Source organism: Brienomyrus brachyistius, chromosome 2 (assembly GCF_023856365.1).
Source record: "Brienomyrus brachyistius isolate T26 chromosome 2, BBRACH_0.4, whole genome shotgun sequence".
Lineage (NCBI taxonomy): Eukaryota > Metazoa > Chordata > Actinopteri > Osteoglossiformes > Mormyridae > Brienomyrus > Brienomyrus brachyistius.
The window spans coordinates 45,669,187-45,944,081 of NC_064534.1; the positions used below are offsets into that span (position 1 = coordinate 45,669,187).

Sequence of the window (274,895 nt, forward strand, 5' to 3'; positions counted from 1 at the left end):
TTAATCAGCATTGATACAGCTGAGCAAGCCATCCAATTGGTCCATGATGTACAAAAGGTCTTTGTCAAAGGAAAATTACATCTACACAAATTTGTGTCCAATAGCAGAGAAGTCTTGGATTCTATTCCTGAGAGTGAACGTGCTAGCATAGTAAGGGATGTTGATTTGAATTACAATGAGCTTCCAATGCAGAGTGTATTGGGGGTAAAGTGGAACGTAGAAACGGACACATTCTCGTTCAATGTCGTTCTCAGTGGAAGGTCAGCCACTCGACGAGGAATCTTATCTGCAGTTGCAAGTATATTTGACCCATTGGGATTTTTATCTCCTTTTATATTGACTGGAAAGAGAATCCTTCAAGAAATGTGCAAACGTGGAGTGGGATGGGATGAACCTCTTCCACCTGAACTGAAGCCCAAATGGGAGAATTGGCTTCAAGACTTGGAAAATCTGCAGCAAATTCAAATACCAAGATGTGTCATTCCTAAGAACATTGGCATAATCCAAAAAATTGAACTGCATCATTTTTCAGATGCCAGTACTGAAGGCTATGGGCAATGCTCGTATATTAGAATTGTCACTGATGAGCAGGTTCATTGTGCACTGATCATGGGAAAGGCTAGGGTAGTACCCTCTAAGGTTGTCAGCATACCACGGCTTGAGCTCACTGCAGCTACAGTCTCTGCCGCAGTAAGTAGCATCCTCAGAGAAGAGCTAACTCTGAAAATAGATCAGGAATTCTTCTGGACAGATTCTAAAGTGGTGCTTGGATATATCAAGAATGAAGCCAAGCGCTTTCATGTATTTGTTGCCAATCGTGTCCAAAGAATAAGAGATTCTACAGACCCAGGTCAATGGTTCTATGTGGACACAAGTCAAAATCCTGCAGATCATGCATCTAGGGGTCTCACGGTGGCAGGTCTGCTAAACTCAATTTGGCTAACAGGACCTACATTCTTATGGGAACGAGAGCTAGCAATACGTGAGGCTTCCCCAGAGCTTCTTGTAGGAGACCCAGAGGTAAAGGTCCTGAAAACTGATGCCTTTATGAAGGACAGCTTCTTTGGAAGGCTTTCGAGAATTTCAGACTGGAACACAGCACTCAACGTCATAGCCCGCATCCAAAGATGGCCTAAGAAAGATAGGACAGGTCCTATCACTGTAGAGGAAAGAGAGAAGGCTGCTCATGCACTTATCAGAGCAACACAAAGGGAAAATTTTGAAGAAGTGTTCAAATTGTTTAGTCAAAGGTCTGCAAATTTGCCAAAGACTCACAAGCTATACCAACTAGATCCTATCATAGAAAATGGGTTGCTCAGGGTTGGAGGACGACTGAGAAAGTCTTCTGCATCGTTTGATTCTAAACACCCAATAATCCTTCCTAAGGAAGGCTTTGTCACCCAACTTATACTTGACAACTGTCATAAGAACACTCAGCATCAAGGCCGAGGTCAAACACTGAATCAACTCAGGGCCTGTGGATACTGGACAATAAGTGCGAGCAAAGTGGTTGCCAAGCACATCAAACATTGTGTCACATGCAGAAAGGCACGTGGTCAAACTGAAGAACAACGTATGGCAGACTTACCTGTGGACCGTGTTGAGCCATCACCCCCATTTACTTATACAGGAATGGACTGCTTTGGTCCATTCTATACAAAACAAGGCCGGAAAGAATTTAAGAGGTATGGGTTGCTGTTCACGTGTCTGAGTTTAAGAGCCATTCACTTAGAGATGTTAGAGGATCTCACAACTGATGCATTTCTGAATGCTCTAAGATGTTTCATTGCAATACGAGGAACAGTAAGACAGATTAGATCCGACCAAGGTACAAATTTTGTGGGGGCAAAAAATGAATTGGAAAGGGGTTTGATGGAATTGGACAAAGAAAGGATCTCTATATATCTTGCAAGAAAACAATGTGATTTCCTAATGAATGTTCCCGAGGCCAGTCATACAGGAGGTGTTTGGGAACGCCAGATAAGAACAGTCAGGAGTGTGATGATTACTGTTCTTGCGCAAGCTAAAGGAAGACTTGATGACACTTCATTGAGAACTTTCTTCTATGAGGCCATGGCTATTGTCAACAGCCGTCCACTCACAACGAACACACTCAACGATCCAAGAAGTATGGAACCACTGACACCAAACCATTTACTCACGATGAAGTCCTCTGTGCCCCTTCCCCCTCCAGGCACGTTTGTTAGAGAAGATTTGTATGCCAGGAAAAGGTGGCGAAGGGTGCAATACTTATCAGAACAGTTTTGGAGCAGATGGCGTAAGGAGTATCTGGCTAATATAAGCCTCCGACAACAATGGCATGTGCCCAGAAGGAATGTGCAAGTTGGAGATGTCGTGATTGTTAAGGAGGACAACATTCCCAGAAATGAGTGGAAGATAGCCAGAGTTGTTGAAGCAAGTGCAGATGATGATGGTTTAGTTCGAAAGGTTAAAGTTCAAATAGGACAAAGTAATTTAGGAAAGAAAGGTGAACGCTTGATACAACCGTCATTTCTTTCACGTCCAGTTCAAAAAATAGTGGTACTTGTAGAGAATAATTCTTAAATCCGCTTGGAAATCCTCCCAGAACCTGGTTAGCTTGTTATGTAACATAGTATGTATATGGGAGTTGAAAATTGTGAAAATTACAAGATTTATTTCATTTGTGTTGCTAATATAAATCTTTGTAATTTGGTGGCAGTGTAGCTGTCGCCAGGAAATTATTTGCTTATGTATTTGTTTAATGTTTATTTGTATTTTGTCCAGCGACTGTATTTTGTTTATTTTTGTTGCAAACATGTTATTGTTTGAAATATTATTTGTAAAAGGTTTAATTTAGAGTTTTCTGGTAACAGTGCCTCCTACTGTTCAGCGGAAAGAGCTACGTTTACGTGATCATGTGACCTAACGTAATGAGCAATAAAAAAGACAAGGCTAGCAAGTAGAACGAAAAGGAGCTAAGAAAAGAAACTCAAAAAAGACTGAAAGGAAGAGGTTATAATGTAGTAACGTCTCCTAATTCTGATCAGAAGGAGCACACGGTATGTTACTGTTTTGCCTTTTCTTGTTTTTGTTATATGTATGTTCGTGATTTGCGCTGTCTTGTAAACGCAGTAGACCGTTTGCTTAATGGCGAAAAGAGTTTTGTAAAAATTGAGTTAGTAATAGTAATTTTCTTTATTTCAGTTTTTCACGGTGTTTCACGGTATTTGAATTACCACGTCGATGGAAGAAAAAATTAAAATTATCGTGCTGAACATCAGTTGATTCGTGATCTGATTTCTGACAGAAGAAAACATTAGGAGTAATTACAATAGTCTAGGGTTGGGGCATAACAGAGTGAAACGTGATGTGGAGTAAGGGAAGGAGAGGGTGTGGTGGACAAGGGAACACACGTGGTCAAAGGGGTATGTATATATTTTTTTATTCTTTTTCTGTTTTTTTATTTACACTCCATGGACACAGAACAAATAAACCTGGTGCAAAAGGACGCAGGAGTGACTATAACCAAGACAATAAACATACCCAGCTTCCGAACGCAGCCCAAAGCTAATTTACCTAAGTGCACAGAAAACAAAAACAAAACGACTAATACTACGCCTCACTGCCTATCCAAACAACAGCATACAACATAAGGTCGCAAAACAAAAGTCACTCAATATGCACCTAACACACACACACACACACAAGAGCATACACAGAGATCAAAGCGTCAAAGTCCGAGGGGCGCGTTAAGACCCCCCGCGAGAGATCGAAACCAAACAGCAAATAAACCAAAGCGAAAATACAGGCAGGGCAAAGCGAAATCAGAAATCCAATAAACCAAAATCGTCATATACAATAAGTTAATCAAAGAAAAGCAAACCCATCCATCCATTTTCCAAACCGCTTATCCTACTGGGTCACGGGGGGTCCAGAGCCTATCCAGGAAGCAATGGGCACAAGGCAGGGAACAACCCAGGATGGGGGGCCAGCCCATGGCAGGGCACACTCACACACCAGTCACTCACACATGCACACCTACGGGCAATTTAGCAACTCCAATTAGCCTCAGCATGTTTTTGGACTTTGTTTGTGGGGGGAAACCGGAGTACCCGGAGGAAACCTCATGATGACATGGGGAGAACATGTAAACTTCACACACATGTGACCCAGGTGGACACTCGGACCCGGGTCCCAGAGGTGTGAGGCAACAGTGCTAACCACTGCATCACCATGCCGCCCCGAAAAGCAAACCAATGATAACAAATAATGAGCAGAGCACCTGAGATATGTTGCTGTCGCTTTTTCACTTCGAAGAGATGGAAGTGATGGATGCTGCATATGACGATTCGTGGGCGGGGCCTGAACGGGGAGGCGGAGCAAAGATCAAATGGAAAGCGTGCTGTGGGCGGAGCTGAACCAAAACATAAACTAACAGTGGAACCTAACAATAGCCAGTCGCAAAATTAACTGTGTCAACACCTTTCTACCGCTAACTGTTCACTGTACGGTTTTAGTTAATCCTGACAGTACTATTTTAACGCCAAAAGAGAGAGGGTTTGTACTGGTGCAAACCATTAGTAAATCTGGCCCTATTCATTAAAAATGTGAAATGCACATGCTATATAACACAGTCACATATACAAGCAGCGCCTTGCATGACGTGCCCGTAGCCTCTGCAGGTTTATCCCAGCAGCGTAACAATGTTTATCTTTGTAATTATTCCTTTATCATGAAAAAACAACGTTCATTTCTTAAGAAAATTATTGCATTATAGTGAGAAGCCGACCACTTTCTCAAAATCTATATATTCTATAATCACAAGAGAACAATGTCCGTTTTCTTGCGATCTCAAGATATTTAATCCTTTATCACAAAAAAAAAAAATTGTTTCATGACCTTTCTCAACTTCTATAAATTTACGTCCTGTAATGATGATATTATTTCCTGTTTTATTTCCCAGAATGTGGACTAGTTCTAGCTGCCCCATTCACAGCTAAACTGGTAGGGAAAACCTCCCTTTTAATGTCTTAATGTTTTGCATAATAATTTTAATCAAATGATGGGGATGTACTGGACACATTGAGTTTACAGAAGGCAAATAATGAAGCAGGTGTAGACACTAAAATCAGAAAAATGCAGCCGACTGGGAAAGCACATGTATGCGGCTGTCCACTTAATTCCAAAACAAACTGGAAACTCTTGCTTGTGTTTTGATGATGTACCATATATTCTAGGCTGTGGTTATTTTTCTTGTAACTTCAATTTGTCAGAACTGGAAGGTTAATGTAGCCTAGCAACAGTAGTTTATTATGTCCATTAGATGGAAATTGATTCAAGAATTCTGAGTTTTTATAGCGTACAATGAAATTCTTACTTGAAAGCCTTCTTCACAGACTAGACAATTAACAAAACAGTGTAACTGTAGAAAAAGCTGTTAAGTGAGCGGTTTGTTAATTGTACAGCGTTTCGAGCAGGCATTGTTTCGGCCATTGGAGGCATCACGCAGGACCCCACGTTGTTTTTTTTTCTTCTTCTCTTTCCTTTCGGCTGGATGCAGAGTTATGGACGCTATAGTTCTACAAAGTATTGTTGGGTTTTATGGTATAGTTGTGCGTGCATGCTGAGTAAGTATGCAGTTCATTTGTACCGCAACTATATGTCGTAACCGGAGCAAATGTTTATTGTTTTATGCGTTTGCGATCTAAAATAAGCATATCGCGCTAATCTCAGTTCGCGTTTTGCTGTATTAATGCCACTCGGTTTAAATGTATTTTACGGTTATTTTTCTTTTGTAATACAAATATTTAATATAATTTAGTATCTATATTTGATAAATGTTTATAAGTCTATGTTACCTGTGAGCGGTAATAATATGTTAATTCCTATATATTCCTATGTTTTTATTTCAGTTTCAGTTTGTGCATTAGCAATATTAAACAAACGTGTGTTAAGCATACTGCTAACATATATTGCACATAATATTGATCATTATGAACATATTATCATTGCACATGAAAACAACCTCTGCATGTCACATCACAATGGTTACAGTCAGGTAGTCCACTTCTTTGTTGACTTTGTGGCATATGGCTATAAGTTATATACTGCTTTGTAATATAGTTGAGCCCATAGAGAGAGAGAGAGAGAGAGAGAATAAGAGAATTTACATATTCCAGTGATAATTGCAAATACCTGGCTGATGGGTAAGAATTTCATAAGGCACACATGAATTATTTATAATTTGTTTTACAGATTTGTGGTAGTAAAGACTTTTATCTCACACCGTTTCATACTTTATTGGGACTGTTCGTAATCTGCTAAAGTACATAAAAAGACATGTGCTGAGAGATCAGTAAACAGCCATCATTCAATGGAGTTAACTGCAAGAAAAGTGACCCAGCTCCATGCACCATTCTGAAAAGACTGTCAGTTTCCAAAACACCAGCAACTATGTAACTGTGGTTCATCATTGGGGCTTAGGACCATGCAGACAATGAACATGAAACTTGAGAGACAAGGTCATAATGCTCCACTCTCTCTGAAAACTCAAATTTGTCTGCAGTCAGCATTGCTGCCACCAAAGCACTTGCCAGAGTAGAAGCTCTTCTTGCAAAAATAGCTTTTGCTCAGAAAGAAGCAGATATTCTCAAAACAAAAGCTGAAATAAAAGCACAATTACATGTTATTCAGCTAGAAAAAACTGTTCCCACCCTCACAGAATCTTCAGTCTTAGAAGCAGCTGCAGTAAATGAAAATGAGGAGGTAAGCAACCAGGGCATAATGCTGCGTTCCATTTGCCCTCAGAACTCGCATTCCAAGTTTTGAAGTGACGACATGCGTGCTCCCGTTTCTTGGAGATCCGAGAAATATCTCGGAACAGCACAGAGGATCCCGAGTTCCGAATCCAAGATGGCTGCGCCCTTTAGCAACAGAAGGGGAAGTTGTAGTTTTATACTGTTTAAGCACTACTTCTCATTTGTGGCTCATTAAATGGCACACACTATACCGTCCAACTTATCTGCGGATCAGCTGTTTTGTAGCATGTAATGTGTTATCAACTGGTATTGCTAACAATGGTTAACAATTAACCAGGCTAGAACTGGATTTCATGATTATCCATCCATCCATCCATTTTCCAAACCGCTTATCCTATTGGGTCGCGGGGGGTCCGGAGCCTATCCCGGAATCAATGGGCACGAGGCAGGGAACAACCCAGGATGGGGGGCCAGCCCATCGCAGGGCACACTCACACACCATTCACTCACACATGCACACCTATGGGCAATTCAGCAACTCCAATTAGCCTCAGCATGTTTTTGGACTGTGGGGGGAAACCGGAGTACCCGGAGGAAACCCCACGACGACATGGGGAGAACATGCAAACTCCGCACACATGTGACCCAGGCGGAGACTCGAACCCGGGTCCCAGAGGTGTGAGGCGACAGTGCTAACCACTGCACCACCATGCCGCCGATTTCATGATTAGTCGGATTAATTTTAATTTTACTAATTTTAAGTGAACGAAGATAAAGGCCATTTAAACTGAGGTGCCTTAAATCTGACAAGTTGTCCAGCTAAGCAAAAAATCTTGCTTTGTCATATGGATCCATGGTATTGCATATGTCCCAAGGCATATGGAACACACAATAACTTTCGGTTGAGCACAGGGGGATTGAGGTCCAATTTAAGGGGGTCCAGGGGGTTGTATTAGCTGGTTTTGATTATTTGGGGGGGGTGTTTACAACCCGCATCCCCCCATAATTTACACCCATGGTCAGACTAAAAATATGACTTTTTGACATTGCACAGTGAGCTAATGAATATGTTCAATAAACCTAGTTAAATAATGTCCATGTAAACCAGATTTTAACCCCCCAATGGGTGAAAACACCTGCAATGCTCTATATGTAGGAGGTACCCAGTCTACTTTGTCCTGCCTTCAGTTAGTTACAAATGTTGCAGCTAATCTAACAACTGGGACTAAAAAGAGGGATCACATCACACCAGTCCTGGCCTCATTACTCTGACTTCCAGTCTGTTTTAGGATAAAGTTTAAAAATTTACTGTTTGTTTTTAAAGCTTTACATCGGTTGGCCCCTCCCTACATTCTTGACCTGCTCCACATTTAGTGGTTTCACTTTTACTTTTCGTTTTTTATTAAAATATTCAAGCACGATTGAAGTGTAAGAGTGATGGTGCTTTCTCTGTGTACACACTCACAAAACTGGAACAGTTTACCACTTGGCATCAGATCCTCACTATCCTTCAGTACTTTTAAACCTAGAAGTAAAACCTGCTTGTAAACATTTTGCTTGGCGTCACTATTTATCTTGCTTTATGTTTCCATTTTTGTTTTCTGTGTATTTTGTAGATTGTTCGGTTTGATTGAAATTGTATGTATTTTTTGGCATTGTATTTTTCTCTCTTGTACTGTTTGACTTTCCCTGAGGGTTGTACCACACTTTGGTCAACAACTGTTGTATTAAATGTGCTTTATAGAAAAGTAAAGAAAGTAAAGAAGAAGAACCAGAGTTATTCCAAAATACATGCCAAGATCAGAAATCCACAGCACAGCGAAATGATTGAACATTCAATAAGCTACTCAATAACCACTGCAGGCTAGAACTTTACTACTACAAAGTCACATCCAGATCTAGCAAACAGCCAAGCTATGCACCTCAGAAGCCTCTTGCAGATACAATAGCTCTTGCAAAATACTTACTGCATCATGAAATGTGCAACTATGGTCTCATTTCAACCAGAAAATTAATGTGTTCGAAGGCATTTTTGTCTGTGCAGTCTTAACTGTCATGGAGAGGTTTGATTTGACGGTTAAATGCCTTGGACCTGAGTCGTTAAAACAAGAAAAAGAATCACAGCACTAGATGTCTACAACACAGTAGCTAGAATTAATCTTTTATGGCAGACTTGAACAGTGATATAGGGCACCTGAGGTCATAGAAAGTACACTTAATAAACTGGAAACTTTTGAAAGGTCTCTGAAACAAGCCAATAGATCTGGGACACGTACTTTTTGAACTAGAAGCAGCAAATAGTACCTTTGTAGGCACACCAAGACAGTCAAGCCACTCCCACAAAACAAAGGCAGGGAGCGGAATAACAGTGCAGAATGGGTTCACTCCTGCAACTGTACAAGCAACTGTACAGAGGTATGTGGGGAGTCATCCACTCCTACAGTACATCCTGCTACTTCCAAGTATGTAGTCCTCATTGACCAAAGCAACAAGATCAGAGTTGTTCAGACTTTTCAACATGAAATGAGAGGCACTCGTAAAGATAGCTGGGAGGAGCACACACAACTTGCTGTGGGATCCATAGACGGCAAAGCTCACCTTCCCTTTACAACTTAGATTGAATGTGATATGAGATTCCCTCACCAGAAATCACGCTTTGCAATCCTCATCTCAGACCTCTGCAATCTGATTAAAGTAATAGATCCTCATGCAGTCATCCGCTTCTGACTGGAAAGAAATCTGCAAGGTCAGAGAGATGTTCAATGAGTCTTGCACAGTATCTTGATTTAGACTGGGTGATCATGGGAGGGGTCAGTTAGAAAGGAGCTCGTAGGTCTATTGCTGTCAATGTGAAAAAACAAAGATATTGGGGAATGGTTGCCCATCCTGTCTTGTTGTCAAAGTTACATGTTGTGATACTACATGCCAGTCTACTGAATGAAAGACACCCAAAGACCCAGCCAATGACTCAAATAGCAATAAAAGCAAGTTCTTTAAACTCTTAATGATAACATACCTACCTTGTCCATAGAGGACAGAATCTTCATCATTCATACACAAGACAAAGAGGTTTGCAGAAAAGATGGTTGGCATCACTGCTTTTCTGTTCCTCAAGAAGTTATCTCCTTAATAATTATGAGCATGTTTTGAAACAACTTCTGCTACCAAAATGAATCTTGGGAAAATGGCCAATAATGAAAGTATACTTCTGAGCAGACATACAAAAAATATTTGAAAACAATATGCTAGCAATATGTTTACAGGAGAAGTTGCTAGCTATTTGCCAAAATTTGGTGTTTACCATGCTCACCAACCTAAATTTGATTCTAGTGAAAAATATGGAGTTGTTTTACTCAGTGACTGTCTTCTCAGAAGACTTGTTCTTAAGAGCTTACTCCCAATTACTGGTGTATTTATATAGGGGATTAATTGCTCTTACTACAGTCATTCAAAAAATGCTTCATGCTTTCACAGTTCCAAATGTTCCCTTGTTTCAAAGAGACAACTGTAATCACTAGAGGGTTTTGTGTAATCAAAATAATGATCCCATGAAAAGAACTAAACGAAATTTAGAATGAAAGTGTTGTGCTTGATAATCTACTATAGTCATCTGTGGTGTAAGTGCTGCTCAAGAGGGAGTGAGATACCGGCACAGATACCGTATAGTTTCTACTCAGAAACCTATATATAGATGATGGACTTTCCTCTGTGAGCAGTGATGAATAAGCCATAGATCATCTTAAAGAAACTGAGATGACGTTAGATATGTCACAAATAAAGCTTCACATGGTCATGAAAATATTCTCGATAGGAGAAGAGCTTTGAAGAAAAAGACCTTAAAACATATAAACCTATCAGTTGATGTTCTGTCTCCCCCAACAAAACCTAGGTCTAGAAGATGACACTTTCCCTTTGAGTTTGTCTACACATAAATCTGTGTGTCCCCTGTGGGGTTTTCTGTGCCAACCATGGTGCAAACCAGAGACTTGGTTGTGAGGTGTACAACTGTTTATGTGACGAACAAACCTCTTGAATCTTGAGGTGGACATTTACATCTCTCAAAGCTTGGAAAAAAACTTGGAAAAATTCCTTGATAGAGTCAGAACAGCCCCCAAGGGGAATAATGAAACAGCAAGAACCAGAAACACAAGCCAAAGTCAATATTGAAAAACAAGCAAATCCGAGAATACCGAAATCCAATGGAATGAGCAGAGCTGAGTTTCTTGCAGATATATAGAGTTTTGAAGCAGGCACAATAAGGAACCAAAAGCAGGAAAGGGAAGGAAAGATTTGCAACTGGAGTGGATGGAATGGGTTGCAGTGGGTGAATATGTGAAGACCTGAAATGGATCTAAAAGGGAAATAACACACACAGCAGTACACAGACACAGCAACATGTGACATGCATGTTTCATAATGGAAATGTTGAACACTGAGCAGCAGTTTTGGCTGCAGAGATAGCTTTTAAAACAGCTGATCGAAGAAACAGATACTGAGATCTAAGCAACAAAGTTCTACACAGGAAGGAAAATCATATTGGGGTACATCCACAACTTGCTGTCAATTCTATGCTAATCTTTCCAACAGAGTGCTTTGTATCAGAAAATCTACAATCCCAAACCATGGCAATTTGTTAGTACAGAAAACAATGCAGCAGACCATGGAGTTGTCTGGTCCCGCTTTTCTGACAGTTCTTGAAAAGGCAGAGGGCAGTCAGTTAAACATTTCTGAGCTAGTAAAACTTGACAAAAATGTATGAATAAAACCAGAGGTCAGCACATTCAACAATGATGTAAAAAAAATATGAGTTCACACTAATTTGAGAGACTCTTGCTTTGAAAGTGTCTTACAAGTTATAGCAATACTGATTTGCAGTATTCAGACAGCCTGTAAATCCCCATAATCTTGAAATTGATAACAGAGGAAGTCTTTGAAAATAGATTAAGTATCTGTCAAGAGGTCAACTGAAGTATGTTCTTGACAAAAATGTTCTTGTATAAGTAGGAGGATGTACATCAGCAAATTATATAGCATGAAAAGCAAAACAACAAACGGTTATACCAAAAAAAATACCACATCACTATCTTGTTAGTAAAATAACATCATGAGGAAGTTGCTCACCAGGGACAACACTTTACAGAAGGTACAGTGGGATCAGCAGGCTTGTGGATTCTTGGCAGCAAGAAGAATGTCTCTAATGTAATTCACAAGTGTACAACTTTCAAAAAGCTCAGAGGGAAATTTGCAGAACAAATGTAAAATTGAACTAACTCACTCCTGGGACGCCCTTCACTCACATAAGCCTGGATGTCTTCCGACCACAAAGGATTATTGCAGACTGAACCAGAGGTTTCCTCTGAGAATAAGAGGCGGGCAGTTATTTTCAAGTGTTTGAATTCTAGAGTTCCCTATAAAGAGGTAATTGAATGCCTGACCACTTCAAGCTTCATTAGTGCCCTGAAAAGATTATTCACCATTAGGGGGCCTATAAAGCCTCTCCAGTTGGACAGGGGCAGAAATTTTATTAGTGCATGCAAAGAAATAAACATCAGTGCAGGTAATAAAGACTTGAGAAATGTATCGTGAGGAGCAAGGGTGTTCCTGTTTCTTTAGATCTTCTCAGTCCACTCATATGGAAGAAGGGTGTGAAAGAATGATGGAAATTGCACAATGGTCTTGGATAGCATGAAGATAAAGATTGGATCCTTTAGTCTTAATTTGAAATCCTGGTCACTTTAATGGCTGAACTTCACTAAGATCTTTTTGTTAAGTATTAGAGCCTTGTAGACTAATTTCAGAAACAGTAGAAAGAAGAACAGCTTTTTATCTAATGAAAAAAATGCCAAGAAAATAGGCCCTATCCAAGCAGAAGGTCTTGTCTTATTGAAATGAGAAATTACTGTCCCCTTGGCAGCATTATGGAAACAATTGTAAAGCAACGATGGAAAGGTACCAAAAGTGAAAGTGAAAATTTCTAAAGAAGGAATATACAAAGAATTACAAAAACCCATATCAGAAGTGGCTTTACTCCTTCCAAAATAGTAATGATGGGAAGACGATTCAGATATGGAGTGTTCTGGGCTGAGCTTTTTGGCCTTCATGCGGAAGGATGCAGAACTGACTTGTATGTATCCTGCTTGGACAGTTAATGTAGCCTATGGTAGTATGTTTTACTATTAGACACAAACAGTTACAGTGAGTTGACTTAAACAGCTCTTTTTCTTTGGCTGCGAATTATGATAATATAATGAAATAACATTGTTTTGTGACAACCGGATATTCAATAAACTAAATGATAGCTGAATGGTTTTTCTTTACCACTTTATAAGGTAATTATAGCATATATTAGACATTACATGGAACTGGAAGATTTCCATATTTCTTGTTTAGGAAATTTAGATTTAACACGCAAATTTCCCCACTGTGGGATCAATGAAGTCCTATCTTATCTTATCTTATCTTATCTTATCTTATCTTAGATATATCAGCAATAATTACAGTCAAGTGTTTTATGTAGTTATTTCATAAAGCAAATTCTCAAATTAAAGATCTATTTCTGTTGGATTTTTAATAGTATGTGCCAATAAAGATTTACTTTATTGGTGATGTTTACTACCTGCTATGACACCCAAAGGGTGCACATTGAGAGGTGAATAATATGTGCAGATTGATTATTGAGTGTAATCCAATTTCTTTTAGAATTGTATTAAAAAGTGGCAACCAAAATATACTAATTTTGAGGTGGAATTCAAATTCAGAAATACTACTCGCACACTTGATTTCCTTATATTAATGAACTTTCTATACCTGTATTTTTCTTGCTTTCCTTTAATTACATGCAGACATAATTGCTGTTGAAACCACTAGTAATCACAAGGTGCACGTCTACAGGCATTATGATAATAAATAAAATAATTTAAAAAAACACTGTGTGTGGCTATAAAGTTTTAGATTACATTTTTTTATAGTTTCCTCAAAGATGCAGTGGGTTATTATTACTGCCTTACAAAGCACTCTGTCCCAGCAGAAATTAAGCCGCATAATTAGGAGGTGTGCTAAGTGTCCGCACAGGACCGGCACGCTCTATAAACTATAAACGTGACCTTATAAGATTCTGTCCAGGGGAGAAAATGCTTTGAGACCTGAATCCATACTTAATGACCTGTGTGACAGGAAAGTGATACATTAGCAATGAGGAGACCACCTTTGGCTGTCTGCTTTTCACTGTGGGGATGTCTCGTCATTCAAGCAATTCTTCATCCCATTTAAGGTCCTTCATACACCAGGGCTCAGGCGAAAATGCTACCTTATCCTGTATTCCTTATTTGGTGCTGCACATTATTTACAATTACAATACAAAACAATGCACATTGACCATTTTTAGCACTATACAATCAATATAAACAAGCAAGAACGTTCCCAAAATGTTAACTGCTGGACATCTGTTTAGTCACATGAAATGGATGAACCCCATTGCTTTTGTTCCGATTGTTCTTATTATTTTTCCTTGCTGGGCAGCAAAATCCTAGAAAATCCAAACATGGCAGGTAAGTTCCAAATCTTGCCCACTTCTCAGTCAACCAAGATCAGATCAAGTGACCTCAAGGTGGCGCTAACCATTGCACATTTTGGCCAATTTCTCAAGAACCATACAAGACAGCATCAAATTTCTCATGTTTTTTGAAACAGATATGTAAGCCCAATCTAAGGACATAAAAAGCAGCATCCAAACCGTCTTTGATCACCCGCGATTTTGAAGAACACATTTTGCAGAAAATTATAAAATGAACTCAATCTAGAAGCTTAGCCAAATTTACACAAAACTTCACAAGGATCATCTGACTGCAGATAAGTTGTTAAAGAAATGTCGATATGTCCAATGGTTTTCCTGTTGTCATCATAGGAATTTATTGAAATATTCAGTAACGCTTTACATTAACTGCACCTTCATAATGCTTTTATATTGCATTCATAAAATGTTGAGGACACCTTCATAATGTATTCATTAAGTATTCATAAAACATTCATTAACATCATGTATGTATACCTTTACATCCTAACAATCCCTTAACAGCTGTAATATAACAAACAAACATTATATAATAATAACAAACATTATAATCATGTAATGTTTGTTATTAATGTATCCTAAAGCTGTTCTGGGATGTTAGGATGTTAAGGTGTACTTGCATGCTGCTTATGAATGTTCTATGAATTCATAATGAATGCACTATGAATGTATATGTATATATGAATGAAATGCACTTAATGTAAAGTGTTACCAAAGATTAAGCAGCTGGATCAATCTTCTGATTCGTATGAAACTTGAGAAACACGATCAGTACAACAGTCAGTGAACAATGCCAAATTTTGGTACAGATAGATCTCTAGGGGGTTAATATAGTTGTGTGATATCTTTATCAAGAGTATTGTTTGGGGTAGAATATAAATTCTGGAATACTCTGATTCTATGAGTAATACCTAATTTACCAGCAAATGGTGTCGGTCAACTATCATGGACGGGCATCTGCTATTCTGAAAAAAATGCATTAAGTCGGTTAATACTCAATATCTTTGAATTGTAATGCCTGATTTACACGAATCTTCACGGGAATAATCAAGACAACATTCCATGGAAATGTTTCAGTTTCTGTGAATGTACTCTTGTATTGTATTGTAATAAGATGCTAACTGTATATATTAGTAATTACACATGTTAGAATCAAAGAACTGCTTTTATATGAATGTATCAATATGGTGGAATCTAAGGATCTCATATAATTCACGTCTGCCATCTTGGATATCCCACTATTTTGAATTGGTAAAAAAAGGCCTTGACCATTCTCCCAATTTGTACTAAACTTGATGAAAATCATCTATTCACAAACAAAAGTTGTTCAAGAATTTTGGATATGCCAAACGATTTACCCTTTAACATAATGCATCCATTCACCTAATAGATCGTGTATCTTTTTAATCCAAGGTTTAGTTCTGAAGAAATAAAAAATAATAATCGTGTGTGTATGTGTCATGCCCTGCTCGTCGGCTCCTCCTGTGTGCCACGCCCCCTGCCTAACCACGTGTGTTTCCCGGATTGTACCCAGCTGTGTCTGCTTATTTTCAATCAGTCCTGTGTATTTCAGTCCGTGTCTTACCTGAGTCCTTCGTCCGTCATTGATGTTGTCAATGTCTGTTTCCCGTCCTGCTCCGGTTTCCCCGAATAAACCCCCGTTTTCCCGTATCCCGCTTGCCTGCCTGCTCCTTCCGCACGATCGCCGCTCTCCGCCGCGCTCGTTTACCACGACCCGTGACAGAATGACGGACCACAAAAAGGCGGAATACATCTCCGAGGAGGAGTACTTCCGCCTCGGAGAACAGGTAGCGTACTGGAGATCCCAACCCGGTATCACTGAGGATCGTCCAGCGTGGAGCCTCGTCCGCTGGTGTGAGAAGACCCTCGGCCAGCTAGCCCTCGACCTAGAAGCCCGCTTGGCCGAGGAGCTGCGCGAGGGTCTCCTGCAGATAGCTCAGCTCCGGACCAAGCGCTCAGTCGCTACCAGCGAGCGGGGACCCGTCCTTCCGCCGTCCGCATTGGCGGACGTAGCTCCACCTCCCGCCGCTACCAAGAGCCGGAGGAGGAGACGCAAGGAACCAGCGATCGCCCCGACGATCGCCTTAAGGGCATGTGCCCTCATCCCGGCGGCCCTCCCGGAGGAGGATCGGGATGTCTCCCCAATCGCCCGGAAGGTCCCTAGCTCTGCTAAGCTGTCTCCCCAGGCAGCCTCTCCTGTCCGGAGAGCACCGGTCCCGGCTACGCCGTCGGAACGGCCGCCGCCGCCCGCGGACCCCGCTCCCGTGCGGCCGCCTTCGCTGCCGCCCGCGCAGCCGCCTTCGCTGCCCCCTTCGCCTGCTGCAGCTCCCGGGCCGGCGCCCCCACTGCAGCCACCTGCAGCTCCCGGGCCGGCGCCCCCACTGCAGCCACCTGCAGCTCCCGGGCAGGCGCCCCCACTGCAGCCACCTGCAGCTCCCGGGCAGGCGCCCCCACTGCAGCAACCTGCAGCTCCCGGGCAGGCGCCCCCACTGCAGCAACCTGCAGCTCCCGGGCAGGCGCCCCCACTGCAGCCCGCTCCAGTTCCTGACCGCGCTCCAGTTCCTGACCGCGCTCCAGTTCCTCCCGAGGCGCCCCCTCCGCCTGCAGCAGCTCCAGAGGCGCCCGGAGTGACTTTACTTCCTGGCCCCGTTCCTACTCCCGCTCCAAGTCCCTTGGCCCCGGTTCCCGAGGAGGTCCCCGAAGACTCCACCGCAGCTCCTCCCTCTCTGGAGGTGGAGGAGCTGGAATGGGACCCCTCAGGGACAGAACTTGTGACCCCTTGTCCCTCGCCCCGGCGACGTCGACCCCGACCTAGGTTCGGCCTGTCTGTGTCCCGCAGGGGAAGGGGACACAGACGCAGGGCTGGGGTCCCGCCTGCCCTGCCCCCTGGCTCGCCCTGCCTCGCCTGCGCTGGGGCTCGGTTGGCGCCTGCAGGTCCTGGCCCTCCGGGTCGGCTGTTGCCTGCGGGTCCCCCTCCGGTGCCTCGTCGCCCTGCCTCGCTCCCCCCTCCAGTGCCTGGTCGGTCGCCTGGGGGCTCCCCGACGGCGGCTCCTCGGTCGCCTGCGGGACCCCCACCTTCGGCCCGTCGGAGGACGTCGCCGCCTGCGGCGGCTCCCCCCCTCGCCTTGCCTTCGCCCTGGCCCCTTCCAGCTCCCTCGTCCCCTTCCCTAGTGCTCCCTCCTGCTCCCTCCCTGGCCCCTCCGCGGGTCCCTCGCCCTGTCTCCTCGGCCCCTTCTCGGTCCCCTCCGGCTCCGGCCTCCCGGCCGTCTGCGGCCCCTCCGGCTGCCGCCCGTCGCCCGCTGGGGCTCCCACGGGCTCCCCTTTGTTCCCCCGCCTTCTCTCCCTTCTCTCCTGCCCTGGTCCCTCCTTCGTTTGCTTCCCCTTTCTTGGTCCCGCCTGTCTCTGCTCCCCCTCGCTTTGTTCCTCCCGTCTCTGCTCCTCGACCTCCTCTGTTCCCTTCGTTCACTCCTGGTCCTTTTGTTCCTCCTGTTCCCGCTGTGTCTCCCTTCCTGATCTGTCTCTCTGCCTTCCCGTCCCTTTGTCAGCTCCTGTCTCATGTCCTGTCGCTGGCCCTGTTCTGTGCCTCGGTCCTGTTTCCCGTCTCTCGTTGATGGTTCTGTTTTTTTGCTCCAGGTCCCGGTTCCCGTGTCCCGTCTGTCGCCTCCTCCCTGGCGCGCCCGGTGAAGCGCGCCTTTGGGGGGGGGTTCTGTCATGCCCTGCTCGTCGGCTCCTCCTGTGTGCCACGCCCCCTGCCTAACCACGTGTGTTTCCCGGATTGTACCCAGCTTATTTTCAATCAGTCCTGTGTATTTCAGTCCGTGTCTTACCTGAGTCCTTCGTCCGTCATTGATGTCAATGTCTGTTTCCCGTCCTGCTCCGGTTTCCCCGAATAAACCCCCGTTTTCCCGTATCCCGCTTGCCTGCCTGCTCCTTCCGCACGATCGCCGCTCTCCGCCGCGCTCGTTTACCACGACCCGTGACAGTATGTGTGTGCGTGTGTGTGTGGGTTTGCATAGATCACATTTGGGAACCAAAATGTCCCCAAAGTGCAGTAAAACCTGAAACTTCCTTACTTTTGGGGACACTTCTTCAGGTCCCCATTTGGATAACCTCAGTTTCATAAAAATCTGCAATCAAAAAAGTAAAAGTAGCAAAAGTCTTGTATTTTGGTTGGTTACTTATGGTTAAGGTTAGGGATGGGTAGAGGGTGTTGTGATTGGGATTAGGGTTTTTCCCATAGAAATGAATGGAAGTCCCCATTAACATAGGTAGACCAATATGTGTGTGTGTATGTACATATATATGTATGTATATGTATATATATGAACATTTTGAATGACATCCAGTTTTCCACTGCAATAAAAATTCTTTGTCACAAACGTGTTCAAAAAAAAAAAAAGAATTAAAAAAACACTAAGCAAACTAACAAGATCTCCAGTGACCCAGTGCTATGAAGCCAAATCACCAACCCAGGAGGCTCTGAGCTTCAGACCTGCACTGTGTATTGATTTATCTGCAGGCTATGCGGACCCCCTGCAGGGTGTACCTTTAAAGATAAATCACATTTTTTAAAAGCAATATTTACAATATACAATTCATGAAACACTGAGGTTATTTATATTGCGCGTATCTGACACAAAAGTTTTCAGCTTTCAGCAAACCCAATGAAACGCTAAACCACTAAGCAATTAAGGAGAGATATAAGACATTTTACATTTCTGGTCACGGCTCATAAGTCGTATTTTCTATAATATTCCCTGCATCAATATATATCTCCTGACACTGATAAAGCCCAAATCGAACCTGGTAATAATTTGTTTGTTAAATGACCAATAACAATGTTTTCACAAAACTCAATATTGTTCATCTACAGACTATGCTGATCAAAGGTTGCTAAAGAAAAGCTGATACATAAAATGGCATGTACAGGTTTACAGAGATTTTTTTTTTATTAAATGACTAAATTTGATATTTCTCTGGATATGCTTTTGCCTCTGGAAAGTGTCATATTGTATTCTGATTCTTAGCTGTTAATCCCCTGATTATGTTTTCAAGGTACTGTGTGATTCTAACAAAATCCCCATTTTTTGGATTGTTCTTTATTTTTACTGTTATCAAACATAAGAAAAAAGTCATTATGTTCACAAAAGCTCTTGCTTCTGCACAATGCGTGGAAGATCCTATTTATGGTCGTTTCATATGTAAAAATGCGAAAGCTACAATCCAAATACTTTAATATGAAACAGGTGCACATTTCATTCCCGTTTCTCTTGTCAGCATCTTTGAACCATGACATTTACAGCATGCATATTAATATTTGTTAAAATCAAGTCATGCGTGAGTAATGCTAAAAATCTATATTCTTAAGTCTACAGTACTGTGACCTGGGGCCTCATGTATAAACGGTGCGTACGTACGAAAATGTTGCGTACGTCCGTTTCCACGCTCACGTCGAGATGTATAAAAACGAAACTTGGCGTACCGCTAAGCACATTCTCATGGCAGCTCCACACATCGCGTACGCACGTTTCTGCTCGGTTTTGTACACAGTCGGCTGCCAGGGTAAGTCATTGCTACTGTGGTTTCCCTTTCTAAACTCACAATCATGACGCTGACTTTATCCAATACACCGATATTAATTGTATGTTGTTTACAAATGTATGGCACCTGATTTTTATTCAATTTGTAACAATAAAAACGGTGCAGAAAATGACCGAACTATTACGACTGCAATGGCAGCTCTTGCGTTATTGGAAGACGTAGCTTATGGAAGAAATGGAAGAGAGCGCATATTCAGGGATCATAGTCAGGTGATTTAGTCAGCACCAAGTCGCGCCATGCCTGCCGTATGGGACGGCATGATCAGCTTGTCCGATTGTCCGATTGCGATGTCTGGTTTTCCCAATGTAATCGGAGCCATCGACTGCACTCACATTGCTACAAAAGAACCTTCAGAGAATGAACTTGCTTGTGTAAATAGAAAGCACTTTCACTCTATTAATGTACAAATTGTGTGCGATTCGAACATGTGTCTCATTAATGTAATAGCAAGAATGTAAAGCAGGTAACCAAACACCGCATTTATTTTTTAACTAATTCTTTTAATGTGTTGTTAATATCATACATCGTATCATTTAGATGTTTTAATTCATTGGCAACATCTCTTACAGCATGTGCTATTGCATTTTGTGACTGCAGCACAGCTTCAGTCAGCACACGGCCGGATGGTCGCCCCCCGGTTTCCGAGGCACGGAAATGTGTGCAGCCAGCGCCCAAAGATGTGCTCAGCACAGCAGCAACATCGCCGCCTGTGTCGTCCTCGGCACTGGGGGCACCTCTTGTACTATTGTCTGTAAGAATAAACAAACAAACAACAGTTGACACCGCATCTGTGCCCTACTTGTTATTCATAAACATGCAAGTAATTCAAACAAGTATGCTACCAGAAAAACTTACCCGCGATGACATCACCCGATAAAGTGAGAGACCGGGGATTCCGCTCCCTTCGCCTGTGCTGTTAAAACTCTTTCGTTTTGTCACGTCGACTTTAATATCGGACCACTACTTTTTAATTTCGGCCACCGTGCAAATAGATAAAAACACTTTTAACTGACTCCACCACGTTCTGCCGCTCCGTCAAATTTAGTGCTGATGCCACTATAATTAAACCACCAAATAATATCACTTTTCTTTTCTTGATTTCTGTTAACATGACCTCCACTTCAAACTCACTAAAATACTTATTTTTCCCACGTGGTTTATCCATTGTTGTTTAAGAAAAACAGAACAAAGCGGGTATTTATACAGATTTACATATGCAAATATGCATAATCATGGGCGGGTCGGGTGGGGGGGTGGGGGTGGTGGTGGCTGTGGGCTCGTTCACGTACGTAAAATTTCGGGCTCATTGGGATTTATAAAGTGAATGTGCGTCGATCTGTGCTTATGCACAGTTTTGTGAATCTGGATTTTTTCTTGCTTACGCACATTACTAGTTTTGTCCGTACACCATGTTTTAGTGTCAATTCTACGCACGTCGTTATACATGAGGCCCCTGATCAAAAGGTTGTGGATGTTGAGAGCCCAAATATAAATATAGTCTTTACATTATAAATGGGCCTGTAAACTTCTACAAATGCTATTAACATTATTTGAATCTCATTAATTAGTGACAAATTTGTCATCAGTGGAATTCAGTGGTAAGGAAATCAACAGAAGGGTTGACTCTGTTCTCACAAAGAAATGTATATAACTTTGGGTTAAGGTAAATAAAATGAATATCAATCTATGGCAAGATTGCAAATCTGAAATTACTAGGCCCCCGGTAATCGCCAGTACAGCTAAGTATGTAAACTGAATTGCTAAGAAAAACGAGTGGTGTGATAAGTAAGGATTAATATAAACGAAGATAATTACACATATGATTTTGTCAATGGGTAGATGTAGAGCTTTAATAGCATGACGTTTAAGGAATAAGGATACACTCACATGTGGAGGGCTAATGAACTTCTTAATTTCCATTTTTTTATTTAATTTAATTTTTTATATTTAAAGAAAATATAATGTCCAATGCTGGACATTTTCATAGAAATTGTTTAGGTTAACAGCACAACTTCCTCCTGGGCCTTAATCTAGAAATATTTTGTTTATGATTTTAGGGAATTAAATACTCTGTTATTGGTGCATCCATCAAAATCAGCACTGCTGGTCAGTAAAAATGATTATAAAATAGAAAAAGTAGCATGTTAATGCACAGAATGCTGTCCTTTAGATACATTCTGCATTGGTCATCTCTTCTATTATAGCATAGAAGTGTGTGTGTATATATATATATATATATAGTAGCATTCCTCAACAGTTACACAGAGTAATAATACATTTATAATTCATTTGTTGCATATTTCCTTGCAATTTTAGTACTGAGGTTACCTTAAAGCATAATGTCTAAAAAAACTGAGCTAATTTTTAATTTCTTTTTATGGACATGTAGCATATTTTGTTAAGCGGTAGACATACAGTACAAACACATTGGTCCATAGGTTAACTAGTAATTTCAAGCCTTAACTGTCTCCTTCAGATATGCATATAAGGTACCTGGTGTCTGTTTCCAGTCATCACTCTGCACCACCAGCAAAGGCAGCATTCAGTAATGAAAGTGAAATGAAAACCAAATGTCATTTGAAGACACAGGCCGTTTCCTGGCTTCGTCGGTGCAGTCATTTTTCTTGTTAATGTAGCATGTCGAATTTGGAAGGCGATGGCTCGAAAATGAAAGGTTGCATGTCTCACTTCGTTGGCAATATGTATCTGATATCCGCAGTAAATCAAGGAGGCAAAGGGAACACATGTTAATGGGAGCCACTAAATTGGAATGGAATTTGTTTTAAGGAGAAACACTGTCTGCATAAAGGAAACAGAGCCATTTATTTTGTTTTCAGAGGAAGAGTAGAGAAGAAGGACTGAACAGAGGGATTGCTGTCCTGAAATAGCCCTTGCACGAGGTCTCTCCTAGTTATACGTTTAAGAATTCATTCGGGACAAAAAAAATAGAAGGGGGTGTTTTTCCTTCCCTGTTTTCTCATTTTGTGTTCTCTTAGATTACAATACCAGGTTGTTACTTATCTTTGCAGGACTAAATTGGAGGTTTATTTATTGATATATGTATTTTTTGTGTGTATTCATTTAAATAGCATTGTTTTAATAAGCCTGTTAGAGATCTTCAGCTCTAAAAAAAGACACATATGACGTGCAATCAACAACATTACATACAGTCTGCAGAAAACAGACTGCCGTTACAGGGAAAGATGCTATCAATTTTTTGCGACACTGCAGGGATCCTTGCAATCTGCTACATAAAAACATGTTGTGAATTTCAGAAAATGATATTCTCTTAAAAACGAGAGCATACCTCTTCTTCCTACCAAAGAGGTCAGGTCATGTGCCGAGTGTGCAGCACTGATCACCATGTGGAAAATTTCAACTCACTAATATCGTTTGGACGTTTAAGGAGTAGCCTACATGTGGGACTGACCGGAACCCATGCAGTGTGTTTAATTGTACTGGGAGGCTGGGTGTTCATTGAAAAGGTGAAACATCCACCCTCCAGCTTTCTGGACAGGGACACTGGGAGCATTAATGAGTGTTACCCTTCTGCTAGCCCAGTCGGCATTCCCAAGGAGTCCAACACCTCATACCCTACTGAAGAAAACATGAGCATCAGCAACCAGGCTCTGACAGAGAACCACTCCATTCCTCTGTAGCTGTTCACAGGAAGTGCTTTACTTTTATATAAATACAGAAACACACAGCTAAAACTGTAGATTAACATAACACTGCCTCTAAATGTACTGAGTCATACATTGGACACACCAGCAACAAAAAAAGCTCAAAGTTCACAGGAAAGAACTTAATATATACAGCAAGGTTATCTTTGTGAGTCCCAATGTGTACTCAAAATATACACAGAAAACGTCCTGTGATACTTCTATATTGTGCTACATAAATGTGTTTGTTTTAATGGAAAGAACAACGTGAACAAATGTATTAGACAGCAAAAGAGAGGATAAATGTGTTCCTCCTTCCACCAGCCCAAAGGCGTCCGACACACAGATCTGGTGCACTGCGGGGGCCTGATGAATCGAGCTGTCACTTCTGCTAATTCTCTCATCCAGGACCCATGAGCCTGTAGCTAAAGCAGAGGCCCACTACTGATGCTGCAGCCTGGGTCCCACAGTGTCAGAGGAGACCTCAGTGTGTCCCTGCTCTGCTTACAGTTTATTGTATTCCTTACCTACAGACCCTCTATCCATCCATGTAGATTCCATAACTGCTTAATCCTGGAGCCTATGCCAGGAAAGAAAGGACACCATGCAAGGGACGCCCTGAACAGCAGGCAATTTCACAGCAACATCTAGAGTTGAATCACTACATATTTAAACATTTGAACATAATCCCGCAGTCAGTTAGTGTAATTTCAATTTGAACCACTAATCTGATAAATGAAAGTTTGTTTCCTGAACCACTACACTTCATGGGATCTGTAAACACACATGCTGATCTGTAGAAAGCCCCACAGACTTGGAGGATAAATTACGAGAGGCAGATGAGAGCAGAGCACAATTAGAGGTGTCGGGGGAATTGTTTGTCCAGGGCTATAATGATTTTCTATAAATGTTCAAGCAAGAAATAAAGAAAATATGCATAAATTAAAATTCCCCTTATACTGTTCATATAAATTTTACACAAATGAAGCCCACACAACAAATGATAAACAAAATTAAGACTATTTTTCTAGGACTTATATACATATACATCTTTATTTTCCAGCTCCACATTCCCTTGCACCTCAAAACATGTCATGACATTTCAAAAAAGGACGAGATAAATTGATGACAAAAAGGAGAATATGAAAACTGGGTAAAATCACAGAAAAAAATTATGATCTCCTTCTCTGACCCAAGAAATGTGTCCTTTTTGTCCTGCACAGCGGAAAAGCCATATGTCTTATGTTCACCTCTGGGATAAAGCAGAAGATGTTCCCTTTTAGCTGTGTCTCCGCCGATGGCTTGGGAGCTGCCTGTCTGCCTGACCGCACCCCGTGACTGGTGGGGGTGAAAGCCGTTGTTTGTGCAATGCCATAATAAAAGTAATGCCATGACGTCGCCACATGTGCATCACCATTTTTGCCACTTAAAAATAGGTCACCATCATTGGCTGTGGTGTCAATAAAAGATTTGCTAAAGGAGGAATCAGTGGACAGTGGGTCACCTTCCCCAGTACGAATGTAAGTCCAGTGGCTGTGTTTCTGATCATCAGTGGGTTTCAGGTTTTGTGCTAGACACCCCATAAGCATCCATCAGATTAAACAAAACTAAATGTATTCATTCCACCCAGCTGTACAATTTCCTTATATATACGTAACAGCCAAAAACTAAGGTGTCAATAGCCTGCAGGCCAGAATAATTATTGGTTTATTTAGAACAATTAATCAGTTGGCTTTCGTAAAAATAAAAATATAAAATGATCCGCACTTAACTCATTTAGCTAATAATACCTGCTTTGAGTTCGCTATATGAATATTACACTGGTGCTTATTTGTTGATTTGATTCACACTACACGGGTACAAAATTAACAATAACAGTGCTAGCTTGCATTATTAATACACAGGTAAAGCAATTTCCTATTTACAACAAATCCTGGATAATATTTATGAACACATCTTACATTCTTATAATCTACAATGCATACTGGTTTACACCTGAGCTTTTCGGGGGACAGCAGGTCATGAAAACGGTGAGATAAATGGGGGGAGATGTGAACAGAAAAGCTTTAATGAATTTTACTCATTTACATTAATTGTGCCGATTTAACACGTTTATCACGGAAGTCCTAATATAAATGTGTATTTGTACATGGTATGTTGTGTGTTCTGGACCTTATTTTATAGCAGTAATTGTATAATGTGACTGTGATTTATCAGGACTACCGTAATTTAGCCATTAAACAGAAAATAAACAGGTAAGATTCCAAAGTAATTACACGAGTGAATATATAATTACATAAAGTTACATAAAGAAGCAACATCCAGAAGACCCACCACACATATATGAGGCGTGGCGCTCCAGTCCGTGAGATCTGCAGGGTGTGCTGATTCACTGTCTCAGCTTGTATCAGCCCAGTGATTTAATGAATTTATTTATTTAATTTACCTAAGTTAACATGTGCTGGCTGAAGGCTATGTACAATTTTCCTTCACTATAGGCCAGTATTTCCCTATCCTCCCAGGTAGGCAGTTGGGAGGGAGTAAAAATGTGGACTGTCTGGTAGGGAGCTGGGAGGGAGCAAAAATGTGGACTATCTGGCTAGGTGCTGGAAGGGAGCAAAAATGTGGACTGTCTGGCAGGGAGCTGGGAGGGAGCAAAAATGTGGACTGTTTGGCTAGGTGCGGGGAGGGAGCAAAAATATGGACTGTCTGGCAGGGAGCTGGGAGGGAGCAAAAATGTGGACTGTGTGGCTAGGTGGTGGGAGGGAGCAAAAATGTGGACTGTCTGGCTAGGTGCTGGGAGGGAGCCAAAATGTGGACTGTTTTGCAGGGAGCTGGGAGGTAGCAAAAATGTGGACTGTCTGGCAGGGAGCTGAGTGGGAGCAAAAATGTGGACCGTGTGTGGGTCCCCGAGGACTGGATTGGGAAATACTGGTATAGGCAGTTTTGCTATTACACCTCTTCCCACAATGTGAATTGCGGCATATGCAATTTATGAAAGAAGAGCAGATGCAAGCTGCAGATGTCTGCTGGCTTTCCCACAGAGAAAAGCACTGCATTCTCAGCCTTCAGCCTTCAGTTAGCTTTGCTTGGGAAGTGCTATTTTATGGGTGTAACCAAAAATGATTTGAATCGCACATCCAGCCCAAGCCCAACCATGCAGCTGCATCAATTCAAAATCTCCAATCCAGCCCAAATTTAGGAGGAAGGAAATCAGCCAAAAATAATAAAGATGATGAAGATGTCATGAATCGATACACCCATCTTGACACTATTATCTTTATATTGCATATAATCTGTTTTCATATCAAGATACCTAAAGCCAAATGATTTTTGCTGTGCAAAACTAATATGATAAGATTTATGTTTTTACTTCATAAATATGACATTTCAGTACATTTTATATTGATCAAAATAGTATTGAATCACAGCTGAATCTTGCCAAATTGTCATAGAGCATGGGGGACATACATGCCCCATCTTATTTTCACAAAATCTACTACATGGCTGTAAATACAAGTAAACAGAAAAGAATCTGTGAAGCTTAGAAAGTTGAACATAGAATAAACTTTGACACCTGAAGAAAAGTTTCATCTTATGAAGTGTTTTAACCATAATAGTTACTGGTTTGTTTAGTTCTTGAGTGCTCTGAGTGCTCTGGGTCTAACCCCATTTTTCTATAAACCTTTTTATATTGCATTGTTTTGTATAACGTGAGGTTTGGGGAAAACATATTTCTGGCATTATAGCAGAAATTACTCTACTGTACATGTATTTTTATGAAATTACATTAGAGAAGGGGAGGTCTACAGATGGAAGATATCTCACTGATCTGTTTATGTTAATGTATTTAACATAACATTTATATTTTCTCATAATTTGATTCATTGCGATAATTTGCTCAACCTAGAGTACATTACCACAGAATTTAATATTCAATTGATCAATGAATTGATCAAATAATCAATCAATCAATAACAACGAGCAACTAACTAACCAGAATATTTGAAATAATGGATATAATCTGACTGATTTATTTAATGGCCAAAGATTGGCTTCATTCATCTATCCTGTACAGGTGTTCTATTGCCTGAACTGCAATTTCACATAATTGAAAAATTATAGGGTTGGTTTAATGTGATTTACATCATGCCATCCATTCAATCAACTCAGTCAAGGCTAATTAATTATAACAGAATTAATAGAAAAAAACATGCATACCTTGTGACTCTCGAGAACTGGAGATGCCAGCCTGTGGCATACAAATATAAGTGATCAGAAGCAGGTGAACACATTGCGATTAAGGTAAAACAGGTTAAATAAACTTAAAATGTAGGGAAGTCTTTAAAACAAGATGAAGGAGCAACTAAAGGCTGCACACCTTGACAAGGACAACGTGAACACAATACAGCCATAGGTGACCTACAGACAGTCCTCGTTCACTTTCAGGATAGGCTCCTGCTTTCATTTCTTGGGTTCAGGTGGCATTAGGGGAAACTGCCAAACTATTCCAAAAAAAATGACCTTTCTATTTTCATTCCTGCAAGCAGTTGATGCAGTTTGTGTCTTGGTATGTCCATCATGGAGATCCAGAGGCTAGTAGTCTTTTTTTACAATTATCCCAGTTTCTCTAGTTCTGCTGCTTTGATGTTGTTGACCAGACTCATGGAGACTGGCAGAACACCAATATCCACGTTAGCTCCTGTACCAGCTTCAGTTGGGGGCACTGCACTACTGGATATGCACAATGCAGTAGTTCAGTACAAATATGTTCACTGTACATTCCATGCCAGGTGGAGGTGTGTAGGTTTCCCAAGCACTGTGCCTCCACCACATCATTCAAACTTTGTCCACTTATCTTCTATGCCATTTTGGTCTCATTTGCATTACTGTTTGCTGGGAAATAAAACTCGTATTTGTACACAGTTTTCTCACTGGCAGATCTACAGTTTTCTTTCACTGGTGGAGGATTCATTTTAGGCCAAAGTCTCACTTTTCCACACTCAAGATTCCATTTTTGGAATGCTGAGCAGAACGCCATCAAATATTACAAAAATAAATAATTTTAACAATGAAATACAATACATTGCATTGACCTTAACCCGTGGATATACACAAAGGTGCAAATGGTTACAGTGAATAAAAAGAAGGAGAGTAAAAGGGCTCTAATGCTATTGCCATGTTCTCATGTTTTCCTGGTAACATTTCTAATGTCCTTTATCAATTACCACCATTCACTGGAAAAGGTCTATAGTTAGTATACACATGTCCATGTATGTGTTTCAGGAACAAGTACAAATCATAAAGTCAACAACCAAAATCTTAAACAAACTTAATGGAAAAAAAATATGCCTGAATAAAAAATACTTTTTTGATTTTGTATCACTTATTTTGCTCTTTGCAAGACTCCTTCATGTCCATCATCCATCTACCTGTTGTTTCTTGTTTATCATTTTGTTTCCGAGGAAATGCCCACATTCACCATCCGTAATATAATATTGAGAAGTAGCATACCTTCCCTCAGTCTTTTTCCTACGTATCGGTCACATTCCCCCACCCTTTCACTTCCCAACATTCTCCACTTTTTTCAAAACAAAAGGCATTATAGGTGAGTTAAAATCACGTGTCACTCCCCCTGTTACAGATTGTCTTGTAGCCTCTCCATGTACGTTCTGATTTCTGCGGACTGCCCTAGGTCCATGTCCTGACAGACCCACTTGATATCATCTTCATTACCTATTAGGATGGAGTTGGTGTACGGGCCCCCGTCATCTGGAAGGATGGTGGCAAATGAGGTGAACTTAACCCTCTTGCGCTTGGCACTGGGCGAGTTGTTGAGCAACTCGGACTTGGGGTCTTTGCCATTGCAGGGCCCTTGGTCTGCAGGCCGATGGATTTGGCCCTGGATGTTCTTCTGAATTCCACCATTCAGCAGGTACTTGCTCTCCTCATAGCCGTCGCCACGGTCGATGATGGTGGTGCACTCATCCGGCTGAGGGGACGTGTCCCTGTGATGCTCCAGGAGCTCCGCCTCGTTGCCCAGCCACACCCAGTCATGGGCGTGGTTCATGTTTCCCTGCTCCAACACTGGCAGCTGCTTGTGCCGGTACTTGAAAGCAAAGGTCACACAGTTGATGAGAAAGACTAGGATGGCCAAGCAGAAAACTCCCAAGAGGGCATACATCCCGATCTCCAGGTCAGACAACCCTCTACTGGCATGGGGCAGGTTGCTTCCACCCGGGAGATCCACCTGCGCAGGGAAGCTGGTGAGGTCCACAGGGATGATTACGCCCTGTCCCCCAGTGCCTCCTGCCAGCTTGCTGCCCCCAGCATGGCTTGTAATAGTGGTCTTGGTGGTAGTGCTGACTTTTCTCATAGCCCCCTCTTCACGGTCCGAGGAGGCACTGTTGTACTTCCAGCTATCAGGACTGGCCTTGTCCAGTTCTGAGGTCTTTTGTCTGCGATCACTGGTCCCATTATCTAGGTTGTCATTATCCTCCTCCTCTGTGCCCCTGAGATCCACATCATTCTGCCCAAACTTCACGCGGACATTTCCTGTGCCCACCGCCAGCACGCTCTTCCTCTTAGACTTCTGGCAGGTCTCAGAGATGACCATCTCCACTCTGATCAGAGGACCCTGGCCCTCCCCCTCAGCCACCACCACTGGCCACTTCAATGGATGCTCCTGGTAGGTGGATACTATGTTCTCATCCAAGGACGTGGCAGTAAGGGTGAAATCCTTGGAGTCGTAGATGCTGAGTGGTGTCACAGAGCCATCACTGAACTGGATCCAAGCACTAATTACAGCATCCTGTACAGAAAATCAGGAGGTCATGTCAGAATGTACATCAACATTTGCAAAGTAACACAGTATTGTGTATGGTGTTTTGAATCAGCAAGGCTTTCTAACAATCCTTGGTAGTTTTCATTATTTGTATAGAAGATATGACATCTTCCGGCTCAGTTACACTGTATGTTCCTTGATTGTAAATCAACAATCCACTGCAGTCAACATAAAATAACCTTTCATCCGACTTCCTGTTCATTGATTTAGACATTGTTTTTTTTTCCTTTAAGTCTATGCAAATTCATAATTTCCCAAGATAAAAAGCACAAGACCATCAGATCTTTTCATCAAACAGCCTTGTAAAAATGAGTAACATCTAAACGCTTCAAGAAAAGTAATTACACCTCTGTGTTTGATACAACAATTTCTTTTTCCCCTGATAATGAGATGATGAATGCAAAACATGAACGGAAGGTTAAATATAGAGAGAACCACGTTCAGTTTTATAACCCTAAGCCGCAGCTTTTGGAATTAAACTGCTAATGGAAATAATAACATGGGACATGGAAATTAATCCATGGAATATGGCTCATGTGAAAAACAAAACAGCAAACATTTGCATAATGAACCGAAACATGCAGAATATGTATGCAGAAAAAATCAATCTCTGCCAAAAGGACTGTATACAATGGATTTAAATTTTAAATCTTTATTCGACATTCATACACTAAAAATCTCCAAATGCCTTTAAATATCACAAGTGTTACACTATCAACATTTAAAGCTGTTTTAATTAAAACTGCTCTAATGAATTGAAATGTGTTAGAAACATTATAATGCATTCAATGTGTGAAGGTTACATTGTAGATTTTCCTTTAGGATGCAGCCACACAGTGCATTATGGATTTCCTATAGGATGTCAGGTTAATAAGACACATAGATTTCCTGTTTCTTGCAGCCGGCACCTTATATTTCCATAATTTGCCACAGTATGATGGATATATAGACATTCTCACTGAAAACAGAAAATATATCACAGTGAAACTGAAGCTGCTTTAAACTTCTTATTTTCTAGGCCTAACTAATCATTTCAAATAATTTCATCGAATACTCTCTCCAAAATGGAAATCAAATGCTAGAATAATATTAAAACCGAAAAGCCTAAAGAATTCATTATTTCATAGCAGTTTCTATTTATGATTTCCTATCGATTAGGTAGCATTTCCTTCCATTCTAAATTAGCCACAGCTTATGAGGACAAACCCTGCAATAGGTTACTGAATTGAATTCCAACCATATATCCTAGTCACAAGCCTGGCCCAGGCAGCATAAGGCAGCTGGCTAGGGTACACTCTGGACAGGATGCCACTCCATCGCTGAGCACATACATACACCCAATATGGGCAATGTGGAGGCCACAATTAGCTGAACTGCATGCCTTTGGAGGACACAGCATAGGGCAAGCACGCAGACTGCATGCATACACAACAGAGATGGGATTCAAAATGGCAACCCTGCAGGTGTGAATGAAGAAGAAACTGACATTTTTACCCATTAAATGTCATGCAGAGCCTCATCTACTACACTAGAATTTAGAAATCAGTGGTCATTGTTGACACACCACAAGGAAATGTGTCCTCTGCATTTAACCCATATGTGACATCATGACATAGCAGGGGGCAGCTAATTCAGCACCCGGGGAGCAGTGCTTGGGGGCTCAGAGTACCTCAGTGGTGCCTTGCTGGTCGGGGATTCAAACCTGCAGTTTTTCAATTCAAGTGCGCTTCCCTAACCATTAAGTCACCACAGCCCCATAGTCACTGTGTTATAGTATGACACACTCACCATTGCACAATAGTATAACACCTTCACCATTGCACAATAGTATAACACCTTCACCACTACACTATAGTATAATACACTCATCACTACACTCTACTATAGTATAATATATATCTTTGTGGGGACTCCATTCATTCCTATGGGGGACAAATTCTAATCCCACCAAGATGACCTGAACCCCTACCCAGCCCAAACCTTAACCATAAGTAACCAAACAAAACACAACTTGTATTCACAGATCTTTCTGGCGACCCGAAAAATGGTCCCCACAACGTCAAAAAAACAGATTTTTATTACATTGTGGGGGACATTTGGTCCCCCACAAAGTAATATAATCCTCATACAGACACAGACACACACACACTGGGTCACCTGTTTGATAGAATGCAGTAAGTCCAGGGCAGTGGTAGTGGCCACAATAGTGTGGCTGTTCGCCAGGCTGGGCTGCAGTGACAGAGACAGACCAGCCACCAGCTGCACACCAAGGTCTGTAATGGTCACCTTGTCATCCAGCACCGTGATTGTCTTCTCTGCCAGGATAGAGTCTGAGAGAGGAGATAGCACCTGGAAACATGAAAGCAACAATCATTACGCTCATTCTGTCCTTCTCAGCGCCACAACATCATTAGCTCATCATTAAATTTTAAAGTATACTAATAGCACAATCTGCAGAGGGAACGTCATAAGTGCATTTTCTGAACATAAAAAACGCTGCACCAATCATACGTCTTGCCATTTGGGTGTCTGCATGTTTATGGCTGTTGTTCTGTTGCATCCTGCCTCATTAAGATATTTGATGACAGTGCAATGGCCCATGTCAGAACCTCTTTGTGTTGCACAGATATGTGCTCGCAGGAATTCTCAAACACCACCATATTAGAGAGTGCTAACAAGAAAAAAAGCTTGTTAGCACAAGGATCCCCGAGATGTCAGTGGACATCAAAGGCTGTCATTGTAGTCTGAAAACAATTTTGCATTATAGCAAATTCTTGCATTTTGTTGTACTTCTCTCTTTCCCTCTGTAAACATTTTAATAAATGGTAATCAGACATCTCTTCTGAAATTGCAAATGGTGCACATTAGCTGATTGTGATTACTCAAAGTCTTGCAGCAAAATAGGCAGATCAGAAACTGCCTTTGCACTACAAAGGCTACCATTTGTGGAGGTACATCTCAGTGGGTAATCCTTTGCAAAAACAAAATAGTGTATACAGAAAAGCTGGAATCGTACCGTGGACAGAAAGTTTGCCTCAAAAATATAAATGCAAATTCTGAGTGACTTTTTCTTCTGTTTAGTTGTGTTGCAGAATACTTTTTTTCAGTTTCTCTGTCTATGGATGTCTAAAGTAAAAGTTATTTAGTCAGTGAAAATGTGGAAAATCTTTTATTGTCCCTTGTCATGGGCAGCAGGTATTTGCAAAACAAAATGTTCATCATATATTTAATGCTTATGACAGCATTTTCACTCAGGTTTTTTGTGATTTACCTAAAAGAGTACAGTGCTTATGAAAACTGGTTTTGCTTATTTACTAGTTGCCCTGTCAAGCTGCAGAATTTCATTCCTACTACTTATTGAAACAGCTAGATACGCTGTATTTTACTGAAACGGGTAAGGTTTCTTAATCCTTATCCACCAGAACAGAAAAAAACAAGTGCAAATTTTTGAAGGTGGCTAAATAGGAAGATGTCATCCTACAACCTGGAAGACACAATGCAGGCTATTAAGAGTTCTGAATGTGTTCTTGTTGTTGCAAGCAAATATTTTTGACCACATGGGCCTTATTTGGGTCATGATGAAGGTATATATAGATAACGGAAGATAAAGGAACACCTTACTGTTTCGCGCTATGAGATAAAATAATTCTTGAAACAGCATGAGATTACAGTTCATTGTCCGATCTGCTCATTCACTGTTACTTTTTGTGTATGTAGAGAATTTCTCATTAAGAATGTGGTCATACCTGAATGGTAGTGATGCCCAGGTCCCTCCCCATCAGAACCCTGCCGTCTACAAGCCTGGCGATACGGGGGTCCTCCACCTTGAAGTAGTCCACCACCAGTTCCGTGATGTCCGCCTGCCAATCAGGGCCCAGCAGATATGCCAGCTGCCCCCCTGTCTCGGCTGGCTCAGCCACGAAGTGTGTCAGCACCCTCACCAGGGCATACTGGTACTGCAGTGTGCAGCCCTTGCCCTTCTTCTCCTCGTCCTCATCATCCTCACTGTCACGGGTGGGTCTGCAGTACACGAGGGAAGCCATGGTGCTCAGCATCGCACAAAAGCACACAAAGATCTTACATAACACTCATCTGGACCCGTTACAGGGTAACATGAAAAATTGCTCAGATTTTGCCTCAGAGAGTTCAGTGCTACAGTTGGCAGCAGGCTTTGAAGGCTTAGAAAATAACCCCAAGACGTGAAGATTGCTCACGTCATATTCGGGGGGAAAAAAATTGTAAAACTAACACCAAAATCTGTGCAAAGTTTGCTAAACACTTTCAGGATTTACATACCCTGAAGTATCCTTGTTGCAAGACAGGGGCAAAAGAAAGCTTAACTCATTTTTCGTTTTTACCTAAATTAATTTATAACACAATACACCGTGTGCCATTGTACTCATTCTAGAACTATAATTCACTCATAATTAATTACTGTAATATATTTGTGTAATGTAGTGTAATTTAAATTTAAATGCCTGAGTTTTATGATGTCATATTAGTATAATTTGTTTTTATAGCTCAGGTCTGAGCTGCTGTTAGCACACTCTTTGCTGTGTCTTAAATAAAGTACTGGCAGCTATGTTACACTTGCTGCCTGACAGCCCCTTTTGGTCATGTGACCATGCTGTGGTCGGTTACTTTGTTGTATTGACCATACTGAGCTCTGCCAATAAGCCCAAATATGATTATGATATGCTTGTTTTTCATTTATTAATATTTCATTTGTAAGAATGTCATATAATTATAGCATATATAAATGCCCACTAAACATGCTACTCTGCTGATAGAGGTGCAAAACTGTAAGATATATTCAACCTCTTTTCCTCTGTGTGCTATTATAGTTAAAGAATAAGTTACTACACCCATATTCTGTTAAAAATGAATGCTGTCAAAATCTAACACATTATAAAAATGATAAAAATTCAACCAATTATGCTTTTAGAGCCCCTTTACTGATTAAGTGATTGCAAAACGGATGGATATATTTTCATGTCAATAAGCTGAGGAAATCCACTATTTTTACTAAATTGAAACAATACTGTACAACACATGTAATAAATGGATTTAAGTTCTAACTACAACCCCCCCCCCCAATCTGGGCTGTAGTATGATTTAAATGTATCTAAAAAGATATCTAAAGATTTTAAGGAATAGTTATGTTGAGGGGTCTAAAAAATTGCAAAATAAAATTTATTGGATATAAGACCAAAAAATGCCCTCTATTGGTCAGTAACAGGACTGCTGGGATTATATGCTATTAAAAAGGGAGGAAGCAGGCAATAAGTGCACAGCTTTTAGACTGATATAGCAGTCAAAATACCGAGATGCTATTTTCTTATTTTCTATTTACTCCATAATGTATCTGTTACATTGAGCTTAGCTGCAGTGTAACTTTCCCTAACCTGAATCTATGGAATGCATGTTAGCAGCTCTTATAGCATCACAGTGACCAAGACACTCAGTTTATGTCACCAAAGAGCTCAGTTCATCACCTTTCCTTTTCATGGTATAAGAACAGCACCTGACTACAGCTGGTCACTGGAGCAACAAAAAGAGCTACTGACTAAAAAGAAATAAGGAGAGGCGTTAACTACACAGGCAGGAAGAAGTGGTCACTGCAGGAAGAAAGAGCTCTGCTCACTACAGTAACAGGCAAAAGCATCCAATTACAGGAATGAGCAGGGCGACCAATTACAGACATAAGTAAAACTGCTCAGTTTCGGAAGAAAGTGGAAGTGCTGACTGCAGACTTAAAGAGAATGGCTCAGTGCAGGAACAAGGAGAGCTGTCAGCTACATGCACGAGGATAACTGCTCAATAGTGTGAGAAAGAGAGGAGCTAAGCACTGAGACAAAGAGAACTACTCACTACGGCCGGGACAAAAGGAAGAGCCCCACTCTGTAAGAACAAGGGAGGCTATTCACTACGGCAGAAACATGGAGAGATGCTCTTCAGCAAAGAGCAAATGGAGCTGCTCTCTACAAAGACCAGGAGGGTTCTCTCTAAAGCTGGGAAAACATAAATTGGCCAAATTGAAAAATGGCCCCAGCAGACAGGCTCAAGGTTGCAGCATGAGGTGGATATAATAGCTCTGCCATGTGAGGCAGCGAGCAGCACGGGGGGGATTAAGGAAACAGAGATTGTGGCATTATTCAGTGCTATATGTCACGCCAATGTGGGGAAATCCACTGCCGTTAGCAGCAACACTGCCTGGCCACTTTGTGGTTAATCAGCTTGATGTCTTACCTATTGTGATATTGGTGGAAATTTTTGGCTAAACATTTGCAAAGCTTTGTAATACATGGTTGCTTATACTCAGCATACACTATTATACAGAAACTCATTGGACCCCCCCAGGAAACAAATATACCTCTGAGGCAAAAAAATCCTATTAATAACCATTCAATTCCCATATCTTGTGTTAGAACAGTGTTATACAAGCAGATTGTCTTCCAGGGGTTCTGTACCGGGGCTGAGAATGTTGACCCTGTAAACTATACGCTCATTAGCTCAGAGTACTGAACATGGTGCCTGGTGGGACAGGATCGCAGCCCGAGGCAAAGGGCCACTCACCGCCTGCTGGCCAGGATTGGCACTCTCCAGCCCTTCACCTGGCTCAACTCTGCATCCGACACTTCAATCTGCAGCGGCAGCCGGGGAGCCCACACCGTGAGTCCCAGCTGGGCGCTCAGGTGCAGAAAGGTAAAGTTCACTTGTACTGACTGCTTGCCACTTATTTCTTTGCCGTTGACCAGGACAGCATCGCACGTCGGGGACACCTGTAGGGAGGGAGGAGCATTGACGCCTGTTAATCCAAAGAGGTACCTGGCAGCGTGTTATTCATTAGCCCCAAGATACTGTCAAATTTACCATCTCACCACAACAGCGCTGTGCGTGTTTACATGATGGTCGCATTCATCAATGCAAACAAATCACACAAATGACAAAATTACATTTATTGTCCACTCCATCTTTGTCATGACTCTGCAAATTTAGCTGAATTAAAATATGTATATATATATATATATATATATATATATATATATATATATTTTTTTTTTTTTAAAACACATAGTTTGGTCAAAATATATGGACCACTTGTTGGAAACCTTTTTTCCAGGATTCTCCTGGCTAATTATTTGCTGAGGGAAAGAGACCCTGCCCTTTAAACCAGCATTTGTCCATAAATTCTAAAAAATGTGACTTACAGTAGCTGGCTTCACACTTTGCTGGCTTCGTCTTACTGTTGGATATCCCTCACTGGAAGAGAGTGGCTGAATATACGGATAACTGATAACTGATCATATGGAATCCAAAAATGCTGAGCCTTATCCTCCCAAGAAATTTAAACCACATGGGCAGACACAAAGAATTTTGCGGGAATATCAGCTTCCAAATCTTAACTGTCAAATTTAACATAAACTAGCTTCACATGCTAATGAGAACTGCTTAAGAGAAGTACTTAACTAGCAATCCATTTTAAGGTGTTCATTTTTGAGTACTACACTACACGTCTTTTTCCATACATATTCCTTATAACTGCTTATTAAATGAATGATCATTGAGAGATTAGAGGCTATCCCAGGTAGGCAGAGGACATCCTGGATGAGATTCTTGTCCATTTCAATTAATACCTTCCAAATTCCTCTATTTCAAGCAAATGTTAGCTGTTTATTTGTATAATACCTGAATCAGTGATATGCAAAACCGAGCCAAGTCAGAACACAACACAATGGAATGGTGAAGTATTAGTTATTTATTGTGCAGTATTGTGCAGTATTGTGGTGGTTAATCAATATAATGAATAGGCTTGCAGAAGAGTGTATTAATCAAACCCTGTTCCTGCAGCCACTGAGGCGCTTGGCTGGTGTGAACTTATTGACATGGGAATGTATTACAGTTTGTCAAACTGAAATGTATTTTTCTACTGCCTCTCTTTTCCACTCCCATCAAAGCCTGTCCCATGTCTTAACTTTGTAATGATTCAGAATTATTGAAAATGCATTCTTTGTAAATTTTGGATAGGAAAATGTAAAAAATAAGCTATGCATTGGCTGTGATATCAATATGAAAGCTTGAATAATTCTTCAGTATCATGTTTGGGCTGCCTAGGAGCCATTTTGACACAGATTACAGTCTCACGTTTATCCATAATGCAATCCATGCTAAGTGGAAAGCTGAAAGGTGCAACAGCAGCACCCCAGTGCCCGTCTATGGCCTGGCATCATGATAGCAGTGTCTGCGATAGCAGACTATGTGGGGGCCGCACTCCCCAAAGTGCAGGTGCTGAGAGGTGGGTCTGTGTAGAATCGGCACAACATTAAATAAACAAGTTCATATAGCCCTAGCAATTGAGTAATGCTCAGCTTATCTAATGAGATGGGTGGGCTCTTTGCTTGTAGCACAAATCCAGGCTAAGTCGGTTTAATCTAATCCGGTTTAATTTTGGAGACGACAACTCAGAGATCATTCTCCACGATTAGTCATGATCTGAATTTATGTTTAATGTACATCAGCAGCGAGAAAGTCTTTTCGCATATGTAGGTAGACCCAAGCTTCTAGTGCAGGAGAAGGAAATGGACAATCAATTGTTATGTGTATGAATCAGTAGAGTGACTGTCACCATTTAGTTCAGTTAAACAATTCATTTTACTACAGCTTTAACTGAATTTTAATTAGTAGATACATTTCAATGAAAATTAAAACATTTTGTGGCTTGTGGAATTTCAAGTTAAAAACACACAAACATATATATAGTTTTATAAATAATATTATATAAATGTGCATAGATACATACATTAAGTTCTTCTACAAAGCATTCATGAGCCTATATACTGTATCAAATAGCCAAATGTATGGTACAGTATCTTGTCCAAAAAATGGACAAAATTGATATTTATTTTTTTAAGGAAATTCTTGTTTACAGGACGTCCTATTAGGATATTTTAAAAAAATATATTCACATAAGTTTGAAGTCATATTGCAATCTCCACTGTAGGAAACATTGCCCTAGGTAACTAATACATAACAACACATTGGTCCAGTGGCGTCTGCGCTGTGTACTGGCTTGGCGACACATAGGGCCTGTGGTGTCTGCGCTATGCACTGGCCTGGCGACACATGGGGCCTATGGTGTCTGCGCTATGCACTGGCCTGGCGACACATGGGGCCTATGGTGTCTGCGCTATGCACTGGCCTGGTGACACATGGGCCCTATGGTGTCTGCACTCTGTACTGGCCTGGTGACACATGGGCCATATGGCATTTGCACTCTGCACTGCCTGGCAACACATGGGCCCTATGGTGTCTGCGTTCTGCACTGGCCTGGTGACATATGGGCCGTGTGGCGTCTGCACTCTATACTGGCCTGGTGACACATGGGGCCCTGTGGCGTCTGCACTAGCCAGGTGACACATGGGGCCTTTGGTGTCTGCATTCTGCACTGGCCTGGTGACACATGGGGCCTTTGGTGTCTGCACTCTGCACTGGCCTGGTGACACATGGGGCCTTTGGTGTCTGCATTCTGCACTGGCCTGGTGACACATGGGGCCTTTGGTGTCTGCACTCTGCATTGGCCTGGTGAGACATGGGGCCTTTGGTGTCTGCACTCTGCACTGGCCTGGTGACACATGGGGCCTTTGGTGTCTGCATTCTGCACTGGCCTGGTGACACATGGGGCCTTTGGTGTCTGCACTCTGCACTGGCCTGGCAGCACATAGGCCATATGCCATCTACACTCTGCACTGGCCTGGTGACATATGGGCCATATGGTGTCTGCGTTCTGTACTGGCCTGGTGACATATGGGCCATATGGCATCTGCACTCTGCACTGCCTGGCGACCCATGGGCCCTATGGCGTCTGCGTTCTGCACTGGCCTGGTGACATATGGGCCCTATGGCGTCTGCATTCTGCACTGGCCTGGTGACACATGGGGCCTTTGGTGTCTGCACTCTGCACTGGCCTGGCAACACATGGGCCATATGGCATCTACACTCTGCACTGGCCTGGTGACATATGGGCCATATAGTGTCTGCGTTCTGCACTGGCCTGGTGACATATGGGCCCTGTAGCGTCTGCACTCTGCACTGGCCTGGCAACACATGGGCCATATGGCATCTACACTCTGCACTGGCCTGGTGACATTTGGGCCATATGGCATCTGCACTCTGCACTGCCTGGCGACCCATGGGCCCTATGGCGTCTGCGTTCTACACTGACCTGGTGACATATGGGGCCTATGGCGTTTGCATTCTGCACTGGCCTGGTGACACATGGGGCCTTTGGTGTCTGCACTCTGCACTGGCCTGGCAACACATGGGCCATATGGCATCTACACTCTGCACTGGCCTGGTGACATATGGGCCATATGGCATCTGCACTCTGCACTGCCTGGCGACCCATGGGCCCTATGGCGTCTGCGTTCTGCACTGGCCTGGTGACATATGGGGCCTATGGCGTCTGCATTCTGCACTGGCCTGGTGACACATGGGGCCTTTGGTGTCTGCGCTATGCACTGGCTTGGCGACACATGGGGCCTATGGTGTCTGCGCTATGCACTGGCCTGGCGACACATGGGGCCTATGGTGTCTGCGCTATGCACTGGCCTGGTGACACATGGGCCATATGGCATTTGCACTCTGCACTGCCTGGCAACACATGGGCCCTATGGTGTCTGCGTTCTGCACTGGCCTGGTGACATATGGGCCCTGTGGCGTCTGCACTCTACACTGGCCTGGTGACACATGGGGCCCTGTGGCGTCTGCACTAGCCAGGTGACACATGGGGCCTTTGGTGTCTGCATTCTGCACTGGCCTGGTGACACATGGGGCCTTTGGTGTCTGCACTCTGCACTGGCCTGGTGACACATGGGGCCTTTGGTGTCTGCACTTTGCACTGGCCTGGTGACACATGGGGCCTTTGGTGTCTGCATTCTGCACTGGCCTGGTGACACATGGGGCCTTTGGTGTCTGCACTCTGCACTGGCCTGGTGAGACATGGGGCCTTTGGTGTCTGCACTCTGCACTGGCCTGGTGACACATGGGGCCTTTGGTGTCTGCATTCTGCACTGGCCTGGTGACACATGGGGCCTTTGGTGTCTGCACTCTGCACTGGCCTGGCAACACATGGGCCATATGCCATCTACACTCTGCACTGGCCTGGTGACATATGGGCCATATGGTGTCTGCGTTCTGTACTGGCCTGGTGACATATGGGCCATATGGCATCTGCACTCTGCACTGCCTGGCGACCCATGGGCCCTATGGCGTCTGCGTTCTGCACTGGCCTGGTGACATATGGGCCCTATGGCGTCTGCATTCTGCACTGGCCTGGTGACACATGGGGCCTTTGGTGTCTGCACTCTGCACTGGCCTGGCAACACATGGGCCATATGGCATCTACACTCTGCACTGGCCTGGTGACATATGGGCCATATGGTGTCTGCGTTCTGCACTGGCCTGGTGACATATGGGCCCTGTAGCGTCTGCACTCTGCACTGGCCTGGCAACACATGGGCCATATGGCATCTACACTCTGCATTGGCCTGGTGACATATGGGCCATATGGCATCTGCACTCTGCACTGCCTGGCGACCCATGGGCCCTATGGCGTCTGCGTTCTACACTGACCTGGTGACATATGGGGCCTATGGCGTCTGCATTCTGCACTGGCCTGGTGACACATGGGGCCTTTGGTGTCTGCACTCTGCACTGGCCTGGCAACACATGGGCCATATGGCATCTACACTCTGCACTGGCCTGGTGACATATGGGCCATATGGCATCTGCACTCTGCACTGCCTGGCGACCCATGGGCCCTATGGCGTCTGCGTTCTGCACTGGCCTGGTGACATATGGGGCCTATGGTGTCTGCGTTCTGCACTGGCCTGGTGACATATGGGCCATATGGCATCTACACTCTGCACTGGCCTGGCGACACATGGGCCCTATGGTGTCTGCACTCTGCACTGGCCTGGTGACACATGGGGCTTTTGGTGTCTGCACTCTGCACTGGCCTGGTGACACATGGGGCCTTTGGTGTCTGCATTCTGCACTGGCCTGGTGACACATGGGGCCTTTGGTGTCTGCACTCTGCACTGGCCTGGTGACACATGGGGCCTTTGGTGTCTGCACTCTGCACTGGCCTGGTGACACATGGGGCCTTTCGTGTCTGCACTCTGCACTGGCCTGGTGACACATGGGGCCTTTGGTGTCTGCACTCTGCACTGGCCTGGTGACACATGGGGCCTTTGGTGTCTGCACTCTGCACTGGCCTGGCGACACATGGGCCATGTGGCATCTACACTCTGCACTGGCCTGGCGACACATGGGCCCTACGGTGTCTGCGTTCTGCACTGGCCTGGTGACATATGGGCCCTGTGGCGTCTGCACTCTGCACTGGCCTGGCAACACATGGGCCATTTGGCATCTACACTCTGCACTGGCCTGGTGACATATGGGCCATATGGCATCTGCACTCTGCACTGCCTGGTGACCCATGGGCCCTATGGCGTCTGCATTCTGCACTGGCCTGGTGACACATGGGGCCTTTGGTGTCTGCACTCTGCACTGGCCTGGCAACACATGGGCCATATGGCATCTACACTCTGCACTGGCCTGGTGACATATGGGCCATATGGCATCTGCACTCTGCACTGCCTGGCGACCCATGGACCCTATGGCGTCTGCGTTCTGCACTGGCCTGGTGACATATGGGGCCTATGGCGTCTGCATTCTGCACTGGCCTGGTGACACATGGGGCCTTTGGTGTCTGCACTCTGCACTGGCCTGGCAACACATGGGCCATATGGCATCTACACTCTGCACTGGCCTGGTGACATATGGGCCATATGGCATCTGCACTCTGCACTGCCTGGCGACCCATGGGCCCTATGGCGTCTGCGTTCTGCACTGGCCTAGTGACATATGGGGCCTATGGTGTCTGCGTTCTGCACTGGTCTGGTGACATATGGGGCCTATGGTGTCTGCACTCTGCACTGGCCTGGTGACTCATGGACCTTAATTATAAAGCAGCGTTTGCGAGAGGTGCCAGAGTGCCCATGCGTTGACAGAGAACACGGACAGAGAGTCTTGCCACTCTGCCACCGACTTAACAGCACCCTGGTTCACTGCCAACTGTGCCAAACTCCACTTAAGCAGTTAGAGCATCTCTTAGGGCTTGAGGGAGCCTCCCGTTTTATTCCTTTAATTCTTAGTGTTTTGTGCTGAAGCAGGAAATGAATAAGCATACTGAGGGGTGGATGACACCCTGCTCTGTTGTGGTTGCCTAATACAACTGGTTAATTTTAAATGATGCTTTCAAGCCTGAGGCTCCCTTCCCAGCAGGAGATTAATACGAAGCATCCGGTTTTTATACAAAGCTGCAGTCTTAATTGTTGTTGTGCTTGTTTTTTGTGTCCTTCAGCAGGGGTGCATCTATAAATAATGTCCGGGGAAATATAAAAGCTAATAGAAATATGACTGATGCCCTGAATAGTAACCACTTCACCTGTAAATTCTGAAAGAAGATTAAAAATATATATAATATATATATATATTTACTCCAATGAACTGACTTTTAACCAAATCAAAATTCTTGTATTACGTATACTCTAAACTTTGAGAATAATCACAAAAAGGAAAGAAAGAAATTCCATTTAGTTGTGAATGAAATCAGTTATTTTATAGATATGTTCATACCCGTGACCCTGTACTGGATCAGTAGCTAGAAGATGGACAGATAGATGGATAGCAAGATAAAAATCCATCTGTCCATCAATCTAGCCATTTGTCATTAAATGTTTATCCGGTTTCGGGTAACGGTGAGCAGAGGCCACAAAGAAAGAGCTTCAGTAAGTTTAATAGATAATAACTGACTTTGCTAAGAGTCCTATTTAAAACGTACGAAGGATCTCCTCTCTGACATTGTCTAGGGTCACATAGTTGCAGACACAGTAGACACAGTACTAGGGTCACATAGTTGCAGGTCTGCTAGGATCTATCTAGAGGGGAGGAAAGTCACCGTGATACAAAGGGATTTCACTCACCATTTTCTCGTGAGAAATCAATTTCAGAAATAATATATCGTAATGAGCCAGGATTTGCTTCTGCTGTTGAAGGTGGCTGTTAATGAATTCAGTATCCTCTCAAACAGTCCAATAAAATATTTTTACATAGTGAACGAATTAAACTGGCCCCGTTCCCATATAATATGCACTACAGTAATCTGTATTTAATTATAAACTGGGCCTCACAGGTTCCGGAACCGAAATGCTTTGCACTGCCTTTCTGCTTTGTTACCTAGTCTGCTTATTCACACCTGGAGAACACAGACTGCTTGCTATGACATTTTAAATGACTTACTGTAACAGCGCACTGCATTCAAATTTTGCAAAAGGAAAATAAGATGGCCAAATATTGCATGCCTTGCTTTAACTGGTGACGCAGACAGAGGAGAGTAATGCCATAGCAGCATGCAGTATGATAGATAACACACACCATGCTTTACTGAAGACATATAAATACAGCTTTTCTAAGCATTAATGACAGAGGCTCCAAAACGAGCAGCAATATATAGAAATATATCTTTCGAACTGTCAGCACGGACAAAAATTGAACATCCCTAACTCGGATAAAAAACACAAATTGCTGAAGTTATATTTTGAAACACGTGTATGGATCCATAAAAGTGTACATCCACATCCCAGTCTGCCACCGTCGAAGAAAACAGAGGGTAGATCAGCCCAATGGCCCTTTATACGTAGCAAGCTGCCTGACACTTAGCCTCCATGTCCAGGGTTAACAGAGGAGGGAGTGAGAAGAAGGTAAGGGAGAGTGTTTTATTTGATAGTAATTAAATGTCCCATTGGTTCCGCTGAGGACATGTCATCTCTCATATTTAATGGCACCGGCAGAGCGATGTGCTCTGACGCCCTTGCTGGGAACTGGAGTACCGGTCCGTGTCAGCTGCGATTACTCTAAAGGTAACTCCGCCCGTGTACTGTACGCCACCAACTGAGGCATGCTGGGAACAAAGCAGAGCAGAAAGAGGACAGACGCCAGGCAGCCATGCGTGATGCCACACGCAAATCACTCCTGGGAGAAACAAGCACTGAAAGACAGACGGTGTGGCAGTAGCGGCGCTACAACTAGTCTAATCAAAGGACTCAAAAAGCAATCAAAAATCAGTCTTCAGTTTGATTCTTTTCATGCAAGATTAAAGCTAATACAATGAAACAAACTGCCATATTTCTGCCTTTGATAAAACAATACATTTCCTTTTATATTATTATAAATACTGAAGTTTCCTCCAGGAAGAAGATACCTAATTGGTGTATATGTATATAAGGTAAATGTAGTTCATTAGGTAATATATATGCAAATTAGTCAGTAGTTTTTAAAGAAAAGAACAGCCATCCGTCCATCCATCCATCCATCCATCCATTCATTCGGAGCCTACCCCAGAAGCTATGGGCATGAGGTCGGGAACAACCCAGGATGGGGGGCCAGCCCATCACAGGACACCATTCACTCACACACGCACACTTTAGTAACTCCAATTACCCACACACATGTAACCCAGGCAGACGCTCGAACTCGGGTCCCAGAGATGTGAGGCAACAGATATAATATACGTTAGTGACAGTGGATTCCAGAATGTTCCAGAGTATTCTGCAAAAATGCTAATAAATAAACATTTTGAAAACCTTTTTGTGAATAATCTTTTTGGGGGAAAAACAATCTGCGAGAACTGTTATAGATCACTTGATTGATCTGTCTGGTCAACAAAACTCTTTTTTTCATTGCATAATGAACTTTTATTAAGATTTTATTAAGCCTTTTAGCACTGATGGCGCCACAGAACATTTTGCCCCGTCGGCCCCAACACCCCCACAATGAGGTTCTGTTTGCAAACCCACGTTAGCGTGGGATCTTTGTCCGGCACTCGCTCTGGCTCTTGCTCAGCTGCGATGGCACTGGGAGTTTGATGGAATGGACACGGAAATATTGTAGAAGAAAGAGAGAGAGGCAGGCGGACGGATGGAAATCCCAGTGAATGGTTCTGAAGAGCAATTATCAGCAATTTGGGAGAAAAGATCGGCCGATTGTATTTGGGCCACATCGTGACTTCCGAACGCGGGGCTAGAAAAACATCCAGGCTCCCGTCAAGCATTTAATTACACTGCATTCATAGCAGCTCAGGCCTGGCTGGTGATATGATGTAGGCCGGCATCGCTGGTGGGCTTTTGAAGACAAAGAGGGACCCATGCTCGCTTCCTTCCTTCCCTCCTGCTGGCGAGCTGTCCTCGCCACTCACTCCCTCAAGATGCCTCTTCCTCCCCATTCAATGCACAACTGCTCCCAGTTTATCCATGGCTTTTGCCATTTTTTTGGGGTGGCGGGGGGAGGCAATCGGAACATAAATCGGACTGCAAAACACCCAACGAGGGGGCGGCCTCTCGGCCATGGGAGGAGCAGCTGCTGTTTCGGCAGGAGACAGCAATATCAAAGGCCTCCCTCCTTTGGCCGTGCATTCAAATGCATCTGCTTTTACAGAGTGCTGAGAGCTGAACACCGAATAACTCTGCCTTTTACACTAATAACTCAGCCTTTGACGAGGTACTGAACCACATCCGTTTGGTGCAAAACCACTTTCAGACTGAATCTGCAAAATTGAAAGGAAACATTGATTGTCAACAAAGCGTCAGCGTGTCATGGTAACTATATGATTCTACAGTAATTATTATTAAAGTAAGTAATCTAGTGCTGCACTCTGATGGTTAAGCTCACTACTGGCAAAGGTGAATGCAGCTATTACATTACAGCTGGGCTATATCACAAACATTACAAATGTATTAGATTAAATCCAAAAAATATTGAGTAACTTCAACATGAATATCCAAATAACAAGGTCTGCTGCAAAACACATACTGTACACACACAAAACAGGCAATTTGTAACATGGGAGGAATTTGATATGACAAAGGAAAACCACACATAGGATTCCGACCCGCAACAGTGCTACCCACTGAGGCACCATGCATGTCTCACGATCAGTAACAAAAAAAGAAAACAATATGTCTCATTTAGATGCACAATTAACAGGGTAGAATGTGTGCTAGTCATTTATATGATGAGTTCAATATTTCTGCCACCTCACCTGCTGTTTTTAGGTGTCTCGAGTCTTACTTTAAGTTCACTGCAAGGAGAGGAGGAAAATATTCTCCTGTGAAAATGCCAAACAGCTGAGCAATGATTCTGAAGACAATGAAAAATTGATCTAATCTCTCTATCTGTTCTAGGAGAGGAAAAATGTGGATTACAGAATTAAGGAGAAAAGAGGAAGCCAAGAAGGCACCTTCCACCAAACAACAAAGAAAAACAAGGATTTGAAGGTAGTAGTTTGGTCAATTATTGGGGCTTATGGGAAAGTAATATACTCAAACTCTGCTTAGTGATCATCCAGAAGGAAAGTCTGTGCAAGAATATATTTCTTATTGTTTATCTGGAGAGACAGGTGACCTTCTTATTTTTCTTTCTCTGCTCTTCATTCACCCGAGTTGCAGCCGGCTCTAGATAAAACTTGACAGCTAACAAGCAGCTAGTTCAATTCTTGACAGCTACCAGCAGCTCCAAGCTTAAAGAGCGCTAACAGCTAGCCTGATGCCACACAGGCGCTACTGAGTCAGTCACTAAGTAGTACTGAGTGCTTCTAACACCAAATTAGCACTGGCATTGACCACTATATGTTACTATTTCCCAGCCTGGAAGGAGGATACAGAATTTAACTTTTTATTTTATTTCTCATGGAGAACAACGCGTACAAGGAATATACACAATTAATTTTAACTGGGATACACATTTTCTTCCAGTGCCTCCGCAACCTTTGAAGAGCAAAGAACTTGCTGTGTTACGCTGAAGAATTGACAGTTCAGACAACGAATTGATTTCTTTTCTCCCACGATACAGAGCAGGCTGTGACATAAGCCCTTTCTCCTCTACTGTGATAAATCACTGATTATTCAGCTGACAATGCAAAACACCGGCAAGCACTGAAAAAGACCAATCATTTCACAGTCCGGGGCATCGAATTACTTGGAAAAATTGGCAGCCTCCTTCCGCCTGGGTAGAGAAATGGAGAACAGCGGATGGAAGGGCCACAAGAGCGAAGGAAAAAACACTGCGCTGAAGAGAACACGTCAGCTGTCTGAAAGGAGAACAGGAGGAGATGCTTTATTTTTGAAATTGGCGAGGAACGGGGTCTTATCGCCCATGATAATCGCTTAGGGAGTGATTTTATTTCTGACATTCCTCTATGCCTGTGAGGAACTATCAGTTTTTTGGGGGTTTTTTTTGAGTCAGTGACCAATTTGGTGAGAATACCACCGATCGAGCTAATGAAGCTAACTTCTCCTTATCAGGTAGGAGAGTACAGGGTGATGTCACCCTGCATTTCACATTATTTATCATCAGATTTTTTTATCGTTACTTCCTCCACTGGAGACAAACTAGGGCCTTTCTGAAGTCCTGTCTGCTCTGCTTCTCACTGCTATTGGGAAAATCACGTTGCAATGCAGTCAAAGCCGAGGCCACAGAGGTGATAATAACAGTCACAATGGCACTGCATATTCGAAAACGATGGCAAGACGCAGATCAGTGTTCCTACCTCAACTCGCAGCATGTTTAAGTGGAGATAAGACATGTAGCCAGTATTACAGCGATAAGAAGCCTCAGCGATCCAGGGCTGTGTAAGATGCCGTAAAGTGTAAAGCGCTGTCTAAAGTCAAGCAGCTGGCCAAGAAAAGAGGTGATACAGTGAAGCTGCTCCATTGACAGGAGATTTCAGTGACAGAGAGCCTTATTTCAGTTTAAGAATCCCACCTGCCTGGCTTTTATGGGACACATTATCCCCGTGGCCTCTGCTGATTCATATCTCTATCACCAGCCGATTCCATTAGACAGGCTCCTTCCGGCTCCCTCCAATTCCCCCTGATTATTCTTATTCAGTTACTTTAATAATGTTTCTTCTGAGAATCAGGGCACTAATTACATCAGCTGTCACCTTGCATCTCGCTGCCAGACCTGAGCGGCTCACCAACGCCATTTCTGCTGGTGGGGGGGTGTCAGGTAGGGAGCAAAGAGACAGAGCAGCTTCATTACATCTGGCACCTCTGCCCAAAGAGCGATAAACAGCATCCTGGATGCTAACATCAGGGCAGCCAGCTCATTGAAGCCATACGGTGATCAGCAGCGATGCAGAGTAACACAAGCCATCGCAGGGACAGGAGGGATCGTTTTCTTTCCCATATAGACCAGTCTGAATGACACAGCTGGGACACTGAACTTCCCAGGCTTTAGTCATGCAAATTTACTGTCATTGGAAATGTCCCCAATAACCCTGCTTCTAATGGCTAAGGAAACCTGTCTGTGTGAATTCAACAGGTTATCTTTTTTTTTCTTTTTAGAAAAGCTGGACTTTTGCTGATATGATATACAGGAATTTGCATAAGTACTGTATTTGCATAAGCATATATGTCATGGGTGTCCTGGATGTGTCGTCTGTATTAGGGTGTCCTAAATGCGTTTGTATTTTTAGCACGAGGATTATTCCCAGGAAAAAAAACAGACCATGGCCCACACATCAGGAACAAAAAAAAGGTAAAAACACCAATGGCCACATCCTGTATGAACAAAAGCCCACAAAGGACTTGTGGGTAACAGACAGACCTACCCTCTATAACTAAAGACATATTGCACTGCTGACAAGGAAGGCAAACAGCATATGTGCCCCAAACAAACAAACTGTGCAATTACTTTAGCCAATTATATCATGACAATACCCTCACTATAAAGATACAACTGGCTCCAAAAGATAATCATCCTAAAGAATGGTAATTACAGCGGACACCAGACAGCGCCCTAAAAAGCCACACGGCAAGCTCCAGGGGGCTTTCCATTAGAGACACAAGGCAGAGTCGACTTGCCGGAGAACGTGAGGGTGGGAGGCACTGTTGGGCTTGTAAACAGGCCTAATTGATCACTCACGTAGCGTAGGGTGAATAAAGAGTGCCAGCGAGCGCTCCACTGGGCCTTCGTGCTTGTTCTTCAGACATCAAACACTGGCTTCGGTCGAGAAGAAGCCACGCGAGCAGCTACCAGCAGCCACTTACACATCATTTCTACTCCGTCTTGACTATTTATATTCTCTGTGCCTTTTCACCTGCTGTTCTTCCCCTCTCACCAATTGAGCCAATCAGAAAGCACTTAAGAGGTGTGAAGGTTAAATCCGACACAGGAAAACCCCAGGTTATAATTTTATAAAGGTTTAATGATATTTCCAAATATCACTAGAGCACTGAGACCACTGATATTAGTCAATGATAATCTGCAGTGTCATAGACAATAGATTATGTGTGTAAAAATTGCGGTTAGTATATTGTAATTTGAGCTTGTGTGTGTGTGTGTGTGTGTTTTTTTTTTTTTTTACAATTTTTATTATTTTGTGTCAGAGTTTAAGTAGCCTGTCATTGTACAAATGAGTAAGGTCAAGACCTCAAATCAGTTACGGAGAATCAAAAAAGTAACATTCAACTGTTGTTGCGATGTGTTTTGGAAATACAACAAAGAAATGATGGAAGAAACTAGGTCAAATACTACATTGAAAATGATTCTTATTCCTGAATATATTAGCCTCAGCTAATGGTTATACATCCATATGTGGCCGCATGAAATGCCCTACGTGACAGGGCCTGTTGCAAAACACATCTGCCCTGGACAATATTTCTTCACCCAACACAGGAATGGGACATTCAGCCTTATTGGCCATTCAGCAGACCATCTCAGCGGTAACCCTCAGCCTCAGCATGCTAATGAACGCAGGCAGCTAATTCGATGGCCTGTGGAATGGGGTCCTTTTGGACCCCCTAAAGGTCACCACAACGTGGAAAGGTGTGTGCATAGATCCACCTAAGGGCCTGAAACTAGCACACATTCTGTTACAGGGGTGGGAGATCAGATATGCAACATTAAGTAAGCACGGATATTACTCCATTTTCTACTCTTAGGAGCACATGCATGGGTAATTAGTTATTGATTACAGCCTGTAACATTTGCAAGAGAGAGGGCCTTTGGGATAGCAAGCCACTCAAAGGCTAAAAGTGCTCCGAACTTGTCATGTGTGTGTCAAGGACAGACCAACTTCTGCTTTGGCGGATATAACGGAGCCAGAGGATGCTGTGCGTGCAGCAGCTCCTCTGACATGGAAGACTGAGAGCTACAGGGCCACATTTCATAAAATTCCGTGTCATGTAGCCATTGTTGCCTGCCGAGAAGTTGGCCCAAATCTTTAAATCAGGAGAAAAATGTCAGTCTATTCATCCATCCATCAGTCTTCTAACAAATTATCCTGCTGAGGATATGAGGGGGAGGGGGGACTTTTGCATTATAGGGCACAAGGCTGGGGTACACCCTAGCTATAATGCTAGTCCACTGTAGGCCACATACACAGAGTCGTACACTAAGGGCAAGTTGCAAGTATTCGAGACCATTTTAACAAATAGGGCACGAGATCCTTTGTCTAGTTCCACTGTTCCACTCTGACATCCTGCTAAGCCAAATGGACAGCATTGCTACAGCACACGCCCAATGGGAGTTGTCATACAGGAAGCCTCCATGGACACAGCGCGCCGGTGTGGATATGTCAAGAGGGCCCCTGAATGGGGAAACACACAGGGACAGAGGATCGAATGGAGAGAGAGAGGGAGAGAGAGAGAGAGCTCTGTACTGTCTATGTAAAAGAAAGGCAGTACTGGCCTCTTTATCCATCGGGAAGAAGAACAAAATGTATTCGAAATTCCACACACAGACTAATGTTTATAGTCTAAAGTTTTATTTAAGCTACTTAATACTTTAATACTGAGTGCCTGTAATAAGAGTAATAGTAATAATAGTGGCTAGCATGTCTGACCTATGCTGCTGAGTGCTGTCTAAGGGAGGAGGTATTTATGGCAATACCCATCTGTGATAAAATGACATAATGTGGTAAATACCTCTTTATAACATGATAAAATAAGTACATATTATTTTCTGGAATTGTAAGGAAGAGTCTGTGGTGTTTGCACTACATTGTAATGGATCTGTGACATGAAGGCAGACAACAGGCTCCAGGAGCCCTTAGGTTTAAAGGTAAAAATCCTCTCCCTCGATGTATGAAGAAAGGCACACTCGTCACAAACATTACCGTAGACTGAATTAGCCAAAAGGCCTGGGGCGGCACACTCTGGTGTGGTCAGGCAGGCTCCTAACAGACGGATCTCAGACATGCTGAAAAATTAAGTGAGGCAAAAGCAAAAGGGCTGAACCAAATGACACTGAAGACAAGCGAGCATAAGCATCACATCCCATTAGGGTCCATCCATCACCTAAATCCACATAAAGTTTATTCACTTTCTTTCACAGGTATAATTCCAGAGGGTGGCTGATCCTGCAGAGTCTGATTGCATTTGGGCCATTCTGACGGTGCCTTCTGTGAGTCTTACAAGCAAGATCCTGCAATTACGCCCTTCTCTGGCCACATCCACACCAGGGTGTGCAGTTAGTATCAAATTAGCCTCTCGTATCAGAGGATGCTGGCAAGAAATTGGCTGGTTATCCTCGTCCATATTTTCCCCATATTTAGTTTAATAAGCGTGGCCATTACCCAAGAAATTATAGCAGATGATGCCTCTTCCCACTCCAAAGAAGAGTTAATGGTGAGCTGTGAAAAGAGGATCTGAATAGCAAGCAGCAGGCTCCCCTTAACTGACACGTTTGTTTGCCTTTGACTAATAGATGTAAGTACTCTCCAAGTGATGAGGTCACTAAGACAAACATGGCTACAGAGGATGTGACACACATAATCACAGCCAAACCTGCCCTTTAAATCTGCCTGCCTGTGTAAATACTAAAATGGCGGCACTAGAATACAGCAACGCAGCTACCTACCTAATCCTATTACCAAGTTCTTTAACTGATATCTTCTTCAAAGTATCTCAAAGTACAGAAGCAGTATCCCACAGACACCAGTGGAGAGGTCACAAAGTATATCAGGTCTATTGCTTTGCCTAAAGATGATGGGTTCAGGATCAGGTTCCTAACCCCAACGCCGTCTGTTGCCTGTACCACAGATCCACTGACTGCCAGTCAAGAAACCTGTAGCAGGAACAATGGCATCTGTGTCAGGCTGGCTTTGAGGACACCGCGGTTTCCTCCCAGACTGAGGATTAAGATGTAGTTGCCTACATCTCTAGTTGATCTCTAGTTGCCCAGAGCCAAGCACATAGAAAAGGTCCTTACTGTTTGTTACATGTGCTCACTGACATCTTGTACAGAAATCCCAAAGTGAAAAAAACACATGCAAGAACACCAATGACAAAATTTTCTGACTTAAAGTACACTGTGTTCCTGTTACAATTAGATGCATTATACTCTTCTGGCTTGTGTTTCTAACGAGCCCCTCCTAATTCAAGTAAATGACTGCCGCATAATGGCTCCGCAAGGGGTATCTTTATTTGACACAAAGGCCTGTGTGACAGACAGTCCCCTTCGGTGGAATACTTTTTTGTTTTGTACTATACGCCCAAAGTGTGTGAGGATTTAGACAAATGGAGGTTACTATTACGTGGTAATAGAAATATAGAGTTACTTCAGGTTATTATTCTTGTTTTATTAGAAACATAAACCTCAAAGACAAAACAACTGTTGCATAATATAAATCACATTATGGAAATGCTGGGTTGCAATTTCCGCTAATAACAGAGATATACTGTACACTGAAACAATTTGCAACAAGCATCCTCAGTTTCAAATATTTTGATGGATCAATTGTGTCTCTTGTTAATATGCAGTTTAACAAGTACTGCGGGACTCTAATCAAAGACATGTCTGGAGTAAATTGAATCTACTTTTACTTATTCCTGTATGCCACTTGCTTTCAATCTCTTTCATTTAGCCTGTATTGCGTGCAACAAATCAAACAAGCAGCCAATTACAGCAACTGTGTGTAGCTGGACGGACTGATCCATTCTATGCCAATACACACCATACTGGTGTTTACACCCTCACATATGAACATGCCTTAGAGTGGCATTTGACATTTTCTTAAAATGCTTTCTGGTCTATGTTTGTTCCATGTATGACTAAGATGATGTAATTATTTCTCACACCATGATTAGTAGCTGTTCGACAAAGGGAGCATAAAGGCATGGCAGAGAGTGCCGAAAACTAGCAAACACAAATTTCTCGCATATTTATACTCTTGTACTTATTTCAAGCTATGGTCGACTGTGAAACATGCAAGTAAGAATTACATTTTATCATGTACACATGACAAAAATTTACTTACAACCCGAAAACATAAAAAAAATCGCTGCAGTCGCACAGGCCTGTTTGCTGTTTAAGTAAAGCCAAACACCTTTTACTTTCTGAAAACTACTTGCTGTAGTGTAACACTAAAACCGTAAAATACATGCATTACAGCATTTTTCACAGCAGTCTGAAAAAATCAAATGGGAAAAGACTATTTCTATTGATTATTTGTGATTATGATTACTTGAAGCAGTTGGCAAATCTTATAGAGGTAGCCAAATAATTGCATATATTTACCTGGTATTCTCAGTAGTTTAAATTGTATGAACTTCATTCTACTGTAACTACAGTGTTCCAGTGAGCTTTATGAGTCCACAGAAGACATATGAACTATCCATGCGGGTGACTGGCATGCTGTTTATGCCCAACAGGGCTCTGCTCACGTACCTTAATTACGTCCTCATTGGTGGAGCTGCAGCCAATGGGCTCGTCCAGCTCACGCACAGTTCCATCCTCCTCCACTGTGACCACCTTCACCGGCACTGCAACTCGTCTGCCCGTCAAAATGGCCGTGTTCAGGATCTCTGTGTCCTGGAGATGGGGGCAAGGAGAACAGCAGCACATCACTGTGTACCTACGCTGCATAAAACACATGAGAAAAGAACATGCAACCTGGCCATTGCTTAAAACATATTGACAGTATTATTTAACAAATTTTTTTCTTTGTAATACTCATGGATTTTTAATAATAAAAAAAAAAACGACGAACGTAATCAGTAGCCTCATTAATCCTTAACAGATAAATTCATCCCAGAGATTTTCAGAGAAGAATGAACAAAATGTAATATTTTCCCCATATCTAACATAATTGCAAGTCAAAAACATGAAAATAGAATGCAGCTACATCTTAGCACACTACACTACATGATAATGCCCTCTGAGTCAAAAAGTTAATCACAAAAATATCACAATATCCTCGAAGAATGTGGGTAAAAAGCCAGACTAAACTGACATTTTAACTTCATGAAATGCCTCATAAACGGTCTGTGAATGGGGGCCATCACGCTTGACCCTTAACTTCATGGCGATAATGAGGCTATGGGAAAGACGGAGGTTGTAAGATGAGTGAGCCAAGAGGGGAGGGGGTGTGTTAATGTCTGGTGGGTGGGTTGAAGCAGGGGGGGGTCTCTTTGCTCTAATTCATCCTGACCTTTCTTTAATGAGCGGGCTGCTGAAACGAGACCTCACACTTCTGAGACACAACCCTCTGCTCCCGCTTGAAACCAAAATCACGGAGAGTGCCACCTCATCCTAGTGTGATCCTTACTGGTACTGGAACCCTGAGGGACCCCAAGCCCTTCTTGCAATGGGGAACAGTAGGCAGCAGGACAAAGCCCAAAAGGCAGGAGAGAACCTGTTCTACCCAAAGGAAATCCCTCTAAATTCCTTCTTCATTTAAATTATCTGAACCAATAAAAATGGATGAACTGGTTTCTGGTACCAGCAGATTAGGATAGAAAGTGTCTGTGTCTCACGTCAGTGACATCACTTGAACATCTGTGACTTTCAGGATCAGAATCCATCCAATGCTCTGTTGGGCACCACTAGCAGGACCTTAAAAATACAGCCCTCAACTAATGGCCCTGATGCTAAGACACTGCTCTAAAGATTGGGGAGAATCAATACAGCCACTAGTATGGGAACTGGACGAAACAAGCAAGAACCCTCGCAGTTCTCAGGATGGGTGGCACAGCAGATGAGACCATGGCAGCTTGAGCAGCCATTAGTGATGGAGATGGCTGGGATATTCCATTAACACGCCGGGGGCCTGAGCGTGAATCACACAGGGGACAGTACAGTCAGGAATAAAGGCCTCGCACTGTGTGCATGTGTGAATATGCCTCCATCAGTCTTATATACAGTATTCACAATTAACAATTTACATAAGATTTATGAAGATGTGCTCAAAAAGGATACATTTTCTACAAAATTATACTGAACAAAAATATAAACGCAACACTCTTGTTTCTGCTCCCATTTTTCATGAGATGGACTTAAAGACCTACAATTCATTCCAGATACACAATATTACCATTTCTCTCAAACATTTCTCACAAATCAGTCTAAATGTGTGATAGTGAGCACTTCTACTTTGCTGAGATAATCCATCCCACCTCACAGGTGTGCCACATCAAGATGCTGATCTGACATCATGGGTAGTGCACAGGTGTACCTTATACTGCCCACAATAAAAGGCCACCCTGGAATGTGCAGTTTTTTGCTTTATTGGGGGTCTGGGGACTCAGAACCGGTCAGTATCTGGTGTGACCACCATTTGCCTCATGCAATGCAACACATCTTCTTCGCATAGAGTTTATCAGATTGTCAATTGTGGCCTGTGGAATGTTGGTCCACTCCTCTTCAATGGCTGTGCGAAGTTGTTGGATATTAGTGGGAACTGGTACACGCTGTCGTATACGCCGGTCAAGCACATCCCAAACATGCTCAACGGGTGACATGTCCGGTGAGTATGCTGGCCATGCAAGAACTGGGACATTTTCAGCTTCCAAGAACTGTGTACAGATCCTTGCAACATGGGGCCGTGCATTATCTGTCTGAGTGGCTGGTCTCAGACGATCTTGGAGGTAAACCTGCTGGATGTGGAGGTCCTGGGCTGGTGTGGTTACACGTGGTCTGCGGTTGTGAGGCCGGTTGGATGTACTGCCATATTCTCTGAAACGCCTTTGGAGACGGCTTATGGTTGAGAAATGAACATTCAATGCACGAGCAACAGATCTGGTTGACATTCCTGCTGTCAGCATGCCAATTGCACGCTCCCTCAATGCTTGTGGCATCTGTGGCATTTTGCTGTGAGACAAAACTGCACATTCCAGGGTGGCCTTTTATTGTGGGCAGTATAAGGTACACCTGTGCACTACCCATGATGTCAGATCAGCATCTTGATGTGGCACACCTGTGAGGTGGGATGGATTATCTCAGCAAAGCAGAAGTGCTCACTATCACACATTTAGACTGATTTGTGAGAAATGTTTGAGAGAAATGGTAATATTGTGTATCTGGAATGAATTGTAGATCTTTAAGTCCATCTCATGAAAAATGGGAGCAAAAACAAAAGTGTTGCGTTTATATTTTTGTTCAGTGTACATATATGTCACATAACAGAACCCTAAAATCCAGGATCTGAAAGCTTAGTCATTAAACTCAAAATCTCTTAAGAGATTAATTTTCTAAAGAGAATTTCATCAAAATAAGAATTTAGTTTCTGTTATGAGGAACTGTTACACAACAGATATTTATAAATATTTTTACAAAATCATTTTCAAACTAATCAGTTTATGGAACAGTTTTATAATAGGGTACATTGTGCACTCACACATGCACACATCCCTACTGAAATTGCTCAACAAGGCTGATGCAGGTAACCAGTTTACCCAAATTGCATCTTTTTAGAGTGTGGTGAGGATTGTTTTAATGAAAAAGAAAATTGCAAAATTGTAGTTAAGAACAAAAGGAAACCAGTAATAAGAAAAAAAAGGACATTCTTGGAGTCAATGTTCAAAAAGTGTAGAGTGACTCGGGGCAATAGGAAGCTTTAGATGTCAATTATGATACAAGAAAGACACTCAGCTTAATGTCTATTTAAAGTCCAATGCTACACACGTAAAGTTCTTATCAACTCTGAAATGCGATTGAAAGAAACAAATGAGATTTTGCATTATGAAATAATGAAAATTTTCATGTATAAACATTTTTAATGTGACATGTTTACTTCTTTTTGTAATCATACAAGTCTGTCTCAAATCTTTTGTCTCTAAAAGCATTACAACAAAAATGGTCACCTGGAATACATTTATTACAAATGTTATAAAGAATAAATAATCCAGTGCTTCCCAACCTTTTTTCTGCCACAGCAGGTAATTATCCCAAGACACACCATTTATTAACATATACTACTAACTGGCTCTTAGCAATATCATGTATAATAGTCATTAAACTAATAGTCATTAAGATTACCTGTTGGTTCAGGATCAAGTATATTTTCCAAATTTTTCCTTTTCAAAAATTTATCCACAATCTGGTCTTTTTACCACAGGGCAGTTTGCATATTGTCAAACATACAGTATGTACATAAACGGGTATCAGCTGCATTTGATTATGTGGCAAGTGCACTTAAAACACCGGATGAAAAATGCTCGCTACAAAGATCAAGTTTTTGTATGAATATTTCCTCTCCCGCAAAAAATAAAGTACAAGCATTTTTTTTATACATAAATGAACCTCCTGGTCCATAAGGTAAGCAATTGTTTTTGGGTTTTGTTTGCATGGAGAATTGCATACAATCTGAATTATTGCTATTATGAATTCTTAGTAAATGTATGTAATGAATTGTCACAGACAGTCCGCTGCAGTTGGAGTTGCTCTGCATCATTGGGTTTCACTCTTTCCTGCCTTCAACTCATACCATACCTGGCCTGTATGTTTCTGAGTCTCTCTCTTATAGCAGCCTATTCGCCCCATGGTTGACCTCAAATTGTTCTTTGTGGAAATCCTACCTCAAGTAAAGGGATTTCTGCAATTGTATCCTGTCTCTGTGGACCTTGTTCATGACGATTTGATTCAAGCACATGCATTTGAGGTAAATATTACTTTAAGTAATATTTCTGGGTTTTTTATTATTTAATTTGCTAATATAACTTTAATATTTTTAACTTAAAGTAAATTTATACTTATTACTTATTGCAGAGAGTAAATCTGCTCCCTTTGAAAGTAAATACTTGAACGTAAGTTGTATAAGTCATTGTTAATGGATGCACTCTGGATGGATGGAATAAAATATATATATATATATATATATATATATATATATATATATATATATATATATATATATATATATATATATATATATAAATGAAATATATAATCAGCATATAAAGTTTGCAGCTATTGAGCTTGTAAGTCATAGGAATATCCATGGCTATACACACTGGCGTTGGAAGACGTTTTCTGCTTATGGTGCTGAAAATCAGAATGACCAATGGACTTCATCAAAGTTCTTTTGTAGCACTAGTAGCTATTAACAGCTAGCCACCACAGTATTTATGTTGAAATAATCATACAGTCACCGGTGAGCCATTGCATGATAGTACTTTGGCATTACGGTATTAATCAAGTGTTATCATTTGGGTCGGTTTTTGTTTCCAAACGCTGCCGTCAACAACAAAGGATGTGCTTTTGAAACCTGGGCTCTGTGGCCTATGAGGCTTTAAAGAACAGTCATTAAGGTTACACTCGAATCCTGTCACTGTGAGCAAGCACCTACCATCTTGGTTTAGATTAGATCCGCCATGATTAATCTATCACTTGGGATCCCTGAAGGTGAAACATGTCATTTAACCACCTCAGTTCCATTCACAGAAGAAAGCTGTGTATGGGAACAGGTATTCCAAAGTGGCTCCAACGTGGAAGTGTTAATTAAAAAAAACATACTACTGGATGTGCAGGTCCAAGATGGCCATAGTGATTAAAGTAGAAAAGTGAGCAAAACTGTAAAATATCTGCATCTCGTTACACCTCAGATGCTACTGAAAAAAAATTTTAGGTGGTACCTTGGGCGGAGCTTAATGCTCTCCCCGTCTATGACGTCATAAGCGAGAGAATATCACTAAAGCCTTTCTTTTAACATGGTGGTTAAATGTAATGAGTGCACTCCTTTTAAATCTACGTGCTGTATGTCTATTGGTTTCGCTTGTGCTTGTTTAAATTTGCTCTTCTGTTTCTTTCGGGCATGTTTGTTTAAATTCCGTCTGCTTTTCTTTTAAAATAAGGCTAAAGTTTTTCTTCTTCTTTAAAACATTTTGGTGCTTTCTTCTTTTAAAATACGCCGTGACGCTTGTGTCTACTAACAACACGTGGCTACGGCAGGACAGACCCCTGCTGGACGTGTATGCGCTAGCTTGCATTCATCCTGCTATATGTTTTATTATCCATTAAAAATGTAATTAAAAAAAGCACATTAATAAAATACATGTAATGTTTTTTTATTCTATTAAAGTTTAACGACAATCTCCCAAACCATATGGCCCCCTATCGGCAACACGTGGCGTAAGCATGTATGGTATATAGAGAGAAGCCCCGACCAATCAGAATAAAGGACACGCCCCCTCTTGCTTATGACGTCATAGATGGGGGAGAGCATTAAGCTCCGCCCAAGGTACCACCTAATATTTTTTTTTTACTGAGGATAAGGCTGTTGACGACAGAGCTTGAAGGAACATGAGATGCTAATCCACCATGAGTTTGGCTGAAAAGATGGACATTCCGGTAACATAGTGACATAAATCAAACTTTCATTACAAGTGACAGTACACTTGTGCTCTCTACACTGGCGGCCAAACAGCTACTGTGTGCAGCTGTGGTTCTCTCTTTTTTCAAAGCAGCCGATGAATTTGGTCTTGGCTTTTTCTCTAGGATACTACCGTTTAGGATCCATTCCAACTGCAAGAAGCCTGAATCCCTGTGGAGGGCCAGGCAGCTCTGAGATGCAGTCTATGAGCCAAACCTATCCTGTAACAGAAAGCTCTGAGGGTAGCAATGTGTGCAGACACAAGACACATAGCACAGCGTTAACCACTGGATTTGTCAGATGTGAATGGTGTGGACTGTGAGATTCCTGGCAGTGATTTCTTCATCCCCATTAATATACCGTGAACAGCTGGTCAGGAACATGTCTGATTGGTGGCAAATGGAGATAATCAGAAGTATGGCTGACAATCAATGAGCCAAAGATTTCAGCAACAAGTCTCTCCAGCCAGAAGCCTTTCTATGATAACTGAAGTCCATTCCTTTAGCGCACACCCTGCATGCTGAGTGTGTCCACTAAAACTAGCAGTCTAAATATTTGCCTGTACAAAAATGAAGACACACTAGTATGATTATGATGGTGATTATCATAATTATTATTATTGTTATCATCAATAATAATACCACTACTGCTACATGCAGCAGCAGGTAAAACTCACCATGACCTAAGAACGGAATTTATCTAAATGTTTAAATATATCCTCTGTATAATCTATAAGTAAATGCATAATGCATATGTATAGTGTCCCTATATCATTAAACACATTGCATATGTATAAGCACAGAGCTTCATTAAGCTGCATGAAGCAGCATCAGTTTCTGCTTATCAATCAATTTCCCACTGATGATGCCCTACATGAGAGGGCATGCAGAAAAACATTTCAGCTAGGTCTTCCCACCTCCAGTTACATTTTGGTGTTTTATAATAAAAGGAGCATTTTCTTTCATTGCTGAAACAGTAAAACACATTGTTCTTTGATGTAAATACTGGGTAAAACAATGCTCAGAGCACTGCAGAGAATGTTTATTTTTTAGATGAAGAGTCGTACTTGTTCACAGAATCTAATTACTTGTATTGAAATGCAGCCAGAGACTCACACGCATGCATACACACAGATATAGGCACACGCCCTATCAAATCTCACAAGCAATATGCTCATCTTGTAGGGTATTAATGTGATTATAAAGCATTCATGTATCGAATCATTATACAATATTCACTATTCATTAACATAACCGTGACACTTCTTAGCTGCTCTGCAGATGCATACGGGTTTATTCTGAGAAAATACTGTAGCCATATTATCATTATTGCTGTTACCGTTTTTAGGTGTTTTAATGAGCGACTCGTGCAAAATTCAGCATTTGAGAACCACAGCCCTTGTGGTTAACGAAACAATCATATTAAAAACTATCAAATAATTTTCTCAATTTGAAATGAATTTGAAAAACATCTTGGAGGGGGAAGATCGCAGGAATACAATTATAATTTAGCTTAGCCAGTGGGGAACATGGACATGCCTGAATAATTCAGCAACACTTCTGCTATGCTTTTTATGGGAGAAATGTCTGCTGTTTTGAATATGCATTAATTATGTAACCCATGTTTTTAGATGTTTGCCATCCCATACTCATGTAGATCTCATTTCATACAATTTGTTCATGTTGACGACGTTACTCTCTCCCTCGTCATAACACTGACATTGGTACACGCTAGATCATAGAAGCTAAAACACATATCCAAGCATTCATGAGATGGAGATGAACTGCATCAATGTTTAATTCTTAGTTACTTTGTCATTACAGTTCGGACACTGATGTCTGAAATCCTTCCACCGTCTTTGCTTTCCAGATAATATAATTTAACGGGCGGTTTATTCTAGGCGACCTTTTGCCTGTGAAGCGGACTGATTTCATTTCCTCCTTTTTCCACTTAAAAATTCCTCTATTTTCTGCCTCTTCAGTTACCTTCAGCTGTGAGGGCTAAACTCGGAAGAGGCGCTTAGCAGAGATTCACAGAGAAGCCATTAAACACGCAGCGCCCCCCTACCACAGTGCCACAGCTCAATCGGCAGGGCTGAGCAGACACACATTTAGCTTTGACTGCCTTAATGCGCTGCTTATTTGCTCCTGCGTGCAGGTTAAGCTGCTGCTTAGTCCTAAATAGTGAAGCTTGTTGACAAAGCACAGGTTCAGTAGCACAGTCACGAGCCAGCGGGACTCGCTTGTTTGCCATGGAGGGCATGGACAAGTGGCCAGAGCTCACGTCACAGATACCTGAGATGGTCATACACTTACCAGCCCCATGTCTGCACTCAGCGCACAGACCCACAGGGTGCCTGGCATGGCAGAGGGCTGTGCACGTGAGCCTCAGAGAGCTCAGAACACTGGGAGATGGACAAAGTCTGAAGGAAAGTGGAAAAAGAATCAAGGCTGGGTGGCTGAAAAAGATAATGCACTGCTAAAGAGCGATGGCAGAGAAATAAATGAAAATTAGCTGCATGACAATGTTAATTACACTTCATCTATTAGTCGTCTCATAATTGAACCATCCATTCTCCCACAAATGGAGCCCTGCTGGGCACGGGGACGGAAGCAGCATCCCGTCACGCTAATGAGGCCTGGGAATCACAGGGATTTTAAATCAAAACGCCAACGTGTCACGGGGAGCCTCCAGGGGGCGCGTGAGGAAATGTCACTGCGATGTACACCCAACGCCAGACACTGTCCCCGGGTCTGCCCAGCCCCGCCTGGGAGGAAGAAGATTCCAGAATGATCTCCCATTACCCCTTTTCAGACGGCACCGTTGCTAACATGGCTGCCTCAGAGTGTTCAGCAAATGACATAGCAACAAAGTCATGGTATCATAAAAGTCAGAGTGAAGAAATCAGGAGGTGATGGAATTCAGAAAGTGAAACAGTGACTATTTAAAAAAAATTAAAAAATACTTGGGGTGAAGCCTGTGCTTAATCATACCTATACACAGTTTAGCAAGTGTGGTGTCATGTGCCAAAGATGAGTGTGAATGCTGAGCTTTTGCATAGGACAGAGCCCTGGCCATCTGTTTGCCTTTGCCTGGGTCTCCTGTGCTCTGTTTGAGCTGACTAACCCTCGCAGTCATGCTGTTTCTTCAGCTCTACCGCATATAAATGTGAAGATGCAGAAGCAGCAGAGACAGAGGCATGTCAAGATAAACTGAGGTAGCCAGTATGTTTTAGCCAGGCAAAAACGATCAAAGACCCTATCATTTGACTTAGGATAAGACTCATTGATTGGCCCGTTAAGCTATTTGTGAACTTACTAACAACTGTGTCAATTATGTTCCCACTGAACTACTTCCAACCTTTGATTATCAGGGGACTGACAAGATAAAACGTTTAGGTTAACACCATGACTGCCTCATTGGATTTCTTTTTCATTCAATAACCAATTAGTGAAACGAGCGAATGATTTAATAAATAAATGTGAAAGCTTTACTTAAAGTCACTGTAGATGACAGGTTCACCACCGAGTAAACCAACTTAAGCACATTAAAATAGTTGTATTTATGAATATGTATGAATATGTCCTGTGATTACATCCCACATTACTCATGAATAAATGTGAGTTAAAAAGTACTTAAAAGTTATTTTTGAAAGGGTAAAATTTAACTAAGAGTTAAATTTTAAAAAATGGTATCTATATATTCTCAAAATATTTAAATAATAAAAATTTAAGAAAAAAAAGCCACAAAAACCAACGTAAGTAGTTCTTCCACTACAGAGTTGATTGTAAAGCATAATAATCTGCTTAGGATGCAGTCTGATATATGTGTTTTTAAATGCTCTGAACAGAAGGGCCATTACCTCTGCTATGCAAAACACTGCAATCTTTTAAAAAAACTTTGATTACACAAACCGCATGTGGATGCAAGTATGGTGGCTATTAATATCAAACCTGTGGGAAACAAGTAATTCATCATGCAGGATTATTAAATACAACACGGCAGTTCACTATGTAAGGTATGATAAATGAAGCAGATTCCCTTTTTCCCCCACAAAGGAAGTGCATAGAGCAGAGAAAGTTATGAAGACGTTCTACAGATATGAAAGTTAATGGTCCATCTGAACACCCACATGAGAGTCATTCTTTAAATTTCCACGGCTCTAATTGCATTAGACTGTGCACTGCTGTCGCTGCCCTGTGAACTTATTAGAGGGAAGCGCAGGAATTCCTCTGGGCTTTCCTTTCCCACCTCTGTCAATTCAGCTTAAGCTACTTGCCTAATTTCTCACGAAATTGCTTTCTTCCCTGACTTTCCAGTGCGTGAGAAACAAGCGAGCTGCAGCATGCACAGCTCCCGGCTCCGGGCCGCTGCTGTCTGCCGGTGTCAAGGCTCCAAGGCTGCCCGTTTATTTAGACCCGTGACGATGATATAGAAGTGGAGGTAGGGGTCTAGCTACCTGTAGGCTGGGCTCATTTTTCTCTTCTAACCTTTGTTGCTCCCTGTGTAAAGCACACAACTCAAAAGAGTGTGGTAATTTGGCTTCCATAGCGACTTGACACATAAGGCACAAAAAAGAGAGACGAACTGCGCTTTTGAAGCTTTCTGGGTCAAAACATTGTGACTAGCAGGGGTGCTAAATTAATTTGAATAGCTCAACTCACACAGCCTTCACATTTTATTCTCATCAATTGCGCCGGTGCAATTCAGGTTAAAAACCATCATGCGTTCCTTTAATTTTAATCCATTATGCTAATCTTGCCCAAGATTTGATTGCTAACAAGTTGCTGAGATGACGAGGCAGCCAGTATGACTTGGCCGTGAACTCAAGCACTGTGCCGGCTTGTCCTTAATGAAAGCACAGAGGGAAATGAAGATCAATGGGGCTCCGTGGAGGTCAGGATGAGAGCCTCATGCTGCTGGTGTCCTTGGTCATGCACGCTTTAAATGCGTCTCTCCTCCGCAGCTGCGCAGCGAAAGGGAGTCGTTTACACCAGCAGCTGCATTTCCATCAAACAGGCATCGAGTGGCCTTCTAGTTTACTGTGGTAAAAGACCAGGTGTTTGTTGAAGTGCACAGAGGCGATGAGTTATATGAAGTTAGAAATCAACCAACCTGCACGAGCTAGCCCATTACATACCATACTAACGTCTCTCTCACTTGGAGCAGCACATCTGAAAAAAGAGGTTAATCAGGCTCTAGTTAAGATTTCCAAAGCAGATGAAATAAACTCCTTGTTAATATAGTATAAGAATTAAATGCTGCTTTCTGTAAGACAGCCTGACTTTCTACACGCAATGGACTGCAGTGAGAATGAAAACCACAGGAATCCTCCCCTCAGGAAGGGAGTCCCAGTGACAGAAACGCAGGCAGGAATTACAATTAAGGATTAATTACATGTTGTTTCTCCATATTGTTATTGTATCCACAGGGACAGCTGAGTTCAACAGCCAGTGTGAACATAATAATGTAAAGAAAAGCAAAAGCATCGGTGAGACATACTCTCATATGCTCTTCGGGGGCAGGAAAGGAAAGGGCACTGGAGTTTGATGGCACTGTATGTGTTTTTGGAGGCTGGAGCCATATAATAGGCCCACAGTGGAGTAATAGGTGTACTTTGTGGGTAAAGGCACATCACTATTGCATTAAATTACCAGGGGATAAGACCGAAGTTACCAAAAGGGAAAAACAGGCCTCACTCTCCTACTCTGCGTTTAGAAAAAAACATGAAACTCAACAGCGCAAGACAAATAGCACATAATAGTGTGGCATAATAGCCTGCATATTATCCAAGAGCAGGGCGAAAATCAGGAACATTGATGCGGTGGCAAAGCCATAGGGCTGCAATGGGGGGTGGGGGAGTGGGGGGTGTCCCTCTGAAAGATGATCTTCCTCCCTACAAGATCATCTGTACGAACCAGTGCTGTGTTGAGATAATATTATGGTTATTCTCACAAGACACAGGAACCCGGAGGTTAAACCACACAGAGAAGCAGCTGCGCTTGGGTCTGCTTTCACATTTTACTCATACTGGATCGTTAAGCGTTTTATGGAGAGATCACTGTGTGCCGTTTCCATGTTCCCCCCGCGTCACTGTGAGGTTTCTGCCAGGTACTTTGGTTTTTCCCCACAGTCCCAAAATATGCTGAGGTTAATTGGAGTTCCCAAATTGCCCATAGGAGTGCATGTGTGAGTGACTGGTGTGTGAGTGACTGGTGTGTGAGTGAATGGCGTGTGAGTGACTGGTGTGTGAGTGAATGGCGTGTGAGTGACTGGTGTGTGAGTGACTGGTGTGTGAGTGACTGGTGTGTGAGTGAATGGCGTGTGAGTGACTGGTGTGTGAGTGAATGGCGTGTGAGTGACTGGTGTGTGAGTGACTGGTGTGTGAGTGAATGAGTGTGAGTGAATGAGTGTGAGTGGATGGCGTGTGAGTGAATGGTGTGTGAGTGAATGAGTGTGAGTGACTGGTGTGTGAGTGACTGGTGTATGAGTGAATGGTGTGTGAGTGAATGAGTGTGAGTGAATGAGTGTGAGTGGATGGCGTGTGAGTGAATGGTGTGTGAGTGAATGGTGTGTGAGTGAATGGCGTGTGAGTGACTAGCGTGCCAGTGAATGGTGTGTGAGTGGATTGGGTGTGAGTGAATGGTGTGTGATTGTGCCCAGCGGTGGGTTGGCAGCCCATCCTGGGTTGTTCCCTGCCTTGTACCCATAGGGTCTGGACCCCATGCAACCCTGAATAGGACAAGCAGTTACAGAAAATGGATGGTAATATACACTACAAGTCAAAAGTTTTTGCACGCACTGAGATTTATTACATTTGAATTTTACTCACTTAACAGTTACTAAGAATATACTCAATATTCGTTGCTAACAAATATCTACAGTATGTTCACCATTTACGTACCTTACCAAGAAAATGTCTTTGATTCATCAAAGTAACCTCTTCTAGCAGTTATAACAGCAGAAAAAATGTGACATTCTTTCTACAAGGGACATTAAATACTTCTCTCTTTCATTGGATGAAACAGGTAACTAGTGGTTGAGAACATAATATTAATAATAATAATAGTAATTATCATTATTATTATTAATATATTATACTGAACAAAAATATAAACGCAACACTCTTGTTTCTGCTCCCATTTTTCATGAGATGGACTTAAAGACCTACAATTCATTCCAGATACACAATATTACCATTTCTCTCAAACATTTCTCACAAATCAGTCTAAATGTGTGATAGTGAGCACTTCTGCTTTGCTGAGATAATCCATCCCACCTCACAGGTGTGCCACATCAAGATGCTGATCTGACATCATGGGTAGTGCACAGGTGTACCTTATACTGCCCACAATAAAAGGCCACCCTGGAATGTCCAGTTTTTTGCTTTATTGGGGGTCTGGGGACTCAGAACCGGTCAGTATCTGGTGTGACCACCATTTGCCTCATGCAATGCAACACATCTTCTTCGCATAGAGTTTATCAGATTGTCAATTGTGGCCTGTGGAATGTTGGTCCACTCCTCTTCAATGGCTGTGCGAAGTTGTTGGATATTAGTGGGAACTGGTACACGCTGTCGTATACGCCGGTCAAGCACATCCCAAACATGCTCAACGGGTGACATGTCCGGTGAGTATGCTGGCCATGCAAGAACTGGGACATTTTCAGCTTCCAAGAACTGTGTACAGATCCTTGCAACATGGGGCCGTGCATTATCTGTCTGAGTGGCTGGTCTCAGACGATCTTGGAGGTGAACCTGCTGGATGTGGAGGTCCTGGGCTGGTGTGGTTACACGTGGTCTGCGGTTGTGAGGCCGGTTGGATGTACTGCCATATTCTCTGAAACGCCTTTGGAGACGGCTTATGGTTGAGAAATGAACATTCAATGCACGAGCAACAGATCTGGTTGACATTCCTGCTGTCAGCATGCCAATTGCACGCTCCCTCAATGCTTGTGGCATCTGTGGCATTTTGCTGTGAGACAAAACTGGACATTCCAGGGTGGCCTTTTATTGTGGGCAGTATAAGGTACACCTGTGCACTACCCATGATGTCAGATCAGCATCTTGATGTGGCACACCTGTGAGGTGGGATGGATTATCTCAGCAAAGCAGAAGTGCTCACTATCACACATTTAGACTGATTTGTGAGAAATGTTTGAGAGAAATGGTAATATTGTGTATCTGGAATGAATTGTAGATCTTTAAGTCCATCTCATGAAAAATGGGAGCAAAAACAAAAGTGTTGCGTTTATATTTTTGTTCAGTGTACATAGGTTTAGTTGGATTGATTGATTGATTAATTGATTTATGCAAATGTATTATGTCTTAGAAAAATAAACCGTCTATTTTTTTGTAAGGTGACTGATCATGGGGTGATACATTGTTTTACTTAATCAGTATACAGTATGTAGTAAATAGTTGAAACTACAGTGAAATAGAGAGTGGACTGAGTGATCTGAGTGGACTTGCAGGCAACAGCTAATAGCACAATCTTACTGTGCGATTTAATATCACTGGTCTGATTTTTGTTATTCACGTCATTTCCTACGTAAATCAATTTGATGTATACATACAATTCCAAAGGAGAATTGACTGATTTCATTGACAGTGTCATAAATGCTACCTAAAGATCACCACAATGGATGTATACATACTGGTCTTTTTGATTTGTAACTTTTTTTTTAAATGCATCTTTTATGCATGACCTTATAAACTGTGGCCTGCTTAATTTCATGCAACCTACCCCCCAAGCTCACATCACTACCCCTGGTTTCATCTCCTTTTAATATCTTGAATCTGTCACTATGTGATGCTAATACAGATGCTAATACTCCTAGCACTACCTCATTTCCCAGGAGAAAGACCATCTTTATTACATGATATTATTTTACACGTGTTAAATACATCAGGTCATGCGTAATGCTATTTGATAAATCCTGTTATAGCATACATCATTAATTGTAATTTTCGACAGCGACCCATACAAGAAAGGAATAGGAGCCAATATGCTGTCATATAAGCAGCATGATTAGGAAGGCAGATTGCATGACTCTGCACTGGGCTCCCACTGCCCTCTTGGCTCCTATGAGAAGATGATTCCCATTAGAAGGCCTAGGCTGAGAAGGATGTTAACAAACCACTAAGCCATTACCTGGGTGCCTTTCATCTGCTGCTCTCTCACAAAGGCTCTACATGACAGACTTCCATAGACAGATCCTGGTATAATACTGACTCAGACAGGAGCCCAAAAAACTAAGCAGATGTATTTTATTTTTGATTCTTTTGTCCACCTGTATATAAAATGTTATAATTCTCCAATTTATTAATAATGAAATAGTCATTCTCATTTTCTCCTTATTTTACATATAATTCACTGACAAGGTGAAAGTCATGGGTTAGGCTTTAAAAGATGCGCTCTCTAAAAATTAGAAACAGTCTTTTAGTTCCTTGTCATCCTTAGTCACTCTTACCCATGGAGCCATCCTGAGAATAGCTTTTATACTTTGTGTTACCTCTTTCGCAATGTGCCACCCTCATAACAACAGACACACATTAGCTGTCTTCCATGAACAGGGTAGGACCCCGGGACAAGCGAACCCCACCCAACAAAATCAATGGACTCATGTGACGGGAGCAGGACCCTTCCGATGACCTGCCTAATCATGTTAGCATTTCTTAGCCTAAAACTTTCTCCTTCCACACAGCACTTACTCGCTTCTCCACTCTCATTTTAACCAATTTTTTGCACTTCAGTTTTCAAAACCTTTTTGCACACCATTCAACAAGCTTATGAGAGGACAGTGAAGGACAGAGAAAATCACATCATACTATAGAGGTAGCAGGATCTGAAAGAGGTTTCATGTATTGTGTAACTCTATATGAGACCAAACTTGTGAGAAATGACAACAGCACCAAGTCTTAAAATCATGGCTAAGAAGATCAAATACAAAAGATTCTGTTATTACAGTGATTATTATTGCACCTTTAGGTGTTCTTCTCTTTAATCAAATTACATTTATTTGCATTTATTTATTTAGCAGATGATTATGCCCAAGGAAACATACAAGTGAGACAGAATATACATAATTATGAATCAAGCATATATTGAAAATGGCTTAAGAATTTGTATAATGGTGCATAATGATTTGGGAACTGAATATTTTTCAGAAAAGTAGTAATAGTGTATTATTCTGATGCTAGCATGCAGCCGTCTTTTCTATATAAAAGCAGCATATACCACTATATATTAAAACTACCGAAATTGAAGAGTTGGAAGACATGTGCAGGCCCGTCATTATAATTATAATTAGTTTTTGTAATACATACTCAAGATGCTCTGTATAACTGGCATTCCACCACATGCTTACCAACTCACATAACTGGCTGTGGACATTACAAACAGACTATGATCAGAGTCACAGAATTCCTTACTTCTTTCTTAATACATGCTATAACAGGGACAGACCTAAAAACTGGTTCTTAAATCTGTGTAGGACTAAAATCCTGGGATGCCTACTTCTGTGTTGATGTCAATGGAAAGCCTTCATACTCCATTTGAGTTATCAGCCTCTTTACAGGACCAATTATGCTGATATATAGTAGACCTAGAAACTGTAAGGTTAAAGCCAAGAAACTGGAAAGGTCACAAAAATCTGCAAACTAAAGAGAAAAACTATTGCAATTAAAGGGTATCTAAATGATAGAACATTCATGAGCCTAGTCATCAAAACCATTTTGACCAAAATCATAGCTATGTGTGTGAATAAACATCATGTTACCAGGTTACATGAACTTTGATACACTGGTGCAAAGAACAAAATGCTAGGCATGAAATGCAGAAGCAACAAATATTCTTTAGCAGACCACTTACCCATTACTATCTATTATCTAGTATAAATAGCTTGTATAGGTAAGTGATTAGAAAAAGAAATGTAGTTAGCATTGACCTGGTTAGAAGATTTTTAAGCGAGGGGTTGATCTGCAGGGAAGCATCTGAGTGAAATGCGGTCTGCAGTATAACAGAGGCTGACGCAACTGATCCGAACAGTTGTGATTTTACATGGAAAATATGCCTAAGGGTTACTGGTGCAATGAATGTATTTCAGTGGATTTTCAGCTTCAGAATTTCAGAGTTTCAGCAGTTAAAGGCCAAGATAGGCATTCAGCTAAGAAATGAGAGCAGATGAAAGGTATGATGGTAATATGTAGCAGCGATAACCTGCCCTTGCTCGCTTAGAAGCACGGACCCCAAGCCGTTCTTGATGACCTTCCCTGCTACGCTCACTCAAATCAGGCGCCATGTTGTGTCAATTCCTACTGCGTGCAGCGTGACAAACCTGAATCCCTGTCACGTGCTGCAGGGCCAGAGAGGCTGACCTTTACCAGGGTTAATGGCTAAAGGACAAACAAGGGGTGAATGAAAAATGCATCAGGGACAGCAAAGGAGAGAAACGAAGTTAATGACACTGATTAGCATTTACGGCATTTGGAACGCATATCCCGGTCACAGACCTTTCACTCTCTTGGGCTTTCTTTGCCTTACACACTTATATATCAATGACAAACTACTCAGGTTTCTCATAAAGCAACAGAAGCTTTGTTGTCATAAAAATTGTAACAATGTGGGAAATAAGCCTAAGGGGTATGTGTACTCATGATATGTACCATTAAACCACAAAATAATTCCTTCAAATGATGTCAGTGTTTTTTCTATCCACATGCAAATAACATAAACACACATATATATGTGTGTGTATACAGTATATCAAGTGGCACCGTGGTGCGTACATGCTGCTGTGTTAGCTTACCTCTGCCAGAGGCACGATGCCCTGTAGAGCTCTCTGGCTGACGTACAGGTTGGACACTCCCTCTGCCTCTGCTGCAGTGGATCCTGGGTACTCGATATGCCACCGCACCGGCTGAGTGGACTGCACATTGATGAAGTTGTCGATCTCAAACTCCACACGCATGACCTCGTAGGCGGAGCGCTTCGCCCTGGAGAGACAGGAAAAAGCGTTTGGGTGAGAAATAGAAGAGGAAGAAGAGCTGCTTATTGACCACAAAATACATACGCAAGCAGGATTAGAGGCCAAATCATATAAAAATAATAACAGACGAACAGTAGGATGTAAAAGGTCTACGCAAATGAAAATTTAAAAATGCACTCTGTACTGGGGGCTCAGTGGTTGGTTTCATACGTCCAGGGTTGTGTTTAGAAACACACAGTGAGGTGAATTGGTGCCTCTGGATTGCCTATAATGTGTGACTGTGTGCTCTGTAATGCCTGACATCGCATTAAGGATGTGCCTCGCCTCCTACCCTTCCTGAGACAGACTTCAGTCTCACCCCCAGCCCTCTACTTGATAAGCAATATAGATTACAGCTGGGTGGAAAAATCTGTGTTACAAAACATTTTTAGCTTAAAGCTACTAAACTGCCTTTGCTATTTTGAGTGTGCATGTCCTTCACGTCAACTAAAATACGATGCATAATCAACCATTTGCGAAGTATAATTAGGAAATCACATAAGGTTTACTCCCAATCATGATTTTTAACAATAAATTATGACAGGAAGTTTAGTTACTGTCAGATTCTATTACTGTCACACAAAATACACACAGAAAGAGCATGTAAATAAAGTAAATCTAATTTAAATTTGTTAACTAGGATTCATTTTTGGGTTTTAAATTGAACTGAAACTTTCCCTACAGTAGTTGGTGTACTAATGTTTTAATCCATGCAGTTAGAATTCTAGCAATGTAAGCTGTGTAACTGATATTTTTATATGTAGAAATACAGTAGAAAGCAAACGCTATGGGCTATAGCTCCACTTTAATGTATTAGATCACCATAAAACCTTGTCCCTTGGACACACATTATTGTCCAGCCCTGCACTTCACCAAGATATATAACCGCTCTCTGCCAATCTTTGACCGCTGTGATCGCTAAGGCGATGACCTTTGCCCCAGATGGCCTTCAGCGAATTCCCTGCAGTATCGTTTACAACCTTAGAACAGGTTCCATTACAGCCCCTCTATTGGTTGCTTGATGGATGTCGCAGCTCTTGACATACCCTTTTTCAAAGTAATTTCATCCCAAATAAATAAATAAATAGACAGGCGCAGCTTTAAAACTTGCAGCGTGGATCGAGGGGGGGCATACGAAAGGGCAGCGGAAAATGGAATACAAGGATGAATGGAGTGTTAATCACTCAGGACAGAATGATAATAGCAGCACAACAGCTTTACATCGACAACGCTAGTCCTGTCGCCTCATAAATCAGCCACTGCCTGCAAAGCGTGCAACTCCCACCACCTCAGTCCTCAACAAGAAAGAAATATGATGCCTCTCGCTTGACCATGCTGCGAAGAGGGAGTAATCATTGCTTTATAATCCTTGAGTAGGATATGAGGGAAGAGTGAGGTGATGAGACAGATGTTCTCCAGCACACAGCAGCCGTAGCCTTGCTGAGCACCTGGGTTTGACACTTACTGTACAGCTCTGGCACTTAGAGCCTACTGCCTTTAGCCAACATCCAGCAAAAGAGACCAAGACAGAAGGCATGTGAAAAGGGTGGCAATTATCAAGTTTCCAGAAGAGTATTTGAAGAAGTATTTCGCTTAATAACGTCTGCTGCTTATAGGAATAGAGTTTGATTGTGAAGGTATTGAAATAATTCAAGACAGTTAACTAGATTAAGGTCATAATTGAAACATGATGCAAAAGAGACTACGAAACAGGCTGGTTAGACAAAAAACAACAATAACAATCGGTATAGGAGTTGCCTGACGTGTAATGCAAACTAAGGCAGAGGTGGAAAGGAAGAAGGTGGTGAAGTTTGCCACCTATCCCACAATCATTTTTGAAATCTCATATGACAAGATAATCCATGGGTGGTCCAGTGGCTCAGTGGGTAACACTGCTGCCTACTGAATAAAGAAGAGAGAAATTCCAGCTACATACTGCCCCAATAACCTTTGTAGTTTGTGTACTTTCTCCATGAACAGATTATTGGGACATCCACTGAGAAAGGTCAAGATCAAAGCAACCAGCAACCCTGCCTAACTTAATTCAGGCACCAATGCAGTAAAAACCAAATCAGGAAGGTGAGAGGATTCATAAGATTACCTTGCCTCGGAAGAATTAGAGATGACATTAAGCATTAAGAGACAAATAAGTGCATGCATGATTACCATAGGTAGTGAGATCTGAAGTTATACTGTACATCCAAAGGGTGGTTAATCATTGGATTAATAAGTTAAAGAATGCAGAAAAGGAGAGCTTGAATGACTAGGCTATTTGGATCCAGCAAAGTGCCAACAGACTAGTATTTCAGGGTTATATTCATAAGCCATAGCCATGACAGGTAAGGAACTTAGATTAGTTAGATTCTGGCCAACTAAAAAATTCACCCCACACCAGTCATTGGAATAGCACTGTAATTGACCTTGGCTGATGTTCCAAAGAGTGTTAATTAATTCCTACCATTTGAAAGCCTCAGAGGGCACAGTCAGTTGGTTCCTCTACTTGTCTCTTAAACGTGTCGGAGTACTTTGTTTCTGGTCTATCAGCTTTGTTAACACTTTAATGCACCTGTGAAAACCAGTGCAAAACACAACTATTGGGGCTAAATAATCAGTGAGATAAAAGCCACCTATCTGTCCAATGTTTTATTTTCGACAATCTTATATAAATTTGCTAAATTCACTGTGCTATCTGGAGCTGATCGTAAGTATAGCGATAGAGGCCATGTCTCACTGGGAAGGAATCATGTTCCATCACAGGGAATGTACTCTAATCTCTACTGTGTCCTTGGACCGTGGGAGTTCGTAATGGAAAGTCAAGCAAACACTAGGAGAACATGCAAACGCTGCACACACAGAGCCCATGGAGGCAGCGTTCTTCCCCTAAGAGTTAACAAGTAGTTTCCTTCATAAAAGAAAAAATTTGCTAACCACAACATACCACTGTACCATAAGCACAATATATGAATGAAAATAAACTGCCTTCCAGTGCTGCAGGACACCACTAACGGTCACAACGTGGCATGGCACGGGCAGGAAAAAGGTGGATGGTCCACTTGCGGCTCAGAGACAAAACCTAACAACTAGAGACCAAAAGGAGACATGGTTGGGAACAAAGTAAGACTAGGGTGAGAACAGGCTAGGGAACAGAACAAATGACAGACAGGAAAGAGAGTACCTACAATCACATTCCAACCACAAACAATGACTCAAAGAAATGAACACAGGCTGGGACTTAAATACATACACTATACTGAGCAGGAGGGAAACCAACCAACAATCAGACAATCAACCAACAGGCAACAGATGAAGTAACTACTATAACGAACACAGGACTAGGAAACTCTAAGAAATACTGAAACTAAGAAACACTGATCACAAACTGAACACTAAGCTAATAATTAAACAGGTGAGTCTGGTGCAAGCCAGCTTCAAACCCTTGACCAAGAAGTTCATCATATGAGCCACATGCCGGGCCCACTGAGAAGCAGGGAAACCCCACGCGGGTAGAAGGGCTAGAGACAGAGATGGGAAAGGGTGGAATGATGAGCAACGCCTGCTGGCCAAATGGGGTAAGACTGCAGAGGGTGGGAACACACGGTACTGGCCCTGACACTAACCTGCCAGGCCAGATATTTGCACCTTTTCACCAAGGCTTTTGAGCAGTGGCCCAGAGTCGCCTACTGCTACAGGATAGGCAGTACAGTGTGCTATTTTAGAACCAACCAATATGAACAGAGCAAATTTTGCTAAAAGAAAATCCTTTGTTCCCACGTCAATGGCTCCATTACACAGTAGTGTATCTCCTAGCAATCTGCAAGGGAGACATCAGTAGGAAGGCCAACCATTGGCTGGGTGTGACTAATCTTTTGTTGCAATTCAAGCCCATACCTCTGACTGCACAGTAATAATTTGTCATGAGCGTTAAACATATTCGAGATGTTGGGGGAGGGAGGCGACGATTTCTTTTTCTGAACTGAATTAATTAGACAGCATTGATTTCAGCCACTATCCAAGCCAAAGTATTTATTTTGTGTCAGATGAAATAAAACTGGGAGACGGATCTCAAGGCCATTTATCACAGAGGCCTCTTGTTTAACCTTTGCAGAGAAAGTCATATTTCAAAAGAGGACCCAAAAATCTCTAAAGATTAAGGGGTATGTGTGTGGGTCCAGTAATAAACAAGACCTAAAGAGTAATGTTTCTCCTCTGACAGGTCCACTCAGGTAAGCTGGATCCTTTGAATGTGACTTGCATTTCGCAAACTTTATCAAACTTGAATGGAAGATGTTTTTTTCATACTGTAGTCTAAGGAAATTTGGTATCCAGAAATGGCTGCACGGCCCTTTTCCTCAAACTGCTAGGGAATTCATAATCCCAAATTCTGAGGATAAACACTGTCCTGCACTGGAGCACCATTCCCAGTGCTGCACTGTATTTCATAATTTTTGCCTCAATATTGTGAAAATTATTTTTTACCTTTATACATTTATAGTAAGAGCAAGTCAATATACATACTTGCACATACATACATACATAATGTTCATACATACAATACAGTCAGACCTCGGACATTCGCAAGGTTAAGTTCCAGAACCTGACGCAAATGAGCAGGATTCGTGGATGTTTGGTATAGTCACTAAAAATGGTAATATGGGCTTATTTCTATAGTTTAAATCCTAAGTATGACCCCAGTCATGCTCCCAAAACACCTTCATTTCATTTAAAAGTTAGCTTAATACATTACCTTTAAACAAAAAGAAATGTTTGATGTAAAAATAGAGTACAGAACGGATATTTGTCACACTAGCACATTTACAGTAGTAGTACAGTACAGTATACTAATGATACCCCTACTAATTCATAGAACACGGCATTGGCTGCCGTTTTCTTTTGCGTGCACAGTAAGGTAAAATGAGTAAACGAACGGGACTGTAAACTTATTGACATAGTCATATACGTAACCAAGGTACGATTCAATAAAATATGTAAAGGAAACATGTATTATACATACAGGGTACAGGTATTCAATCAATTAAAAATTGTGTAAAGACATGCAGAAATAATAAGTTGTAAAAATACTATGTGTGTGCTAACCACGAAAAAGAGAGAGAACAAAAATGTATGCACACATTAAAAATATTTCATAAAAAACAGTAGAATGAAATTTTTGCGGATCTGTGAATTCGCGAATCACGAATGCACGAGGATTGACTGTAGTTGAAACATGACATTCAATACAAATATACCTACAAAAAAGTCCATGTGCAATAAATAACTCAAGCTAATTTCACCCTTAAGCCCATTATAGGGATATTAAATGAAAAATAGATAGTAAAAATGGATAGTAACCAAAAAATAATTGTGCCTTTCTTTTTAAGAAACTCATATTGTTCAGTTATCGTCCTGGTTACAGAAAGTGCTGAACATATATAGTAACTAGAAGATAAGGACAATTTTAGAAAATAGACCCTTATTATTACTACTAGTGATGCAGGTACATCATTAAGGCATGGAAAAATGGCCACTACATGTAATATGATTATTAGAGGGAGGGTTATAATAGTATTCAGCCAGTAAAGCTGTTTCTCTAAAATGCACTGCTTGTGCATGATGTTGAATGTCAGCCACAGAAGACCATATTTAATTGGAAATATTTTGCAGTGTGCTTTCTGCTCATCCTGGGTATGATGTTAAACTGCATCAGGCAATGTAAGCGGTCCTCTCTCTTGCAGGGGAAAATTTAGGGGTTGGTGGTGGGATTGGCACTCCAGCCACCGTAAAAACTTCACACGGCACCAATAATGCAGATAGACCTCTCTTCTGCTCTCCATCAGAGTAGCTCTTCTGCAGCCGCCCAGAGGAAGGCTGCACACATCATGAAGGGGATGAGGAAAGCCCTCAGAAGCCTCACCCCCGAAACGGCCTGATAGGCCAATAGGATCAGGCCTGTTGGGGATCAGAACTGATGTGGTGCTGAGGCATCACCCGTCTCTCTGGCATGATGACCATCTTCCTCTGCTGTGGGAGGAGCTTCATAAACTCCACATTTCACTGGTGGCACCAACTGAGGTATGCAGACCATGGAGTAGCCAGATCTCTGTTGGTGGGTAAACCTGTTATTGGTCTAGTCACTCCAATGGCAGGTCTGGCGACTGTGGGAAAAGTGGCTTCAGGCTCTGTTTTAATGATCTAACACAAAGTGTAAAGCATAAAGTGCAACTAACATTTATGGACGTGTCCAAATTCATTCCGGTATTTTAATGGCGGAAAAAAACAGACTTGCTCCAGCACAAGGCTCAAAAAGGTTGCCCTAACTTTCTTAATCGTTCAGAGGCATGTTTTGGCCATAACAAGTAATGGCGTATCACCTCACCTTTAAAAGGCAGCGGTGTACAGTATGTTCTACAGCGAATTGCTATGACAATGAAGCATTTGCCCGGCAAGCCAGATCGCTTTTCACCTGAGGAAACAGACATGCTCATGTATGTGGTGAAAAGGTGTGAGCAAATCATCACCACTGTTGCACCTAAGCCTTTTGAGCTGAAGCTGGTTTGGAATGAGATAGCAGTGAGTGTGTCCTCATTTTCTGGCATCACCAGATCATCCACTCAGTGCCGAAAGCAGTATGATGAAGACGGGGAAAACAGAAAATCGCTGCTGAATGAGAGCACCGGCTGGGAACGGGGACTTAATTATGTTTGTTTGTTTTTATTTTAATTTTGGGTATGCAGTTCGCAAAATATAAATAAAAATGCAATCTTTATTAATGCAAAACACAACCTACAATTTTTATGGTGTTTTAAAATGTTCCAATAAAAGGCAACAGGGTTGTTATTTTTCAACTCAATCTCACAATTTAGATTCCTTACCAAACTACAGACAATTCAGCTCCTCCACCAGCTGAACCCTCCATACACTTCTTTGTTGGCTTCGGCACATACAGTTCAGTATCATGCCTTCTAAAGTCCTCCAATGTCTCCTCATTTATGTCCAACAGACATCCATCACGTAAAGAATGCTGCGACCTTCTGAGACCTGGATTGTTGTATTGGTCTACTTATCTAAATATCTGAAATGCACTTTCAGCAATCCAAATGTCCTTTTAATTACAGCACGTTATCAATTCTGATAATGAACTTGAAAGATTTTTCTTTTTTCTAATGATACGGTCTTGTACATTATATATATATATATATATATATATATATATATATATATATATATATATATATATATATATATATATATATATATATATTTACAGTCGTCTCTTGCCACTTCGCACTTCGACTTTCGCGGTTTCACTCTATCGCGGTTTTTTGTATACTCGTTAAAAAGTTGATTGAGATCGTGAAAATTGATATATCGCTACGCATCGGAAGCATCTTTGCGCTTCGCAATTAAATGTACAATAATAATAATATGATATTTGTAACGTCTATTATGTTTTATTTTCTCTTATTTTGTCTAATATATTGGGTAATACGAGTGTAATTGTCATGACCTGCCTGTACGATCCTCGTGTGCACCACGCCCCCTTACTAACCACGTGTACAACCCCGATACTGACCAGATGTTCCTGTCAGTTTGATTCCGTCGGTGTATTTAAGTCCACGTCAGAGTCTGTAACCCCAGGCCTGTCCTTGACGTTTTGATGTTACATGTTCCGGTGTCCTGCATTTGGAGTGATTCCAAATAAACCCTTCGATCCTGATTCCTCGTCTCCCCATTCCTGCTTCCGTGTCCAGCAATCATAAAAGTAATGGTGACTAAAGGGTGTTATTTCATGTCCAATAATGTAAAAAAAAAAAACGTATGTAGAAGGCCATTTCTATGCTCTATAAAAATATTCGATTTATAAATAAAGAATCCTACTTTGCAGAAATTCACTTATCGCGGTAGAGTCATGGAACTGATTTACCACGATAAACGAGGGTCGACTATGTGTGTGTGTGTGTGTGTGTGTGTGTGTGTGTGTATATATATATATATATAATTCATTTTTTTTCTTTCTACGTTTCATTAAACAGTACGATTACCAGATGTACTTTATAAAAAAAAAACCAGATGTACTTTATAAAACATATGTAAATTAAAATAACATACCCTTAGTGCTGTCATGACCTGCTCTTACGATCCTCCTGTGTGCCACGCCCCCTCATTAACCTCGCGTGAAACCCTGATTGTTCCCAGCTGTTTGATGTTATTTCCGGCTTGTACAGTGTATTTCAGTCTGAGTTCAAGTATGTTTCCCTAGGTCTGTCATTAACGTTGCCTGTGAGTTCTGTCGGTGGTTTGTCAGTAAACCCTGTTTGCTTGCATTTACGGCTCCCATTGCCTGCTCTCCTGCACTTGTAGTGTACAAGTGCACTTTGAGCGGGTATCCCTGTCAATAATGAGCGTCATGCACCCGCACATTTCTAAAATGTGCTACTTAAATACCGTTTAATAATGCGCGACTGACTTTAGGCATGGTTTTTGTTGGTCAAGAGCGCAATGTCATTTCACTGTTTTAAAATAGCAATGCACCACCAATGCCCCCGGCCATGTCTCATTTAAAAAACACCGTTCTTACAAGCAGAAAGCCAGAGCAAAATCATTTGCTATTTTGATGACATGTGCACATGGAGTGAAAATGAGCAATGCGCTGGTACATCACTACCAAAACCACTTTGCGTCATGCTTTGTGCCAGTGAAAAATAGGGCCCTTCATATTACTTTAATACTGGTGGTGCAAAGGAGGTCGATCACGTCCTCGAGGGCAGATGCTGGAGGCTCCTACAGAGTTGTAGAGTCTACAGAAGTGCCCGGTTTGTGAATTCTGACCACAGATTTGTTGTTGCTGATCTGAATATTCAGCTTAGGTCCAGGAGGCTACCATGTATTAGGGCAGTGAGGCTGGGCCATGCCAGACTCCCAGATCAAGCTGTTTCTAATGAGTTTAAATGCAATTTGTGTGAAGAATGTGCAGAGTTTGGTGCGACTGCCAATTGTACTGTGATATGGGAGACCTCCTGTGATAAGACCCTGAAGGTTGCTGAGGGATGTGTTAGTGTTGCCAGTGTTCCCAGAAGGAGTTGTTTCATCTTACAGGGTACCCATGATATTATCGACAGAAATTGCAGTGCTAGGCTTGATGGCAACTCCGGTCTGTACCGGGCACTGAGAAGGACCACTGTGAGGGCTCTGATTGCAGATAAGAAGGTGTTTGTTAGACAGATCTGTAAGCAAGTGACACTGTCTCTGGGTCCACAGTCTAGCAACCCAGATAGTTCTTACAAAGGAATCAAGACATCATGGGCATCCAAATCTGTTCCTCTGAGCCTCGTAGTCAGGGTGGATAATGGAATGGTCCTTACAGATGATACTGCAGTTGTGACCTGCTTAGCTGGCTACTTTGAACAGCTGTTTAAAGTGGATCCACTGGCTAGGACATTGGACATCCCTGGGTCCACAGATCTTGAGGTGAATCAGTTGGGGGTAGGGAAGACCACAGGCTTCTGTGGTATAAAGGGTGAACTTCTCCAGGCTGGTGATAAGGCTATCCTTCATGCATTGCAAGCTATCTTTGCTTCCATTTGGGATATGGGCATCATCCCAACTGACTAGAAAATGGAACTTTGTTGTCCTTATCTGGAAATGGAGCAGGCTAGAGAAGTCTGGTTTTACACCTATGAAGTCTACCATCAACCACATCCTGGCACTGAGGGTTCTCGTTGAACACAAACACAAATAGCGGCATATTTTCTTTGTTGATTTTTGTAAAGTATTCGACTCAGTTGATCAAGCTGCCCTGAGGGACATCCTGAGACTTTTCAAGATCCCTGAGATTGCTCGATGTCTTTGCTGGCCTGTACATTAGCACAGTGCTGTGCAAAAGTGGGGTTTAGAATTCTTCCCGGTTGATCCTAGGGTTCATCAGGGGTGTATTCTTGCTCCTACTCTATTCAATGCCTGCATGGACTAGGTGTTGGGCAGGGTCATGGGGTCCAGTGGCTGTGGAGCATCTGTTGGTGAAGAAAGATTCACTGATCAACAATGCTGTGATCTCTGCGGAATCAATGGAGGCTCTGATTGGGGCTCTTGAGAGATTGAGTGAGAAGTCTGTGTCTGTGCTCTTGAGTGTGCTGGATAAAAACCAAGATCCAGGCTTTTAATGACTTCTTGGGCACAGCCATCAGGAGTGTGTCTGTCTGTGGAGAGAATGTCGACCACGTCAAGAGGTTCACTTACCTTGGCAGAAACATTCCTGTCTCTGGTGGCTATTCCTATGAAATCAGCGGACAGATTAGGAGAGCATGGGGGGTCATGAGATCACTGGAAAGTGCAGTGTACAGTAGCATTCCTGATATCTTTGCAAGAGGATAAAGGTTCAGATCAAGTCCTAGTAGTCCATGTTTTGCTGTATGGCTGGAAGAAACGGAAGCTATCCAGTGAGCTGAGATGAATACTGGACTCCTTTGGTACTGTGTCTCTTTGGAGAATCCTTGGGTTCTGCTGGTTTGGTTTTGTGTCGAATGAACGGTTGCTCAGGAAGTTCTAAATGAAGTACATTACTTGCATTGTGAGGACCTAAGTGGCAGGACCAGGCCAGGGGGACTAATGGCTCATGTAACACCTGGCTACAGCATATAGATGGGCGTTTCCTGTGGGTGGAACTGGAACACGTGTTGGCCCGGGTGGGTTGTCAACTTACTGGCTTTCTCATGAAAAGATTGTGCTTGAAAAATTGTTAGGATAGTTAATTGTGCTGTTTCTTAATTCCTATCACAATTCCTCTGTAGGAATCGCAAACATGTAGTATCTTCTCCAAGCAAAACTATAGTATCGTTCCTTCAAAAAAAAAAAAAAAATGGAACAGAGTCACCAAGCTAGAAAGTCGTCTTTTACTCATTTCCAATGACAAGTTAATACTGTCCCATTTTTCTGCTTTGCCACCATTTCTCTAAAATGACTGACCTTTTTGGAACCGTTTTTTTGTGTAGTGTTGAGTTCCATTGGAAATTTATAATGTGGCATTACACTATTACACTGAGTTATAATACAAGTCATCCCTGGTCAGCGTGATAATAATGTGTGCAATCCACTGCAAACTGTATGTCATGAACTGCCCATTTCTCTCACTTGTAGAAGGTCCATAAACCATTGTTAGGTCTGTTGCAGTATTTAACACCTATATTTCAGGACCAGAGTCTCCTTGAAGCAAATAAGAATCAAAAATGGCATTTTGCACACAATACCCCAGTGGGCTATGGCAAATGTGTAACACACAATCACCAGGGACTTATAGCTGAAGGACACAACCCTTTATCAGCAGCTGCAGGTAAGAGCCCCGCTACTTCAGGTGATACACCACCAAGGTCCTGTTCCTCCCTGCTTCCTTTTCTTCTCTGGAAAGGGTATTATAAGCTGCTTCTCAACCAACATCTTTTTAAACACAGACCCTTTGAAACACAAAAATCACTGATAACAAGTGAGATTGCATACGCAAGCTATATAGGTATTTTTGGAATTATATAGATAACTTGTAAAAAGGGATTATTGAAAGCTTATAGAGCAAACATTAAACATTACAAAGTTGGCACCTTATCAAGGTGAGGGAGGTGCAAGTCACGATGGGTGTGGAACAGAAACACATTCTGGTAAACCACCAATGAACATACAGAGGCACAGAGGGCAATGGCAGCTTACTGTATATGGAGATATGAGCGGCACAATCTGTGGACTGGACCAGACGATGCCACTGCAGGAATCCACAAAGTCAATCCGCCTGAGATTCCAAAGGACAGAGCTAGTGTAGACAGTGCTATCGGTCAAGCCTCGGGCTGGACGGCAGGCACTCTGCACCTAGAATGGGGTTTGACATGGCCCTCATGCCATGGAATGGCAGGCCTCTGCTGCAGCCAAGTGTAATGACAGACCTGGGGATGTCACGAGTGGCCAAGGACTTCTTCATGCAAGTCACATTCTCATCTCTCGCACGACACCTTGGGAACCTAAGAACGACCTAGTAAATCCCATGAGGTGCCTTCAGGTTGGGTCATTTGCTCTCTGGGAATTGGTTTCTGCTGTTGTGCTCAGTAATTTCTTACATTTCGGCTGAATAAACAGATATATGAATTGTATTTCCACACTGTTCTCTAACATTCTCTCTTATTTATATTATTATTCGCAGAAGTCAGTCGTGAGGACTGCGATGAAGCCTTCATTCATTTATTGCCATGATGCATGTTGCATGATTGAAGCAGTGACACAGTCATCATTATGAATGAAGCTGAAAGTGGGTGTGATATTTTGATAACCAACCAACAAAAGCAATATGCTTCACAGCTATCTAAAACCACCTTTTCTTCATTACTAAGTTCTATACTGCATTATTGCAATTCAAACTTTCTGGAAGGGCAGTTCTGCAACCAAAGTCTGTGCTTTGTGACTCCCTGACATAATCCTAGGGCATTTATATCAAATTTGTCATATCAATCATTCTTGGGTTTTACATATCACATATCTAAAATATGAATCTATGTGTATATTGTAATTTAATCAATATAATGCACTTTGTTGATAATGCCAGAATAAAAAGTGAAATATTACCTTCTAAAACATAATATTTCTTTTAATAATAACACTACATAACATATCTAGATACCAAAGATTTGCATCATATATTATGCGAACTTGGTTTTCAATGGAAATGGCCCAGGTCAAATCATACTAATATCTGTTCCAATGCATGCTTAATACAAATGTCCAAATAAATGAATTAAAATAATCACAATAGACATTGTGTATGTTCTTTGCGCTAGATTGACATCCCACCCAGGGAGTCCCTTGCCTTTGTGACAACAGCCCTGTACTTTGTATTGTATGTATTTTCATCAAATACAACCCATAGCATTTTAAGCTACCTTTACGACATGTATTTCGAGAAACATAAAATGACTGCTTTGTAGTCTTATACTTGCATAAAAGTCTCATAAAGGCAGTGAAAAATGCTAAAGGAACAACAACAGTTTGCATATTTTAATGAAGTTTTTACAGTAGCTATCAAAATTAGAAAACACGTAACATTTTGTAATTGTGCCCTTGAGAGGTAGTGGGCTATCCCACATTTTTGACCCCTACCCCCTTTTTATTGAATATTTTCAATTGGATAAGTTGTCCAGTTAAAATTTTCAACTTTGGAGATCATTTTCTCAAAACTTTGTTTTTGTGGGATAGCCCACTTTACCTCTTAAGGGCACAATTTACATAGTCACTGCTTACCCGAATCCGCAGTTGCCTATGGTTTGAAGCAATATATTTTTATTGCATTTCCTCAGTAAAAACACTCTCACGTCACAAAATAAAAGGTTGCAGTTCCTCAATCAGTGTAAACAAAACCTAGATAAGTGCTCTTGCTCATGCTTTCTTGACCCAGCAACAACCGCAGGATTGTCGTATTGTTATCATATGAATAGCCCTATTTGCAAAAGGGTGGCGATCAGGTTTATCCCAGTTACCACAAGGCTATATAGGAGGACGTAGACCCCCAAACGTCAACACAGCTGAGTCTGCTGATGCTATACTGTTCTCTGCAGTGACTAACATGCAGTACAGCCAAGCCAGCAAGCAATGACAGGGAGGCATCAAAAACAGAACTGCATTGCTTTGCTGATTGCTACCAGCAAAATTTGGATTACATCTCTACTGTAGGTGTGTAGAGTTTCAGTCTAGGTAGGTGATGCTATGATTAAATAATTCCTTGGTACGACCCCACCTAGAATATTATCTGCAGGTTTGGTCACCATACCATAAAAAGGACATTGCTACCTTGGTTCAACGTAGGGCTACAAGAATGACTCCTGGTAATAGAGGAAAGTCTTATGAGGAGAGGTTAGCTGAGCTGAATCTGTTTAGCCTCGAGCAAAGGAGATTAAGGGGGGACATGATCCAGATATATAAGATTCTAACAGGTCTGGATGCTGTTCAGCCAAATGGCTACTTTAATATTACTTTAAATACTAGAACTCATGGCCATAAGTGAAAATTAGCAGGAGAACATTTTAAAACGAATTTGAGAAAGCACTTCTTTACACAGCATGTAGTTAGAGTATTTGATTTATAACATTTGATTCTTATGCATTTTACCAAAATGATATACGATTTTAATATGACAGTCAAAATAAATATACAATAAATATGAACTTAATCTGTCACTAGACATAGAGTATCTCACAAAAGTGAGTACACCCCTCACATTTTTGTAAATATTTTATTATATCTTTTCAAGGGACAACGCTAAAGATATGAAACTCTGTTAGAATGTAAAGTAATCCGTGTACAGCTTGTATAATGGTGTAAAGTTGATGTCCCCTCAAAATAACTCAGCACACAGCCATTAATGTCTGAACTGCTGGCAACAAAAGTGAGTACACCCCTAAATGAAAATGCCCAAATTGTGCCCAATTAGCCCTTTTCCCTTCCCGCTGTCATGTCACTCGTTAGTGTCTCAGGTGTCCTTGGGGAGCAGGTGTGTTAAATTTGGTGTTATCGCTCTCACACTCTCATACTGGTCACTAGATGTTTAACATGGCACCTCATGGCAAAGAATTCTCTGAGGATCTGAAAGAAAGACTTATTGCTCTACACAAAGATGGCCCAGGCTCTAAGAAGATTGCTAACACCCTGAAACTTAGCTGCAACACGGTGGCTAAGACCAGACAGCGGTTTAAAAGGACAGGTTCCACTCAGAACAGGCCCCGCCATGGTAGACCAAAGAAGTTGAGTGCACGTGCTCAGCGTCATGCCCAGAGGTTGGCTTTTGAAAATAGACGTGTGAGTGCTGCCAGCATTGCTGCAGAGGTTGAAGGGATGGGGAGCCAGCCTGTCAGTGCTCAAACCATATGCTGCACACTGCATCAAATTGGTCTGCATGGCTGTCATCCCAGAAGAAAGCCTCTTCTAAAGTTGGTGCACAAGAAAGCCCGCAAACAGTTTGCTGAAGACAAGCAGACTAAGGACATGGAATACTGGAACCACATCCTGTGGTCTGATGAGACCAAGATAAACTTATTTGGTTCAGATGGTGTCAAGCGTGTGTGGCGGCGACCAGGTGAGGAGTACAAAGGCAGATGTGTCTTGCCTACAGTCAAGCATGGTGGAGGGAGTGTCATGGTTTGGGGCTGCATGAGTGCTGCCGGCACTGGGGAACTACAGGTCATTGAGGGAACCATGAATGCCAACATGTACTGTGCCATACTGAAGAAGAGCATGATCCCCTGCCTTCGGAAACTGGGCCGTAGAGCAGTATTCCAACATGATAATGACCCCAAACACACTTCCAAGACAACCATTGCCTTACTGAAGAAACTGAGGGTAAAGGTGCTGGACTGGCCAAGCATGTCTCCAGACCTAAACCCTATTGAGCATCTGTGGGGCATCCTCAAACGGAATGTGGAGAAGCGCAAGGTGTCTAACATCCACCAGCTTCGTGACGTGATCATGGAGGAGTGGAAGAGGATTCCCGTGGCAACCTGTGAAGCTCTAGTGAACTCCATGCCCAAGAGAGTTAAGGCAGTGCTGGAAAATAATGGTGGTCACACAAAATATTGACACTGGGCACAATTTGGGCATTTTCATTTAGGGGTGTCCTCACTTTTGTTGCCAGCAGTCAGACATTAATGGCTGTGTGTTGAGTTATTTTGAGGGAACATCAACTTTACACCATTATACAAGCTGTACACTGATTACTTTACATTCTATCAGAGTTTCATATCTTTAACGTTGTCCCTTGAAAAGATATAATAAAATATTTACAAAAATGTGAGGGGTGTACTCACTTTTGTGAGATACTGTGTATGTCCTTTACTGATGTAAAATACATATGAAATTAATGTACCATCAAACATACAGTGCTCAGCATAAATGAGTACACCCCACTACATTTGTCAGAAAACCTTTAGTTTCCTTTCAGAATCAACATTTTCTATGAGATACTATATTACAAAATACTCTCACAAATGTGGGCCATTGATTGCAAACAAGATTTGTTGATTTGCACACACAAAAAAGTGATTTTCCTAACAAATTCACTCAAGCCCATGTTGCAAAAATGAGTACACCCCAATTATAGTCTTAGGAGAAAAGCCACACTTAAGACTACAAAATTCTAATTAACAGGCATTCAACCACAGGTGAGTCTAATGATTCATTTAAGAGGTGTCCAGCAGACAGGTGACTATAAAAGGGCATTACTTAACAAAGAAAAGCCCTTCCCATTTCATGCTGTCAGCAATGGCTCCACATGGAAGAGAAATGTCACAAAATCTGAGAAAGGCAATCATTTCTTTACACAAAAAAGGTGAGGGCTACAAGAAGATCAGCAAAGCTTTACCTATCAGTCAAAATACTGTAGCAAAAGTGATCCAAAAATTTAAGAAAGATGGAAGTGCAACGATCTTACAGCGACGTCCAGGCCGTCCACGGAAGTTAACATCTCGAGAGGAGCGTCTGCTGATGAGAAGGGTTGAAGAAAATCGCCATGCAAGTTCACTGCAGTTAGCTAAAGTAGTAGAAAGCCAAACTGGAGTGACCGTTTCCCGTGACACCATACGGCGCACACTGCAGAGGAATGGCATGCATGGGTATCGTCCACGAAGGAAGCCTCTCCTAAAGCCCATGCACAAAAAAGCACGCCTAGAATTTGCTAGGGCCCATGCGGAAAAAGATGAAGACTACTGGGACTCTATACTCTGGAGTGATGAGACAAAAATCCCTGTTTTTGGAACTACTTGTTTCAAAACTGTATGGCGTCGTAAAGGTGAGGATTTCAAAGAAAAATGCATGGTGCCTACAGTGAAGCATGGTGGTGGCAGTGTCCTTATGTGGGGCTGCATGAGTGCTGCTGGTGTTGGGGAGCTGCATTTCATTGATGGTATCATGAACTCAACAATGTACTGCTCTATACTGAAGGAGAAGATGCTGCCATCTCTCCATGCACTTGGTCGTCGTGCACTTTTCCAACACGACAATGATCCAAAACACACATCTAAAGCTACTGTTGCATTTCTGAAGAAGAACACGGTGAAGGTGATTGAATGGCCAAGTATGTCTCCTGATCTGAACCCAATCGAACACCTGTGGGGAATTCTGAAGCGACAAGCGGAGGCATCATACATGTCTTTCATTAGAATATTATAAAAGCAATAGAAATTGTTAGTAAGAAACACATGCAATCAACATGTATTCCTACTAAAGCCATATGTTACCACATATGCTAACTGGAGGAAATGAAGTGGTGTTCATCTAGCTGTCGAACTAAATATCAGTAATTTTTTGTAGAACTGTGGAAATTCTTGTTAGTTCGTATCGTGTTACTCATAATTTTCATATGTTTTAATGTTAAATTGTCATTTTTGTTCATGCAAATGTACACTAAGTCTACAGAAAAATAGCTTTTCATATTTCCTTTAACTGTTCCTTTAACAGTACTGTAACTATTAAAGTAAGAACCTAATAAGACTATTCATGAGCCAGTCATTGACATTTAAAGAATATTCAAAGAAAAATCAGGTTAGTAGAGGAACTTAGTGGACAGATGGGTCGTAAGGTGTTTCTTGAAGTTAGATTCAAGATTACAGGATGTGGTTTAGCAGCTCATTCCAACATGGGGAACAACACATGAAACCTGTCTGGAGTGATGCTTCTCACATAATTGAGGGAGCTCCAAGCAGTGTTGGTTTGCTGATCAAAAGGTGCAAGGTGGGACATAGGTCTTTAGGAGCCTTTTGATAGTGATGGGTGCCTGTCCATTAATGGACCTCTATGCCAGCACCAAGGAATTGATCTGAGGACCGACAGGGAACCAGTGAAGAGATATAAGGAGGGGAGTGACATGAGAGTGCTTTTGCTGTCAGAATAGCAGATGAGCTGTTGCTTCAGCTGCAAGGCACTAGTTAACACTAGGTCAACCATTTCTATGATTCGGTGGGGTTGCTTCCTGCCACAGAATAACAGGTGATGTAGCTGTGTCATATGACTTTCATCATAGTGTCAGAGACATTATCATCAATCAAAATTTGGCTCAATGAGATCCAGGATTTGGTAGGGTTGCTTCCTGCCATGTACTAACAAGTGCTGAAGGGGCTTATCCCAGAATCAATGGGCACGAGGCAGGAAACAACCCAGGATGGGGGGCCAGCTCACACACCATTCACTCATGCATGCACTCCTATGGGCAATTTAGCAACTCCAATTAGCCTATTTGGAGCACATATGAAGCATGTTTTGGACTGTGGGGGGAAACCGAAGTACCCGGAGGAAACCCCACAACGACATGGGGAGAACATGCAAACTCCACACACATGTGACCTGTGGAGGTGGAGACTCGAACCTGGGTCCCAGAGGTTTGAGGCAGCAGTGCTAACCACTGCACCACCATGCCGCCCCTCCTTCTGTAATTAATTTATTATAAAACTAAAAATAAAGAGATATAAAAAACCCCAAAATTGGCAGCATTGGCAAAATGCAGCATTCTGTTTATTAGGAAAACAGTTACTTGATATTTTTGTAATATTTATTTACAATAGTTTGTGTGTGTGTGTGTGTGTGTGTGTGTTTGATGTTGAGCTCCATCAAAACAGTTGAAATAGAACACACCCACCGTGTAATTGGAACACCTCCCACATGTAAACACAATGATGTGCTACAGCGTTGGTTTGTTGTTTGAGGCTACATTCCATGTAATAAAATCAAAGGGATGGAAAAACGCTCAAAACTGGATCGCATTATAAGGGGTAAAAGTACATTGGCTTTTTCTTGAGAAGAGGAAGGCAACAGAGGAGATGGCAGCTAGAGTCACTCAGTAGCAAATAAGCTGTGTCACCTGCTCTAGTCAAGGAGGATGCTACTAAAAGGTTCTCTTTGTAAATATTGACAGTAGCAATATTGCTTCACATAAAATTCTTGAAAACATCATTAGTTCCGGTTTGTCTAACTCCCTTGACCTGTGTAGCCAACCTTGGGCTAAGGGTTGCAGCAATTCCAGATGATATCTGTTAGAGTGTGAAATGCTCCCTCAAGATGAGATCAGCAAGATATAGTCTACTCCAGTGGTCAGTCAACTTCCTTGGATCTGGGTTGGTGGTGTTCACTGGCGGTTATTATCACCAACAATGAAATCAGCAGAGTGTGTACATGATGATGGACAGTTCCCAGTAGAGTTCCGGAGCTTTTTTGGTATAACTTATTCTTACTATCACTTTTTTTTTTGTCTGAAAGTGTCATCCATCTCCACCATCTAACGCCAAGGGGGTAAAGTTCCAGTGGTGACTAAAGTGAGAACAGGTATTCCAGCCATAACTGAAAACTCAGAAGGCCATGTGTTAGCATTCCCTGATGAAGCAGTTCACTCCATGCACTCCATGAGTAATTCCTTACTACAGTTACTGCCTCAGCAGGGTCAAAGACAGTTATTTTGTCACTTGCCTGGAGTCCTTGGAAGTGGCAGTAGGTGTGTGCCCTTTCTGATCTTGTCTGTATTTCCTTTCACACTCCGGACTTTAGTTGCATAGCTCCTAAACTTCAAGGAAACTGAGGCCCAGATGGAAAGGTTTCTAGAGGTGCCACAAGCCTATCATTTTACAGCCAGCATGCATGCTAATGCTGCTATGTGAGTCCACCACAGAAGACTACTGATCCTAGTGGGACAGTCAGGCAATGAGCCATGGCCTCCTGTATCAGCATTGGGAGGATTGGTTCCTGACTAAGTACAGTGGCTGCTGCAGGTGCCTCACAGACTCTGGAAGAGGATCTTGTGCTATATCCTTAGGCCCGCAGCACTGGTGCACTGTTCTGCCAGCTGACACAGAGATTCTACTTGCACTGATTATCAACAGGACATTGACCTCTATGGTAACTTCCGTGACACCTGAAATGAAAACAAAAAAACCTAACAAGCATCCTTACTGCCTTCTTCAGTCACTCCCGTCAGAGATCCCACTGGATATGTACCTGGATATCTCTGGGGCCCTTTCGTACCACCAATATCGGCAATCACTACAGTATGTTCTCGTGGCTATGGACTACTTCATCAAGCGGCCCAAGACATATGTGGCACCAAACCACTGTGCCATCACCAGAGGCTGGTAGAGGCTAGAGATTGGGGTGCCACAGGAGCTACAAAATGACAAAGAGCAGAATTTCAAGTTGGAGAACACGAAAAAAGTCTGTGCTTACCCAGACATCCAAAAACTGAGAGAACTCCATTTCACTGACTGAACAACAACTTGGTTAAATGTTTCAACTAGATGCTCGCTAGATACTTGACATCCTGACCAGTTTACCACCCAATGATGCCCAGGGAGCTTGCATTTATGGAATCGAACATCGGGTGGGACCTGTGGGAACTTCCGTGTCTAGGGACAGCTCACACCCTCATGAAAGAGTAACCCTGGTAGTGCCAAAGTCCACCAAAAGCATTTGGCTCTTCAGCTCTCGGTGTTAAGGAGGGCAGGCTATTAGAGTTGGTGTATCAGGTCTGCAGTGCCAAGGCATCAGAGGCTGAAAGGAGGGCTCATGAAGGTCTCCCAAAGAGGACTATCTACCCCAGCATCTGCAGTGTTAGGCTGGACTGCCTGTGCTCCACTGGGACATGCTCGCTGTTTTGTTGGTTAGCCCAATCAACCCCAAAGCTGATAGCTCATTTGCATATTCTGTTTGGTGTTCACAACAGTCGCTTGTTGTTTTATGAGTTATCTAACTTGTATAGTGATGACAAGTTTTACATGCTGTTCATCTTCCCTTTGTGTCTTACCCCTAATGCTGTGTTACCATAAGATTTAGCCCTTGTGTATTTTCTCCACTGGGGGAAAGTTCTCTTGTGTCAGCGCTGTTTGTGCAGCTCTTGTATGGGTATCCTGCAGGGCTATAAAGAATAATAAAGGATAATTAAACCACTTGCTTGAGTCTCCTGCTTTGTTCACGTGACAGTACCATATGTTTAAACTATGCTGTTCTATGCCTTTGTCTTGCCTTTTGGCATGTGTCAGTCCGTCAACCTGGCACAAAGAAGATATCTAAGAATTAACATTTCTAATTATTCCATCCATCCATCTTCCATAACTGCTTATACAGGACTGGGATGTGGTATTTTAATTATCTTTAAATAATTGACAGCTCTACTGTGTAATAGCCTAAGTAGCAATTATAGGAAGTCTGCTGTGAAAGAGGCCTGCTTATGATGTTCTGAAGATTTTTAACCATTTTTTTCTCTTTAATTCCATTTACATTGGTGAAACGCAATGAAATCTTCATTTATGTTGTGTGTTCATCACAAATTAGAATATAGTAAATTAACTCAGCAACTAAGACAATTGAAAATCAGTGTGAAATCGAGAATGAGATTAGAAAGCGACGTGTAATGGAATCCAGAACAAGAATCAAAAATGCTAAACTAAATTACAAGCAACAACACATAGACACATGTGCAGGTTAAACTTTTGGAGTCAGAGCCCTGGTACTGAGGAAGATTTTGGGCCCTCAACCCAGCTCAATACAATTATATAGCAATTTTTTTGCAGCCCTGGAATCATCCTAACTTCTCCCAGTGTATGGCACCCCTGGTTCAGAGTGCAGGGTGAGTCAGCATCCAGTGCCCCTGATGAAAATGGGGTTAAGGACTTTGCTCAGGGGCCCAGCAGAGTACTGGGTATGAGGTCTAATCACGGGTGCACAGTCCTAACCCACTGAGCCATATACTGCCAAATGGCATAACCACAAAAAACATAAACATTTTCTTCCTAGTTTTACTCATGAAGGTATTCATTGGACACTTACCTGGGGAAATTTAAAAAATCAATTATATAACCACATGCACTTCTGTGAGCAGTAATGTGACAGAAAAATGTAAATACCTACATTGTAAATACCACATACTGTATATACAGTCGTGGAAAAAATTAAGAGACCACTGTATATTTATAAACACATCTCCATTTTTAAATCTGGGTTTAATTATGGATCTGCTGGTAGAAGGCTAAGCTGTGAGGCAGGCTGCTTCCAGACTTGAAGTTTCTAAGATGGATTACAAAAGAATAAAGTGAAGCAGGACACTGGTAATGACCAAAAACCAGCCTGGTAGAGGGTGGAAGCAACTTTCTAGCGCCAGAGATGACCGTTATGAAGAGATGAACTTATTCGACAGTTTCTAATGAATTGAAGGATGAGATCAAGTGACCTTCAAAAGGAATGGAAAACATTAAGTGCAGGTGTGAGATGCACTGCTAGGACAGTTCAGTAGTATCAGGCTCCTAGAAGCAAGACTGAAGTCCCATAAAGCAAGGAAGAAGCCCTTCATTAATGAGAAACAGAGAAGAACCAGGCTATATATATACAGCCGCAGAAGATTTTTTTCACTCATTTCTTAATTTATGGGTGTGTGTCTGTGAATAATATATGTTTATATATATATATATATATATATATATATATATGCACACACACTACCAGTGAAATGTTTTTGCACACTCACTGAACATTTATGAAAAATACACTCAATATTCTTCGCTAACAAATTGAAGGTATGTTCATCATTTGAGTACCTTTATTATCGAGAAAATGCCATTTCTTTGATTCATCAAAATAACCTCCTCTAGCAGTTATAACAGCAGAGAAAATTTGAGGCATTTTTTTCTATAACGGACACTAAATATTGCTCTATTTCTTGTGATGAAACAGTTAACTAGTGCATCTCAACCCATGGGTCTCGACCCAAATTTGGTCGCGGCAAATTCTACAAGGGTCGTGAGGCAGAGTTGGAAATGTAAGCATTTTAAAACTAGCGAGCTCCTATGCTGATCCACGATCAGATTTCCCAGTGGTTACAGTTGGGTCTGCAAATGCTTAGTGCAAAACTAGTGAACACTCAACCAATCCAAGAAGTCAAACCACAGATGCTTAATTTAAAAGTCACTGGCACATCCAGTCAGATTTGTGCAACAGGCATTTATTAGTAGACTGCACTGTGTTCTTGATCATAGCCTTAATTTAAACCTATACTTAATATAGGGTCCCGACTAAGCTGTCATGGTAAAAATTGGGTTGCGGTGCAAAAAAGGTCGAGAACCACTGGCCTGGAATTTGACTACGTCATCACCACACAACCAGGCAATTTAGCAAGTCCAATTAACCTCAGCATGTCTTTGGACCGTGGGGGGGAAACAGAGTACCCAGAGGAAACCACACAACGACATGGGGAGAACATGCAAACTCTACACACATGTGACCCAGGCGGAGACACGAACCCGGGTCCCAGAGGTATGAGGCAAGAGTGCTAACCACTGCATCACCATGCCGCTATACACATACAATGTTTGTTGCAAATGTATAGCAGTACTTGAAGGATGGGGCCTGTTTATATATATGTATCATTCATGTACTGCTATACATTTGCAACAAACATTTTAAGATAACACACATCATAATCATATAATCATACAACAAGTGTAGTCAGAGCCCAGTAAGTGAAAGGTTTTCTTTCTTCCACATAGAGCTGTCTCCCAATCATGGCCACGGGCTTCATTTGACGTGGCTTTGTATGCATTTTAAAATAAGCTGCATGGTTACTTGACTGCTGATTGACATTCCCTGGCCTGCACACCCACAGAAAGGTGCTTTCTCCTTCCCAGCAGGACAACGGTGTATGACGGCTGTGCCTCACAAATTGACCTCTCAGTCACATGAAAGAGCCCATTATCAAGCACCATGATCCAGGCCGGCCGTTAACGAGCAACACGTGACGTCAGCAAAGAAATATGAACTATACCCAATCGACAGGAAGGCCCACTACACAATGGCCATGTTACCCATGATTAGGATGGGGCCTGAACACAATGGAATCACTGTTCCCCCTCTGAGACCCTCCCAGACCATCATTAAATGGTTTTTACTCCCCAGGCACACTGCACTTAATTGCAGACATAAGCGCGGCAGTCATATTTTATGACTCAACAAGTACTGCTATACATTTATAACAAACATTATAAGATAATAACAAACATCATAATCATACAATCATACATTGTTTGTTGTTAAAGTATATTAAAGCTGTTAAGGTATGTTAGGGTGTTTAGGTATACTTACATGCTGCTTGTGAATGTTTTACGAACACATTATGAAGGTGCAGTTAATACAGAGTGTTACCAGTTGTTGTAGTAGCATTTTTGAATGGGATTCTCCTTACATTGTCAGCCTTACATAATACAACATTAACAACATTATTAGTTTTATCCTCCTTAGTCTTCGCTCCTTCAAACAAGTCCAATATCAGATTACTGGTATTAACTCTACACCATCTTCTGTGCTGACAGGAAGGTTTGTGTCACCTGGGCAGTGTGAGTGACACTCCAAAGGTCTGCCATTAGGAAAGGCATGAAGTCAATTGTCTGATGGAAAATGCATTTCTAAATGGGGATTTGGGTGGCATGACACTGCTGGAGAGAAGGTGGACTTAGGACATCCTCTAAGGGGGACCCACCACTCAAAATTGTTTTTGCAATTTTGCAAGGTCGACTGCTAGGGATGGGATGTGCATTCTGATAGAATGGCTTGAGGCAGCCTGAAAGATCTCTCTGTCCCTCAGCATAGCAACACTAAGCTACTTACCTGAAAAGCAAGTGAAATACTTTGAATAAATTGTAGATAATTACAACATTTTTTACCTTCTTCCCTGTCAGAAATGAGGCACATTGCTGTGATGGACACTATCCTTCCTATTCATTTTCATTCCATTCATCAGTAGATATTTGGAAGATCTGCAGACAAGACTGATGGAACCATAGTGATAAAAATGTGTGTAAAAGCCAGAGAAGAGCAACCACTCCAGTAAAACCATCTCCCAGGTAAACTCCCAGTTGAATTCTAACATTTCTGGCACCACACCAGCTGGCTTCTAGATTTTCTTGTTACCAAAGGCACATAGAGCTGCTTGACCTGAACAGGAAACGGAATATAAACCACTTCTAAAATGCACTGACTAAGCAGTAGGGGATCAATTGTTTCTCTGTAAAGCAAAGCATAACTATATTGTTCAAATCTTGAAGGGCCAAGTTCAGATACTCAGAATTAAACCCAAAGGAAGTGCCGGCGCCAAGAACTTGTTATGCTTTTCAGCATCTTCTCACCAATACCAGCACAAGACTGCACTAACAGGGAATGGAGTACATTCATTCAACTGATCTGTGAGTGTGGGATTTTGCTGAGATGCAGTGGTATAACGTTCAGCGCTGTGGGTCAGGATTATGTGTCTGTGTCCGCAAGGTCATAGGTTCGCATTCTATGGATCACAGCTGGGCCCTTAACTCCACCTGCTGCTGATGTGCTGCATATGGACTGACCCGATGAGTGACCCCAAACTTTCTTCACTATACTTTGGACAAAGATGAATGAATAATGTAATATGTGATTCGTTTTAACTTTCCTCTATAAAGACAATTGAAATCATAAGCTTATGGCACAGAATTCAGAATGCTTCAGAATTTGCCTTTTCTTGCCAAATTATCAAAAATAAAAATCATGTTTTGTCCTTTTTTTCTGAAAAGGCTTTTTTTTTTGGGGGGGGGGTTTGAAATACCACAACAAGAGACTTGTCTGACCATTGTTATCATTTTTTATCTATTATTAAAAGGGCAGCGCAGTTTTAGGATGACACATTCACAGAATATATAGAGAGAAGATCTGCACTTTGAGCTGAAGACAGAGGTCATAATCAAGTTGGTGCTGTACCTTAAATACAATTAGTTTCCCTTTCCCTGAAAGTAAAATGACTCCCATTGGAGTTGTGCAGCTCGACCCGGCCAGCTGTGCGTTTGTATTCAACGATATTTTTCTTCTTTCACAGTCCCTTTGTGTCACATACAAGGGGCTGCCCACTCCTTAAAATTCATAGCTACAATAACGTCCAGAATAAAGACGGTAAATGGTAGATTTCTTTTCCCTTACCTACATAAAAAGCAGGACACTAATTCTGTGAGAAGCCCTCTGCCCACCCAGAAAGGCTGACTGTGTTCTCTATGTTGGAGGGTCGACTTGAAGGTTAGATATAGAGTCATATGCAGCAGAAGGCACGCGTGTGTCACATGAAATGTCACACTGTCGCTGTGACAAAGGGGAACCATGGCAGCAAACCCAAAGCAGATTTGAGCCTTCCTTTACATCGAGACTTAAACCTTTCTGAGGCCAGTACCATGGATGAATAACAGTCTAATAGGCTTTCCCCTGCCGAAATGAGAAGAACTACAATAAATGGCCATTCTGCCCTGCGCTTTTTGATGAATTGCATTATTGAATTAGACCATTTATTATTTTATGTCTTAAGGTGTTCACAGTATACTTAATAACGTTACGATTCTACACACCACTTCCACACTCTTTCTGTTTAAATATAAACCTGGGACTCAAAAATAAACCATAAATAAGGTTCAGAATCTCCTTCAATGAATACATGAGAAACTCATTATTCTGAACTGAATTTTATTTCCTACACATCTAGACAATTTGGTGAACCCAATATGGATATTTAATAGGAGGCTGTTTGAATTAATCTTATTATTCAAGCCTGCAGTGCAATCAGTCAGAGTTACAACTCAGGGGAATTTTCCAAGGTTATCTGCTAAATAAAAATAATAATTGCTTAAAAAAAAAAAAAAAAAACTGGAAAACAGCAACACACATTAAAAAGCATTTCATTAACACAGTTGTAAAATATCTTAATAGAATGATGTATATAATAGGAAATGCATAATTAAGTTTGGCTTGAAATAATTGTTAATTAGCACATATATAATAAAAATATCTTAATATATTAACGTGATATTTTTCGCTATTTGAAGTGGTGCCATGGTAACTAAGTAAATTGTGTCCCAAGTGGAATATTACCGCATGTAATATGTGGAGAGCGCATATATGCATATGTGGAGAGCGCTATCGTACAAAGCTGTGGCTTGCAAAAGAGAGAGTTAGTGTTAGCGCTTGTGAAGTTATAAATACGGAAGTATATTTTGGGCTAATACATGTGAAGGGCCAGTCAATCTGACTGAACTGGGCCAGGTAAGGGGCAGCCTGTCAACCTTGAGAAGCTGCAAAACCCAAAGAGCCTCAGCACGGCGCAGACGGGCCTGTCAGCAGAGTGCCCACTGGGGCCCCATGGCTGTTTGGGGTGGTCCCACGCCGCGCCATGCCGGCTCAGGCCTCTGAGTGCCCGCTCGTTCGCATGCGAGCTACTTAGGGGCGTGATGTGGGCGCAGCACTGCGGCAGGCGGGGCACATGCAAGGCACTGCCATGCTGCTCCCCGGATCAGAGCACTTCTCATAGAGGCTCCAGGCAATTGGAATCAGGGCACCTCATCCCCATCAGCATTCCTCTGCAACAATTCATATCCGGCAGAATGAAATAAATTATACATTACACAAGGGCATTTTATCTACCTTTTGATTGAAAATTTAAAGAAAACTTTCACACAGGTTCGCGGATTCTTTTCTGATCGCATTTTTACATAATATTATTCTTTATCTGAGCATATGGCCTCTATCTGAGGCAAGGTACATATTTTACAGATTAATCAGCCAGACATAAGTCCTGTAGGTCAGAAAGACAGCAGAAGCCCTCCTAGGGTCTGACCAGTAGAATTAACGTCATGGTGCCCAAGACCTTGACTAGCACTGCTGTAGCCTGCTGTCAGCCACCTACTGTTGAAAGCACAAACACATTCACAGCACTGATATTTTATGAAGGAGAGGCCACACAACCCTGAAATATATGCAATAAATTGTATAAAATTAGGAAAAGCTAAAGCCGACAAGATTGTCATATATTTGACTTTTTCTTACACACAAACTATCAAAATAAGACAAATAAAATGAACATAAAATGCACTTAAAACATTTTCTGTAAGCTATATAAGGTGAGGACTGAATAATAATTAAAATAAGACTAGAGTCAATCTTGAAAGTCAATCTTGGAGTCTGTTCCAAACTGCAAAAGCCTTAGGGAAAAAAATCCTGTTTTCTTTCTGGTGTTGCCTATCAGTTGATTAATCAAGTTAATGAATGTGACCTTGACCACTCTGTAAATGAAGGTCAACAGGCAGAGAGCCGCTTATTTATTTATTTGTTTGTTTATTTATTTGAGTCGGTGTTGATGGACTGAACAGGCAGGGGGGGTTTGGGCTGGGGGGTACAGGCTAGGGGAGACCCTGGGGCTGGAGTGTTCCCTGCGCGCCATGGCATGGCAATATTCACAGTAGCACACAGAGTCAACAGACAGCGACCGGTGGGGGGGCTCAGGGGGCAGTGGGGGGTGGGTCATGAAATGCTACGAAGCAAACCGTTTTACAATGAGGCACAGGGCCCATCTTTTACAAGAGAAAGGTTATTGATTTTAACTCGGCCAGAATTTACAGCCCTGCTATTAATGGAAAAACATGAACCTCCAGGGCATTGGTTCACTTCAACTTTATGCTAGATGCACCAGGGTTTTTTTTACATCTTATCAGAAAGGCAGCCGTTGGTTTGGATATCCCATATCGCAGGAGACTTTAGTCTTTAAGCACCAACCAGATCATTCCCTACTGGATCTTTCAAACCCCGGAGACAAAATGTCTCATAAAATCAGCATTTCCCCATGAAGTGTTATTCAGTTTCTGTAAAGTATATGTTGAAATGAAATCCAGCAATATGTTTGCTATCACTTCATCTATAAAAGCAATAGACTGTCTGCAACAGTGAAAGCACTCAGGCTGAGGATGATATCAGGCCGCTCATCGCTGTTTACCTTCACCAGGAAGGCTGGGACATAAAGATGCACAATCCAAGCTACATGATTGTATACTATAAACGGACAGCAGCACAAGTGACATATGGAACATGTTGACTAAATTAAGCGGCAAAATTCAGGGAGTGTATTTAACATGTACATCATGGTAACTGTACTTGTGTACTCTGCGGAAAATTCCACTTAAGGGGGATTTAAAATAAAATTATTCAGTCACCTGTCTTTAAAGTCATCTTTTCTGCAAGCTGCAACCACAAAATGTGTTGAAATGTTCTGCCAGTCCTGTCTATGAAAGAGTGTATATTAGCAGTGGGGAGATGTGCAGTCAGGAGATGTGGGATGCTACCGGGAGATTTAGGATGGAGTCAGGAGATGTGGCATGCCGTTTGCCTGTACTGTAAATATGGGATACTTCCAAAGGGAGATGTGGGATGCTGCCGGGAGATTTAGGACGCAGCCGGGAGATGTGGGATGTTGCCAGGAGATGCAGGATGCAGCCAGAAAATGTGGTATGTAAGCGGGAATTTTTGGATGCTGTTGGGATTTGTAGGATACAGCTGGGAGGTGTGGGATGCAGCCTGGAGATATGGCATGCAGCTGGGAATTGTGCCATGCAGCCGGGAGATGTGGGATACAGCTGGGAGATGAGGGATACAGCTGGGAGATGAGGGATACAGCTGGGAGATGAGGGATGCAGCTAGGAGATGAAGCATACAGCTAGGAGATGAAGGATACAGCTGGGAGATGTGGGATACAGCTGGGAGATGAGGGATACAGCTAGGAGATGAAGGATACAGCTAGGAGATGAAGGATACAGCTGGGAGATGTGGGATACAGCTGGGAGATGAGGGATACAGCTGGGAGATGTGGGATACAGCTGGGAGATGAGGGATACAGCTGGGACATGAGGGATACAGCTGGGAGATGAGGGATACAGCTGGGAGATGAGGGATACAGCTAGGAGATGAGGGATACAGCTGGGAGATGAGGGATACAGCTGGGAGATGTGGGATACAGCTGGGAGATGTGGGATACAGCTGGGAGATGTGGGATACAGCTGGGAGATGAGGGATACAGCTAGGAGATGAAGGATACAACTAGGAGATGAAGGATACAGCTGGGAGATGTGGGATACAGCTGGGAGATGAGGGATACAGCTGGGAGATGAGGGATACAGCTGGGACATGAGGGATACAGCTGGGACATGAGGGATACAGCTGGGAGATGAAGGATACAGCTGGGAGATGAGGGATACAGCTGGGAGATGAGGGATACAGCTGGGACATGAGGGATACAGCTGGGAGATGAAGGATACAGCTGGGACATGAGGGATACAGCTGGGAGATGAGGGATACAGCTGGGAGATGAGGGATACAGCTGGGAGATGTGGGATACAGCTGGGACATGAGGGATACAGCTGGGAGATGAGGGATACAGCTGGGAGATGAGGGATACAGCTGGGAGATGAGGGATACAGCTGGGAGATGAGGGATACAGCTGGGACATGAGGGATACAGCTGGGAGATGAGGGATACAGCTGGGAGATGAGGGATACAGCTGGGAGATGTGGGATACAGATGGGACATGAGGGATACAGCTGGGAGATGTGGGATACAGCTGGGAGATGAGGGATACAGCTGGGACATGAGGGATACAGCTGGGAGATGAGGGATACAGCTGGGAGATGAGGGATACAGCTGGGACATGAGGGATGCAGCACAGCAAATGGAGGCAACACATCTGAGAAATGGTGGGAGCAGCATGGAGTGTGCGATAAAAACCCTGTTAGTTATTCTACATGTGCCACGACTTGAGATACTTTCAAGTCGGCAAACACAACAGACGGAACATTTGCCCAGTGGCAAAACAAATTATGATTCATCGAAGCAAAATCAATGCTATTGCAAGATTTAAACAATTTCCGCTGAAGGACGTCTGATCTGTTGTTGACTTTGTCAACTGTTTATTATATAATTTCTTTACAATATGGACCCAGTTTGTGTCTTTTTAAATACACAGGAATAACGCACTCGCTGTGTGGAGGTCAAAACTTTCATTGTCTAAATCTTGGGAAAATGACAAAACCATTAATGCAAATGGATACAGTAGTCGGCTTCTGTACTTTGTCTTTTTCTCAGTGGAAATTGATACTTAGGATGTGAATGTGCAGACATGTATACATGTGTGTCCATGTGTGCGTATGCATGTCTGGGGACAAGTTCTGCCCTCACACACCCGATCATCTGCTTTTTGGATGCTGCTTAGGGATCATCAATTGTGAGAATTACGCATGAGTATATGCTTACTTTCAGGGTGCCTGTGACCTTTTTGCGTGGCATCCACGGTGAAAAACAAAGTGACCACCTTACATCTCCAGCACAATGAGAAACTACGCTAGCACCGGCCGGTAATGCGTTTCCGTAGAAACAAGTGTCACTCCGCCCTGTGCCGTGTCACTCTGCCCTGTCGCATTGAAAATCTCACTGCAGGCACATGCAGAGCGTCGCCCCTCGGCGACGGAGCTAATGGATGGAGCTCAGCATGTGGGGAGGTGCCAAGCCAGCATCGAGCTTCCAGTGCCCCCCCGCCTGCCGCCAGCACACCCTGACTGATCCTCTGCACTGTTTAGCAAAAAGCACTAATCAATGGGCCGCACTCAGGCCCGGATTTTGTTTTTACATTTGACCTGGGTTAAGGCCATTGGAAATCAACAGGACTCCTGTTTTCAGGAGCACAAACGTGACACCTTGGGGATGCAGAACCCTTGCCATAAGAAATCAAAGCAGCCTCACGGTTTTTTAACTTGTTCCTTAAGCAGCAGAGACACCAGGGTGCTCATGCTGGGCTGATGAGCCAGGCTTCTCCTGGCTACTAATTTCATGCATGGGGGACCATCTGGATTTCGTCTGTTCCAGTGGCGCCATGATAATAATTAAAGAGAGAAAACAGCTTAGCTGTCGGCATCATCTGGAAGCGTCGGCCGAGGCGTAGTTTGATCTAACGAGGAGAGACAACACGTTGGACGGTGGGCCAGAGACGGCAAGTGGCCTCAGACCCTGGCGACCTTCCCGAAACGGGGGCCAATGCCTGCAGGATGTGGAGCGGAGGAATATTTCACTCTTAGTGCCTGCGCACCCTGCCAGTAAAAAAACGAAACAAACAAAACACTGACTAATATGTGTGTACATAAAAGAAGCATGCTGAGCATGCTGGGAAAAAAGCTGAGAATTCTGGGGGAACATGCATACAGAATTAATTCACGTGCAAGTAGACACTCATAATCACTTCTATCACATGACCCCCTGAATCTGCATCATGCACGAAATGCGAGAGCCAACGGGTGCGAAGCAGGCCGGCTTATTTCATCGTGAGTGACGCAGCTGTGCAGAAATACAAGGGAACAATGAGGCTGGAAGTGGCACGCAGGCAGGAATCCACATTCAGGTATTTCATTCAGGTCTTTGCACATTAGTCACGCCGTGGCGAATCCCTCCGTGCTTCCCAAATGTAACACATGAGTAATAAATATTGTTTGGCAGGAAACAAAATCGAATTATCCAAATGCATCTGGAATAATAAGAACACATCTGTACATCAGTCGCAGTTATTATTTCTGATCTGCCTTCAGGTGGCGATGTTATTTACTGTACATAATTTAGGGCACTTTACATCTGACGACAAAAAACACAGATTATTGCTTTTTTTAATTTCCAAAGCGTACACGCGTCATTCTTATCGTTTCATGCCTATCTCACCGAGACAGGAAAGCATATTTATTGCATGAAAATTTCAAAGCTAATTCCTACAGTGTGGCATACTGCCGTGAAAGGCAGTCTTATCATTAACTTTCAGCAAAGACTGGACAAGGCGGAATGTCCGTATGAGTGAGAGCATAACCAAGCACTTCTATAAAAACGCCCAACACGTATCGCCCTCCCCTTGCCTTCATATGATTTGCTCAACACAGACTTTCCAAAGGGCTTCACTTTCACAGATCTGCTAGGCTGCATAATGAATACTTTGCTCATCATCACCTGCATCATCACCCCTCTGCTCTACATCATACCCGACAACTAAGCATGTGACACAAATGCATACAGCGGAACCCATATGCTATATGAATACTAATTACCCGATGATGTCATTTGTAGGTTTTACTGGCGCCAGTCTCTCCATATTGCTGGTGGGGCTGTACTAGAAAATAACAGTTTGGTTGCATGATTTTAAGGCTAATTGCTCAGTCCATTAATGCACATAAAAAATGAAGCTTGCTTGCATGTAACAACAGGTTTGTCAGTCTCGGTATATTATGTATATATTATGAACCAACCTTCAACTTTCTTTGTATGCTACCGTACGGATGTTGAAAATTAAATGCCCACAACATGTTCTCAGAATTAATGAACAATGCATCAGATGGCCTGGATGACTTCTAATTATTTTTACAGTACTACTGTCTTGATGCAAACATTTCTTGTGCATTTATATCCTCTCCGTGATCTTTAGCTGCTTATTTCACAGCAACAGCTACGCTCCCTGCGCAGCACTCCCTGTGAAGCGGGCAGCACATCCGTGTGTGTGTTCACACATCCATCAGTCTTCCAGCGATTTATCCCGGCCAAGGTCGTGAGGGACCTGGAACCTCACGTTTGTTTAGGGTGTTACAAATTAAAGCACACATCCACACGTACAGCTTGAACATAACAGATTTTCTCACTGGAGCGTTCCATTCTGTACGTTGACAGACATGCTGCAGCCAAACTGAGCCGCTGTTAGTATGTCATCATTTTCTCCCAATTGTGTTTGGGCCCAGTCTCTGGCCGGCTGCTGTTCCATGCTCTGCATCTGGTCCGAGCAGAGAAAGATATTAAGAGATAACAGTTTATCAATCTTACACCATCTAGATTTGCAGAACCCTTAATAGAGAAGCGCAACAAATGACCCATGACTTGCGTGAAAAGAGCTGCCCTGTGGCTGGTAAATGAAATGAACGAATCATCAAGCAGCTTTCCTACTAGACTGTACCCAATGACTCCATGGCATAAAGGCACCCATGCCGCCTGCTCCAGCTGGGCTAGATGGTGATGCTCAGCCACTGGTACGTCTGCCTTGCCCAGGACGGTCCTGCCTGTCAACATCCTTTCCCAGTTACAGGTTCCAGAGCCACTTTAAGACCCAGCTTTAGCTCGACTCTCTCTATACATCTCTGTGCACTGTGCATTTTAAAACCCAAAGCTAAAACTAACTCTAAAACTCCCAGTTCTCACCCTCATCATTACTCAGGCTGCCATTATCCAGCAGATTGCTTCATATCACTTACACACGGAGTGCATGGCTGTTCTGTTGAATACTGTACGTTTCAGAGTGTAATTGTCAAGCAGAAGACAAGAACACTGAATCCTTTCAGTTACGCCAGTCTATAAACAAGCGTGGGTCACTTCTGAGGGAAAATAGATATCTCATTTCATGCTGGGGATTTGCATTTAAAGGACACAGGATTTTTTTGTTTACAACAGAGCAAAGTAATACTCACTAAATAAATATGCTCTCTGCCTCAGAGACATACAGCCCTTCTGCTGTGGGAAGTGAAATTCAAAGTGGCATTTGGAAAACGTGGGAAAGAGTCATTCCAAGATGGTGCGTAATTAACTAGATGTGTCGATGGAAAAACCCTAAAACTCACATTTTAAACTACATCCAATTATATGCAAGTGTGAGTTCTTAGGACTTTAAGGACATTTTTTTGCAATTATATTTAACTTCAACTTAAAAAAAAAATCTCAAGAATATGCCCTTCAGATGATAACCAAATCAGTCATCATTGAAGTGCATAATTAAAATCTGATCCCAATTTTGATTGCCTATTATTCTAATTTATTTATTTTTCTATCCCACAGTGTCATACCGAAACTCCTTACCAAGCTCATTTGTTAATTAACATGCAGATGATCACAGGCTGAGACTACCTTTGTCTACTGTTTTTCTGAGCATAAAGAGAAAAAGTAAAAGAACCCCTAATTAGTAAGGAATTTCTGGGATGCATTATAAATTTAGATGCACATGACAATGCACCTGCTCAATGCTGCCGCGTTACTTGGACTGCTGTGTCTTGAACAACAAAGAGACTTTCAAGTGAAGATGACAAAGACTTGAACGGAAAGCAGAAGCTTCATCACATATTTGGGGCATCAGAATATGGGAATGAATAAACAAACACACACCCAAAGCAGGAACTGACTCGTAATAAATGCGGCCAAAGACATTTTGACAGTGAAAAGGCAATCATCAGAACAAATAAAACATTTGAATTTGCAATGTGTATGAATGAACTCCTTTGGTGTGAATAAATTATATTAAGAACATAAGAACTATACAAACGAGAGGAGGCCATTCGGCCCATCAAGCTCGCTTGGGGAGAACTTAACTAATAGCTCAGAGTTGTTAAAATCTTATCTAGCACTGATATTGCTGATATCAAAACTATAACTTCTCATAACAGAAATATTGTAAAATATTTCAGCCTGGGGGAGATAATTCATAATTCAGCCTAATTTCTATGATGATGATGATGATGATGATGTTATTATTATTGTTATTTTTATACACTTGACAAGACTGTCAATAACTCATGTTGTTAAGCACATTTTGCACAGTGGTCAGTTTAGAACAACAAAGGTCGTTGTATATCCATTCGCTTTTATATGTTATTTTAGCTGGTAAATGACAAATAGTATCAATTATAAGAAACAGAGCTTGGGTGAAACTGAAGAGGGAAAAACATGCATGAAGACAAGTTTGACGGGCTGAGAGAGAAATCTGAGGTCTTATTTAAAGGATGGAAATCACAGCAAGGAGCCTGCCTGTCCCTGGAAGTGAAATTATATATTCAGAGGCCGCTATAATAGGTACACCCCTCTCATTTATGCTCCTACAAACAGAGAATCATTTTTCTGCAAGCTCCATAAAGCACAAAACAGAGTCAAGAGCTTCACTTACTCTTCCACAGTGCTTTTGAATGGGCAGTATGTGTCATCTAGGCGATGGTGGAAGTGCTGTGATTGTTAGTGCAAATGCTCTGGTTCCAGTGTCTCACAAACAGCCATTCTCTGGGGATTACATACACGGTGCAGTATCCCAGGTTTACAGAAGATGGTGAGATAAACAAAAAAATATCCTGTCAGTGGCAGTTCTGGGGGGTGATGACACCGTGTTACTGAGAGTGGCCAGACTCATTAAAGTGAAGAGGAATGCATGCAAAAATGTCATGGACAAAAGTAGAGAAGGAAAGCTTACAGAATCCCGCTGAATACCTGCCTCAAAGAATTCAAGTCTTCCCTGTACCAGGCAGATGTACCTAATAAAGTGGCCTCACACTTCAGGACTAGAGAATGCTTAATGTCTTTCTCAGAGTAGTTTCCAAAGGGGGGAAAGGGAGCTGCCTTAATTACTTAGCATGCCCCAAGAGTTTGCTAACCTGTCGAGAGCAGCTCGTTTGACGGGGTGACGTGTGTTAGCAACAAAAGGAGGCCCAATCAGCCCACAGCTATTCCCAGGCTTCTACAAGACCTAATATGAAATCGGTCACTTTCTTGGGAGCCGAGATTTTTCTCCCCCCTGGAGTGGAGACAACACCCCCCCACCCCAGCAATCTGTGGTCAAATAACCATGAAGCAAAGAAGCACCCGCATTTATTTTCATAATGAAATAACTCAAATCTCTAAATCCAACTAAAAAATACACTTGCATTTCAACATACATTATAAAATAGTATACATGTAAAAAAAAAAAAAAAAACCTGGAATTTTCCCTGAAGGTGATGACATTCGAAGCAGAGGCACACTGTGTGAGTGCTGTGAAGCTAACGAAAGGTGATGGATATACAAGGGGATTTGCTGTCCCCTGCACCAGTCACACAGCATCTGCACCCCGGTGACTGAAACAACACGCTGCCGTAGCGCCTGACTAGACGTGCAGCTCTTCATGAGCTGAGTGTGGATTAGCATCAGAATTCCTCTCTTAAATGAAGGGCTCCCTTAGCCCAGGAAGCTGCCACTTGCTCCCAGCTATGCAGGCTGTCCTGGAAAGCTCTGCTCGGCTAAAGTCCAAAGGGTCGTACGCGCCTAAGTCTTTGGGAAGGGGGCTGCATTGCTTCTTGCATCCGGCAGAGTTGAAAGAAAAAAACAAGCCAACTGACCACCCCCCCGGCCACCCGCTCCCGGGTTGGTTTGCACTAGGACACGGTCCTCCAACAGAGACCGGTCATGAGTCCCCCTGGGAAAAATCAGAGCAATGCCCACAAAAGCCTCTGCCACAAAAACACCATGCCCCCACTCCCCCAGCATAAAAGAGTGCAAAACTTAATGGTGCCCTAATTTTCCACTTGAATGAGCGATCCTCGTAAACATTAATCTTGCCTAAATCAATTAGGTGACATGAACAGCCATGTTTCCTGAAACGTTTGTTTAACCCGTGAGATTTCTCCCCAAACTTGCAAAGCCCTGCAAAAAGCAGAGAGGAGGGCCTAGCTTTGATCCTGAAGCCCACGAGAGAATCGACCGAAGCGGCACGGCCGGCACTAGCGACACGGCACCGACTGAAAAACTCCCAGCAGTACCGTCATTTGCAGAATTGCTCACTTCCAGAAGCATCCCTGCGGCCCCCAGGAAATGATCCGTGTGGAAAAAGCGCCACGCTGTAGCAAGTTGGTTCGGCGCACTCTGTAAATCTGAATTTTGGACATGTGCTGTGGCACCCAGGCCTTTGCAGTGGCCTCTTCTCAGACACGGGGGGGTGCAGTGTGCACAAGGCTTGCCACTTTGCTCTGCTCCATCATTCAGACAGGTTCAGGGACCTGTACTCCCCCAGCGGCATTTGAAAAACCTCTAGAACGGAGATCGTCCCCTTCCTGTCAACAACCGGGGGCAAAAAAGTAAGCAGCGGGCTGACGAGATTGAGCCCTCCCCTCTCAGCTTCACGGAGCATCGTGACTGGAAATAACTCTGGCTTTTGTTCAGAGAGCATTGTTCCTGCTCCTACTCTAATGAATAATTAACCAAGCGAGCTGATCTCCCCTCAGTACACTCTCTAGCCAGGGTGCAGCTTGCAGCCATTGATATTAATATTGCCACACACTTCTCCAGTGCTGGAAATATGTGTCACAGTATGTGTGCATCACTCTCCTGCTGTGACATGCCTTTGAGGTCGCACTACGGTAAGGTTCACCACAGTGGCCGCTGTGTTAAGCACACCAGACTGGCCATTAAGGTAGAAGTGCCCCCTATAGGCCCCATCAGGCTGTGCCAAAATGAAGCTATTTGATCTTTTCAGAGCATCCCCATACCCTGCAGGAGTAAGGGCTGTTATCTGCAAAATATTGCTAAATATTCCATCCTTTCATCCATTCTCCATACCTTGTCCTATGTAGGGTCACATGGGTTCAGAGCCTCTCCTGGAAGCTACAGCTACAAGGCAGGAAATAACCCAAGCTGGCCTGCCAACCCATCGCAGTGATATTAAATACTTCTTCTTCTTCGATAATTCTGTGGGCTTCCACATTTGACACTCGCATAGAATTTTATCCTCACGAGTCTAAATTGTTATTTATTGTTCTGTTCTACGCACATCATTCTGGGCATTCATGGTAAATCCATCTATCCATCCATGCAACCATTTTGGAACCATTTTTCCTTGTCAGGGCTGCAGGGGATCTACACACTTTCTGAGGCAGCATATAGGGCCCGAGGCCATCACAGAGCACACGCACTCACACGCAGTGATATTCCGTGGGCAATTTAGAAACACCAATTCACATGCACTGCATGCTTTTGGAATGCGGGAGCAAACTCAAGTAAGTGGAACCTGCAAACTGCACATGCACAGCGTAGGCGAGGCCCACGCTGGAGGTACGGTCCGATGGTGCTGCTCACTGCGCCGCCATGCCACCTGCTGTAGGGGGATTAAAACTACAAATGTAAGTGCTTTTTCTTGTATGTACACTTCCCAGACGTCCGCTGTGGATTACAATGAAAAGTGCAGTCGCCAATCAGTAATCCACTCAATTAAACCTTGTTTTATTGTAGAGCCTTTTTCTAACAGTTTTAAATGATTCTAATTAATTAAAGCATTTTTTTAAAAGCTGCCTAAATGCGAATATTTCCTCAGGAGGTTTTCTTGTTCTCAGTAAGGCTAAACATTTTCAAACAAAAAAATTTTGTTATGGGGCTTTGCCTTCTCGTCCATAAATTTTCTCAATCTTCTCATTTTTTTCCCCAAACAAAGTTCACTGTGTAAATCGGGAGATAATTTCCAGGTTATCAGCTCCGATCACACTCCATACTCCAGACTAAAGTACTACAAGCCCAGATCAATCAAACCGACCTCCAAAAAACTGAGATAAGAAAACTTCTGTGAATCTACATTAGGGTTTCATCAAAGAAACATTACTAAACTAACCGCACAGGACAATACATCATTAACTGCTACAGCTGTAAAGATATCCCATGGGTGCCCATCTACCCTGCAGCCTGCTATAGCACGTGTATTTTAACCGCAGAAGTTAAATGCCGTTCAGAGCTCGTTCTAGTTGTGCCCAGTTGCTGTGACGGGTAAGACTCACTCGGCCTTTGTACCCCTAGGTTACGTACAGCAACCACCATCGGTTGAGCCTCAGGGTGATACAGAGAAAGCAGGAGTTAGCTACAGACAACTGAGGGATGCATTTTTGTGAATCTTCAGAAACAAACCAAAAAAGCAGAGTCCTAGATTCCGTGTGAAGAACGAATCAGGTGAAAGAACCAGGGAATATCTGAAAATGAAGTCAGACTGGCGGACAAAATCAAGCGGTCTAGATAGCAAAAATTTTCGGAAAACTTGGAAAGGAGCTTCAAGGCTGAGCAAGGAAACAAAGGCTGCTGTTTCGCACATAGGGGGCCAGAAGCTGTGACCTTCCAGGTTTGTCATACAGTCACCATCTTCTAATCAGCCAGCCAATACACTTGCAAAATATTAAAGTCTGCACAACTGATTTGGGATCAGCATTAGAACACTGTTCAAATATGGAATAATAGATGCACAGCAAAAAGAACAACAAAAAAATAAACACCAGGGCAGTGATTGCAGTCCGTAGCACGGTTCTGTGTGTAGAGTTTGCATGTTCTCCCCATGTCGCCGTGGGGTTTCCTCCAGGTACTCCAGTTTTCCCCCACAGTCCAAAAACATGATGAGATTAATTGGACTTAAGAAATTGCCCCATTCTGGGTTATTCCCTTCCTTACACCTGTCGCCTCTGGCACAGGCTCTGGACCCCCAACAACCCTGAATAGGAGAAGCAGTTGCAGAAAATGCATGGATGGGTGTTAAAAAACCTCAATAATATGAAATTAAACCTACGCAACATAGGTTTTAAAGGTAGTTTATATTAAGGCATTTAATTTATGAAGAAAAAATATAATGAGTAATGATATGATTTGTTTCAAATTTTGAATACTGTAGTTAATTAAAGATATTCTGCATTTACTTGCTTGTGTTACATTTTCCTTATTTATATAATGCAAATTGCTAGGAAAATAATGTTTTTTTTTTTCATTACACACCAAGCCAAGTCAGAGAAGTGTAATCTTTTGGCCCAGGATCCATTACTCATGTCAACTAAATGGCCATCGGTGAATGGGTCCTGATGCATTTTGTAGCGATATTTTCACTTTAATTACTGCATAATTTTCTGCAGTGAATAACAGGCTGGAATAAAGGATAGAGCCCTTTTGCTAACTGCTGGTAATTTTCACATGCATATTAATAAACCTTCCTGGCGGTGGATTTAGGTAGCTGAACTGCTTATTGGTTACACCAAGCACTGAACCGCCCTTCCCCTTCTTCCATCGCCATGGTTTTAGCAGCATGCTTTCGCCAGTATCACCCCCGCTCCCCACCCTCTGCTCACAGTATTATGATCCAAGAGTCACATTTCATTTCCACACTTTTCAATTATCAGCCACCGCAACAGCATCAGAAATCCATCCTTGCAAGATTTGTCCTGACTAAAAATCGATACTCTGGATTTTAGCGCTTTCTCATGTTGTCGTTATAGTAAGCACTCAACGCCACTTACTGGCTACCACATCATCCAACAGTACATTGCTCTAAACCAGTGAAAGAAGGGTAACGTTTGAAAGTCTCTAAGAATCTGCTGCTTCTCGGTGGTGTACTGAAAGTCAGTGCTCTGAGCTGCGAATTACAAAATATCTATCCTGTTCGTAATTATGCAAAGAATATGACAGAAGAGTAAACAGGACTAAATAAACATGGACTTTTCTTTAGCGCTGGTATATCTGTTACTGGGAAATGCTCCATAACACTACAATGAGAAGAAACATCTGAGACCATGGACCAATTTTCCTTTCCATATAAACAGAAAAAGATCGCGGCCTGAGCAATTACTAGCAATATGACAGATTTAGTGTGACACGCAGGTCATAAATTCCCCAGCTGCCTTGCCTGGGGGGGGGGTGGGAGTGTTCACCAGCGCTGTCATTGTGACAGGTTTTCATAAATTTTAGCACCTTGACCCTCCCCGTCCATCACAATTGCTCGATGTCAGCTGCGGAGCCATAAGGCCTGAAAAGCACAGGCCCGTGGTCACTATCAGCTGCCCAATGCCCACCAGGAACCATGAGAGCCAGACCAGGCCGAGCCAATTTATACATCCATTTAGGAAGCGGCAGAGTCACTGTGACATTCATTTTACGAGCCATAATTCTCTTGCTCGGCTCCTGCTTTGTGGAGATGCTCTTGGATCCATCAACAGAAGCTGAAAGCAATTTCACAGGTGATATCATCCAGAAACAGTGTTTTTGATACACAATGACTTTCTGCTGTATTTGTTTTTAATATGTTTAAGGTGTGTGATCAGGCAAGAACATTTGCACACCGTTCGAAACTATTATCGTGGCAAATGAAATTATTGTCCTGTGGCAGACAGTCAGTTTTATCTTCCAAAGTCTTTGAAAGAATTTGTGTAAAGCATTTAAATGGGGTCACAACAAACAACAAAACAAGTTTAGTACTGACATTAAAACAGTATGGAACATGAAGGCAAAACATGGTTCCAGAGATGACCAGAGTTGTAAAAGTCCCCGTAGGGCCATGTGTACAGAACTTTATATTCTAGTAAATACCACTGCTTAATTAGCCTGATTAGTTTTAATTAATTGCATAACTAAGATGTTTTCACTGAAATTCATATTTCATGAGCGGGAAGTGAAACACTTGCAATATTGAACTGGATTGTGTTGACTTTTTTAATAACAAAATGTCTAAAAATGGTATTCATTAAGTACTCAAGACAAACTGTTAGCATAGACCTGCTAACAGAATCTGCTGAGTATTGAGTATGCGAAGTCTGATGTAGGTCTTAGAGGAGTGCTTCTTAGCACTAGTATTAACGAGGCGTCATGTTTGCAAGCCTTTCAGCTCTCTTAAATACGCTAACAACCTCATTACTAAAAGAGAACGACAGATTGGTTTAGTTACTCAAATAATGAATTGAACTGAGTGCACAAGTGCTTGAGTAAATTAAAAACCATTACACTCTGTGGCCTGCTAACCCAGACACAGCGACACTGCTAACCCCGACACAGTGACACTGCTAACACTAACACAGTGACAAAAGCTAACCCAGACACAGCGACACTGCTAACCCAGACACAGCGACACTGCTAACCCCGAGACAGTGACACTGCTAACACTGACACAGCGACACTGCGAACCCAGACACAGCAACACTGCTAACCCAGACACAGCGACACTGCTAACCCAGACACAGCAACACTGCTAACCCCGAGACAGTGACACTGCTAACACTGACACAGTGACACTGCTAACACTGACACAGTGACACAGCTAACCCCAAGACAGTGACACTGCTAGCACTGACACAGCAACACTGCTAACACCGACACAGCAACACCGCTAACCCAGACACAGCGACATTGCTAACCCCGAGACAGTGACACTGCTAACACTGACACAGCAACACTGCTAACACTGACACAGCGACACAGCTAACCCAGACTCAGCAACATTGCTAACACTGACACAGCGACACCGCTAACACTGACGCAGCCAACCCAGACACAGTGACACTGCTAACACAGTCACAGCGACACAAATTCTTTTGTTTTTTTACTTATGGTTATGGTTAAGGCTGGATAGGGGTTCAGGTTGTCATTCTTGGTTGGGGATTAGGGATTTTTCCATAGAAATGACTCGACAGTCCCTAGAAACATATAAATACAAATTTATGTGTGTGTGTATGTGTGTGTGGGTATTATCGATATTATCGGCCATCCCAATTTTTTTTTTATTTAAATTTCATTTTTTTTATTTTTATTTTTAAATCTCACTTCGTACATTTTTGATTCATGTAAATTATGTTTACATAATTAGGGAGTTATATTTTAACGTGACCTATCTCTTGGATGGTGCATTGATGTTTGAAGCGTATACACTTATTGAAAAGGAAAGGGAGGCAAGGCCAAAGTGGAACAAACTATCATTTGCTGGAGGGGTACGGTACATGGTTCTCTGAGATCAGAAGATTATATTTGACGTCCTTTAATTCATATGAAATATAATTATTAATTGTTTTGAATTAATGTAATAGTTACATCGCTCAAAACTGGGATGACAGCTGCCACCCCGTAGATCCTCCACTGCTGAGGTTTGGAAACCACTGCCTGAGACAATTCTCAGCAGTAGCTGGATAGTCCTACCTGTCCCCTGTTGAACCAGGCTTCCTGTAACAGAAGATTGACAGGCCAGCGCCTGCTGGAAGCGCCTCCTTCTCTGCCTCCCAGTCTGCTTGCTCACTGAGCCTCAGGCCCACGAAGCTCACTCCTTCACTGAACATGACTCTGCAAGAAACAGGAGCAGAAAGAGGATTTGCACAACATATTGCAACTTGTTTGATTAGTTGCTTCATTATTCATTTATTTAAAGGTAGAGCAGTATACAAATGTCAGATTTCATGCTCATTGGCCACAAGCAGGGGGACTATGCAGTGATCTTTCCTGATATAGGATTCCAAACTGTAATCCCAATGCAAGGCGTATACAGTATATTCAGCTAAACACATTTAAACACATCAACAAATCTTCTTATCTTAAATTATATGAGAGCAATATAATTAAAATCTGACACCTTGATGCCATTCCACGCAATTTTCAGATCAGTATAATAAGACAAATTCCTCGGCCTGAGGTTTGCAACCTCATAACCTCATAATGAACGATGCCCAGTCAGCTCTTGTTAGAGTCCAAATGCTAAAAAGATCCAGCTGAGCAAACACAAATGAGACATACAGAGAATGACAGAGTCTTCATAGATTTATTTGCCCTCTAGAAGCAAAGTAGTACTTTGTATGTCGGAGTTCATTCAGATTTCATACTTCTCATAAGTAACTGGCCAGGCACGCTACTTTATTCTTGATTCACTCAATAAGCATCTAAACGTATCTAAACTCAATAAGTATCTAATAAGTATCTAAGTATCTAAGTGTCTAGCTATGTTGGTCACACCCCACAGGTTAAAACTGGAATGCAAAACATGTGCTTAATTACAAACGATTTAACCCAATAACCCAGTGGGATAAGAGTCCATGCTTGTGATCAGAAGTTTACCGGATTGAATCCTGTGGCTGGCAGTGACTTCACCTTTGGGAGTTTAAGCAAGGCCCTCAACCCCCGATTGCTCCAGGATCTGTCTGACTCTGCTATCTCAGCTGTACATCGCTTTGGATTAAATGTCTGCTAAATACGTTTCTGCTATGTATATGTAATCATATATGCTAGCATACACTAATGTAGAAGGTACTGCATGATCAGCATGAGCCTGAAGGCAGGCGGTGAACAGGACTCCCGTTTCACCTGGACATTCAGGAGCTTTTGTTCTTCCCATCTCGTGTTTATTGATGTGTTGAGAAAATACCATTTTCCGTTCTCTTTCCCATTTCTGTTTTCCTCTTGTAATGCCACAGCTGACTTGGCTATTCATCACCTTGACAAGACACTGAGGAAGTTTATTAAATGTGCCGGTTATTACAAGGTGCTGCTGACTTTGGTAACAATGCTAACAAAACTTCTTAGGAAGCCCTGGATTTGCTCCCTCCTCTGCTTTGCTATAGATTATCTGCTGCTTTGACCATCCAGTTTGCCGGAAACGCTGCCTCCAGTTGAGAACAGCATGTTCTTTCTTAATTTAAACACCAGTTTGGCAATTATTTGCTCCAAAATGTAATGGCTCCCCTTGATTTCCTCAGCAGCATTCCCTCCAGCAGGAAAATAACAAAACACTGCTTCATAATTTAAAGCAATTGTTACATATGTAAAATCAATTGCATGCACTTTTTATGTGTTGCCTACCTATACAAACATCGCAATTAATGTTCCTTTTAAAACTAATTCACTTCAAAAGAGGTGACATGGGAGAAACTGTGAGCTGAGGAAAAACAAGAGAAATCAATAGCACAAGTTAAATAACACCCTGTTACAGGAAATAATTCTGTTTTAAAACAAAATTAGTTATGCATCCTCATTATACTCATAAGGAAAATGCATTTCCATTATCTATTCTTGGGAATAAATAATAAAGTTTATTCTAAAAATCACATAATAAATTAAGCTAAACTACAAATCAAAAACAAAAGCCAAGTTTGTACATTATGCATATCAATAGGGATGCCAGTCTGTAAAGTAGAATGATTATTATATCAGCCAGATAATCTCACTGGACAGTTCATTAAGTACATAAACTCGGTAACTCAAACATCCTTCTCCCCCCAAAAGGCCAATCATGAAGCTGCAACTGAATACATACAGCAGGCAGACAGGGTCAAGATGTGCAGAAACTGCACAGCTGCACAGCACTGGGACAGTTAAAATGTGTGATCTAGGTCATTTTAAATGTGGTGTAATTGTTGGTATCAGATGGTGGTTCTAGCATCTTGGATACTGCCACCCTCCAGGGATTTCCTTGCCATACAGAGTCCAGGGTTTACAGAGGATGGTGCAATAAACAAGAAACATCCAGTCAGCAGCAGGTTTGTAGCTGAAAATACCTTAATGAGAGGTCAGAGTAGAATGGCCAGACTCATTACCGCTAACGGGAAGGCCAAAAGTGCAACAACTACTCAGTACAAAATTGTTGTGAAGAAGGGCATCTCCAAATGCACAAGCTGTGAAGAGCTTCTGAAGACCTTCTGAAGGGGGAGTCCTAGCTGGTACTACGTAGGGGTACCTAATAAAGTGTCCCCTAATTGTACGGCCTCCTAAGTAACAGAAATTATATACATTTAACATGCATGGTGTTTACTTAAGACCTGATGGACTGCCTATCTTGCTGTGCCCTCTTTGAGCATACAGCCATGGCAGCTTACAGCCACGACCCAGGCCTGGATCTGTCACTCACCAACTGGGACTAACATTACGTAGCCATGAAACATAGTTGGCAGTGTACCAGTCGAGTGGGCAGATGTAACATCTACTGAGATTCATGGGACTTAAAGCTAAGTATTCCTGTTGGTCTGTCAGGTGCATGTGAGATAGTAGCTCCTCCAGTCAGAGCATCGTTCTGTGTATTGGTTGGTTTGCATAGAGGCACACAAATTAGTCAGACACCTGTGCCCTGAGCACCATATCATACAATTACAGTGGCTTAATTGGAATGAGAAATTAGAAACATCTAGACTGGAAATCTGGAAAATGAATAAAAAGGATGGAAAATGTGCAACGACAGCAAAAAAGACAGTCTTATCACTGCAAATAGCAATCTTAACTGCAAATCTTATTCACCCTGGCAGTGCATCCAGCCGTCATACAGCAAAGTTACAAACAGCCCCTGTAACCGGCCTGGAGTGAACCTGCATCCATGACAACCACATCCCATAAAACATTCAGGTAAAGGGATTTGCCTGATGAGTTAAACACCCGAGTCCCATCCCATTCACGGCAATGATCGAGCATTGTGTTTGGTTTGAGTTTCCCCAGCATACAGTAGTTCTGCCAGTACATCCCCCTGAAAAATGCTCACTTCCTCTGTATGGGACAACTACAGATAACCAAAGACAGAGAGAATATATTCAGAAGAAGGATACTAAAGGCTTTGCACTGAGGAGGGAGTGTGTACAGTGAAATATAAAATCAACATATCTTGAATAAAGACTGTACCACTTGTCTCTAGCACATGGGACTGATGTTTTCAAATGTCTGCCGCCATCACCGATGGCATGTTTCCCCGCAGACTGTGTCTGGTGCAGAATATTGCAAATATGAGCTGAGGCAATTTCATGAAAACGCCAGCCATCACCAGAGAATATAAGGTATGTATTAACAGTTTTCTCTCATACTCAATCATGCGTATTTTTAAATAAAGACAATAAATGAACTTAAATACAATTATATCTCCTCATTTAATAATTTGGCTAAACAAATGTTTCTATTCTGTGCACATTTATGCTCTGCTAGTTTATACAACCATACTGTCTTTTAAAGCATAATCTTTATATAAAGTACAGTACTGTGGAGAATTCCTAGGCAGTGAATGAAAACGATGGTTAAAACGATGACATTGTCTCTCAAAGTGTGTCAGCTTAACCATTTCAAAACCGGTATTAAATTCATCCCAGTGTTGCAGCAACCGTGTAATATACAAATGCATTTTTTGACAAGACCAGTAACCCACCTCATAAAACTAATCAGTACCTCATTGACTGAGTGATGCCAGTCCAGTACAGAACACACAAACACACTATGGGCAATTACAGATGCCAGCTTGGCTAAGCTCCAGAGTGTTTCAATTAATTAAATGTATTTAAAATGTGCATTTATTCACTTTGGAGTATTTTATAATTTGTATTTTGCTGGACAGAAAAAAAAATCAGATGTATTAAAAGTATTTAAAATACTTAACAAAATATGTCATTTAAATATAGTCTATTACTGTCTAGATGCAAGTAAATCATGTGACACATACTGTTGGACCCAGATTGCTTGTTACGAACTTCGTTTTCCCATGACTGGTAATCCAAGGAAAGAGGTTACCCTGGTGCTCGGTGCAAATTGCCTTAAGGTATAGTAACGGTAGCCATGAAACAAAGCTGGCTATCAGGTATTGCTCACTGAATGTCATTCGGGGACAGAAAAATAGAGCAATTAGCAAACAGCAGTGCTGTTCTCTAGAACTTGTGAATTACCTTGCTAGTCTGCTAGGGGCATTCTAATTCACTTCAACAGGCATACTCAGGCAGTGGCATCTTGTGGTTTGCCATATACGGAAGCCCTCATTAACGATAAATTAGGCTAGTTACAAAATTAATTTCTATCAGCAAAAATTCACATACAGTAAATCATAATGTACACCTTGTGATAAGCATCCCTTCGGTTTTACGTCACTGTTGCTGTCCAAACCCTGCAATGCCTTTACCAAGCCGACACTTCTGCAGCGGAAAGCCAAAGCGAGCTGGAACTGTGCTGTAACTAGTGTCTCTTCCTGGTACGGTTCAGTTCCTGAATGACATTGGAAAAGTGGGGAGAAGGTGCAAAATGCTCACATAAATCACAGTGCTGGTGGACCTTAAGTCATCAGCCTTGGAGATGTGATACTGTATAGCAACCCTCTGTGCCTCCTGGATTTCTGTATGGTCTTGGCAAACATGGCTTTCAGACAGTCAGTAGCTATACAGTACTTCCGCTTTCTTGTATCTGTATCTTTCAATATCTGTAATATTGGTAACTGGAGGTGAAGCAGGCAGGGCTGCTGTCCGTTCAGCTACAGACAGGCCAGCACCACGGACAGCAGCCACTCTCACCTGCGCTAACACACGTGGGGCCAATTTCAGAGGAGAGAGGAAGCAAGCGAGCGAACGAAAGAGCAGACTGGAGCGGTACATGTGCAGCACTGTTCCAGCAGGCAACATTAGCTAGTCCCCTGGCTCCCGGTAAAGCACCTATTCAGGTAATGGCTGCAGCAGGAGAAGGAAAGGCAGCTTTCCTCAGGAGACTCCAAGTTTTTATAATTTTCTTTTTTTTTTTTGCGAACAGACATTCCCCCTGTGAGCCCTGGAGATTAAAATGTTTTAAATAAAAAGCTAGTTGCTCATTTCAGCAGCAGTTTTACCAGAGTGTGGTCTTTGTACTGCTGGCTTACGGCAAAACCCAGATCACCATGTATCTGTAGGTCTATTCAGGTTTTTAAAAAGAAGATAGTCATTCATTTTAGCTGCACTCTTGCTAGAGTATGGTGTTGGTCCTATAGGGCATGACACAGGGTTTGAGGCTCTAACCCTAACCCTAACCCTGCCTCTACATGTATGGGGTTTGCATGTTCGCCCCGTGTTATCAGGGGGTTCCACTGTGTACTCCAGCTTCCCCCCAGAGTCTACAAAGATGCTTAGGTGAATCGGAGCTGTTAAATTGTCCATAGGTGTGAATAGCACCCTGTGATGGGTTGGGGCCCCATCCTAGATTACTAGCTGTACAAATTAATGGCAGTTTTTCTCCTTGGGTAAATAACATTACATTCATCCTCTTCCAGGATGAAGATGGATGCTAAATGTATTTCTATGAAGTCTATTTTATGAAACCACACACTTCCGGGCCTCTTGACCCTCAGTTACTCCTTGATAGTTCAGTTTGTGTATGCAGCCCTACTCCTTGTATTGTTCACATTAACAGTGAGTGCCTTCGCAGTAGAATCACACTGCTCGAACTCCCAAACTTTTCACTTTTGAGATAATAACTCCCCATCGAGGTCATGGGTCCTTGAGAAGGAGACTTAGAGAGCAGTTTCTCTGGAGCCATGCACCAAGATGCAGTAATATTTCTGATGGACAGAGATTTCGCTCGCAACTGGCAATAAATTCGAAGTTCAGACGAGGAGCAGCAGCATTCGGGCTATAAGTCTGGCCGGGGGTTTACCTTGAAGCACTCTAGAAGCAGCAGCTAATGGAAGCTGCCAGATTTATACTCAGCCCAGACTCACAGAGGGCCGCTCTATCATCTCACCCATGCCAGTGTCTCATCCTCAGAACATCCTCGGATCTGCTCAGGCTACTGCACTGCATTCTTTGAGATTGTGTGCAATTGCTCATTTGCATCTACAGCTCCCTCACCATTAATTGTGAGTAACATGGAAATATGTGCCCATATGATGATTCAGGTAGGCATTCCTCTGCTTGAAATGCATCAGTAACGTCCCACAAGTGCTAAAAACGAAAAGGATATATTACATACAGCCATTATTCACTTATTGCACATTACACTTATATGACAATTAGCAAAATCTTTCCCTACTGATTAGGTGGTTACTTATATACCTGTGTGTATGTTTTGATGTGTAGAGCCTACTATAGAGGGGCTACAGAAAGAGCTTGCTGGGTGTGGGTGGAGCAGTGATTAGGTAAGGGAATGGTAAAAAAGACATCCACAGAATACATCCTTATCATTTTATCAATTTACTTGCCATTTGTATGTATTCTTCTTAACCATTCTAGTGTTATGATAAATGTTTATTTCCAAAGTTAAAATGTTAATACAATATATGTCTTTTTCCTAGTGATTAGTTTACATAACTTTGGCCTGTATGTGTCTGTATGACATTACATACCTGGTAGTTATTTTGTCATCTTAATGAGAAATAAGTAGAATTTTAATAGTTAGATATTTAATAAATATAAATAATATGTAATGCTTTACATTAACTGCACCTTCATGATGCCTTTATAATACATTCATAGAACATTCAGTGCCCCTACATAATGCATTTATAGAGCATTCATAAGAAGCATGTAAGTATACGTAAATATCCTAACAAATCTTAACAGCCTTAATATACGTTAAAAACAAACATTATAATCATTTAATCTGATAATGCTTGTTATTAATATATATTAAAGCTGTTAAGGTATTTTAGTATGTAAGGTATTGATACATGCTGACTATGAATGTTCTCTAAATTCATTATGAATGTATTATGACAGTGCACTGAATGTTCTATTAATGCGTAATGAATGCTTTATGAAGGTGCAGTTAATGTACAGCTTACCAAATAATATAAGTGGTACTTTCAAACATGGACATTAAAGTATAAACAAAGGACTACAAGTAACTACCTAAGAGTGGGGAGAGATTCTGCAATCTAGCGTGTAAGTGGAATGTGCACTAAATGAATAGATGTAGCTTCAGAGTTGCATGTATGTCCCATGACTGAAGCGCAGAGCATTTGGATAAAAACACATTTGGGCTTTCACGTTTTCTTTTGATCCATCCAGTAATTCAATAGATTGTAGAGGTTGGGGGTGTGGGAGGAGTAAGGACTAGATTCAATTCAATTCAATATGATTAGTATAGCGCACTTTCATAACATTACATTGTCTCAAAGCGTTTTACACTATCTCTCCAGTGAGTAAGCCAGAGGCAACAATGGCAAGGAAAAGAAGAAACTTTGGGAGGAACCAGACTCAAAGGGGGAGCCCATCCTCCTGGGGTCGGCAGAGGAAGTCAAATGAGCAAGATGACAAAGTCCCAATTCACACTGTCACAATTTTAACATTTGAGTCTCAAAGTGGGGGGCAGGCAGGTGATGGCAGGATGAACAGTGGTACGGCAGCAGGGCATACAGGGAAGACGTCACAGGCAGAAGGGCGAGCAGGCCAGAATGACGCCACTGGTAGTGGAGATGTCGTAGGCAGCAGGGTAGGCAGGATGTGCACAACTCAGGATGTGCAATTAAAATGTGCAATTAGCCAAAGTAGGGGAGACTAGAGGCAGCGTGAACAGTTAGGTGTGTGCAATATGTAAGCTCTGGCAGATATGGTTATGGCAGCATAAGTAGGAGGGAGAGGGAGGTGGGAATGTAGGCATAGGGAGTCCCTGACATGTCAGCACTCCAATTTCACAAGGGATTGTGAAGCTAGAGTGACAGCACTGACAGTTCAGTTCACCCAAAGCCAATGGCACCGATCCCCTATCCAGCTCTACACCTCACACTATAGGTCTAACAGGGAGTGAACAGTTAGCTAGAACTAGAGTCCCTATAGGCTACACTAAACAAGTGTGTTTTTGGTCTAGACTTGGACATTGAGAGTGTGCCTGAATCCCGCACATCCAGTGGATACTATTCCACAGCCGAGGAGCTCTATAAGAGAATGCTCTGCAGCCTGCCTTAGCTCTTTCTACCCTGGATACTAATAGATATCTTGCTCCTTGAGAGTGAAGCAAGATGGGAGGGGGTGACGGGGCTGTCCATTTTTCTTTGTAACAAGAGCATCTTTTTTAGTTTTGTATTTGTTTTTTGGATTTACAGTTTTTAATATAAAGGTTCCATTTAGCTGGTTCTGGGTAATAACATAAAGAATAAACAAAAGTTCATTGGATTCAAACAACCCATTGGGAAGGACACTATTTAGGTGGAGACGTGAATATTTAGCTTACCTTATATTAAACTTATTAAAAGAAACAGTAGCCAATGTAGCAGACATATTTAACACAGGCACTGAAAAAGCAGCTATTAAATCCTTCAAAGCAGGAAATCACTCAGCCTTCAGAAGATGCTTCCATCATACTAATGCCTTTGAAATCATCTTAATTGTGCTGTTTAAAAAGAAACATTTTTAGAAAAGGGGAGTGCCACTTTGTTTAAGTTCAAGTGCCCATCTCAAAATCCCACAGCCTGACCATGAGTGAAAGGAGTTCACATACAGCTGTGAGGAAGATGACCTATACAGGGTTTGAATACTCAGCAACATCATCTGGTAAAGACTGTAAATGTGTTACATGGAAATTTATCTGGATGTGTGGTTACTTCTACATTCCCAGTTGTGTTTTGCACACTGCAGCCAAAATACTGAATAGGTGACATGAAAGATATCAGGATGGATATTGAAAATTACTTACAGAACAGTATAAATCAAAGATAACATTGCACTATGTAGTGTACAGCACATTTCCTTGAACAGCACAAGCTGTTTTTGCCCTAAGACAGTGTCAAGCTGTTTAATTTCCTTTTCGCATCTGTTACAAATGACAGGTCAGGAAGGCAGCCTCTGCTGACAGCCAGAGGCTCTCTGAAGCACCTGAAGTGAATCAGGGGGCAGCGATCGATCCTCTGCCTCAAGGTCAGGAAACTCCTGAGAATGCATTGACATTATACTGGGGTTCACTGAGCTAGACCTGCTTATGCCATGCTTCCTTATGCCGGCGACGCATTATCCATCCATCCATCCATCCATCCATCCATCCATCCATCCATCCAACTTCTATACCTGCTTGTCCTATGCAAGGTCATGGGAATCCAGAACCAATCCCAGAAGCTACAGGTGCAAGACATGGAATTACCCAGGACGGCTCTACATGATGCACCTTGATATGACATGCCTCAATGTGTCATTCCTCATTACGCTGTGCCTCAATATGACGAGTCTCGTTAGGGTTTGCCACATTATGCAGGGACTCATTATGTCTTGTTATGCAATGCCTCAAGGCATATAGGCAAAGATAACATATGCTATTAATGATTAAATAATAATGCGTTATTATTTTTTAAGCACGTTAACACACGCTCACACAGCCTACCATAGAGGCATGTTTGCGGTCAGGACGATGCATTTATTGTGTTTTCTGCACCAATTTGCTGCTGTCGGGGCTTGTGGACGTTTCAGAGTACAGTAGTCACTTCTGTATATTTCTGACCAGGAGCCAGATTTGGACAATACATGCATGACATCTCTCGTTTTACGCTATTGATTTACAATGTTTAATAAAGACAGAAACCAAGAAGAAAATGACAAAATGAAATCCTTTGCTCTTTATGGCTCATTACATGACGCATTACAAATGTATCTTTTAAATTGTGAATTTGACTCCACTGTTGGGAACAGGGGGTGGCATGGTGGTGCAGTGGTTAGCACTGTTGCCTCACACCTCTGGGACCCGGGTTCGAGTCTCCGCCTGGGTCACATGTGTGTGGAGTTTGCATGTTCTCCCCATGTCGTTGTGGGGTTTCCTCCGGGTACTCTGGTTTTCCCCCCCACAGTCCAAAAACATGCTGAGGCTAATTGGAGTTGCTAAATTGCCCATAGGTGTGCATGCGTCAGTGAATGGTGTGTGAGTGTGCCCTGTAATGGGCTGGCCCCCCATCCTGGGTTGTTCCCAGCCTTGTGCCCATTGCTTCCGGGATAGGCTCCGGACCCCCCGCGACCCAATAGGATAAGCGGTTTGGAAAATGGATGGATGGATGGATGTTGGGAACAGCAATCGCATAAAACTCACACTGTAATCTCCAAATTTCATCCTTAAAAGTATTCATAAGCAGATAAAAAAATACATGCATACATAGATTATTGTCTCTGTTGCCACTTCTTTCATTTTTAAAAATGCTAATTCCATAGAAATTCTGGTCTAAAATCTATGTATAGATTATGAAGTCTGATTCACATTTACTCTATGTGTTTCATCCAAATAGCTGGTGGAGTATAATGCTGCCTGACTGCATCTTATTGTTCAGTTTCTTGATATATAAGAAGTGCAGAAGCAACTCTCTGTCTCTATGAATGTGATGTAACCTCTGGCCCCCCTGCAGATTCCCTTTATCATTTCATTTTTCTATTTCGTATTTTAACTTGCTCAACCATCTTCTCTTCTTCCCCTTCAATATATAGTTATAATGCCTATTTACTTAGAGTAATTTTATGTTTAAATTTGACATTTATTTACTTAAGGCATGTACAAATTCAGAATTAGTGAAAGTCCTGCTATACTCAAACAATTTTTTAACAATAGCAAGCTGCTGCCTTATTTGTTTGATAATGTATTAATGTATCTGACAAGAAATATTTTTTTTTTCCTGTAGGTGAACATAATAAAAATGCATTTTCAAGAAATTATAACACGTCTAAATATTTGATTAATCACATGATTAATTACTAAGTTTTAATCTGTGTACTAAGACTTATACACAGATAGACACACACATACACACACACTCATATACAAGCACAGAAAAAATTAAGAGAGCACGCGACAATTTTCTGTTTCACTCATTTCTCAGTTTGTGGGTTTGTATCTGTGAATATATATATATATATATATATATATATATATATATATATATATATATACAGTGGGGCAAAAAAGTATTTGGTCAGCCACCGATTGTGCAAGTTCTCCCACTGAAAATGATGGCAGAGGTCAGTAATTTTCATCATAGGTACACTTCAACTGTGAGAGACAGAATGTGAAAAAAAAATCCATGAATTCACATGGTAGGATTTTTAAAGAATTTATTTGTAAATTAGGGTGGAAAATAAGTATTTGGTCAATAACAAAAATTCAACTCAATACTTTGTAACATAACCTTTGTTGGCAATAACAGAGGTCAAACGATTACTATAGGTCTTTACCAGGTTTGCACACACAGTAGCTGGTATTTTGGCCCATTCCTCCATGCAGATCTTCTCGAGAGCAGTGATGTTTTGGGGCTGTCGCCGAGCAACACGGACTTTCAACTCCCTCCACAGATTTTCTATGGGGTTGAGGTCTGGAGACTGGCTAGGCCACTCCAGGACTTTCAAATGCTTCTTACGGAGCCACTCCTTTGTTGCCCGGGCAGTGTGTTTGGGATCATTGTCATGTTGGAAGACCCAGCCACGTTTCATCTTCAAAGCTCTCACTGATGGAAGGAGGTTTTGGCTCAAGATCTCACGATACATGGCCCCATTCATTCTTTCCTTAACACGGATCAGTCGTCCTGTCCCCTTAGCATAAAAACAGCCCCAAAGCATGATGTTTCCCCCCCCATGCTTCACAGTAGGTATGGTGTTCTTGGGATGCAACTCAGTATTCTTCTTCCTCCAAACACGACGAGTTGAGTTTAGACCAAAAAGTTCTACTTTGGTTTCATCTGACCACATGACATTCTCCCAATCCTCTGCTGTATCATCCATGTGCTCTCTGGCAAACTTCAGACGGGCCTGGACATGCACTGGCTTCAGCAGCGGAACACGTCTGGCACTGCAGGATTTGATTCCCTGCCGTTGTAGTGTGTTACTGATGGTGACCTTTGTTACTTTGGTCCCAGCTCTCTGCAGGTCATTCACCAGGTCCCCCCGTGTGGTTCTGGGATTTTTGCTCACCGTTCTCATGATCATTTTGACCCCACGGGATGAGATCTTGCGTGGAGCCCCAGATCGAGGGAGATTATCAGTGGTCTTGTATGTCTTCCATTTTCTGATAATTGCTCCCACAGTTGATTTTTTCACACCAAGCTGCTTGCCTATTGTAGATTCACTCTTCCCAGTCTGGTGCAGGTCTACAATTCTTTTCCTGGTGTCCTTCGAAAGCTCTTTGGTCTTGGCCATAGTGGAGTTTGGAGTCTGACTGTTTGAGGCTGTGGACAGGTGTCTTTTATACAGATAATGAGTTCGAACAGGTGCCATTAAGACAGGTAACGAGTGGAGGACAGAAAAGCTTCTTAAAGAAGATGTTACAGGTCTGTGAGAGCCAGAGATTTTCCTTGTTTGAATTGACCAAATACTTATTTTCCACCCTAATTTACAAATAAATTCTTTAAAAATCCTACCATGTGAATTCATGGATTTTTTTTTCACATTCTGTCTCTCACAGTTGAAGTGTACCTATGATGAAAATTACTGACCTCTGCCATCATTTTCAGTGGGAGAACTTGCACAATCGGTGGCTGACCAAATACTTTTTTGCCCCACTGTATATATATATATATATATATATATAAAAGTGACTTCAGTCTTGCTTCTAGGAACCTGATATGAACTGTCCTAGCAGTGTACTTCACACCTGCACTTAATGTTTTCCATTCCTTTTGAAGGTCAGTTGATGTCATCCTACAATTCATGAGAAACTGTCTAATAAGTTAACAGTCATCTCTGGTATTAGAATGTCGCTTCCGTCCTTAACCTGACTGGTTCCTGGTCATTCCCAGTGTCTCCTGCTTTATTTTGTTATTGTGTCCTGCAGTCTTAGAAACTTTGAACCTGAAAGCATCCTGTTGCTCAGCGTCGCCTTCTACTAGTACAGGCATCCAGCACTTTAAATCTGCGCCTGTTTTCGCTAACCGAAAGAAATCCAGAAAAGATTTTCGCTTTTAAGAAAGAAGGAGAAGAGCAAAAAATAGCGTTTAGCATTTATTTATTAAAAATTCATGAGGGTGGTGAAAAAAAGTCACGATGACACGGAGAGAAGATGCAAACTCCACACACGTGGAAGCCTGGCAGAGACTCGAACCAAGGTTCCAGAGGTGTGAGACAACAGGGCTAACCACTGCGCCACCATGCCACCCCCATTTAACATAACATTGCTGCTTTTACTATATGTTAGTGTTATGTTGTTTTGTATGTCACTTGGTATGATTTGGTGGGTCATTAATTGGGTCTGGGAACGCTCAAAAAATTTCCCATATAAATTAATAGTAATTGCTACTTCGCTTTGCTCCATTTTGGCTTACGAAAGATTTCACAGGAACGCTTTGATTTCGTAAAGCGGGGATACAGGTATCATACCTGTACTGGTATCGGGTGTGATACCATGCTCGTGTACTCATACTCATACTCGTGCCATTAAAATCATTATCAAATGGGACAAAATATCTGCGGTGTGTATTTCCAAATTAACAACAAAAACCATAAGCATAGCGAAAGTGTAGCAGACTGCAAACTGTCAAGAGAAGGTACAAAAATACAATACCAGCAATCTAGTCAAAATTCTAAAAACATATGAAAGAGATTGCCGCGAGCAGTATTAAGAGATAGTATGACCACAGATTTTAACAGAAATCATAATAAACAGCTGAGAGTTTAGGTCGTAATGTTGCACGGAACCCCAGAATTCACAACTAAAATCAAAACATTCGGTTTGTCTCACAGGAAAGCCGATGTTACCGAGGTTTATGTCATAACACAATGATGAGGCATCACATTAACATTACCAATAATAAAATTGTGATTTATTGCTTTGATTTGATGTTTTTTACTCAAAATAGGTAGGCAAAAATCGGTAACACAAAAATACACTAACTGCTTTTAAATCTTTCAACTTTATTGCATATAACCCACAATTAATCCATTTGTATTATACTAAAAGAGGAAAGAGGATATATTTTTGCTCAATTTTTGTAAGTTTTATTATTTTTCTTATCTCAGTAATTACAGATATAAATCGTAACATATCAAAACTGATTAACTACCCCAGAGTCAAAACAGTTTAGAACAGTGATATTCAAATTCAGTAGCAGGTGGGTGAAATAAGAAGGTAATGAGGTAGATGGGCCACCAAAGACTCTGTGGCAGCATAACTTAATATCGCAGTATACATAGTAAACTGTAGGTATTTGTCAGTCCTTTCGCTCTGGAACTGGAAATTTTCACAATTTGACATCTTTTAGGCTTACAGAGGGCCAATGTAAACCCTGTCAGCTCAAATGACTTAAAGAAAGCTAGCTTACCATTGCAGCTGCTGCAGTCTGCGAAGTCACGATAGTGCAAGGCACAAGTAACCTTGTCACAGCCAATTACAGTGCATCAGTTCATTTAAATAATATAAAGTACTATATTTTATTGATGATATTACAAACATGCTTGAATTACTGGCAGCTTCTTGCAGGCCAAATAAAATTTCAAATGGACTACATGCAGTCCATGGGCCACTGGACCAGCTTTAGATGAAGTTGTAGAATTTGAGTCTGTCTTCAAACTAATTTTAAAAATTAGAGAAAATTAATATATTTTGGTAATGAGTTTGTGACAATGACCCATGTACTCGCCTTTTTGTTAATTCTACATTAATTTGGGGATTCATTGCATAAATATTTATGATTATAAGTTTTAATATTGGGTGTGATTAATTGTGATTAATCATAGAAAATGTGCAATTAATTTGTTAATTTTTTAATCGATTCCAAACCCTATTTTAAATTATAATTAAATTTAACTTGTTGATCATTGATCATCTTTCACAGAAACTAAAATACGAGAATCAGCACCACTAATTACCCCCCCCTCCCCTCGGTCGGCAAGTTTTAATGCTGTGTAGCGGATTATCCATATGTCGTGTTGCTTTTTATGTGTGTGTATGTGGGGGGCGGGGGCATAATTCCACTGACATCATTTATCTGGATATTTTTAAATACACTTTTTTAATAAAAATATCACATATTATTTTTTACATATCACCCAGCCCTAATTGGTCTCGATATTGGTGAGCACTAGAAAGCGAACGTAGGAACTTATGAAAAAAAATGACATTATTGCATCCCTTTTAATAATTATCTGTGTATGTCTCAGAAGTCTATATTTCAGATTCGCTTCAGACTGGGGGCGGGGGAGGTTTGGTAACCTGCCAAAGCAGTATAAGAACCATTTTCATGTAAAAAGACGAACCACAAAATTGAGAAGTTGACTTCTAATTTGGCTGCGAAAACAGCAGGTTTATCTAGGAAAGCAGCTGTTTCATTCAGCTCCTATTTGTGCTTCCTGTGCCCTAACAAGATGAGCATCTGCTGGTGCTTCATGTTACATCATTTGACTGGAGAAATTCATTGTGTCATTAATCTCACTATGAAACATAATGCTTTTCTATTTAACCAGCATGAGCAAATGAATCATCTGAATCATCCAAACATGCCGCTCAATGTGAGATATATGCACGACTGAAAGCTGAAAGCTACCTGACAAGAGTGTATGTAGAGCATTCTGTAATGTGTTGGTGAAATCTGATTATCATACTTGTGTCTCATCTCCTGAGGCGCGTTTGATTGTATATATTTTTGAATGCGCTACAGTATGTCTTGCATGTTGGGTTTGGCTAGCGCCACGTTCACTGGCACCCATTTTCCGCAGCAGTGTCTTAAGATCGAATCAGTCTCACTGAAATTTCGCCATGATTAATGAGTAAACTTTTACCACAGTTACAGCTTTCCCAGCTTCGTAGTAAATAGAGTTCCAAAGTTTACTTCCAGTATGTTTACTCTGTTTAATTGATTTTTAAACACGTGCTTAATGCATGCAGAGCTTGACGGCACATGGTACATGCTACATACTGTAGCATGTACTCACAATGAAGGAAATTCACCAATTTAGAAATCACCTGTCGTTGGATGGTTCAAGGGCTCCAAAGAACCTGAAGGAAATGCACAGAAGCACAGGGAGAAGGTAAAAAAATGCCACATAATGTCCCAATGTGGCTATTAAAGCCACAAGTGAGGCCACAATACTTACAATTTCATAGTGTTTCTTCCGCTCATTGTTAATGCCTTCAAATGCGGCCCTCACCTCCCTGTCCCTCACTGTCAGGCTAGGAGTGAAATATACACTAACTTGTAACTGTCTGCCCATAGGATCGAGCAAGTCCAGCCCACGTTGGCTTTAGATGTCTGGCAATGTTTAGCTTTTAATGAGCCGTGGAGCGCATCTGTTCCACGCGCAGCATGTGAGGTGTCCCTCTGGTGCCATGCTTGCATGGCGGGCTGCCAAATCCAGTCCCTTACAGTGCAGTCTTTAGGAGATTAAACTGCTTCTATGGCACCAGGACTAGAAGTCAGGTCAAGTGCCCGTCTATCTGTCTGTCAAGCCCTCTAACCCATAAACCCCTCCTCCCCCTCAACTCTATTAAAGCTCTTTCACTTACCTCAGTGTCATTCTAAGCCCCTCCCAAGCCCATCCTGCTGTGCTCATCTTTCCTCCCCTTTGTCAGTTCCCCCCTCCCCCACTAAGCCATCCCCACTGACTATGAGGTCACCCTAAGCCCCTTCTGCTCCACATATGTTCCTTGGTGTGAAAACATTTTTTTGTCCGTTATTATTGAAGCCGGAGCACAACTAGCTTCCACTTGTCTTCATGTGTGTCTCATGCGTTCAGAGCTTCACTTGTTACCCCAAAGCATGACCTCACAGTGCAGTGCTCCTTCAGGCCCAGCGTGCTACAGATAATGATGCGTTAGCTGCTTTTATACCACTACCTCAGGTTCCCTGCTTAGATACTAGGCACAAAAAGCAACAACGCCATTGCTTACATGCACGCTCGATTTACAAACCGCCCCATGTGCTGGTTTTTACAAATGCGCAGTCTACAGCTTAGTGAAGAAATCTGAAATTGTGCAAAAGAAAGGAGAATGATTTCAAAATGCCGTATTTGCTCATTAAAAAAAATGCTACAGGACATCCTCATTTCACAGCACATCATACAGAGGGAGACACATGATAAATGCAGGCAGCTCTCTTTAGGCTCTGAGATGGCCCCCCCTGTCCTCATGTTGGGTAACTTGGGTTTAGATTAAACTGATCCCATTGTCCTCAATGTAATTTGTATCCAGCTGGAAAAATTCTGTGTTTGCTCTGAAGACAGAAGGGCTAAAGGTCAGTACTTAACATGATGTGCATGCCTATGAGGCCTTTGAACAACCTGGAATTTAATTAACCAAGGTTTCATTTTGGAGAGTTTGCTTTTTAAATCAATTCTGTTGTTCACAGTGATCAGATAAAGCAGCCGCCGCCAAACGCCTTGGTGGTCTGGTGTATCTGGCTTCAGCAGTTCATTAAAATGCAAACTGGGGGATGTCTACAAAGGGCTTTTTAACCCACATTAACCACACCAAAGCAGTCCCATGTGTTCAAACATAAGAGCCAAAAGACTGAAGAGTGAATGTATAAACACCCACTCAGTAAGAGGCAAACAGGGATAGATAGGACTGACTCCACATTCTACAAAAATGTGTCATGACAGCACTAACCCTTCAATAGGGTCATCAAGGTCATACGGCTGGGATTCAGGTCACCGAAGTAGCTTTGTTATGCGGCAATATTGTGTATTTTACAATATTAGAGAAGTTAATTAATACTGACAGTGCCTGAATCCCATTCTCCATGTATAAGAAAGCTTCCATATGTTGCCTTGACAACTACTTACCAGAAACCCTAACCCCCAAACTCACTATAAGGCAAAGGCAAATGGCTGGTCTGCAACTTCCATGTTTTGTTTCAGCTTGGGGGGGTCCTAGGCTTTCATTTAGATTTCATCCCTTGTGCAGTGGAGGGGGGGCACTTTCCCATAACAGTCACATGACAGGGACTTAAAATAACACCTGCAGGATAAGGTAGCTAACTAATCATATTATAGCAGCTGACATTTCACTCTACAGCAATGAAAATGAGGGCACTGGCTTCTTAAACAGCGAGACTGAAATTTCACCAAGTCAGGAGTGCAGAGGGAGGCTTCATCTGCCTCAGAGGACTATTATAACACTTTACTAAGATTTAGCAGCTATATCTGCACATAGCAAGAAATATCAACACCAAACCAGGCCTACATTTAGGAACTGAGTTACGATAAATAAGTAATGCAAAGTGAATGACAACAAATAAGACCAAATAAAGCTGTACGATGATCACATAAAGGAAACACTAAAGTACATCTTTCATCAATCCCCTAGACCCTCGCTGGTTCCCATATCAGATGGATGGAGAAAGCTGGCCTCCTCCCTTGAGCTCAGCACGGCCCTCTGGCTGCGTTATCTATCTCTCTCCAGCATGATGCTGACACGGGCGTTACAGTTCGGAAAAAGGGGGAGCCACACACTTTGAATTTTTGCACATAATATTCTGCATTAAAATAAATTACTTAATAAACTTCAATAGCACAAAAAAATCAAAGAGCCCAATAACCTACTACAATACCACAATCCACACAAAATTAATTAGAATTTTCCAGCCCCTGCCTTTGTTTATGAACTCCTGTACAATCAGAATTTTGGAAGGCAAAAAAAACCCAAGTACAATATTTGGACATTAGACAAAAACATGAAAGATGAAAATGGTACAAAGCTGTAAAATACAGTAACCAGATTTTACTGAATCAAAGATGTAATCAGGACTTTTCCACTGGAAACGAATGCCTTTTTATCAAAGTATGCCTGCACTCAGACAGCTCGCAGCAGAAGATAAAGACCAATCACAGAGCGCTTTCCTGGTGATTAGTCCCTTACTAATTCTCCCGTGTAGAAACGTCTCCCTAAGGTAAAAGATAGAAAAAAGCCATAATCACACAGATTCACTGTGAATGTTGAAAAATAATACCGAGTGAGAAAACTAGCATTATTGCTTTATTTTTTAACTCACCTTAAAAATGGAAACGACCTTAAAAAAAACTTAAAGCAAGTTGGTTGTGAACATTATACAAAGTAGTAAACTATGATAAAGATCGTACTTATATACAAGTATCTTCAATTACACATCAAACTACTTCAGAGTTCCAATATAACCAAGGACAACATGCACAATATGGTGTTACAGCAATAATCAGCCTACATTGGGTGAGGCCCAGAAGTCTGAGGCCGTGTTGAAATACTGGAATTTCTTTCATTTAATACTGTAAATAAAATAAACATAAGTATTTCTATGGACTAAGACATACCAGCATTTCACAGTGAATCACTGGAAAGAAGTGATCAAGATTGACATTTAGGACAATAATGACCTCAACCCCACAGAGCATTTTTGGGGGCAGGTGAAGATCGAGAAAGTCAAGGTTCAGTAACATGACGAAATCATGCTGGGGTAAGACGGAGCGTCAGGTTTTGTGTGACTTGTGGAGTTACTGTCAGCTTCAGAGTAAAATGGGGTTTATCAAGCACTAAGAAATTCTGAAATCCATCTAAATTTCCATTCAAATAATAAAATTATTACATTGATAATGTAATGTGCAATGAACAATTTCATATTTAATTAGTATCTAAAGCAGAAACATTTCCACTAGTGGCCCCCACCATATCGTCATAAATATGTCCTTCTGCAATGTGAAATTTTATACTGTGGGTATGATCCCTAAAGGAATGACTACGGGGAGCAAAGGACCTATGCTTTTACTAGGTTATTGCACTGCCGTGCAACTAAAAAAGACTAAGAAAACATTAAAACCTTAATAATGAAGGCTAGTTTGCCCTAGTGCGTCTACGCCCTTTGCAAAGTTAAATTAAATGCTTTAAGGTGATGTTCAATCCATATATTTTCTTAAACAATTCCATTACAGTTTACGAGCAGGGCTGCTCTCACATTAATTCATCTCGCATCTCGCAGTGACAGAGGCTTTCCACTGCTCTCTGCCTGACTGTACACGTCGGTTGTGTAAAACTGAAAGTGGAAGTCAATACTGGACAAAAGGAGCTGACGGGTCTGTAACCTTAACAGTTTTTCTTTTGCCTGGTGATTAACTACATGGAAAAACTGTACTTTCCAGATAGCTCAGTCATATTAGCCAAAAGCCTTCCACTCATTGTGAACCACACCGGTTTATGGTTAATGGATACCCTATTATGGGGATATTAAGCGTTTGATAAAGGCTTTATGATTACAGGTGTCCTCTTCGCTTTTTGCCCATTACTGGGGGACAAGTGAACAAAGTGCAGAAATGAACACCTTTAAAGATATATGACATTGCACAAAACTTTATTTTTGACTTTTTTGTTTTCAAAATCCATCCAAGACGTCATTTCACGCAACATCTTATCCTACACTATAAAATCCACCCATCCATCCATTTTCCAAACCACTTATTCTACTGTGTCGCGGGGGGTCCGGAGCCTATCCCGGAAGCAATGGGCACGAGGCAGAGAACAACCCAGGATGGGGGGCCAGCCCATCACAGGGCACACTCACACACCATTCACTGACGCATGCACACCTATGGGCAATTTAGCAACTCCAATTAGCCTCAGCATGTTTTTGGACTATGGGGGGAAACCAGAGTAACCGGAGAAAACCCCACAACGACATGGGGAGAACATGCAAACTCCACACACGTGTGACCCAGGCGGAGACTTGAACCCAGGTCCCAGAGGTGTGAGGCAACAGTGCTAACCACTGCACCACCATGCTGTCCCCACTATAACATCCTAATGCAAATTATACTTCAACATTATAATAATAATCAAAATAATTGCTGGCACTCCGCTACTCTTGTTGTTTTCACAGAGCCACAAACATCTTCAGTGATGTTTCACACTCTGGACAATATATGTTTGTCCTGTTGCCATCCAGTAGAAGGTACAGAGCAATCAGATCTCATATACCCCAGTGCTGTGCCCAGGCTGAACCAGGCACTGAAGGCCTTGCACTATGGACTCTAAACTCCCTACACTTTAGCTGGAGAAATTCAACAAAAATGTAAGCGTTTGAGTGCAGTGCTATATGGACCTGGAGCTTCACTGACTCTAAATGGTGCCAATGCATTTATTTACTCCTTACATCCCATTCTTCAGCCTCACTTTTTTGATACACTAACACAGTGGACTAGTCATCCATGGTAGTAAAGCCTTTGTTCCCCCCCCTGGAGACCTGAGGTATTTTTAGCATTTGCACAGCTGACTGTCCTAGTGAATATGAATATTTCCAAGAACACTCTTTATCACTGTGACAGATATTAAGTTCCTATAAAGAGCTTTCACATTGCTGTTCCTGTTCAAGCACATTTAAACTAATGTATGTGGCATGAATCAAATCACCTCTTTGCAAAATATCTATAACTGTTCAGGGTTAGGGTTATTTTTCTTCTTCTGTAGTCCATGGTCCGCGATCATCATACCATCATGTTTAACTAGAAACGCTATGATGTAGTAACTGAGTAATTCTAAAGAATTGTTTCTTTCAGAACACAAACTGACTTTTCTCATCACAATTGCAGATAAACTTTCACCGTCCGAAGTAAATGGCATAGTTTCTATTTTAATTGGGGTATTGGGGGGTGGAGCCTATTTCAGGCAGCATTGGGCGCAAGGAGAACACCCAGTACAGAATGCCAGGCCGTCACAAAGGCACATGCACAATCTCTAGGCCGTTTACAGCCATCAGTTAGCATAAACCCACAGGGAAAGCTTGCAAACTCAAAAAACGTCAATGATGTTGACCCCTCCCACACACACACACACACACACACACACACACACACACACACACACACACACACACACACACACACACACACACAGTGGAGCTGGGATATAGCCCCCAAAAACTGAAGGTATTTCACAGTGACAGTGCGACCCAGTAAATCACTTTTACCCATCCCCCCCCCCCCCCGCACAAGCATGAATATATTCAATAATATGCTGCATCCTTCCCACAGGACTTCCTAACACTCTAAGTTTTACACAGTAATTCCCGGGAATAGACCCAGTAATACTTACTTAACACAGACCACACGGCACATTAAATAACTGACAATGATAACTCAAGATTAATTGGAATTAATTTCCAGTAGTTCTGCAGAAGTTAGGACACATTTTAAAAAGAATTTGATGGCCTATATAGGACCTGCGCTGCCTGTGTACTAGCAGAGAGCTATTTCCACACGGTGTCTGCCTGCCTGTTATGATATGTATAGAATTGGACCTGGGGGGACTTAACAGGGCCAAGTTGTGACACTAAGGGGGTGGGGGAGGAGGGTCACCACACAAAAACCACGGCACAAGATTTAAGCCGGCAGTACTGGCTCAAGGATGAAAACAGGCAAAAGTGGAACAGCCCCCTTTGTTTATTGTTATTTACAAGTTAATATTAGTGCTGACCAGCTTCAGCAAAGCTGTACTCCTTACAGACCTGCAAATAGTGCACTGTGGAGCTGAGTGAGCTCAAGGAGAGGGAGTGTTGAAGAGGGACAAACACAGTCAGAGAACGTTCTAGAAAAATATTTCCCCCCAGCGAAGTGAAACTGCGGGGACAAAGCAAAATTAGGGGTGGGGTTGGGGATGAGTGGGCACTGACAACACTGAAAACTACATACCACACTCTGTTTTAGATTTATGTGGTTGTATGGAGTAACAGCATGGTCGCTGGGATGTGAGCACTGTGGCAGCCACAGGGGGCAGTAGTGAGCATCACCGTCTGGAAGCCCCGATTGCCTACAGATGGAGTGCTAATAAAGTCAACCAGCTGAGGCTCTTTCCAGGCCTTTGGCTGTGAGCTGAGGGAGGGAGAGGGGGGCAGTAACTGCTAGCCTTGCTTTCCTCTCACCAACACAAACTCCTCCTGAAGAAGAGAAAGGAGCCCCCCGCTGGACCCACACCCCACTAGGACACCAGGGCCCCGTCCACAAACAGCCAGACTCATGTCTTTTTATTGTTAATAATAAAGCATCTCACATCTGAGCCTGACCCCCACCAATGAATAGTCCCCTGAACAGGCAAATAGGCTCCCCGGGCCGTTACATACAGTACAGCTAAGCACCAGCAGCGAACCAGCCTAGTAAAATGACTGCCTGCCATGTGAGTACATGCAGCCTGTCCTCCACCACATTAAAAGCGCGGAAAGGCGACAGCTCCCTCACAGCTGCTGAGCTCCCGCGGCGAAGCATCTCCCCGGTGCAAACAAAGTGCTGTCAGCAGACAGCATCAGCTGCCATGTTAGCATGGGCCGTGCACTTGGGGAGCAAGCCGGGGAGCCGTGGTCAAAGGCAGCCTAATAGCTGAAAACCTCCGGCCAGTGCAGACGGTACCAGATAGAGCACCGCACTGCCAGCAGGATGGCCGTCCGTCTGTATCGAGGGGGTAATGCAGCTCCGACCAGTTCCTGAGCTATTTATTTATGCCGAAGGAGATAAGGGATGGAGGCAGGGTATGGGGGCGGGGTCTGTCTGCTGGAACATGTCCAGCAAAATGACCTTTCCACAAAATAAATAAATAATCACAGGCTTGCATTAAATTGCACTTAAATCAATGTCGATAGAGACAGCGGCATGGTGACGAACAGCTCCTCCTCCAGAAGGTAGCCTCCAAGGTGCAGCTGGCAGATAAGCTGCCGTGCAGGCAGCTGCGAACGGGGCGACCCTTTTGTTTTGGGGAGCAATATCACTCTTGTTTGTTCTTTTTTCTTTTTTAACTGGAATTTTGTTCATTCCTTTCCAGTCCCTCTCCTTCACTTTACAGTCACCATCCTTGCTTCAATGACATTTGTCAAGGTGGAGTTTGGCCGACGACGGCCAGGGAATGCCTTTGCTAATGCCCATCTCCATGATGCCAGCGTGGCCTGCAAGCCCATCATCTCCTGCCTATCTAATCAACATGCTGCTTCTGCGGAGTAGAAGGGCCAGAGGTTTTCATCACGGACAGCACTGCGTCAAGCAGCGTGGGATGACAGTGTGTGTCTGTGTCTTGGCTATAAGAACACTGGGGCATGTGGCTCACATCCAGAGGGCAATGTCCCATATAGCAGAGTGTACAGCAGTCCTTGGAGGGTCTCATGTGGTAGCACAGAAAATAAGCAATCGCAGGATATATGATCAACATCCACAACCTTTTTGGCCTGTTTTGTGAAACAAGTGCAATGGAAACACAGACAGCTACAGTACGTAGAACTGTACTGCAAGCATAAAACTACTGCAAGCATAAGTTAGCTGCTTAATTATTGTGTCCTCAATTATTTACACCTAGAGGGCATCTTTGTCCATAGACCTGCGCCAGACCTATATAGACGCATATACCCTGCTTTGCTCAAAGTTTGACAAATAAAAATTTCAACAACTTCAATCTATATTTACGAAAGTAAGCTGGTAACCTGGCTGGGGAGTGATACCTTTTGTGGGATATCTAATGAGACCTGAAACTGGGATTTAGTCTGGCCTACAGGAGTCAGGCCTCCTAACCCCCTTAAATGTCATTCCTTGCTAAGTCACTCACATCGAAAGGACCTTTGAGGCACTTTCCATACTTCCAGCTTTGCCTGGAAAGATTTTCCTGACATTTGAACAGAAACCAGTAGGGACCATTTTACGGAGTTTCACTGTGCACACACACACACACACGCACACACACACACACACAGGTTTGTAATTATATCTTTGTGGGGACTCTCCATTCATTTCTATGGGGAAAACCCAAATCACAACATGGCGACCTTAACCCATACCCAGCCCTAACCTTAACCATAAGTAGCCAAACAAAATATGAAATTTTTGGCATTTTTACTTTTTTTGATTGCATTCACAGATCTTTGTGTGGACCTGAAAAATTATCCCACAACAATGGTCCCCCACAAAGTAATATAAACCAAATCCACACACACACGCACCCTAGTTGATCTACTTATGAGGCACTTTCACTAGAGAAGAAAACAACTACAGGGTCAATTTGTGCAGCCAAAAATGGTATTTTTCTTGCTGTTTTGAGGTTAGTGCTGCTCTATTGCAAACTATCATGGTTTCTGTCTCTCCTTTTCACAGTCCTCTTCACTTGGTTCTGCTGTTTCTGCAGTGTAGCCAGTTTTCATGTCCAATTCTCTGTTATGACTGAGGTCACCCCTCAGGTGTTCCCCCGGCAGCGCTGACCGTGGAGGAAGCCTGCCTCGCTTTCTCTGATATTGTTTGTTGCTTTACGGAGGGGACTACAGAAGCCATCGTCGACATTTCTGTCTCTTCCATCTTTGTGCGTACCCCCCGCCGGTCGGCAGACGGTTTCTTCCGGCACGTAAAAGAGGCCAGCTTGGCAGCTGATGGCACACTGACAGGTTTGAGTCCCTGGCGTCGACGCCGCTCCACGTGCCGCGCGGTAACAGTTGCTGAGCACAGGCCGTTGCTTTGCGCGACTGGGGAAAAACACTCTTCTGCTGTCACAGATGCTGCAGCGCTGGTCTCCACGACAACATCAGAGGACCGCCCAACTGTGCCTCTCATCCAGCAGATTGGCCCCACAAACAAGCTGTCACTCATACTTCAGCATGTATGGATCCTCACTTAAAAGCCCACACGCATCGGGAAGCCCCCTGAGGGGGAGAGGTGTCGGGCGTCTCCTAACTGATCTTGCCTGCGGAGATGTCCAAGTAATAGCGGAATTAGCGTTAACATTATGTTTGATCTGGCAAATGCAATCAGGGAACAGCTGCCATGTGCAGAAGTTTCCCGTCACCTCTACATGCCGCCCATTTAATGGTTTGCACATCACAAGCTTCCGGTTCGAGGTTCTTTTATTGTGTACAAGCACAATAAAATTCCTACTCCTGTTTTTCCTCACAGACTCTAGTACCATATAAATATAAGACAGGAGAAGGAACTTTTCTGTAAATATTTCCCTGTAAATTTTGCCTAGTTTGAGTCGATACACAGCTTGTTATTGGAGACATTAGTGAATCTCTAAGAAAAAGCAAAGAGAGAATAGTATTTTAAAAACTGAAAAACAAAAGCTGATATTGACTCCCTCAAATGATATGTGTGTTTGTGCTTCTCGATGTTCTGTTTCATATTCCTATTCTTGCACAATACAGATCAGACTAGACTCAAGGACGTAATTCTCATGTAGTCTTGTGCTTTTGGCATTGCAGTTCTATAGAAAATGAAGTAGAAAACTGGCTTTCAAGCAGAAGGGCAATATGGTCATTGTTAGAAAAGCTATACTAAAAACACGGGCAACACCTACCTCTCCTCGGGGGGGGGGGGGGGGGGGGGGGGATGAAAATCCACACTGCAATTTTATGGTTTGTGGTTATGTTAGCATTTAACATTGTCATGCTAGCTTTGCTTCTAGCTTTAGATAACCAGATAGGAGGGGAAATTTGCAGGATGCGGTTTTAAAATTATTCTGCTGCTTTATTGGTTTTCTTTAAAAGCATCAAAGCTGTTGTTTCAAGATAAACCAATGCCTTCACTCAGTTCTGATCTACTGTAGCAATTAGCTCACTGCATTGTTAATCGACAAAACAAAGACTGTATTTGAGGTAACTTATCCATCCATCTGTCCATCTTCCACAGCAGTCTGTCCAGTACAGGGTCATGGTGAGGCAGGGACATTGCAGGGCACACACCCTACTATACACTAAAAGAAATTTAGAGTCACAAATTTGCTGATCTGCATGCCTTTTGAGCTGGAAGAAATCCATACAAACGGTCAAGCTCTAACAAAGCTAAGGCAGTCGGCATCTTTAAACGCCCGTAAAGAGGCCGTCCCCTTAACTGCGAGTAATATTTAAGGTCCACGGTGGCACGTAACAATGTCCCTAAAGTGCTCTGAGAGTGTAAGAGCTCAACATCCAGAAATACTAAAAAAGTTATTACCAACACAAGTATGAAAGTGCAATAGACTGAACAAATGTAGTGTCTTAACCTGAGCTTTGAGGAAATACATTTCAGTGTTTAGAGTGCAATTTTAGATCCATCCATCTACCCACCTGACCAGGCTCACAGTGGCACTGAAGGCCATAAGACAGCGGGAGAGCCTCGCACTAGCAGCTCTGTGCTGCCACTGTACAACCCAGTCACCCAGACACAGTGCCACCCAGCCACCATGTCACTGTACCACCCAGTCACCCAGACACAGTGCCACCCAGCCACCATGTCACTGTACCACCCAGTCACCCAGACACAGTGCCACCCAGCCACCATGTCACCGTACCACCCAGTCACCCAGACACAGTGTCACCCAGCCACCATGTCACCGTACCACCCAGTCACCCAGACACAGTGCCACCCAGCCACCATGTCACCGTACCACCCAGTCACCCAGACACAGTAACACCCAGCAACCGCACCATCATGCCACCCAGCCACCATGTCTATGTGCGACCCAATCACCCAGACACAGTGCCACCCAGCCACAGTGCCACGCAGCCACCATGTCACTGTACCACCCAGTCACCCAGACACAGTGCCACCCAGCAACCGCACCATCATGCCACCCAGCCACCATGTCTATGTGCGACCCAATCACCCAGACACAGTGCCACCCAGCCACCATGTCACCGTACCACCCAGTCACCCAGACACCGTGCCACCCAGCCACCATGTCACCGTTCGGTCCAGTCACCATGTCACTGTGCCACACAGTCACACAGACACAGTGCCACCCAGCCATCATGTCACCGTACCACCCAGTCACCCAGCCACAGTGCCACCCAGTCACCCAGCCACCCAGACACAGTGCCACCCAGCCACCCAGACACCATGTCACCATGCCTTCCAGCGACCATGTCACCGTGCCTCCCAGTCACACTCACTGTTTAGATTAATTGCATTATCAGTCTGTATTACTGCTGCTTCCATTACTAGATCTGAATTGCACTTTTTGCAGAAAATGTTAACAACATCTATTGTTTGTTTGATAAGTTTGTTTTCCAGCACTTCACCTCGCAATCTTTTTCCTGAATAACTTATTTTTACCCAGCACTGTACTTGTGGCATGCTGATAATAGTCAAAACTATTATGCACCAAGAGCATAAGAATATTTTATCCAATACCCTGGAGAGTTTTGAATACCACATGGCACATATATACTGGGCTGTTAAAAATATAATAATATAAACCACAATGGCAAAAAGCAAACAAAAACATATACTGTATATTCCCATATGCCGTCAGGGTCATGTGAGGTGTATTTTTTATCTCCTAAAGCCTCATAATGAACTGCTTTCGGGTTGCTGTCTTTGCCTGGGAGCCTGAACAGTAATTTCTGATGTTCCAACTGTAATTTCATACTGATAGCTGTTCCGAGTGAGCAGGAGCACAAAGAGGGGCTCCCGCCCCTCCTGTCAGGGTGCATGACAAGCAACCTACCATGGCAACGTGAAGGAGCAGAGGAGGGGGGCACACGAGATCAATCCATCGCCCATAAAGACTTATACCAGTCACATTCAGTATGTCAGAGTCAAAGAAAGCATAACCCAGGAAATGCCCTGGGCAGGATGCCGATCCGACACAGAGCACGAACAATTAGCTCAAGGGATCTAGAATAACCATAGGAACCCCCCGGCCCCCCCACGTACATGTGTGACAAATATGCAGACTGCAGTACATGTGTTACTCTACTGCTGGCCACGGTGCCAGGATGCAGGGTACCTACCCATCCATCCATCCATTTTTTGCATGATGGTTTTGTGTTTGGTTGAATATAATAGTATAATTAGAAAACTATCCTTCTAAACATTTTAATGTTAAACAACAGCTGGTTGGGATACTTCAGAATAGACAGTATGCAAACAGGGAAAATGAGACTAGATTGTGGAATAATTTACTTTAGTTACTGCTCATGTTAACTAAGAAAGTTCTAGCTTGCCTACACTAGAGCATTAAAAGTATACCGATTTATGATGCGGCTCCACACCTCACACAGAACCTAAAACTACAGACGCTGCTCTGCTTACTAACCTACGAACTTTCAGACATACGAACAGAGGAACAAAGTCCAAATTGTGTTCATTGGGCTCCCATCCGCAACATCAGTTTTTATTTCTGTGTGGCTTCTGGCTGCTACTCCCGCCGCACAGCAGCGTATCGTGCGGACTCCCAGCATCCTAGTACTTAGTAATTGCATATACCCTTAAAATGATGTTGAATAACAACTTGCGAACATTTCAAGTTACGAACAGCTGTTCGGAATGTATCTCGGTCGAAATTAGAGGAGCGTCTGCATGACGCAGATATTAATGCACATGAGTCCTTAACAGGTACGCTTAGGGGGCTTTTTCTCACTGTCGGGTCCATTGTGGAGTGGATTCATCCAGGGCTGTTAGTGGTTTGATTGAATGGCGCCTGCTGAAGCCAGGAGTTGATAGAGTGTAAAGTCACAGCCAGCTGACAGCACAGCAGAGCAAGAGTGTCATGGGAGGAGGTGTGCCCCTCTCTGGCCCTCCTGGATGACAGCACAGCAGAACATGACTGTCATGGGAGGAGGTGTGCCCCTGTCAGCCTCTCCTGGCCAACAGCACAGCACAGCATGACTGTCATGGGAGGAGGTGTGCCCCTCTCCGCCCCTCCTGGACGACAGCACAGCATAAGTGTCATGGGAGGAGGTGTGCCTCTCTCTGCCCCTCTTAAATGACAGCACAGCACAGAATGAGTGTCATGTGAGGAGGTGTGCCTCTCTCTGCCCCTCCTGGCCAACAACACAACAGAGCATAAGTGTCATGGGAAGAGTTGTGCCTCTCTCCGCCCTTCCTGGCCAACAGCACAGCAGAGTATGAGTGTCATGGGAGGAGGTGTGCCTCTCTCCGCCTCTCCTGGATGAAAGCACAGCACAGAATGAGTGTCATGGGAGGAGGTGTAGCCCTCTCCGCCCCTCTTGGCCAACAGCACAGGATGAGTGTCATGGGAGGAGGTGTGCCCCTCTCAGTCCCTCCTGGCCAACAGCACAGCACAGCATGACTGTCATGGGAGGAGGTGTGCCCCTGTCAGCCTCTCCTGGCCAACAGCACAGCACAGCATGACTGTCATGGGAGGAGGTGTGCCCCTCTCCGCCCCTCCTGGCCGACAGCACAGCATAAGTGTCATGGGAGGAGGTGTGCCTCTCTGCCCCTCCTGGACGACAGCACAGCACAGAATGAGTGTCATGGGAGGAGGTGTGCCTTTCACTGCCGATCCTGGCCAACAACACAACAGAGCATAAGTGTCATGGGAGGAGGTGTGCCTCTCTGCCCCTCCTGGCCTACAGCACAACAGAGCATGAGTGTCATGGGAGGAGGTGTGCCTCTCTCCGCCCCTCCTGGCCAACAGCAGAGCATGAGTGTCATGGGAAGAGGTGTTCCTCTCTCCACCCCTCCTGGCCAACAGCACAGCACAGCATGAGTGTCATGGGAGGAGGTGTGCCCCTCTGTGCCCCTCCTGGACGACAGCACAGTACAGCATGACTGTCATGGGAGGAGGTGTGCCCCTCTCTGCCCCTCCTGGCCAACAACACAACAAAGCATAAGTGTCATGGGAGGAGGTGTGCCCCTCTCTGCCCCTCCTGGACGACAGCACAGTACAGCATGACTGTCATGGGAGGAGGTGTGCCCCTCTCCGACCCTCCTGGCCAACATCACAGGATGAGTGTCATGAGAGGAGGTGTGTCCTTCTCTGCCCCTCCTGGCCTATAGCACAACAAAGAATGAGTGTCATGGGAGAAGGTGTGCCAATATCCGCCCCTCCTGGCCGACAGCACAGCAGAGCATGACGGTCATGCGAGGAGGTGTGCCTCTCTCCACCCCTCCTGGCCTATAGCACAACAAAGAATAAGTGTCATGGGAGGAGGTATGCCGCTCTCCGCTCCTTCAGGCCGACAGCACAGCACTGCACAGAATGAGTGTCATGGGAGGAAGTGTGCCTCTCTCTGCCCCTCCTGGACGACAGCACAGCACAGAATGAGTGTCATGGGAGGAGGTGTGCCTCTCTCTGCCCCTCCTGGCCAACAACACAACAAATCATAAGTGTCATGGGAGGAGGTGTGCCTCTCTCCGCCCCTCCTGGCCAACAGCACAGCACAGCATGAGTGTCATGGGAGGAGGTGTGCCCCTCTCTGCCCCTCCTGGACAACAGAACAGCACAGAATGAGTGTCAGGGGAGGAGGTGTAGCCCTCTCCGCCCCTCCTGGCCAACAACACAACAAAGCATAAGTGTCATGGGAGGAGGTGTGCCTCTCTCCGCCCCTCCTGGCCAACAGCACAGCACAGCATGAGTGTCATGGGAGGAGGTGTGACCCTCTCTGCCCCTCCTGGACGACAGCACAACAGAGAATGAGTGTCATGGGAGGAGGTGTAGCCCTCTCAGCCCCTCCTGGCCAACAGCACAGCACAGCATGAGTGTCATGGGAGGAGGTGTGACCCTCTCTGCCCCTCCTGATCGACAGCACAACAGAGAATGAGTGTCATGGGAGGAGGTGTAGCCCTCTCCGCCCCTCCTGCCCAACAGCACAGCATAAGTGTAATGGGAGGAGGTGTGCCTCTCTACCCCTCCTGGACGACAGCACAGCACAGAATGAGTCTCATGGGAGGAGGTGTAGCCCTCTCTGTCCTTCCTGGCCAACAGCACAGCACAGCATGACTGTCATGGGATGAGGAATGCCCCTATCTCTCCCTCCTGGCCAACAGCACAGGATGAGTGTCATGAGAGGAGGTGTGTCCTTCTCCGCCCCTCCTGGCCTATAGCACAACAAAGAATGAGTGTCATGGGAGGAGGTGTGCCAATATCTGCTCCTCCTGGCCGACAGCACAGCAGAGCATGACTGTCATAAGAGGAGGAGTGCCCCTATCTCTCCCTCCTGGCCAACAGCACAGGATAAGTGTCATGAGAGGAGGTGTGTCCTTCTCCGCCCCTCCTGGCCTATAGCACAACAAAGAATGAGTGTCATGGGAGGAGGTGTGCCTCTCTCCACCCCTCCTGGGCAACAGCACAGCACAGAATGAGTGTTATGGGAGGAGGTCTGCCCCTCTCCGCCCCCCATTGCCTACATCACAACAGAGCATGAGTATGATAGGAGGAGGTGTGCCTCTCTCCGCTCCTCCTGGCCAACAGCACAGCAGAGCATGAGTGTCACTGGAAGAGGTGTGCCCCTCTCTGCCCATCCTGGCCAACAGCACGGCACAGAATGAGTCTTATGGGAGGAGGTGTGCCCCTCTCCGCCCCTCCTGGATGACAGCATAGCACAGAATGAGTGTCATGGGAGGAGGTGTAACCCTCTCCGCCCCTCCTGGCCAACAGCACAGCACAGCATGAGTGTCATGGGAGGAGGTGTGCCCCTCTCAGCCCCTCCGGGCCAACAGCACAGCACAGCATGACTGTCATGGGAGGAGGTGTGCCCCTCTCCGCCCCTCCTGGCCAACAGCACAGCACAGCATGACTGTCATGGGAGGAGGAGTGCCCCTATCTCTCCCTTCTGGCCAACAGCACAGGATAAGTGTCATGAGAGGAGGTGTGTCCTTCTCCGCCCCTCCTGGCCTATAGCACAACAAAGAATGAGTGTCATGGGAGGAGATGTGCCAATATCTGCCCCTCCTGGCCGACAGCACAGCAGAGCATGACTGTCATGGGAGGAGGAGTGCCCCTATCTCTCCCTCCTGGCCAACAGCACAGGATAAGTGTCATGAGAGGAGGTATGTCCTTCTCCGCCCCTCCTGGCCTATAGCACAACAAAGAATGAGTGTCATGGGAGGAGGTGTGCCACTCTCTGTCCCTCCTCGCCAACAGCACAGCACAGAATGAGTGTTATGGGAGGAGGTCTGCCTCTCTCCAGTCCTCCTGGCCTATAGCACAACAAAGAATGAGTGTCATGGGAGGAGGTGTGCCCCTCTCCGCCTCTCCTGGCCGACAGCACAACAGAGCATGAGTGTCATGGGAGGAGGTGCATCCCACTCTGCCCCTCCAGGCTGACAGCACAGCACAACACAGTTGTTAGGGGGAGAAGGAGGAGGTGCATCTGTCTCTGCCCTATCTGGCTGGCAGCACATCACTCATGTTAGGGGGTGGAGGAGAAAGTGCATTGCTCTCTCACTGTTCTGTCTGAAAGCACAACATGCTTTTTAGGGGGAGGAGAAAAAGGCATGCTTCTCTCTGCCCCTTCTAGCTGACAGCATGGCACAGGAGGAGGTGCAGTGCTCTCTACCCCTCCAAGCTGACAGCACAGCATGCTTGTTAGGGGGAGGAGGAGGAGGTGCACTGCTCTCTGCCCCTACAGGCTGATAGCACAGCATGCTTGTTAAGGGGAAAAGGAGGAGGTGCACTGCTCTCTGCCGCTCCTTACTGACAGCACAGTACAACACACTTGTTAGGGGGAGGAGGAGGAACCCGAGTCAGCATGGGCACCTATGAAGCCTGTTCTGTCTCAATGGTCAGCTAAATGTGAAATTATTTTAGTTTGTTTAATTCACAAATCCACAACTAACCTTTAGGACGCCATATTTTAAGGGCATTTGAGAAAATAATTTCATACGAGTTCCAAAACTCGCGTGCCTATTGTAGGCACTTTCGATGGGGGGAGAACAACAGGGCTCAATGCACTGTGTCATGGCATATTACTTACTACTCATCATAGATGCAGGACATATTCTTAGCATGGTGATTTTGTTCCATGGTATACACAAGAAATCAACATTCAACTCTTCAATAAAAATGATTTGTTTGAGTATTCTTTCATGGCTTGAGGGCATTAAACCAACATCTCCAAATGTGGCTTAGAAATATAGGTCACAATAATCAAAGCTTAAGATGCGGCAGGAAGACTGAACATGATCTCAACTATGAGGAAAAGATTCGCTAATCTGAAACGGCAGGCAGCACAGCATATAAGTACACTGACTCATAACCTCAGGGTTGTGAGTTCAAAACCCCAATGTTCTATCACAGAACACTACAAAAAAGTACCTATCTTGAGCTACTTTGGAAAAAAACAGCTTCAAGGATAGGAAGGAGTACAAATCACACACATTGTTACTATGAAAGTCTGTGATTATTATTACTTTATTCACATTAATCATTATCTGCAAAGTGATATAAACAAAAAAAAAAACTATATGTCAGGAAACATTTGGGATGTGCAAATAAGAACAATAACAGACCTGTAGCAACTGACTAGACTCAAGAGATCATATAGCCTGCACTGCACACTACACACACATATAGTTTACTCTAGGATTATTCACACTCTTCATGAAAGTAAGCAAAAACTTCATTAAACTATTGAATAAAATCATTGTTTTAAAATATAAGTTTATAGCAATCCATGGCAGGGAGGACACAAGCTACTACAGTTTTTATAAACTACTTTAAAATTATAAACTACTTTAAATAGTTTGGTTCTTCTTATTCTGTGACTGGTTTCCTTGATTGAAAGACTCATCCAGCTGTTTCACATTAACATTAGTGACACGTGCATGATTATGGGAGACTGACCAATCAGCACGCAGCAAGAACTGAGCGCCTAAGTGAAATCCAAGTCCTTTTACTGAAATGGTTTCAGTAAAAAAATCCTGTCCTAGCTCAAAGTGTCTTCCCTGACATAGATTATCTGGTCACCTTAAACATAGGCTACCGGAATGCTTGAGCAGAACATTCGAATCATTCTATGTATTGTTTCATACAATCGTTTCTGCTAACTTCCATAAAGGGGTGACAGTGTTCCTTGAGCTGGCTGCATACTATGAACTGGTGAAGCACTAATCTTCTGCACAATGCATGGCACACGGACACGTTTCGCATTTCCGGAAAGTGAACATTCGCAAACAGCCAAGCGCACAAAAAGAACAAAGGCTTGACGTAGCGGTACTGTAAGCAGCAGCTTATCCCATCACACGGGTCTTTCCCCCATCTCTCTTTCATCCTCCGCAGCATGAATGGCTTTAGCGGAAGGATAATTAAATCAGTTCATTACAGCTTCCTTGATTTACATACTTCATCGCTGTTAATGGGAGACAGATTGCCTTGCTTCTGCTCAGTAAATTAGCCGCTTCGTCGGCCTTCTCCTGCCAGCCCTGAGAACGACTGAGGAAAATAACTAGAATGGAGAGTAATACATCCTTTCCGCCGGTCGTCATTCGATTAATACAACATTTGAAATGTGTCCATATAAAGCCTGTGCTCATTACAGGGCTTATTTGTGATTAAGCATTTAATCCAAAGAAATTCTATTTAAAAAAAGAGCATGACATGAATGAACAGTATGTAGCTTGCCTGGATATATGTTCACAGGAGAGCAAGTATCTAACATTTAGCCCTCACACTGAGGTCCCAGTTCCTGTATAAGTTTATCTGCTAAGCCGATGATTTACCTGTGGAAGTATTTACATCAATGCAATAAGACAGCTGTCCAAAGCAGTTAAATATGGCAAGATGTCTGCCGTAGCTATGCAAGATACCAATCAAATGCTATTTTTTCCCTTTCACGTATAAAACTTTAAAACTGAAAAGAGAGTATTTCAGACTGCATAGTGTTTAGGGACGGATATGCATAACCTAAAGGTTTCTGCTTGAAGTACTATAAGGGGTCCCACAGGCTGTGATGTAAGGGTTTATTTTTATGATTATTTTTGACATTGCACACATTGCAGATGTAACACAGCGACTTGTTTGCAGGCAGTAGCTGCTGGATCCCAAACCCAAACGAGCAGCTCTCCTGACAGGAGGCCTGTGTGACACTGAGGAATCTAATCTACTAACCACTTATAGAATTTGATCGCAGTGTCTCTGACAATTTCCTCCTCCTGGCTTCGAGACAGCATTCATTATGTGCAATTAAACCCTGTCTCATTTAATTTGTTGATTAGCACAGTGAAGTGCGTAGGTATTAATTACGAGGGCCAGGTAACAGGGGTCCTCGGTCAGACCTCTGGGACACGAGGCAGCGAAAACTGAGGAAGGTGAAAGTGTGTGACGACCATGAGAATGAGATTAAGTCAGACTACTAACCAGGGGCCCGTGTGGCACCGGGAGGAGAAGTGAGCGATTAGCTGCTGTCCAGTCAGAGTCAGCATTTAGATAATCACATACAGAAATGTGGAGGAAGGGGCTTTGTTGCAGGGCAGAGTACCACATAAAACCAAATTCATTAATAAAACAAGCAAACGCGCTAATGAGCCACATCCAAACTCTGCTTATATCAGAGTACACAGAACTGTTTATCCGACTGTAAATCAACATGAAAATCAGCGGCACAGTTTAGTCAAACAGATAAGAGAATGACACAAAGAACAAACAGTATGTTAAGTGGTTTGTTAGCAGAGTTAATAACAGCCTTCCAGAATCGCATTAAAAGGTCCCCATTGACCTGTCAGGTCAAAGAATACTTTTATTCAACTGGGTTCCTGATTGAAACAGCAGAACCCGCCCAGGCCAGCCCGCAAAGAGCTTCTTTTGTTGGTGAGCCAGCAGGACGAAAGGGACAGAGGAATTTCACTGTGGATACATCCTTTATGCACCCAATAAAAAGAAGCACAGGCCTTCACTGAAGAGAGTGTAAATAAAATAAATAAAGGGGAAGGTAAACAGTGACAGAAGCGTGTCGCACCAGCTGCACTGAGTGTATGTGGGAGAGATCTGGCCTGGGAGGATGAAGACACCAACACCGTCTTTGCTGGGAGCTTCACAGGCAGAAAAAAGAACAAACTAAAAAAAATCTCTGGGTTCTATCCACTTTCCCAGAGAGTGGAACCCAGGTGTTTTGAAAGCTAAAAATAAGAGACAAACAAAGTGGCACAGAAAACATGCTTTGTCGTCGTCTCTCCCCCCCCCCCCCCCCATTGTCTATTGCAGGATCGATGCTAAATACGAGGCACGGTGTGACCTTAGTGCACCAGGCAGGGGAGACTTTGGAGCAGGATCACATCACAGCACAGATGCGGGACCAGCCTCGTCCAGTCAGCCGTAGCCTGTGGCCAAATACTTCCACAGTCACGGTTAATCTGTTCCAGTAGCTTCCATACAGAGGTCATCAGAAAAACACACCACTCTCTGTCAGCATGGCGGGGGCTTGGGGAAAGCGACCGAGTTTACGTGTTTGTCATGGATCATTCCAGGCTGGCAAATCTACACTGTAGCCTAACATAAGGGGAGGGCACAGACTTCTCATCAAGTGGGACCGATCCCTCATCGCTTACATAAGGAAGGGGAGGAGACAGGCTCCCTACGAAGGGGACTGGCTCCTCATCGCTTACAAAAGGAAGGGGAGGAGACAGACTCCCTACGAAGGGGACTGGCTCCTCATCGCTTACATAAGGAAGGGGAGGAGCCAGTCCCCTTCGTAGGGAGTCTGTCTCCTCATCGCTTACATAAGGAATGGGAGGAGACAGGCTCCCTACGAAGGGGACTGGCTCCTCATCGCTTACATAAGGAAGGGGAGGAGACAGACTCCCTACGAAGGGGACTGGCTCCTCATCGCTTACATAAGGAAGGGGAGGAGACAGACTCTCTACGAAGGGGACTGGCTCCTCATCGCTTACAAAAGGAGGAGACAGACTCCCTACGAAGGGGACTGGATCCTCATCGCTTACATAAGGAAGGTGAGGAGACAGGCTCCCTACGAAGGGGACTGGCTCCTCATCGCTTACATTAGGAAGGGGAGGAGACAGGCTCCCTACGAAGGGGACTGGATCCTCATCGCTTACATAAGGAATGGGAGGAGACAGACTCCCTACGAAGGGGACTGGATCCTCATCGCTTACATAAGGAATGGGAGGAGACAGACTCCCTACGAAGGGGACTGGCTCCTCATCGCTTACATAAGGAAGGGGAGGAGACAGACTCCCTACGAAGGGGACTGGCTCCTCATCGCTTACATAAGGAATGGGAGGAGACAGACTCCCTACGAAGGGGACTGGATCCTCATCGCTTACATAAGGAAGGGGAGGAGACAGACTCCCTACGAAGGGGACTGGCTCCTCATCGCTTACATAAGGAAGGGGAGGAGACAGACTCCCTACGAAGGGGACTGGCTCCTCATCGCTTACATAAGGAAGGGGAGGAGACAGACTCCCTACGAAGGGGACTGGCTCCTCATCGCTTACATAAGGAAGGGGAGGAGACAGGCTCCCTACGAAGGGGACTGGCTCCTCATCTTTTACATAAGGAAGGGGAGGAGACAGACTCCCCAGGAAGGGGACTGGCTCCTCATCACTTACATTAGGAAGGGGAGGAGACAGGCTCCCCAGGAAGGGGACTGGATCCTCATCGCTTACATAAGGAAGGGGAGGAGACAGGCTCCCTACGAAGGGGACTGGCTCCTCATCGCTTACATAAGGAAGGGGAGGAGACAGACTCCCCAGGAAGGGGACTGGCTCCTCATCGCTTACATTAGGAAGGGAAGGAGACAGACTCCCCAGGAAGGGGACTGGCTCCTCATCGCTTACATTAGGAAGGGGAGGAGACAGACTCCCCAGGAAGGGGACTGGATCCTCATCGCTTACATAAGGAAGGGGAGGAGACAGACTCCCTACGAAGGGGACTGGCTCCTCATCGCTTACATAAGGAAGGGGAGGAGACAGACTCCCTACGAAGGGGACTGGCTCCTCATCGCTTACATAAGGAAGGGGAGGAGACAGACTCCCCAGGAAGGGGACTGGCTCCTCATCGCTTACATAAGGAAGGGGAGGAGACAGACTCCCTACGAAGGGGACTGGCTCCTCATCGCTTACATTAGGAAGGGGAGGAGACAGACTCCCCAGGAAGGGGACTGGATCCTCATCGCTTACATAAGGAAGGGGAGGAGACAGGCTCCCTACGAAGGGGACTGGCTCCTCATCGCTTACATAAGGAAGGGGAGGAGACAGACTCCCTACGAAGGGGACTGGCTCCTCATCGCTTACATTAGGAAGGGGAGGAGACAGACTCCCCAGGAAGGGGACTGGCTCCTCATCGCTTACATAAGGAAGGGGAGGAGACAGGCTCCCTACGAAGGGGACTGGCTCCTCATCGCTTACATAAGGAAGGGGAGGAGACAGACTCCCTACGAAGGGGACTGGCTCCTCATCGCTTACATTAGGAAGGGGAGGAGACAGACTCCCCAGGAAGGGGACTGGCTCCTCATCGCTTACATAAGGAAGGGGAGGAGACAGACTCCCCAGGAAGGGGACTGGCTCCTCATCGCTTACATAAGGAAGGGGAGGAGACAGGCTCCCTACGAAGGGGACTGGATCCTCATCGCTTACATAAGGAAGGGGAGGAGACAGACTCCCTACGAAGGGGACTGGCTCCTCATCGCTTACATTAGGAAGGGGAGGAGACAGGCTCCCTACGAAGGGGACTGGCTCCTCATCGCTTACATAAGGAAGGGGAGGAGACAGACTCCCTACGAAGGGGACTGGCTCCTCATCGCTTACATTAGGAAGGGGAGGAGACAGACTCCCCAGGAAGGGGACTGGCTCCTCATCGCTTACATAAGGAAGGGGAGGAGACAGACTCCCCAGAAAGGGGACCGGCCCCTCATCACTTCAAGCCAATTACCAATTTACCAGAAAAACACGCTTGGTTACCAGTTTTCAGATGATTTCTGTACATGCTCCCTCCTCCTCTCCGAACCAGCTGTCATTTGTGTTTGCACCCTTCTCCTGTGGTTTGTTGAGTGTCCACAATTTCCATATAGTGCCCATTTCAGCCACCCATTCCCATGTTGCGCGGGTCTAACATCCTGACCAGAGCAAATCTTACACCTTATTCAATAAAACGCTGACTCATGCCTCCTGTTTATGCAAAGATTTGATCTGATGACTATAAACTGGTTGGATCCCTTGTTCAGCACCTCACCCAGAAGACATGCTCTCCCACATGCAGCCGTCTGTCGCCGCTCCATTCGGCCATTCCCTTCATCTCCAACTAGCCCTGTGCTTTTTACTCTGACTCGCTTCATAAGGCACAGTTTGCAGCCTTGCTGGTGACAGGTGTCTCGACCGAAAAGCACTCTGCCTGCAGAAGCAGTTTTCCCTGGGAATGCCTCCTTTAACGGGGGCCTGCAAAGCTGCAGTTATTTGCTTCCTGAAACACTTTACCTTGAACAGCGCATTTGCTGAATTTAGGAGCAATGCGGGTTCATTCCAAAAAAAAAAAAAAAACTTCAATCTCCATCATTTCCTGTGGGCAGAATGTAAAAAAATGTTTTCCTATATTTATTTTTCATTTTCTGACCAATTCATAGCCGGTGATGGACTGGTGCCCTATCTCGGCTGTGTACTGCTTTGTGTCCGTCAAGCCTGGGATAGGGTCCAGGCTTGATGAATAGTTGGAAAATCGATGTAGTTGGAAAATGGACAGATGTGTGGGTGGATGGATGGATGGATGGATGGATGGATGGATTTTTACCATTTAAGTTTTGAATATATTTCAAATATATTATAACTTAATACATTCGTGGCACCTCTGATTCACTGAAACACTCACTATTAAGACGAGATTGATAACACTGCTAATTAAATTTGCATAGCTTCTTTGCATTTTGGATGTCTGCATTTTAGCCAGTTTTGATTTATTTTATACACAGACATCCGGTTATTGATCAAAATGACCCTTTCAGGTGACTAATCATTGAGCAGTCATTCATCAATGAACCCAACGGGAAGCCTACAGCGCTGGCCCTTTAAGATGACGTTCCTCCAGACAGGTTCACTGTTCACGTGCAGCCAGAAGTTCCAAAGCCCTTCTTAACAAGCCAGTTAGCAAAGGCAGCACAGCAAGGGCAAAACGAGCATGACAAACCTCAGTATGGCGTGCTTGCAAAATTACAGAGCATTAAAATATTACCGCTATTTAATACGGCAAAGCACTGTACACTTGCTTTGCAGACATGACTACCCAAGTGAGATACCCTCCTGGGACGTGCTAACAAACCGTCAGCTACCTGTGAACCACCCTAAGTGGTAGAGCTTAACGCAACAGCTATGAATCCATCCTTTATACAGCATGTTCTAAACCCACAGGCTGCAAGAGGGCTGAGAGTATAATGTAAGCATAATAAAAATGGATAATGACAAGCCATAAAAGAAACATGAGGGTGCAAAGGGCCTGATATTAAGGAGTCGCACTTCACATTAGAGAGCTGCTGCAACTCTGAAAGACAGCAATCTTTTGTTAATCCCTCTCCTACCAAATGCCTGATGCTAGACGGCTGCTCCCAGGCTCATTGCATTGGCATACGAAAGGGGGATGGGGGGCATATCAAGTCGATTCCCATCCATTCTCAGGGGCATCATTTCTCTTTAGCCTGCACATGTATACATTATCAAACTGACTTATCAAACTGCATAATTAATATGAGTGAGAGGGCGACCTGTACACTAAAATGGAGACAGTTTGAAAATACTGGGAGGTGATCTAAAGACTGGATTGTGGAGTCATGGACCACAGGAAGGGTGTGAGAGTCACAGACCACAGGAAGGAGGTGAGAGTCACAGACCACAGGGATGAGGTGAGAGACATGGTTCTCAGGGAGGTGGTGAGAGTCACGGACCACAGGAAGGAGGTGAGAGTCACGGACCACAGAAAGGAGGTGAATGTCACTGACCACAGGAAAGAGGTGATAGTCACAGATCACAGAGAGAGGGGTGAGTCACAGACCATAGGGATGAGGTGAGAGTCACGGACCACCGGAAGGAGGTGAGAGTCATAGACAATAGCGATAAAGTGAGGGTCATGGACCACAGGGAGGAGGTGAGATATATGGATCATTGGGAGGAGGTGAGAGTCAAGGTTAACAGTGAGGGGGTGAGAGTCACAGAACACAGGGAGGGGGTGAGAGACATGGATTACAGTGAGGGAGTGAGAGACATGGATCACAGGGATGAGGTGAGAGATATGGATCACAGGGAGGTGGTGAGAGTCAAGGATCATAGGGAGGGGGTGAGAGTCATGGATCACAGGGAGGTGGTGAGAGTCACGGACAATAGGAAGGAGGTAAGAGTCAAGGATCAAGGGGGGGGGTGTGAAAGTCAAAAACCATAGGGAGGAGGTGAGATACATGGATCACAGGGAGGGAGTGAGAGACATGGATCACAGGGAGGGGGGTAGAGACGTGGATCACAGGGAGGGAGTGAGAGACATGGATCACAGGGAGGGAGTGAGATACATGGATCACAGGGAGGGAGTGAGATACATGGATCACAGGGAGGGAGTGAGAGACATGGATCACAGGGAGGGAGTGAGATACATGGATCACAGGGAGGGAGTGAGAGACATGGATCACAGGGAGGGGGGGTAGAGACGTGGATCACAGGGAGGGAGTGAGAGACGTGGATCACAGGGAAGGAGTGAGAGACATGGATCACAGGGAGGGGGGTAGAGACGTGGATCACAGGGAGGGAGTGAGAGACGTGGATCACAGGGAAGGAGTGAGAGACATGGATCACAGGGAGGGAGTGAGAGACATGGATCACAGGGAGGGAGTGAGAGACATGGATCATAGGGAGAGAGAGAGAGACATGGATCACAGGGAGGGAGTGAGAGACATGGATCATAGGGAGAGAGAGAGAGACGTGGATCACAGGGAGGGAGTGAGAGACGTGGATCACAGGGAGGGAGTGAGAGACGTGGATCACAGGGAGGGAGTGAGAGACGTGGATCACAGGGAGGGAGTGAGAGACGTGGATCACAGGGAGGGAGTGAGAGACATGGATCACAGGGAGGGAGTGAGAGACATGGATCATAGGGAGAGAGAGAGAGACATGGATCACAGGGAGGGAGTGAGAGACATGGATCACAGGGAGGGAGTGAGAGACGTGGATCACAGGGATGGAGTGAGAGACGTGGATCACAGGGAGGAGGTGAGATACATGGATCACAGGGAGGGAGTGAGAGACGTGGATCACAGGGAGGGAGTGAGAGACGTGGATCACAGGGATGGAGTGAGAGACGTGGATCACAGGGAGGAGGTGAGATACATGGATCACAGGGAGGGAGTGAGAGACGTGGATCACAGGGAGGGAGTGAGAGACGTGGATCACAGGGAGGGAGTGAGAGACATGGATCACAGGTAGGGAGTGAGAGACATGGATCACAGGGAGGGAGTGAGAGACATGGATCACAGGGAGATAGAGACAGACATGGATCACAGGGAGGAGGTGAGATACATGGATCACAGGGAGGGAGTGAGAGACGTGGATCACAGGGAGGGGGTGAGAGACATGGATCATAGGGAGGGGGTGAGAGTCAAGGATCATAGGGAGTGGGTGAGAGTCACGGACAATAGGAAGGAGGTAAGAGTCAAGGATCAAGGGGGGGGGGGTGTGAAAGTAAAAAACCATAGGGAGGAGGTGAGATACATGGATCACAGGGAGGGAGTGAGAGACATGGATCACAGGGAGGGAGTGAGAGACATGGATCACAGGGAGAGAGAGAGAGACATGGATCACAGGGAGGGAGTGAGAGACATGGATCACAGGGAGGGAGTGAGAGACATGGATCACAGGGAGGAAGTGAGAGACATGGATCATAGGGAGAGAGAGAGAGACATGGATCACAGGGAGGGAGTGAGAGACATGGATCACAGGGAGGAAGTGAGAGACATGGATCATAGGGAGGGGGTGAGAGTCACAGGCACCTTTCACCTTGCAAAACCTGCTCTCTTGAAACGCCTGACTGGTGAACCAATCGAATGAAATTAAGAAGGTCAGTGAGACACTCAGAAAGGAAGGAGACCCCCTCCCTCCCCCACCAAGGTCCGCCTGCGCTTTGGTCACAGTCCTGCACCACTCAGTAGCACACTGTTGCAGAGCTATGAATATTCATGCTGCTAAACAATGCTGGGCAGGCAGCGCGACTGAACATGAGGAAGCAGGGAAGAGTAAGTGTCATCTGGACACTTAACCTTCTCAGGATGCCAGTGGCCATCTAGCTACAGATATAGCAAAAACATGCACAATGCATCTTATTATTATTATTATTACATTAATAATAACAAAGACAGTAATAATAATAATAATAATAATTAATGCAATTCCTTTGCACTAGTTAAGTAAATTCAGAACTGCTCTTATTAACAGACTGCTGAACTCGAAAATGTAACAAATCTCTGAGCACAGACACACGTTGTGTGGGCGACTTATGACTTGGATTCAGGACATGATGTCCAGAACATTTGCCATAAGGATTCACCCAAAGATCTGCTTTGTGCCCAGTGTGTACGAGTGTGTGTGTATAAAGGAAGAGCCTTAGTGACAGCCCTACTCACTGGCTACTTCATTAGGAGTGGCGGGACACCGTTGTGACACTGAGTATTCCTCACCTCCACCGAAATTAAATACCACCAGCGTCTGGAATCTGTGTGACGAAACCACAGCCGACTGGCAGCGAGCTCACCGAGGGGCCAATAAAAGTACACCGCTGACCCTGACGCCCACTCCTGTCAATCTGGGTGCATTTCATGCCCTTGCTAACACCTCACAAACAGCTTCAGCCCGCACTGCTCTCCACGAAAGCCTTTCACTGCTGCCTTCATCTCCCGACTCCTGCTGTCTCTGTATATTTGCACTGACATGCTTATCGATTGATTGTTAAATGAGCAGAATCCACCCTAAACCCTAGTCCAGAGGGCTTCCTCTTCAATATGTTGCATTTAAGGGGGTTTCCTCAGCTGTCAAGAAGTCACCAGACCCACCCAGGCCCAGGGAGGTGACCACCAACCTCAGGCAGGGGGGTGGGAATATGGATGACACTCACTGCACATTTTAAGCACCTTCCTGGATAAGCTCCAAGCCCCACTGTCACTCTGTCCTGAATAAGCAGCTGAATAGATGGATAGACACACACACCATAACCCTGGTCAGGAAAGACAGTGGGCTGAGAAGAGAAACCTGGCTTGCAGTAGGAGTGCTTTGTAAATTCTTGTAAAAATTGCACATAGCCTGAGATTAAAGGTGGGGAAACATGCTAAGGAAATGTGCTGAAAAGCAAAATGCAAACCAAATTCTTGAGGCGTGTTGGGGGGGGGGGGGGGGCGTGTCATATATATGTGATCATTCTGCCCTGTGCAACATGAATAAATACAAATGCAATCTTCTGAAATGTGATGCAATGAACTGACAAGGTCTAGCCAAGACATACAAAAGGTAATAAGAAAAGGAAGGAAATTTATAGAAATCTGTCTGTGTTTGGTGTTTCTCACAAAGCAGCTTGTTTGCTGGAGAAGTTTCTGTTTGAAATGACCTTGAATACTTTCCATATTAATTGGCAAAAGCACTGGGTCACAGCACTGAGCCTCGCTTTCTTAAGAAATTATTTGTTAGTTTACACTGGGAAACTTGTAGAATGTCGAGAGATATCTACACAGGTACTGTAAGATTTATGGAAAATATGGAAATATGACTGTAAAACAGTCTATGAAACCCAGGATATCCTCTGACACTGTACCTCTCAGCAGACATACTGTATCCTAGTTTTAAAAGGCAGTTTGTGGGGGAAAAAAGTAACAGAATCACTATTATGAGTCCCTCTAACAAAGTTCAATTAAAAGTTACAATGTGTACTTCAAAGTCTACTTTCGCTGAGATCAAGCTTTTAAAATATTACTGTGGATAAAGCAATAAAGTATTGACATGTACAAAGCTGGAGAAGACATTATTCTTCTTATTGTTTAACAGTCATGTTCGAGTCCAAGTCAAGCTTAACAAATCCAAACCGAGTCGACATTGAATCTAAGCGGGGGGGTGAGTCTGAGACAAGACTGAGTCCATTACTGGAGTGTAGAAAAACAAAAATTTAATTCTAGACCATGAAATCAGAATTTCAAAACCATTAATTGAAGACTAAACAAATGTGCCAAATTTTTACATTTAATTTAAATAACTTATTTTAAATACCCTGTACATTAAATAACTTGTTTACAAAAATAATGTGAGATTTTCAGACAAGATATAAATTGTTTGTCAAACACAAAGGTGACAATCACACCACAGCATCCTGCCATTATTATTAATTTCAATGCAATGTGACTGTATCCTGCTGAACACATTTAAAATGGTTCTGAAACCAAAGAATATGCATAAAACAATACAAAGTTCCTTTTACAATGTTCCAAAGGGCTATTTTTTTTAACAAACTTATAAGCAAACTTTATGAACAAACATACACACAATGTAGTCGTGTGTGTACAATATGTATGATATACGACTGGAACTCTCCACACTACACATTCAGAAATATAAGTGTTGTGAACATTTTGTGGTTAATCTTGCACAGTTGGGTCTCATTATGATGGGATCACATCATTTTTAGAATTACCTAGCCGGGAGCTTCAATCAGAAAATGTAACATCGAATATTAACTTCAATTAAGCATGTGGATAATGTGTTACTACCTCACGTTTAACCTGTTTAGTCAAAAGGTGATATGTGGCTCAACTGGTTAAGATTCCTCTGTGTGATAAATTGCCAGTTGATTCAGTTCCCAGTGAACTGGGTCACCCCACCATTAGACCAGGAACAATTGTTGAACATGGTCAGATCAAAGACATGAATTTTGCACTTACACAATAACCACATGTCACATTTAAAGGCACTGGTTTCTTAGCATTTACATGTATTAAAAGTCCATTGAACAACAGACCTAGGATTAGCTGCTATTAAAGTAATATAGCACAGCCTTTTGGGTTTTATTATTTTTGGGAATTTATTGGTGAAATTCCATCCATCCATCATCTTCCGCTTAATCCGGGGTCGGGTCGCGGGGGCAGCAGTCTCAGCAGGGAAGCCCAGACTTCCCTCTCCCCGGCCACTTCATCCAGCTCCTCTGGGGGGATCCCGAGGCGTTCCCAGGCCAGCCGGTAGACATAGTCTCTCCAGCGTGTCCTGGGTCTTCCCCGGGGTCTCCTCCCAGTGGGACATGCCCGGAACACCTCCCCAGGGAGGTGTCCTGGAGGCATCCTAATCAGATGCCCGAGCCACCTCATCTGGCTCCTCTCGATGCGGAGGAGCAGCGGCTCTACTCTGAGTCCCTCCCGAATGACTGAACTCCTCACCCTATCTCTAAGGGAGAGCCCAGCCACCCTGCGGAGGAAACTCATTTCGGCCGCTTGCACCCGCGATCTCGTTCTTTCGGTCACTACCCATAGCTCATGCCCATAGGTGAGGGTAGGAATGTAGATCGACTGGTAAATCGAGAGCTTTGCCTTTTGGCTCAGCTCTCTCTTCACCATGACAGACCAATGCAGCGCCCGCATGACTGCTGACGCCGCACCGATCTGCCTGTCGACCTCCCGCTCCATCATTCCCCCACTCATGAACAAGATCCCGAGACACTTAAACTCCTCCACTTGGGGGAGGATCCCATCCTCAACCCGGAGAGAGCATTCTACCCTTTTCCGGCTGAGAACCATGGTCTCGGATTTGGAGGTGCTGATTCTCGTCCCAGCTGCTTCACACTCGGCTGCGAACTGCTCCAGTGAGAGCTGAAGGTCACGGTCCGATGAGGCCAACAAAACCACATCATCTGCAAAAAGCAGAGACCTAATCCTGAGGTCACCGAACCGGACACCCTCAATGCCCTGGCTGCGCCTAGAAATTCTGTCCATTAAAGCTATGAACAGAATCGGTGACAAAGGGCAGCCCTGACGGAGTCCAACCCTCACCGGAAAGAAGTCCGACTTATTGCCGCCCATGCGGACCAGGCTCTGGCACCGGTCATACAGGGACCGAACCGCCCTTAAAAGGAAGCCCGGTACCCCATACTCCCGGAGCACTCCCCACAGGACTCCTCGAGGGACACGGTCGAATGCCTTCTCCAAGTCCACAAAACACATGTAGACTGGTCGGGCAAACTCCCATGAACCCTCCAAAACCCTGCTGAGAGTATAGTGCTGGTCCACTGTTCCAGGGCCAGGGCGAAAACCACACTGCTCCTCCTGAATCCGAGGTTCGACAATCCGGCGGACCCTCCTCTCCAGGACCCCCGAATAGACCTTACCAGGGAGGCTGAGGAGTGTGATCCCCCTATAGTTGGAGCACACCCTCCGGTCCCCTTTCTTAAAGAGGGGGACCACCACCCCGGTCTGCCAGTCCAGAGGCACTGCCCCTGATGTCCACGCGATGCCGCAGATGCGTGTCAGCCAGGACAGCCCCACAGCATCCAGAGCCTTGAGGAACTCCGGGCGAATCTCATCCACCCCCGGGGCCCGGCCACCGAGGAGCTTTTTGACCACCTCAGTGACCTCCGCCCCAGAAATAGGCGAGTCCACCCCCAAGTCCCCACACTCTGCTTCCATATCGGAAGGCGTGTCGGTGGGATTGAGGAGGTCTTCGAAGTATTCCTTCCACCGACCCAAAACGTCCCGAGTTGAGGTCAGCAGCGCACCATCCCCACCATAAATAGTGTTGATGCTGCACCGCTTTCCCGCCCGGAGCCGCCGGTTGGTGGACCAGAATCTCCTCGAAGCCGGAAGTCATTCTCCATGGCCTCGCCAAACTCCTCCCATACCCGAGTTTTTGCCTCAGCAACCGCCAAAGCTGCATCCCGCTTGGCCTGCCGGTAGCTGTCAGCTGCGTCTGGAGTCCCACAGACCAAAAAGGCCCGATAGGACTCCTTCTTCAGCTTGACGGCATCCCTTACCACCGCTGTCCACCAGCGGGTTCGGGGATTGCCGCCGCGACAGGCATCGACTACCTTACGGTCGCAGCTCCAGTCAGCTGCCTCCACAATGGAGGCACGGAACATGGCCCATTCGGATTCAATGTCCCCCGCCTTCCTCGGGATATGGGAGAAGTTCTGCCGGAGGTAGGAGTTGAAACTCTCCCTGACAGGGGATTCCGCCAGACGTTCCCAGCAGACCCTCACTATACGTTTGGGCCTGCCAGGCCTGGCCGGCTTCCTCCCCCACCAGCGGAGCCAACCCACGACCAGGTAGTGATCGGTTGACAGCTCCGCCCCTCTCTTCACCCGAGTGTCCAAGACATGCGGCCGCAAGTCTGACGACACGACTACAAAGTCGATCATCGAACTGCGGCCTAGGGTGTCCTGGTGCCAAGTGCACATATGGACACCCTTATGCTTGAACATGGTGTTTATTATGGACAATCCATGACGAGCACAGAAGTCCAATAACAAAACACCGCTCGGGTTCAGATTGGGGGGGGCCGTTCCTCTCAATCACGCCCCTCCAGGTCTCACTGTCATTGCCCACGTGAAGCCGCATTGAAGCCCCCAGCAGAACAAGAGAGTCCCCAGGAGGAGATCTCCAACACCCCTTCCAAGGACTCCAAGTAGGGTGGGTATTCTGAACTGCCGTTTGGCGCATAACAGTCAGAACCCGTCTCCCCACCCAAAGGCGAAGGGAGGCTACCCTCTCGTCTACTGCGGTAAACCCCAATGTGCAGGCACCCAGCCTGGGGGCAATAAGTATGCCCACGCCCGCTCGGCGCCTCTCCCCGCGGGCAACTCCAGAGTGGAACAGGGTCCAACCCCCCTCAAGGAGACTGGTTCCAGAGCCCAAGCTGTGTGTCGAGGTGAGTCCGACTATATCTAGCCGGAACTTCACAACCTCGCGCAGCAGCTCAGGCTCCTTCCCCATCAGAGAGGTGACATTTCATGTCCCTAGAGCTAACTTCTGTAGCCGAGGATCGGACCGCCAAGGTCCCTGCCTTTGGCCGCCGCCCAGATCACATCGCACCCGACCCCTATGGCCCCTCCCATGGGTGGTGAGCCCATTGGAGGGGGGACCAACATGCCTTGTTCGGGCTGTGCCCCCCCATACCCATGGGTGTAGGCCTGGCTCTAGGGGGGGGCCCCGGTGACCCGCGTCTGGGCAAGGGAAAACGTGGTTCCAAGATTGTTCTCTTCATAGGGGTTTTCTGAGCCGCACTTCGTCTGGTTCCTCACCCAGGACCTGTTTGCCTTGGGTGACCCTATCAGGGGCATAAAGCCCCAGACAACATAGCTCCTGAGATCACTGGAACACGCAAACCTCTCCACCACGATAAGGTGTCGGCTCCAGGAGAGGTGTCGGCTGGTGACACCTGAGGTGAAATTTATCGTGGGAAATCCCCCCGACTAGGTAAACTTTGTTGCCAAGATCTCAAAATATACCATGGTATAATGTCTGGACGATATATTGTATAGTCGTATATAAAATTAGGTACCATGCAAGACCGTATTCAAACATTTTCCCCAGTCCCCCCTAAAACGTAACCTAACTGAATAATTAATATGTTGACTAGCACTATATTACTATGTAAAACATATTTTGGTTGGACACTAAACCAGCAGCCATTGCCTACTGACAAACTGAGTCCGCTGGTATTAGCCTACGTATCTGTCTTTGTTTCCTTTCTAAATGCCTAAATGTCGTGCCAGTCACCTCAGCCATCAGTGCTTTGCAATATTTGCTTTCTTAAGCTATTATAAGAAATGTTTGGGGGGTGTGGGGGGGGGGGTGACACTACAGCTGCATGCAGGCTGCAGATAAACGTTATGGACTTGGATGGACTCTGGAAGAGTCACGAATGTACAAGTCCGAGGTAAGACCGAGTAAAAATGCACATTCATATTTGTACTTCAGTCCTGACATGAGTAGCACGACCAAACAAGAGTTCCAACAATGGAAAAATACATCCCATTTATTAAATATGTTTTCTAAACACATGCTGCTGGTGCAAACTCAGTCGTGCCATATGGGACTGGCATGAATAAACGCTCAGATGAAGAGGAAGTGGACTGTTTCTGCTCTTTGTCCTGACTACAGGAAAATCCCACCCAGCCCCTGAAGGCCCTTCAAGCTGCTTCAGGGACATGTACAATTAATGCTGCTTTTATTCCCACTAATTTCCCAGTAAAGTGTTTGGGGAGCCGGGGGGGGCGTGAAAATGCAGCCACCGGAGGAAGCCTGAACAAGCTGCCTGCCAGGACACGATGAAAGTCAAAGGACCATGGTAGACATAGGATGATGTGCCCCCGCCCCCCCCCCCCCCCCCCTCCAGGGGCACGGCCAGCGTGCGGTGACACTGAGATGCAAGGCCATGTGCGAGTCCCAATGAGATTACTCAATCAGCGAGCTCTGGCGACATCGATCCACTGTCAGGCATGAGCGTACACGTCCGCACTGCCGACGGGCATCCCGATTCAGTGGCAACAGGAGACTGCGCTCGCAAACAGCTACTCGCTCAAGCTAAATAATTGTCTTGCGTGACAGTTAAGGCACGCCTGCGAAGCCTAAAGTGCCGGTAATGTTTGTAAATACTCTGAGCAGGGTTTATATCCCCTAGACAAACACGTGAACTTGAGAGTGAGCAGCTCTGCAAACAGAAACACCTCCTTGTGGTCCGTTACGCTACAGAGGATCTTTCTGTCAGAGGGCTGAAGGTTTGTTTGTCACCCGAAAAGCTTATTTAGGCCAAACCCATTATTTTAAAATCAACACTGAGCAGTGCTTGTTTGTATCTATCTGCGTGTAATAAATTTTGGCTTGCAGTGCATTTGATAATACTGAAAAAATAGCAAGAAGCATTGTTTTAATTAACTGCAAGTCTGGCATTTTGTTTATTATTTTTTTGTTAAAGTGTAATACTGCACATCATGAAATACACAATATTGTTTGGTAGCACAAAGCAAGGACCAAAGTAAAAAGCTGACCTTTCCTCTCAATGGCAAGTTAATAAACTGTGTCCCAGCCAGACCAGTTAAGCATAGATCAGTTAAGTATTAACTGTATACCTCAACTAGATGCAAGACAGGCAGATGCATGTAACTTTTGCATAAAACAGGAATAAAGATTCACTGTGCAGAGTTGATTTCCTGGTCCTCCTTGCCATAGACCTGGTAGTCAATCCCAATGAGAGCCTGCTTCCCGTCCCACTTCTGCTGCATCATGCTGATTGGTGTCAGAGCTGACTGACGAATGACAGGCCGAGTGTTTGGCGGTGCGAGCCTTGCAGTGGCGCACTCACTCTCTGTCTGCTCTAATCTTACAACAGCCGAGTCCAGATGTACATTCAGAATATGCACGACCAAAAAATCACCAGTACTTCAGCAAATGGCTAAATACTCTCACTCTTCTCGACAGTGGTAGGTATTCAGATTTATATTTGTAAAGCATTTATTATTTTAATCTAAGGACATAAAAAGGTCCACACTTCCTACTTTTGTCACATGTAAAAGGTCATAGGATCCGAGTAGTCACTGCATTAAGTGTTAATATTCACATCAATGGTGCTGTCAATCACATTGCAGCTATTTAAAGAGCAATACCACGTGACACTTGCAATGAAAAGCACCAGTTTTCCTGAATTTTCCTGAGAATTTTAGAGCATATGCTTTACCATTTAAGGGAGACTGCTTATGAAGAACTTAGGTAAACCTTATGCACAACGTATGGTTTTCAGAAAAAATACAGAACAAAATTGCAAGAAAAGTGCCAAAGTCCATCTATATTTAACATAAAAATAGAGAAAAGCACTAAAATTAATTAACATTCAATATACAACAATTTATTAGCCTTATGATTTAAGGTTAAATGCATTACTTAGCTATTTAAACATTACATACTACAGTATATTATACTATATTATGTCCATACTATATTAAAAACAATCAAATTATCACCTTAAGTTAACAAACAAATATATACTTGACAAACCAAAACAGTGTGTTTTCATGTCAGTGATTAAACTGAAATTTATCATTTATCCTTGAAGAACTTACAGTATGGCCTATGGCAGCAGTTGACTGCTGAGCAGCTGTGCATGGATGGACGGATGGATGGATGAATGAATAGATGGATGGATGGATGGATGGATGGATGGATGGATGGATGGATGGATGATGTTATAAGGATGTCTTGCATAAAAATACCTGAAATTCAGTTCTAAGCCCTGTCTTGTGAATCCACGTGGCAACAAAGAGATAAGAGGACAGGCCCCGAGTCACCTGCCCCGCTGAGCTACTTGCACTGGCGGCCCCGTGCTGAGCGACAGCTGTAGTTTTCAAGGTCAGCGTCAACAGAGAGCCAGTGCAGTGTACTCAGAGGGACAGCATAGTATACTCAGAGGGACAGTACAGAGTTACCAGTGGACAGCATTGTGTACTCAGAGGGACAGCATAGTGTACACGGAGAGACAGTGCAGTGTCCACAACGGGACAGTATAGTTTACTCAGAGGCACAGTGCAGTGTCCATAGCAGGACAGCATAGTGTACACAGAGGGACAGTGCAGTGTCCACAACGGGACAGTATAGTTTACTCAGAGGCACAGTGCAGTGTCCACAGCAGGACAGCAAAGTGTACACAGAGGGACAGTGCAGTGTCCACAATGGGACAGTATAGTTTACTCAGAAGCACAGTGCAGTGTCCACAGCAGGACAGCATAGTGTACACAGAGGCACAGTGCAGTGTCCACAGCAGGACAGCATAGTGTACACAGCGGAACAGTGCAGTGTCCACAACAGGACAGTATAGTTTACTCAGAGGCACAGTGCAGTGTCCACAGCAGGACAGCATAGTGTACACGGAGGGACAGTACAGTGTCCACAGCAGGACAGCATAGTGTACACAGAGGGACAGTGCAGTGTCCACAGCAGGACAGTATAGTTTACTCAGAGGCACAGTGCAGTGTCCACAGCAGGACAGCATAGTGTACACAGAGGGACAGTACAGTGTCTACAGCAGTACAGCATAGTGTACACAGAGGGACAGTGCAGTGTCCACAGCAGGACAGCATAGTGTACACAGAGGGACAGTGCAGTGTCCACAGCAGGACAGCATAGTGTACACAGAGGGACAGTGCAGTGTCCACAGCAGGACAGCGCAGTGTACTCAGAGGGACAGTACAGTGTCCACAGAGTGATAACAGACATGTATTAGAGCAGTGCTTCAGGCTCAGTCACAGCCAGCCCTCCTAAAACACATCATGATCATGATCATCATCATTATTGGATGTATACAGCATATGTTATACAGCATTCATAAATTTATAAAGCTTTGCTAATGTTTTACATAATTGCTACTTACTGCAGACCACAATTATTCTTTCCCCTTTACACACCAATACCATCATACATGTAGATATGCATGCCAGCCTGTCAGTAGGTAACCCTCCAGTTCATGATGACAGACTGGAGAAGCCCCCTGTGAACCAAATCTGCAGTTCTCCTTAGCCAGTACTGGAAATTATAAGCGAAAGACAACTGTGTAAGGCACTGAAAACATCTAAAGAAATATCTAGAAAGAAGTGATGACCATTCAGGTCATTGAACATGCTTCTTGAATTGCATGAATTGAAATGAGGGGAAAAGCTGCCTGCTTCAGGCCTTTGAATGAGAAAAAAATTATGGGTTGCAGAAAGTTACTGTGACTTACGTGTCTTGGCCTCTCTGGCCTCTCAGAAATGTTTCCCCCTGGTATCTGGCAGAGCACTTTACACCCATATTGTGAAAGACATTTAATGTGGTCTTAGGCTTTTGTTTTCTCTTTCCTTTTCTAAGACTTTGTCTGTGACATCACTGGCCATCATGTAAAGTCTAATTGAATAGGATAATTAGCTATTCCATTTCAAGGAGGACAGGATGTGTAAACTACCATTTCAATAAAATTGACCTGGATTTCACTTAAGCTGCGTGCTGATTGGTCAGTCTCCCATAATCATGCACGTGTCACTAATGTTAATGTGAAACAGCTGGATGAGTCTTTCAATCAAGGAAACCAGTCACAGCATAAGAAGAACCAAACTATTTAATCAAGCACTGGAGCTTTTCAATTTTAAAGTAGCTCAAAGTATCCTCCCTGATATGGATTACCTGGTCACCCTAATTGATTATGAATTTCACTTACTGGATTTTATTATGAATACAAAAATAAATAAAAACAGCATTGCCTCCAGTGGACCTTGAGCAGGTAAACTTATAAAGTCTAGTTTATTTCAGCATCAGTCAACATAGCTCATTAAGGGCACTTTGAGTGGGTAGGTGGCTGGCTTTTCACATTCCCATCATTGTTCTCCGTGATGCCGAAACGGGACCAGCTGGGCATCAGCGAGCCTCCTGAACGCACTCGTGTGAGCAAAACACTGGGGAGATGGAGAAGGCTGGACGGCAAAATGCACATTATCCAGTGTGTGATAGAGCTGAAATAGCTCTCATTTTATCTCAAGAGCCTGCAAATGCACAGAAACCTGTGAGCGTGACATATGTGTATAAAAGCATGATAACTGTCATCCTTCATGTAGGCAGCTTATCACAGACGCCTTGCAGTGTTAGAGTAACACACACTGAATGCTGATACTTGACTGATGATGATGTTAAAAAGATGTTTTGCATGTTTGTTTTTTATAACGCCTTTGGCAAACATGTCGTGAACAATAAATTGGTTGTCAAGTCAAAAATGACCTCATCCTGAACCTGATGACATTCTAATTTCCAGAACAGGAAGTGGGGGTGGAGCACATTCTGGACAATGCATCCAAGTCCATCGTGAAACAAGCAGCATCATCTTTATGTGTGGCTCAGAGATCTCCATGCTAACAGTCCGCCGATGATTAGGAGTGGCCCCCGTATACGGCCAAATGATGCCAGTCATCTGGTTTGCCTGCTTCACTAACACTGACCTTGAATACTGTATTGCATTAAACCAGCTCTAGATGGCTAACTGAGTGTAATATTTAAAAGGCGCTTAAGTGGGGTTAGAAGGAACTGCAGACACTGACCTCCCTGCTACCTGGGAATAAGCATGACGCCTTCTGGTTGCATTGTTTGTTGCTCCTTTGTTAGTACGTGTATGTTTTACGTTGTTTTAGCCCCTTATTTTTAGACCATATCCCCACTGTTTTTTTTTCTCCAAGAGGCTCTGCCTTTTACCAGGCTGCTGTTGTAAATAAGAAATTGTTATTAATGATTTGGCTGGTTAAATCAACCATGGAGAGCCATGGAGGGGAGGGGTCACCCCAATCTCACACCCGGAAGCTCCCTGCTCCCCAGGCATGAGCGTGACGCCCATGCGATGGACAAGGAGGATGCTGACACAGCTGTTCTCAGTCCCTCAACCCACAGCTCTCTGCCCAGCAAAAAGGTCTTCACCACCATATCTGCGTATTAGCTGGCAGTCCCTGGGTAGTCTATGAGAGTACAGGGTGTCGGAAGTGTGCACCAGGGGCCACGCGCAACCAGCACACAGTCTTACAGGAATTATCTCAGGAACACCTCAAGTCTACAAAAAACAGCCAGGTCAGTCAGACCCCAGCGGAACCACCTCAGTAAAAGCATGCAGTCGTATTAACATCAACCGTGTTACATAAAGTCTGAAGCACGATGTAATTGCCCTGGAAAAGAAATTAAGTGATGTATTGCTCCGGTAACCCACCTCAAGATGAACTGCTCCACCATGGACCCAGACCTCCGATTGACTTGGAAAGTCACTGTCTGTCCTTGTTTTACCGGTCTGGCTGGGGCCTGAATCTCGACATTGTCATCCAAAATGAGACTGTTCAGCTGGGGTGCTTCCTCTGGATTGCTCACGAGCTCCACCGAGCCAATCCTGTGGCTATATAGCATAGCACCACCCTTTCTAGGGCCATTATTCCGGGCCCTTGGCGACTCCTTGGCCCCGCAGTTCTTATTGCTGCCCTCTAGTGGCTGAATGGTATAGAAGAGTTCTGTGGCACCCACCCCTGCTCCTGTGCCCTTTTTGCGACCAAGTGGGACGCTGAACCACCCAGACGGTAGCTCTAACTCCACCACACAGATCCCCAGGCTGCCTTCCAGGCGGCAGCTACCTGCAGTTTCCCCAGCTTCCAGAAGGGCGGCAACACGCACACAGGGCAGCAGCTCTGGGGGAACAGGCTCTTCATCCCAGCGGCGCCCCGCCAAGTAGAATAGTACCTGCACCCGTGGCCATTTGACCGTCACACGAGGCGTCACTAGGTGTGCTTGTACTTTCCAGTTGGCGGTGACAAGTCTAGGTCCAGGGAGCAATGGTGGGGTCGCCTGAAGCAGTTCCAGAGGCACCGATGCCTCTGCCGTCAAATTACCATAACTACAGTTGACTGATGGAATGCCGCCGTCAGTCAGATGCACAAAGAAGGGCTCGGCACGGCTCTGCAGGCTGCCATTCCGCATCACTTCCTGTCCCGCCTCCTTCAAGAAGAAGAATGACTCAGCATTCTGCACCTGATAGGTCACGGGCAGATAGATGGGCAGGGCTGAGAACTTCTGCTGGCCATCAGAGGAGCCACGGCACTCCATCCCTGTGACACAGAGAGACGAAAACACAAGACGTGAACATACATGTCGCGCATGTCTACAGCACTACTGCAATGCAAGAGACATACAGAGTCCATCAAAGATTCCAGGTAGGACACAGAATGACGGGATTTTACATTACATGCTCCAAACTCAACACATTCAAATTTATTATGCTGTGAAGGAAAACATACACAAACAAGCATTTCTGGATAATCCCTTGTTAGTTGACGCTGAGCATTTCTATATACTCTATAAGAATGCAAATGTTCCTAGACCTTCTGCAGTCCAATGGCATATAGGAACATTTCCTGTCATTCAAAATGAGATTCGGTTTCTGCATTCACATGAGTAGAAAATGAACACTGATGGTGACCTCTACCAGAGAAGAACAAAGTGTCTCCAACACATTCAGTCACTTATGATGTAAATACTATATTGTACTACATTGTTGTTTAATATGTCACCTAAGATTAATGAAGTACCTCACCTCAGCAGCCAAACTTGACTCAGTAAACTTGTGAATTAAGAAGATGTTTAAACAGATGCGAGCGTTTGTTTAAAATACAATTTTAATTGCTGGTGATTTCAGTTTTGTGTTACATTGAAAATATCCATGAAACATTGAGACCAATCAATAAGAGCATCACCAAAAACAACACTGCACTGCTAATCAAGGACCATGATCCATAACTCGAACGAACAATTTATCTCAAGTGAAAAGGTCAACGAGCTAAAAAAATGAGAAATTAAAGCAAATCGTTTTGCATCACAGCCCTAAATTTGTGGCGAAGCGTTAACTATTTAATTTGCAACTCTGGCTCCAAGGAACTCGAACAGGAGGAGGATTCTGGGAAAATGCAAAGTATTCATTTGCTTGGGCTTTATGTTTGCTGTACTATATATAGTCTATGTTTCCCAACTACTTTGGCTCCCCCTGCACCTGCGCACACAAACAGACACACACACAAACACACACAGACACAAACACACCAACACACATCCAGGCAGATACACACAAAACACACACACACACACATAGACAGACACACACACATGCACGCACAGACAAACACGTACACACACAGACACACAAACACTCACACACCTAGAACATCAGACAGACACATACACACCCAAACACACAGAAACACACCAAGACAGACTCGCACACACCCCAAAAATATAGGCACACAACCCAACACACAGAGACAGACAGACAGACAGACTTACAGTACCAACATGCTTACGGACACAGCAAAGGAGAAAGAGCAGGCTGCCAAAATGACACTGCGAAACACAGCATCTCATTTTTGTGTGTCGTTTCGGACGGGAGGCTCCCTTCTCCGTGCTTTGCAAGTGTGAAAATATAATGATGATTGGGAAACGCCGAGAGAGGAGCGAGGGGCACGGCAGCCCCGTGGGGATGAGCTGAGCTGAGCTGAGTGAGTGGAGATGCCGGCCGCGATACGCATCTTCGCGCTCACTCAAGGCTCAGGGCTTCTCCGGATTGCTCTAAACTGCGCTTTCTGCTTATCTTAATGCAGCCATTCTGTGAGGCTACGTCAAAGCCCACATCTATATCACCCATTTGGTTTGATGAGAAACACAATACTAAGCAAGTGCCCATGTGCCGGCCTGCTTAATACGGCCGATTATTGCAATTTGATACAGCACCCCAGCGACTTATCGGGAATAAATCACATTCGTTTAATTTGCCTAAGAGCCTGCAGGCACTGTATAAATACCCACTCGACTGAAGTTTATTTTGTGGTTCCGTGTCCTGTTCCACTTCGCTGCCGGTTCACCAACCACCCTGCCGGACTCCGAGTGTCAGGTGAGGGCCGAGAGGTGGGGGCCGCATTGATGCCCAGTCGGGTAAGGTGTCCAGACGAGGCTCACATGGCAGCGGACACTGAAAAGACTGTGCCGATCTGAATCACAGCTTTTGTACGCAGCTGAAACGAGATAGCAAACGTCCCTCCGGAGGCCATTTACACACTGGTACTGTAAGGCGCACGCTGATCCTGTTATCGAAGGGGGCCCTTTTGCCTCAGTAATGCATCCTCGTATTTCCTGGGGGTTTCATAATAGAATAGAGCCACCTTAACGATGATTGCTTCCCATACTTGTGCCGTCCCGGGTCCTGCTCGAGGCCCAAGCTGCTGGGTCCACTGCCCCCCCATCATCGGCCCATTTCTGCACCTCACTTTACATTACATGCTCCAGCAGGCGCTCTTCCGGGGCGGTGGACATGATTTACGGCCCTCCTTGAGCGTGCATGATGGGAGGAGCCAGACATCTTGCAGCGATCAGTGCACACTCCACCTCTCACTCCACCCATTACACACTGCAGACAGACACCCCAGTGCAGGGCCATGGACACGGCCACATAAGCGTCCCAGCAGAGAGGCAGGGGAGCCATCTCCAATGGAACCCTGCTAATGGGCAGCTCCCCTGAATCACATGGCCATTCATCAGTCCCCCTTACCATGCTTGTCCCGAGTAACCTTTGACCAGGGGTAGAAAATTCAGGTCCAGAAAGTACAAATCAAGACCAAGGTTTTGTTTCAACCAACCAGTTGAGTCCTCTGTGACTGTGACTCTTTATTCTCACCTGGTTGGTTGAAACAAAACCTTGGTCTGGATTTGACTTTATGGACCTGAAATCTCCACCTCTGCCTTTGACAGCCCCCCCCCCCAGCATGTGGTGTAATGAGAGCTTGAGGGCTGAGGTTGGGATGCAGACAGTGATTTATGGGGTGATGCTGACTCTGTGGCCCGTGGCAAGGGGGCATGGGGGCAAGGCGTCACGGAAACATAACAACTTAACAAATAACCAATCAAATTCTATGAAGAAAGTAATCATAGATTACAGGCCTTAAAATAATGAATAACACAAAAGTCCTGTTTATCATCTACTGTATATGTAAAGTTATTTATAAATTAAATAAGTGTGTAATGCCCACTCATGTGGAGTTGGTCATCAAATTCAGATAAACAGTGTTACATAATCTCCGTGGCAAACCTTTACAAAAATAAAAATAAACAGACCTTATGCAACAAAGCAACACAAAGTGAAATGTAAATAGAGTACTATAGATTCATAATTAAATACACATGCATTTTTGAATAATACTCAAATACTGCACATATACCATCCAAGTCTATTTCTTCATAGCCTTTTCTATATCAAACCATCCTTTTGAGTTATATCAGTTACAACCAGAGCAGCTAAATGGCATGATTTATATTTACCCATCTTTTAAGCACTAATCCTGGAAAAGGTCAGGGGGGGGGTGGCTGGAGCCTAGCCCAGGTAGCATGAGGCTGGGGACGACCAACCTTGGGGTGGTGAATCATTAACTTAATATTAAAAATTCATATTAAAGTTATCAAATCACTAATGAAAAAATTCTTCCAGGCAAAGGCAGCAATAAACAGTAATACATGCAGGAACAGAAACCAAACCTCTATGTATCAATGTGACAAATTTAAGGTCTCATTGGATTTATATGTCCATCAGACAGCAAATGCTGGGACTCCATCCTCATCCTTTGATACCCAGGAGAACATTATTTTGCTTTTACATCGCCCACCTATCTGGAATAGTGCCTTTGCTTTGTAGCCACTTCTGTCAGGTGACTTCTTTCCATAGATCTGTGGGGAGCTTTCTGTAATTGCATTCTGTAACAACCTTCTCACATGCGCGTATCAGCAAAGTCTTTAATGAGTGTAAATTAAATAACCTGAAGCTTGGTCCAGGCTCCGGTACTCTTAGCCTGCAATATTGATCCCGGTGCTCAAGATGTCACCCCCACCTACGGACTGTGGACATTTTTCAAGAAGGTTCAGATCCAAAACACAAAGAGATGGTCATATGCCAGCTGGGCAGAGAAATGGCACCTTCACTTGCCAAGACGAAAAAACGTTGTGCTGTATCAACTGGCAGGCGAAGAGGCTTTATCGGCCGACTTGAGCGCCCACGCGATGTGCAGAGCAACACCATGCATTCAAAGGACCACGCAGAGGTGGAGAACCCCAGATCACCCACCCCATCACAAAACCTCACCACTGGTAGCCCGGTAGCTCGAAGATACCTAACAAATCAAGCAACCTGGGGGCAGCCAGTATGAGAGCCCCGGCTGACGGCCGATCCCTGCCCCCTGCCTAAGCTCGGACGCCAGCTCTGCTCTGCTGCCAGAGGCTTTCCGGGCCCAGCTGGCATACAATATGACCCAGGTTGGGCCCTGGGACCCATCACAGCCGCGCTGGCTACTGCACACAGAACCAACATAAATGTTCCTCTAAAAGCCGTTCAGACGAATCCTCAGAAACAGGACTGATATTCTCCTCAAGGTGCCCGAAATCTTTGACCTCTGTTACCTGCAGACACCCCTCCCCCGCAGGAAGGAAACTCCCTTATTGGCTGTCTGTGCGGTTCACCCTCTCATTACTGCCGCAGCCTCCCGCTCCATCGTGAAGATGGAGGCACGGGGTGTTTTAATTGGCACCTTCTTCAGAGGCTGGGATGCACCGTCTCCACATAACCCTTGGCAGGTGGTGACAACCCAATGTACAAACCTGTCACAGGCGGAATAGCGCAGAAAATAAAGTAAATTAAATTGCTGAGATAAAAAAGCGCATAACTGCTGCTAAGAATGAACTGGGAAAGATGCATGGAGAAATGAAACAGCTACAGAAGGAGACATGGCGTTGTCAGGTGGAGACAGATAGATGTATGATGAAATGACGCGTAGGCAACTCTGATGGAAAATATGGGGACCCTTCATTTACTGCTTAAATAAGCTGAGCTCTCCTGGTTTGTTTGTTTTAATGCAGCAAAAGAATCTTAAGTAAATATGTGAGTACCGCAGATGCAATGATAGAGAGTACTTTAAAAATTTAAATTAAAATTTTCTTAGTGCTCTGTGTGTGTGGGTTTGTGTGTGAGTGTATTACGTTTATATTACATTGAGGGGGACCAAATGTCCCCCACAATGTAATAAAACCTGGTTTTATTGATAATGTGGGGACCATTTTTTTTTTAAGTCTCTCACAAGTCTCTCCTCAAAGATCCCCACAAAGATCTACGAATGCATCAAAAACTAAAAATGCAGAAAGTCTTGTATTTTGTTTGGTTACTTATGGTTAAGGTTAGGATTGGGTGCGAGTTAAGGTCGTCATGTTGTGATTTGGGTTTTCCCCATGGAAATGAAAAGAGAGTCCCCACAAAGACATATATACCTAAAGTGTGTGTGTGTGTGTATATGTGTGTCTGTCTGTGTGTCTGTCTGTCTGTGTGTGCATGCACCTCGAGGAAATGTATTATTTGATTTTGGTACCAAGGTTCAACCTTCATCGGCAAATGTGTAGCCAGACAGCCAGACAGTCGCAAATCTGGCACGAGGTCCTCAGCACTGGGGACAGGACCTGAATTCTCGTCGGTGGCTCAAACTAGATGCAGACAATACTGGTTGAGCCCATGTGTGCTATTGAAGGTTGCACACCTCAATGTGTGTGTGTGTGTGTGTGCGTGTGTGTGGGGAGGGGGGGGGGGGGCTGCATGGAGGAGAGGGATAAAACATTTGATAACCTGAAAATATGCTGCTTTGATTAGCTGGTAATGCAAATTGATTTGGGCCTAATTTAACATTTTAAGCATCAATTACAAACTGCTGCACAAACACACTTGCAGGCACCCATCAGGGCACCAGCGAGGATTTACAAGCTTAGCAGGCAGCTCTGCCAAGCCTTAAGTCACCCTGCCGTCCTCTGGTGCCTGGATTCTCACACACATTTGGCTTGGTCACTGTGCATAAAAACCTAATGGGAGGAGTCACACTCACATAAATAAAAATGATATAAATACTATTTTTAAGAAGCACCGTGGTGTCATTTTCATCATTCGCCTGACGTTGGGTTGGCACGGCGGTATGGCTGGCAGTGCCGCTGCCTCACACCTCCGGTGGTGCGGCATTAAACCTGACCCTGCTCTGTTCTTGCACTCTCCCTGCGTTTGTGTGGCTTCCCTCCCACAGCCTAAAGACACGCTGTTCTGTTGAACCAGTGACTCTGAATTAGCCTCAGTGAATATATGTATGATTGCCCAGTGAGTTGTACCTCACCCACACGCTTCCCAGAATAAGCTTCATGCCTTCAACCCTGAAGAGAAACACCTCCGGGAAACGCATGTCAGTATATGGCAAATGGTCTGTCTCCGGATTACTGGCCGCTGTATGACACAAGCATCATTCAGAAGAGTAACTGACCAAGCACCTCTGTGTCACTTACAGATACATGAGAAGGAATATGCTACTGATTCCATGAAAAATGGCATTTGTTACCTACGTAAGCAAAGCCGCAGTACACAAGAGATATTAAATCCCATTTGTGCACCCTACATTCACTACCTGCAGTATTTTCAGAGGATCAGAGTAAGGGTCCCCCACTCTTCCCGATTTATGTGCTCATTGGTCTTCAGTGAATGACAGCTTGCCAGATTTACAGGTACATCATCTCCGCATGACAAGTGATTGCTATCTCTTGGTGACCTCCCACTGCTGGTAGTGACTGATACTCTTGGCTGGAAGGTGCCGAAAGGGAGAGCATCCTGGAGAGGAAGCAGCAGGTAAACTTCCCACATAACAGGCACTGAGCTGCAAGAGGCCAGCCTAAATCACATTGTGTTAAGGGAGGGAAAAAAAAGCTATTCAGATAGATGACACCCTACCGAGAATTCATGAGGAAGTGGGTAAAACAACAACTGTTTTCCCATTAGATGTGGGATACTCATTTTCCAGCTACAACCAGGTCTAAGCTTTTGAAATAGGACAAGATTGGGAGGGCAGGACTGTCAGGAATGGAGCTCAGCTGGGAGGAAGTGAGAGACTTTAAACTGGTGGGAGCAGAACTCGACTGGGAGGAAGCGAGGGACTTTAAACTGGCAGAAACGGATTGCAGCTGGGAGGAAGTGAGAGACTTCAAACTGGTGGGAATGGAGCTCAGCTGGGAGGAAGTGAGGGACTTTAAACTGGCAAAAACAGAGCGCAGCTGGGAGGAAGTGAGAGACTTCAAACTGGTGGGAATGGAGCTCAGCTGGGAGGAAGTGAGGGACTTTATACTGATGGGAACAGAGTTTGGCTGGGAGGAAGTGAGGGACTTTAAACTGGCAGGAACAAAGCACAGCTAGGAGGAAGTGAGAGACTTCAAACTGGTGGGAACAGAACTCAGCTGGGAGGAAGTGAGAGACTTTAAACTGGGAGGAATAGAACTCGGCTGGGAGGAAGCGAGAGACTTTAAACTGGGAGGAATGGAACTCAGCTGGGAGGAAGTGAGGGACTTTAAATTGGCTGGAACGGAATATGGCTGAAAGGAAGTGAGAGACTTTAAACTGGAAGGAATGGAGCTCAGCTGGGAGGAAACGAGGGACTTTATACAGGGTGGAATGGAGCTCAGCTGGGAGGAAGCGAGGGACTTAAACTGGTGGGAACAGAACTTGGCTGGAAGGAAGTAAGGGACTTTAAATCGGCAGGGTCCTACTTCACACTCTTCTAGTCAATGTGAAGCAGAGGCAACCGTCAAGACCATATTCAAGCAGCAGCATGAGCCTTGCGTGAGGCACTGGCACATATAACACAATAGAGGGACACAGCAGCAGAACCAGACATACAGGGTGGCTCAGGAGTAGGATAACATTTAGACATGGAGACACATGTTTGCATAAGGATCTCATGTTTATGTATATCACATCAAATTTGAATTTATAAGGATTTAAGGGCCCCTGATTGACAGGGGCTCTAAAAACGTTTTGAAACATAATTGGATTGGTCTGGGGTCCAAAATCCCCCCCCTCCCCATCTTCCATTTTCTACACCTTTCATCAATATTGACCAAATCATTACCAAGGACCATTTTGGTTGAAAGATCAGGCATGTGTGATAAGGATGTTCCCCTGCAGACCTGTCCTCCTGCTGTCCTGTTACATCCAAACATTGAAAACCTTCTCACTTCATAACTTCCGATCACAAAAAGACGTTCTCATTATCTGACATGACAAAGAGCAGACGTATAGAGTAGGAGATTAATCACGTTTCGGTATTAAAAATGTTAAGCACTGAAATTTACTGCACTCTAGCAAGCAACTGAAAAAAAGAAGAATGAGACAGTGAACCTATCATCATATGAACAGGAAGGAAAGGCAGCAACATATCTTTGGATCCATAATATTCCTGAAGAACCCATTAACTTAATGGCAAATAGTGCAGGAGACGCTAGCAGATCCTAATGTGAAAGAGCCATTTAAAACTGAAATCCCCTCTTTAATACCAGCTATATTTGAGATGTGTCATGAACAGACACTAAGCTTAACTTTTTATTGCACCTCTAAGGATAATGATGCTTAACACCCAAAGAAATGAAAGTGCTGTTGCAACATATGAACTGTGATGTTTTATTGAGTAAGTTTGTGGGAAAGGTGCTTGACTCGGCTGTCCTTCAGGATAAACAAGACACGGTGAAATTGAGTATGAAAGTATGAAAAGTGACCTGAAATTGGCCCTTGATTATGAATTCAAGAGGTACCTGGACATCTCTGTATCAAGTGTGAAACTACTCAAAAAAAGTCTGGCTGTAAGGTGACCATAAAACAGTTAATGAACCACCTCCCCAAATAAGGCCCACTGTCTCACCCACTGTAAGGTTGCAAAGTCACCCAGCCTGTCATCACACATACTTATTTGCTATATAGTAGGCAAAATGTAGCATGCGATGTGAGTAATGTGTCCAAATCCTCAGCACAAATGAGACAGCAAGTGAATGGTACCTGGATAACACACCACATTCAGCAAATTCTGAAGTGTGCAGTGCTTCGGTACACTATTTCACAAGACTACTGGAGCAGCAAAGACCAACACTTGTTCAGAATTTTTTGTGAAGATGGCAGATGAAGTGCTGTCTCTGTACAAATTTAAGTATAAATCAATTTTGAACTGTCGCGAGGGTCAAACTTCGTCATTGGAAAAAATCTGTGTCAGGTACAATGGTGAGTGCAGTGTATCCAATGCATGCATACTGTTCTCATGCATACACACAGTGCATTAACGGTTTAATAGTAGGCTTCTGACAAAATTCAGTATGTATTGTATAAGTAGGCCTATGTGCTTGCGGATGCACCCTATGTCTGAAACACCACTGAGAACACTCGAGATTTAATTCCTGGCACAGTTTTGAAACTCATTTTAAGAATGGTCTCCCCTTGGTTTTCTGCAGTATTGTTCAGTTGTGTTATTAAATGTTTTAATTCTGTTTAATTCCATCTAATGCTTGTGAACTTGGCACTGGAGAGGCCATGGGTACAGTCACACAGCCCTGGCAGAACATTCGCTTGATATATAGTGCAGTCCAAGAGCTACAGAAATCAAAATCTCTCAACAATTGCGGCTTAACAAGAAAAATCTAGTCATTTACAAGAAGTTTATTTTTTGTATTTTTCCTCCTTCACCTGTCAAAAGACTTTTTTCCATTTCAAATATTAATCAATTTGAACTAATTTAATGATTTTTTAAGAGAAAGATTATGGTATTTTCCCTTTTTAAGATGGTTTGATAAATTCCATATAGTATAAGGCAGAGATCCTCATCAACTCTGTCTGAGCCAATCAGCAGCTGTCATTTCATCAGCTTTCATTATCTATGTCCTCGTTGCGGTTACCTTAGTGTAGATGGGGGGCAGAGAATCAGAGGCCGATGTGATGACCGCTACTTAACTGTGTCTCCACTCCACACAGAGCTGCTATGCACTTAAGCCATTCACAGTAATCAAGTCAAAATGCTCCATGATTTTCCAGCGAATTGATCAGAGAACTGGTTTTAACCGGTTTGACAAAGCAGTAATGTACCATTGCTGTCCAGTGAAAACCATATATATCCACTTTTTGATGACTGTGACCTTTTTCCTAAAACTGGAATTCTCCTGTCCACTGATAGCGTATGACAACTAATTGACCAATGAAAAGATGTTTTATGAAATCATCTATTTAACTAGTGCGTATATTTGCACTAGCTAACACTTGCATTCATGATTTTTATCTGAATGGATTACTTTAAATTGCTCATTTTAACAACTTTACATTGATAGCTAGCTAATTAACAGGATTGTTAATCGTGAATTTAAAGTAAATTTAGTTTGTATATTGTTGACAGCGGCATGGTGGTGCAGTGGTTAGCACTGTTGCCTCACACCTCTGGGACCCAGGTTCATGTCTCCGCCTGGGTTACATGTGTGTGGAGTTTGCATGTTCTCCCCATGTCGTCATGGGGTTCCCTCCGGGTTCTCTGGTTTTCCCCCCACAGTCCAAAAACATGCTGAGGCTAATTGGGTTGTTCCCTGCCTCGTGCCCATTGCTTCCGGGATAGGCTCTGGACCCCCCCCCCCACAATCCAGTAGGATAAGTGGTTTGGAAATTGGATGGATGGATGGATATTGTTGACACCGACATACTCGCCTCACTGACAACAATCCACACAAGTCCTTCTAAAACACTAAAGCATTTACTGAGTAAAAATAAGTTTCTATTTGTGGTGCGAAGACTTGCAAATTTTTTTGCAATTTTTTTAAAAAAGATTTTGTAAAGTAGTTTCTGAGAAATTTAGTTTTTTCATGATTCAAAAATAATGGATTTTTGGAGTTACACGGCCAACGAGAAATACATTGCCACCTTGATGAATCTTAATTTGTAACAGAATAAATTTAAATATAGTGTTTAGGGTTAGCTTTATTATGGAGACGTCATTAAATTCTCAGGGGATGTCAAGGAAGTAATGGCTAACTGTGGACAGCCCATGACCTGGTAATCCCACCAGGACCTTCCCTCAGCCCCACCCAGGCTCATCAGCAGGGTGTTCCTCTTCCGGCTGCAAGTTACCGCGCTCCCCTGCCAGGCACGGCGTCTTCTCTCTAGCTTTCTGCAGCCATCAATACCTGTGTGAGGCCAATTTATCAGTTTGCCTTTTCCAGTGTTTTAAGATGACTCAGTATCTGGAATCCGCTTGGGACTAATTACAGAGCATATATAATGTGAATACAGATATATACATTAAAACAGTGAGCCCTAATAACACTCATCATTATCGGATACTAATGACAGAGGTTTACGCAGGAGAGGAGAAAAGCACAGCTGCCTGATCAGTGGGAAAGCAGGTGACATTTCTCCCATTTTAAGCTTCCGAAGTCCTCATAAGAAAGGCCTTAATTGCTTCTCCAGAAATATAACTGAAATATGAGAAATACAACTTTAAATCTGATATATAGGGCTATATTATAAAGAGCAAATAAATAGACACCCTGGAATCAGCAGACCTCCCTGGTGTGGTGTCACCATTGTACGCCGTCAGGCGCATATTCCCCCACCTACTGTATATTAGAGCTGCATTGTGGCTCTCTCACACCCCCGAGAGGGAGCAGACGTGATTTGAGCCCCTCCCTACGGCTTCACCGCAAGCCGTTGACAGCAGAGGTACCCTGGAGGTCACACTAGCCATCCGCAAGGTCCCACAGTGCCACAGCTGCTTCTGCCCACATTCCAGACACAACGCGTAGCGTGAGGGAGGCCTGGGTGACCCTTCATCCCAGCGTCTTCAGATGTTACCTGCTAAGATGTCATGCCGTCTGTCTGCCCGCAAATCCACACATGAAAACATGTGAGTCTGCCAGCAGACGCCAGGCAGAAGATTAAGACAGCCCTACTCCTGGCATCAGGAATTATTTAATAAATATTTTATTCAAAATATTTGTGGCTCACGCATTCCTTTCTTGAAATAAATTGCTAATCAGCTCATTCCATCCTACATCACTAATACCAAAGCATGAAGCATATGTCTGTATCTCCACGCTGAGTACCTCAGATAGCTGCATTTATTGCTCAGTTAAAGTGTTAAAGAGACCAACATTTATTTTGGCAAATAGAAATCCTTAAATAAATTCTACCACTGCAAAAGAACAGTGGAAAGCTGAAGTTGTTAAGGAAAATACCTGCCACCCAGCAGATTTGTGTCCACAACACGCAAGTTATCAGTGCGATTATCAAATTACTGGTCAGGAATTAGTTCAGGAGACTATACTGCATACTGTGTCTCCTCTGCACCTCTTGAGTTTTCACATTGCAGCAACAAACCTTTATTGAAGCTTATATTTGCCAAAATTAGCTTTTCTTCCCACATGATTTTTTATAAGATAACAGCAGCTGAAAATTAATCGTTGGAGGATTATAAACAAAAATATAGACATTTCTAGAAGTCAATTTACTGAACATGTATATCAGGGCCCCCTGGATGTATTTGTAAGACAAGCCTATGCTGACAAAAACCATCTGTCACATTATTCTGCTTATGATCAGGGCATCCTGTACATTTACCAGAGGAAATAAAAGCACTGGTAACCATACTTGTTTTTTTCATCCTTGTAAAAAGCAGAGAAGTGTTGCTGGGATCTAAATTGAAAAACCTGACTTGGAATGATAGCTCAAAACTGAGCGCGTGTCATAGCCGCGACATATCATGCAGACGGATCAGCTGCAAAGGAACCGCAGCACCGTCCTCTGGGCCTAAGCACCCAACTTAATTCACACCAACGCCAACATACTTCAAAGTATCATAACAGATGGTGCATATATACCATCTAGGGGATCCCGCTCATTCTTATACCTTAGTATGGTGTCAAAATGCAGCACAATACAACACACAACAAAGCAATTCTTTCATTTATCACATCTTTCACTTTTCTGCGGTAATCCAAAAAGCATAATTTTAGGAGGCTATGACTAATCAACAAACAGAAACAACAGCAGCAAGCAGAAGTGATTAACAACGGTTTCATTAGTTAGAAAATAATACTGCTATAATACCACCACAGTTATGTGTTTGCAGTGTCTGTTTGCTCTGCCCATGTCTGCACTGAGTGCTGCCTTGGATGCATGTATGCAGCATCTGTGTGCTCCCCCCATGTTTAGCGTGGAGCACTGCCTCGGCTGCATGTGTGCAGTGATTGTGCGCTCTCCTTGTGCTGAGCTTGGGGTGCAGTGTCTGTGTGCCCTTCCCATGTCTCCATAATCCATTTTCCTCCCATAATGTAAAGATATATAACTGAAATTACTCTAAATTGAGTGAGTGTGTTGCTGTGTGTGTGCCCTGTGATGGACTTGCATCCCATCCAGGTTGTCCCCCGCCTCATGCACAGTGATTCCTGGGGTAGTTTCCCAGGCTTGTTACAATCCTATATTGCATAAACAGCTCTGTGAAAGTTACTGAAAAATTTAAATGTCATACTACACTTACTTTATGATATGCTTATATTGCCTTCCTTGGTCGAATTTCTTCCACATCGTTATTGTGATCAAAAAAGTGTTTTTTTATGCATTACACCATGGCCCAAATCTGAATAATGAAAACATTCTCACTTAAATTATCAGTTCTGCCTGCTGTATAATGAATTGAGTAATTTTGTCACTTAAATGTCTGTTTTATATTTTTTATGCTTTTTTTTATGCTGTTAGATTCCTTTTGCCACTTCCTTAGCTCAAACGATACTGAAAAAGTGCTCACCTGTCCAGACACAAGGCAATCTGACATCCCAATTTGACATTTCAAGAGGCCCTATGACTAAAATACATCCTGCATCAGAATGAGGTCACTTTTCTGTTGCGACACATTTGTGACCAGATTGCTTTTCATCCTCTCTTTTCCCTCTCCAGAGAGTCTGCATAGGGGAGGAAGCATCCAGTCAGTCTTGCGGCGCTCTCTTTATTTACCAGTCGGCAGGAAAATGCATTCAAATTTATGCAAATGCATCTCTTTTACAGTGACAGGATGATCACAAAAACATACTGGGAAAGAAGCCGTGCTTGAGCAGTAAATAAAATGAATGAGCGGATTAATGGCTGTACACTCAAAGCCCAGATGTCCCCAAACGGATAATGCACTCGCTCTTGAAGATGGGACAAAAAAGAAGGCTAGAGGAAGGCAAATTTCTGCGTGTGATTGTGCCACGCAGTGCCCGCAATTAGAGTGTCAGGCGAGCTGTTTTTAATTAGTCACCGGCTAGTTTCATATGCCTGGGCATGGGGAAAACTTTCTTCCACTTAGCACGATGCTACATGTCGTCAGATGCAGGAGATGAGCATCTTGTTGACGACAGACCTTGTGGATACGCTTCGGGTTGCATCTCGTGCTGTGAGCGTGGCTCTCGTCCAAAGCAGTACGACCCATTATCCGGAGGAATGGGAGATGAGACGATGGCATCCTGGCAGCTGCATCCCGTCCACACTTTTAGCTGCCGTCAGTTTCTCATTTATTTCTTCTGCATCTGTGCATGTATATATTTGCATCTCTCTCTCTCTCTCTCTCTCTCTCTCTCTCTCTCTCTCTCACTTTCTGTGCATGTATGCATATGTGTGTGGATTATGTTTACATTACATTCCAGGGACCAAATGTCACCCACAATGTATTAAAAACCTGTTATTTTGACATTATGGGGACTATTTCTAAGGTCCCCACAAAGATCTGTAAATACGATCAAAATACTAAAAAATTATCTCATATTTTGTTTGGTTACTTATGGTTAAGGTTATGGCTGGGTAGGGGTTAAGGTCATTATGTTTTCCCCATTGAAAGGAATGGTGAGTCCCCACAAAGATATCATTACAAACCTGTGTGTGTGTGTGAGAGAGAGAAAGACAGAGAGAGATTGTGTAGGTAAATACAGAGACACCTACATACAAATGCAGAAACACAATGCCTGATTTACTGCTCAAAGTGGGGGCGAATGACTTTGCAAATAATTACCTCAATAAAGCAATTACGAGTTTAGCTAAAACTGAACCCCCAGCAGCTGTCGAGGTCTGACGTTGGACATTCCTTCTTGAAGGGAATCAATGACTTTGCAGAGCCTCCCTGCGCTGCCGTCGATTGCTGAATGACTTAATGCCCATTAGCATTTGCTCTACAGCTAATGCTGAAGCTTGCATCAGGTAACATAGGGTTTGGGGAACTGGTCTGGTGACTGAAATGTTGCTAAAAAAAATTTGCCATGGAAGAATATACAGTTTAGTAAACTAGTTTGACAGTGGCAATGGATGGTACTGAAATAATCTACACACTACAATAGCAAACAACACTCAAATTCATACATCAGGGTTGATAAAGATCTCCAACGCCCCTGTAAATTATGCAGCTGTATCAAAGACAATAATAATTGCTAGTTGTGGAGAAAAGTCTTACACAAAACTTTGTAATGCAAGATTTCCATTGTTTTGTTTTGTTCTGCAGAGCCAAAAACAATGTATCCCAGCCAGCGCTGACTTAGTTGACCAAAAATGGGCAAAGAAGCCACTAGCCCTCATTTTTCTTTACTCCCTATAAAGCAGTCGGGAACACACTCAGGCTGCTGACCACACAGAACAGCAGCCAGCGGCCCTGCGGCTTAGCTGCTAACCTGAATGAGAGCTGACAGCGCGAGCCAGACACACGACAGGTAAGCAGGACATGGCCAGCAGAGACCCCTAAGAGGCCCAGAGTCAGACCTTTTCCTGACTGGAGACCCAGAAAATGACAGGTGGATTAAATGGAGTTTTACAATTTGCTCTTTATTGCCAGTGACATACTCCATCTATCCATGCAATTTCTCTTACCACTTATCAGGCACAGGTCGCGATGATCCCAGGAAGTGCTGGGCAAAAGACAGAAAACAGCCAATAGAGCACGGTGATATACTATATATACTGCATGTCAAACTGAAGTCAATCAGCTGAGTCCGCTGGCAGGAGCTGTCAGCGGAGCAGGATTTCGGGGGCTGGACAGGCAAACCATCCCTGCACAACCACCGCTAAGCCTCCTTGTCGCAAAACAGACCTCTGCAAAGGTCAGGTCCATTTTTAATGCAGCTCTCATCAACAGGTTTGGCGGCATTGAAGGGTGGGGGGGACGGGGTGCAAGGGGGAAAGTACTCACGTCTGTGTGCACCCAAAGCATCTCTCCTGAGATATGGAAGTCGCTGTCAGCCAATTGATTTGCCATCAGAGCGCGACCCTGATCTGCGTCGCCAAGTGATTTATGCCCACTTATGGCCGTCAGCAAAACATAAAAGCGCTTTACGTCCCTGCTGCACACCCTCCACCGTCCACTCCACTGCTGTAGTCACCCCCCATCAGAATGCCCCATTATCCATCCCACCGAAATTCCATTGGCTGCAGCGATCTATGCTTCATTACATTAACCTTTAGTTCATGGAAATAAATATTCATCCTCAAACTGTCAGGACCAAGGTAAACATGGCCAATGACATACACAAGAGTGTCCAGCTGTCAGTTAAGCTTTGATGATAGATTGCTGGCCCTGCCACTCCCCTCTATACATGAGCGACGTCTTGGGACCTATCACTGCCACTTCCTGTATGCCATCACCCCCCACGCACACACATAATCAATGGGGCATTTAATGGAATGATCACCTGTTTTGTGTGTGGGATGCAACACAAACCCCTCCCGTTCCAGCTTCCCAGTCACTGCGTTTACAGTACATGCACACTAATAAAACCGATTTATAGTGTTAGTCCGACTAAAACCAAACTTCTTAGTGCGACTGAAATCACACTAAATGAAATTTCTGGTAGTCGGACTACAGTCCACAGCACCTAGATAATGCGATTGGGAGTGTATGTTCAATCAGACTCAAACTGGCCTAGGTGTTCCTCGCATGCTCCACAGTCCCCCCCGACCCGGACGTAACAGAAGAAGCACTGAGCATAGCTGGGACTGCGTTGTTGGTGTCTGCCTTCGCATTACACCATAGCCAAAAGGAATAGCGTGCATCTTCTTTGTAAAAAAGATTTTAAAAGTACAACATACAACACATACGAAATGTACAGACCTGTAAAGTTGTCCAATTCACCGCTCAGCTAAAGGGCGCTTTTCCACCGCACCAGGTACCGTACTTTTCATACTTCAAGAAGGGACCAAAAGTACGGTACTTCAAGGTGTTGGTTTTCCACTGCCATAAAAACTGAATGATATCACTACGTCAGGCTGGGTTTTTGTACTAAATCGCTGTAGTAGGACAGGACGACGTGCGATATTAATACCAACATCACATGTTATGCACATGCAGTTCTTACACCGCTGGTCAGTTAGATTAAGATCAGGTTTTTTCTTACCTTCAATTTGGTACAAATATTATAGCGCAGGGAGTTTGTCTTGCCAAAACATTTTTACTGTGTCATAGGAAAAAAACCTAGCAAGATTGCAATTTTAATGACTATTCCTTTCCAAGATTGTCTAGTACGTTTAAAAATCAGTTTAAAGTTTACCTCCGCTGCTTTTGCAGACAATTATAATCATTTTCATCCTAGCTAATTAAATCACTCCTGGACAGCTTCTAGGGAAATTTGTTGAACTTCTTTTTTGTTTCATAAATACCCCAATATTTATTACAGCAAAATCACATTGCGATATTTGAAAAATCTCCAATACCGTGCTGTCAAAGTATATTATACAAAATAATTTCTTGCCATGCTATCCTGATCTTGTTCTATCTGTTCTTCCGACCAAATCACAATGAAAGCTCCTGTCACTTCATTTGTCTACGCACCCATTGTTATTATTTTCTTTTTACATCTATGATGTAATAGGTCAACCGGAAAAAGCACAGTACTAACAAGCTAAAAGGAAACATATCGCCACCTATCATACGTGAGTTGGACATACTTTGGTCAATAAATCAATTCCCCTCACATGCATGGATATTGGGACAAGAACAGTAGTCCAATTAAATGCCACAGTTGAGCTATAACTGTACATGTAAAGGTACTGACTACCACAGTCACTGGCCCCACCTAAATACCCCATTTGACTGGCTGTCACCCAGTGCACTGTCCTCTGCTTCTTACACATGACAGGCACAAATGTGCACAACTGATTCTAGTAGAGAGATAAGCTCAATTACATAAAAGAATAAAAAAGACAGCCATCAAATTACTGCTACTTCACAAGTATGTATGCAAAGGGCAGTATTTTCATAATTACCACATGGTTAGATTTGCAGTAAGCATGCACTGCACTTGTTGGGTGTTGGGGAGGGGGCAAGGTGAGGCTCAGCTTCTTTTTTCAAAGCAATACGAAGTTTACACTCATCACGCCCACAATGGTGAGGGATCAAAGCATTGGAGCAGGTATGTATCATCTCCACTGAATCTCCACTGCTGGTAATGCTCACAGAATTTTCACATTTGTGACATGCTCTGTAAGCATTTTAAGGAACAAACTCTTAATGTAACACTTTGGGCTAAACTCCAGGTAAGGCCCAAGGCAAACACTAGATGCACCTCTGTATGTATGTGGGGGGTCCAAACACTGCCATCAGTAATCACAACCCAAGGACCTCACTCACCAAAACCTACCTTTCACTTTTCCTTTACTCAGTGTTTACATTCATATAATTATTAATCAGTTTGTCATAAAATTTAAGGAAGTATCTCCATATGTCTACAACCACATATTATGGTGTGCAGTGTCAACGAGAAAGTAATATTTTAACGTGTCGTGCCCAACAGTGCACCATATCTGACCTCCACTAAGCTGTCCATGCATAACAGTACCTGATGGTGGTAAAAATATTTTCAATCGCATTATGCTTGCGTATGACAAACAGCAGCTTGTCGCTTGCTGCTCATTGATTTCATATAATACAAGAGGACAGACACAAATACAGCCCAAAACATCAGGACCAAGATCATTAATTTTTTTCTTAATATATAGCATTATTAAAAAAAATAACCTAGTTCATACTGGTCAGATACATTGGTGAAATATAGTAAATCAATAAATTTTGCCTTGTCTTTTTACAACTATGGTATGCTTGAAGCTGTAAATACTTGTCAAAAGTTTGAAATGTGATATTGGTCACAGCACTGATATGTTCAATTTGTTGATTTAATTCAATGAGTGATTCATTGTTCAGTTCCTTCAGTTTGTTCAATGAGTCAACATTCACTTAGTTCAATGGGTGAAAGATATATTGTTGAAAAATGAGATCAGTGAATTAGATCACATTGCTCATCAGTGGAATATCTCTCTTTCACCACCTTCTGGTGTAATGATATACAGATGTCTGAATGAGTTTACATAGCCAATTTAATGAATTTTAAATGTATAGTGTAATATAACAATACAAAATTATAAATCTTGTATTTCATTGTATCATCAATATTAATAAACTACAGCATTACGCACAGGTCACTAGGCTGAAGCTACTAAAGTTCAGTTTTACATAAATGAGTAACTTTATTCACAAATAAGCACTTTTCAGACAATATTTCTTGCCATGGATTCAACAGGTGCCTTGGAAACCCACAAGGCTCTACTGCTCTAGCTAGTGCACTCATAAACGGTGCTTGTATAAAACCTCTCCCTCAAAATTACTACTTATTACATGCTGCACTTTTATGACCAACAAACAAGACAAGAGAAATATAACAGCAAGAAAACAAGTATACCAAGTAACATTCACAATTTCCCTCCCAGCATGCTTTGCACTGCCCAGTAGGAAGTGCCAGACACACTCTCTCCTCCCACCATGCGCATCTTATGCTTGTCAGGATCGGTCCCTGTCTTGTCCTGTTCTATCCATTGTTTCCCAGTTCTGTCAGTGGGTGTCGCTGGTCATCCCGTTCTTTTCTGTGTTCAGTATCTGTCACAGTCCATAGTGTGGGTTGCTGTGTGATTGAATGGGCTGTGTGTGTAGCTGAGAGCCATGCTCCCTAACCATCATGGGTTCAAGGCTGGCTAGAGACCAGCCTCAATTATTGCTGGACATTTTGTTTTCTGCCCCAAACTCTGTTATTCCCCATGTAAAAAATACAATCAAAATTACAGATTAACAGAAGACAACAAAGTGGACAGCGCACACTGCACAAGATGTCTTATTATGAAAATTAATAAATAGATAATAACATCACACTACCATGTGCAAAAAAAATGGCTACAGTGCACAGAAAACCAGTATGCAGGGAACAACGTGCAGATTTTGCACTAATGTAAAACAGAATGAGTACTGTTAAATGTACTCAACATCACATTGCTTTACAGGTAAAATGGTGTTCTCCTTTTCTTAACATCCAACTACCTACAAGGATCCCTAGGATCGGATCCTAAAAATTGCATCCATATTCACTCTATGCAGTTCCACAGGGATTCCAAAACCCGCAGACATGCCTCCCAAAAGACAGCAGAATGGTGCCTGCTTTCTGATTGAAGATGGCATAGTTTTCAGGCCACTTTGGAAAAAAAAATCAAATGCGACTAAAACCAGTTCCCCTGCTCAGCCTCTGGAAATGGCCCTAGCACATGCACGTATACCCTCTCTGTCGATGCTCCCATCTGGAGCTGCTGCAGGAGGGCAGGCAGTTGTCCTGTGGACTATTTCTCGGCTGTAGAGTCATCACACCTCCTGCAAAAGTTCATGGTGCCATCGACCTCAGGACCCCATCACGCAGCACTTCTGGCACCACCACCTGCCAGTGCACGCAGGTCCCCAGCTGAGTGTCAGCAGCAAGGCGACACTGCCCCCCCACAGAATCAAGTCCTGCTGCCCAAACAGCACCTTTGCCGATGGTGACTATGGAGCTGCCTCTTCACGACTCAGCTGTCGACCTCGGTGCTTCCAATGGAGCACCGTTCACTCATCCAGCCATGCAGATGGAGCGGCACTAGAACATGAGATCAGCATCACTGTGCAGTCAGACCCCTTATAGAACCTAAATCCATTAGGCGACCTACCCCCCTTAAAACGTAGAAGCCAGCAGAGGGACGCAGCGGTACAGGTAAGGGCGGAACTGTCACATAGCCCCCACCACTACTAACAGCTCCCGTCTGGTGATGGAGTAATCTCTGGGTGGCTCAGGGTCCTGCTGACGTAGGCTACAATACGCTGTCGGTCCCTTGTTCTGATAACGCAGTACTAATGCCACTCTCACTGACTTCTATGTCAAGAATGAAGGGCAGATCAAGGCTGAGAAAAGCCTCCAATAGGGCCTACCAGCACTTCACAATCACCATGCCAAAAGAATTGCCCCTTCTCTGTCAATTGGTGGAGGAGAAGTACAATGCTGGCAGAAGACTGGATGAACTTATGGTAGTAAAGTGCAAGTTCAAGAAGCTACAGACCTCTGCCATCCTTCTGGGTGCCTACACAACTTTGTTTGGCTTAGTTGTCAGAGCAGAACATTGTCTAAGTATCCTACCTTGTACATAGGCAAGTCAAGGTGGTGGGCTCATCACCTTTTCCATTAAACATTGGTGGCTGGAGTGCTGCTGAGGTTAAAGGGCACGACTATTAGCTGACAAAGTGATGGAAAAAGGTTGTTCTGGGTCTGGCCTTGGGCAGCAGTTTCACCCTCTTAAGAAGCCCACAGAACCGATTCACAACCAGGAGCCAGCCATACGATCCAAGGTGTCATTGATGCACAGGACCAGGCACGAATCCTTTCAAGCCACCCCTTTCACCCCATGGTAGTCCATGCATAGCCTCAGGCAAACATCATTATCGGTCACCAGAACCATAGACAACATCCAAGGGCTGTTCCTGGGCTCAATTACTTCCTACAACTGCCATCTTAGCTTTAGCCTTTGACAAAGGGAGTCACCTGGGCTGCTGGCAAACAGACTGCTGTGTGTCACTACTGTAGGTACATGTACTATTCACGACGATAGGCAGCATGTTTCTCTCACACAGAGGAACAGGAATTGAGTTATTTCCTTGTCTTAAAAACATGAATCTCACATTGCAGTGTTATGGTTTATGACAATTGCAAATGGGATAAAATAAATCAATACAAGGTCTCTTCCCTTTGCCAGTGTTCCGTTATTAATGCCAAAAATTCAAGCTAAATTAGTATGTACAAAAATGACTATTATAAGTTGGCAAGAGCATTTACATTTATTTTTCCTCAGGAAAAATATTGATACAAGATCAGAAAATTCCTAAAGATCAATGTTCTCCCTGGAACGTGAGAAGGTTAATGGCTTGTGTTCTTGGCAAAACAAAACAAAAATTCAAGCCCAAGTCAAAATTTTGCAAATTACTATTGTGAAACTTGTGAAATAGATTTTTCTGTTTTGCTGTATATGATTCTAAATAACATTCATATGCTCTTTCTGAAAAAAATAAAGTTACCTAAAAGATAACTGAGCTTTTAAATTACTTTATGGATTACTTTTTAGAATAGAAGATTAGCATGCAAAAATATTCCGTGATTGGGAAGTTCAGCATAATTCTGCTTTTATATAATTTTATGTTGTTAATCATGTGCCTTTTAGCAAGGCAGAATACAGTATTCATAGTTATCATGGCAATCATAAAATTAATCTTAGCTGTATTTTAGCTATCCATCTTCCACACCTGCTTTTCCTGTACATGGTCATAGTGAGCCTGAAGCCTATCACAGACAGCACAGTGCAGTCATGCACACCCAGCATGGGATGCAATAATGGGGTGTACAGTCATTGGCAACTCATAAACACCAATTCACCAAACCACATCTTTGGACTACCCAGAAATCAGAGTACCCTGAAAATACCCATACAGGCACTCAACCAAGGTGCCAAGCCATAGTGCTGACCACTAATGGCGATTCCCACTGGCACCAAGAACTGAACCACACCGCACACTGTTTTCCGTTGTAAATTAACCGAGCCATTCTAGCAGGGCTGAAAGCATCACCAAATCATGTTGGCTGCGTCACCACCATCTGATTGGTTGAAATGCATGGAGGTTTCCGTGATCTGCGTGTATAGGCATCAATTACCTGCGAAAAAGGGCATATTCTGCATATTATTCATTATTAATATTATTATTAATATTATTATTAATAATAATAGCGTGCAATGTACTGATGCAAGAAGTACTATAGAACAGCGATCCACCGAGCCGAACCGTCTGCAGTGGAAAACCAAAGCAAGGTGGATCTACACTGTAACTTGTCTCTCTCTGCGGCGTAGCTCCATTCCTGCATACCAGTGGAAAAACACCACAGCCCACCATGCTGCCCTGAATCAATGTATTTCATATTCAAAATATTACAATGCATTTCATTGTAAGCCAAATATCTACTAACCATAAACAACAATTATAATTCAGACATACAGTACATGCAGTCATAATGAAATATACACATTATTACATTTACACTGAACAAAAATATAAACGCAACACTTTTGTTTTTGCTCCCATTTTTCATGAGATGGACTTAAAGATCTACAATTCATTCCAGATACACAATATTACCATTTCTCTCAAACATTTCTCACAAATCAGTCTAAATGTGTGATAGTGAGCACTTCTGCTTTGCTGAGATAATCCATCCCACCTCACAGGTGTGCCACATCAAGATGCTGATCTGACATCATGGGTAGTGCACAGGTGTACCTTATACTGCCCACAATAAAAGGCCACCCTGGAATGTGCAGTTTTGTCTCACAGCAAAATGCCACAGATGCCACAAGCATTGAGGGAGCGTGCAATTGGCATGCTGACAGCAGGAATGTCAACCAGATCTGTTGCTCGTGCATTGAATGTTCATTTCTCAACCATAAGCCGTCTCCAAAGGCGTTTCAGAGAATATGGCAGTACATCCAACCGGCCTCACAACCGCAGACCACGTGTAACCACACCAGCCCAGGACCTCCACATCCAGCAGGTTCACCTCCAAGATCGTCTGAGACCAGCCACTCAGACAGATGATGCACGGCCCCATGTTGCAAGGATCTGTACACAGTTCTTGGAAGCTGAAAATGTCCCAGTTCTTGCATGGCCAGCATACTCACCGGACATGTCACCCGTTGAGCATGTTTGGGATGTGCTTGACCGGCGTATACGAAAGCGTGTACCAGTTCCCACTAATATCCAACAACTTCGCACAGCCATTGAAGAGGAGTGGACCAACATTCCACAGGCCACAATTGACAATCTGATAAACTCTATGCGAAGAAGATGTGTTGCATTGTATGAGGCAAATGGTGGTCACACCAGATACTGACCGGTTCTGAGTCCCCAGACCCCCAATAAAGCAAAAAACTGCACATTCCAGGGTGGCCTTTTATTGTGGGCAGTATAAGGTACACCTGTGCACTACCCATGATGTCAGATCAGCATCTTGATGTGGCACACCTGTGAGGTGGGATGGATTATCTCAGCAAAGCAGAAGTGCTCACTATCACACATTTAGACTGATTTGTGAGAAATGTTTGAGAGAAATGGTAATATTGTGTATCTGGAATGAATTGTAGGTCTTTAAGTCCATCTCATGAAAAATGGGAGCAGAAACAAGAGTGTTGCGTTTATATTTTTGTTCAGTATATATAGGGATTAAACTGATCTAGCCTTAGTGACAGACAGAGCCATGTGGTTGTATACTAACTCAACAACCCACTCAAATTGCACTGAGACCATGTATCTATCTTGGCTCCAACATTGCTCCCAATTATGTTAATGTGTCCATCAAATAACCAAGAAGAACTACAGTAACAGATATTGGGGAACAACGAATGAATAATTTACATATAACTGAAAGCTTACATAAGGAGTGTCACAGCAGAGGGGATGTATCACGTAAGCAAGCACCATGGCAATATCTGTTCCATAGATATTGTATTACTCCATTACCCTTGATGCAGTAATATCTGAAGTTTTTCGAGCGCTTCCCCAATCTGGGAATCCTGCGCCATTCTATTGTCCTGCAGAACCTACCAGCAATTCTTCATTATCATAACAGAATCTACCACTATTTTTTTTTCTTTTTCTTCCAGGGGAGTGCTGGGAGGGGATTTGGACTGGGCAGTATAAACAATATATCGTTTTACCGTTACGTAAAATGTAAACCGTATGAAAATGAGAAACATTGATAAACTGTTGATAAGGAACATTGCTTGATAGCACACATCAGCCTATCACAGAAGCCAACACAATTCCAACCAATCATATTGTAGTCTTAAAAACGGACACCTTATTCTCAACAAATACACAGCAATCTTTTGAGTTTGCGATGGATACCGAATACTACTGTTTTGTTAATATAGATGAGTCATGGGAGAGAATGACACTCACTCAGAGGAATATCCAGACGGTGAAGAATGTGACGGCTGAAAAGCTACGATATTGGGGATAAAGGTACAAAGGCAGTGGTGGTACAGTATGGAGGTACTTTGCCAATTTAAAGTCCAACATGCAACAGAGTGGTGGCAACTAAAACTGGAAATACAATTTATTTATTTCACCACTGAAAGCTTTGCCATCCAATAGAAGGCACAGCATGCAAGCGCTTACAGTCAAAGGTACCAGAGGTCTGGCTTTCCACTTTCGGTCTCAAGAAATCTGGGATGCCATCATCCCACCCCACCCCCAGGTCCCAGAAGATAAGATTTGCCAAGCGTGGGGTCTGGGTGGGGGGGCGGGGGGGTGTATTGGTTTAAAATGGGACACAGCACTTTATTTTTTAATATGGGTGATCTCGTAAAATACAGGACTGGTGGCAGCTGAACCAGCAACGTCAGACCCGGACCCTGGTATGAGAGGCGAGGCAGTCAGAGAAAAATCCAGCAACAAGCCGTACTGTCTACACTTTCCAGTGTTACACACTGGGACGAACTAGTGTGATTTATTAGAAATGCTGCCAATTTTTCATGTCCTAAATCTGTTTAAGAGGAATCCTAATGGAATTTTAAGCAAAAATGGCATACTAAAGCAAAGAATAACTTAAACTATATAGTAGTAATTACAGTATGGCTGATATGAAAAAAGTTATCGTGACAAAATATTTTGCCATATCACACTGCCCTAGGATAGCCTTTCCGAAACACCACAAGGCACACAGTAACAGATGTAGCAGAGTTTGAATTCAGTTAAACCCCACCTCCTTAATTCTGTTGGGTTCAGTTCTAACATTACACTTCATCTTCATCTACATTGGTATGGCCATATACCTCCAGGGTTTATTTGTCATCCCCAGCCCCATGCACACGGGTATTGTGCGTTCTCTGGGTATTCTGCTTGTCTCCCACAGCTCATGGAGTGTCAGCTGTATAGGTATCCTCCAATCATCCATTCTGCAGGACAGAATATGCCCTGTGACAGACCAGTTTCCCCTCCAGGGTGTCCGAAGACAGACTCCAGACCAGGGATCACCAACCTTTTTGAAACTCAGCGCTACTCCACGGGTTCTGAGCCATACGATGGGATACCGGTTCTTAAATCATGTATAATAAACATGTTTTAAATGCTTTTTTTTTAGATTTTGTCATTTTCAAATCTATATAAATGTAAATGTGATTAAAGAAGAATAGCAACAGGAAAAAATAGACACTGCTCAATGGTGAGTTGTGCTATTTTTAGAACAGGTCTGTGGGCGACTCATGTGGTCCTTGGGGGCATCCTGGTGCCTGTGGGCAGGGACGGATTACGGACCGGGCCAGCGGGGCTGCTGCCCAGGGGCCCTTGGGGTACAGGGGGCCCGTGGGGCCCCTAGCCCAAAACAATTTGCAACGCTTATCAACAATGTAATTTCGTTTGTCTATTTTAGAGGACCTACATTCTTTGATTCTCTGCCTACAAGGACCCCTGACCCTATAGGGAGGGCGTTTGGCTGCCAAGGGCCCTTGAATTGTGGTGGTTGTGGTGGTGGTGCTGGTGGTGGTGGTGGCGGTGGTGGTGGACGTGGTGGGGGGGGGCCCTCGCGAACGTTTTGCCCAGGGGCCCACACAACCCATAATCCGTCCCTGCCTGTGGGCACCACGTTGGTTACTCCAGCTCTAGACTAACCAAGGCCCTGCACTGGATAGCCACATATGCAAGATGTTTAATTTGTGTTACCAAGAGTAAATAGGAACAAATTATTTGTCAAGAAAACTTTAAACAAATACTTTGAATTGAAACGATCATTCAAGAAATGTTTAAAGGAGGGACTGTTAAGCATGCCTTCAAAGTAATTTACTTTTTTATTTGAGCAACATGTGAAAAATTAGCATTTCTATTTTATTTTGAATACATATATTACAAGGAAATAGCATTTCTCTATTTGAATGTCAATCACAGCGCGATCTTTCTTTTACTGAAGTTAAAGTTAAAAAACCACTTCCACTTTAAAAACACTCACCAATCACAAAAGGATGTAAGACTTAAAAGAGGAGTTTAGGGTCCTTCTTCACAGCACCTCGGCATCTTCAAACCTGTCAGTGACCCCCCCGCCCCCCGTACCTTTTGCAGGTATGATTCCTTTGACAGCTCATGCCAGAAACACTTTGCCACATGCTTCAGAGAGGAAGAAGGAGCTCAGCTGCTCTGACATGGTGCACGTAGTCGGTGTCAAAACCAGCGACCAGCTGGCCTCGAGGCCGCCACGCTCTGGGAGTTTAGCAGACGCACCAGGTCAGAGAGGAGGATGTCTAAACAGGGAGGCACAGGCCATGTCGGCTGGCTTCTCCTTGTCAGCCCCCCACCCCCCCCCACCCCAACCCAACTGACAAAGGAAAGTGTGCTGGAGAAAGGCCTCAAATACCACCCCCCAATCCACCCAGCCACCACGTCACAGGCCTGCAGATCAATGCTGCACTCGGTGCTGGGCTCCAACACAACACAGAAGAGTAATTGTACATCAACAAGAGAATTGAAGGGGGCAGGGAGTGGGTCTGGGTGAGCACAATGGCAAGACAAGACGTGGCCTGATCCAGGGCCAGCCCCCGCCTTTTTGTGTGTCATCTCTCCCCCCAACCCAAGCTCTTTAGCAAATGAAGACAAGGTGAGCAGAGGGTGTCTGCCTCTGGGCCATGATCCAACTGGCCCACAGCAAGGGCAGGAACTGGATTCTGCCGTCAAAAAGAAGAGTCTTGAAAGGAGGAAGCGCCCATTCAGAGCGACAGCCCCCACAAGGAGACAATGTGGAGCTTTTTCTGCTCTGTCCCCCATCACTCCCCACCCCAGTTGGCCATCCTCTACTTTAATCCAAGCAGTAGGGGTTGCTTCAATAACAGCTCTGTTTTTTTTTTTTTTTTTTTTTTTTGGGGGGGGGGGGGGCGGCTCCCTCTGAACGCAGTCTGAAAACCACAGCCAGCTCACATCGGGGGGTGGTCACGCAAAGGGCAAATATCAATGGTCAAGCAGCACATTAAAAGACAGCCAAGTACACATTCTGGAAAGCAAAATAAACATTTATACAACAGAGTCAGGAGATCAGATGAGGCGTGGTTCTCTAGTGACCTTTAAAGCAACTCTGTTAACTTTTGCAAAGCCATTCCCATCTCAATTTACGGGGAAAAGACACCTCCAGCTGCGGCCACAAGAGGTCTTCCAGAAGATGACAAGACAAGATAAGATAAGACAAGAAAAGATAAGATAAGATAAGACAAGATAAGACAAGATAAGACAAGATAAGATAAGATAAGCCAAGATAAGATAAGATAAGATAAGATAAGGTGAGATATCTTTATTGTCACTTTATTGACAATGACATGTCAGTGGATTCTTCTACAGAAGCTTCAGTAAAGACTATACAAGCTACGGAAAGTTTAAGGAGGAAAAAAAGAATGACATAAGTAACATATAGCAATAACACGACACAGAATTAAAGTATAAAAGGAATATTGTATATGAAGAAAATTTCAGTTGGGAGTGCATGAAATGATCAAGAACTGCAATACTGCACGGTATAATGGATTACATGGTATACAGTTAAGGCACTGAGATAAATGAAATAGTGCCATTTTCATACAGTAAAAAAATGGGTGGAGCACAAAACAGTTAAGGTGCATGTTTCTAAATGTGCAGTGCCTGATGTGTCTGCTGTACAGTTCAGTCTGGTGCTGCAGTGAGTGGAGGGGGGCAGAAGTATGAAATGCAAAGTCACTTTCATTAATTCTTCTTGTTTGGAGGGTTAGAGACTTTTGTTTCTCACCTGTGCTTCTTGTACACTGAGTCTCATCAAGGAATAGTGTATCTTCAAATACAGTTCACCGTACTAGATGAAATTATTTTCTCCTTTTAATTCATGCCTGCATACACTAATCCTTAATATAATTTGGGTATGAAGTTTGCATCCCTGGAGAAATATAGTATTCCCTCTACACTACTGTTGTGTCTGTGTTTCAACTTAATTGAATAAAATGGGCTATAGTGGGTAATGGCTGCAAGAATTTTACATGACCCAGATATAATACAACTTTAATAACACAAAGCGTATCTGAATATGGGTCATTCCAATAATGGACTGGATGTGGTTGATGGTGAAACTAAAGTGAGTATCATCTTTTAATTGAATGATAAACGGCACAGTGTAAAATCCTTAACAGTAAAACTACCTACTGTATGCTCAACACATGCAGCATTTTTAAAGTCTAATCTTTGCCCTCTGCAATACATTGGGACTAAAACCTGCAGTATGAATCCACCAAGAAAGGTGAACAGACACCTTGACTTTAAGGCACAACTTGGAATCGCTTCCTCTCAGAAAACACACTTCTTTTAAAAATCCATAACCAAACCAATAAAATCAATTAGTGCAGCAAATTTTGTGGTTATTTTACAATATCATGTCCCAACAGCTGAACCAGTGTTAACTTGACAAGAACTATGACAAAAGCTATTTGTTTTTTTTTGTTTGTTTGTTTGTTTGTTTCCTGTTTGCTATTTGTAAATGAAGATTTTTTTGTTTACGAAAATCAGACGTCAATAAAATACAAGTTTATAAACGATGTCAAAAACTATGTTAAAATAATACTGACACTTTCATCAGCCAATAAAAATGAGACCAAGATGTCAGAAAGAGACACCTTTGACGTAATATCTTCAGTTAGTGAAATTTATCTGCAAATTCTTTTGCCATTATGTCTGTGCCGAAGTCGGCTTTAGGTAGGGAAAATTTTATTTAATTTTTTTTTTGGTCCTCACAAGGGGAAACACAATTCTATAAAAATCAGTGACTGCAATCAAAATACTAAAAATGTCTTATATTTTGTTACTTATGGTTAAGGTTAGGGCTGGGTAGGGAGTAAGATTGTCATTGTTGGGATTAGGGTTTTGTCCACAGAAATGACTGGACGGTCCCCACAAAGATATGAATACTGGGTCTGTGTGTGTGTGTCTGTGGATTAGGTTTATATTACATTGTGGGACTAAATGTCCCCCACAATTTAATAAAAACCTGTTTGATTTCTTTTTTTGACATTGTGGGGACCATTTTTCAGGTTCCCATAAAGATCTGTGAATGCAATCAAAAAAGTAAAAATGCCAAAAGTTTCTTATTTTGTGACTAGAGATTTCCCCATAGAAATGAATGAGAGTGAGAGTCCCCACAAAGATATAATTACAAATCTGTGTGTGTGTGTGTCTGTGTATGTGTCTGTGTGTGTGTGTGTGTGTGTGTGTGTGTGTGTGTGTGTGTGTGTGTGTGTGTGTGTGTGTGTGTGTGTGTGTTGGGGTAGGCACAATCATCTTGTTATCTGCAAAAGGGGGGCCTGGCAGGAACTGTTTGGGAATCTATTCCATGGGGCACCTTCAAAGGTGAATAAACAAAAGCAAGCAAGGGAGGCACAACACTAGTGAATGTGAAAGGTGCGGTGGCTCGGTGGGCAGCACTGTGGCATCACACCTGCACGGCTCTGGGTTTGCTTCTCACCCCAGTTCTTATCACATTCATCTAGGTTTCCTCTACTCCAGGTTCCTTGCACAGTCTAAAAACATTTCAATAAATGGTCGTCTCTAAATTGCCCATAGTATGTGTGACTGACTTCCCTGTGATGGATTAGCATCTGACCCTGAAGGTCCTGCCTTGTTCAGGCTCACTGCAACTCCACAGTGGACAAGCAGTAATGGAAGATGGATGGATGGACAATAACATACACTATAAGCTGCTTCCTTCATACAATGGTGGTAACTCCTGCTTGATGACAAGCGTCCACTCCATTATTACACAGAATACACCCTATGAACTAGATTTCACCCACCGCGGTTCAGATTCTTCAATAATCATGCAGGCACAACAGCATTGACTTGCTAAGAGAACCGCCATTAAGCTGCACCCCATTCAACAGATTGTGTGTCAATTGACAGACTGCAAAAGACAATTATGCCCTTAATGTTCCGAAGCACCATTTGACGGTGCTTTCATAAAAATCTATCACGGGCTAAACGGAGTCGATTTGCACCATATTTTATTAGACTGGTGATAAAAGTCAAAATGCTGGCTCAAGAGAGTATGAGCTAATAAAAACGTAAATTTTGGACTCAGGTATTTGTCTACCACAATCTGGTTCAGCGCTGTGTTATAAATAGGTTATGGTGTTCTTTGCTTTAGAATCACCACAGAGACAATACTGTTGCATCATTTCAAGATCTTTTCATGTCTTTGTTATGGTAATTAAAGCACATATTCACTATCTTTTTTTTTAACTAGCATTGCAGAGCCAACTAGCTTATATGCTGTGTTCCAGTTATAGGATGTCTTGAGTTTAATTCAGGTAGCTTTAGCACAGATGGCTTTACTGTCCGTATATCCATTTCAGGTGCATTTATAATAGTAACAAAACTGTTTAGGTTGACACCTCATTTTATTCTCCTAGTCAGTGTCTCTCTGTTCTCTTCCACTGACTCGCTTTGTTCAGGCTGGGTCCCGATGCTGAGGAATATTTTATGTAACAATGCCATCCAGACAAGCAGTTTCAGAAGCTCATCTTCTCACGTAGACTTGCACCTTCCACCTCCTTTTAGCTAGTGCAAGACAGAGGCTGCTTTTTGGATGGCCCTTTGAGTCAGTGCTGTCATTTTATCATTCCATTTCTGTCCTCCATAAGACAATTTGTAAAAGCTGCAGAAAAATACCACAAGGGCGGGGTGTAGTGGGGGCAACTAACATTTACAACAGCGATTAATACTATAGATTAAACCTTTGTAATTCAGGGTACTAAAGCGATTTGATTCTGCTAAATAAAACTGTTTATCATATGGCTGTTTTCCCCATTTAATTTCTCCTTCCTTCGGCTTTTGAGATCAATCTAACAGGCACTCACAGCAGAAGGTACACTTTTCATGAATCTCCTTGAAAACTGCCTGAGGAATCGTTTGTTTTGCATTATTAAGGCTATAATAACTCATGCTCCAAGCCCAAGGGTGTGAGTTGTGCTATCCCCCATTTCGCCTTGAAAGTTGTCCGCAACATCGGACTAGACCCACTTCAGCCCACAGTGAATACCAGAGCACGGCTTTAATTGGGCTTAATGCAGCGCTCAAAGCCTGGAACCTGGGCAATGCACTTGGAGACTAACAAAATAGCACTTGAAGACAAATGAAGCTTTTTATCTTCGGTCCTGACCCCAAATGTGACTCAAAGCAGCCCATCCCTTGTACCCCTGGTAACCCTAAAGATCACGGCTGTGAAGTTGTTAAAGCCATTAGCAACAATAGTTCTAACCTTCACTCTTGAACCTGCTTTGAAAAAAAGCTACATAAAGCACTAGATTCTGTTCCCTAGCTATAGTGAGCATTTAACGTTTGGGAGCAAAAGATTATTTCAACCAATGGCAGTGCAGCTGCCCTTTCTGCTGGGTGTACTTGATGGCAGAAAACATGAGAGAAAACTCCTACACACTATGTAATGCTAGAGTACACATTAAATTGATTCACCTTGCCTCTGGGTCACATAAGTGACGGCATCAATTGGCTTATACGGAATAAAACTTCACAAAAAAAGCCATCCAAGTGGCTTTTTAATTACAGCCCAATTCTGAAAAATGGCAGCCATTAATTTGCCTGTTAAAAAGTCTTCTCTTAGGTGTTTCATTACATGATTGGCTGTTATTTTCTCCATTTTCCTTTATACGTTATTCATGTAGTTGACAGTCTTCGACAAGAAGGCGTAAAATGCTCATTGCTGCAAATGTGTGGGAACAGCTGAAACGACAATCAGCATTCACAGCAATTACCAATACACATCAGATAATTAGAGCACGTCTTTACAAATAAAACTTTACATAAATAGTATTAATTGTACAAAGATTTACAAGACAAGGGCCAATAATGTATTGATAATCAAACAAGATTTTAGACATTGTACTGCAGGGTAAGGTCATTGGAAGACAGTCTGAGTGATTAGCTATCCATTGCCTGAAAGCCCATCAAACCCAAGATTATTAATAACTATATCTGTCCTCTAAGTTCCCTTCATATATATAAAACCGTCGTAAGATAAAGCTTTGGGCATGCCAAAAAAAGCTTTTGTGCATCTAAATAGACTCCAGAGTAGAAAGACAGAAATATCATTAGCTCTGCACACAAGCCTCACAAAATAAATAAACATAGTCAGCAAGTACATTGTGTTATCTAGCAAAATACTATTTAAAAATTCATCGGAACTCTCAGTCTTCTGCTGTCATTTGTGTGAAACTCGACCTATTCCTTTGATGAATCCCTAAAACATGGTGAAACAATCTTCTAGACTAATTAGTTACACTGATATTTACTGAGAAATGCATGAATGCGTATTAGCTGCATAGTAAATATAAATATCTTGTAATTCCAGGAATTACTGTGAGCATGCAATACTAAATTGTTTTATATAATCCCATTATAGTGGACTTGCTTATAACGGAATATCGTCTGTGATGGACGAGGTCCGCTGGTCCCAGAGTTCTGTCGAGTTGAGCTACTTTTTCGAGTTAGGCTACCATAGAGCTAATCGATAGCCGTAACACTAACCTTTACCCTAACCCCCAAAAAACCCTAAAACCCTATCCCTAACCCTAACCCCTAAAACCTAATCCTAACCCCCAAACGGTGGAACTGCACATGCAAAAAAAGGCTCAATAGTACGTGTCGATAGGTAGCTCAACTCATCAGAACACCGGTGATACAGTAGCTAGTGCAGATACGTAGTCGGGACATAGTAATGTTCTATAAATACACATGGCGTAACAGTAGGCAACACTGATTGGTCTGTGTGGCTGTCCATCACCAGACACGCTGTGAGTCGGCAGATGACGCACACAGCTGCAGGGATGCAGTAAGCAATGAGATCAAGGTTATCCCTTGTTCTGTACATGTGTAACCACTTATAGGCCATATATACTTCCAACAGTCAGGTAAAGTTGGATTACTACATATACAATATAATAATCTATACCACAAGTGTGTCTGCTGGGGTGTGGCATGAGTAAATGGTGTCCTGTAGTTGTGTTCTGGGCATACAACAACTCTAGATATAATGGACTTTAATGGACTGTGTTGCCAGATCCCTTAAAGTATATTCTAACGGGATTGAACTGTGTGTGTGTGTGTGTGTGAGTGGGTATACCTATCCTTATGGGGACACAATGTCCCCATAACGTGATAAATATCCGTTTTTTTCCCTTATGGGGACCGGTTTCCTGGTCCCCATAAGGGAAAACTCTATTTTATAAAAATCGGTGACAGCTTTGGAAAAACTAAAAATGCAAAAACTGTATTTTGCTTCGTTACTTATGGTTATGGTCAGGGCAGGGTGGGGGTTATGGTTGTCATAGTTAGCGTTAGAATTTTTCCCATAGAAGTGAATGAGCGGGCCCCATAAGGATAGGTATACCCTACATGTGTGTGTATGTGTGTGTGTGTGTGTGTGTGTGTATGTATAGAGTTCTTTTTTTCATTTTAACCCATTTCACAATTTTTCATAACGGGTTGATGTTCAAGTATGTCTTGTGGTAATGAAAACTAACTTTGCTACAATTGCAACCCGTGAAGAAGAAAAGTTACCATCACTGCCAGTCACAAAATGAAAAAAGAGGGATACATAAGGAAAAAAGATCACTGCATGTGTTCCTCAGTGTCGTTAGGTGGGTGGGTCCAAAATGTGTCAAACATGAAGACTGACAGTTATGCTTAGCTCAGGATTTTCAACAATGTAAAAGTCTTCATGGTTTTAAGCTCAAAGTCATTTCATCTGACAAACTGAATCCAGTTATCAAAAGGACAAGACACCTTTGGCTCTCTTACACGTGTTTGCATTGATGTCAGTCTCACTTAAGCAAATCTGCCCCATGTACTTTCAATTATATTTTCTCCAGCTATATATTGTACAATTATGTTCTCTACCCTAGAGTAAAGGTATCTTTTGAAGTATTTCACTTTCCCAGAGGTAATCTAATCTCTCTATGCATAGATCTTCTTGTTGTGAATTGCTGCTCTCAGCTTTTCCGTCAATCTGGATCATTTCAAGACTGAATATAGCAATGATTTTAATTGGGCCTATTCTGATTCTTCAGTGATTTTCATTTTCTTAAAAAACGTCCAGATTCAAGGAAGTCGTCCTGTATTATGTACTTTTCTGCCCGGCATTCAAAAATGGGCAAAATTACTATTTCAATGTTTGATCCCACTCACCTTTTTGCAACTAGAACTGAAAAGAATTACCACTTACCACAATTTGATAAATTCTACCAGAACTTTTTCAAATTTATGTGTTTACTAATTTCTGCAAAACACTCAAATTCTGAGTAAAAGAAAACATTGCTAAAAGTTTATGAAAATGCATAAAAAGATAAATCATAATAAATTTTATAGCACATTAAGACCCCACAGAAGAGTTATCAATATGTGTTATGATTATGTTGTAAATATTGCTGAAAGTTAACTTCAACTTAAAGTGCTATTTTTCGACTGGCATCATGTATAGCGTATTCCCAGGTTGTCTGCTTTGTAGTGTTTGGGATAGATCCAGTAGAACTGGGCAATATGGCAAAATATGTTAACAATGATCATTTTTATCATATTAGTCGATATTGATTATTATTGATAATTTGCTTCAATGCTCCATTTTCGCTTAAAATTCCATTAGCATTCCTCATAAACAAACTTGCAACATGGAAAAAGATGGACTGCAAACTGAAATATAATTCTAATACATAAATCACAGAAAAATATTTTTTTGTCCCATTGTGTAACATTAGAAATAGTATGGTTTGTTGCTGGATTTTTCTCTGACTGCCTCGCTTCTCGTACCAGAGACCGGGCTGGTAGAGCTGCCACCAGTCCTGTATTTAGGCCTATGAAATCTTCCATAATAAAAAATAAAGCAATGTGCACCGTTTTGAACCAATACACGATCCTCCCATCTCCCACCGCACTCCATCCCCCCAAACCTGGCAAATTTTATCGCCAGGGACCTGGGACAGGGTGAGATGCCCCATATTTCTTGAGAATGAAAGTGGGAAGCCTAACTAAATTATCTATCCTTTCAGGTCTGAGTTGCCTGCTTTTACCATAGTGTGTCAGTGTGGTGTCCAGAGTGTTCTTTTCAAGATAGAGAGCGTCCTAAGCTGGCCGTTGAGCTGGAAGGTCCTCTGGTCCATGTCACAAAACTATAGGTCTATTTGCCTGCTTCCTGGAGGACAAACATTGGCCATTTGGCGGGAAAGAAAATATTATAAGAAAGAGTATTAATCCAACGTGGCTCTCCATTTTGATGGCAATTAAGACTAACTAATGCAAAAATGACAGTCAACTGCTCATAATGAGCATCGCAAAGTAGGTCTGTCAAGTCAAGTTGATCTAAATCAGTGACAAAGAGCAACAGTAATCAGTCAAAGAGCCATGAAGTAACACTTCTGTAACAATCTGCTATCTCCCTCTGGGAATGACATTTCAACATTTTCTCCTTTCATATCACTTAACCATCACACTTGCAGATCTCAAGTCTTTGTCACCAGCAGTCATCAGATCGCTTGTAACACTCAAAATGTATCAGTAACAGATATGCTACAAGTTAACGGTAATGATAATAAAAGGTAATGAGCTTGGCTCAGTAGTCTGAGGGATGAATACTGCCGCTAAACTCATAATACAGTGTTCAACAGTATTCATCATGAATGGGGTAACACTTTGCTGAATTCACATGAAGAAAAACCCAACACAGCGGCATCATTCCTACTCCAGTCCGATACAGACTTAAAGATAATATAACAGAAGAATGGCAAACTCAAGGACTGAACACACTGAAGTCCTGTAGTACATGACACAATCCAACCCCATCTTTATACAAAATCTGTGGATTCATCTTGTCCTGAATTTACAGAGTAGTCACTAGGGCCACATCAATCCCTTTCCCTGCTTGTCATGCTTACCATCATCCCTCCAAGATCGAAAGGTCAAGCCGTGTGTAGAGTGAACTTCCCTCTGACGAACACAGGCATCACGCAATCAGTACAGACCAAGCCATTGATGCCGACAAAATATCTACTCTGACTGCCAGCAAGCTAGATAAGAGACAGAGTCAAATGTTCCACCACCTCTTTCAGGTGTACTCAAAACGTCCAGAAACATTTCCAACAACAGCAAATGCATTATGCTTTCACGAAACTACTAAAGTGACACTATTAGTTTAGATACTGAGCACATGCTTTTTGCTCAAATTGTCCTGCATATTTTACAATTTTATGCTCCAGCCTATTAACTGCTGGATGTTTCAGATGTGGCACCTTGCTCACTAGGACTTTAACCTCTGAGCCCCAGAAGACCCTGATAAATGGTTAGAAGATGGATGGTGAGATTTGATTCAATGCATTTTTTTCATGACTGAATGAAAGTAAAATCTAATAGTCAAACAGTCTAACCTCCCTTACAGTCAAACCTCCCTTATTCAGGCAGAATAGGACCGGAGGTTGCCCGTAAGTAAGAAATACCCGTAACTTATAAATACATGAACAGTACAGTACAACGTACATGTACATGTGTACACATACAAACTACATGATAATTATGAGGTGCAAGGCTTATAATAGGATGTTATTTCAGTCTGAGCTTGCGAATCACCCCGTTTTATTCTTGTAGTGGTCATCCAATTTTTAACCAGCATCAAGTGAGCTGGATGATTTTTTCTTTGCTCTTTCAAATATCGCCTACCGTTTACTTAGCCACTCAAAAAGGGTGGTTTTCTTTTTCATATCTCTGTAATAACATCGAGCTTCTTTTGGAGGGACATGACACTACGCTTCCTTTTTGAAGCCATGGATTTTGCACAGTTTTACGCGCCGCTGTAAGTTCACAGACTCGTCCTCTAGCTCGCTTTCCATTCGACGTTCGCTCCGCCTCCACATGCAGACTCCGCCCACAGCCTCGTCCTCTAGCTCGCTCTCCAGTCGATGTTCGCTGCGCCTCCACGTGCAAACTCCGCCCACAACTCTTTTTATGCGCCATTCGTTACTTCCGTCTTCCGAAGTGAAAAATCGCCCGCAGGACGTCTCCGGAGCTTTGCTCACTTATTGATTACTATTGTTGGTTTGCATTGCTTTGATGGATGTTACTGTGTATGGAGTTGCCCCAGGAGGGGGGTGGGGCTGGAGCAAAAGGGTGCAGTTGTTCGCTTTTCACCTTCAGCACATTCAGGGCCTTCCTCCATCATAGTAGTGCAATTATTTGGAAATTTTGATCAATATTGAAAACTGATATTTTTGTCTACTATCGCTAATACTGATACCGATAACCAGTTAACCTCTGAGCCACTTCCTGAGTGGGACAACAGTGAAACTTAGTATAATGATGTTACTTTTTTTTATTCTGTGGAAAACAAGAGAGATATCTGCTGTCAAGATTTAATTAAAAAGGCTGGTATTTTGGGACCTTTTCTAAGTAGAGTTGCCATCATCCCATATAGTAAAATGACATTCTATGTCCCACTTTGAACCAATATGGGATGCAATTTGTCCCGTATTTTCAGACCAAGTGATTGACTCCCCCTCCCCTTCCCTTGCTCAGCAAACTTTATTATCTGGTACCTGGGGGAGGGAGGGGGTGACCGCTACAGAAAATGCAATGGTTGCCAACTGGTCAATCGCAACAAGATACTGTGGGACACCCCCCACGGAAAGCCAAAATGTAGTGAGAGGACCCCCCTCCCAACAAATTATACTGTCATGACCCAATAGCTGACCATGTTTTTTTTTTCTAAAAGTAGCTGTCACAGTAAAAAAAAAGGTTGGAGACCTCTCATCTAATGCAGTCCTCTCCATTATTTTAGTAGCCCTGTCTTTAGCTCTGGTGCTGCTAACTTTTAATATTGATCAAGTTTAAATACCAGCTGGCAATATCGGCTAAGATTGACATAGACTGATGCTGATATCGGTGGCATTATATGTGGACCAAAATATCAGACATCTCTACTAAATCTCTCACCTGCAAAAAATATCTGCAGGTACTTACGGCAGCCACATGGTGCCTTTGCATACTTTCTGAACCACAGTAGAAGAACGTTACAAAATTGTCATACTATCTTACTGCTGTAATTATAATGCAAAATTAAATATTTTCCTGAAGATAGGTACAGTATCAGCATGACACCTTATTGGGTTCCCCAATACATGTGGTTTTGGAACTGGTCTGACACCACAGGCACTTTCTCGTTATTGCATTGACTCAAAAAGTATTTGATGGATCTTTTTCAAGCTTTGCAGATACATTGTCTGTGTGACAAACTGAAGCTGAGTAAATTTTTGAGACAAATCTCATTCAAATTTAAGGAGCACAATGCAGTTTTGACATCATTAGCACGATAACTTAAAATTTATTTGAAGGATTTTTTTTTTAAACTTTGCTGACATATCGTATCAATGAATGTCTGGAAGTGATCACATTTTGAGATAAATCACCCCAAAACTGAAGGAATGCTGTGTGTGTGTGTGTGTGTACTTGGGGGTGTATTAATTGGACAAATATGTAGGTGACACTTCTGATAGCCAAGAATTTTCAATTGGAAAGCTGTTTTGCATGCTGTAAGTTACAGAATTGTTTATATGTCGATAAACGGTACTGCATGTTCCAGTTTTTTGGTCACGCTATATCAAAATGAAAGGTTTGGATCAAGAGCATTGTTTCCAAAGGCAAAAGAGCCATTAGGAGCACCAGACATAGACTGGCTATTATAGTCTGTAAGGCTGCCTTTAACATTAGCATTGAGTAGATTGTCTAATGTTTAATACAGTTCTGGGTGCTGAGCCTGGCGTTATTGCTGTGACTCAGCGCTGTCGGGATGTTGAGGTGCTGCCATGTTCCTTGGGGATTTCAGAACCCGTCAGGCACCCATCCAAAGTGATGACATGCTACCAGTTACTTCCAATAATGTCAGGAACATGCTGACCTGTGTCTAGCCTACAGGGTTGCTGCTTTCAAATGGGATCTGTTATGGGTACTTAGTATGGTACAGCACTGGGACCTTGTACATCTGTTGCCCCCTGGGTGGAAAGTGGATATATCATTTGTCCTGCCTAGCCTACTGGGTGGCAGGTAGATAGGGGTGGCCTAGTCTGGTCCTGTCTCCTGTAACTGTTAGCTCCTGGTCAGTATAGTCTGACTTCATGCTAAACTGTCACTTGGGCTTTGCTCATGTGGTCATGATCCCTTTTATTGCAGGAAACTGGGAACCTGGTCCTCACCTGCATGGTCAAGAGCAAAGGGGGAGGCTTTTGCATGGTGTACACAAGTTAACTAGCAGAGTTTTGTTTTGCCTTGCTCTAAATATGTCACCATAGTGAGTCATAATTGTAATTCAATAGCATTCTCCCTGAAATCCTTAAGGTTTTTTTTTTTTTAAATCCTCTATCTTTAGATTTTCATGTTTATCATCTATAACTAAAGGCTGCAGATTCTTACCTATGTTAAAAAAGTCAAAATTAATACCAAAGTGCTGCAGGTGCTGTTTTTTCCCTCCATAATTAGGATGTGGGCGTCTTTGAAAACAGTTTCTTCCTTTTACTTCTTGCTCCTCTGAGAATGAGGGCAGAGTCACTCTCTCAGCTGTGAGTCTGTTTTGCATGTCTGTGTCTTCAGTGTGTGGGAGTTCTCCCACTTCAATCTGCTTTGTGTATGGGTATGTGTGTGTGCGCGCATGTGTGTGTGTGTGTGTATCGGGGTGTGTGTGTGCGCGCATGTGTGTGTGTGTGTATCAGTGTGTGTGTGCATGTGTTTAAGATCACGCATATCAGCCTTCAAATGCAACATAAAGGCAGTGTTATCTTTCTTGCACGAGGAAACAGCTCAGTTCCTGATCCATTCTCATAATTTTCTGTTATTTTAAATCAGAAATATTAGTCAATGAATGTGTATATGCTCGAATAAGGGAAATGGAAAAGGCCTTGTGCTATGGAGAACTGTGATTTCTATGAATTACTGCAGAACAGACCGTTTCATTCTCCTTTCATCTTACGCATCCATCATGGAATGTTTAAACAGGAAGGTAATAAACTGTGACATTTAAAAATCTTGACTCAGTGTCATACAGTGCCAGACTCCGGCCTACATATGACAGTACAGTCATGTGAATACTGGTTATTGCTGCCTGGATATACAGGATAAGTTCAAATAAATGTTGTCTTGTTATAACATCACTGTCCTCTCAAAAGTGCAAAATCCATTGCTAGATAAATGGCTATGGTTACACATCTCTTGGGTATTTATAACCAGACATTATCCACATTCTGACAAAAGGTTGCCATTGCCAAACGACTTTGCATGATTTATTTTGGTGGCACCGTTTTTGGTGCCACCAATGTGCTGAAGGTGGAAAGAGAACAACTGCACCCTTTTGCTCCAGCCCCTCACCCCTCCTGGGGCAACTCCATAGCCCAAAAAATATACCAGCAGGCTCAGTAAGGCAATGGTATGGACAATACACTGAGGTCTACCACAAAGACACACCATAAGCTACTCTCTGCTTCCACAGGGTGTAAAAAAATGGTAACTGATTACTTAGATTTTAGTTTCATTCAGTCATGAAAAAATATATAAAATCATATTTGACCATCCATCTTCTAACCATTTATCAGGGTCTTGTAGGGTTCAGCGCCTTTTCCAGGCAGCATAGGACACAAAATGTTTTATTATGTGGCTTTCAGAAGTTTATGTCGTTCGTTTATTTAATTCAGATCTTTGGTTCTCAAACTATGGTACGCGGGGTCACTTCCATCCGCAAACAACGGTATCAATCAATGTGAATGTTTTCATAATGCTGGTATGCCACTATTACTGTGGTCACCCTAGGCTTTTATCATCACCACCACCCCCTCCCCCACATCGACATCTTTGCCACTGGTAAGTGTACTAAGTTCTAGGTCAGTGTGTTACAAGCGGTTTCCGAACAACAGTCCCAGTCACAGTCATGTAAAGCTTACAAAATGAGATGGGACTGGAGAGGTTCCGATTGGTTCTGCAGCAACATCTAAGCATATCCTTTTTTGGTTTAGTGACCATCTAACCCTGCTGGTGAGTTTTTCTTTGCCAATGCAGTCTGTATCGTTATGATTTTTCAGCTGATCCCCTTGACACAGTATATAATTTTTCAGGTTCTCGTGAGCGATGCACCTGCATTTATTCTGGCTGTGGTACTATGTTAGTTACCAAAGAGTAGCTTTGAAAGCTCACATATCTAATTGTCAAACCTGACACAAACTGCTAATTGGCATTCCAGCTAATATGACTCACTTTTGAGATTGTGTTTGTAGCTGTAATTTATTTACTTCAATGGCAAAATGCTTTTTCATGTGGTGTTCCCATAATTTTGTCTGCCACTTGTTTGTGCGCATTAACACAAACAGCCTATTCCTCCCAAACGAGAATCATGCAGCTCCAACTGAATACAAAGAACACAAAGACAGGGTCAATGGGTTCAGTTAGCCATTTTGGCTAATTCGTGCGATCTAAACGATTTTGTACGTGGTGTTATTGCTGGTGACAAAAGTGGCAGTTCCAGCCACTTTCCTGGGATTTTCACACACTCTGTCTGGAGTTTTCAGAGAATGGTGCAATTATCAAAGACCATACATGGAGCAGTAGTTTTGTTGCTGATTTAGGTCAGAACAGAATGGCCAGACTCGTTAAAGCTAATAGGAAGATCACAGGTGCAAAAATAACAGCTCAGTTCAACAGTGGTGTGCAAGAAGGATTCTGGGAATTTAACCTTAAAGCAGTTCTGGAGGTAAAAGTGGGTCCAACCCAATAATCACATGTACATGTTTGTAAAATCTGACGCACAACTTTGTTTCAGTGGGACATCGGTCACTAAAAACATCAGAGAATAGACATCCCTCATTTGTCATCTTAACAAGAAGTTTCACTAGCGGGACCAATGTGTCTTCTGACAAGCAGGACAGGCCAAAACCACGTAGTCTCTGCCAAGTCACCGGAACACCCCACCCCCAGCAAACCCCAAGCATCACCATACCTTCACTTGCTGAACTGTGAATTAACAGAAAATATAATTAGCCGTCCCGGCTTGCACGCCAGGGATGGCGCTCTGGCTCCCTGGGCATCCCTGAGGCTGCAGTAAGCAGATGTGGCGCGCTCACAATACAGCTAAATATACCGCGTTAACAGAGGAGATTAATTAAAATGAACACGGTTCACAGGATCCCTCTCTCTCTCTCACACTTTCTCATTCTCTCTCTCTCTCTTTCCTTCAGATAGCAGTGAATATTTAAAGAGGTACGACATCAGAGGGGCGTCTGCTAGCTGTTGACTGGCTTTGTGAAGGCATTTAGGGCACCTGTAACAGGTTCTCACACCTTTGTGATCTCGGGCTTAAAAATGTGATGGATGCTGAAGAAAGGGCAGAATATTCTTTGTTAGGACAAAACTTATTAACCACACATAGTCCAGTAGAAGTCATATCATTTCTGACTTCACTACCTGGTCTAATTGAACTCTTACATGCCTGATTGTTCTTTTATGTCAAATTAACTACTTTTACAGATCTAAACAGCTTCTTAGATCAGCCGCGCTAGGCACAATGGCTACTGCCTCCTTTATCAAAGAATTTCTAGCAGAATCTGGCAAGTAAATATGCGGTTTGACTTTAGTTCATGTCTCTCCTCCCACCATGAGCACTGGGGACCTTCAGACAGCCCAAGATAAAACTCCCCAATAAATCCGCACCCCCCTGTGTGTTCTGGAAGAGCATAAGAAAAGGTATTTTCCTCCATTCAAAATGAAATCCTTTAATATGCCAAGTCATATTCACATGCTGGATAAATCATCTCTGCTGGCTTAATTAATCGTTTTTGTTAGTGCAGCTTTCAAAAGCACTAGCAGGAGTGTTTTTTGAAAGGCTGTGATACACATACACAGATACAGGCAAAAACAACCTGATACCTAAGGCCTAATGCAAAAACAGCAGCCTATGATAATCAATGCAACTGTGCTCTGAATACAGCTCCAGTGGCACTATTGATGAGATCCACTGCGAAATAGTCTGCATTCCTGCTAGCACATTTAAAATCTCATTAAAAAGGTTTTAAAAGGTTGTGCCCATCCAGGGCTACCATATTAAACAGTGGAATAGGCATATGCAGATGTCTGCTCAGACATTTCAGGCCGTGATGCATTTTCATAGTCCTTATTAAACCGAAGGTGAAAGAAGACCTCACTTCACATAACCACAAACAGAACATTCAACAATAACGCAGACCAAGGGGATTTTCCACAATGCAAGATGGTTAACTTCAGCAAGAAATCACGATTGTCCAATTAGAGTTAACGTAAGGAGCATTCCTACTGGACAATAATCTTCTAGCTTAAGCTATCCCAACTAACTGAGAAATCTTGCTTTGTGGAATCATGGAATCATGGAAACGCTCCAGTTCCTGGGATTTTACTATTTCATGTTTTCCTGATGTTCAGGTGAGGTTCCTCTGGGTGTTCAGGTTTATGCCCACTGTCCAAAATCATCCAGTTCTGTCTTCTATAAATGGCACATAGTGCATTCCTGTGTGTGAGTGTGTGCCCTGTCATAGACTGACATCCTCTTTAGGTTACATACCCTGTGCCTCCAGGTTTCCCCACACCCCTGCAAAAGGAAAGATGGATGGATGGATGGATGGATGGTGGACAGATGCATCAATGGAATATCCACCCAGCCTTGGGTTTTTTTTAGAATCAAAACGTATCTTTTTTTAAAACCTGGGATGAGTAGCTGTAAAGACTCAAGCTGAGAGCCCAGTGGGCCCCAGCTGCCCGGAGAGCGAGTTCCTCCCTCATACTCCATTCTGTTCCCTAAGGCATGTCATTATCATATTCAAATGGGAAGACAAGCTAACCTTCTCTACTTTCATCTCAGAAAATACCCTGGTTGTACCTTATCAGCCTTGAAAGTGAGCACTGTGGAGAAAGTATCATTCGTATCTCTGGTAGTTCTCTGCTGATCATGCCATCTGCTCCAAGCAAGGTGATTCAGTCCATAATCAGTTCCACGGTCTCTCTCTGCAAAGTGTGCCATTCTTTAGGTCTTGGCTGGGGGGGTTGTATCACCATTCATATCTCCCACTTTCCCACTTGAGCTTCCCCTCTGCAGATCAGCAGTATGCTGAGGTAATGGTCAACTGCACACAACACTAGGCCCCTGAGCCTAAAGATGGTGAGTTGTTGCCGGCAGTCAGCCTGGGCACCCAGCTTTCCCTGGAATCTCTCTCTCCCTCCAAACCCCTTAATCCGCATGCTGGCTGTAAGCCGAAGGACAGTCTCTCCTCCAGCCAAGCTCAGGGCAAGGGGATGCAGCTGGCTAAGACAGATACACACACTGTAAGTCAAAAAGGAGGCTCTCTCACCCTGTCTTCAATCTTGGCTCCCTGACATGCTTATTCATGACCACACTGGAGTTAGGATAGGTCACCTGTATGCACAGTTACCAGAAAGAATGTGGTCACAGTTATGGGCTGCTGAGTTTGTCTTTATAAATATATGTTAAGTATTTAAGCACAGTGTGAAAATGCTACCATTGCCTAAGGATCCGCATAACACCCTAATAACCAGTGAGACAGAGAGAGGTCTGCTTAAAAGCAAAGCAGATTGTATCTACTTTTTGTACCAGGCTTTGTAATATTAGATTTTGTCTATCTATGTAGCCACAGAAGCAGGCTCGCTAAATATAGAATTGAACTGTGAAACTGATTACATTCGACACTGAAACCATCCCTAAATACTACGCCATCTACTGGGTTATTCTATTCCACTGCAAAAAATACCTGATATTTCAGAATATATTCAAGACAACTGTCTGTAAGTACAATGCTGAAGCAAGTTATATTCCAGGAAACACGTCCACCTGCAAGCCCAAAGAGGCGAACTTCATGAGGAAATTGACAAATGCCTATTTTCTGTTTGTCAGGCACAAACGCTCATATATAAATCATTGTAATTTGCTTTGGAGTCACACAAATACAAACAAAACCACATGCAAAATCACCATGCAGTAAACAGACGGTGGCATGCAAAATAAAATAAACTGTCTCCACCTCCCTTGGCAGGAGAGCTGCCATTTTATATTATGGCTTTTCTCTGGCTTGCAGATTAGCACGGAGAAAAATTAAAGGCACACAGCTTCAGGCAAAACCAAAGGATTTGGGTATGAAGAAGAGGACCTGAAACTTGTGAGACAGAAATAGAAGAAGAGTGACAGAGAGACAGACAGACACAAAAGAGATGTTACAAAGCCTGGTAAGGAATATGCGAAGAGGAGGAAAGATAGAGGGAGACAAAGAGATAAAGGGGGAGATTAGAGAGAGAAAGAGATAAAAATGTAGTGAGGGTGAGAGTGGGAGAGACAGGTGGAGGGAAGAAAGACACAAAAGGGTGGGGAAGGTAGGAGAGAGAGCAGAAAAGACCTAACAGGACTGAGGGAGGACAGAAAGAAAAACAGAGGAATGTTCTGTGAATAGTAAGTGCTGTTTACAGGTGTCTCCGTACTGATCACTTATATTTTGGAATTCAGCATAATGAAGGTACAACCTGATACCCAAACATGCAGCAGGTGCAGGCTAGTCATCTTCAGCTAGGAATCCTTGTCATCGCAGCTTTTAATACCTACGGCAGTATTTGTAATACTGAATTGAATCAGATCTATGGAAGACGGTGGGAGGTGGAAGGGGGGATGTTGGGAGTGGGTTAATCATACAGAAGCTCTCTGTATTCCAGATAACTGCCACTGACACTATCACAACCTCTCTTCCCCTCACACTGTGGGAAGAAGCAGGAAGCTACTTTTGCCAAAAGAAAGGATTCCTTTATTTGAAATGGCTGAAATTGCAGAGCAGTGATAGAAAATTCAGTGGCTATGCTGAGTTCACGCTGATCAAACATGACTGTCTCACAGACACACATTACATAAAGGTTCTGTGACTCAAGTGCATTGTTTGTCACTACAGTGCAACTGAAACACACTCCCAAGTATTGGTTTCTCCAATTATCATTGTTGGTGACTAACTGAATTATAGGAGTTTTTGTGGTCCTGCTACATGTGCCTCTTCAGTATGTCATAATGAACCTCCCTAAGTAAAGAATATTATGAATGGATTTGGAAACGCCTTACAACACAATGCAGACACATCAATATGTAGATTAATTAGGTGAGATTAACTGTGAGAATGTGGTGTTTGTGAGAAATTCTTCCCGGACAGCCACAGCAGCAGCAGAGACCTAACAAGTGCGATCAGACTGTCGACCTGTCAGGCTGCCAGATAAATAAATTTGACAAGGCCAACCCTTTTACCAGCAATTAGAACTCCTGACAAATGGCAGGCCAGCCACAAAGGTGGCGGCCTTCGATGGGTACAAGGAATTATTTAACGCTGGTAAAGTACCTGCCTGTCTGGCCAAAGCAGCGATCGCAGGGCAGAATATATTCATCAGCGATGCATGTCAGGAAGCCAAAGCCACTTCAGTGCTGTGTGTTGCGGGAAACAGCAAGCAAGCTGACAGCAAAGAGCAGGACTGTAATTTGGAAAAAAAGATGACAAAGCGGCTGCATTTTTAACAGGGAAATAACATTTTTAAATTGCAGACAGGCTTGGACACATAGAAATGAATAAAACTGTATGGAGTCTGATGTGATGTCTTTTCATTTTCACAAAGCAAACTTAGTGTCTTGCTTGAATTCTGGCGCTCAGGGCTGTGCGGCTTCAGATGAGCCATTTGCATTGATTAAAATATCAGCGGAAAAAGGAGGAATATTTTTATTTGTAAGCACTGTTCCCCTCCATCGTTGTGTGTATGTGCTTGAACAGTTCAAATGACTGGGGCCGAAATGTGCACATGACTTGGCCCTGATACAGATCCAGGAACCCACAATCACGTGGAAGGCGATGTCACGTGACGCACCCAGAATGGTGGCGTGGCTGAGATCCTGGAGGAGGGGCTCACAGGTCAGCTGCTGGGAGCAGGCAGAGCCTCAGCAAGCCCTCCCCATCGGTGATCTCCGCCGTGATGCAGAGGCAGACGGCGGGGGCCGGCGCGCTCCCACAGAGCCGCTCCGCTTGAGCTGTCAAGCTGCACACTCCAGAACACTGCATGTCTGAAGTCTGCTGCTTCCTGCTGCCTGCGAGCAGCCCGGGTCTTTAAACTCAAGAGACCAAGTAATAGTTCGGACTGAACACCCCATGTCTCGAGAAGAGAGAAGAAGACCCCCCTCCCCCACCAAGCCAACTAACTGGCCAGTGTCTAGGGGGCTGCGGAGACCAGCTTAAAGCTGCCAGTGAAATCAGATGCATCGTTTTCAGGGTAAAAGTGAGCAATATTTGAGCAAAATGACTGCGAGAATTCCTCTCTAACCTCACCTTTTTCAATCACAACAACCAAATCGCTTTTCAACCTATAGTGTTTCTGTTGCAAATGTACCAATAGTAGACACCTTTAATCTGAAACAAACTGGTAAAATTTGTCCTAGAGGCATAACCCTCACCTGCTCAGTAGAGTACCACAGTTTATCAGTATATACCTCCATCTTACAGAATAAAAATATTTCTGCAATACTAAGGTCTTAAAGATCTGTACTATTTTAAGGATTCATTTTTTTCTCAGACCTTTTCTCAGACCTTTGACCAATTTGAAACACAAGTTTTGTTAGCACATGGTTTGGAAACAGGGCTCCTTGTACTGTGTACATTTTGTTCAGAAGCAAAAAAATAAATTAAAACACTGAATATGGGAAACAGAACAAGTCAGCAGCTCCTTTGAGCTCCGACTCACTGCCAGGTCACTCTCTCTCTCTGTTTCTCTTTCCAGTGGGGAAACTCTGACATTTATAGAACAATTAATTTCAATCTTAATTACAATTAACCTACAAAGAATATAAGTAAAACAGAAATGCGGAAATAGCCAAAAGTGGTCCTAAGCGTCAATAAACAGCAGCAAAATGGCCTCACAGTCCTGCTGGTTTCAGACCAGTTTAAACTAACCTGCTCCCCAAAACACAATGTCAATGGGAGGGCTGCAATATGCTGCGCATTTGCCTTGCCCCGCCATCTTGGTGAATTGTCAGTCATTGTAATAGAGTACTCTGAATACATCAGTGCAAGCAAGTTAAGTCAAATAGAGCTTTATTACCACACCAGTCATATCCAGTACACTATATATGGTAACGTGAAATAACATTTCATAAAAGCAAACTAAATAAAATTAAATGAAAGCAAACGATAAAAAGAGAAAATGGATATTACTGGATATGAGGCACACACACTGAAAGCAAAATGTTAGTCATCCGCTGTTATTTATCAGGATATCGTTAATTTTCTGGTTATTCCAATGTCTAATGTGACACTGAAGCAAATGAAAGCAAATAAATGTCTAGAGGTCTGATTTATTTCTGGCTGGGAGAAAAAAAACCTGAGGAAAAATTGTACAGAGAATGTTTTGGCATATTTACAGATAAGTAATTACAAATATAAATCCCATGATTATTATTCATCATATATTAATATATATTGTTTATTGTTGTATTATTTCCATGTAATGGTTTTGTTAAGCAATTATGTAGTTCGATGCTGTGATGTTAACGTTACAATGCTCTGCTTGTTGTGGTTGTTATTACAGCAAATCTGGTTTGATCGCACATAAGTTAATGTGTTTTAAAGGTAAACTGTCGATCAATATATTTTATCCCTGGACATTTAGCTTTCATTTGGCTGGAGGAACTGTCTGTGGAGTTGTTTGTCTTTGCTTTCCTCTCTTGGTGTCTGCGATGCTGGTACACTGCTGTGTCCCACGTTCACTATTGGTGCCCAGTCAAAGTTGCCTCTGTCATACTTAGTGGCTGGTTTGCCTAACTTGAATGGGTAGGAATGGCCTTTAGGATATGTCTTCATGTCATATTTTCAAAACGAAAAATTTATTTAACGTTATCAGCAAACCTCTCGTAAATCACGTGGCACAAAAATCCATAAAATGACTTAAATTACATCAGTCGCCACATCCATACCCAGAATGGGGATCATGAGATACAGAAGTATTAACATGCTAACAAAAACTAAGCCAATATTCTCTAGCTAACGAAGAACAGTATCGCTATCTATGGAACTGACTACATCGAAAAGCTAGTCATTTTAGCATTATTCTTAACATTACAATGCGGCCTCCACAAATGCTGTTAAGCTTCTTCTCGGTATGATCCATTTTTGCGATGCTGTATAACTACTGGCGGCGTTCACTACATTAAATTTCGTCCTGAATTGCCATTTTTTTTAACAGTTTTGTGAATCCTAAACTATCCTTTACCTTTGTCACAAACCCTGTTGCTGTTGCAGCCAACAACAGCACATCCAACCATGACAAATGCAACAAAAGAGCACAGAGAGTTACACACAGAGCATCGCAGCAGACAGGAAACCATATACCATATGGAAGATGACAGCCGTTGCTTAGTGTGGATGGTGGGGTTTGTGTCATGTGCAACAATCCTATACGGGAGAATAATGCAACGCGCCAGGAAAGAGTTTGTAAACGTAGCTTGTTTATTGGGAACAAATAAAAAATACAATAAGCATGTGGTAATATTTCTGGGAAATCAGCAACATCTACAGTGACCAGAACATGACATGGTCCAGCACGCAGACCCAGATTACTACAGAAGCCTCATTAAGCGGGCAGTCGAGAGGGTATCTCATTTTAAAGTGCGAGCCCGCAAGGGTGATAATAAAATCATCACACTGTTTCTTTGATACTATACTTAATTACCTCTCAGAGGAGAATCAAATGGGTAAACAGTGCTTAACAGCCAACTGGGAGTGTTTAAAGTGTTTTAGAGCCCAGAAATATTCACAGCAAGCACTAAAGAGCTTCCGAGGCGGAACGCAAAATGGCTGGGTGGCGCACACAGCAAGACACAGTTTCAGCTAAAAACACAGGGCTAGCGGAGACCCAGCTGCACACTCACTCATGCAACTGTGAAAGAAGGCAAAGTGCAAAGCCATGGTGCTGATGTCCAGCGCTGGTTTCCTCACAGCAGGGAAGGGTAAAGGATTTTGGGGTGACCCAATGGAGAAGTGTGCCTCAAAAATCCTTAGACAATCTCCGGAGGAAGCTGGGGACCCTGTAGAGACTTTCCACACAATCTAGCCAAAGTACTAACAGCGAAACTGAAGGAGCTGACAACCACCGGAGAAAAGAAAAGTCACGCATGAACGCACCCACAACCCCGAGTGTCTTTCGGAAAAGAAAAATAAAATATTTCAACGCCACTCTGAAAAGGAGTCCCAACCTGTCCCGGCCTTTCGAGGAAAGGTTGCTGGGGAGGAAACATGTCACCCCCTCCTATATTCCCAAGTAAAACTGTGCATTTTGGACATGCAGCCCATGTACAAATGACCAGGCCCTATCTGGGGGAAGCAGGCCCACACATCTCCCGCCCCAGAGGTGCAAGGGGGCACCATCATTTTTGAGGAGGGTGACTGACAGCCACCACTGCAGCAGAGGTTGTACGAGGCAGCAGAGGAAGAAGGGCGGGGTCTCATCCATCCACTCCCAATAGTTTCATAAAAAAAAAGATGAATATGTTATTGTCGGCTCAAATGTCAAGAGCTGAATCACCAGTGCGACAAGGAAGGGGGGGGAGTAAATGTCAGTTGTGCATCACTATGAGGTGGGAGAGACACTTGGGGGATATCGATTTCCTGAGCAATTTAGAATATTTCCCCTGTTTTACCAGTGAGCAATATTTACCATATGTACCCAATCAATCTTGTTTTCAGAAATTCAATTTGGTATTAATAATCCATGTAAAATATAATCAATTGCATTCCTTCGTTAAGTACAAAACGAGACTAATCCTATATCTTGTCTTCTCATAAACATCCTCTGCCAGTCACAGCTGTGAAGTTGCAGCCTTTGCATGATTATCAGCCAAACCGACCCCTTCCCCTACACCCCCAGCACCATCCTTCATAGCGTGAGCACAAGGTCAACAGCCAAGGGGACAGGAAGCAATGTGCGGCTGCCCACTGGAGGAGGGGGGGGCAGTGTTCCCCTCACCCCCAGGAGCAGCAGTCACTGCATTCCTCCTTTTCGCTCCCCTAGGTGCCTACAAGGATCAGCCAAGGCAGATCCAATACCATGCAGCATGACAACTTATACCCCACAAACTTAAATTCAGCCTAAGGAGGCCAAGGCATAGAACACTTCTCATGGACTGTGGATTAAGTCAAATTTAATCAGCCCTACTATGAAGTCTAATGATTGCAGGTCGAACCTTGAGTTCTGTAGGTGAACACTGTCATTAAACTAGGCCTAAACTAGACCTGCACTAAGACATATACAGCCATTACTGATGACTGAGTAGCATCATTAGGGACAAGAATAACCACAGCATCCTCTCCAAACCCAGCAGTTTGTTACTGTTTATTCCCCAAGTCACCTCATCTACCAGATGTTACACTGTTATTTCCCATAGAACTGTAAACAATTCAGCTCTTAGAAAATACGTTGGAGTCGATTCTGAAGTTTTTTTTCAATGAAGAATTGCATCTTGGAGCTTTGATGGTTTCAGTGTGAAACGAACACACAGATGTGTGAGCAAATACAACAGATAAACAAAAAAGGCAGAAACCAAACAGAATACAATATACAAGCTAGAATGTAAGAGACTGCACCTTGCAGCTATTTGGTGGATATTTACATATATAAACAATTAGCAGCATTATAATAAATGGTCAGTGTACCAATTTGTCCATGTTGTTTTGTCTAAAAAAGATTTAGTCAGTGAAAGCATATGTGTTGAATGGATGCAATTACGCATTTCATACCAAAACTATAATGGGGTAATGCAGACATCAGCCGTAATAACATTTAAAATCAGTTCTCATTTAATACGCTTTTACGTGTATAATAAAGCATGTTATGCTAAGATAACACAATGCATGCATAACAGTGATGTCCCGAGCTGATAACAATGATCGGAACCGGGACCGATCCAGGCATTTTTTCATTGATCAATATCAGCTACTACAGCCCGATCCAAAGCCTGATCTATTGACTTTCCCCCATCCGCCTCATTTATGTTACTTGCGTAGACTGTAAGATTCCGTCACACACTGCAGTAAGCCAGAATCGGCAGATATAAATATTGAATAGATCACAATGGGGTAGCAAAAAAGGTGTACTGAGACATCCATAATGGATTAGTATACACACCGATCGCCCATAACATTAAAACCACTGACAGATGAAAGTGAATATCATGGTGCCATTTTATTAGGCATTTGAACAGTTAGTTCTAGAAGTTGATATGTTGGAAGTAAGAAAATGGGCAAGTGCAAGAATCTGAGCAACTTTGACAAGGGGCAAATTGTAATGACTAGAGACCTGGGTTACAGCATCTCCAGCATTCTACCAAAAGTGGTCCAAGGAAGGCCAACTGGTGAACCGGTGATGAGGTTATGGGCACCCAAAGGTCAGTGATGTGCGTAGGGAGCGAAGGCGAGCCCATCTGGTCCGATCTCAGAGGAGAGCTACTGTAGCACACCTTGCTGCGTATGGGGCTGTGTTGCCGTAAGCCAGTGGGAGTGTCAAGGCTGACCCCTGCCCACTGCAAGAGCGCCTACAATGGACGCGTGAGAGTCAGAATTGGACAATGGAGGAATGGAAAAAGGTGATCTGCTCTGACAAGTCATGTTTTCTGTTATATCATATGGATGTGCTGGGTGCATGCGCGTGTTTTTCTGGGGAAGTGATGCCACCAGGAGGCATTATGGGAAAAAGGCAAGCTGACGGCGGCAGTGTGATGCTGGGCAATGCTCTGCTGGGCAACCTCAGGTCCTGGCAATCACGTGAATCAGTGCTGCACGATGGCAAAATTCCAGATGTCATGATGCGACTTTTTTTGCAATATATATTGTGATATTTATAAAGCAAAAAGGAGTTCAAAATAAATTTCACACAACTGAATGATTTCAACAGCAAGGATGAAAATGATTATGATTGGCTCAGAGAGTGCATGCAGAACTTGTGCAAAAGCAGTGGTGGCAAATTTTAAACTTGAAAAGGAACGATTATGAAAACTGAAAAGTTTGATAAAGTTTGTTTCCTATGACAGATTGAAAATGTTTTGGCGAAACTTAAACCCCCCACCCCCCTGGACTCGGCAAATCTTATCACGAAGATTTCAAAATATCATAACTGTATTGCACAATAATGTGTTTTTCTAAAATGCTTTATACTGCGTTATAATTTCCAGAAAGTATGAAGGTATGAAAAATCCTGATCTCAACCCAGCTCAGAATCGCTGTCCTTGAGAATTGTATGCGCATAACATGCAATGTCATTATTAATTTCGCACCTAATCCCAGTTGTGATTGATGGTTCACTGTGCGTGCAGATACTGCATGTCATTCACTATCAACAAACTTTGTGTATCCAAAAATCCTTACATCACAGTAAATTATGTCGAGAGACTTCTCTTGTAGATTAGTCATGGATAATGAGAACCGTGCAGGTTCTCCTTTTGTATGAAGCAGAAGAAAGTTGTAGCATGACGTGTTTGATTTAATTTGGCTTGCATGACATTGCACGTCTTGCATTGTGCACATCATGATGAAGATACTGAAACAATATATCATGCATCCTTAATGTGAATGTTACTTCAACACATACCACCTTGACACATACCTACACTTTGTTTCAGACCAAATACGCCCTATCATGATAACAGTATTCCCCAATGGCAGTGGTCTCTTTCAGCAGAATAACGCCCTCTGTCACGCTGCTAAAATTGTTCAGGAGTAGTTTGAGGAAAATGAAAAAGTTCAAGGTGTTGACTTGGCCTTCAAATTCTGCAGTCCTCAATCTGATCAAGATCTGTGGGATGTGCTGGACAAACAAGCCCCATGCATGGAGGCCCCACCTCAGAACTTACAGGATTTAAAGGATCTTGGTGCCATATATCAGGAGAAGATCTTTAGAGGCCTTTTGGGGTCCCTGCCTCAACAAGCAGTACGAGGGACAATATTAGGCAGGTGGTTTTAATATTATGGCTGATCATTGTACATTATTGTAGAACATGCACAAAGATAATAAGTCATCTCCCAAGTAAGCCATCAGACGGAAAGGAAGTGCTGATCTCAGCTTTGTGCATGCAGAATTACTGTTGACTTTATTTGTACAACAAGGACTATTTAACTTTGTTATTACAACTGGAATCTGCTCAGCCCAAAGCATCTCCTAAAAGGTGCTTCCACTAAACCTAAAGGACCAATTTACATAATTGTATTTATTTATTTATTTATTTATTTAAAGAAAAAGAGCCCAGTGTGACCTGATTTGCCAACACTGTTGCATGTGGGAAGACACGGCTGCATTGCTAAGTACCGAGAAGCACTGTGATCCTCACAGAGCTAATCGATAAACGGACTGAGCCGTTTAAGACAGGCCTGCGTTGCTGCTGCAGGCATTCCTCCTCAGCCTCATATGGTGCATCAAATAAAAAAACAAATGAAAACACCAGAAGAGGAGCTGACACTGACAAGCACCTGACGGTTCCCTTCGCCTTGGTTATGAACTACTGCAGCGGTCACAAAAGCCATTAAGGTTTACATTCGATATGATGAACAAGTCCTCTCTTGCGTGGAGTGCTTTCCCCCCTGACTCTTTACCACTTTTTCAGGCCCGCACTGACACTGTCTCATCACACCCCAAGCCGGAACACAGGCGTGTCAGGCCAAATGCAGACACCATTACTACAATTATTCTCATATTTAATAACAGTTTGGACACACAGAGGATTGCCACGCCATTATTCCCACACACCATCTTCTCCTGAATGTTAATAGGTGTGTAAAACACCGCACCAACCCAAAAGTAATTACAAACCCGGGTTCTGAGTTATTCATCACTGCGGGAAATTTGTAAATGGGTACCTGTGACCCTCTCACATATTTATGAATTCATACGTTCACGTGCTGGGGAGTGTGTGATTGACTCCAGTAGTAACACAGCAGCTTCATTTCTTTGCCCAGCTCGGCAGCTCTGTACACGATAGTGTACAGTGCATCCTCCTAAATAAAATGAAATGTATATTATTGACCGTAATGTTTGACCGCCTACATCAATCTCATTGGTACACAGACAGCATGACACAGAGAGGCCCCCAAAGGCTGCTTCTGAACTGAGAGATAAATAGCCATGTACTAGAATGAACTACTGCTTCTATTTAACATTTGCGTCCACTTCTTCCTGTTACACCACATAGGCTGGGTCTCTTAAACCCGAGCGAGTCCCAGAGGTAACCACATGTGCTGTGACATGACACCACATTAACTGGAATGAATGTCATCATTCACTGGCACAGATTAAAACAGGCATACGGCAATGCTTGATTCAAACTGCATAACAACCACAAGATTAAAAACGTTTTTTAGTCATTCTTACCAGGATTGCTATTAAGTGCACCTAACAGCACAGCATGAATAACATTTTTATCAAATAATTTAATCAGAGAACTGTTTTCCTCCAGCATGTTCAAGACCAAAAGCACTAACTAAACAAAAAGCTTTCAAAGCAGACAAAAAATTAGCCCATTTAAATATTTCTGTCCATGCAATATAATCAAATATTGCATATACTTTTTTCCTGAATAACAGAACAATTAAACCTGAACTACAGGCAACAATTTTAGTAACAATTTATCTGGCAACCTGCAGCAGAGTGAAAATGTTTCCGTAAACAGAAAGACTGAGCTTTGTTTCATTACACAATGCAACCTTTAATCTAGAGACAAAATTAAGGCTCGTTGCAAGTTGCAGCCTCGTGCCCAGCAGCCTCTTTTGTTGCACTGCAGATTCACTTCATAGCAGCAGTTCATTGACACCATGTACATGTACATTTCATACGTATGATACTGCTCAAAACTCCCTGCAGGGCAATATCTACCCCAGAGCCCAACCAAACTAGGGGAAGAAAAGATGTGACTTCAATGCTTGACTTTCAAGACACTTTTTGAGGTAGTTTACCTTCATTTAGAAAGACAACAGCAGCCTGCCAGTCGTTTAAAATGCCGTTCTAAACATAAGGGCACGAGGCCTCACAAAAGAAAGGAATCTGTCTTTGGCTGAGTTTGGAGGCGGGGGCTGGCAGGCAGGGGGGCTAATGGTGTGTAAGGGAGCTCCTGGCCCTGACATAAGCTTGCATTTGTGGAGGGGGGGTACCTATTCAAAAACGGGTGACAGATTCTCACATGCTCACTTATAGGTATTTACGTACATACTCCTATAACTGCACCCCCCCATCCCATGACTTCTTCATAATAAGATCAAATTATCCCCTATGAGGAGGCTCAGCACAGGAAAAGCAGGAGCCCCATGATCCCATTGACGATTAGAAGGGGGGGGGGGCAAACCTGTAACAGCATACACACTTATTAATATATACTGCAGTGAAATATGGGGAAATGGATACTGGTTAAAATTCACTTTCATCTCCGGCATGAATGCACATTCAAGTGACAGAGAAATGGATTTTTGACTGCCGCCTTGGGAATAAATTTGTTCGGTGATGTAATGATTTTTAATTCGGTTTCAGTTTTAAATAAATTTGCAGAGACAGCGGTTTTCGCTTTCATTAAGTACATAAAATGGAAACTTGTTAGTCAGTTCCACAGTGGTACTGGTAATGGAAAGTATCTTAACAGAATTCTTAATGCGTGCACTTAATGTCTTGCCCTGGATCATAAAAATTGAGTGATCTTTTGAATAGTGTCCACAGAATCACTTAGAGAGGCAAAATAATGCTGGGTCTTTATGCTACAAAATAGAGATCATCAGGAATTACACTGAAAAACAGGAGGCTGAAAACATCTTGCTAATTTTATTAATTGTTTAGCTTTAATTTGGTCTGTTTTCCTTAAGTGTTCATTCCGCTTGTAATGTTTTACTAGAAATTAACTCGGTACTCATAAGTGGACCATCTACAGTAGGTTGGAAAAAATATGAATTAAGAGACCAAACAGAAAGCAGCATTACACCATATTGCTCACTGATGGTTTTTCCCATCCCAGTATAGCTGAGAGGTTTCACAGCACTCCGTCTCGGTGACGGTTCCGGAGATTGAACAAGGCCTCAAAAAGCCCTCCGTTAGTCACTGGAATTCTCTGTCCATCCGTTCAGGTCATTATCTCAGTTAAGACCCTGGTGATAATGATCACATTCATTACCTCACTCCATCTGAAAGCAATAATCCACTGGAAACGTCTCCCTGATTACCGGCACCTTAAACCTGCCCATGCCTTATAATCCCTGCAGCCAGTTCCTACAGCGCATGGAGCTCTGTAATTAAAAGCTCAGCCAGGTCGGCCGGATCTGCTTCCAGCTCCCGCTTCTACGGCAGTCTCGCCAGTTTAGCTAATCTGAGGGGCGATTAACCAGTTCAGCTTGCCCACACACCGACATCGCAGCTGGACAGCTTGCAAGCAGATTTGGGGGACTTTGTACAAAGAGGCTGAATGGGGGGCGGGGGTGGGGGTGCCCGGACCTCTCCACTTCTTCTCACTCATGTCTTCTTTCTGTCACTCCGCATTGCTCAAGGTCTCCATCCTGATGACGACGCAGAAGGCGGCATGGAGACATAACCCCAGCAGGGCAAAGGGGAAGTTTCCCCAGTTTCAAAATTCCCCATGTCTCTATGCTTTTTTTATCGGACACTATAAGATGACAGCCACGTGAAGGCAACCATAATCTCCACTATATAAATCCTCGCACATCCCACAATTTGATTGACAGCATAAGTAGTACATTGTGCTCCAATAACAACTGTGTGTTACGTACAGTGTTTATGTACCAAAGATAATGTCCTTCCTACCACATTACGTAACACATGCATTACATGTGTTAGTCAAATGGGCCCAGTTCCCAAGTACATACTCAGAGCATGTGCGCCATGACTGCTTGGGGTCTAATTAAATTTGCGGCGATGGCCCTGCAGGTTTCCTCCTCTGTGTATTACAATCTGAGGACATCGCAGTGTCAGTCACACCTCCCCATATGTTGTCAGGGTGAGAGTGAGGGACAAGCTTGTTTGCCTTCCCCATGTAGAAAAACATGGTGCAGGAGACGTGCACTCACATAATCGTCACGTTTCTCAACCAGAGTGTGGTGTGCTTCCACGAGAACGCCTTTCCTGGTGGCCGGTCTTGAAATAAACAGCACGAATTGTGATAGTGAGCTATCAAAAGACCTTGAGTGCCAGAATCCCAAGAAGGCCAACTCTCTGAGCACCCGGTCACGTGACTAGCCTAGCACTTGTCACAAAGCAAATCATCCCCCCTCCCACAAAAAAGTATCACGGTGGCCGCCAGAGAGCTATGGACTCATAAAAGCACCGCAAAGTTACAACACAGCCCCCGCCATGTATTACATGTAGGAGGGAGAGGGAACTACCTCATGGTTACAGGCTGGATGATCACTATCTCCGTGTCTGTGGACTTGCGCCCTTGTTTGAAACGGCACTCTCGCCTGCCTTGATCCCCTGTCTATCAGCACGCAGTACAATGTAGGTTAGCACAATGCCAGTCATAAGCAACCCTACAATGACAAAGAGTGTGACTATAAGACAGGGATCAAAAAACGATGTTTTAAAAAGTACTTAAGTACGAACAGTTTCTCATTTTTTTCATACAGTCAACTGTGTTATAAGCAGCTACTGCAGCTTTTCTCTCCCGGATTTTAAGGCATAATGAATACCTCAGTATTAACAATAAACCCACGAGACAAAATTGAGATCGTGCCAGCTATTTACACTCAGACCGAAATGTAGGCATATACAGTATCGCTTTGCGCAACCTTTACTACATACCAGTGCTATTTATATATTTGTATTTAAAGTGCATTTTTTAAAGCAGAATTTTCCATAGAAGATTTATTCAACACCCTTGTGACTACGGCGAATTTTCCTGTCCGACGTCTACACATGTAGCAGCAAAACGCTGTATCACGCCGTCACTTTCTTCTGCCCAGTGTCTGGTCGTGTCTGACCAGTACGGCTCATTCGGAGGGAGGAGAAGCAGCGTCGCTCTTTCCCCACAGCAGGCAGCGTCCCGGTCGCTGTCACACGACCGACACGGTGCCCCGACGTCCCGCCGCGCTACGGCTCCGCGGAAACGGCACGGGGCTCCGTCGCCGCCCCGTAGTTTGTCAACGCCGCCACGCTCAAATACGCCTTTCGGTTATACATATATAATTAAACAGTGAAACCACTTACATTATAACAGAACCAGACAGAACTATAAAAGTTACTTTTAAAACACAAACTACTTGCCTACATTTAAAACGAACAGTCGAAACAGATGTTATGTCGTTCGAGGAGGAAAACAACCAGGTCCTGTTTGTAATTGCAGGTTTCCGGATTTTAAATAATCAGTTTCTAATAATCCAGTGTTAGTCGCAAATAGTTCATAGAGTTGGGAGTTCGTGTTTTTATCCGTTATATTTCTGTGCAAAACAGTCATACAGCAGTACTCTTAGTAATCTTAGTTTTTTAAACAGTGTGATGGCCTAATATACCACCTTATATTCATTAAGGTTAACATCCACAAGGCACGGAACAAACGTTTTTATTGCAACAACATAAGTAATGCTTTAATACATTGTATTTTTTCCAACTGATTAACGTATTATAAAGGAATAAATACAATTGGAGTGTTTTATACACAGCCAGATTATAAATGTCTTTACACTTTGTACATAATTCTACATCCACAGCATTTTTAAGTCAGTATTTGCAATTACTTATACTCACACATACATGTTTGAGGAGCCAAAGGAACGATCATATAAGGCATAAAACATCTAAAAGTACATTCATAAGATATATTTCATGCAGATTATTGTCCCTTGGTTTGTTTATATGAGCTTCTGACACTTTTTAAGAAATAATAAACAGCAATGACTACCAACAATGAAAAGAATAATTGCGCTTTCACAACTTTTCCATAGCTTACCATATAGTGTGTTGTATAATATAGGCCTAATTATGCAGATAAATTAATATCCGAGTCGCTCAGAAGTTTTTAATCGGCTGCAAAGGAGCAGGTATGTTAATCCCGATGCCAGTTATGGAGCTGCATTTAAATGACAAGTCAAAATATTGTCAAGATTACTGTTTTACATCGCATAACAGAGCCTCTTGTATCTCTTCACTGGACGTCTGAAGCTGGTAAGCGTTCTGTGTTGTTCAGAGAAACATTAAGCATCTTAAAAGTAAACTGACGAATAATCACGAGAAATGCAAAGAAATCTGCAATATATCTGATTCTGATTTAACTATTTAAAAAGTACTGACGTTAATAATTTTTAAAAAAATCGAAAATCGATTTATTCACCATTGATTTATGTGCAATCACTACTAAGAGAAACATTTTAGGTTAGATCCTACGTGATAACTCAAGTGAACTCCAATAAGCAATGTGGCTTACAATATTCATAAATATCCATTTAAGAAATATATATATATAAATAATTTAAGCATTGCACTGGAAATTCCGCCAGACAAATGGGCTGTCGTGGCGATTTAAAAATACCACACGAGTCTTTTTTGGGGTTTCGCGAAAACTCACATAAAACACACATCAAATTCACATTAGACGCACATGCGTGATTTTATAACCTACTGATAATAAAGGAAAATTGATAGTACGTGGGCTTTTAATGAAACATCTAATCTATACAAAGAATGCACTAAGAAAGAAACTGTTCGCAGTGTGTTGCGGCACAAAATGCATGAGTATTTAACGCGATTTTTTAGAAAGACTTGACCGGCCAAGTTTATAACTAGCAACAAGTTTGCAAATGGGGCACCGTGCTCGTCGTCTTACCTCTCCAGAACGAAGCCAAAATAAGCATTTTGAGAATCGGGCAGACTTGTAGAGCGCTTGCTTTGTCAATCCGTAATTTTCTCATCTTGGACATTAGAAGGAAATTGTTCACAAGCTGCGAATGTATTTATTTATCAGTTCAGACGTCAACCGCTTTGCGTAACATAATCCACTATTGAACGAATCCGTCAACGATGCAACTGAAATGTTATGTCCAGATCATTCATTTCGTTGACTTGTAAGACGTGTTATGAAAATCCTTGGTCTTAAGAGGAAAGCTGTTATATTCCGAAATTAACTAAAACGCAATGCCACGGCATTCTGTAGCGTCCCTCAATTCCAGCCTCACCAGTTCACTTCGGAGTTTCTCCCTTTTAAGAAAGTTAAGTCCGCGTTACCGAATATTGCCTTCTTACAACCTGACACACAGTCGATCGTTTATTCCATCACTCATTTGGTGCAAATCGTTTAAATGATCAACGCTGTTAGGCGCGTCAGGGGAAGGAGAGAGGAAAACGTCCTCATCTCATAGGCGAGGCTGCTCTTCAACTTGTGTACCCCGTTTTATCTCACATCCACGATTAAACTTGAGCGTGTACTTTTTTCCTAGTGGAAATGGGCAGGCAGTGGGCGGTGCACTTCCAGGGCGTTGATTGGAGGAGGCGTTATCGTGACACGTCTGAAAGCCAATAGATTTCGTCGATGAAGTAGGTGAGCAAAAAGGTGTTACCTCAGCCGCAGCCAACCAAATTGCATGATGCCTCCCAAATAAACCCAGGACCGGAGACAGGCGTGGATGTGACTGAGACGGGCGATAAGAAAACGTATTTGAAAAATCTTGACCCTGTTGTTTGCCCAAACTATTTCATCTGAATGTTGGCTAATCTGTCAGAAATAATTCTCTTAGTTCCCGTTTGATTAAAAAAAGTTAACCATGCATTTAGTTTGTAATCATTCCTAAATCTTTATGATCAATAAATCGTTTAAATTGAGAAAACGAATAAGGACAATAATTTGACAGATGTAGAGGTTGCTTTTCGTTTAACAAAAACGATGTTTTAAAAAAGTACTTCAGTACGAACAGTTTTTCATTATTTATTTTTTATAAATACGGCGGTATCTAAAAAGCCAACTTAATTTATGCCATATGTAAGGGGAACATACGCTGCGCTTAATTTTGTTCATTCACACCATCTTATGCTCCAGGGTAAGAGAAACCTTATAAGGGTGCCCTCAAAAGCTAGACTAACGAATACTTAGAATAACATATGTGGGAAATTTTTCATTAAAAGTGTTATTTTCTCTTTGACTTTTTTGACAAAAGCATAAATACTGTCAATTATTGTAATTATTCCGTTCTAGCCTATTCAACTTCAGATTCCATTCCTTTCTTCTTTCTTTCGTAATTTTCAGCCCGAATGCTTACTGAACATTCACGAGAGGAGTGACATTGCCCCCTGGTGGTGACTGAATTCATGATCGCCCCTTAAGTTGCGTATATTTTTATCGGAGCATTAACTTTCTAATGCTGTATTTTTACTTCCAGTACAATACCCAAAAGTGTGAATACAGATGAATATTGTGTTAATTTAAAATACTAGAATACTAATATTTTAAAAATGGAAGATAAAATACGTTACACGTTCTCGTCTAGTATCATTTAACTGTATATTGAAATCGTTTTGAGTTACGAGTTGAACTGATTACAGTTTACATTCGTTGCTTATTTAGAACCGCTAAGTCTGAAGGTGACAGTATCAGATGTTTTTTTTTTTGTAATTAACAGATGTGTTGTCCAAAGCTAAGGTAATTCACCTTTTAAAAATTGTACGTTGTAATTTGTTTATGTATTTCCTGTTCATCATATATTATACTGCATTTAATATCTACAGAAAATTACGAGGACGATCCATCATGCTGCTGGATGAATATATTTTCCATAGCGATCATAGTTCTTAGCTTCTGGTTTTAATGGGTTTTCAACGTTTTCAATTTAAAAGTATTATTTTGTTCGCATATATACATTAAGTGTGGCGATTTGATTGAAAATCGACGTGAGAGTGTAGTTCAGGGTAACCAAAATCACAACGTAAGTCTATTCAGCGGTGTCGATCGTGCAAATTCGCAACGTCATATTAGGTGTCCATAATGTGAAAAGACATCCTCACTATTACACACTAGCAACATGTCTCCTTCATTTTCCTAGCAACAGGCGTGTGTGGGACCTCTTTATCCTTGCTAACTAGAAGCTCCTCCCATTCCCAACTGTTCTAGATTACCATAATTCCTTTTAAAGCCCTATATTGTGAGGGTTGAAGTAGAATGTGCCAGTCGGTACCCTATCGCTGCTATGTGATATAGCTTGCATGTATTTATTAATAGATTGCAACTTTCCATTATATTCTAACAGCATTAGCAGATTGAGGGAGATGCCCAGTTGATCTTTCCGGAGCACCCTGCTCGCTTTCCCAAATGCCTCAAAAGCATGGTGGGCATTTGCCCGTCTGCTCTCCTTTACACAGCACAGGCCATATGTCGCAATCCTACAGACCTACCGGCTGTGGGACTAGTGGGGACATTCCTCACTGCTGACAACCAGCCGCCACCTAACTAGAGAAAGTCCTGCCTGACAATGCAGTGCTCTGTTCTAACTGTGCTTATCTGCTGTGTTTCCTCCCAGTTAATAAGCCAGAAGTGCAGTGCATAGCTCTGTGTGTTAGAGCTCTGTGCTGGTGTTTAACGTCGCTGATTCAAATCCAGTAGTCAGCTGTGTGATGTCAGAACTGGATACTTGTGCAAAGCTTCAAACACTAATTGCTCCTAATTGTGACACTGGCTGAATCTGCTTTCTGAATCGTATGTTGCATTGCATTATAGTTTCTGATAAATAAATGTGAGGAAGTCTGTAGGATTTTACTGGTCTGACCAGTAGAGAATCAAATCTCTTCAAACATGTTAAAGATTCCATGTGTATTTAATGCAGTGTGGGATTTTCAGACCCAACAATTGCAGTCATTGTCACCCAGCCTCCCACTCATTCTTGACTCATTGCTCTCTTAATCACTTAATAGTCTCTTGGAGGACATGACAGCTAATCACTGTGATATTTAACACAGGTAGGGGTGCAGAATCAGGAAAGGAGGATCTTTAACACGTTGCATTGCTTTTTCAAGCGAGAGGCTAAAGGAACTCATTGACTCTAAGTAAGTCAGATACGTTGGAGAGGTCAGCCTTTACGGCAGGAGATCAATTAGATTCTTAATCTAATAATACAAGTCCTCCATGCAGTAGACTGCTCATTATGATCGGCAATAGCAAATTGTGTGCGAATGGTGTGTGTGTGCCCTGTGATGGGTTTGTGCCCCATCCTGTGTTATTCCCTGCCTTGTGCCTGCAGCTTTTGGGATAGGATCCAGATTCCCACAACCCCAAAAAGGATAAGTGGGCACAGAAAGTGGATGATATGTACTGATTGTGGGGCTTGCTAGGCAACCACAATAGAAACAATTTAATCCATCCATCCATTTTCCAAACCGCTTATCCTACTGGGTCGCAGGGGGTCCGCAGCCTACCCCGGAAACAATGGGCAGGAGGCAGGGCACAACCCAGGATGGGGGGCCAGCCCATCGCAGGACACACTCACACACACCATTCACTCTCACATGCACACCTACGGGCAATTTAGCAATTCCTATTAACCTCAGCATGTTTTTGGACTGTGGGGGGAACAGGAGTACCCGGAGGAAACCCCACGATGACATGGGGAGAACATGCAAACTCCACACACATGTGACCCAGGCGGAGACTCAAACCCGGGTCCCAGAGGTGTGAAGCAACAGTGCTAACCACTGCACCACCATGACGCCCCAAGAATTTGATCCATTATTTAAATTAAAAGCTGTTTTAGCTGATAAGCTTTAAAGTGTAATAGATGACATCATAAGTTGTTTAATGAACTGCAGGTCTGATATATACAGTAGCTGCCCCCAACACGTATGTGTTACATTATAGTAATACAATGTAAAATGCTGTATAATACACGTCTATTTCAGTTTTCAGTTTTGGTTGGTGTGTGTAGTGAGTATCGGGGAAAATAATTGTATTTATGAGCTTTTCTGAGTATCACCATTTCTATATTAAAGTAAATTCAGGATTTAAAATTCTTTATTTGTTTTCTCAAGGGCTTAGCATCACCCTATGCAGTTTGTATTTACATGCATATGTAACTGAACATTCTGCTCATCTATGGTTTCTATATTGTAGCGCCAACGGGGTGTGCATGTCCCAGCATGCCCTGCAAGTAATTGTAAATAGCCTCTTGTATGTATTTGCTGTTCATAAATTGTATTTCCCTATTGTCACAAGTGTATTGCCTGTGTCTTGCGTGAACCCTGCATGATCCTCGTGTGTCTCTAGTGTTCTGTAAATTACCCACCGTGTGTGTGCCAGACTGTCCAGTGCCTGACCTCCCTGTGTTTCCTATGTTTAGTTTTGGTGTGCTGTTACAGTTTTGTTATGGATTGCAATTAAAGAGCTTTCTTTTCCAGTAATCAAGTGTCCTTTGCTGCTCTTGCGGTGCCTCTGGCTGCTTGGTGCTATAATGGAATAGTCACAGGTTACAGGCAACTTACTTAGATTGAGCATGTCAACACTTTGCTGGTGTAATTGACCACTGTGAGTCAACCAAAATAATTTTACTGCAGACTCTTGAAATATCACATTTTTTCTTTTGTGGATGTATGATATTTTGCAGTGTGTTACTCAAGACTGTTGATATCAAGTAACTTTCCTCATTAAATTCTTACAAAGAAATGCTTAGCAGGGGGACATCTGTCAGAACCAATATGTCATAGTGCTCATTTCTCACAATTGTGTCTATAGTGTTTTATTTTCTTTATTCAGGCAAACATATTTTTATTATATACTACCGCTTTACTAGCAGGAAGAGTTGTGGTGAAGGGCAGAGCTTTCCAAGCTGATGGATTCTAATCCAAGACCTGCAAGGGATCCTGCTGCTACAGCTGGATGCTTAACTCCTGAAAAGTTGCTCCAAAAATCTTACTATGTGACTGGTGACACTGGGTAAGGTAAACTGAATTTGTGAAATGTTTCTTTGATGGTGCAGATTGCTGTTGTTTTTACAGTGACCCACTGGATAACACTGCAGCCTTGGGGCCGTGGGTTTCATTCTCACCCCAGCTATGTGTGTGTGGAGTTTGTATGTTCTGGTCATTTTTTTTTTGCTTTGTGATTCTGTTTCCTCTTGCAGCTCAGAATGTGATTTTGGTGAATTGGTCATTCTAGATGGCGTTGTTGTATGCCCTGTGATGGACTGGCATCCTATCCAGGGTGCCCCTGTCTTTGCTCTGTTTTTCCTGGCTTGGACACTGGGTTTGCCATGACACCCTTTTGGTTACACTGTTATGTAGAATGGATGGAATTCCAATCCCTATTAAACAGCTTCCATTATCTAATATTCAGAGAACAATTCCAGGCAATTCCTTTCAATTTCTCTTCTTTCAATACTTGGGGAGCACCTGAGATTGGCTATAGAAAAAACATTCCACAGACAAATGGACAATATCTGCCCAATATATACCCAGTGGTCAGTGTCTTATTTTCACATTTATTTATTTATTTGCTTACTTACTTACTTACTTACTCTAAGGAATGGAAGCCTTGGTAGTACTCTGAGTTTCGTACTCGGCCTGGCTCTCTTGAGAGCAGAAGATGCACCTCAAGCTCATTAAGCCACATCTCGGATGCTCATTAGTAATGGTAGCCACAACAATGCCAAATACATTTTTCTGCAGTGTCTTCAGTGCTTTTCATTGTAATGGTTTTAATATGCTTGAAGTCCTATTTAAATGAAGACTATTCCAAACTACAGACTGTGTCTTAAGCAAAACATACGTTTACACCCTACGGGCTGTAAAGTAACAGTTACATCATTATCTGTTTTCTTTAAAAACGTTGTCACATACAGATTACATTTTGTAAGAGCCCAGAGACAGTTCTGTACTGCAGTGGGACCGTAGCTATTTCCCCTCACTGCCTCTAATACTATGACCAATTTGCTCCTTGACTGACAGCCTCCCACCCTCAAGCCAGGAGAATTCATATTGCTCAACAAATGAAGCACAGACATTTTATTCCACCATAAATCTACAAGAAAAGAAAGGGGGGGGAACCCTGCTGCTTGAATGTTACAAGACAGAACCCCGTAGAGAGATTGTTTAAAGAGTGGCAGTTGAAGGTGCAGTGCAAACGGAATGCTGTCAGCTTAAACCTGGGAGATATCTCAGCTCTCCTCTCTATCAATGGAAACCCAGAGGCCTCCGTTACCGGGGCACAGTCCTACTGAATCAAAGGGACTAAACAAAGACCAGCATTATCAAAGGAAGCCGAGAGCGTGAGGAAGCAGAATGCTCTGCACACAGATGCGATTAACGGCAACACAAGGAAATCAGCAGTTGGTCCATTTGTGGAATAATACTTTTTCGGAAACCAACAGTGAATTCACAACACAGGAAATGAATGCAAAAAAATGTTTTAAAAAGATTCTACAGAAAGTCAGTATGCATTGCTGATGTAATGTTATCCCTGAGATTTAACATTGTTTCAATTGTGTTTTTAGACAGGGAACATGTAGGAGGCCTTACTTATTTAACAGTGCCCTTACAAACAGGTCCCAAGATTAAAGTTTGCCCAGTAGCTATGCACAAAGTCTCCTTTCTTGGGGTATTCACATGGTACAGCTGTCCTTCACCATCAAGTTCATCCACCATGGAACCTCAGCCTCTTCTTGTTATACTAGGAATCAAGTTCCACTACTGAGCCCTTAGAGAAATCAAGGAAGACAATGACCAGTTGAGACTCTATATGCAATTCTCAACACCGATATGCAAGTTCTTCCCTCAAATTGCAAGATTCCAGCTCCAAGTGGGATAGGATGCCCTTGGCAAGAGACACTGTAGATTCCTTCATAATGGCCGCTGATCCTAAGCCTACCTTTCCACCATTAGAGATAACTAGTCAGGCCTTTATGACATCAATGACCTGTCATAATGTTACACATTTCTGTCTCCCAAAAGACCTTCTTCAGTTCTTTAATTTTATTACAAGGTACCCTAGTCAACAAACTTGTCAATTACATACAGTAGTACCCATGTTTATGACATGTTTATTACATTGTACCTATGTGAAAGAAGTCCAGCTAGGAGCACTATTGTAACAGTATCTTCTGTTACAATTGGTATCTGAGCATTAACACAAGGCCTGATCATTCCTCTTCTATTCATGCTACATGGCAGCACTATATGGGTGGCCTTACAAATTAGCCTTGCAGAATATCACTGAAGTTTTAGCTCAACCTGCAGATAAAAGTGGTCCCATGCATATGTCTACAACAATAAAATTAAGGAATTATTTGATGCATGACACATCAACAAACTTCCCCCTGCCACCAGTGAACACTAGTCACAAGACATTCCACGTCATATGGTCTGAATGACCATCTCTTTCAATTGACCGCAGCTTTTAAGCATACTCCTTTACTTTAAGGAATATCCACCTGCTATGATCAGCAATATCAAAACCAAGTCAACCAAGTCTGTTCCACTAAAACCTTCATGCAATTCCTCTGGTGTGACATGAACTGCAGTGCATTACCAGATGTCTATAAATAGCAAGTGAATATGAGTAACATAATGAAGATGTCTGCCACTCCATAGAGCACCGCTTCTGTGTTGACAGAGCTTCACTTCTGTAGCTGATGGCAGCAACTTGTCAACAAACTTCAACAGCTCCTTTTATCTGATGTTATAAAACTACATTTGTAGGTCACAAATGCTCCTTCCATTATTAATGAGCTACCAAAGAAAGTGAGGTCAGAAAGCAATGAGTTTACACAGGATGGCACAACTCTTAAAGAACAGATGCTGGGACTACAGAGCATATCAGATATCATCACCTGCAAATATCTTGAGATCCCCGATCTAACCTTGGATAATATTAATAAGTGAAAGTGAATATAATTTGCTTGTGTGTCTCATTTCATACAATACCAGTACAAATATTCTTTTGCAGAGACTGGGATGATTCACAGCTTCTAGAAGGTTGGCACCAGTTTTTACATTTGTTATTTTATTTATTAGTCCATTGAAAAGTCCTGTTAGGATGAGTTTCCAATGAATGCCCAGTTGAAAGCTTTACTTCACCTTTCAAACAACTAGTCAAGTCAAAAGACAAAATGCCAAGTAATATGGAGTGCAAAAGACCAGCTAAGGGGCTAGTAGAGGTGTTCCTGGAAATGACAGTATTTCATTTGGAAGCTCATTCCATCATTGAGCACACATGAGAAATGTTTAGAGTAAAATGTTTATGCGGTGGAGGGATCTCTAGGTGGCGATAGCTTGCTGACTCAAGTGGGTGAGATAGACTATAAGTCTTGATGAGTGTTGTGATGGAGATGGCTATCCATCAATGGCTTTGAAAGCCAGCACAAAGGAGAAGAACCTGAGGTGAGCGCTAATAGGGTATAAATGAAGGGAAACAAGGAGGGTTGTAACATGGAAGAATTACAGATGATTGAACAAAAAGCTCTATAGCACACATGGGAGAGTGAACAAATTCTGTCTGCTGAGTTGCAGAGGTGTTTATCCTTAGACATTCGAACCTGCAATCAGAGCATCCATGTCATTACTGAAATGTTCCAGACTGTCGACAACATAGTGGAAGTCCTAGTGGCATTCTTAGCAGCGAAGTCCCAGGATACTCAATGTATCAGCTGCACGTACCCATGTTCAACTCACCACCATCCAACGCAAGGAACTTATTCTGTCTGTCAAGAGTATCACACATTGGATTGACTCCAACACTGTCCTAAACTGACTCCTGTCAATAAGGCTATAAGGTTGTTGTGGGCACCAGAGTCTCTGACGCCAAGGAGTTAACGGAACCACATATTTATGTGAACTCAGCTAATAATCATGCTGATGATATGATTTACAGCTGAACTTAAGCCCACAGATGACAGCTGCCAGAGCCAAGAGTCTTAAATCATCATGACCTACTGCTCCAGATGTTTCTACATCTGAAGATCCATTTGGACTTTGTAAATCTGTTTTTTTTACTTATCATAATTCTCATCCTGATGCAGGAGCATTCACCACCCTCCTACAGCTTGTTGATGCAACTCTCCAAGCATGTCACAGGGAGGATGCTTCCAGAAACAGCCGAAGACTAGAAGAATGCAGAACTTGCCTTGTCAAAGAATGTACAGAGAAATAGTTTGCCGGAAGAGTTTGCACTTCTATCACCTTGCAAACTTATTCCAAGAATCAGAAGACTAGTGACCCTGGCACCTGACCTTTAACAAGAAACCCCAATTAATTTGTGTTTAGCAGGGCAGCTCCACAACGTTCAGCGGTGCTTTATATCCATCACTTTGTCATGAATTACATAGCATGTTCTGGATCCTCCAGGGTAAGGAAGCCATCTGTAAGTATAATTGTGATTGCACTAAATGTTGCAGATGGTGAGGAAACAGAGTCAACCCTAAGATGGGAGATCTGCCACCATCCAGTTTATGACAGTAGTGTCCAAAATTCTATTCCCCTGGGATGGATTGTTTCAGGTGGTTTTTCTCTAAACTAAGAGGAGATGAGCCATATGGTTTAAATGTCTCACTACTCATTCAGTACATCTAGATTTGTTGACTGGTATGGATGGAGATTCATTTTTGACAGAGCTCCACTACTTCATTGCCTAACAAGACAAACCCTTCCAACTGCTCACTGTTAGGTCAAGGGTGCCTTTAAGGGCATTCTCACGTTTGGCCCGGTTGCCTTGTACCCTGCCCCTTCACGATTGCCCAGCCCACCACTCCCACGCTGGCCTGCGCTCATATCGCACTTAACAATACTGGCCCGAACATGCTTTTGTCACCTCCATGCAACCTTTTGTAAAAACATAAAAGGGAAAGTGCTATTGCACAGCATAATGTAGTTTATGATTAATGGCCTTATTTTATGCCTTATTTGAAGTCATTCTGGCCATGATGACACACAGATTTATCAAGTATGCAACACAATGATTTTTATTTATTTGTGTTGCAAAAATACAAAGATAGTCCCACATTTTATCAAATATCTCAGAGTTTTTGTAGACTAGTGTAGGATCCCAATACTGGAAAGGTAATGTGGTGCCACATTGTTGAAAGTAGTTCTTTAGTACTAAGAACATAAGAAATTTACAAACAATCAAACAACTATTCTGTTATTAATTACACTATTATAGACATTGCTAACCATCAGATCAGAACCATGGACTCAATATGTCTGAATCACTGCCGAAACTCAATTATAGCTGATGTGAGAATCGCACGCATCATGCTATGTCAACTAGTTAAATATAATCTCCAATAAATATATCTGTTTAATATAACTTCAAGTCAGTGATTTATGTAAGGAATCTTTATAATATAGCAAGACCTTACATCAAATGGGCTACGTTAACATCATCAAACTACCTATGTTATGCTATGCTAGGATTTAAATAATCAATCAAATAATTAGATAATCAAGCATAATGTACTGCACAGGAAGTTATTTTTATGTTTATTGAGCAGATGAATGGAAGAAAGCAGAAGAAACTGCTGTAACCTTTATGGGCGCTTATATTATCTGTTTGTTATTTTTTTTATGGTGGAGAGTAACGGTGATGAGTTTGATCATGGAAAAATATGTTTTACAGTTTTGTGTGCTTGTATGTTTTTCTTTTATTCATCAGCACAGCGCCTTCTCAAAAACCATTTAACAAATCGTATCCATACTAATCCCCCTCTCCCATACTAGCACCTAATTCTCTCCTTACACACAAATTTTTTGCAACACAGTTCTGCAGACAAAAAAAAACGTTGCAATCTGTACGGCCAACCCAATCCGATCCTTCCGGGTTCGTCTGATGTATAGCGTACATGTGCGCATACGTGTATCGTATCATTGACGTCACGTCTGTTCTATACTTGGGCAGAGTTAGCAATCATACTACATCCATACCATGCCCAAGTCTGACTAGGCTGTGACCAAATTCAGGGGCTGCACCCTTTGGAGGACGTGGTCTGTGTCTTGGAATCTCAGCAAAGAATAACACATTTCTTGGCTGCTTTTGATGGAGCCTTTGAAATGGGACATCTTGTTGCACTGCTGTGACACATTCGGTCTTCAAATGCAGCCCTAGAAGGATGCAGCACCTGAATTTGGGCACAACCCTAATCATGCTCTGGCCCACCTCTCCAAGCAGGCTAGGGCACGGATATGGATATTGACACTAGTCAAATGAACTGGACTTTGGAAGTCAAACAGTACAGATCGGCTAGTGTGAGTACACCCTTAAAGGAAGCTGTTCTAAATTACTGGAAGCTTTCAGTGTCCTTGAATCAACTCTGCAGGAACAGCTGTCTAGCAAGCAGCTTTACTTCCTTTTTAATCTTCTTAATGCTCAATATTTTAGTGATTCTTGAGAGCGAGAGATCTGTTCTATCAAACCTGACCTTTACACTTTAGGAGTTCAGACCACCACTGAGGAAGTTTTGAGGACCACACCTATTGAAGTGGAAGACATAATCAATTCAAACCCCCTTGGATTTGTCTCCATCTAGCAGATGTGAATCCAGTCACTCCTACTACCCTGCTGATGGAGCCGTCCAATTTATCAACCCTGCAGGTCATCTGCCTAAAGACAGAAATCTTCAGGCACCGCAGATGGAGATACAGTCATGTTCTAGCTGATCAGTTCTAGGTTCATTTCATTAGGAATTATTTGCCTAATCCTCAGGCCCAGTCCCAGTATAACTGACTTACTCCCTCACACAATCATCAAGATAATCAAACTCCTATGTGCCCTCTGATCTGTTCACAGATTGCGAGGTACAAACTGCGCAGGTTGGTCAGGGATAGGATACATACACAACCAGTTTCCCAGCTCCTCAGACTTCTAGCACTACCACAGGAAACTCCAAATTAGCCTTCAATCAATGGCTACCACTTTCCCCCATATAGGGGGTAGCCAATAAAAAGGTGAACAACTTACCTCTAAATATTTTCTGTTCCTTATTTTATGGACGAGCTCTAGTGAACCTGCATTTATTGCCGGAAACTCTTGAACTGTTTCTTATTAAGTTTCTTATTAAAATCACAATATTACCCAACAGCCAATTAGCAGTTACGTACGGCCATCTTTCCATCCATTCGATTTTATTTAATGCAATTTGTTCAGTCCTTCTATTTAGCAGATGCCAAATCACTTGGTGTAAAGTTTTCAGACAAAGTGCGGTGAACTTGTCTTTGCACTCGCTGGCATGATTAAGTCATCGCGACTCAGTTCATGTGTGTTAGTGGGACAGTGAGTGTCATGGTTAATATGGTTCTGTTATTATCTGAAATAGCCCTGTATACACGTTACATTTGAACATTTAGCAGTGATGTTATTCATGAGTCAAATGTTTCTTGAGCATTTCTGTTAATTTGTTTTTTGTTATTCAGGCTTAGTTCACTTGTGCTGCTTGTGTACTCTCAATTTAATACTTTATTGTCACATCTGACAACAGGAATTACTTTATGCTTGTGACGTGATGTTGTGCAAGTTTTTCCTTATATTCTGATATGCATTTTACCATTCAAATTACGCTACCGCCTGATTTACATATGACCTTAAAGTGACAGTATCTTGTTTATAATGTAACTGCTTGACTATTGCAGCAGGTATTATTATATCATTTCCCATAATGTTTACAAGAGTTGTTACAGCTGTGTCCATGTTATTATCATTAGTTCATTAGTGTATTTATTATCATTATATGAGTTATGTGTTCAATATGTGAAAATTCTGCTTTAATTTCTTTTCCTCTGTTTGGCATGTAACACGAATTGATTTTGTAAATATATATTGGGTATAATTTGCTGTTAAGTGGCATGGATATGTGTGTATTTAAATAAACCACAATCTTGGACACTCTCATTATGGCACGCTCTTAGCAGACAACCTGTTTTGATTGAAAATAGAACAAAGAATTGCAGCTAAGAACACAACACCTTCACAAATTACACACTTTGATGACTAGGAATGACTATTGTAACTATCCCGGTAAACAGCAATAAATATTTTTGCCTCAAAATCTGAATTATGATTTTATGACAAGAAGAAAATTAAGAATGAAAGAAAAAAATAATAAAATACACTGAGCAGAAAAGCAATGAAGTGGAGAAAAATGTTAATCATGCATGAAAGCTGAAATATCTCACTAGTAATTCTTGGGAATAATGATGAGTAATACAGTAACAAGCTTAAAAACTGGTTTCACTAAATGCAATGAAAAATGTAAAAAAAAAATGCAAAACTCAAAAATCCATCAAGGACAAATATTTTGACAGATAGTGGTTCTCGTCTTTGCGAATCATTAACGCCTTCTTTAACTGTAAATGCAATAAACTGCACAATATCATCCATCCATATATCTTGTAGAACTGCTTTTCCAGTATTAAGGTCAGAGTTAGCCTGGAGCCTAAAGCAGAAGACTGGGAACATCCAGGATTTGCTGGCAGTTAATATACAACATTAAGTACAGGGATATCTACAATTTCCATTGTTCCACCACAGGAAAGATACCATGTTATAAATATTAATACTATCTTCTGAAATTGTATGCATAGACCTTGAAATGGACTGGCATCCTATCCAGGCTGTACCCCAGCCCTGTGCCCTGCAATGGATTGGCATCCCATCCAGGCTGTACCCCAGCCCTCTGCCCTGCGATGGATTGGCATCCCATCCAGGCTGTACCCCAGCCCTCTGCCCTGCGATGGATTGGCATCCCATCCAGGCTGTACCCCAGCCCTCTGCCCTGCGATGGATTGGCATCCCATCCAGGCTGTACCCCAGCCCTCTGCCCTGCGATGGATTGGCATCCCATCCAGGCTGTACCCCAGCCCTCTGCCCTGCGATGGATTGGCATCCCATCCAGGCTGTACCCCAGCCCTCTGCCCTGCGATGGATTGGCATCCCATCCAGGCTGTACCCCAGCCCTCTGCCCTGCGATGGATTGGCATCCCATCCAGGCTGTACCCCAGCCCTCTGCCCTGCAATGGATTGGCATCCCATCCAGGCTGTACCCCAGCCCTGTGCCCTGCGATGGACTGGCATCCTATCCAGGCTGTACCCCAGCCCTGTGCCCTGTGATGGACTGGCATCCCATCCTGGCTGTAACCCAGCCCTGTGCTCTTTAATGCCTGATATAAGACCCCAAATCTCCCACAACACTGACCAGAATAAGTGGATTTTCTTAGACATATCATGCTACTCTCGTGTCAATCATCATATAATATTTCTGTCCTGATAAAGTAATAATGTTTGCATTCTATCAGGTTAGGTCACATCAGGTTGGGGGGCATACGCTGAGGAAGCGCGTTGCCGCACCCACCACATGGCGAAACTCCTCGGGATCCCGACTGGCAACCCTCCAGACAGACAGACAATCCAGTCGCACCTTCCGGAAGTGACCATCCATCTGCTGCAGCTAGATGTTACGTGGGTGTCTTCTTGGCCTGGTCCAGCCGCTCAGGTCCTCAGCAACGAGGATCCTGTGAGCCGGATCACCCAAAGGGAAACGCGCCACATGACTATAGTGCCATAACTGATGCTCCCTCACAATGCAGGTAACGTGCCTCATTCGGGACTCCTCTAGCAACTGCTCATTCGACACAAAGTCAAACCAGCGGTACCCAAGGATTCTCCGACGAGGCACGATACCGAAGGAGTCCATTCTTTGTCTCAGCTCACTAGATAGTGTCCATGTCTCACAGCCTTACAGCAAGACAGGAAGCACCAGCACTCTAAAGACTTGGACCTTTATCCTCTTGCAAAGATATCGGGATATAAATTTCCAAACAGTTTATCGAGCTGAGCATACTGATGGCTTTTTGCTATTCATTGTCCAGCTTCAGCTCTGCTCAGCTCTCCATCCCTGGAGCTCCCGGAGCCGCAGTGTGCCAGCTGCTTCATGTCTGCCATGTTTGCACAAGCTTTACTGGACAGGATGCTGCTGATCTCATAGCTGCTGCCACTGTACATCCCGTCCAGGTCAGTTCTGGACTTACAGCGTCTTTGTTTGTTTGCCTGCTAATTTTAGAGGGTGGTGTGACCATTTAATACTTATAGTCGATTTTACACAAAATTTTAATCCGGTTCCATACATATTCTTCAGTTTATCACAAAATCTTTGGGCTAGATTTTATCATATGCCTGCTTTTGCCATTCTTTTCAAGTACATAAACCTATTTCTTGAATTTTTAACAATAAATTTGCCAATATTTTATTTCTCATTAATGTTTCACATTAATTGTTCATGCAAGCGAGTGAAAAGCTTATACTTCATAAGAAATGCAATAATGTTTGACATTAAAGCACACAACAGAAAATAGTGACAAAGTATATATTTCCATGGAATTTATGCTTGCCAGAGTTATTGGTAAATGCCAAAATGATTGACTGAGCTAGTCACAGTCAGAGCAAACACTTACGTATCCGCCCACGTACAACTGCAACCTGTCTCTCTGAATAAATTACATTCTGAGCTTTTCTCTGAAACTGGATGTAAGTGAAGAAGAAATTCTGGTCAGACATTATTTAACAAAATGCAATACAAACAAAACATGCATCTGTAAACCAAAGCTCATTATTTGGCAAGTATTTACAGTCTAATAATTTTTGTAATTCCACATCTATCAGGCAAATTAACTTCTGCAATGCACAGCTTGTAAAATTGGCACATATTAAATATTTAAATGAATTAGTGATTTAATTTTTGTCTTGCTGTTTTGAAATTTTAATTAGGATTTATAAACCTGGAAATGCTTGAAAAATAGGTTTTGGTGTTTTCCAAATGAATGACATTCTTTTTTTAGCTTAAAATCTGATTTGCCCAAACATGTTTATTCAGAAAATGTATTGTAGTTATTTTCTGATATTGAGGGTCAGATTTTACACGGTGAAAATAATAATGCATTTCTTAGAGTTGTTTTCTTTATCCTACCTCAAAACTCCCTCTAGTGGATACTTTGAACAACAGAATGTAATTTCACTCATTATGAAGTACACAACCATCGTTGTCTATCTAATAACTGACTGGAAGACAGATAGATGAGTACTGTGTATGATTTTGTAGTGGCTTTTGATTGGTAGTAGTTGATTTCATTGATTTGACTTATGTATCCATTTGATTTATTGTGTGTGTCTGTGTCCGGGGGGGGGGGGGGGGGGGGGGGGGGGGTTGCATAGATCACATTTGAGGACCAAATTGTCCCCAAAGTGTAGTAAAACCTGAAATTTCCCTACTTTTGGGGACATCTTTTGAGGTCCCCATTTGGATAGCCTCAGTTTTATAAAAAATCTGTATTTTGGTTGGTTGCTTACGGTTAAGGTTAGGGATGGGTAGAGGTTAAGGGTGTCGTGATTGGGATTAGGGATTTTCCCATAGAAATACATAGGTACACCAACTTCTGTGGGTGTGTGTGGGGGGGGGGGGGGGGGGGGGAGGTAATGTACATATTACATTGTGGGAACCAAATGTCTCCACAATGTCATAAAAAACTTTAATTTCGTTGTTGCGGGGACTATTTTTCCGGTCCCCACAAGGGGAAGCTCAATTTTATAATAATCATTGATTACAGTCAATAAATTAAAGATGTCAAAAGTCGTGTATGTTCTTTGGTAACTTATGGCTAAGGTTAGGGATGGGTAGGGTTTAAGGCTGTCATTGATGGATTAGGGTTTTTCTCACAGAAATGAATGGACGGTCCCCACAAAGCATTGTGTGCATTCTAATGTCTTCAGCTATATTCAGATGACTGGCTCTCCTTTTAGAACATCAGAGTGTCTGTGTTTGTATAGATCTGTACACTCATGAAGTAAAAATTGCATAAATTAAAGAACCACTCAAGATTTTATGAACTTCCCAATAATCATTTTGCCCTTTTAATTTTAGTTGACCATGACAGCAGGTACATTTCTTATAGGTTTTCTCAATCTGTTTGATAAACATCAGAACAAACATAATAAGATCAGTAATGACACTAAAGGACTGATTTGTATGAACTTCCATCACCATGAGTAGCCACAGCTCTGCCACCTCCCCGTGGAAACCTGGCTACAATGCATGCAGGTATTAATTCGGATATTAGGTCCACTAAGCCATGGCACTTAACAGCAATTTGCATTTGGATTTCTCCCTCAGGACTTGCAGGTGCATTTGAGACCTAGACTGTCCACAAACAAAATTTGCATGCCTGCCTGCTAATGCTGACGCAATGGAAAATGAGAGGTGAAAAGACTGAAAGGATCAACCATTTTCTGGATGGAGATAGATGTCAAAAAATAGCATCATGTTGAGTTACCACCTAATACAAGTACTGTAGCCCTGATGTGTCTAGTATCGACAGACTGGATAGTACATGTCTGATTAAAGCTTGTATCTCTTTAAATGATAGAGAACCAGCATACTTTAAAGTCAGATGAATCCAGAGAAGAATTTATGTCAATTTCATGACCTTTGACCTAGAGATCAGGGTCTCCATCATACCGATCTGAGCCCTGTGACATGGAGCCCTCACACAGTCATGCATCCTCTGTTCCCTGTGACATGGGGCCCTCACACAGTCATGCATCCTCTGTTCCCTGTGACATGGGGCCCTCACACAGTCATGCATCCTCTCTTCCCTGTGACATGGGGCCCTCGCACAGTCATGCATCCTCTGTTCCCTGTGACATGGGGCCCTCACACAGTCATGCATCCTCTCTTCCCTGTGACATGGAGCCCTCACACAGTCATGCATCCTCTGTTCCCTGTGACATGGGGCCCTCACACAGTCATGCATCCTCTGTTCCCTGTGACATGTAGCCCTCGCACATCATGCATCCTCTTTTCCTTGTGACATGGAGCCCTTGCACAGTCATGCATCCTCTGTCCCCTGTGTCATGGGGCCCTCGCACAGTCATACATCCTCTCTTCTCTGTGACATGGGGCCCTCGCACAGTCATGCATCTTCTCTTCCCTGTGACATGGGGCCCTCGCACAGTCATACATCCTCTCTTCTCTGTGACATGGGGCCCTCGCACAGTCATGCATCTTCTCTTCCCTGTGACATGGGGCCCTCGCACAGTCATACATCCTCTCTTCTCTGTGACATGGGGCCCTCGCACAGTCATACATCCTCTCTTCTCTGTGACATGGGGCCCTCGCACAGTCATGCATCTTCTCTTCCCTGTGACATGGGGCTCTCACACACTCATGCAACCTCTCTTCCCTGTGACATGGAGCCCTCGCACAGTCGTGCCTCCTCTGTCTTCTGCTGATCAGTAGTACTTTCCCTGGCTCAGTCTTCCATACTCACACAGCTACAGCTACTAGAATGGCAGAGAACAAAGGAGAGCCGACCCCGGCCTGAGCATGCCTTACTCTTTTATTTTACGCTTTCTGAGAAAGAGAACTCAGTATCCTATTTTAGCATGTGCAAAAAAGAAAATAATTGTAGACTGAATGATTGATCAGCATAAGCCCTTCCTAGGTTGCTGGTTCTAATTCTCTGCTATGTTTTCACAGCCAAACAAAATAGCAATGACCTGAACAAGTTAACTCTCCAAAATTCCTAGCAGGAAATACCTGAGCATGCAGGACACAGACTGCAGCTTCCAAAAGCTTTGGTCAATTGCCGCAGCAGGGTTGGGATGAGAGCGCTGGAATTATTCATTTACCTTATTGCCATTTGTGATGACATGCTACTTGGTCAACCTTAAAAGTCAGCCGCACTCAGCTGTTGAAAAGATGAGCCTCCTGCGAAATTGCTATTGATGATGGGAAATTCTAATTGCATTACTCTGATTAATTTGGTTGCCGAGGGGTGGGAGGTGAAGCCTGATGCAAGACAGAGAAGTGGTTGTTGGCTTGGCAGCAGTGAAACAGATGAGAAGTTATTATTTGATGTACATTTCTTAAAATGTATCTGGAAGTGTGTCTTGAACTAACTGTACTTCTGCCAGAGACATTATGCTAGTGAGAATCAGCGGTTCCATTACCTGAGACAAAATGTCCTCATGCACCAATCAGCATAAATGCCACCAATACTGACAATTTCAATTTTACTTATATAATTCATTCATGCATTTAATTTTGGTAAAAAAAGGTAAAGATCATTTTAAAGATCTATTTGCTTTTATACATTCTGACTTGCATTGGTTTTGTAGGTCTTTTTTAACATTTTTATTTTTGTAATAAAGAGTATAAATGATTTTAATAAGTATACTTCATAATCAATTATTTGGACTTTAAATAATATACATAATATACATATAAGACACATATATACCCACAAAGATATAAATAAACACAATTACAGTATTTGCTTGATGTTGGCTTCTTTTCAAAATAGCAACAAATGATAATTTCCCATCTTATGACACAATGCTAATTATGTCAATGAAACAAGCACATTTTATTATACAGTACAAAGTATTATTTTCTACTACGTCCTATAGCTAAATATTTGCATTATTATAAGTCTAAGATGAATTAGGCACTATAGAATTATTGTGAATGTAATATTGACTACTGCCCCAAATGAGAAAAAGATCAGATGGTATGGAAAATGCAAATTTGTTTTTTTGACCTAGAGATCAGGCTCTCCATCATACCGATCTGAGCCCTGTGACATGGGGCCCTCGCACAGTCATGCATACTCAAAAAAAAAACAAAAAAAACAATTTTTATGAAATTTACTTTGACTTTTATTTCACTGCAGACTGTGTCAACCCAAGATATTTCATGTTTTAGCTAGACAACTTAATTTCATTTGTTAATATACATCCATTCGTTCGCGGCATGGTGGTGCAGTGGTTAGCACTGTTGCCTCACACCTCTGGGATCCGGGTTCGAGTCTCGGCCTGGGTTACGTGTGTGTGGAGTTTGCAGGGCATGCTGGGACATGCACACCCTGTTGGCGCTACAATATAGAAACCATAGATGAGCGGAGAGTTCAGTTACATATGCATGTAAATACAAACTGCATAGGGTGATGCTAAGCCCTTGAGAAAACAAATAAAGAATTTTAAATCCTGAATTTACTTTAGTATAGAAATGGTGATACTCAGAAAAGCTCATAAATACAATTATATTCACCGATACTCACTACACACACCTATGAAAACTGAAAACTGAAATAGACGTGTATTATACAGCATTTTACATCGTATTACTATAATGTAGCACATACGTGTTGGGGGCAGCTACTGTATATATAAGACCTGCAGTTCATTAAACAACTTATGATGTCATCGATTACACTTTAAAGCAATGGCTTATCAGCTAAAACAGCTTTTAATTTAAATAATGGATCAAATTGTTGGGGCGTCATGGTGGTGCAGTGGTTAGCACTGTTGCCTCACACCTCTGGGACCTGGGTTTGAGTCTCCGCCTGGGTCACATGTGTGCGGAGTTTGCATGTTCTCCCCATGTTCCTCCGGGTACTCCAGTTTCCCCCCACAGTCGAAAAACATGCTGAGGCTAATTGGAGTTGCTAAATTGCCCATAGGTGTGCATGTGTGAGTGAATGGTGTGTGAGTGTGCCCTGCCATGGGCTGGCCCTCCATCCTGGGTTGTTCCCTGCCTCGTGCCCATTGCTTCCAGGATAGGCTCGGGACCCCCCACAACCCAGTAGGAGAAGAGGTTTGGAAAATGGGTGGATGGATTGATCCAGTCCTCCATTTCAGGCCTGCAAGATATTCAAAATTAAACAATAATGTGATTTCCAACTGGTGATGTAAACAGGTGATTGTAATCATGATTTGGTTCAAAAGCAGTATGCATGAAAGGGTGAGTCTCTGAAGAACAAAGATGGACAGAAGATCTCCAGTTTGTCAACAAATATTCAAAAATAATGTTCCTCAAAGAAAGATTGTAAAGGATTTCCATATTTCTCCCTCGACAGTGCATAATATCATTAAATGATTCAAGGATTCTGGAGGAATTTCTGTGCATAGTGGGCAAGGATGCAAGCCTAAGCTGAATAACTGTGACCTCCGATCCCTCAGACGGCACTGCATCAAGGACCATCATTCATCAGTAGCTGATACAACCACATGGACAAAAGATTACTTTGGCAAACCGGGAGTTACATTCATAAATGCCACTTAAAACTTTACTCTGCAAAAAAGAAGCCTTATGTTAGCCATGTCCAGAAGTTGCATGGACTTCTCTGGACTCTGAGACATCCGGGATGGACCATCACACAGTGGAAACGTGTACTGTGGTCAGACGAATCAGGATCCCAGATCTTTTTTGAAAGAAATGGATGCCAACCAGATGAAAAGGACAAGCCAGACTGTTATCAGCAAGTTCAAAAGCCAGGATCTGTCATGGCCTAGGGTATCATCAGTGCCTTTGGCAAAGATACTTTGTGGTATCATTTGATGGCACCATTAATGGCGAAAAGTACACTGAGCAACACACGCTACCATCAAGACGACACCTTTTCCAGGGCTGTCCATGTACTTTTCAATAAGACAATGCCAAACTACATTCTGCACGCTTTACAAAGGCAGGAGAGGGTGCTGGTGCTGGACTGGCGTGCCTGTAGTCCTGACCTGTCCCCAGTGAAGAATGTGTGGAGAATTTAGAAACTGCAACGACGGTCTTGTACTGTTGCACACCTTAAGACTTGTTTACAGGAAAAATGGGACGAAATAGCACCTGAAACACTTCATTGCTTGTCATCCTCCGTGCCAAAGCATCTTCTAAGTGTTGTGAGATGGAATGACAACATTACAAAGTGGTGAAGGTTTTACCATGCCAACTTTTTTTGGGATGTGTTGCAGGCCTGAAATACAGGAATGGATGTATATTAACAAATGTAGTTGACCAGACAAAACACAGAAATATCTTGGGATCATACTGTCTGCAGTGAAATAAAAGTAAATTTCAGAATCACTGCATCTTTTTTGTATTTGTATTTTCCATACCATTCCAAATTTTTCTGATTTGGGGTCATATTAAACGAAGGATACACATCTGTTAGGATGATATGTTTCTCTTCAATTCATGCCAGCTAATACAAGCATCCATCTTCCAACTGCTCATTATGGACAGTACAGGGCACAAGGCAGAGGACACCCCAGTCAGGGTGAACGTCCATCACAGGACAAAGGGCAAACGACACCCCGGTCAGGATGCCTGTCCGTCACAGGGCACAGGACACCCCAGACAGGATGCCTGTCCATCAGAGGACAGAGGACACCCCAAACAGGATGCCTGTCCATCACAGGACACCCCAGACAGGATGGCTGTCCATCAGAGGACAGAGGACACCCCAAACAGGATGCCTACCCATCACAGGACACCCCAGACAGGATGGCTGTCCATCAGAGGACAGAGGACACCCCAAACAGGATGCGGGTCCATCACAGGACACCCCAGACAGGATGCCCATCTATCATAGGGCACAGGACAGAGGACACCCCAGACAGGATGCCCATCTATCACAGGGCACAGGACAGAGGACACCCCGGTCAGGATGCATATTCATTACAGGACACAAGGCAGTCAGGATGGCTGTCCATCAGAGGGTACACATAATGAGCAATTTAAAGTTACCAATTCACCTAGCCGCAAGTTTTCATGCAACACAAGGAGCGCAAAATGAGCAAAGGGCAGTGGTGTATTAAAGGTTAGGGAAGCGCACTTGTAATTGAAAGGTTGCTGCTTCAAATCCCTGACCAGCAGGGTACCGCCCCCAAGCACTGCTCCCCGGGTGCTGAATTAGCTGCCCCCTGCTATGTCACAATGTCACAAATGGGTTAAATGCAGAGAAAACATTTTGTTCTTGTGCACTGTGTGCTGTGGTGTGTCAACAATGACCACCGATCACCAAATTCTAAAAAGGAAAAGGAAAAGAAAGCTTCTGGGTGCAATTTTATTCTTTTTGACAACAAGTGCAGGAGAAAGCAGACCGATAGCTGAACCATGGAATGCTTGGTGCATTCATGCATGAACATTTAAAATGAAGCTGAGAAGATAGGGAGGTGCGAAAACTGGGCGCACTCAGAGTAAGGTTGCATTTTTATTCACCGGCATGCCATTTCTGTGCCTCATCAGCTGGACACCTTTCAGGTTCCTGCAGACAGTACAATCTATTCAGCCAGTAATTAGTGCACAATGAAGCCATCTGCCGAAGCATTTGGAGTCGTCTGGGGGCCAGTGTATAACCAACCCAGGACACTTATGAAGAGTCGGACCTCACTGGTAGTCAGCTGAATGAACCGCTGGTTCATTCTCTAGTCAGAGAAGACTGGGTGATGGTGCGGGGGGGGGTTTCAAAAGCCAGCTGAAAATTGCAGAGCAGGTTGCTTATGGGATAAGAAATGACATTTGTGACACATAGGTCTAAATCAAAAAGGGAACTGAATTGCTGCAGATTCAAACTCTTGCTTTATGCAAGACCTGTTCTGAGTTATTTTTGTTACAAGTTGCTGTTTCAATATTTCAAAGCATTCATAAATATCTTAATGTTCTTTCTTTTGTATTATGGTTCATTTTGCCTTGGATCGGAGTGTGAACACAGCTCTGTGAATCACTGTAATTTCTTTGAATAAAAATTTTCACAATATGACGTCCAAAAAAGTCCAAAAAACAGTTTCATATCTTTGAATATCTTTAAAGTATAAATATGTATTTCATCCATCTATCTCCTGACTGCTTATTCTGAAGAGGGCTGAGGGCCTGGAGCCTATCCCAGGCACCACTGAGCACAAGGCTGGGGACACCCCATATAGCTTACAGTCCATCACAGGGCACAGACACCGACACACTATGGGAAATTTAAAGGCGCCAGTTAGCCTAAATGCAGGTCTTAGGACTGTATTCAGAGGAAACCCACCAGCCACAAGAAGGGCATTCAAAACCCCTGTCCTGGGAGGTGTGAGACATCCATCCATCCATCCATCCATCCATTTTCAAAACCGCTTATCCTATTGGGTCGCGGGGAGTCCGGAGCCTATCCCGGAAGCAATGGGCACGAGGCAGGGAACAACCCAAGATGGGGGGCCAGCCCATCGCAGGGCACACTCACACACCAGTCACTCACACATGCACACCTATGGGAAATTTAGCGACTCCAAGTAGCCTCAGCATGTTTTTGGACTGTGGGGGGAAACCGGAGTACCCGGAGGAAACCCCACGACGACATGGGAAGAACATGCAAACTCCACACACATGTGACCCAGGCAGAGACTCGAACCCAGGTCCCAGAGGTGTGAGGCAACAGTGCTAACCACTGCACCACCATGCCGCCCCTGTGTGAGACATCATGCAGCCTATTTCAGGCGTTTTTGCCATTTTAAAAATGGTGGTGTATTGCAGTTATTAAGAAGACCGTGAGGAAAAAAACTAAAACAAAAAGTACCAGCTCTGAATAAGGGAAGATGAAAACTAAAATTAGGAAGAGCAAAATACCCCGTAATACTCATTTTATTAATGTACAACACAACTACATGTTTTTATGGTTCAGTTCATCACATGTATGTTGATTTGATACAGGGGTCAACTGCCATAAACTCTGGTGCTATAAAAGGAGAACCAGCCGTCTGAATATATCCAAAGACATGAGAATATCATGCATAATTCACTGAGTTATAATGCTCTTGTGAGATCCAGAGCTGGATTTCCGATAAATAAAGTACATTGTAATTAGTGTCGTATTTATTTACTTGGTCTAGATCAGCACTGGTCTGGTGGAATGGGACTGACTATGTGGTACCGCAGCTCATGTGCTAGTGCCTTCCTACCATCTGTTCAGTGGTGGCCTTTACGGTGACAATAGCAGAACAATTATTAAGTCCAAAAGCAGAAAAACAGGAATATCATCTAGCAGGAATATGTTAAAATGCCTTGACATTGAATCAAAAATCCATCACCCTTGAATTCTGGAAACATTTCTACAAACTCTGGGCATAAGCTGTTCACACAGACCAGTATGACTTACTACAGGGAGCATTATTGTGGCAAAGGAAACCTAAAGAAGTTTGCAGCTGTGGGGTCCAGTGGGCGGAGACTTGTGAGCACTTCCTTATTCCCCATCCAGGACCACACTCAGGTTGCCAGTCTATTTGTATTAAAATATCCTTACAGCTACTCATGAGATACATCATGTAGATTTCGATGCACAGTATTGAAATGATTAGTGCGGCGAGTGTAAATGGGAGGGTGAAGAAGGGAAGTTGCCTGTGAGATGTAAAATTTCCACTGCCAATGATTTCAATGTCTTTATTAAAACACGTGATCCTGAAATCATTACTGCCACAAAATGAGAACGTGTAGGCAGCTAGTTAGCTGCTAATTAACCAAGAGTGTTTCTGGTGCTCTTCTATTAAGCTTGGAAGTGATATTGACCCTGCACATGAAGAAAGACATTTATAATTCATAAAGGAAGAGGAACACCTTAATGTTACTTTGCGAGCCAATCAGGTTGTGATATGTTGTTTGCTTTTGTTTAATGGTGCTAAATGGATTTTTCGTTTGCAGAAAGCTGTGTTTTACATGTTATGCAGCAGCTGCAGAATGGCACATTATTATATTAAAAATGGTTCTAAAAACAGATAAAATGCATTTCCTTGTGTGGGAAATGCTGGACGTGCTTTAGTAAAACCTACTGCTTTAGAACAACCAGCTTACAAAGATTTCTAGCCTAAATGACTAAAATATCTGTATGTTGAAAGTTTTAAGAAAACGGTAATGAGAAATTTTGTTATTGGACGACAAAATGAAGCACTTAAGTAAATTTCTCAGGAGGAGTATGGTATGAATATGGTATGAGTATAGCATGAGTATTGCATGAATACTCATGTGTTTTGGATAAAACCACGCAAGGCAGTACTGGAAAAGCAAAGTGTATTTTACATTAAAATCAATGAGAGACTCCTAGCCAAGGTAGTCTACAGATATTAACATTCAGGGAAGATTTTAATAGGAATAACTGTCAGACAAAATAAAACCAACCCCAAAACTACTACTTTGAGACAGAGAGCAGCCAGATGGGGTGGATTTAAGTGGTATATCATCTTGGTAAGTGGTACATCTTCTTATCATCTTATGGCCAAGCCAAGCATATCAGTTATTATCAGTGATTAATTTATTCTCAGGGGTGATCTTTAAAGTTAATGGCCCAGTGTTTCAGATCCCTTTCTATTATTTGACATTTACCTTTGCTAAATACAGATACTTCTTTGTGAATATTTGAAACAGATGTTGCAATAAGGGAGGTTCTCATCATGAGGTGTTAATTTATAATACAGGTAACAGTCTCAGTGGGGCAGTTTATAGTCATATGTGGTTATACAGTAGGAAGCTTCCAGACAGTGGCGAAGATACTGTGTAGCTACAGCCTTGCTGGGTAAATTGATTTAGATTTTCTATACATAGTCTTCAGCTGAGGACAGGATACCTGAAAATAAATGAGTTCTTTGCATGTTTGATATCTAAAATTTTTCAGAATTATGTTTCTTTTTTTTGAAATGAGACACTCTGTGTGGTCCCATCTAGTCTTATCAGACACAAAGTTACAGTTAATATGACTTGAAGAATTGAATGATATTCAGGTTTAAAATGTTTAAAATGTGCACTGGAGCAGATGAAGGAAGACAAGATACACTGTAACCCTACACAGCTCACAAAGGCTTCTGGTTAGGCTGGTTTGATTTTCTGGATTGTTCTGTCACCCAGCGCTGGGGAAACAGTATTCTGCAGTCACTGTTACAGAAGCAGAACCGTGTTAGAACACAAAGCCCATTTGGACCTCGGCAACAGAACCGGAAGAGAGCGGTAACAAGACAGCCCCTTCCAGATGCTTGCCGCATGGGGGGGGAGGGGGCGTCTCGAACACACGGTGCCTCCTGCTGTTGCCTCATACTGCCATCTGGAGGAATGCCCTTTCTCCTCCTCCTGCGTGCCAGCAGAGGCAGGTCCCTTTAATGGGGGTAAACTTGGGGCCGGGAAGAGGGCTTAGCCGTGCATTAATGGCCAGCACCAGCTCTGTACAGGCTCTGCTGCCTCCTTTTTCGGCAGCCTTAGTCAGACAGTTTCACCTCCTACACTTAGATAATGCCATAACCATTGGGGTTCTCAGTAAAACAAAACTTTATCTATGATAATTATTTTAATGCTAATATATGGCACGTGTGTAGCACAGTGGATTAGTGACTTCACACATGTGGGTTTGATTGCCAGTATTGTGTGGATCAATACACAGTATGTATAACTCAATGAGCATGTATAGTAACTGAGCCTGGAAGCTAACATGCATTTGTTCTTCCGAAACATGTGGCACATAAAAACATTTTAACATCTTCCGGGTCCCTTAAGACATTATGTAGGCTTCTTATCATGCTGATGAAGTAAAATAGTTGCATTGCACATAAATTTGCAGAAAGATGCACCTGTACTGTGCTACGTTGAGTCATCTGCATTTACTAAAACGAAGGGAAGTGATTCATTAAGGAGTCAGCACATCCATTGCTGTTATAAACATCACTTAGGAATCTTTATTTAATCAGTGACTAAATGGTTCTGTGGAAAGAATTTTCTTAAATGCACAGTAAAAACTAATATTTAATGGGATAAAAAGTCAGATGAATGATTGTCTCTGTAGTAATTTAACTGTTCTTAACAGTAGGGCCACACAGAGACTTTTCAAGCTGCAGGTGCTTATGGGCAGTAAAATTCACTGCTGGGGTGTGTGGGGGGGCCCCCATGGTAAATTTTAATGTGATTGCCGGCAGTTGAAAATTGGCACTTGCCAAAATTTGCCAACTGGTGGGTCCCTTAAAAGGGGCACTTAGGACTCAGAATCTCCCATGACAAAAGGACCAGGTGCTCAGGCACCCCCCAGCTCCCAAGCCTCGCCCCCCCCAGTCTGTGCCTGCTAAACAGACCGAATTTTTACACCTCGGGATGTTCAGATTTGCTCAAATCTACACTTCAGCCAAATCTGTACCTGTATCGGTACCCATTTATATACAAACTAAAGCAGTCAGCTCAGCTGTTTGAACAATCAGCTGGAAATACTCTCAGATATTTCCATGGTAACCAGTAAATTCACAAACACACTGTCCATGTCACTGTCAATGAAGCCAAACATCCATCCATTTCCATGACTGCTTATCCAAGTCTAGAGCTTATCCCAGAAAACAGAGGACAGAAGGCAGGGGACACCCTGGGTGGGATGCCAGTCCATCACAGGGCACAGGGACACTGGGTGGGATGCCAGTCCATCACATGGCACAGGGACCCTGGGTGGGATGCCAGTCCATCACATGGCACAGATTCAAACACAATCTCACACTATGGGCACACAGTGTGATGCAAAATCAGCTAAATGTCTGTTTTTGAACTGTGGGAAGAAACCGTAGCAGCCAGAAAAGCAGGAAGAATATGCAGATTCCACACACACACAGCAGGGGAGTCAAATCCCCAACCTTACAGGCTGCCTGCAGTCTTAACAGAATACGAAAAACAAGAATCGGAACTCCAGTGTTGCTTTACATCCCTTTTCATGAGTGGTGTGTAGCTCAGCAGGTTAGGACACCTACACAGAACATCATGGGTCCAGACCCTATGGGTTGCAGAGTAGTAGTACCACCATTAGACCCTTGAGCAAAGCCCTTATCCTCAGCTGATCTGTGTTCTGACCCCAAAACTTGCTTTCACCCTGATTCTAACGTATGTATGTGTCTCTCAAGCAAGATGTGAAATCTATTACTATTCTATTAACTGCCATCAGTTTGGGCTATTCATGGTGTGGCACTTTGGAATGTGGTTTGGAATGGAGTTTACACCTTACCTAACTGCATTGCTCGTACCTCTTGAAGAACCATCACCATCCGTTTAGGCTCATGGAGGAGGCTCCACCCACCAGCCTCATTTGGAGATGCCGTCATGGGGCAGATGGGAAAACACTGATTGTTTGGGGGTTTTGACACTTTCAAGGTGAGAGCTCACTGGATGTCTTTGCCCTCACTAAGTTATTATTTTTCCACTTTTTGGTCGTTTAACTAATTTGGTTTGACACAAGCTGATGCAGGCACAAAACCTTATTATTTTTATGCGAGCGACTTGTCAGGTGTTTTCTTGAGAGCTCTTGGTAGCAGGTGGTGCAGTAGGTGTTTGCTGGTGATTTTATCCTTGACATAAAATCCCCAGGTAGCGATTACACAGTCTGATCTGTTTCTAGTGCCCAGCAAGGACAGCCAGTCAGAATGGTAATACAAGGACTGAGCGGCGGCTGCCCACAGACACTGGAAACTGCATCAGTGTGGTTAGGGCCAAATGCAGTGAAAAACAAAGGTTAAACTGCATTGCTAAGACTCCAACGGTCTTAAATTATTCCATATGTGGCCTATTATATAGCACAAGTGAACTTGTAGTGCAATACACAAGGTAATTCATTTATTGAGCTGAATCAAACACATTTCAGAATATTGTTTTAACAGATGCTGAGTTTTTTTCATTTTTCTGAATGAAGACACATAGTAAAACCAGTATATAAAAGTATATTATCTTTAAAATCACACATTTTTCACTTACTATTGTAATGCCATTATTAGGATCATACCGATGAGTGTAAATGACAATATGTCCATCTGTGTTTGTTTCCCTCCTTCTTCCCCTTAGCAAAACAGTTAAGAGACAGAGATTTGCAGTGTCTTTTTCCATAAATAAGGATCACGCAGTGGTGCAGATTGCACCACTAATCTTGGTAATAGCAATTAAGCAAAGGCGTCTGCAGAAACGGCACGGCAGCCATCCGCCAAATGTGCCACTGCCGCTCGGATTACGGCCCCCCCTGGAAGGCGGCTCCGCCAGCCAAGGCACTGCGCCACACGGCAGCCCTCCTCTGGGCCCCGGCGAGTCAGCCACCGCCTCTTTTTTTCCCCGGGAATTTTCACAGCCTCCCGGCTCTCTTGGATGAGCACCAGGTACGCAACAGCTTCTCATGAATATTCAGGACTCCATGTCAGGTTTGTTTGCAGAGATGGACACCTAATTGCGAAATGCAGAGCTACAGTGAGCAGAGGGAGATCGTTCCGCTTTTTCGGCTGTTTATCCACGGCCGGGATTAAAGATCTGAGCCACTCTCAGTCCTGCTGAGGCCAGATCCTGGCTTTACCTATGTTTGTCATATCTGTGCATCACTGATCAAGCAAATCAAAGTAACAGTAACTTTTCTAGACACAAAAGGTGCACGCCTTTATACTGTGTGCACGCCTTTATACTGTACTATATTTGCAATTACAGTAGGTACCGCAATATAAGGCATTTTACTATATTAATAATTCTAATAGGAAAGTTAACAAACCATGTCAGTTTCCATGCTTAAGAGTGCAATACTTTAAAGCCTTAAAATAAAAAGCATAATAATTAACTGAGAACACTTTTCCCCAGCCAGCTACCCTGGTTTTTGTGGACTTAACGCAAAAGTATCTGTAAAGTAGCAGAAGCTCCTTTCTACTGTGAACCAAACAGCCCGACTTCAAACCCCTAAATTTTATGTTACATTTTTAGCTGCACAGTCGACGAGCCGCACAAAATCAAACATGCACGATATGAATCCTTTTCTAGCCTCTTTTGTTCACGTACACAAAAGTTTCCTTCAGAGGTTTCTCACTCTCATATTCTGTACCCGTTAAATAAATGAGTGCTATCTTATCCCAAAATCTCAGCATGTTTGGATTCAAGTAATGATACCATTTTTAGACCAATTTATAAATGTCAAAGCATATGTGATTTTGTGTGTGACCTTCAGAGTAATCACTCGACACGCATTTCCATAAAGGTCATCAAAATTAAAACACATTTAAAATGAAATGGTGATACTTCTAAGTGAAAACAGCCAATTAGATCCTTAACCAAGCTTAAAATCTTAAAGATCTTTAACACATACTGATTTTTCAACGTGTACAAATTTTTCGAATGAAAGCTTTCATACATAACTTTCAGTTACTCCACAGTTCCTGACTGAATTCAAAGTTTATGTTCATCTTCTTGCAGATGTTGAAATGGAGAATGTCAAGACAAAAGTATAGACTTAGACAAGGTCTCACATGGTATGGTTTTCACAGTTATTTTTGACAAGTACATTAAACTGCAGTGGTTGCAGACTGGTAGAGCATTTTCCGTGTCCTATTCAAGCATTGATCGCTCACTGTACATTTCATTCCCACGTTGCAGCCCAGCTTCCTCACATTGCGATCTGACCCAGACAGGATTGCTGTAAACACACACAGACTCCTCCGGCATTGTTAGCGGCTATCTTATGGAGACTCAAGTGAAGCATGGAAGTCTCTGATTGATCTGGGCTGCACAGCAAGACTGTACAATGTGGTTTTGGGAGATCAGATCAATTTGCTTTGGCTTGGCTTTCACATTACATTTATTTATTTAACAGATGCTTTTGTGACATACAAGTGAGGATCGGAGAGCAGAGTCGGCCCACATCCCAGGAGCAACCGGGGAGAAGGACCTTGCTCCACAGTGGTGAGGTCACTCAGCTGGGCACAGGATTTGAACCAATGAAATTCTGCAACTTGATAAAATATACAGCAGTCCAAAAACAAATGTGAAGCCTGGGAGAAAGTGTAAACCCAATATACAGAGCCAGGGCAAGGACATGAACACAACCCGGACAGGTGCTAGTCTACAGCACTACCGACTGAGCCACCATAGCACACACCTTGCCTCTCAAATGGACATAAAAAACCGACAATGTTGTGTATTCGGGTAGAACACACCGTCTTTCTCCCCCCCCCCCCCCCCCCCATCCTTCTCCATCTGCTGTCTCTCTGTTCATCGACAGCTGAAGTTTGTTAAAGCTATCTTTCTACCTTCCACTATTTGTTGCTAATTTTATTATCAGGGCTGCTCCTAATTTCATTTGGTTTTCCAGGTATTAGTGTGAGGTATAAAACCTGCAGGCCCCGATAACTTCAGCTTGTATTTTATGTGAAGTTTTCAAATTGGAATAAAAGCGGCACTTTATAGAGCATAAGTAGCAAGCTAAAGCATTTCATTTTCTCTTTCATGTGTGTCTGTGTCAGTGGATGTAATAATGAGAAAATAAACACAGATTTCTCATATTTAAGCTATCATACAGCTCGGGGAAATACTTTGGGAAATATGTGTTTACAACTGAAGAGCCGTTTACACAGTTCAGCTGGAGTCTTATCTTTCTAATCCAGGCAGGATTAAGCAGAAGCTGATACTAAGCATTCTCCCGCTTATTTCTGATTTGCCTGCTACTCCCTGAAAAAAGAAGAAAAGCCCCCAACCCTCATACACAATAAAACACTTCACCAAGTTCCTCATTCATTTTGTCCAGTCATCCCTGTTGCTGGCATCCTAACTGTGTTTTTGGAAAACGCAAGGAGTGGTTGTTTGGTTCCAGTATACTTGTGAGGCTTTGCGGCAGTGCAGTCGCTTGTTTCAAGTGGACAGGCTCCCAAATTCTTGCCATTGAAGCTGGTAGCAGTGGCAGCAATCACAAAATGCAAAATAACCACTTAAAACTGACATTACAGGGCTTGTTGCACTACGAATCACTAAATGAATTTCAATTGCTAACTCCTGTGATGAGCACGTAATAAAAATTGTTCATGAAGCAAGGACTTTATTAAATATATTTAGGCCAAAATCATAAGAGTTACTTCATGGAGTTAGTAGACAGTGTAGCTATAGAGGGAATTTGGACCATTCTTCTAGGGAAAAGCATCCAGTTCTTTGAGGGATGATGAAGGAGGTGGAATTCCACTCCATACTCTGTCCTCCAAGACTTCCATTAAAACTTCAATGACGTTTAGATTGGGAAGGACGTGGAAGTGTCTTGAAGTCGTCCTGCTGTTCATAAATTAATCTCAATGACAATAAATATAATTCTGCAGTTTCTGTGACTGCAATTCAGGAAGTACCTTTTTGGCTGCGTTGGGGCGCTATGAGTTGCCTCAGGTTGTTTTCAAAACTCACATATCAAAGCAGTGATTTCCAGACCTATTTCACAGCTGCTAATATGACTTACCTTTGAAGCTGCTTTTATAATTGTGGTTTAGTTACTTCATAGTTAAAAGTCATTTTTCATGTGGTGTTTCTGTTATTTCATGTGCATATTTACTGATAAAATTATGTGATACATACAGATTTTTTACGTTATTGTACACTAATTCTTTAGATGAAATGTTGTCTAGCTCATAATCACCCATCTCTTTACATTAAGCCAGAATTCCCTCTGCCAAATCTCATTGAAAAAATCATGCTGTGGAATTATGTGTGATAATTAACAATAGTACCCTGTGACCCTATCTGGGATGATGGGTATAATTAACCATATTAAACAATTAGTCATTTGAAGAAGGAGATGAGAATAGAAGAGAGGGCTTGGTGACCTTTGTAGATTAATGCTTGCTGTGTTCTTCTCTAAATACTCATGAGCTGACCCGGTAAAGCGTCTCTTGATTTCTTCCAGTCATTCTCCCACCAGCCTCCACCCAAACCGCAGACAGCTTGTGATCCTATGCACAGCTTGTTTTCCAGAGATAGACAATAACCGTCATGATTTCCCGTAGAGCCATGATTTCCTATTCATTAATTCCAAAGCAATTGCACCCCACAGTCTGAACTTGGCTTACACACCTTGGTTTATCTGGGATTATGAGCAGTGATGGTAGAAGGCAATATAACACATGCAAAGTGGATTTGCAGATCCCTGCCTGTTTACATTTTTTACATTATAGCATCAATACCATATAAAACCCACCTTGCAGTGATTATGGCCTGTGATAGAGAAATATCACACAAATAATACAGCAAAGCTCATGTTTTACGAACTGCCTTACAGTGGGTGAACATCTATACACTACATGCCAAGTGTCCATTAAACAGGAAACATTATGATGGCAGGAATCATTTTTAAGGTGCCAGAAGCTTTAAAGAACTATATATACACAGTTCTGGAAAAAATTAAGAGACCACCTTAAATCCTGGTTTAATCCTGGTTCTGCTGGCAGAAGGTTACATTGCGCAGCAGGGCTGCTTCAAGGCTCAAAGTTTATAAGACGACAGTACAGAAAAACAAGGTGAAGCAGGAGACACTGGCGATAACTAAAAACCAGCCAGGCAGAGGGCAGAAGCAACTTTCTAATGCCAGAGACGATCGTCAATTTATTTGTATAAATAACTTATACAAATGCTTCAGTGTCCTTAGTCTGTGGTTAGTTATGCCCAGATTACAAATAACACAGTAAGTGTACTTACTGTACAATACAGATATGATCTCATTAGCCCAGTGTTCAAGACATCGATACAGTCTCATTATTTAGCTTCCATTTAAGGGTAATTAGGTAAACAGGCATCCCGTTCATCTTTGACCATGACCATAAATTGGACACTATCCCAACCATCCCAACCATTCCAACCATCCTGATATAGAGGAGGAACCGTGAGAAAAGCGGGAAATAGTTTCAGCGTCTACAGCTGTCGCTTTTAACGAACAAACAAATACTAAATGCATGTTCAAGATGCCCGGTAACATCAACAGTGGCAAAAAGGAAGCTGTGAGAAGGTCCCAAAAAGTGCAGATGACAAATCAATGCTATTCATTGGCATGTCATGTCTTTAGTGTTGGTGCTGGAATCCAGTTCCTCTGCGCAAACACCAATGGGACGCTCTGCACTTACCATGTTGCCTTTATTACTGCATGGTTTACAATGAAAAGAGAGAGAGTCCCAGAGGAACCACAGAAAAACTAATCTTTAATAAACCATTTTCAATATTTTAGATTTAGCTTTTTACAGCTCTAAAGAATAAATGCAGTGTAAAATAATGTTTTCAGAAAACGGGGGCCTTTTTTGAAATGGTCTTGTAGTTAATATTATTATCATAGCTGAATTGCCTTGGTGATTGTGATGCATTTTCAAGCCCATCTGAACAGATGTAACTGTTATATGCATTAAACAGTAAAACGCATTATTTGGTCAGATTGTTAAGAGCTGAGAGCTGCTTCACTGTTGGATTCTCGCCTTTACAAAGAGAGAGACTAAAGGCCCACAAAACAGATTATTAATTCTCGTGAGGTCAACCTTTTCATATCCAGGGTATTATCTGAGCGGTATATTTACTGTATAAAGTTCCCCATGGAGACAGGCAGGCAGAGAATTTCAGGCAGTTTCCTTGTTCAGTCAGCATTGCCTGAACCCTGAGAATGTTGCGGTTGCAGAGCATATAAAATGTAGGGCAAAGGGATTTACTCAGCTGCATATTTTCCAATAGATCAGAAAAAGCATCCAGGAGCATTGAATAAATGACACGAATGGAGAAAGAAATCAGGGTGTCCGTTTGCTCCCTTTAAAATGTTATTTGCCCTCTATTACATAGGCAGTTAATTACCCCCCTAAATTATTCCATATGTAGAATGAATACCATTTAACCATATTTGTGTGCAAGTGGATATTCTTCATCTATATGCTCCACTTTGGTGTCATTATTAATGATTTTGTTAATTTTGCAGCTGAAAATCCAAGTGTATGTTAATGCCTCTTAATGCTCCTGAAAAAGACCCCAGCCCTTCCATCTCTCCTCCCAATTCCCACATACAGATTTCAGGCTTTACATAATTAGTAAAGATTCATTGCTAGTCGCAGCTCTATTGGTAAATTCTCTTATTTGGCTGCTTAAAATAATCTGCAGGATATAGCGATGGGGTCTCCTTTATACCCCATGACAGATTCTCAGCAGTTAAAATAAACAGCCTCTCTCTCCTCAGCTGTCTATTTGCTGTGGTAGCTCTCACACCTCCACCCCCGTGCTTCAGAGCAATCGCCAGTCTGCAGACGTCTCGTTCGAAACAAACACTCCAGACTCCAGATCTGTTGGAAGGACCTCATGACAGCACCCATGCACAGGATAATATGCTCTCACTGCCTTACATTTTGCTATTTATTCTTTCGGAGCCTCTAGGAACACAATTTAACCCACTTTAATCGTCGTTTTGTGGCCGTTGACGAGGCTTTGGTTTCACCATCCTGGATATAAACCCACCCACCTCCCATAAAATACACAGGTCCTTTATATGTCTGCACCATAACATTAACAGCCTAATATAATCCTTAAATGTGCCATAAAAGACATCAGCTCTAGGTAACAGAACCAGCTGAGTACTTTCTGAAGTTTAAGGAGACTAATACATGTTAACAAACAGTATGTTTGTATATGTGGAGGTCAGTTTCCTAAATATGCACAGTGAACCTGGCTCTAGGTTTTACAGTATGTGCTTTGTCAGAAAATAACAAAACCAGGTCTCCCAAGCCAATATATTCCAATATATTCCCAATTCTTTCCAGTCTGTATTTACATCAGAATGTCAGAACACAATGACAATAAATCCCATTTTGAGTTTATACTTTAGGTTGCCGATCATCTTCTTGATGTATGTTATCTTCAATTCACATAATAAATACTCTTACGACGGTGCTGTAAGTTTACAGAAAACCCAAAACAATCACTTGACCATCTGTTGATGCTTTTCCTGGTTTCTATTTTTATTACCTATATGCAGCGTGAACGTTTTCCAGCCATGTCAATAACATGAATGAAGCAGAGCAGTACAGACAGACTCACAGAGCTGCAGCACCACTGAGTAATTATAATGCAGCTGCCTTGTCAGTTTTGATTAGAGGCTGGTTTGAGACCGGTGCTCTGGGCACATGCAGGCTTTCCGCACTCGTGGATTTGGCCTTATTCATTTCCACATGGCAATCGCGGCTAAGATCCAGGAGCAATGAAGGAAAACTAATTACTTCCTCAAAGCGCCGCCAATGCGCAGCCCACGGAAGGATATCCGGCTAGCTGGAGGATGTGGCGCCCCCTTTTGACGACCTATGAAGGGACCACAGTTGGACCCTAACATCCCATTCCAATGAAAAACACCTTACTCCCTGCACAAACTCTTCAGGGACTTGAGGCCTTATATATGGAAACTTCTGGATGAGATTTTGTGAATCATTGCTTGAGCACCTGGATCGGCAGGTGACTGCAGCTTGTTGTGAAACAGTAAATGACTGATGGATGCTTTCACCGCAAGAGACACGCATCCATGGCCATCGGGTTCCTAATTAGCCATCTTTACAGGCCGTTAGCTTCTCCCAAGTGTTCGCCACTGCTCCATCACAACGGCAGGATATGGCACACAGTCATTTCCTCGTAAGGAGACCAGCTCCTTAGTCACACAGCCAAACTGATTTATCGTCTGAAAAACAATGAAAGGTATGAGATTAAACAGACTCGTTAAAAATCCATTCCTGCTTTATGCAGACCTGTTGCTAATTTTCAGCTAATGTGCAGTGTTTAAAATCAGGATGCAGTTGTGTAGGTTGTGGCACCAGGAAAGACCCACCATTGTAATACTGTGTGCTCCATCTATTGTGAAATGCTCCCATAAAATATCCAGCTATTTAAAGGAAATGGTCATATTATCTTATAATGGTTTATCTTTTATAAGATGTTGATATAGGACATCCATTCTTCCATCTTCCAGCCTCCGAGCCAGCACATGGGGGACACCCTGGATGGGATGCTAGTGCGATGCAGGGGACACCCTGGATGGGATGCCAGCCCACCACAGGGCAGGGCAGGGGACACCCTCGATGGGATGCCAGTTTATCACAGAGAACAGGGCAGGGGACACCCTGGATGGGATGCCAGTTAAATGTAGGGAACATGGCAGGGGACACCCAGGATGAGATGGCAGTCCAACACAGGGAACAACGCAGGGGACACCCTGGATGGGATGCCAGGTCATCACAGAGGACAAGACAGAGGACACCCTGGATGGGATGCCAGGTCATCACAGAGGACAAGACAGGGGACACCCTGGATGGGATGCCAGTCCAACAAGGGAACAACGCAGGGGACACCCTGGACAGGATGCCAGCCCACCACAGGGCAGGGGACACCCTGGATGGGATGCCAGTCCATGACAGTGGTCTCACATGGATAGACCCACACTTCGAGCCATTTCCCACTGGCATGTTTTTGTCCTGTGAGGAACCTGGAATACCAAGAGGAAATCCCACGCAACATATGGAGAACCAACAAACACATGGACGACAGAGGAGGGATTCCAACCCATTCAACCCTGGAGGTGTGAGTCGGCAGGGCCGCCCACTGAGCCACTTTGTTTCTCTCAGGCAGACAACATATAAGTGATTTTACAAGCG

General features: G+C 43.0%; 2 protein-coding genes and 1 long non-coding RNA gene across 7 annotated transcripts in view; 2 read left to right on the forward strand and 1 right to left on the reverse strand.

The window, feature by feature from the left end:
* The window catches only part of LOC125720640 (uncharacterized), a 7,715-nt gene extending 4,458 nt beyond the window's left edge, over window positions 1-3,257 (forward strand). For 3 of the 4 annotated variants that reach the window (XM_048996323.1, XM_048996335.1, XM_048996344.1), the window contains exon 2: window positions 1-3,257. This exon is cut by the window's left edge. In XM_048996323.1, the coding sequence (XP_048852280.1) occupies window positions 1-2,565 (2,565 nt within the window). In that variant the 3' untranslated portion in view covers window positions 2,566-3,257. The other variant, XR_007385527.1, reaches the window with a different exon arrangement.
* Window positions 3,258-5,494: 2,237 nt separating this feature from the next.
* Window positions 5,495-8,507, forward strand: LOC125721128 (uncharacterized). Its single transcript, XR_007385695.1, has 2 exons — window positions 5,495-5,609; window positions 6,790-8,507. It is a non-coding gene; the product is annotated as an uncharacterized LOC125721128 (long non-coding RNA).
* A 16,121-nt stretch (window positions 8,508-24,628) lies between these two features.
* si:dkey-215k6.1 (transmembrane protein 132C) lies at window positions 24,629-237,124 on the reverse strand. Of its 2 annotated transcripts, XM_048996459.1 has the most exons (10): window positions 236,544-237,124; window positions 220,030-220,094; window positions 173,515-174,397; window positions 116,753-116,893; window positions 72,959-73,145; window positions 55,231-55,374; window positions 37,015-37,220; window positions 34,185-34,458; window positions 32,596-32,787; window positions 24,629-30,405 (listed from the first exon to the last, which is right to left on the reverse strand). In XM_048996459.1, exons 3-10 carry the CDS (start codon window positions 174,393-174,395, stop codon window positions 29,233-29,235), a joined length of 3,198 nt encoding a protein of 1,065 aa, XP_048852416.1. In that variant the 5' UTR covers window positions 174,396-174,397; window positions 220,030-220,094; window positions 236,544-237,124; the 3' UTR covers window positions 24,629-29,232. The 2 variants fall into 2 exon arrangements, with proteins under 2 accessions (XP_048852416.1, XP_048852410.1); XM_048996453.1 differs by lacking the exon at window positions 220,030-220,094.
* Window positions 237,125-274,895: the final 37,771 nt, after the last annotated feature.

Bases quoted from the DNA above. Each gene is read 5' to 3' on its own strand.
- si:dkey-215k6.1 (XM_048996453.1), bottom strand. From the start codon at position 236,637: ATGTCCAAGATGAGAAAATTACGGATTGACAAAGCAAGCGCTCTACAA. The intron at 73,146-116,752 runs GTAGGACTATCC...CTGTCTCTCCAG, and splicing joins CCTGGTTCAACAGGGGACAG to GGCGAAGCGCTCCGCCTACG. The intron at 30,406-32,595 runs GTGACCCAGTGT...TTTTCTGTACAG, and splicing joins TACTGCATTCTATCAAACAG to GATGCTGTAATTAGTGCTTG.